The sequence below is a fragment of the Castor canadensis genome, chromosome 1, assembly GCF_047511655.1.
Source record: "Castor canadensis chromosome 1, mCasCan1.hap1v2, whole genome shotgun sequence".
Taxonomy (NCBI): Eukaryota; Metazoa; Chordata; class Mammalia; order Rodentia; family Castoridae; genus Castor; species Castor canadensis.
The window spans coordinates 179,524,353-179,812,710 of NC_133386.1; the positions used below are offsets into that span (position 1 = coordinate 179,524,353).

The window sequence follows — 288,358 nt, forward strand, 5'->3', positions numbered from 1 at the left end:
GGAGAATGAACTGGAGGTAACAGTTGTTGAACCAGTTAAGAAGGAAATCAGAATGAACACTTTCAACTGCCAATAACAAACTACCTGATTACAATAACAGTTAATAATAGGATATTTTCCCCTTTTCATATAACAAAGAGTCCAGCATGGGCCCTTCTAAGACTGTTTGATAAAGTCCATCAGAGTCTCGGTGAGACTATTTGTCTTCCATCCATGATCACAACATGGCTCCCACAGGTCCACACACTGTACTTGCAGTAAGGGGCAGTAACAGGGACACTCTGCCACATAGGAAAGTGGCCACCACACACAACCAACAGTGCTGGCCACAGGAGACTATGCAGGGAGAGACAAGGATGCTCTCAACACCATATTTCTGTCTCCTCCAGAAACAGTGAACTGAAATACATAGAGTAGCTGCCAAAAAAATGTTGACTAAAGGCTGGAGGTGTGGCTCAAGTGGTGGAGTGCCTGTCTAGCAACTGTGAGGCCCTGAGTTCAAATCCCAGCCCTGCAAAAAAAAAGTAAGATTGACTAACTATATAAATCAGAGCTCTGAGGAGAAAGGAATTCTTTATTTCAGATAAGAAAGTCTTCTTTTTTTGTGGCACTGGGCCTTGAACTCAGGGCCTTCCCCTTGAGCCACTCTACCAGCCCTTTTTTGTGAAGGGTTTTTCAAGTCAGGGTCTCACTCTTTGGAGCTATTTGCCTGGGCTGGCTTCAAACAGCAATCCTCATGATCTCTGCCTCCTGAATAGCTAGGATTACAAGCATGAGCCACCAGCACCAGGCCTAAGAAAGTCTTCTCTTAATAACCCTCTGACTGGGCTAGAAAGTAGTAAAACCTTTCTAAAGAATAATTTCACAGCATAACCCAACAGCCTTGAAAATTGTGCATATCTCTTCTAAGTAATTCCATGTGTAGTAATCTTCAAAAAAGATAATCAGAGATGTGATCAAAAATGTCTACCAAGCACAGTTCATAGTTGTGAAATACAGTGTAAATGTCTAACAACAGATGATTTATTAATAACTAACAGATGATTTATTAATAACTAACAGATTAATAACAACAGATGAGTTATTAGATAAATTATAATATGACAGGGTAAAATGCAACTATTTAAAAATCATTTTAAGCAGGCGTGGTGATCCAAGCTTATAATCCTACTTCCAGGGAAGGTGGAGATCAGGAGGAGCACAGTTCCAGGCCAACTCTAGCAAAAAGTTCATGAAGACCCCATCTCAACCAATGGAAGGTGAACATGGTGATGTATACCTGTCGTTCTAGCTATACAGAAGCATAAATAAGAGGATCACAGTGCAGGCCAGTCAGGCATAAAGCAAGACCCTGTCTCAAAAATAACCAAAGCAAAACAAGGGCTGGGAGTATTGTTCAAGTGGGAGGGTATTGCTCTGCCTAGCAAGAGCAAGGCTCTGAGTTCAACCACTAGTGCCTCATCATTTTTAAAGAAATAGTTAATGACAGAGAAAATTTTTCTTGATTCAAATGAAAAAAAAGTTGCAAAATTATCTACCCAAAATATGAATTTAAACTATTTTTATAAATTATAATTTGTATTTTTAAGTACAAATAGGAAGTTTTTCATCAAATATTCCAGTGTTAACAGTGATTGTCTCTGAACATAGCATAGTGGATTTTTATTTCCTTCTTGTCCTTTTCTTAGTTCAAATTTTCTTCAGTGAACATGAGTTACATTTCTAATTAAAAGAAATGTGAACAATGTTTGACACTAGTTTACCATCTCTTTGTCATTTGCAAATAAATTCTGGAGTCTTGCCTGCTTCTCTTCTCTTGGACAAAATTAAATTAACACTGCCTTGTATCCCTTTGCACATAGTAGGCATTTGCTGTCTCTTTTGATTAGTAAGTTGAGAAAGTGAGGGAATGAATCCACATAGAACCTACTTATTCTCCGTGAAAGAAAAGCAAATACAGGAAAGAATTTTCACCAGCTTGAATTAGCTGCTACACTGCAACAGAGTGGGAGAAGACACAAAGTTACAGGATCTAAGAGTGCAGGGTTTGGGAAGGAGGTTTTGCTGTTGTTGTTTGGTTGGCTATTTTTTTTTTCAGCACTGGAGTTTGAACTCACTACCTCACACTTGCTAGGCAGGCATTCTTGCTACTTGAGCCACTCAGTCAGCTTGCAGAGAGCACAGGTTTTAAGTCAGGTGAATTTTGGTTCAAATCCCATCTCCATCATTAATCAAGCTAAGTAACCATAGGCAACTTCTATGACTTCGTGAACTCTCTGTTATGATACAGAATTAAATTCACACCTCACAAGCCTGGAGGGAGAGAGGGCGATCTCACATGGAAAGCACTTTACTTGGCGTGCATGGCACAACGAAACACTCGGTGTGTGTTAGTTCTCACTTGTGTGGTTGTCGTAACCTTATTAATAGTAGCAGTTGCTACATCATCTCAGATGTTCTCCCTCCCTCCTTCCAGTGCTCTCTACCCCGAAGACCCTAAAGGTGGTAAGTGTTCCAAGCTAAGAAGGTGGGATAACACCAATCTCCACTGTACCTTTGTCACTGTTATTTTACAAACAGGTCAGTGTCTTGATGGTCAAGAATGGACATGTTTAAAGCTTACATCACAAAAAAAGGACCATGATTATGAAACACATTGCACTGTATAGGTACAGAATGTTCTGCAGAAGGTGCCTTAATTCAGACACACAAAATGAACCTTATTTGCCTTACAGAGGAATTCTCAGTTATTCCTTAAGTTTTGCAAACTCTCCAGTTGGTTAAGAAATCTAGAGCAAATTCCCAGAGCTTTGAGCTCTTTAGAAAATGAAGTGGCTCTACAAAAGTTAAGGATTTTTTTTTTCAAAGCATAAAGTAAGTAATGCCAACTGTCAACTACTTAAACATAGGCCAAATTTCCTCCAGATGAAACAACTTGGTCATCCTCAAAGTGCCTCTCATCTGTGTCTTCACAATGTGTTACTGCAGACATTACTCTTGTCTGCAGACAGAAAAAGAAGGCTGTTATGGTTTGTATGTGAACTGTCCCCCGACCCGACTCATGTGTCAAATGCTTGATGCCATCCCAGTGGCACTCTTTTGGGAGGTGGTGGAAACTTTGGGATGTGGGGCCTAGCTGGAGAAAGTGGATCACTGGGAGTATGCCTTTGAAGGTTACACTTGGTCCCAACCCCTTCCTCTCTCTCTGCTTCCTATATTCCCTGAGGCCAACAGCCTCCTCTTCCACACACACTCCCACCCCCATGATGTTTTTGCCCAAGTGCACAGGGCCAAGGAAACATAGGCTGAACCTCTGAAACTGTGAGCAAAATAAATCCTTCCCCATAGAAGTTATGTATATTGGTCACAGAGATGACAAAACTAACACAGAAAATTGGTACCTGAGAAATGGGAGAGTTGCTGTGACTAAGCCTGACTGTGCAGTTCTTAAGCCTTTGGAACTGGTTGGCAGGAAGAATTTGGAAGAATTTGGAGAAGCCATGGATGCTATAAGCAGAGATTAATAGATGATTCTGATAGGAACTCAGAAGACCAGAGTGCTGACAAAAATGTGAAGAATAGAGACTATTCTCATAAAGTTTCAGTTGGACATGATGACAATTGGAAGTTAGACTACAGGGCATTCCTGTTACATTCTGGCAAATAATTTGTCAGCATTTTGTCTATGTCCTGAAACTCTGATGTTAAATTTATTTATTTGTTTGTTTGTTTGTTTATATACTAGGGATTGAACCCAAGGCCTTGAGTTTGGTACCACTTGAGCCAAGTTCCTAGCCCCAAATCTGAATTTAAAAGTAATGGACTAATTAACTTGGCAGAGGACATTTCGAGACATAGCATTCAGGCTGTGACATACTTATTGCTGGCTAGTTTTAGCCATGTTTATAGTGAGAATTGGAAGAAAAAGCAGACCATAAAGACTTGAAAAACTTTTAGGTTTTTCAGAAAAGTCAATGTAAATTTGGGGCTAAGGAAGCATAGTTTCTGAAGACAAAGTACTGTTTAAAAAGAAGCCAAAAGGCCAGGAGTAGTGGCACACACAAGTAATCCCAGCTACTTGGAAGCCATTGGTAGGAGGATTAAAATCAGTTCTAAGGCTGGCCCCGGGGGGAAAAAGGACCTAAAAAATAACTATAGCAAAAGAGGGCTGGGAGCATGGCTCAAGTGCTAGAACACCTGCTTAGCAAATATGAGGCCCTGAATTCAAACCCCAGTAGGACAATGGCAATGATGCCTTGGGGGCATCTCGGGAATTGACTGGACCCCACCCATTGAAGGCTCAAGAATATAAAAGATTAAAATTATTTGAAAAACTTTCTCCTAAGAAGAGAAGGCCTCCAAGTCACTCTGTTTGCCCAGGGTTGCCTAGCTAGTTGTTTCCTCAGAATTCATTTTACCATATTCAGCTGCCCAGGTACTCAAAAGCTACTACTATCGCCATGGTCCAAGAAGACCTTGCTGCCGCTCAAGCTGGTGGCAGAACTTAGCATTGTCCATGTCATGCTGGTTTTATAGGCATGCAGAATGGAAGCTACAGAGGCTTCCACCCTGATTTCAAAGGAAAGCCTGCAAAGTGTGGCAAGGTCAGAATCTTCACAGGTAGCCCCTGAGAGAGCAATGTGTCAGGCCTTAAAAGTGAAACTGAAGTTAGGATAGAAACTCTAGGAAGGTGAAGATGCCAGGAATGCAGAATATCTGCTGAGGAAAACCTCAGCAATAAGTGGAATCACATGAGACCTGTAGAAAACAGTCTCAAGAATGAGAGGAAGAATAAAGGAGAATAATGGAGGATGCGAATTCAAGTATAATGTATTTTAAGAAGTTGTATAAATGTCACAATGTGCCCCCTGTATAATAATATGATAATTTAAAAATGGGGAAAAAATTAAGCGGAATCAGTCCAAGAGAAAGGCCACGTGAGTTGTAAGTCAGAAGACCGTAAGGGCAGAGCTGTGCAAGCCCCTTGGAGCAGACATCGTGCCACAGGGTGCCCTGGATGCCAGACGAGGAGCCATAGGATTTAGTATTTACCTTCTTGGGGCTTGGTCTTGATTTACAACCACCCTCCCTTGCTATTCTACTACTCCTCCACTGCTGGGACCAAGCATTCAATATATGAACCTATGTTCAAACTATAACATTGCACCTCTGGCCACGAAAGTCTCATGGCCCTCTTATAATGCAAAATATGTGGTCATATAAAATTATAATTGGGGTGAAACTGGTCATGGTGGCAGACGTCAGTAATCAACAAGGCGAAGAGGATGAGGCAGGAGTATCAGAAGAAAAATAATAATAATAGTTGGGGTGGAAAAAAAGTGTATCACATGCTGATATCATAGCTGTCATGACATCGTAGTGGGGCATATTATTCATGGGACCATGGTGATGCTTGTGTAAACAAAGCTACTGCACTGCCAGTTGTACAGAAGTATAGCACAATTGTGTACAGTATGTAATCCCTCATAATAGTAATAGCCAGCTCATACTCATTCATGTTTTCTCTATTCTGTATTATTTTTATTTTTATTGTTATTTTTGAGTATACTTCTTCTATACATAAAAAGCTAAAAATTAACCATAAAATAGTTATACCAGAAACAGTCTCATACATACCTTGATTACATCAAAAAGCTGTGTCAAGTAATTGATCTATGCCGTCCATGGCTTTGTAAGTACACACTATAATGCGGTACAATGACAAATCATTCCAACTACACATTTCTCAGAATGGATCCCCATTGTTAAGCAATGCACACACACATCCCATTGGTTCTGTTTCTCTGAAGAATCTTGACTAATACAAGTCCATTGTGATCTCAGGGACAGCAAATCAGCATTGGTTATCATCTTCCCAACAATGGGACAAAGAGTCTGAACTTTCACTTGTAAGAGGAAGAAAAAACACCTCTTTATAGGCTATTTTGAAAATCTCTTACTGATCACATAAGCAGTACAACCAGAATCAGGTGTGTTTGAACCCCAGGCATCTGTTTTAACTCTTTATAGTGGGTTGAATGGTCCTCAAAAAGATAAGTCCACTTCCTAATCCCCAAAACCTGTGACCTGTGAATTTTTTTGGAAAAAGTCTTTGTAGATATAATTAAGTAAAGGATTTTGAGATGAGATCATCCTTAATGATCATGGTGAGTACTGAATCCTATGACAGGTATCCTTATAAGAAACATACAGCAGAGATTTGGCAGACATGGGAGAAGGCCATGTAAAGTCAGAAGCAAAGGAAAGCTGACAGCCACTAGAATCTGGATGAAGCCAGAAGTAGTCTTCCTTAGAACTTTTAGAAAGACCATGGTCCTGTCAACATACTTTTGCACTGTGAGAACAGAAGTTTCTCTCCAAAACTGGGAGAACATAAAATAGTTTTAAGATTATGGTAGCTACTGGGCACTAATACACTCTAGTTTCCAGTATTTGAGATACAATCACAGGGAACAAACTGACCTTCAGAGAGCAACTCCTAATCACCACTGATCTTCATTCTTGAAATATAAATTAATAAGATCTTAAAATGGTACAAGGGAAGAGAACTGACCTTGACTAAGCATTTGTACTGTCTGTCCCAGGTACTTATCTCTATAGTTTCATTCACTAGTGTGTATATAATGTTCCCCTGGCAAGACCCAAATTGGATTATGAGGTTGGAAGTGTTTTGATAAGGAACTAGAATATTCTAGATCTGATTTAACAGAAATAAACACATTAATCAAGAGCCAGATTTGGGCTGTCAGAATAGCTTGAGTGATAGAGCACCTTCCTAGCCAGCATGAAGCCCTGAGTTCAAACCCCACTCCAGAACTTCTCCTCACCAGTTCTATGACCCTGACAGGTAATCATCTTTCTTATGCCTTGGTTTTTCCACCCACAAAATGGGGATAATGCTGTTACCTACTTTACATAAGGTTGCTGTGAATTTCATGAGTCAAAAACATGGAGAGACAAAGCAGAAAGCAGTAACCCCATTGGTTTTAGCTGATACTGTAACACACATGTTATTAAGAACATAGCAAACACCTAGTAACTACTATTATTATCATTAGCTCAGTTAAGACCCAGCTAGACCTTAATTTGGAAATCTTTCTCTATTTTTTTTTTTTCTTTAGAGAATCATGATCTGTTTTTTCTGCTAGAATTAAAAAGGCCTCCTTGGAAGACAGAAATTGGATTAAAATAAAACCTCTCAGAATGTAGTCTAAAGGATGATCCAGAATGCAAGGCATGTGAAGAAATGGCAGGGGAGGGTGGCACTTTAAGCCTTTCAACATATATTTAACAGAGATCTAAATAAAATTTCAAAATTACAAAATAGATTCAAAGATAGTCAAAACACTTAAAATATCACAATTTACTAGGGCAAAGGCACTGATCATTAGGGATGTGGGGAAAGGGGAAGTAAAAGGAAAATGATTTTCCTAAAAATAAAAAATAAGAAAAACAAAAACAATGCAGGAAAATCCTATGGCCAAGAAATCAGTAGGAGTTTTTGACATAACATAGTCAGAGAAGTTCAAATTAGTTTATTTCTGGTTTACATCTAATTAGTAATTCCTAATCAGCCCATCTTGTTATCTAGTAGAGGGGTACAGGAACAACTGTAATAAAAACTAGAGAGAACTAAATGTCACAGAGGAGCAGTGAAAGGGAAGAGATGTTCTCTGCAAGTTTCTCAGGAAAGTGCTAAGCCAGTTGACAGCCCTGATCTCTTCTAGACAATGTAAAATGATGGACAGCAAAGCCATCCACCATTATCAGTCACATACCACAGTGTTGGTATCTGAGCCTTTTTAATGGCTGACTCTGCTGTATATTGAATTTATTGCTTTCCTTTTGTTAACCAAGTACATTTTCTCATGTCTTTTATTTATTGTTTCTCTCTCTTCTACCAGAACATAAGGTTCATGCCTACTTAGTTTGGTTACATTCTAAAACAGCGCCTGGCTCAAACAGATGCTCAATAAATACTTGATGAATAATGAACCAAAATACAATCTCTACCCAAGCACTCAGCTTGATAGAATGGAATCCATATGGTTCTCAAACCTATCTACTGTCAGAGGACAATATCTTAGTCCCTTGTGCTGCTATAACAAAAATACCTGAGACTGAGTAACTGAAAAACAATTTAAATTTCCTTCTTATAATTATGAAGACTAGAAAGTCCAAGATCAAGGTCAGTGTACGTGAGGGTTGCTCTTTCTGTTTCAAGATGGTGCCTTGTTGCTGTGTCCTCCAGAGGGCACAAACACTGTATCCTGAAATGGCAAGGGGTAGAAGGGCACTGGGTGAAACTTCTTTTATAAGGTCCTTAATTTCATTCACAAGAAAAGAGTTCTGAAGACCTAGTTACCTTCCAAAGGCCTACCTCTTAATATATTGCATTGGAAATTAAGTTTCAGTATGAACTTTGGAGAGGACACAAACATTTAAACCCTAGCATATATGCTAGCAACTCATCCCAAAAAGGATGAAGACTCACCTCACCTCCTCGTTCTCTGGCTATTGCCAGAGAACTGTCCTTTTCCATCTGTACAGATGAGCCCCTGACAGCTTTGGATGACCTTGCTTTCCCGATCTTAACTCATTGGCCCAGAACAGACATGTTATCTAAGCTCAGTCAATCCAATTCTTTTTTCTCAGACACTTCATTTTGCCTTTGTAAGAGCATAAGGAGTTTGAAAATGATTTCTGTCTTAGTCTATTTTTTCATGACTAGAATGAAATACCTGAGTATGGTTGGCTTTATAAAGACAGGAAGTTTATTCTGACTCATAGTACTGGAGACCCAAAAATGTTGTGGTTTAAATATGAAATGTCTCCCATGGGCTTACGTGTTGATTGCTTTTCCCCCAGATCACGGCACTATTTTGATAGGTTCTGGGAGCTATAGGAGGTGGGACCTAGTTGTAGAAGTTGGTCACTGGAAGGGTGACTTTGAAGGTTATGCCTGATCCCCAGTCCCTTCCTCTCTATCTGTCTGCTTCCTTTCTACCGTGAGGTGAACAGCCTCCTCTGCTGCTGTGTTGTTCTGCCCAAACACATGGAGACAAACAACCATGGACTAAACCCTCTGAAACCATGAGCCAAAATGTATCTTTCCTCCTTTAAGTCATCCTGTTGAGTATGTTGTGTCAGTGAGGCAAAAGTAAGTGAAACAAAGACCTGGGGCTGTGTCTGGTGGTGCTTCCTGCTGGCAGAATTCCCAAGGTACTGAAGGACATGGCATGGGAAGAAACAGGAAGTGTGCACATGTGCAGATCTTCTGATCTCTCCCTCTCTTCAAACAAAGCCTTCAGTGATTCAGTCACGGGAGCTCCACTCTTTTGACCTTACCTAACCCTAATCAACTCTCAAGGTCTCACCTCCAAACACCGCAGTTAGATCAGGATTCTACTCTCTTTGTACCTCACAATGGAATTAAATTTCGACACATGACCCCTCGAAGGACATTCAAGCATCCATAGCAACCTCTGAACTCATTCACAGATCCGATGGCAAGGAGAATCACTATAAAATTACAGAAGACATTGTAGAAAAGCTGGACAATAGATATAAACACAAGGATGCAAATCAAAACCATCCATTTGTCAGAGTTTGTATTCATGGAAAATAAGAACCTTCATGTCCAAAAAGAAACAGATAAATGCGCTACAGTGCACAGATACAAGGCAGTACTGACATGGAAATAGCTACAAACATATCAAGTAACAAAAGCAACCAACAGGACAAAATGTGCAATGTGCTATTTATACACATTTTTAAACTATATTTGTATGCAAAGGTCTAAAGGAATATAAACCACACTGGTCTCCATGGTTACCTCTAGGGAAGGGAGATATGAAAAGAAACTTTTGTTTTTTACATAAACTATTTTGTAGTATTTGAATTACAATATTTTAAAGATACTGTGTTCTTATGTTAACTTATTTAATTTACTGAAATCACTTAAATATTATGAAGAGATACTAGGTAAGAAATAGGACTAAGCCAGAGAAAGATTAGAGGGGCCCACCTCTCCCTGGGGCTCTGGGGCAGGAGTTAAGCATTGTTAAACCACTGTTAAATTTTGTTAAACCCACTGTTAATATCAATGATGAAACTTTATTTTCAGTATCCATTTTAATATTTATTTTTCCTTTAAATATGCTAGTATGTTGGGGATTGAGGCTGTTTGGTTCCCTGATTGATAGCTGTTAGACCCTTCCCTGGCCCCCTGACTGCCTTGAGCAAAGGACTGCTAGCCAAACAGCCAACAGGACTACCTTCCTGCTAGAACGGGTTGCTTTGAACACTCCACAGATGCCTTGAGGAAGCTACAGGGCTACCCAGCTACTTGCTGCCAAAGCACAACTTTGGCTCCAGAAGGTACTGTTCGGTGACTGTTTCAAGAAGCATGTACTGGACCTTTTACTATCACAAGCTTCAATAAACTCTAGATGACCCTGCAGCCATTTCCACCCAGACCAGAGGAGGAGAGCACTTCTCCTGGTGGCTCAACAGAAGGTTTGTGACTAGTGCAAACACAGTCCTTCATTGGCATAAAGGTCTGCCATGATTGGTGCAGACACACTGTCACACCCCTTTTCTGACTATATAAGCAGTTTGTTTGGTTCACAAAGTGAACCAACCAGGAGACAACCTCCTGCTGTGCTAACTGTTCAAGGTTTCTGTTGTGTATTCTATCTTTTCCTACTTTTGATCTTCATCATTATTAGAGCTGGCTGAGCTGTAACAGGAAGAGGCAGTAGCAGTGGCAGAAGTGGCCTTGGCAGAGTGGCAGAGTCACTGACAAGGGCTCAGGATTACTAACACTGGAAGAGCTTCTCCTCACCTACCCACCTACCCACAATTCCTATCTGGGTAGAGCAAAAGAACCCCAACTAGAGACGAGAAAACCATTAAAGGAGGCTGTAGCCATTGCTTAGCTCCCAAGGGTGGTGACTGACATAGGGCTGAAGGGATAGTGAGAAAGATGTAAACGTATGAGAGATTTAGGGTGCAGACTTGGAACTTTTTACTGAGTGTTTGGGCGGAGGGCAATGCACTCTCACAATAGTGGGGGATCTGGAATTTGGCTGCCAGGACTCAAAGCCCAATTTAGCTAAGAGACATTGGACAAGCTAGTACACATCTCTGTTTGTTTCCTCATGTATAAAGTAGAAATGATAATATTTTTCCTAGATCATGGAATCTTTGATAATTAATTCACATAAAGTGCTCAGAAGTTTGCTATTGCTCAGTGTGTTGGAATGACTGTTATTGTTATCATCACCATCATTTCGTCACCACCACTATGATCATTTGGACTAATACTAGGTCCTTAGTCTAGGTGATCAGCTAGGAACAGAGAAAAATATAAAACAATTTAAAGCATGTACCAGGACTGATACAGAATAAAAAGGAAGCCAAGAAGAGATCACAGGCTGATTGTTGTGACTAACTAATAGAGTGTATCAGGAAGGAGAGAGGGAGGGAGGGAGGGAGGAGGGAGGAAGGAAAGAAGAGAGGGAAATGAAGAGAGAAGGGAGAGAGGGAAAGGAGGAAGGAGGGAAGGGAAGAAAAGAAGGACTAAAGCTGGCAACTTCATCAGGAGTAAGTTTGAAGGAATTTATATGAATAGCTATACTTTAAAGGAAAAACACTGAGCCTTTTTCCTCTTTTTAAACTTGTTTTTAAATACACATATAAAATTATATTTACATATAACGTATTATGTATATATTAGTACACCCTTACTTTATTGGATAACATTAAGTGAAAGCAAAGTTCCCCTGAGCAAACACAGAAACACTGTTTCATTTCTTGACCCAAAGCCCTTTCTGTGCTTCTACAGGCACATGCATCATTAAGTTGAAGACTTAATTTATTCAGGTCATACAGAGGCAGAGTAAAAAGTAGATAAAGACCAGAACTCTCTTACACATATACGAACAATTCTTGCTTTCTCTCTCTCTCTCTCTCTCTCTCTCTCTCTCTCTCTCTCTCTCTCTCTCTCCCCTCTCCTTTCAATTGCAAAAATTTTTAACAGCCACTCGGGCTCCTTTTCAATTGCAAATATGTGCAAATTGATCCACCACCCTAGCCCAGGGACCATCCAAATACCTCCCCAGTGCCCCCATGGACCATCAGGAACTGCCCAAATCTTTTCCTACTCATTTCTCCTCCACCGTCCCTGGCAGGGATCACAGGATTCCTTGTGATTCCCTCCTTCACTTATAATAAAGTTCTTTAATACATCCATGTGTTCTGCCTGGATTCTGCCTGGATTCCTCCATGTGGGACACAAAGAATCTGGGTGTCTCCTTATCAGAGACTACAAAATCCTACAATAATACTTTAGTACATTCAGGCTGCCATAACAAAATACCTTAGACTGGGTAATTATAAACAATAGAAATTGATTGCTTATAGTTCTGGAAGCCGGGAAGTCCAAGATCAAATTGCCAATAAACGGGCTGGTTCTTCACAGACAGTGCCTTCTATGTGTCCTCATATTGTGAGGGAAAGCATACTCCCTCAAGTCAGTTCTCGCTCTTTCTTTCTCTGCAGGGTCTCTCTATATAGCTCAGGCTGATCTTGAACTCAAGACCTTCCTCTTGCCTCAGCCTCCTTACTGGTGTGGTTACAGGCATGTGCCACCATAGCAGCTGTAAGAGCACCAATCCCATTCATGAATGCAGAGCCCATGTGACCAAATCACTTCCTTATCACCTCAGGGGTTAGGTTTAAACACACATTTGGAGGCACGCACATTCACACCATAGTAGGTAGGCTAGATTCATTGTAGCCCTAGAGGGAAATCCTGGCAGATCCATGACTTTCTGCTTCTGAAATTAAAATGTCCATTGTAACACGTAATCTCAACCTTGATTTACTTCTCTTGTCCAGGTGATGACTGCTTCCCAACTTGCCCTTCTCCTTAGCCCCCACTCAAGGTGGTAGACAATCTCTGACTCCTCTGGGCATATGTTTTAAGAAGGCAAAGTGAGGAAAAGAGAGGAAACGACAAGGAAATGTCTTCAGCGGCACCATACTATAGGCATGATTTGGTCTAGTAGAGCCAGGTCTGTCATGTGGGCCATTCTGAGGCCACTCACAGGTTTCCATTGCTATAACAAGCCCCTGAAGCAATCAGTATCTAAACAGCAAAGGTTTGCTTTGGTCCACAGATTTAGAGATTGCAGTTTATGATCAGTTGACTCCTTTGCTTTGGGTAAAAAAGCATATCATGACAGGAGCATGTGGTAGAGTAAAACTGCTCACTTAATGACCTGGAAGCAAAAGAGAGGAAAAGGCTGGGACCCCACTCTCACCTTTGAGGGGATGACTATTGGCCTAAAGTCCTCCCACTTGGGTCTGCCTCTTAAAGGTTCCATTACCTCCAAATAGTGCCTTGCTGGAGATCAAGCCTTTACTGCAAGAATCTTTGGGGAATATTCTAGATCCAAATTATAGCAAAGCGCTAATGTTCTTTCCAGTCTGCCAGCATTGACTCTTGCTACGGGAGCTTCCTCAATCTCAGGCAAAAGCCCCCTGGAGCAGGAACAGGACTCAAAATTAATCCAGGATATCTCTCTCTCTCTCTCTCTCTCTCTCTCTCTCTCTCTCTCTCTCTCTCCTCTCTCTTTTATTTTCTTCTTCTCCTTCTCTCTCTCTCTCTCTCTCTCAAAAGGGAAGCATTCCAACTTCCTTGGCAAGATCTGCCAATCCAGTAATTCCCTACATGGCCACCTCCACTCTGTTCCACAGGTAGTTGGAGCTTGTCAGTCCTTTTGTCTCCCATCTGCAACAACTGTATTTTAAGTTCCTCAGAATAGGTGTGTGTGTGTGTATATATGTGTGTGGGGTGTGTGGGGGGGTGTGAGGGGTGTGTGTGTGTGGCAGTACTGGCGTTTGAACTCAGGGTCTCACACTTGCTAGACAGGCGCCCTACCAGTTCAGTCATACCATCAGCCTCAAAATAGTCTTGAGGGACGGAGTTAACAACTGCCCTACACAACAAAATCTTTCTCCCCACAAAATTCTCATCACCAATCCTTCCCATTCTACAATCTAATCCTTTTAAATATCTTTAATCTGACTGAAAAGCACAAAAGTCATGAAATTTGTAACTATTTTCTGTGTGTATTTTGCAGAAATAGATTGGGTTTTGAAATTTGGCATCTATGATAGTCTGATGTTCCAATCTTGAAAATTCAATTTTGGTATCTTTTTTCACATAGAAGTTTGTTTTATATGCTTTTTGTTACATAAATGTTTTCCTTTTTTATCTGCCTTGCAACTTCCGTTTTTAGAATCTAAACTTGTACCTTAAAAACGCTTATTAATAAGCATATGTGGTTTCATTTATCACGGTCTTGGATGTTAGACACCTAATGACCCCAATTCTTTACATTCACAGAGGGCAAAGATAACCAACTTCCAGCAGGCTAAATTGGACACCACTTGCTTGGCTTGGTGGACATAGAGGTTTTGTGGTTGCTGTTGCGGTGGTGATGGTGGTTTATCCGCATTTGAATACTTTTACCAACAGCCCCATTTCTCCCATATTGCCACACATTCATCCTAACTTCTTTGAACAAGAAAAAAATGGAGTTTGGGAGTTCTCATATATCTTGCACTTCGAACCTCTCATTCTATTTCTTTCCCTATAGGATCACTTTTTCTGGCAAATTTAAGATCTTTTAAGGGCAGAAAAGCAAATATCTTGGTATTTTTTCCCTAGCCGGGGTCAAAACCTCCCAGTCAGCTACAATCTGAAAAAAACCGTGAGCTGATTTAATCACTCCTGGCGCTTTTTGCACCTCCGACCCTTAGAGGGCAATAAAACTCCAGTTGGCGGTTTGGCTTCCACTGAAGACCGCTCCCGACGCGGCCTTACGTAGACGCGCGTCCTTACGTAGACGTTGGGGCGGGGCCTTCCCGTGCGCGGTGACTGGTGGCGGCACTGGCGGCAGCTGGAGGCGTAATAGTGCGGGTCGTGGCTTTGGAGAAGTTCCGAGGCGGCGGTGGCGCCGGCGACGACTTCGACAGTAGGAGCGGGCCTCGGGCTTGTCGCTCACTATGCCGACGGTGGAGGAGCTTTACCGCAACTATGGCATTCTAGCCGATGCCACGGAGCAAGTGAGCCAGGTGGGTCCCCGAGCGGCCTGCAGGGCCCGGCGCTCCGCGGCCTCTGAGACGCTGTCCGCCGCGCTCCCCGGGCCGGGCGGGGGTGCTGCTTTGCCCTGCCGCGCGCGGGAGCTCCCAGCCCATCCGGGCTATTTGGCCCGGGTGGACACGCCTCTCGGGAATGTAGACCCGGGCATCCCCGGGGAGAGTGTGGGCCCCCGGCTCCCGAGCTCCTGTGTCCTCCTCGGCCAGTGTTTTCTCATCGTGGCGTTTCCTGACTTTGTCCCTTCGGGTATAGACTTCTTTTAAGTCTTTCTCGATGGAATTTAGTCCCACAGATTAAGTTGGAAAGTTTTCCTTAAGAGGTCAAAAATGTCCTTTTTTGGAGGCACAAAGTTGCTATTAACTCAGGGAGAATGCCTGGGAGGCAGAAGCTTGTGAAGAAGGAGGACCCTTCCATCCAGACTTTGAATGAGAACCGCGCATCAGTCGCAGGAGGCACAGATAAAAAGATTCGTCCTCTCCTGGGATGTGCATTTTAGTGAGGCAGAACAGTGAGACTTCAGAGAAATCAAGATAGGTTCGATTTTGTTCATAAAAAGTGTTAGAAAGTAACACGAGGCTGTAGAGCGGCAATGGAGAGGGGGAGGATGCAGCTCCAAATAAGAGTGGTCTGGGAAGGACTCTGTCCATAGAATCCTAATTCATTGTACTATAGTACATTGAACTTGAGCTGATAGGTGGTCAGGTGGATGTGTTGTTGGGGAAAAGAACCAGGCTCTCCTGGAAGCGATCTTCATTGCTCTAGAAGACCCATTTCTTTTCAGTGCTTAGAACCTTTGATGATCCTGCTTACACACCTCATAGAGTAGAAAGTGGAAGATCCTGAAGTCTGATAACATTAGCAGAGACTTGGAAGACCTCTTTGGTCCCTTTTCTTGGATGTGTGTAATTCAAGTACAACCTTCCTGAGCTGGAGGAAGAAGGGGTTAGGAATTATGTTGGAGCCTTACTGTATGTAGCTTAACCTAGAACTGTGAATGTCCCAGCTTCAAGAATCAAATGCTTTTCCTTCCCTCTTTATTTCCATGTTAGTACAGAATTTTATTGTTACCAGAAATATGTGCTGATGGTAGATGTGTTTAGAGTGTGTTAGGTCAGTTGTAAAGGAGGAATTTCCTGTCCTTTTAAGACAAGATGGAAAAAATTCTAGTCAATCATAGTTCGAATTTGTAGTTGTTCCTAGAAAGAACTAGTGGTGCAGAGACTCTCCATCATGTAATTAGTTTATGATTGAGTTGGGGAAGAGTGTAGCAGATTGTTGTACCTAAATTTGATTTTGTTGCACATCACCCAGAGAGGTTGGAGCCAGAATCATGATTCCCAACCAGTTTGTAGCTCTTGTCTGTAATTCCTGCATTTGGAGGCTAAGGCAGGAGAATCAGAAGTTCGAGGCTAGCCTGAGCTACCGAGGGAGATTCTGACTTTCCTTTCCCCCAAAAAAATTTTTGGTACTTAATTTTACATTATGTATCAAAGAAACCTTACAAGTTTAAAAAACTATATCAAATATTGTTAAGGGACTGGCAGTTAGACTGATCTGAGATCTATGTAATGCCTAAGCTTGGATTTCTCCTCTTGGTCTCCTAACCATTGAAAACATTGGCTCCTCAAGGTGGAAGTGTATGGACTTTACTCACTTGTAGTTCATGAAATATTCTTTTACTAGCTTTATTTTGTGCGATTAAAGTCAAGTTCACAATGCCTCAAAAATGTGTGAAAGTGTTAACCTACTTTAATTTTCTAAAGGTTTTCTAATTGAGTCTGAGGAAGAAAGTGCTTATAGTTTGGCTTAGTCTTTCTCTCTTTCTCTTTCTCTTCTCTTTTCTTTTCTTCCTTTTCTGCTTATGTCTACTTGGGTTGAATCCAGGGCCTCTTGACTTTCTAAACAAGCTGTCTACCACTGAGTTGCATCCTGGCCCCACTATCTCCTACTTGAGAAATATATTTGTTGAAACTACATCCTTCTCTAAAATAATATTGTGTTTCTTAGAGGCTGCAGACTGGATCCAGACATGGCTTTACTACCACATCATTGACTGTTTATGCATATTGATTGTGTTTTGACAATCACTACTATAATTTTTTGTGTAGGATATATCTAATGAATGTTGATCAAATTATACTTTAATTGTTACTTAAAAGTATCTTGGGGGTTTCTTTAGAGATCAGCTTTATTAATTAAATATTAAAAACACATCCAAATGCTCTTTTAGAAATTCATTAAAAGTATATAAACCCTTTGAGGGAGAAAGAAATCAGTACTATGTATTCTTTGGAATATTTTGCTGCAATAACAATCCTCCTTGTACTAAGTCACTATCACTCTGGGTTTTTTTTTTTTCCTGTTTTAACAATCATAAGTAAAAACTATTGTACTTTGAGATTCTCTCTTTTTTAAAAAATTTTATTTTATCATTTTTACATTTACTTACATGTAAAAACACACACACACACACACACACACACACACTTACGTGTGTTTTGGCCACACACACACCCCCTAAACCCTTCTACCCTCTTGAGTTTATTTTGCATTATATAAAGGGTAACTAGTCTATTAGTAATAGTTGCTAAATTACTTGAGGAAACTGATGCCTGCTGGTGGTAGAAACTTTGATTTCTTGTTTAAATATACTGAAATGTATTAAATTTTCAAGGGTCTTTCTGTGGAGCCTGTGTTTCAGACTTAAATTTTACCTTTGAAGGTCTGACAAGGTTTTCCTTTTTTTTCTTTTGTTAAGTAAATTCTAAGAACCTGAATTTGAATGACTCCAATTGAAGAACCTTGGAAATTAGGCAAAGATCATGACTGTAGAGCCAGCAGAACTGTGTTTGGGTCCTATACCTGCTATGTAACTTTTAGCATGGCACTGGACAAATTATTTCACTTGCATGAACCTCAGTTTTCCCATCAGAAAAAATACAGGTATAATACCTATAGTCAGGCTTGTGGATCCTGGTAGACTTTCAATAATATTCCTAATGATTCCTTTTTGTGCGAATTTTTTTCTTGTTTGTTAAAAGCAGCAGCAGTTCATTGAATTGTAAGTAATGTAAGGTGTTTCTTTAAGTGACTTGAAAAATAAAAGTTTAAGTTTCAGTTAAAGGAGATTAGATTTTTGATAACTATCACACTGTTCAAAACCAGTTTTGGTTTTTTTTTTTTTTGGTGATGCTGGGGTTTGAACTCATGATTTCATACTACCACTTGAGCCACACCTCCAGCCCTCAAAACCAGTTTTACGAAGTCTGTTTAAAAGCTCTGAAACAAACCACAGGAATGTAAAGTAGAAAAATCAGCCATGATTTTTGAGTCTTTGCACTGAAAAATGTATAATTGTAATTAATAACTCCTCAAGACTGATGTTGCATCTGCATTTCGTGAGGAAGCTAATCATATTTGAAGAAATTTTTGTTAGGAGTTATTCTGTTTAGTATATTAATATCTTGGCATTCTGCTTTATTTTTTTTTCCACTCAACACAGTTTTGTCCATAAAAATAATTGTTATAAAATTTGGTAATTCTATAATACATAGGATGTTTATTAGTCATTCCCATCCTTTTTTGTAAGGCAGGATCTGTCTGTATAGCTCAGGCTGACCTGGAACTCACTGTATCGCTCAGTCTGGCCCTTGAACTCACAATTCTCAATCCTCCTGCCTCTGTCTCGTCTCCAAGTGCTGGAATTACAAGTATGCACAGTTATTTGCATCTTGAGGGCATGAAGTAAGCTATCTGAAGGTCTTAGAGCATTCCTTATACAGAGTGAACACTGTTGTATCCACATTTGGTATCAAGATTATAGTTTTTCAGAGTTTTCTTATTTATTGAAAGTTGTGTTCATATGTGCACAGAGAAGATGTATGTGTGGTCTTACTCTGTATGTATTACTGTTACTTGCCAGCTTGACCGGTGCCACTTCATACAAGGACTGGCTTGAGGAAACTGTAAGGAGGATTGGGGATTCGTTGAGTCTTCTCATTATTGAACATCTGAGAAAGAGCACTTAAGAATTTTTTTTAAAGAAAGCAAATGAATTTTTGGGGAGGAGTATTACTCAGGGTTTTGTGCCTGCTAAACAAGCATTCTAGTACTTGAAACATGTCTGCAGTCCTGAATAATTATTTAAATATGTGACATTAGAACTGGTGTTAATCCAAAATTGGTTGACTATGTAGAATAAATTGTTACTTTTTCATATTCTAAAATAGGCAAAATTAACTGTGCTTCCTAACTTTCCTGAACTTGCTTGATTTCCCCCACCTTCTTCAAGATGCTAATTGGAAACAGGTATTCTTTTTGGGGGGGTATTGACAGAGGGCCTGCCTCAGCCTCTCAAGTGCTGAGATTACAGGCATTTGACATCAGGCCTGGCAACAAGTACATTATTATAATTAAGTAAACAACACAATTCTTTGAGAATTGTGCAGTATTCGTTAGTACGTTAAGCACAGCATAGTCACAAGGCTAGAGTTAGTGATCTCTAGAATGAAGAAGTATTGGCACATTACCTTATTTGCTTTTTCCACTTAAAATTAGAATCATCTTTCCCTCTTCCTCAATTAAAGAAAATGGAGTTGGAGATAGAAAAGAAATAGAGCAGAAAGATAGGTGTCCAATTTAAGCAGTAAAACTCCAAAAATAAGTATTACTTCTTATGCTTTATCAAAAAAATTTAAAGCAGACTTGACATATTTGTTAGTTTTCTACTTAGCTTCTTATCCTTTAAAATTGTGTTTCTTTTCTGCTTCATTCTTTCTTTCAGCATAAAGATGCCTATCAAGTGATATTAGATGGTGTGAAAGGTGGTACCAAGGAAAAACGATTGGCAGCTCAGTTTATTCCGAAATTCTTTAAGCATTTTCCAGAATTGGCTGATTCTGCTATCAACGCACAGTTAGACCTCTGTGAGGATGAAGATGTGTCAGTAAGTTTATGTTTGGCACCTTTTTAGCAAGCTTTCAAATTTTTCTGTATGTGGGTAATGTAATCAAAGTAGTAACCATATCAGCCCACAATAAAATATCACAATATGGTTTGACATTGCACCATACTTAGGCTTAAATCTTTTATTTGTGAAAAATGCATGTAATTACAAAATGCTTTGTTTTCCTTATCCGTTAACTACTGTTAAAAATGAGTTGTGGCTCACATCTTCCTCCTAGATTATTACTAATATTGTATGTGAAATTAGGCTGTTAGTATAGCTTTAAACACCCATCTATGTTTTGCATGGAAGAAAAATAATTTATCACTGTAATGATTACATATGATTACTAAAATAAGAAGAAATCATTTCTCCCTGAAATAGAATTAATCATTAACATTTGTGGCTGCTAATACCGTTTTCTTAGAATTTTCCAACTGTTAGCTCCTGGCTTTTCAATTGAAGTCAGTGAATCACAACATTTCATGCAGAATTTGCGGGATATAAACCCTGTACATTTTTTTCATGTAAAACCTAGTAAGTTAAGATCAGTATTTGACATTAATCATAGCTGTAAGTATTATATTAAGTTGTCAACACTAAAAATTTTAAAATAGTTCCATGATATGACATCTTTCTAAAGAAATACTGCCCAGGAGCCTAACAGTTGTATATAAGTAGTACACAAACATTTGTTTGTAATCTGATGTCTGTTCCAGTACAGTGTTTAACATTCCCTTTCCACTATATTTTGCCTTACTTACTCTGAAACTTGAATACTAAATTAGCCAGGCAGTCCGACAGTCCCAGCTACTCAGGAGAATGAGGCAGGAGGATCATTTGACCAGCCTGGGCAACGTAGTGAGAGCCTATCTCCAAAAACAAAAAATGGGGAGGGGGCAAATTACTTCTTAAACTGCTGATGATCTCTTATTTTTTATGTTTTTGCAACTTATATTCTCCAAATTATGGTTTCTCTGTGGTTTTGGTTTTCTTTAAAAGCTGGGTCTGTTGTTGTGTTTAAAGGCGATAGTATTTGGTTAATGTTTTCTTTGCATTTGTGCCCAGATTCGACGCCAAGCAATTAAAGAGCTGCCTCAGTTTGCCACGGGAGAAAATCTTCCCCGGGTGGCAGATATACTCACCCAGCTTTTACAGACAGGTAAAGTTTATTATTACCTTTTCATCTAAATAGAACTTCTTTTGAAATAGTGACTGTTTTTAATTTTCTTTTGCATTGGAGGCAGGTGCTAAAGGTCCTACCTCTAACAGAGGTTAAACTTCTTTTCTTCATTCAGTAGTACAAAACTTAATGACTTCTGATTCTGTGATTGTTAGTGTTTTATTTTTAATTCTGTTTATAATGGCATATGACTGGATTCTCTTGGAAATTTTAATGCATCATAATTTTTCCTCATTATTCTATAGTGAGATCATTGTACCATCTTCACATAAAAATTTTACAGGCATGCCAGATCAGTTTCTCTATCCTTATAAGGAGGATTTATCTTTTTGATACTTAACAGAATTGCTTAGGTATAAGTTTCCTGTTACATAATCTATGAAAAACTATGTTGAATCTTAAATTTGATAAAAACACAGAGGGTATTTTAAATTTATAATATATTCATTGTGCTACCTTTTCTCTATTCAGATGACTCTGCAGAATTTAACTTAGTGAACAATGCCCTGTTAAGTATATTTAAGATGGATGCAAAAGGTAAGGCTAGTTCTTATCTGAATTGCACTTTCCGTCTTAAAAAAAAAATCTGGGAGCTTGGCCTTACTCATTAAGAATAAAGTCTGGGGTTTTACCTGGGGATCCTTTCATAAAAGTTGTGGTATTTTGACAAAAAGCCTCCCTAACTCTTAAGAAATCTGGCTTTTCAGTAGAAATAGTTATAAAAACATCAGGTTTTTTCCCTTAGAAACATGTTGGAAAACTCCTTTTACCACTTTGAAAAGAAATTCTTCCAAAATACCTGGGTTTTATTATTAATGATATGAAAGGGAAGTCACATTCAAACTGAGTCTATCCAAGAAGAAAACATGTGATCAGTCTTTTGGTTGAGGCTATAGAAATTTCAAACTGACTTTGGCTTGGTGTGGTGGTTCACACCTGCAATCCCAGCTACTTAGGAAGGCAGTGATCAGAATTGTGGTTCAAGGCCAGCCCCACATCTCAACAAACAAACCAGATGTGGTGGCATGTGCCTTTAATTCCAGCTACGAAGGAGGAATAAGTAAGAGGATCCTCATGATCAGTGGCCAGACCCTACGAAAAGGGAAACCATATCTGAAAAATTGCCTAAAGCCAAAAGAACTAAAGGCATGGCTCAAGTGGTAGAGCCCCTAACAAGTTCAAGGCCGTAAATTCAGACCCCAGTGCCACCAAAAGGAAAGGGAGGGAGGGAAGGAGGAAGGAAGGAAATTTCAGACTAACTTTAACCAGTATTTATGGTATTCGGGTGTTTATTAACTTGAGAAGAAATACTTGAATTTACTTAAAAAATTTCTTTATATAATTGACTTGTTGCAGACAGCGATTTTGTTTTGCAGGAACTTTAGGTGGCTTGTTTAGCCAAATACTTCAAGGAGAAGACATTGTTAGAGAACGTGCAATAAAATTCCTTTCTACAAAACTTAAGACTTTACCAGATGAAGTCTTAACAAAGGAAGTAGAGGAGCTTATACTAACAGAATCCAAAAAGGTACATTTCAGTCATCATGTAGTAGAAATTCTCTATAGCAGTAGAACATCTCTGAAATTGGCAGTATTCATTAATGCTGTATGTTTCTTATGTATAAAATGACACATTCATTCCATTAGAACCACATAGAACTTCAGGTTTTTCTCAGATTGTATTTAGCACTTGGTCATTCATAATGTTGAGCTAGTGTATTAATTTAATGGGATGTAATCACATTTAAGTCTTTCCTAGTGTTACTGCCAAAATTTCTGTATCCTTTAGGACTGTACAAGTTGCCTACTTCAGGAATCCTACTTTTCTCTCCTATGTTATGCTGTTCCATTTCAAAATGAAATTTTACACTGAAACAGTTTATCTTTTCATCACTATAAACTCATCAGGGTGTTAAATAATGCTTATATTTTGTGCTCCAAGTATCTAGGGTGCATCACTTTTCCCTCATTTTAAAGTGCCAAGTTTGGGAATACCACTCAAGATTTCTTCAGTGAGAAAGGAGTAGCTTTCTAGCTAGGAATATCAAAATATCTTACCTATGCCCCAGCTAGTAATCTCATGATGGCAAGTTCCTTTGGTCAGTGAACACAAATGTTTAGACCCACTGATAGGAAAGACGTGCATAGTATCCTACTTGTGTACGATTACCATATTGTAAATGAAGCTACTTAATTGTAGGAAACCAAATACTGCTTAACAGTCTGCTATAGAATTTCTGGATTTTTTTTTTTAAAGCACCTACTTAAATTTCTTTTTTAACCATTCTGTGAAATTTTGATGCCACAGATACACTGTATGTCTGAGCTTTGTACATAAGAAAGTAAAATTTTCTAAGAATCAGTTTTGCCTCTTTGGATATTCTGAAACTAGAAGCTGTCTTTTCATCAGAATTTCAGAACCATTAATATCAGGCTGACTTTAGTAATTGAAATAAATTAGCTACTCTTCAATATTGATCTTTTCCATTCAAATGTAGTATTATTGTGAGTTGTCACTTTCCAGGTCCTAGAAGATGTTACTGGTGAAGAATTTGTTCTGTTCATGAAGATACTATCTGGATTAAAAAGTTTACAAACAGTGAGTGGAAGACAGCAGCTGGTAGAGTTGGTGGCGGAACAGGCCGACCTGGAACAGACCTTCAATCCCTCAGATCCCGACTGCGTGGATAGGCTCTTACAGTGCACTCGGCAGGCAGTACCCCTCTTCTCTGTGAGCTCTTTGTTTTATACACATAGCTGGTATTTTGATTACTTTATTAGCTATGTCTCTTTCCATGGATACTTACTTGTGCTTTCTCCTCAAACTTTTCCATAAAAGTATTCTTAGTACAATGGAATAAATATTTACTTTATGGAGACAGGGATGGGATTTGTAAGACCCCAAGGCAGCAAGAAATTTTTTTAGTCTTACATAGAGACTTTTTAAAAGTCGTGAGTACTTTGTATTCTGTGTCTGGCTTTGTGTTTCCCTTGGCTGTGAGTCTTCTGGGATGTGTATATGTTAGTTTGGAAAACATAAAGGATCTGTTCTTTTTAAAAAATGTGTAATGTGAAAATCTAACAATGAAATACCCCTAAATTTGACTTGAGAATCATGTGTAGATGCCCCAGTGCTCCAGGTGACTTTGGAAAAAACATACATTGTCTATTGAAGTTATTTCTGGGGTAGCCTGGTGTGCTCATTATGCTGTATTTGGAGTTGCAGTACTTTGTGCTATGGTGCTTAGTTAACACTTCACAAAGACTTTCTACTACAATATTTGAGAAAATATTTCTCTCTCTCTCTCTCTCTCTCTCTCTCTCTCTCTGAGACAACTGAGTGTTCATTGATTCTTTTGTTTTTTCCAGAAAAATGTCCATTCTACAAGGTTTGTGACTTACTTCTGTGAGCAGGTTCTCCCTAACCTCAGTACCTTGACTACCCCAGTGGAGGGGCTAGATATACAGTTAGAGGTAAGAGAAAATTCCTCCATTCAGCACTGAAAAAACATGCCCATATTTTAACAAAGATGTGAACCACTGACATAGATCTAATTTCTAAGGGGTAATTTAAACGTCTGATAATGGCTAGCTGATAATCCCCAAGGTCAGGATTAATTGCATAGGACTGATTTATGGATTCAACTATAGTTTGTTGTTGTGGGAAAGCACAGCCTCATAAATTTCTTTATAGTCATTCTGTACCCTTGAAAACTTAGTTTTTTTAAATTTTCCTTTTATTTATGCATTGGCTGTACTGGGATTTGAACACAGGGCTTCATGCTATTTGAATGACTATTGTTTGAGTGACTCTTCTGGCTCCTGAACCTTAGTATTTTTAAATAAGGTGTTTAATTCATGACAGTTACCGTATCTCTCATAACTTACAGAACCAGACTTAAAGTAAATTAGCACAAAATGTCCTTTGTTCCTGATCATCCAATGAAATTGATTATTCTCCTGCCTTGAATCTCAACTGTAATGTACATATACATTTTTATAACATCTATTATACTCTGCATTTTTTATCACCCTACATTTAACCTGATTCATAACTACCCTCAGAATCTAGTACAGAGGCTTTTTCCCAAGAGGACCTGATGACTACTGAATTAGACTGAAAGTGCCATTTCCTTCATAGTCCTCTGGGACAGACTCAGTATGCACTGAAACAACAGTTTGCTTCAAATGTTTGGGCTAGGGACTTCATACTGGGATTGGAGGAAGCAGGGATGAACAGAATATTGGCAACTGCCAGTATTTTGAGTTAGTATCTAGAGACTAAGTTTAATAACAAATGAAGTCCATCTTAAATGCTAGTTATTCTTTGCTGCTGAGAAATCTTTCTCAGTGTCTCTATAGCACAGCTAAATTAGTAAACACAGTTACCAGTTTTGTCCTGTAATTAGCATTATCATTATTAACCTTTAGCAGAAAGTGACATGTATTCTTTTCCTTACTTCTCACAGATATATTGGAAATCAAGATCTGGGTTTTAGAGTCACTCTGCCACTCACACTGTGACTTTGCTAAGTCACTTAATCTCTAGGCTGCATCATAAGATTTTTTTTTTCCAGTTCAAATATATAATTCTGTAAAAGCGTAATTAAAAATAAAGCCTTACATAGGACATCACTCGAAAGTAGTAGTAATAGTAAATTGTGTGTTTTAGGTGTTAAAATTGTTGGCGGAGATGAGTTCATTTTGTGGTGACATGGAGAAGCTAGAAACAAATTTACGAAAACTATTTGATAAATTATTGGTAAGAACTTTTTCTTTGCTTAATGGTGTAGTCAGTTTAGCTCCCTAAAGATAAAGTTAGTATTAATTTCTAGAGGACAGAGAACCAACTTTTGAATTTTAAACAATAATTTTAGATGTGTTAGCTGCTCAGGCCACGTTACCTGAGCATATGTTTTCTTACATATCTGTTCTGGTCTTGCAATTTCTTCTGTTGATGCTTTGCATAAATATCATATAGGATTTAGAAAGATCTTTCTCTTATTCCCATATTAAAATAATTTTATATCTGTGAAAAATTAAGGTTAACTTCTGATTGTGTGAAGAAGTCTCAAAACTGAAGTTAGCATTGCAAAAGGTCATTTGTTCCAGGCCACCAAGTAAGTAGCTGCCTAAGGCCAAGAAGCTTTAGCAACCAGGAAATAAAGTCCATCACTGAAGTTGTAATTGTGGAGAAATAGGCCATCTGATAAAATCATTATCAGCATCACTGGGTGACTTTATTTGAACTGACACAGCAATAAGCCATAGGCCCTTTAGCATGAGTTGAGTCATCTACCTTCTGCTGCTCATCCAGACCTGTAATACCTATTTGAATGCCTTTTGTTCATACTTCCAATGTAAAAAGATCAGTGCTTAAAACAACAAGAAGTAGTGCTCAGAAAAGAATTTTGGACTCATTAAGAGCATCAACTTTTTTTTTTTTTTTTTTTTTTGGGGGGTGGTACTGGGGTTTGAACTCAGGGCCCTACACTGACTAGGCAATGCCCTCAGCAGTGCACTTGAGCCATGCCCCCAAGAGCATCAACTTTTGATCTTAAACGTAGGTCCAATCCTGATTTTGAACTTTAATGCCTGTATCTGTTGTAAGTGCCTAATGTTAGCTGTCTTCATTTTCATTATTAGTAGTCACAGCTATAACATAGGCTAATAAGGAGAGCTGACATGCTAGAGCATTGACCCATTAGGTAAAAGAAATAACCGCAGTTTCTGTTTTTGATAGCCTTTAATGCTCCATGTATTAAAAGCATGACTTACAATAATTACTTGAGTGTCTGTTTATAATTAGAGTGTTTAGAACAGATTGCAAACTTCTCTATTTCCATCTCTTAGGAGTACATGCCTCTCCCTCCAGAAGAAGCAGAAAACGGGGAGAATGCTGGTAATGAAGAACCCAAGCTGCAGTTCAGTTATGTGGAATGTTTGTTGTACAGTTTTCACCAGTTGGGCCGAAAACTTCCAGATTTCTTAACAGCCAAACTGAATGCAGAAAAGCTCAAAGATTTCAAAATCAGGTGATATATGAATGAGGTGGCAAAGGTGATGGATCTTGAAGCTCTCTGGGTTTTGTTTTTGTTTTACAAGTGCATTCTCCCCACCCTACCTCATGTACTGGTTCGGAATGGAAGGTCCAGAGAACACATGTGTGTAAATATGACAGGTGTGACATTACAAACCCATGGGAGAAGTGAACTTTCAAATGGATTCTGACTCTCCTCACTTGTTTTTGATCTTGGGCAGGTTTCCCAGCTTTAACCTCCCAAATTTCCTTCATCTGTTAAATTTGAATGATAATAGAGATGTGGGAATTAAAGCTTTTAGCATAATGTCTGGCACATTGTTAGTACTTGGTACCTGTAGCCACTACTGTTAATAATAGTCTACAGTGTTACTGGAGGAACGGTGTTAGAGAAATGAATATCTTCATAGAGACATTTATGGAATTATTCCATTAACAAATTAACATTTTATAGTTTGAAATGCTGAGCCACATTGTCATTTATTACTGCTTTCTACTATGCCTAGGGAAGTGATTTAATATTTAATGAAATAGCCAGGCATAGTGGCACACATCTATAGTCTTAGCTACTCAGGAAGATGAGGTGGGAGATCACAAGAGTTCAAGTCCAGTCTGAGCAACACAGCAAGACTCCATCTCAATAACAACAACAAAAATATTTGATGAAATACTTAATCAGAAATAGGCAGCCTGAGATATTACTCTCTTAATTTACTAGTCATAACAATTGTATGTACTGAGGATCCTTTTGCTATGGAAGATTGTTTGAGTTTAAGAACAAAATTGAAGTGATGTATTGCTAATTAAATATTTTTTCATTTAGGCTGCAGTACTTTGCACGGGGCCTTCAGGTTTATATCAGACAACTTCGCTTGGCTCTCCAGGGTAAAACAGGCGAGGCCTTAAAAACAGAAGAGGTAAGAATATTGTCCCACATCTTATAAATTGCCAAATCCATATCAAGCTATTTGGATGTGTGTTGGGATTTTTGGCTTTCCCTGATCTCACCTAATTTAATCAGTCTTCATCCCAGTTCTAATGAAATACTTGAATTTTCATTATGTCTTCTTGTAACTTAAACTGATTTCTTTTGAAATAACTGCTGTGTGCATCTATCCCTATTACATTTTTCAGGTAAATTGTGGATGACACTTTAGTGTTCTAAACCTGTTCAGGAAACATGATTTGCTTCCTTTGCTAGCTCTAGATTTGTGTAGAGTCAAGAAATAGGAATATAATTATCTATAGATTTAAACCAAGGAATTCTCTAACTATAGAAAATGATTTTGAAAAAGGTTTAATCTAGGTAAGCGATTGGCATTTTAATTATTTTTTCTTTTTGTTTTTTTTGCAGAACAAGATTAAAGTTGTTGCATTGAAAATAACAAACAATATCAATGTTTTAATCAAGGTAAGACTTTTCCTTCTTTAATTAACCCTCCCAGCTAGCTGGAAAGTTAGGGCAAAAAGTTTTGTATCTGTTTTTAGGTTTGTAATGGTAGTGTTTAAATGAGAGATGCCATTTCATTCCTATATTTGCCCTTTTGAAACTTTATACTTTTTACACCAGTGACATTTTTGCAGCTATCGTAGTCTTAAGTGTTTTATTTAAAAGTTTTGCAGAAGATAACAAGAGGCATAAATTCGTGTAAGTTTTTATTGAAATGTGAGATTTGATTTTATTTAAACTAGTGATACAAGTCTGTGTTGAAAATGGTACATTAAAAATATTGTAAACTTAACAAATGCTATAACCTAATGCATGAACATGCGAAAATTTCCTCTTCACGAAACCATTAAGTGATGTAAGGTGACTTGTATTAAGTACAAATATGAGAAACAGGTGGATAGGATCAGCAGCCTGTGTGTAGGGTGACTTGCCAGGAAATTCTGAAATATTTTTTAAATTGAGTAGAAATATGTGACATGATCAATTCTTTTGTTTTAGGGAAAGCACAGAAAAAAACAGTTGTACTTTGGACCATCCTTCATTTTTCACAGTCCTGAGGGTTTTTTGTTTGTTTGTTTTTAACCCCCCCTCCCACCGATCGCCATTCCTGGAATAGTTTCAACATATCTGATTTTTTCATTTATATACATGTGCACATATATTTCCACCTTATTCACTCACCTACACCCTTTCCTTATATCCTCCCCCCTCCCACTAGAGTACCAACTCCCAGACAGGACCTGTTTACCTTCCTGTTCTCTTCTTTTTTCTCTTTTTAAAAGATAGCTACATAGGGAATTTCCTTCTGACATTTCCATGTACAGATGTAAGATGGCCCAAATTGGTTCATCTCCTCTATTTTTCTTCTTTCTACCTTAGTCCCCTTCTTACGGTGATTTCAGCAGGTTTAAAAATTCTGTATTCATTGTTGAGTTTCTAACTAGGCAGATGCATCTAATTCCACAGTTTACTTTCATGCTTATTTTCATGAATTCCTAAACTGTACTCCACTTCTTATGGTCACGTGAGATTTAAGATGTTTAAAACTGAAGTCTTAACCTCCTCTTCATGTGTCCTTTTTCTCAGCTAATACATTACCATGTACTAAATCCTTCCAGTTAGAAACCTCAAGGTTTTTAATTCAAATAATACTATATTGGCCAATTCCCTGAATTAATCTGCTATACTGGACTTCTGTTTTATGTAGATGATGTTTTTTAGTATACTCATTTAACTGGGGAGAAGAAAAAAGTTTACTTTCTATCCAGCATGGTGGTACATACCTATAATCCTAGCACTTGGGAGGTGGGGACAGGACCAGTGGATTGCAAGTTCTGGACCAGCCTGAACTACCTAGCAAGTTCCAGACCAGCTGAGGCTACATAGTGAGATCCTGTATCAAACCAAAAAAAAAGTTTGCTTTTATTGAATTCTAACTGTATACAGCAATTAAAGAAAAGATAGTAAGAACTATTTGATAAAATACTAAGAATGGATATGTTTAGTAATCCATTCATCGTTTTGAAGCTATTATGAGGTAAGATTATTTCAGCTCTGGATTGTTTTAATGTTTAAAATCAGCAGACTTCTGCATTCTTACCCTATATTTACAAAAAAAAGTAAATAAGTAAATAAAATTAAAAAAACCATACTGGGCTGGTGGAGTGGCTCAAATGGTAGAGTGCCTGCCTACCAAGCATGAAGCCCTGAGTTCAAACCCCAGTACCGCCAAAAACAAAACAACCAACAAGTAAATAAATAAATAAAAACTGTATATTCATAGTTTGGTATTTAAAACTTACGAGGTTTTCTTTTATTGATAACTTAATAGATATTTGAGGAGGATTAACCAGGCCTTTAGCTTTGTTCTAATTTGAGCCACTTGAAAATTTGAAAATCAAATACATTACTGTGTTTTCCTTAAAGTACCACAGTGACAGCATTTGTGCAAAAGCAAAGCCTAGTAGCTTTGTTTATTAAAATTGGTAAATATTGACGTTTGATCCTGAAATTTTAAATGGCATTTGGAAAAAAAATTAGCTGTAGTTTAAGTAATGTTCACAAAATTATGTTAGTGGAGTAATCAATGACTGGTAACAAAATTACCAGTCCTTTTTGCTTTTGCAGTTGTATGTGGGTCCCTATTTTAATCACCAACACAAAAACAAGGAGGAGGCCAGGTGTAGTGAAAGGCTATAATCACAGCTACTGGGAGGATAGAGGCAGGAGGAACAGTTTGAAGCCAGCCTGACAAAGTTATCTATCCCCTATCTCAAAAACAGATGAGCTGGGGAGGGCATGCCTTAAGTAGTAGAGCACTTGCCAAGCATACTTAAGGCCCTGGGTTCAATCCCCAGTACTGCAAAAAGAGATAAATTTAAGTATACTCTTTCAAAACTAAGTCTTTTTTTTTTTTTTCCTTTGTGGTGGTATTAAACCCAGAGCCTCACAAAATTAGTCTTTAAGATGTGTTTTCCTGCTTCCTACTCTCATCACTCCCTGCCACCAACACATGCCTAAGAAATTGTGTCTGATTTTGTCTCTCTAGGATCTTTTCCACATTCCTCCTTCTTATAAGAGCACTGTCACATTATCCTGGAAACCTGTACAGAAGGTTGAGATGGGGTAAGAAGTATATTTAAAAAGGATTTGAAAGTTGCCAAAATCTGAATTCAGTTTTCACTTACACGAGGGTATACTGTTAATTAAATGATTCTCAAGAAAATGTTAAAATATGGCTATTAGAAGCACTACTTAAAATACAAAACCTAATTCCAGTATTTGTTGAATAAACCGGTAGACTATAACCCTGGAACTTTCAGCTTGTTTATATGCCTGTAGCATAAATAGACTTTTGCAACAGTTTTATAAAATGAATCACTTGCATGTTAGTCTCTGAAACTACACATTTCATATTGTTTTAAAGCCTTATAAATGCCTCTGACAATGTTCATATAACCAAGTCCTGGTTAATTTGATGGCATGAAACAGCATTTTGTATTTTCTAATGTGACTGCCCTCTTTAGGTTGTCTTGATACATAAGTTATAAATGTATTGATAGCTTCTGGCATAATAGAATTTTTTTTAATTACTATTCTTCCTACTATTATAGGCAAAAGAGAACCAGTGAAGATACAACTTCAAGTTCACCACCCAAGAAATCTCCAGCAGGACCAAAAAGGGATGCCAGGCAGATTTATAATCCTCCCAGTGGGAAGTACAGCAGCAATTTGGGCAACTTTAATTATGGTGAGCGTTTCCGTTTGGGTACAAGCAATACGAGAGATTAGATAGAAATTAGATTTGCTTGATTTTCATTGTTAATTATATATAGTATCATAGTTCTGTCAAGTGACTTTCCTGAGTTAGCTTGGGAACTAGAGCTGTTGGGGAAATAATTTATCCTATTTCTCTTAACTCTTGTGAGCTCCCTGAACACTTAGCATGCTGCTTGTATTCAGAGGAAACAATAGAAACAAAAGAAAGGAACTTGGCATGAACCATACCTTCCTTATTCTCCCAGTTCCAGCTTTTAGGCAAAGCATTCTGTGCTTTCTCCCTTAGGGATGGATATTGCTTCTGGCAGATGTGGTATTAATGATCTTTCTTGAATCTTGTCATCCTGTTGCTTGCTCTCCCATTTTCTGTAGCTAAATGAAATGGAGAAGTCATAGAAATGGAATCAGATAGTCAAGCATCCTCTGGCAGAGAAGATGTTCTATTGTAGTCTCTCCCTTTGCCCAGAGTGCTATCCTCCTGTCACTGTTTCTTACTGTGCCTTGGCTAGAGCTTTCCTGCTAGATCATTCTCTGCCAGGGCTATTGAGTCAGAAGTGAAAATCATCTCTCATTCCTTTTTCCCTCATGGATCCCTTTTTAAAAAAAAAAAAAAAAAGGGCAGAAATACCAGCTCAGTTCCTTATCTTGCTTAGGAAAAGAAAGTTTAATACTACTGGCAACCAAACATGTTTGTGGTTGGTATTGATTGCCAATAAGAATTAATTCTGCAGTATTTACTTTTTAAAAAGTGCATTCTGAGCCATATACTCTCTGTTCTAAGGTGAGATAATTGTGACATCCTGTAAATTCTTCCTACAATGCCTGAGTTCCTCTGTCTGAGCAAACAGATTAGAGAGTGCCAGTTTTAGACTGAGAAATGAACCCTTCTATTCAAATCAGTTATTTTACATATCACTTTAAGAAATATCTCTGAACTCTTTTACTGGTATATCAGTGTGTAAATATACATCTCTTCACTTTTTTTTAATCCAAAAAGTAAGGATAATAGTTTTTACGAGCTTCAAGTATTTATGAAGAGGCTTTATTCCCATTTCTGCCCACTTTTATCCTGTTATACTAAATTTCTTCCCTACAAAACTTTACTATCATTTTCATTATTATTTTTTTAAAAAGAATATTTATGAAAGCATTTCTTAAATGGAAAGAATTCTGTGTTACTTCATTGCACTTTGTAACTTGTATAATGTGATATCTAACAGTACTATATTAAAATCAACAATTAGATACTAGAAGAATGTGACTTAAATGAAAGTAATCAAGAGCTTTGGCATTACCTAAAAGAATTCTTTTCTTTTTCACTTCATATTCCTTTTCAGCTAGCTGGGCAGGTCAGTTACTCTGAGTCTCCACAAGGATCTGTCCTACAAAATTCATTTTCTTCTGGATAGAAGGTAGAAAAGAGGTGAAAAAAATGTAACATCTTAGATAGTATGCAATTTTTAAGATTGTCAATGTAAGTGGTTTTACTAAACACAAAAATCCAGGTGTAACAACATCAAGTGTTTCAGTAGTCTTCAAAGTAATAAAAGGGCGACATAACATGGAAAAGCAAACTAAACTCTGATTCTTCTTTTGGAAAGTATGGACAAATCCTTCCAGTATTTTACATATGGATGTTTAATAACATCAGGTTATAGGTATTCTCACAAAAATAATTTGAAGAGTTTTCTTGACTTCACTTTACCCAACCTTTCTCAGTATCTAATTTTATCATTTTACTAACCACTGTCTTTGATTTTCTTTTTCTTTACAAAAATTATATTGGTTCCCACAAATTAGCTCACTTTTCAGGGTGCGTTTTCAATCAAGTTATTTATAAGCACATGCCCATCCTTAGTTTTGTTCTCGGAACAGTGTTCTCTGATAACCCAGGAATGCTAAATACTCTCCACTCTGTGATTTGTGTCATCTTTAGCCCTTCTAGAATATGAGGATTATTATTAAAGTATAATTTTAACTGAGAGTTGAAGTGTTTTTCCAAAGTTCGTAATGGGGCTGGTCATGTAGCTCGGTGGTAGAGTATTTACCTAGATATGTGAGGCCTTAGGTTCAATATCTGGCATCACCAAAGAAAAGAAAAGGGAAAAAAAGTTAATGTGAATTTTAAACCACTGAAAAGATCATAAAAATGCAGAACAGTCCTTTAGGATGAGGCCATTCAAGAAAGAGAATTTGGTGAATCCCTCCCTATACTATAGAAGTAGCTGAATCTGTTGTAGAGCAAAAAGAAATAGCCAATATAGAAAAGATAACTACATCAAATTATACCTTCACATAGTGTTTAGTATTCTTCATATTAAAATTGGAAAAAAAAACTGTAAGGGTAGATATTAGTAGTCTGTTAACATATATATAGCTAATAATGCTATGAATTAGTTTGCTGAGTTTTTTGATTGTTAAAAAAGGGAAATGATGAAGACTCTTAGCTGGAAGTATAGGTCAGTAATAGAACCCTTGCCTAGCATGCATGAAGCCCTGGGTTTGATCCTAAGCCTGAAAAGAAAAGTTGTACACTTTTAAAATGCATACATTTTTTTTCTTTTGCAATACTGGAAATTGAACTCGGGGCCTTGCACTTGCTAGACAAGCGCTGTAACTCCTTGACCCACACCTCCAGCCCTCATGAACTTTGAATGAAAAAGTAGTTTTAGCATTGTCACTTTGAATGTATTCTCTAGGGTAGTAAACATGATGACTTCATTTTTAAATGATTTGCATATCAGTCCACTAATAAAAATGAGTCATGGCACAAGAGGTGACTTTGAGTTAGGTTCCACTGAATCACACAGAAAAACATGGGCTAGGAAAAGGTCTAGTTAGTTTTCTAACTAACTGGTTTTCAGAGTTAAGTTACTTTTCCATCTGGAAAAAAAAATAAAGACATCAAAACATCACCTATTAACCAATAATGGCAAAAAAGAAAAATGAATTGCAAAATTGACTTAGAATATTTTTTAAGCCACCAAGATTGTGAATCAGAAAGAATAAAACTAATTTCTTTTTATTGCTGCTAACAAGATAGTTGCAGTGAGGAAGTTTGAAAGTTCAGTGAAGGTCAGGTACCAGTGGTTCACACCTATAATTCTATACTCAGGATGCAGAGATCAGGAGGAGCATGGTTCACAACCAGCCCCAGGGCAATGGTTCCTAAGGACCCTATCTCGAAGAAACCCATCACAAAAAATGGGCTGACAGAGTGGCTCAAGCAGTAAGAGTGTCTGCCTAACCAGCATGAGGCCCTGGGACAGCATACCAGGTCCTAGCTAATGATTGAGATGGGGGGGTCTCACAAATTTTTTTTTTCTGTCCCAGCTGGCCTATGATCCTCCAATCTTAGCCTCTCAAGTAGCGAGGACTACAGGATTGAGCCACTGTGCCTGACTTCACTCAGTTTTTTTCACTGGAAGAACACCTATGAGGAATATTTCTCTGGAGCTATAAAAGTGACTAACCAAAGCCAAAAATTACTTCCTTAGCACTCGGGAGGCTAAGGCAGGAGAATTTCAAGTTTGAGGCCAACCTGGGCTACACAGTGAGACCCTGTCTACAAAAAAAAAAGTGACTGACCAATGGATCAAAGACTCTTGTTTTATCATGTGATTCAAGTAGCTTTGTTTTTCAGCAAAAGATAAGTGTGATTTACACCGGAACTCAAACACTTGACACAGATACCTTCTTGATAGCATGGAGGTTCACACGGCTGATAAAGCAGTGAAAAAAAAGTCAGCATTTGTATCCTTTGTATCCTATGCTTATATGAGTCCAAGTTAAATATTGTGATAAAACAAAAGAAATTGTCTATTAAGTTACATTTTTTTAGTCAGGTCTAATTTTTCAAAATTGATCATTGATAGTTTTAAGTTTTTTATATTTATAGCACTAACCAAAAGCGTAGACATGTAGTTTAACTAATTCTTTGGTGGTGATAGGCACCAACTAACAAGTGTAGTTATAACATTGTCACCTTGAAATAACTTTGTTAATGGGATACATTTACTTGAGCATGTACTATGAAAGTCTTTGGCACCTTGACATATGTCCTTCAGTATAAATGTTTGTCCTGATTTCATGTATTTCTTTTTATAAGGCCTGCTACTTTCTGAGCTATAAAGTGTATTTCCTTTCTGTTTGCTGTCCTGAGCAAGTCCTAAACCCTTGTTCGCTTTTTCGTAGAGCAGAGAGGAGCCTTCAGGGGAAGTAGAGGTGGCCGAGGTTGGGGAACACGAGGAAATCGTAGTCGAGGAAGACTCTACTGAATAAGACATACATTCTTCATCATTGTCATGAGCTTAATATACTTAAATTCTACTACTCATTGGATTGCCGGGGATGCCCCTATAAAAGGACTGCTGCCTTCAGCTAAAAACTTAATGTTCTTTATACCTTTGTATGTATGATCTACTTTTGTAACAGACCAGGTTGTGTCCAAGGTAAAAACCACAATAATATTTTTGGATGCTTTGTCTGCAATCTTGACTTGTTTTTGCAATATCCTCATTATTCAGACTTCATATTGTGAACCTTATACTTTTAAACATCTTCATAATTTGTTATTGACAGTTGAGTCTGAAAGGTAATGAAATTCAGTCTAGTTCTGTTTGGTAAAGATCATCAGTTTTGGAAGGTTACTGATTTCCTCTCCCCTCTTCGTGTTTTGCCCAATAGATGGAGAAGAGTAATGGTCAATCTTATTATATTTTCATTGTTTCTTTTTAATAAAGCTGCTAGGCAGTGCTGCAGCATTCCCACCTAGTGTCATAAAAATAAAATACCAGCTTTCTTAAAACATAGACATGACAGTTCATTTTTAGGAGGAAGTAAGTTGCTTTGCACTCCTTACTTCACTCTTCTCCGTATATTGGGATATACCTTTTGAATATGCGATCTTAATATTTAAATAGAAATGCATATGTATATATGCATGCTGTGAAACTTGAGTACACAACCAATCAATATTTTAAATTCCAGGAACGGGTAGTCTTTGACACGGTAATTGTCCTTTTTGAGGCTGAATCCATTATTGACTTGTTATCCAGGTTTTTACTCCCAGTAGAGAGGAATTTTGAGTCAGTTGCACTTACTTGATTATTGTTATTTAAACCTAAAAAAAAACAAAGGCTGTATTTTCAGAGACAGATTTGGAGATGCTTGTTGGTGAAATACAGCCAGATCTGATGTACATACAGGTTTCTACCGGATGAGATAGTATAATTTAGGATTTGGAGATTTAATAACCAGGGCTACCCAGGAAAAAGTGTCTTGATAACATAATACCAATAAGTAAGGGATGCTCTCTCAGTTTGCTTTTGCCACTTTCAAGATTTTAACTTCTCAGGTTATTAATCAGATTATTGTATAAGTTAGCTAATAGAGACCTTAGATTAAACAACAGATGGGAGGTTTGTGGAGTGTCTAATGTCATGGGCATTTTTAGTAGCATAGACCCTTTGCTCCGCATTTGAATGTTGCATATATTTTTGTTCCACAGTTAATCTTCCCTTCCCAGATTTGCTATTCAAATCAAATGCCCAAAAGACTTTTCTAGTAGTTTGGTGTGTTTTATGAGGAATAGTTTGTGATTCCAACATAGGTGTCTTCATTACCATTACTCTACACTGGGAAAAAGCAAAACCCCTTTGTTAGAATTACTGCACGTTTGTGGGAAAGACATTTCTAAAAGGCTAGAATGATACAAGTGAGCCAAGAAGTTGGTCAGCTTGACTATGGAGTGGTGGCAATAATCTCTAAACATTCCAAAAGACTAAGCTGAACCTAAGCTCCCTTGGAATCTGAACACACATAGGAACATGGAATTATCACTTGAAAATTGTGACAAGCAGTTCTGGACCTCTGAGGTAGATTGGCCACTGGCCTAAAGCCATTTCAAGTACAGAAACTGTCGGGACTACAGCTACATAAATTTGAACATCAAGTGTAATTTTTCCTTTTTCATTTTTTAAGCATGCTTGTAAACTCAGCTGAGCAGAAATGACTTGACTTTCTCAAGTCTGATACTGAGCTGTGTTCCTTCCCTTACTACTTTCTTGTTTGCTTTCCCTTTCCTAAGGCAATAGTGCACAACTGAGGGGTTTTTGCTTCAAAATTTTAAATGAAAAATTTCATGCCATGGATATTTTTCTTTTGCAAGACACCTGTTTATCACTTTGTTTAAATGTAAATGTTCCCTTATGCTTTTGAAATAAATTTCCTTTTGTAATTTTGTTTTGTGTCTTGATGTGTTATAACTTCAGATTCTTGATTACTTATTAACATTGATTGACCACTTTTTATGTACCAAGCAGTGTGTTAGACCCTGGAAAAAATACAAGGATGGACCAGACGGTGCTCTGCCTTCAAGGAATTTAGTCTTGATACAGTCTTGCAAATTATCTGATTTGATTTTTATAAGCTAATATCTCTTGGGGAAAAAAAAAAGATTTGATTCTTTTTGTTAAACATCAGTCAGACACAGTGGAGCACACTTGTAATCCCAGCACTTGGGAAGCTGAGCCAGTCATATGGCTTAAACACTATCTACATACTGAAAACTGCCAAATTTTACCTCCATTATTTCTTGCCTAGGGTTGCATAATCTCCTAATCTACACAATCAGTTCTAAACACAACAGCAAAGAGACATCTACTCTTCTACTTGAAGCTGTTCAGTGAGTCCCCATTTCAGAATCAGAATAAAAAATACTACCAATGTTTTTAATTTCTGACATTGGCTGCTATTCTGCCTGTTGATTACATTGACCCAGCCAGTTAGCTTCATACAGATCAGCCAAGATACCCTCCTGAATTAGAGCCTTTGCACTGCCTATCCCCTTTAGCCACTCATCCTTATATCCACATATTTTCCATCTCTTTAAGGCCCTCAGAAGTATCTTACTTAATGTTATAATGCCCCTTTCAGCACCAAGACTCCAGATCCCACTCACCCTACTGTATGTTCTCTGTAGTATCCACCAACTTTATTGTTTATTCTGTTCTCCCCCTGCTAGAATATAATGTGGCTAAAATGCCACAACAGTAATGATTTTAGCATTTTGTTCACTTACAGTCTCAATATTTAGAATAACACTTTGTACATAGTCAAGTTGATGGCACTGTTTGGGGCTGGTGACATAGTTGATGAAGACAGGCAAACGAGTTTACATTTTATTATGCAAAGTTGACAAGCCAACGTCAGAGTAGTAAGTGCTGTGAGGACACAGCATTCTAATGTGTTATAAAGAGTGAGCATAGAAAAAATGGCCAGAAAAAGCCTCAGGAATTACTTTGAGCTGAGACCTGCATGATGACATTGAGCCATCTCTTTAAAGACCTCAAGGAAAAAGTACTTGAAATGAACAGAATCCATGAGATGCTTAGCTTTTAACAATGCCAGGCTGTGCTAGAGAATGAGCTATCTCAAAGTTCTTGAGTTCCTAATCGCTACTCCAGAATGCCTAAATTCCCAAAATTGCACTCAATAACTCAAAAAACACCATGCTCATTTTGATTTTTGGGGAGAGGTGTGGAATATAATTCATCTAGCTAAGATTCATCCTTCAGGTCAAACTAGGTTTCACTCTGCCTGGGAATCCTTTCCTATCAGGTTAGTCAGTACCTCTGTGCTCCCTCAGCTTTCAGCTCTCCTGTCTCCATCTTAGAAATTAGAGAAAGACCTCACATCAGGGCCGGGTGGGCAGAAAAACAAGAGCAGTGAGATTTCATTCAAATAAGTTTGATAGAAACTAAGACAAACTAATGAAATCTAGTGTATCAGGAAAAACTTAAATAATGATGGCTTTATTCCTGGAAGTTACAGATTTATTCCTTAAAGCCACAAGCAAGATCCGAGAAAACTGGTCATCAAAGGGCTGAACTGAGCATAAGCATAGGTGGCTCACACCTGTAATCCTACCTACTCAGGAGGCAGAGATAGGAGTGTCATAGTCAGAAGCCAGCCCAGACAAATAGCTCAGGAGAACCTATCTCAAAAAAGCCCATCACAAAAAAAGGACTGGTGGAGTGGCTCAAGGTGTAGGACCTTAGTTCAAACCCCAGTATCACCAAAAAGAAAGAAAATACAGTTAATACTAGAAACGATGGGAGACAAAGTGTAGCTCGAATAATACATACAATTCTGGTGTATATAAGTAGTAAAGGAATAGAGAGGCAAATAAAAAATGAGGAATTGGTACTCCTATGAGGGAAAACTAAAGTCCTGTCAAGTGATTAAAAAAAAAAAAAACACAAACTCATGAAGGGTTTAGATAGAGTGAATTTGAATTTTATAAAATCAGTATATTTAATCAAGTATATATGAGGGGGGAAAAAAAAACAGGGATTGAGATTGGATATAATCTTTAGCTACTTACAGATTAGCCACAGCAGTTATTACAGAGACTGTCTTCCTAAGTGTAATAACAGCTGCAGGGCCTTTGGATAAATTAATGGCTGGTCAGTATAAATCAAAATTGTTTTAAGGATGACCATCATGCCATCCTCAGGACAACCTTGCTGTCATTGTGAGTCAGAATTCTGGACTCACTGGACACTTGGTCTCCTCTATAGTAGTTCTCATGCTTCAGACTGATCTATTTTACAAACTATTTCTAAATGAAATTAATACACTTAGGTATCTCTACCTCCCTTCCGAAAATCCTCTTCCCTTTCTTGATGCTGCTGGGGCAAAACACATGTATAGATTTTCCATAACCAGATCCCTCCTAAATCCACCCTGTTACCCCCACACACACCAACTTAAAATTGCTTAGGATTTAACTGTATGTCTTAGACTGCCAGTAATTCCTTCCATTACTGCTTGGGCTTGCTGTCCCAAGATGAGTCTTATTTCCATGCTGCCTTGAATCTGACTTAGCTATATTACTTTGTTTGACTGAAAGAAAGCAGAAGTGATGTTTTGCCAGTTTAGGGCCTGACCCTCAGGTATCCTGGCAGCTTCCACTTTCAGTACCCTGAGCTATCCTGTAATACACCTATGTAACTACCTTACGTGAGAGACCCAGCCTCCCCACCCAGTTTAGCTATCCAGCTAACACATGTGAGACACATGAGTGGAGCCATTTTGGAACATTTTACCCATAGCCCTAGCTAAATGCAACCTTGTAAGTGACCCCAGCCAACATTTAAAGGAGCAAAAGAACTACCCAACGATCTATAGATCATGTTTTCAAGCTTAAAATTTAAGCCACAAAGATTTAGGTTGGTTTACTGTGAAATAAAATATGATCAGTTGACAGAATTTAAACAGAGTTTGGGGGATATTTATATCTTTAAGTATTTTCTCTAAGGAATAAACAGAGGGTCGATGGTACGGCTCAAGGTAGAATGTCCTGCCAGGAAGCCTGAGGCCCTGAGTTCAAACTTCGGCACTACCAAAAGGAAAAAAAAAATTACCTCCATATCTAAGGAATAAACAGTTTAGAGATACCACTGCAACATTCAAGTAAGGTAAGCCCTTACCAAAGGAAAGATCATTTTATCAATGTCTAATTCCCAGCTTTAAGAATTCTCTGATTTATGGGGGTGGGAGGATAATCCCAGCACACCTGTAATCCCAGCATTCAGGAGGCTGAGGCAGGAGGATCACAAGTTCAAGACTAGCCTAGGCCACACAGCGAGACCCTGTTTCATAGGAAAAACAAACAAACAAAAAACAACAAAAAAGCTACCTTTAGGGGGAATTGAAAAAAAAAGTCAACAAACTAAATATGGTATAACTTGTCATTGTAGTGCTACAGAATTCAGAGACAGACAAGGTGATATTTTTATAGGCTGGGATTTGGGTTGTACCTTAAATGATAGGTACGAAAAGGAAGCATGAGGAAAGAGGAAACCATGAGGAAAAATATGGAAGCTGTATGGAAGATTAAAACATATTAGCATAGGCAATGCTTCCTGCCCTTAGCTAATGATCTAGGTAAGTGAGCAAAGAATTATAGGACTGGCCCCTGGATGGCCTAGGCCAACCCAGCTCTCTCCCCTTGTCTGCCATCCTCAAGCAGAATATATCAAGAATGCAATATCCTGAGGTAAGGAACAAAATGCCCATAACCTGGGCTGTGTCCTTATTCTTTCTAGAGCAGTTATGTTCTGCAATGCTTGGACTCAGTGGTACCAGTTGTACCCAGGGTATAAAACCCAGAGCAGAATGCTTTTGTAGTCCCTCAGATGTGGTACAATGTGGAGACCTCCGTCTGCTTCCATCCTGAGGCTTGGACCAACTCACAGTGTTTCATGGACTTTTGTATATCCTTGCTGCTTATATATGAATAATTCCCTTTCCCTGACTTATTCTGTTAGTGTTCTGTCTCACTGATACTGGCCCAGACCTAAGAACCTTTGCAAGAATTGAGAGTTCAGGTGTTCAAATTTTATAAAATAGTATTACTAAGTAGCATGGTATTACTTGTCATATTAGTGCTACAAATTCAGAGGAGACAAACAAGGTGACAGACATTTTTATAGGCTGGGATTTGAGCTGTACCTTAAACGACAGGTATGAACAGAAGTAGGAGGAAAGAGGAAACAGGGTGAACAAAAGCACTTCTAAGTGTTAGTGTATGATACAACAGTTCAAGACTACAGAAATGGTATTTGGCAGTCAGGATCTGTGGTAGGCAGCATTCTAAGATGACCCCATTGAACCTTGCCCCATAAAATCACTATGCACACACACACAAACATCACATTTCACACTATAACTATATATAATTTTTGTTTGTCTATTATACCTTAATAAGACTTGGACTTAATTGTGGAGAAAATGTGAACGTTATCACTCCTGTGATTATACATGGACAAAGGAATTTTTGCACTTTTTTTTTTTTGGCAGTACTGTGGGTTGAACTCAGGACCTTGGCTTGCTGAGCAGGTGCTCTACCACTGAGCCATACCTCCAGTCCTGCAGACATCAAGGTTACTAATCAGTTGATTTGGGGGTAATCAAAAGGGAGATTATCCAGGCAGATAATCTAATCACATGAGCTCTTTAAATCTGGCCTAGAGATGGAGGAAGTCAGAGATGCAAGCAATGGAGACATTCTCCTATTTGCCTTAACAGTAACTGTTACTTAAGTGCCACTGAGCAGGAAATAGTGGGTGGCCTTGGCATTAATGGCCACAGTCTGCAGCCAGCAAGAAAACCAAGATCTCTGTCCTACAGTAGCAAAAACTGAATTCTGCCAGGAAGCTGAAGAATGCGCTTGGAAGAGGACCTCAAGCCTCAGGGTACAGCCCTGATATGAGTCCTGTGAGACTCTCAGCAGAGAATCCAGCCATGCCATACTACACTTACAGAAACTAGGAAACAGCGTGTGTTAAATTTGTAGCAATTTAATACAAAGCAATAGAAAACTAACAAGGGATCTCAAAAGACAAGGGCTATCATCTTGGAAAAACAGAAGTACGTGATATGTTAAAGTGATAAAAACTATGATTCTGTCTCTTTAAAGGTTAACTGGTGTAAAAGAAATTGCTGATAGCCAAAACGTGTGATTTAGGGGTTCTCTCAAAGTGCTTGCCATCAGGTAGCTCTGAATCCAAATCTGAGCTCCTCCACCACTTTCTTGCAATATGATCTTGGCCAAGTTACTTAACTAGCTTAAACCCAGCAAACTCAGAAGATTAATAGGAACTGTGGCACCTGCAGGACCCTATTAAACATTAAAGACATGTTATATGATGGGCTAGGGATGTAGCTCATGGTACAGGGCTTGCCTAGTGTGCACAAGGCCCTGGGTTTAATCCATAGCACCACACACACATACAGATGTTAGATGATAATGATCATTTAGTAACTTTATACACAACTCATAGACCTCTGTAGCTAAAAATAAGATGCTGAAAACAAAAGGAATTCCGTCACTTGCCATTTCTCTACTTTAAAACTTTGTAATACTCCAATGTCTATGCTTAAACTCAGCATGACATACAAGAAACTCTTACAACCTGTCACCAACTTCACCTTTATATACTTCCTGTTTATCTTGCCTGACCTTTGTACCAAGCCTTTTTTCACGATTGGTTGCTATCTCCTCTACACATCCGCCACAGCATGAAGTGATGGTTCATCACTTGGCTATTTTTTTTTTTGTTTTCCTGCAAATACTTAGTAAGGAAGTGGTCAGGCCATATTCTCATCCTCCTTTGCCCAAAAAGAAAACCAAAAGCCTCACAAACCTAAATACAAAATGAAACACAAAAGTTAGTAGGCTGCCCTGAAATACCTAAAATGACATAACTAGCTAGAAGTCAGGAAACCCAGTGGCTCTCAAACTTTAATATGCGCTCCCAGATCTCTGCTAAAGCGCAGTGGATTCAGCTTTAGCAGAGGGAGAGGGACAAAAGCTGGGAATGTGCGTATTTGTAAGAAGCACCCAGGTGAGGTCAGTGCTGCTCATTACCGCAGCTCAACCTCCAGCTTAGACCTGTGCTGCCCACCTCGGGGGCCACCAGGCACGTGCGGCTGCCCTGGCCAAACGGCCTCGCCGTTCTGAGCCTTCTCCAAGTAGCACCCCTCTTGGGTACTTCAAAAGCATACATTTGCTACTTTACACTACTAGAAAAAATTGTAAGATAAACATTTATTTTAAAAATAAAATCACCCTGAGTCCTCTCGCTTCGTCTACTGATTCTCTCTCTCTGTGGTTCCCACGCTTGGAGATCGTAACACCTAGCTGTAGGAAAATAACCCAAAAAGCGGTTTCCACTCTTGAGGCGCAGCTAGGATAGCCGCCTGAGACCGCGCTTCCCCGCGGCCCAAAGCGAGGCTGAGGAAGCGGGTAGTCGGCCGGCAGCGCCTTCCCAACTCCTCCTCTTTCAGCGCCGACCTCACCAAGATGGCGGACAGCGGCGAGCCACTTCCGCTTCCGGTGTGAGCGGCCCGGCGGGTGGGGGGGGCAAGATGGCGGCGGCGATAGGGGTCCGCGGCCGGCTCCAGCTGCTGGCTTGCTCCGGCCCAGGCTGGTTTCTCAGTCTTTCCGCCTTGCTGAGTGTGGCGGCTCGAGGGGCCTTCGCCACCACGCATTGGGTCGTCACAGAGGACGGGAAGATCCAACAGCAGGTAGCGGCCAGAGTGCCTCTCTTCGCTCGCCCGCCCGCCCGCCGTCGCCCCGGGGGTGGATTTCCCGGCTGGGCTCCCGTTTGCCTCCGTGCGATCCCGCCCCTCAGTTTTCCTTCCCACGGTCACGGCCTTGAGGATACCTGCTCTGCGACCTGGCGCCGCCCCCTCCCCGCTTGAGTCCTGGTCTTCCCCTCCGCCGCCTGGAAGTTCTCAGCCTTCCATCCCTGGGGCCGCGCGCCGAGGAAGAGTCGCGCAGCGGTGGGAGAGACGGACCATGGGGACCATTTCTCGTGCTTGGGGCTTAAAGAAATCACATATTAATTAGCCGTGCCTTTGGGCCCACGCGCCACCGCCCCTCCCCGAGGAAGCAGAAAGCAGGTGGCAGCGCCGGGGTGTGCGCGAGTCCCAGGGCGGTGACAGCTAGGGCACCTCTAGTCAGTCAGTAAGTAGACCACTTAAGGCTGCTTCCCCGTTCACTTCTCCCACATGGGGGAATTTGTTTCAGGATGTGCTGCGTTTAGCTTGTGTCGTTACCCAGGTCAGCAGGGGCCCATTAGAAACACACACTCTCTCTCCTTCCCAAGGAATGCTTGAAGATGCCTCTGGTGGCCTTGCATCTTTTCAGCAGTAACTGCCCTTATTTCCCGGAGTTCTTTGCATTGTTTCTTTACCTAGTTCCTGTGACCCAGCCCTCCATGCAGGATATGCGATTTGCTGGATTCTTGTATCCTCAGAGGAGAGACTGCCTTTCTTATATAACTTTATGATGCCTGCATTCGGCTTAGGCTGCCGATGCCTGAATGTGTTCTGTCATAAAATCTTGGTAAACTTAATGACTTCCAGCACTTGAGAACGATATGGAAATGCCCAGAGAGTGTAGTGTGGGGCCCTGCAATTGAAGTACTCTCATCTCAAAAGTTTTTAACCAGTGTCTAGGAAAATTACTGGTCCTTTGGGTTAACTGTAGTGAGTGGTGATAGGAACACATTGCAAGGTTTACTTTTGTGTAAAGTGAGATTTAGATTTGCCAGGTGATGGCAAGTTTTATAATAATAAGTGTTAAATACAATTTTAAAATCAGCCCATGTGTTTTAATTACACCATACACGTCATTATATCAGTATCCTGTTAGATATCCCATTAGATATCGATATCCTATTAGATCATATTAGATTTCTTTTTTCATGGCCATAAAAACTGAGGCTTAAAATATATGTGTGTCCAGAGACCCTGTAAGTCTGTCTTCTTGACACACTTAAAAGATTGGAAATCTTATTTCAGTCTTGGTTGCTTCCACCCTTCTTTTGCTTTCTGATGGTGATTTTTCCCCCAGGCCTTCATGAAGAGAGTCTGAAATTAAGTCACTTCTGCTGCAATTGGGGGAGCCCTTTTCCTATTGGCTCTTTTGCTATATTGTTTTTGGCCACAGCTATTTATACTCTATGACATTGACTTCTCCTTTCCATTTTGGTGTCCTGCCACTCAGCTGAGAAAGTAACCCATCTGAAAAGTGAACACTGGCAGAAATGTATTATTTATGTGCTCAGAATTGCAATGAGAAAGTAAAATCTGATTTGGTTTTGTTCTTTAACAAATTCTTTCTTCTTTACACTGGATGTACATATGTCCTAGTAGGGAAACAGAGGTTATTTGTAACTTGCCTCAGAGAAGGAGGGAAAAGTGGAGGAATCTTTTGGATCTCTGCCAGGTTACCCCTGCAGTAAGTAGTTAGGCTTAAGACAGCAAGATTTCTTTCTTCATTATCTTTTAATGATAGTTTTCATGGAATCTTCCAATACTTAGCCTTTACAGTGTTAAGTTCAGGCAGCCATGAAATTTTATATCAGAAGAAATAAAGCTGCTGTCTACAGAGTAACAAGAAGCTGGAGAGGGGAAGTTGGATTTAATCTGAGGAAAAAGCAGCACATTCAGATAAAATGAGTGGAAAATATGATAAGGGCACATTACTCATTCATCCTTTCCTGGCAATAATTTGAATACAAACAGAATCTAAACTCAGTTTAAATTGTAATCAGTTATCACATTTGGATGTATTTAAGGAATTGAAAGATACTATTAGTATATGGACCTGGGTAGAACTATCCATACGTTCAGAAACAACTAAAATCTTACTTAGTATATATATATGCTGTGTCCTAAGCGACACATCAAATTCCTGCTGCTTCAGGAGGTAGAGATCAGGAGGATTTTGGTTAGAAGCAGCTGGGGCAAATAGTTTTTGAGATCCTATCTCAAAAATAACCAACTCAAAAAAAGGGCTACTGGAGTGGCCCAAGTGGTAGAGTGCCTGCCTAGCAAGTGTGAAGCCCTAAGTTCAAAACCCATTACCACCAACAAAAAAGGAAAGTTAATCACTTCTGCTTGTTCTTGGTTATATTACCTAACTGAGAGCAAAAATATGATTTCAGTTTAAAGTGATCTAATACCAGGGAAGGGGCTAAGAAAAAACTGAAATAGCAAATCTTACAAAAGTAGAGTGTTAAATGTCACTCTTAGTTGAAACTGTAGTATTTAAACCTGTTCATCTGGAGAAGTACTTATGAATTAATCTAAATTGCCCAAAGTATAGATTTAAATGGACATTTTCCATGTTACGGTTAAAGTTACAGGTACAGCAAGGAATCTTTACCAGGGGATGTGAATATTCATTTGGTTTTCATACCAAGCCTTAGCAAACCAGTTCTGTACCGCAGACTTGTAAATATACATGGTGCTAGAAACCCTGCATATTTAGGTGACTTGGAATGGGGTTTTAGTAGATCCTGCATACCTATAGGCAGACTCTTCCCAGTCAAAGGTAGGGCTGCTGGGAGCAGCAGGTGTCCAGTACTTGTCATGGCAGATCAGGGAATTGTTTCTTTCCATAATTCCTGCCTCACCTATGACACATAACCTTACCAGGTTTTTAGAGTAAGTGTTCCTGAACTGCCACTTAATTCCCAGGAGTGTGGTCCAAGGGATGCTGGAACGGGAATGTGAAGAAAACTGCTAAGTTCAGTTGCTATGTTTCTTTCCCAGAGGAAGGCTAAGAAAAAGTCCCTCTCCAATTCCATGCTATTCTCCCAGCTTTGGGCATTGGCATTCCTCTGAGCCCCCTGTTGTACCCTGTACCTGGAAACTGGGGAGGCCGTCTCATTTCATTTAAGCACAGGTTCTTAAATTGGGGTCCATAGCCTTTTTTTTTTTTTTTGCAGTACTGGGATTTGAACTCAGGGCGTACACCTTGAGCCACTCCACCAGCCCTTTTTTGTGATGGGTTTTTTTCGAGATAGGGTCTCACGAACTATTTACCTTGGCTGGATTTGAACCTCGATCCTCCTGATTTCTGCTTCCTGAGTAGCTAGTTAGGATTACAGGCGGGAGCCACAGACGCCTGGCTGGGGTCCATAACCTTGAGGAGTATGCTGTTATAATCTAGTTAGGAGGAGGATCTACACTGTAATCAGGCCAGTGCATCTTTCCATTGACTTTGTGAAGAATAAGTTTCAAGATAAATATTTTTGTTGTTTAATTTTGATGTTCTTTTTGCTTAAGCACTAGTGTTGCAACATCTATTTTTTTTTTTCACCAAATATGCCTTGACACATTTCATTAAAGGTTAAACAAATGTTTGGGAGTTACTTAAGAACCTGGTCACTATATATCATCTCATTTCTGTGGAAAACTGATGTTCCACGTTTTGAATTATCAGTTAACAGAAGAGCTCTTAAAATGTTACCAGTTTGTTAGTTGCAGGCTTATTGAATCAAGAACTTCTAGCAATGGGTTCATTGCCTCTGGTGTTCTTTTCAGAAATGAAAATCTAAAAATTTAAGTAGAGAGAGTCATTAACTCTCATAACATTGTAACATTTGTTTTCTTGGCCACTTTGTCCCTTTCCTTTAATGTTAGAATCATAGAGTTTTAGGTTTGGATAGAATTCTTAAATACATGCTACAGTTCACTGGAACATTGTCCAAAGTCACCCAGCTAATGAGTGGCAGTTAGTGATAGCAGGAAGTAAAAATGTATTACTGTATAGTATGCAAGTGAGCATTTTGTACTTGGTAAGTTTGAGGTGTATTTTTTTTTTCCTCATAACCCCAACAAATGAAGGAAATAACATAGTAAATGTCTTCTTCTAGATTGCTCTGTCTTTGCCAAATATTTTATGATAAGTTCAGAATGGGAGTAGGTGAGGAAACAGGAAGGGTCACAAATAAGTCATTCAGTCAGGCAAATGTTTTAGGAGTACAGAACTTTTTAATCACAACAAAAAAGTTTTTTTAGAAAGCATCAATCTTGGCAAAGGACTTTTTCATAAGTGTTTGAGCAACTATGACCCAAAGAAGAACTATCAGATTTAGTTGACATAGAGGCTACATCTCTTATCACTGGTCTTTAATAGTTTATAAATGGATGAGTTGTTTAATTTTGGTCTGATGTTAAGTATTTGATTAATCTGAGAAAGTGCATCCATATGGCACTCTGAAACAGCCTTATTTTAGCACCTTTCTAAAAGGAAGCCATCTTTTTGTCATAGAACACTGTTTCTATGTTTATTCACTTAAGGGATTTGCGTAGACCAGAGATGTCTTAGTGGTTACATACCAACTTGCTAAGCACCCACTAAACCTTTGCCATTTGCCTTTGACCTGACATCAGGGTGATTCTCTATTCAGTCCATTTTCTTCCACATTGTCCACTGTTGTAAATTATCTAGATATTAACTTTGTCTATACTGTGGAGTAGTAAGAAGAGGTTGGCGATATACAGAGGTAAATTATAACTTTAAGTAATTTTGCTAATTATTTATTGACTGCTCACTTTCTACCAACCTACTGTGCGTTGATGGATATCTTCTTTTCTGTTGGCTACAATGACGTGAGATTTTCAATTTTCTTTGGGGGAGAGTGAAACTCAGTTCCTTAATCTCCCATCCCTAGTCCACTTATCTTCTAGATCAGTGGTTTTCAAACTTTACGTTACATAAAAATAATCTAGGGTTCCTGCTTAAAATACAAATCATCAGGTTACTGAGAGTGTCTGATCTGATAGGTTGATGGTAGAGCTAAGGATTCTACATTTTGTCAAATTCCTCAGGAGATGACGATTCAGCTAGGCCACAGGTCCTTTTGAGAAATTCAGTTTTCAGTATTGCTTTTCATCTACTTTCTGTTCTAGCCTTTTCTTTTTTGCTCTCTATATTTACCTGGGCAACCTCATCCTGCCATACTACTTAAATTACCATATATAATGCTAAAACTTTCCATATTTCTGTCTACAATTCAGATTTTTTTCCCCAATTGTAGATTTAAACTTCTAAAATTAACTGTGAATTCCATATGAATATCACCTGCGTACTTCAAGCTCAGTTTGATCAAATCATTTTGATCATTTCTACCCCCAAACTTGTGTCATGCCTTATTTTTCCTAATTTTTTCTTGGCAGTTCTGGGGTTTGAATTCAGGGCGTCACACTCTACCCCATGAGCCACTTCACCAGTCCTTTTTTGTGTTGGGTATTCTCAAGATAGGGTGTTGTGATCTCTTTCCCCAGTCTGGCTTCGAGCTGCTATTCTTCTTATCTCTGCCTCCTGAGTAGGATGACAGGCGTGAGCCACTGGTGCCTGGCTGTTTTCCCTAATTTAATGAAAAACACCACCATATGCCACCCATCCATTTGCCATGTCAGAAATCTAGTGGCCATGATTAATTCCTCTCTCTCCCCACACTCCTCCAAGATCTTTCCATTTCACTTTATAATTATGTTTTACTTCCTGTAGCTACTATCTTCACTCTAATTCAGGCCACCTAATTATTGTCACAGCTGCCTAACTGCTTTTCTGCCTCTGGTCTTGTGCTTATAGTCTGCTCTTCATGGTGCAGTGGAATAATCTTTTAAAACTTGTTTTAACTTAAAATCTCAGACTACAAAAGTAATAAGTGCCATTGGAAAAATAAACATCTAACATGAGAGTATTTAAAGTGATAAAGTGAAGTCCCTCCAGCTCTCTCCATGCCCACTCCCCAGGGAAAACTAACTATCTGTTTAGTACATTTCCCAGGATTTGGTTCATATTCTTTACCATATCTTACGGCCTGTCCTGCCCATCTCTCCACCCTTACAACTGATCGTCCTTGAGTAACACTCTCTCTCTCTCTCTCTCTCTCTCTCTCTCTCTCTCTCTCTCTCACACACACACACACACACACACACACACACACACATATTTAACCTTGCTTATTTTTTGTGAGCATCCCCAAATATGCTGTGTCCTCCTTTGCTTCTGGCCTTTACACATGTTCTCTCTAACACCCCAGTCTGGCTAACTCACAATCTTAACAGCTCTTTTGCAGTGACGTTTCTGTGACGCCCAAATATGAACAAGTTGTTTTTTCTCTGTGCTTTCATAGCATTCTGAATTTCTTTATGACAGCATTTACTGCACTATGATGTGCCAATATGCTTTTTCCTACTACACCAGTATATGCTCCATGAAGGGAGTATCTGCATCCATCTCTACAAGCATCTCTCACACTGCCAGAGCCCATCTGGTGATTGAATAACATAAGCAAGTTTGTTAAGGGTTTCTGCCTCTTAGGCATTTTCAGTTGTCTGAATGAAACCTCAAAGTATTCACTAGTATTATCATCAGCTGGAAACAGCCTAAAGGAAGCCTCAGACTTCCAGAAGATCTTTAAATCTTTGAGGAATGAACCAATCCTTAGATCCTCAGAAAGTACACAACAGGTGAAAAGGGCCATAGTTTCAGAGACCACACTCTTTCCTATGTACTGTGCTTGGGTTAGGCTGTGCAAGAGAAATCATCCTCTTTGTTGCCAATGTTACACCTGAAAGGTCAGTTTTATTGCTCGGACATTAAAAAGTATAAGAAGCAGCAAGAGAAGAAAAACTGGGGAAAAGAAAAGCAGAAGAAAAGAATCAAAAAGGGCAGAGGCAATGCCAATGAAAAATGGCAGCTGCACTGTTGGGAAGGGATTAGAATCAGCTATGGGGTGCAGCAGTGCTGTAGTTGGAGCAGCACTGATGGAAGTGAACAGAAGGCAGTCTGGCATTGAGGAATAAAGAGGGCTGTCAACAGGTCAAGGCAAAAATTAGCACAGCTTTGTACTCCAAAATGTACAGGGTGCAAAATGTACAGGGAGCAGGGTGCAAGCAGTACCTATTTCTCAGATAAACTGCATCATGGCAAAAGCAAAAACAAGAGACATTCCTCAGTGTCTGTGGTTCTATTTATAGTCAGACATCTCAAAAGAGTTGTTTGTGCACACAGATTCCCCCTCTCTTCCTGTTCTCTTTTAAAACTACCTCCAGTCAGCCCTTTATCCCTATAGGGATATAGCACCTATCAAGAAACCTAGGGTTTTCCTCATTGTCAAATTCAGTTCTATGTAATTTTAATTTTAGCAACCCAGCATTTGTTCCATACCTTACTTACTTTCTTACACTCCTGGCTTTTCTCCTAAATCCTTGGCCATGACTTCTCATTCTCTTCTGCTGAATTCCCTTGATGAGTCTTAAATGTTGGTTTGCTCCCTTTCTCCCCTGTACATGTATTTACAACTAAGCTTATGGCATAAAATACCACCTGTATTCTGAGTACTTGCAGATTTTATCTGCAGTTTCAACCTTTCCCGGAGCTCCAGACTCTCATGTCCAACTTCCTACTGGACATCTCCACTTAGCTGTCTCATTGACATAACAAATGCATCATTTCCTAACCTCTTGGTTTTCTACTCTACCAAACCAAATTGCTCGTGTCCACAATATTGGTGTCTTCCTGACTCTTCTATCTCTCACATTTCATGCCCAACCTAACAGTAATCTGTCACCTTTACTTCCAAAATGTATCCCAAATCCAGCCACGTCTTTCTACTTCTATAACCCTAGTCCAGACTGTCTCCATCTCTCTGCCGATTCTGTGCTGTACCTTCCTAACTGGTCTTGTTTCTACTTTTGCCCTATAGTGTATATTCTCCCCAGAAGCAGCCAAAACAATTTTTGTCTGGTTCTGTCATTCATTCCTTTTGGGATAGGAGTGAAACAAAGAATATCAGAATACCTTCAGTGGTTTCCCATCACACTTGACGATTAAAATCTAGAATTTCTGTTACAGCCTATAAGGCCCTGAGAGATCTGTGACCTGGCCATCTCTGTAGCTTCAGATGCTACTTTCCTTCTTAATGTGGTGTGCTGTGTTTCAACCATAACAGCCTTTGGGATATTCTTCAAACCACCAAGCTCATTTTTCCCTTTGAACCTTTGCTCTTGTTTCTTCCTCTGCACATACCATCATGACTCAGCCCCTTTCTTCTTTCAGGTCTCTGTTCACATGTCAGCTCTTTTCTTACCATTTTATCTAAAACATCATCTCCTTCCTTCTCTCTGTACTCTTCCTCTGCTTTAGCTTTCTTCATAGCACCTACTGCTGACACTATATTATTTTATATCTATATCTATGCCTCTCTCTATATATACATACAAATGTGTATTATATATGTATATATATATATATATATATATATATATAAAATATATACATATTTTATTGCCTATCTTTCCTCAAGAAGGCAGTAACTTTCTTGAGGAAGTAACCTAGTATCTAAAACAGTACCTGACACATGGTATACACTTAGGAAATATTGCTTGCTTATGCAAGCAAACAATATTTATACCTGTTCTATGGCATGTATCATATGACCTTGCTGAAAGGCTACCATCATTTTAGTGGTTTGGGGCAGGGACAGTGTGTTTAAATGTGACAACCCAATTCACTGATTCTCCCTGTTACAGATAAGAGGCCTAGACAATCTGAACAAGAGTTGTAAGATGGTTCCTGATCATAATTACAATGAATGTTTTTTCTGTATTCTTCCTAAAAGTTTCTATGTATTTGCAAACACTTACAGATATCTTTTTTAAACAAACAACTGGGAACATTTTGTCTGATGACTAACTTTTAGTAGCTTAAAAATAAGAGACATCTGTCCTTGTAAGAAATAAAAAGCTACCTCCCTCTTAAGACTGAGAATTCTGATGTCTTCTGTGCTTAGCTGGTGAAAAACATTTAGATTCTTTTGAGGTTTTTACTGTCACAAACAATGCTGTAGTAAGTGAACATGTTCATATTTATATCATATATGTATGTGTATATATCTTTATGCATCTATAAATATATATGTAAGATGAGTTCTTAGAAAAGGAATTACCTGATTCAACAGATGGGTTACATTTAATTCCCTTAGATACTGCCAGACTGTCCTAAAGGATTGTTAGGAGTACATGTCCAATGGTAATTGGGATATATAAAACCTTTTTTCACAGTCTGACTTTAGTGAAAGACCACTTACTCCATCTACTGCCCTTAGCCGTTGGCAGGTGGCTGAACAAAAAGGAATATTTATTGGGCAGAATATTATATCATTTAAAACTTAAAAAAAAACCCTTTTCATAGAAAAATTAAACCTTTATCATTAATGTATATTTCACACTTGTTGGAATTGTAGTAAAGGAAATTAGTCATACTGATTTCTTCCCTCACCAGTGGATACTACTGTTTCAAGGAATAATCAGGTTGAACTGTGTTCAGTTCTCTCTTTTAGGGCTGCGATTTCTAGCATGAAATAGCAAAGCAGTTCCCAGGCCATAGAGTTTGCCATCACCTACCTAATGATGAGTTTCAGTTTCTGGCACTCATTTTAGTGTCTCTTTTCAAATATACTACTAACTCATTTGACTAAGAATCTTCAAGCTCACACCTGGCATTATGTCTGGTATTTAGTGTATGCTTGTATTAGTTTTCTATTGCTGTTGTAAAAAATTACCACAAATTTAATGCCTTAAAACAACCAAAATTTATTCTTACACTTATGTAGGTTAGAAGTCAACCCACATCTTACTGGACTGCAGTGAAGAGGATAGTAGCACTATGTACCTTTCTGTAGGCTCCAGGAGAGAGTCCATTTCTTTACTTTTTCTGCTAGCTGGAGGCTGCCCATATTCCTTGGCATTTGGGCCCCTTTCATTGAATCTTCAAAACCAGCAACAGCCAGGTGCCAGTAGTTCATGCCTGTAATCCTAGCTACTTGGGAGGCTGAGATCGGGAGGATCGAGGTTCAAGGCCAGTCAGGGCAAATAGTTTGCAAGGCCCCTTCTCCAAAGAAAATGGAGCAAAAGACTAGAGGCATGACTCAAACAGTACATGCCTGCTTCATAAGCATGAAGCCCTGAAATCAAACCCCAGTCCCACCAAGAAAACAAACCAAACCAAAAACAATCCACCCCAGCAACTACCACCTCTCTCCCTCTGACCATTCTTTCTTACTCATCTCTCTCTTTCACTCCCTGTTTCTCACATAAGGAAGGACCCTGTGGTTACACTGTACCTACCTGATAATCCAAGCTATGTTCTCTCTGCATACATTGTTTTTTTTTCCTGGTGCAGGGGTTTGTTGAACTCAGGGCCACACAGTTGCTAGATAGGCACTCTTGAGTCATACCACAACTATGCTCTGTATCTTAGTTAAGGCAGTCTGATTAGCAGTCTTAATCTGGTTGATATCTTAGTTCCCTTTTGCTGTTTAACATAATGTATTCAGAAGTGTAGGAATTAAGACATGGAAATCTTTGTTAGGCCCTTTTTCCACCTGTGGTTGTGTTCAGTAAATAATTGCTGCTTAAATTAAGAGTCCCTTCTGAGTTACATATAAAACAGCTACATTGTTTCTGTAATATAAGAATATCTTGAAATAAACAAGAAAGAAGCCATGATTCTTATGATCTGATCCAACATTATCATTTTGTTTCCTTATAAAATTGAAAATTGTCTGTTTTATTCAGCATGTTATTTGTGTATTTCCTGGTGACATAACTCAGAAAATGTAGACTGATAGCAGTTTTATAAGAAGTTATTCATTTGTTTGTGTTGAAAATGGTAATTATCTCACTTTTCAATTAGGAAGATGGTGATTGTTTGACATGAATGTTCTCATAAAATTTGTTGAAACACTGTAGATGTTCAAATCTAAAAGCTATACAGTGTACTTCACATATCTGTATTTTGTGAAAATTTAAGCATTTTGTCTTCCAGGAACTGTGAAAGCAAAAAAGGTAAAATCTAGCTGAGAATAAACTTTAGGATACAGGAATATGAGGCCATAAAATTCATTTGATGGTCAGGATCTAGTGTTTTTATTTAAAATTTGTTTTCAGTTTTGATGTCTTGTTATTCCATAAGACGTGACACTAGTTTTAAATTTCTCATTAAAATACTGTACAAGTACTGAAGCAGCAAAAAGTTGTAGCCAAATAGTTATTTTTAAGAAAAAAGAGTTCTACATCTTTTCAGTTTATAATAATAGTGTTTTGCTGATCTCATACAATTAAATATTTCTAGTGAAATATGTTTATAGTACACATTAAAGTTTTAACAATTATTATACCCAGGAGCCCATGAAGTTCCTCTTAAAAACCAAGGCTGGACTGGCATTTTCATCCTTACTTCTCTAAACCTGGAAGCAGGTACAAGACCATGGTGGTTAAACCTGAAAGGAAAATTGCGTAAAAGGTGTTGGCAGTAGACTGTCTTCCTCCCTCATCCTTCCTGGTAAAACTCCTCTTTCTTGCCCCTATTATAATCTGGCAGGGGTCACAAATGGGAAGGTTCCTTGGGCAGTTGCTTGACAATAGCAGTGAATTAGATTTGAGATAAGGGTGAAAATATGGGGAGAAAAAGGTGAGGGAAAAAAAAAGTTCTAGGGATCTCCCTTGGGTCCACATCTGTGAGAGGAACTTTTTCTTTTATGAATATATGAAGGAAATAAATAAGTTCGTTCCTTAGACTTAAGCTTATACTTGTCATTTCAGTTTATTTAAAATAAAATAAAACATGTTTCGTGTTTACAACATGACTTGTAGCTAGAACTTTAATAAAAAAAACCAGATTATACATTTAAGTAATATTTGTTTAATATTAAAAAGTTAGAAAACACAAATAAATAGAAGGAGAATAGTCATCTAGAGGCTTATCAACTAGAAACCACGTTCATAAGATATGGTATATAAACTGTCAGATTTAAAGAGAGGCAGTAAGAAAGATGTTTTTATAAACAGCATCTGAGGTCAGCAAAGAGACTAAAATGTATTCACTCTTATTCCTGTGTTCCTAAAGGTTTATAGAAACTCAGTCACTGTTGATATGAATTTAAATTGATTCTACTGTTCTGGAGAAAAGCTACCAAAAACCATAAATTAAATGTGCGTTCCTCTTTTAAAAAGAAGGAAATAATCAAGACAGCTGTCCAGAAAATTTAGGTGAAAGTATATCCATCACACTATTGTTTTTAAAAAGAGAATAACTAAAACCCTAAATTTTAGTTAGTCAGAATCTGGATGAATAATTTTACTATTAGCCATGGTGGCACACACCTAAAATTCCATCACTCAAGAGGCTGAGACAGGAGGTTCATCAGTTCAAGGCCAGCCTGAGCTATATAGTAAGTTTCAGGTCAGTCTGAGCTATAATCTCAAAATAAAACATCAACTACAAAAATAATAATGTTACTCTGTGTTTACTGGGAGTAAAATCTGATGGCATGTAGAGAGGAGTAGAGAAGGGAAGGATATAGTATAGTAGACATACTAAGTTCCAATTTTTGTAAAAAAAAATTTATCCTAGTTGTGTGTGAATAGAACGTGTCCCAGTATTATATATGTATATATCTAACAACAGATTTCTCTGACAGTGAGATTTCAAGTAATTTTTACTTTCCTCTTGATATGGTCTGTATTACTTGTATTTATAGTAACACATTTATCTTACAATCAGAAAAAAAAATCTAACTTGAACCTTGTTAAAATTAAGAGCCGTAAGGACAGAGAGCTAACTTCCTGTGATATAATGAACAACTTAAATGCTCAGAAATAGCCACTGCTGATTGGAGCCTTGGTTCGATTTGACAAATTGACAGTTTAAAACAAGCTTTTAACTGCATCCTTGTCCAGAGCAAGTAAGAATTTGTATGGCAAATTGAAAGAATAATAATTTATTCATTTGAAATATGATTACTTCAAAGGTGTAGGTCAGGCTAATAAAATGTGATACTTTTATGATAGTCTCAAATCTTTTATAGGGGTAGGATTTGAAAATGAAAAGAACTTTAGAATTCATTTGATTGAGTCTCTTCAACTTATACATGAAGAAGCAGAAGACCAAGCAGGGAAGGTGATTTGCTTCAAGTCATTCAACTAGTCATAGGCCATATTGTCAAGGACATATTTTGATTCAGATCCCTGGTGGCTTAACTCCTTCACCTTGTTTCCAGGTAGTTAGCAGTGCCTTAGGAGATGGAGATGGAAGAGCTAACAGATGTGGTGAAGTCAGTCATTGTCATCAAACAATCAGTGTTTTGAGTGCTTAACATGTGCCCAAAAGCAATATGGAGGGTAAAAAGAGGACTATGTAAGCATTTTATTGGAGAGTCAGACATAGGGTAATTTTAGACTGCTACTGGGAGAAGAGTGAGTTTCCCTGTTGCTTTCATATACTCAGATGAATACCATTAAAACTTTAAAAAGTTAAAGAGTATACAAATGCTGTTATGTAAGTGTGTATAAAGTACTATGGGAGTTCAAGAACAGGTGGCTTCACAAAAGAATTATCATTTGAGTCAAGTCATTTGACCTTTAAGGAAAGCATAGAGATAGAAGTATATTCCAGGAAGAAGCAGCAATATGTGTAAAGGCACAAACACTCTTTAAGAGACTCACAAGGATAAAATGATACCCTAGCAGAGGGCCTTTAAAAGTTAGGCAGAAGTTTAGAAATAGCATCAATACTTTCTAAATTACAAAGTTTTCATTAGAATGTTACCTAGTGCTACAGGTAAGATTTGGTCCAGTGTATAAACAGTATAACAAGGATAGGTTTTTCTCTTTCTCTGCTTCTTTAACCCCATTCTCAGGCCTCCTGTGGTTATAAAATAGCTAGTTCCCAATAACTCAAGCAGAAATTCTGGATTAGAGTCATGTTAGTGCCATCTGCCTTACTTGATTAATCCCATCTCAGAAATAATCATCATGGCCAAGAGAAAGGGATCCACTGACTGGAGCTTCCCACGTGGGGAAGGAAGCAAGATAGGCACTTTTGTTTTGGTTGTTTTTTGTTGTTGTTTTGTTTTTGGTGGGACTGGGATTTGAACTCAGGGCTTTACCCTTGCAAACACTCTACTGTTTGAGCCTCAAACCTTAATCCTCCCAATCTCAGCCTCCGAAATAGGTGGGATTACAGGCATGAACCACCAGTACTCAGCACTTTGGAGGCTTTAATGTTTTCCATGATATTGTCTTAAATTTAAATAATCTGGAGGGAGTGAATTCAACTAGGATATATTGTAATAACTTGTAAATATCACAATATATCCCCAGTACAACAATAATATAATTAAAAAATAAAATAGAAGTAATGATGTACACTAAAGCTGTTTAAAATTAAGTCTCTAAATCTTCATCTGTCTCATTCTTTTGGCTTTTTTGTGGTTTTTCAAATATTAGGTAAACAGAATGGTTAGGTATTTTGAAATAGAAGTATCTTATTCCCATATTGATTTCTGCTTTTCCAGTATTTTTCCTAAGAAAATTGCTTAAAAATACTGATGGAGTCAAGTACTAAATAGCTGTCTCTCGATGTCTGGACAAGGATGAACAAACTTTGGTTTCCTATGTAAAATTCTTTAATACTTAAGCTAGATTCCTTGAGTTTGTTTTGCTAAGCAAAAGATTATGTATTTTTAACGTTTTCATGTATGTTGTCAAACAACCCTCCAAAAAATGAGAACAAATTTATAAGCCTATTAACAGTACATGAGGGTTCATTTTTCCTACATCTTCAACAACACAGTCACTTACTTGGTCTATTGATCCACATCATGACCTGTAGGTAGTAAACCTCAAGGTTATTTTATCTTTGAGTTATGACTTCTACAAATAGCCTTCAAAAGTAGGTGCTTTTAATATTTTCCTTTTATTGCTTCCAGACCTATTCAGGTATGGAATGTGCTGTCAAAACAAGACAGTCTCCTTTTTGTCATTACAGGCATGAACATCCTTTAAGGAAATTACTTTACCATTCATTGTCAAATACTTCTCTTCTTGAATATTTCTTATGTGATCTGTCAAGTGAGAACTTCATATGCTTACTATTTCAAGTTGGAATTCAAGGAATAGCTGTAAAATTTCTTATTCCTTTTGCTAAAATGTATATGTGATTTTTTTTTTCTTTTTTGCTATTGAGAATTGAACTCCAGGCCTTGTGCACACTAAACACATGCTCTACCACTATGCTACACGCCCAGTCCTACATGAGACCATTGTTGAAATACCTCTTGAGTTTTGCTGGGCAACTAACACTAATTACAGTGGTAATTGAACAACTTAGATTATAGTAAAGGAGACTATTAATCCAAACAGACATTAATAAAATGTGAGCTTTATTTACTTACTTGCTTGCAGGTGGATTCACCAATGAACTTGAAGCATCCTCATGACTTAGTCATATTAATGAGGCAAGAAACAACCGTTAACTACCTCAAAGAATTGGAGGTAAGGCAACTGGGCCCATGAAATGGAAACTTGGTACATGTCCTGGGAGTTACTACTGTGTTCAAAGAAGAGCTGAAACTTTTTTTTTTCCTTTGGTGGTGCTGGGGTTTGAACTCAGGGCCTCACGCTGGCTAGACAGGCATGCTACCCCTTGAGCTATTCTACCAGGCCTTTTTTGTGTTGGGTATTTTCAAGGTGGGAAGAAATGTTTGGTTGAACTGTGATCCTCCCAATCTCTGCTTCCTAAATAGCTAGGATTATAGGCATAATCTGCTGGCACCTGGCAAGCATATTATTTCTTACACCCAATTTTTACGACTTTTGCAAGAATGTTATCTTTAAATCCTGCTTCCCCCTAACCCTCGCCCCCACCCCCACCCCCACCCTTTAGTCTTGGGGATTGAACTCAGGGCTGCCAGCATGAGGCAAGCACTCTCCTAATGAGCTATGTCCCCAGCCATTTTTACTTTTTATTTTGAGACAGGGTCTCACCAAGTTTTCCAGGCTGGCCTCAAACTTGCAATCCTTCTGCCCCAGCCTCCCAACTAGATGGGATCACAGGTGTCACCACTGTGATTATGCTTTTTAAGGAAGAAAATTACTTTATCAAAATTATCTTTCCAGCAATAGTAAGAAAAATAGACTTTTCTTCTATAGAGATATAACTGACTCTTGACTCACTCATCCTTGACCAAAGTGTCTGTACTTTTTTCCATCAAATATTAAGAGAATATAATCTCTGATGATATTCTTAGAAGAGTTTGGGTAAAATATGACAAAGAAGAAAGGTTTTAATAACCTAAAAATTGTAATTTTCAGCCAGATGCTGATGGCTCACATCTGAAATCCTAGCTACTTGCAAGGTTGAGATTGATAGGATTGCAGATTAAGGATTGCAGATAGGATTGCAGGCAAAAAGGTTTTCAAGATTCCATCTCAACAGAAAAAAGCTGGGTGTAGTTGCCTGCTACAAAGCATAAATAGAAAGATCACATTCCAGGCCAACCTAGACATAAAACGAAACCTTACCTCCAAAATAACTAGAGCAAAAGGGGCTGGAGATGTGGCTCAAGCTGTGCAGTACATGCCTAGCCTTGAGTTCAAATCCTAGTACCATCCCAAAACAATTGTAGTTTTCATTCATTTCCAAGTAGTTAAAAACTAGGGTATTGCCATGGTGTGTTCTCATGGTTGAGGTGAAAAGCCTTAATCACTTTGTACCTTGAAAGCTTGAAATTGTAAGTGCAATAAAATCTGACTTTTAAGAAACAAATCAAGCATTAGTTTTGCCTTTATCATTGATTTCTGTAAACTGTTTTTGCTTAATAAATTATTAGATTTTTCCCATAAAATCTCTCCTTAAAAGTTACAATGCAAATTGAATCCAAATTTTAAGGAAACCAAAAGTTGTAGAAAAATAAACCAAATTGCCAAATGAGAGTTAGAAAACTGTGAATAAATAGGAATAATAAGAGTAGAATGAAAAGGAATAGAATCAGAGTGCTTTAGAGCTGGACTAAATCATCAGTATCATCATTTTGGGAACAAGGAAACAGTTAGACCTAAAGATAGCTAACTGTTTGAGTTCACAAAGCAAGATATGACAGAACCAGAGGAAAAAGCGAATTTCTTAACTTAAAAGCCAGCATACCTGTTAAACCACATCAGTAATTCATTTTCTAGTTACACGAAAGTTCTAACCTCCACTTATATGAATTCAGGCTGGTACGTTTATTAATATAGTATGTCTACAAATAGCTAAAAATACGTATTTTTTAATTTCTGTGAATTAAGAGGGAATAGCTTTTACCACATGTTACCAGCTTTGTATAGGTACAGTAGTATTTTTAGAATATTAAAATTATGTTTAGAATATTACTATAGTAATATTATATATATAATAGTTTCTGACCTTCATCCTACTAGTTTTATCATTTATAAATTTGGAAATGTTGGTTTCTTAAATTCACACTAGGAATAAGACAATAGGAATATTTATAGGGTTTCATGTTTGGAAACATCTGTTTTCATTTAAACATAGTATTCAAAAAGATGCAGTGGTTCAGAAAATAGTATATATGTTTATTGCTATCTCTTAGTAACATAGTACTAAGTAACAGAAGAAGATTTAAATTAGAGGATATGTAGGGGAATGTGCCATTCACTAATGAAAAATTTTGATTCTACCAATTTTTAGTTTTTTTTAAATTTAGTGTAGAAGTTTATTCTTCTCTTATTATTTCATATTCACAGGAATGACAGGTAAAATTTTAAAAATTACCAAAATTAAACATAGCCATGGTTAAAAATAATATAAGCATCTCTATGAAGCAGACATGAGTAGAAACTAAATTAGGAATGTGGCTGATGCTATAGACAGACCTGCTGAACTCCAGGGCCAGAAACAAGCTATGGTATCTGATATTTCAGGTTTGTGGAGTTAAAGAGACTGACTGTATTCCAAGTAAGATGAAAGAACAGAACCAGACTTACTGCTTAAAAACTAGGGTGGAACCATTCTGCTCATACAAAGAGTCTGGGAAGGAAAATAGCAGAAAGACAAAGAAAAACCTGATGATTGTAAAAGGAACCAAACCATCCAGTAGTTCAGTAATTGCATACTCAATATCATTTCAGGTAGAATATTACTTTGGGATAAATTTTGCAGTCTGATTCTAGACTTGGAAACTGGGTAGAACCTGGCAGCAGTTACAAAACTACTAGACATAGGGAATGGCTAAAAAGAAAGAGAGAGTGAAGGAATACCAGAGGGATAAATTTTTTTGTGTGTGGAAATAGAGAAGACTGAAGGAGGTGCAAGACTTGGGAGGAGTTTGGCTTTGATTCGTTACGTTTGAGATGCCTATTAGATATCTAGCTATAGATATCAATGAGGGAATTGGTTCTTCAGGTGTGGACTCAAGGGGAAAGGTCTGCACTGAACATGTAACTTGTTAGTCATTGACAGACTTAAAGCAGTGAGACTAGATAAAACAGCGATCACTAGAGCACTGGACACCCCAAGACAAGGGAAGGATAGCCTTAAAGTTCTAAGAGGAAGTCAAACTAGAAGTTTCTGTTCTTTTAAACTGTCATTAAAGATTGAGGACAAAGTAAATATGTTTTCTGATATACAAAGATAGTTTGTTAACCATAGACACTCACTTGAACAAAAACATTGAGAATGTACTTCTGTAAGAAAAAAATAAACCTAGGGGAAGGAAGTACATAAGATGCATAATTGTGAATTTAAAACCCTGAAAAGAAAGTTGCTAAAATTAATTAATTAATTAATTAATTAGTTCTAAAAAGTAATGCTAGATAAAATTAACAATACACAGTATGGCTGGGGCATGATCCATGATTAAAGCATGTTAGATTGTTTTGTCATATTCAGGACAAGATAAAAATAGATAAATAAATTTTAATCCTTTTAGAAAATTTATTGGCCAAAGTATTAAAAACCATCTTTTAAGTAGTTGCCAAAAAATTTAAGTCTAATCAAACTATAATATAAATTGTTTTTCATTATGATTGGTTTCCTTTGTCTTCCTGTGTCTTTTTATTTATTTAAAAGATTTTTTTGTACTGGAGGCGTGGCTCTAATGGTAGAGTGCCTGCTTTCCAACCATGAAGCCCTGAGTTCAAACCTCAGTCCTAATAAAAAATGAAGGTTATTCTGAGAAGAGGTCTTCATCAGACTGTCAAAGAAATCTGTGACGCAAAAAAAGATTTTTACCCTGAATTCTGCCGTCAATATTCAAGAAATATTCAAGGACCAAGGAACATGTTAAATGAACCTTGGAGACATAGTCAGCAAATTCCTGTAGAACAACAAACTTTACAGGACAAGCCACCTAATCTCTTTAACATATTAATTGCAAGTGGGGAGAGAGAAAATAGAGGGGTAACCAAAGGTGTAAATAGAGTTAGACAAATCAAGCAATTGTAGTACTAATGGATTTCATTGGATTCAGAGTCAAGCAAGCTATTTTAATGTTTTTATTTTGTTTTGTTTTGTTTTGTTTTGGTGGCAGTGGGGTTTACTATGTTTGAACTCAGGGCTTCATGCTTGCTAGATAGGCACTCTTCCACTTGAGCTATGACCTTAATCTCCAAACTATTTTAAAAAGAGTAAAGAAATAATTCGGAAGTTGAACATGGACTAGATTCGATAGTAAGAAATTGCTATTTTTACATGTGACAATGATGTAGTTTTATTTATTTTTATTTATTTATTTTTGGTGGCACTGGGGTCTGAACTCAGGGCCTCATGCTTGCTAGGCAAATACTTATATTTGAGCTACTCCGCCAACCCTTTTTTGTGATAAACTTTTTTAAGCTAGAGTCTCTTGAATTATTTACCAGGGTTGGCTTCAAACCCCAGTCCTCCTATCTCTGCCTCCTAAGTAGCTAGGATTATAGGCATGAGCCACGAGTGCCTGGCAGTAGTTTATTTTTCTTTTAAATTCTTGTCTTTCAGAAACATACTTTTCTTTCATATTTACTAATAAAAACTTAATCAAAATAAAATGTAGGGGCAAGCACTACAATAATAGAAATTTAAAGCAACAATACAGAAGGAGGAACATAGAAAGTGTTATCAAACATGCCAGGCAGGAAGAGCAAAAAAATACAAAGATGAACAGTGAGCATAAAACCTAAAATAACACAGTTGAAGTGAATCCAAGTAGAGCACCAATCACAGTAAATACTCACTAAAACTCAGATTGTCAAGACTGAATTCTTACTCAAGTCCTGCTGAATGGTACAACTAAGAGATAGACAACAAAAATCTAGCCTCAGAAATCTTAGTGCTGTTCTCCCTAAGGAAGGTAGAAGTTCAAGGAGGGATAACCAAACAATGTAAACCTGCTCTAAGTTTCAACTGAGAAGTTAGGTCTTTATTCACATTCCCTCAACCAGTGAAAATCATATGGCCAAGCTTGAAGTCAGAAGGGCCAGGTAGCATACCTATTGGAAAAGGATTGGGTGGGAAGGAGTCATTGGAAATAGATAGAAGATCTGTCCCCTATAGTGATAAACCAAAAATCTTAATAAAATTAAGATTTAATTGTGGCTTAAGACATTAAAGTCATGCTAAATGACCATTTGGGGCCCTGTCAGGGCTCTATATCATGTCACAGATATGTAAGCCAGGTCAACTGCAACCAGTGTATCGCCATTCTCAATAGCTGGAGTGAAACACACACCAACTCTCAAAAAGCTTCCCTATGAAAGAACCACATGGAATTTCTTATGTTAAATTGAGCAAAGCAAGTCATATTGCCTAAGCCTGAGTCCAACAAAACAGTGATGCATAATTATTTTTAAAAGGATATTAGTGAATAGAAATAAATTATCATATTAACATGGTCTCCCACAGTAACTATAACAAGATAATATTTCATACCCATCAGAGTAGCATACATTTAAAGTATTAGAAAGCCAAATGTTTACAAGATTGTAGGGATATGGGTTTTGTGGTCTGCTGGTGAAATTCTAATTGTGATAGCCACTATGAAGAATAGATTGATAATGTCTAAATAAAATTGAAATGTATATCCTATGTAAGCACATATTTCTACCCCTGCTAGAACTTTTGTACTTGTATAAGGAGATATTTATAAAATTTTATCACATTTTAATAGAAAAAAAAAATTTTTAAGCAACACAAATGTTTATAAGAAAATGGACAGATTTTTATACATACATTATACATTAACATGAAAAATTTAGAGCAATAATGACTGATGTAGATAAATCTCAAGAACAATACTGAGCTGAAAAGGAAGTTGTCAAGTAATATATCAGTGTAATACCATTTATATAAAATTTTAAAAATCATGGATTGTAGATACATATTACTAAAGTAATACTTTCAGGGAGTAATAGAATACCAGTTCTGTGTATGGACACTTTTAGAGAGACTTATGTATGCTAACCAAGATTAACCAAGGGCATTTTCAGAATTCTCATCTGCCTTTATAGAGAATTCTATGACTTCTTCATTTCTCATTAAATTCTCCTTTCTCTTTTTTTTTTTTTTAAACTGAACAAGGAGTTATTTAATTCTTCAGTCTCCTGTACTTTGCAGAAAAGAAGTGCCAGTTTCACTGAAGGATGACCTTTTTGGTTTGTTTTCTCTTGTTTTGGTGGTACTGGGAATTGAAACAGGGCCTCACACTTGCTAGGCAAGCACTCTACTAGTTGAGCCACACCTCCAGTCTTTTATGCTTTAGTTATTTTTGATAGGGTCTCTGCTTTTTTTTTTTTTTCATTTTTCTTTTATTATTCATATGTGCATACAAGGCTTGGTTCATTTCTCCCCCCTGCCCCCTCCCCCTCCCTTACCACCCACTCCACCCCCTCCCGCACCCCCCACTCAATACCCAGCAGAAACTATTTTGCCCTTATCTCTAATTTTGTTGTAGAGAGAGTATAAGCAATAATAGGAAGGAACAAGGGTTTTTGCTGGTTGAGATAAGGATAGCTATACAGGGAGTTGACTCACATTGATTTCCTGTGTGTGGGTGTTACCTTCTAGGTTAATTCTTTTTGATCTAACCTTTTCTGTAGTTCCTGGTCCCCTTTTCCTATTGGCCTCAGTTGCTTTTAAGGTATCTGCTTTAGTTTCTCTGTGTTAAGGGCAACAAATGCTAGCTAATTTTTTAGGTGTCTTACCTATCCTCACCCCTTCCTTGTGTGCTCTCGCTTTTATCATGTGCTCAAAGTCCAATCCCCTTGTTGTGTTTGCCCTTGATCTAATGTCCACATATGAGGGAGAACATACGATTTTTGGTCTTTTGGGCCAGGCTAACCTCACTCAGAATGATGTTCTCCAATTCCATCCATTTACCAGTGAATGATAACATTTCGTTCTTCTTCATGGCTGCATAAAATTCCATTGTGTATAGATACCACATTTTCTTAATCCATTCTTCAGTGGTGGGGCATCTTGGCTGTTTCCATAACTTGGCTATTGTGAATAGTGCCGCAATAAACATGGATGTGCAGGTTCTCCTTTCTCTTCAATGGTACCTAGGCTGAAATATTAGAAGAATCCATTCTGTTTATTTTTTTTCTCAACAGAAGCAACTAGTCGCTCAAAAAATTCACATAGAGGAGAATGAGGACAGAGACACTGGACTGGAACAGAGGCATAATAAAGAAGATCCAGACTGCATCAAAGCTAAGGTGCCCTTAGGGGACCTGGATTTGTATGATGGCACATACATAACTTTGGAGAGCAAAGACATCAGGTAAGTGATTCTCTTTCCAGAAGTAAAACGTTTTCCAAATGTACCTTTCTCAAATCAGTGAGAAATGAGTTCTGTAATAAGAGTAAGCTTCAGTCAGATGAGTTTATTGAAATTTGGAAGTTCAAAATACATGTAGAATTCTTGCAATTTAATTAAAAGTAGTAATACTACAGTGGAAAATTGAACGATTTATAGTAAAAAAAATGCTAAAATGCAAGTGGCCGATAAACATATAGAAAAGTACTTCTCAGAAATGATCAAATAAGTATTTTAAACTAAAACATTTAGTTTTCATCTATCACATTAGAAAAAGAAGTATTTAAAACTCAATAACTGGTAAAAATGTAGAGAAGTGTTCAGTGAAAGTATAAATTGGTTTAACCTTTCTGGAAAGAATTTAACAGTTCTACTGTATTTATTTTTTGAAAATCTATTATAACATTCTGTGACTTACTCCCATTTTTTCTCTAATTCTTGACTTTTCCCTTTGCTTTGAATTTCCCAGATATTTTGCTCCTGTGAAAAGTATGAGTGTTGATTAATATTGGTTGTAAAGTGGAGGTGCCATGAGAATATGGGGGACATTTGACATTTCTTAAAATACTGTTTGTCAGCATCTTTAACTCATTCATTGCATCTCACTTCTTGATTTTAGCCCTGAAGATTACATAGACACAGAATCTCCTGTCCCTCCAGACCCTGAGCAACCTGATTGTACTCAAATTCTAGAACTTCCATATAGCATACATGCTTTTCAGCACTTGCGAGTAAGTAGATAACTTCAGGGTATTTTCTTTCTTTCTTCCTTTGTTTTGTTTATTGCTTATAAAAACTTTTTTTCAGCCAGGCATGATGTCTCACACCTATAATCCTAACTACTTAGGAGACTAAGATTGGGAGAATAAGGCTAGCTAAGCAAAAAAAAGTTCATGAGACCCCATCTCAACCTAAAAAAGCTAGGTATGCTCATATGTGCCTGCCATCCCAGCAAGGGGGAAAACATAAATAGGAGAATCTTGGTCCAAACTTGGCCCAGACATAAATGCTAGAACTTGTTCGAAAAATACCTGGGGTATAGCTCAAGTGGTAGAGAGCCTTCCTAGCAAATGCAAGGCCCTGGGTTAAAAAAAAAAGGAAAGAAACCTTTTTTTCCCTTTCACTTGAGCTATTTTTCTTCTCTCCTCCCAAACAGCTTTTTAATTACACAAACATATCCTGCCTTAAAATTCCTTCAAGGTTTTTGTTTTGGTGGCACTGGGTTTGAACTCAGGACCTTATGCTTGCTAGGCAAGTGCTCTATCACCTGAGCCATGTCCCAGTCCATTTAAAATTCCTTCAAAATAAAAGCTATAGATGCTGAGTTCCTTTTACTATGTTTTTCAACTTTTTTTTTTCTCCTTTTCTTTAGGGTGTACAAGAGAGAGTTAATCTTTCTGCACCTCTGTTGCCTAAAGAAGATCCAGTCTTCACATATTTATCTAAACGGTTAGGAAGGAGCATCGATGACATAGGTCACCTCATTCATGAAGGCCTGCAGAAGGTAAGTCATCAGTGCCTTGAAGAGCCAGGAGGCTCTGTGTAAGCAAGAGATACTTTCAGAAAATGCTCAACTCATCTAACTTGTGTTTGTCTAGAGGATGATCTAAAATTATGATTACACTGATATAAACTATTTCAAAAGTAGGGAAAAACATGGATAGACTAGTTTCCTTTACCAGGAAGAGATACTGAAAACTAATAAACCAATATAAGCAACAGGACTTTGTAAGTACATTGAGTGTGGAAGAAAATTTAACACATAATACATAGATTATCAGAAAAAGAATCAGCATCAGCAATAAAATCTTCTGTAAGGTTTGAACTCAGGGCCTCACACTTCTTGCTAGGCAGGCACTCTTATGGCTTGAGCTGCTCTGCCAGCCTTTTTTTGGTGATATGTTTTTTTGAGATAGGGTGTCAAAAACTATTTGGTCAGGGTTGACTTTGAACTACAATCCTCCTGATCTCTGTCTCCTAAGTAGCTAGGATTACAGATGTGAGCCACCAGCATCCAGCAAGAACATCTACTTTTAAAAAATAAAATAGGGAGCTGGGCTTGGTGGCATCCACTTGTAGACCCAGCTACTCAGGCAGTAGGATCACTGAAACCCATGAGTTTGAGACCAGCCTTGTTTAGCATAGGGAGATCCCATCTGAAAAACAAAACCAAAATCGGGAATTACATAACACGACCCAAGAATTTAAATGTATCATTTGGGATAGCATGAGAATTTAGAAAATAGGTTTTTACTCTTCTTCATACCTAAGTAGTATCATAAAATGCAGGTTAGTTTCTAAGCAGTGCTAATTATAGTGATATTAAATAAACTGTATAAAATTCTAACATTTATATATCATTTATTCAAATACATAGCTCTGTATATCAAACGACGAGTTTTTGTATACAAGTAAAATAGTTTAACCTTCAAATGCATGATATGATTATTACTTTTGTAGCTAAGTTGCCATCTTCATCTTGTCTTTCTGAAGGTTATATAATAAATACATGTATATTCCCAGAACTTAATGAGTAATCAGGGAAAACTGGTCCAAGATCTTGCAGTATCCTTCAGAGAATGGTTGGTTGAGATGTAGACCATAGCGATGAGTGTTCTATAGGAAATTAAAATAGAGAATAACTGTATAATTACTTTTTTTTTGGTGGTACTAGGGTTTGAACTCAGGACCTCATGCTTGCTAGGCAGCCACTCTGTCACTTGAGACATTCTGCCAGCCCCTGCATAGCTACTTTAGATTGAGCAGTTGGAGTTATCCTCTCTAGAAATGTGAATTTTAAGCTGACATCTGAAAAATAAGAAGGAATAAGAAAAAAACAAATTTTTAGTTGGAGAGAACATTCTAGACCAAGGCAAGAGCCCTGAGATGTACTTTAGCCTGAGTGGTTATTAGTCCACTAAAGCTGTCAAAGACAAATGCCACTCTGATCTTACCCTACTTCATAACACTTAAACACCAAGCGTGTGGGGGATTTCCCCTCATACTTATGAATTCATCAACTCTTCAGAAACCAACCGGGGGGGGGGTCCTACAGTTCAATTCTTTTTTTTTTTAGAGAAATCATTTCATCTCTCTTTATATGATGTCCACAAGGTATTGGACTAGTCTTTGTTTGGTCTCCAGCACTTTAGGTGAAGCAGAACTGAGCCTTCAGGAACATGCGACTGTTATCTCACAAAGCTAGTAGAAGCTACTGTTCTAAGTTCAAAGGCATACATCAGATCATGGGGATATCCCCAGATGTCTTAGGACACAGCTCCAGCTCTTCCAGAGGAATGAACAAGAGGACCTGGTACCAAAATGGTCTAGTGAGAGAAAGTAGAAAAGGTGAAGGACAAGGATCTTCTTCCTTTCTTCTACTACCTCAGGGCAAAGTCACTTACCCCCAGTAAAGGGCCCAGAGTAGGTGGTAACTACTTGAACTCCATCAGGAATGAGCCAGTTCGCTCCAGGGCTGGTCACGTGGCAGTGTCAGGGAGTAGAATGCTAGTCATAGAATGGAGACAGACTGTTCCAAATCCTATGTTGCCTGTTTCCCAGCCTTTAATAGGTCCTCATGATTGGCCTTCTCCAGGTTTTCATAATCTATGACAACCTTGTTCATATCCTTCAGAGGATGGTTAGTTGAGTGAGAAGCCCAAGACTCAAAATCCACATTGTAGTTCAACTGTAACTCCTAGTACTATGCTTGTGCCAATAGCATCTTCCCCCAGCTTCTGCAGCAGGAAAGATTCTGCCACAGTCTTAAAGTTGGGGCCTGACAGCATCACATAGGTCCCTTCCTGTGGCTCTTGCTGCTCCCCCATTTGTTTCCAGGCTTTGAGAACCTTCTGCTTCATATTCTAGTCATAAGCATCAGGCATGGCAGGGACATGAACGCCAAACCTTTCATTATTGGGCCCTTTGAGAGGATTCTGACCTCGGAAGCCAGGTAGATTGAGGCGATGACAGATTAGCATAATATCTCCCAACATCAAACTTGTGGTTGAGGCCCTCCAGCCAAATTGGTGACCACAAAGGTGTCCTCAGCCACAAGCTGGAAAAATCCTCATAAAGAATGTCAGTTTCCAGAATGAGGACCTTTTATACATGTGGAACCTATCCTTCATCATTATATAGTCTCTGCCATTCAGGAGTTTAAACACCATTCAACTAGCATGACCTGGCACTGTTCTCCATGGTTCCACTACCCCCTCACAATGATCCTGTTCTTCTTTGCTCTGCTCAGTGGAGTTGTGCAGCTCAGCTAAGTCTGGTCCACATAGTTCAACAATTCATGGTTAAAAGACTCAGTCTCATAAGACAGTCATTTCAGATACCAATTGCAAGTCAAAACCACTGTACTTCTGAGCAAGCAGCTATCATGTCAATGATTCCTCCTCTGGTTTAATCATTTGTTAGAACTCAACTCCCAGAACTCAGGAAATCAATTTACTTGACATTATTAGTTTATTATAAAGATTACAATTCAGAAATAGACAAATGGAAAAGATGCAGAAGGCAAGGTATGGGGAGAAGGTGCATAGAGCTTCCATGTCACCTCTGGCCACAGCAATTCCATGTGTTTACTAGCCTAGAAGCTGTCTAAGCTCCATCATTTAGAGGCTTTTATGGAGTTTTCAGTATGTACACCTGATTGATTAAATCATTGGCCAGCAAAGATTAGCTCAGTTTCCAGCTCCTCTTCTCTCTTTGTAGGTTGTTTGGGCAATAGGGTTAAAAGTTCAACTCTCTGTAAACAGGCCAAGGTTTTTCTTGGACCAGCATCTGTCCTGAAGTCATGGGGAGGTTTTCAGCCACCAGTCATCTCACTAGCATACAAAAAACACTCTTACTGCACCTGTTATTCCATAGGGATTAGGAGTTCTGTGTTAGCAATCTGTGACAAAAACTAGATACGTATTTATCCAGCCAGATTTGATGGCACAGCCTGTAATCCCAGCACACAGGAAGCTGAAGCAGGAGATTATGAGTTGAACAACTGTCTGAGCTACATAGTAAGACTCTCTATCTCAAAAAGTAAAATAAGTATATATATACATTAATTTATTTGCTTACCCATACTACAGACACAAACTGAGGGGCTTAAACAACAGAAATGTATTTCTTACAGTACTGGAGGCTGGAAAGTCTAAGATCAAGATGTCCTGTATTGGTTCCTACTGATGACTCTTTTCCTGGCTTGCAGACAGCTGCATTCTTACTGTGTCTTCACATGCCTCTTTTCTGTGTGCATGCATGAAAACAGTGAGATACCTGTGTCTCTTCTTACAAGGGCACCTGCGCTATCAAATTTGGATCCTAATCTTCTGGCCTCATTTAACCTTTATCCCTCCTCATAGGCCCTTGTAGAGCTTCAATATATCCACTGGGAGTGAGGAAGACACAGATATTCAGTCCATAGCTGGTATCATGTAATCAAATTTAGGCCAGTATGGTTGTAGTCTGGTGAACAAGAAGGAGGATAGTAGGGAGTGAATCCAGAGAAGCTGGCCAATGCCCAATTATGTAGAACTCTGAAATCCATAGTTAAGGACTTTCATAGTTGATCTGCTCCTAGTACTAAAATATTCAGTTGCATCACTCAAAAATCACAGACACTTTCCTTGATGGTAGAATACTTACAGGTGAAGAATCTAACATTTTAAATAGCCATTTTAACTGTATTTTACTACACTTAAATGATACCTATAATAACTATTTTTAAAATAAAATAATTGGCTCTATAAAATTTTAGGCTATAAAAAAATCTATAAAAGAAAATAAAAATTATAATTTTTCAAAATGTCTCTGTAATACATTCTTTTGGATTTTGATTTTTACACATCTGTATAGTTAAAACTTTATTCCCATAAGGTGCTTTTTTTTTTTTTTTTCCCTGTACTGGGGCTTGAACTCAGGACCTACACCTTGAGCTATTCCACCAGCCCTTTTTTGTAAAGGGTTGTTTCCAGATAGGGTCTCGCAAACTATTTACTAGGGCTGGCTTCAAACCACAATCCTCCTGACCTCTGCCTCCTGAGTAGCAAAGATTACAAGCTGAGCTACCGGTGCGTGGCAGGGATGCAATTTGAGGCTATAGTGTGAAACAACTGTGTAGTATACCATCTACTTCTTTCATTAGCGAACATTATGTAGAAAGATGGTTACTGTTTCTGTGGTACCACAGTTGTCTCAGTAGATGTAAGCTCCATAAGATCACAGACAATGTCTGATGTTACTCATCATCATATCTTCTACAATCAGTGACGTACCTTCCACATAGTAAGCCTCCCATACAACACTGTTAAAAGAATTAGTGCATTCTCAAAGGAGCATGTCAGTTGGAGATAAGACTCATGTGAGTTAAAGTCTCAGATTCATATCTTACTGATCATATGACTTTAACCAAATTACTTATTCTACCTGATATTCTGTTTGTACCTGGATTCAATGCCTTTATCAAAAGATTTTTAAGATCAAATAAGGGAACATGTATAAAATACTTAGCTTTGTTGACTAGCATAAAACAGGCAGTAAATATAGGATACCTTTCACCCACACCTCTGGCTTTGGTTCAGTCAGAACTTATTCAACACACATGACATACCTGCAAAACCTGGCAGTCTCTTGGAATGACACACTGTAGTCCTTATCCTCGGATGGGATATGCCAGTTCAGGACATGGTTCATAAACATGGGACTATTTGATCAAAATGTCCGTAGAACTAAGAAAGAGAGATTAAGCCATGCTCTTTGAAAGGTCCCACTCTGGTCCTTCTCTGGCTGTACCCTTTCTCAAAGGGTATGAATTAGTTGGTTCAAGGGTACATGAGTGCCTAATCCCAACTTGTAGTCCATACTGAGTATATAGAACCCCAAACTTTCTTACCCACACAGTACAAAACTTCTTCTGGGACCTTCTTGGACCTCTTCTTGTATATATTTCTGAGTTGAGACTGCATGTTAGGTACAAAGATACCTAGACATGAAAGATAGTTAAGGGCAGGGGCATTTTGAGAGGATTATGTAAGATGATGAATATAAATCATGAATACAAAGTCTGGCACATTGTCAGCATTCAATAATAGGGTAAAAGAAGGATAAAGAGGAAGCATTCAACTCATACTAGGTCTAATCCAACAGAGTAGAAAGGAAAAGAACAAGTTTCAAAAGTAGGTAATATTTGAGGATTGAGGCAAATTTGGAGTCACAGAGTTCACACTTGAATCAGAAATGTATATGTTATTGAAAGAAGGGTAAAAACTCTCTTAAAGCTGACAAACCAAATGTATGTACAGATACCTAATCAAGTTGGGGTGAACATGTATTAGTTTCCTATTGCTGCTGTAACAAATTACCACACATTTAGTGATTCAGTATAACACAATTCTACAGTTTTAGGGGTCAAGTCTGAAATGTGCCTAACATTGTTACAATCACAATGTAAACCGAATTTGCCCTCTTCTGGAGGCTATGGGAGAATTCATTCCTTGCCTTTTTTAAGTCCTAGAGGTTCCCAGTGTTTCCTGACCATGGTCACATCAGTCAGTCTGTGCTTCCATTTTCAGATCCTCTCAGAGGACTTGTTCTTCCTGCCTGTTCTGATATTGGGTCCATCTGGCATACTAGATAGTCTCCTGTCTTTAAGATTTCTAACTTGGCCATATCTACAAAGTCCCTCTTAATATGTATGGTAACACATTCACAGATGCTGGAATTAGGACATTGACATATTTGGGTGCCATTATCCAGCTGCTGCATAATCAAGTAACACTAGGTTAAGAAGTCAGGATCTTATTCTTGAGATAGAGGTTTTAATTTCACTGATAGGAATCCACTGTGGTTGAAAAGTGTACCAGTAAATATGCATCTGTGTCTATTGTTGTGGGGAGGGGCTGTGATGAGTTCAAGAGCACATGAACACTTACAAAGCCCAAATTTATCTCCAGATGATTGTCCATTTGAAAATTTGTGACCCGGTGTTGTCAATTATTCTAATCTTTGGGATAAGTTTGGAAGTATGAATCTTTATAAGCAACCTTCCATTATTTGAAGGTTGATTCCAGGTTTGTCAATTATTTTATTGAGAAGCTAAAAAAAATGTTCTATAGAACAGGTTTTTGACTGTTGGTCACAAGCCTAAGGATTCTGATACAAATAATGAAGGCCTCTAAAGGTTTTAATGTAGAGGAAATACAAGATTTGACCCATACTTTAGGAAGCTTATTTCAAGACACCATGAGACAGAGAATGCCGAATGCCCATGTAGATCATTAGGACTCTAAGTACAAGGTGATGAACATTCGAAGTATGTCAGATAGTTAAGATAGGCTGAGACCAAGGGGGAGGGCAAGACATGAAAGGGATTCATAAGGTAAAATTGGCAGGACTTTTGAGGTTGACTGGGCAGAAAGCAAAAGAAAGACAGGAGTTGAAAATAACATCAGGACTTTGAGCCCAAAAGAGGGAATAATTTGATCCCTTATTTCATTCTCTCCTGGGACAGTTCATTTGGGATGCTTTTCATGGTTAGCATTTGTATGTTAGCAAAAATACAGTTTAGCCAGGAAACCTAATTCCTGCCTTGGACCAGCCACCTTTACATATTGGGTTTCCTGGAATAAATAAGTGTGTAAAGAGACACAGCAGGATAAAGAAACTCTTTAATGTCATTTGTAGCTTTAGCCTCAAATTCCACATGGCAAAGCTGTGTAAGCCAGCCAGACCACACAGATTACTCATCATTCCCATACTACTAGTTAAAGTTAAATAGCTTTGAAACTTAACAAATCCTAAACTTATTCTATTATCTTCATGCAATGTTCAGATATATTTATTTGTGCAAGCCAGAGAAAGTGAGATTGAGAAAGGCAAACAGACACCAAATGTTACATCTATCAATATTCAAGGAAAGAAGCAAGCAAAAGAGAATAAGAGATGCTTAACACAGTCCAGGGGTCCTTTTTATCACTCCAGTCATATGGCAGACTCAGCCTTTAGCCATGTCCCTGGAAGAGATTAGAGAAGGAAGAGATTGGGAGAAAGTAGTACAGTTCACAGGTATGCTATGACCACTACCACTTACACTTTAAAAGCTCTACCCACAACAACTGACCAAGTCAAATATTCTGAGTGTTACTTCTACAGGTGTAGAGTGAACAGTGTCAGGAGAGGATAGAGAGAGACTAGAGAAGCCCTAAAGTGTGCTCCAGAGGCCAGAATTTCTTATTGGTCAAACTCTGGGGAACAATGAAGTTCTGTGCCTGCAACAAGGTCAACCTCATAAGCGGTCCATAAGAAGTCCATAAGAGTCTTATCAAAGAGGTACCAGCAATGTGCAAGGGATTCTTCTGAGTATCAGTCCAGTTCCGCTTTCATATTTGACTTGGATCTCAAAGGATTTATTGGAATTCTCCAAGATGCAGATGACACACAGACAGCAAAAGAAAGAAAAGAAAAATTGGGAATTTCTGTCAGAAGATACATGATGATTGAAACTGGAACAGGCACCATGAGACAGAGAATGCCGAATGCCCATGTAGATCATTAGGACTCTAAGTACAAGGTGATGAACATTCGAAGTATGTCAGATAGTTAAGATAGGCTGAGACCAAGGGGGAGGGCAAGACATGAAAGGGATTCATAAAGTAAAATTGGCAGGACTTTTGAGGTTGACTGGGCATCCATAAGCACTGAGGAGGCACTGAAGATGTATGACTTACAGATTGGTTAGAGAAATCACTTGGGTGTGTTTTTAGAAAAACATGATAGATTTTCAGAAATAGTGGAGGCAAGTGCTAGTTTTGGTGTTTCAGACTGAAGTTTTCTCTAGAGAAGTGGAATACAGGACACCCAGAGGTTCTAAAAGAGATGTTGCATCCAATGGCCAAATTTAGAAAGCTTAGTTCCTTATGGGTGGTTCTGCAAGGACATCCACCAAGAAATATGGAGGCCATGGTGCTTTCCTGAGGCTCTTTACATGAGCTGGGGTGGAAGAGCCTTGTGTAATCCTCGTGGGAGAATGCACATGACCATCTTGTCCAGCCTTGGGACTGGATTGACTAGTCTCTGAAGGACAGGCACACGTTGGATGGTGAAGAGGGTCTCGGAGCTTTATGGATGAAATCTTCAGAATCAGGCATTATTTTAACCTGATCCTCAGTGCGTAGACACAAAGAACATGTTTTCCAGTCCTCTCACAGAGAAATCAGTGATATGGAGAAAGAACAATGAAAAAATAATGAGAAAGGATTCATTTGCTTTTGATTTCAAGGTAAATGTCCTTGAAACGTTTATTTATTTCCTGATTTTGATTTTCTATGGTCTGATTCTTCAGACAGGAACAATTTAAAGTGCTATTTAATGGAATAGCAAAAGTTGGTGTATGAAAAGTGATAAGAAAGGAGGGTAAGTTAGAAATGGGGAAGAAGAAATTAAGGAGAGCACTTGACATTTCATAAATTATTTTTTCAGATATTATTTCTCTTGGTTTATATATATATATATATATATATATATATACAGCATGGAAAATTTCCATTGTACAGCAAGGGTAACTATAATCCAGAGAAATTAAGTATTTGACAATTGAGTGACAGATCCATAATTTTAAATCCAGGTCATTTTTCATTCACATAATATATGTCAGTCTATATACATGGATACATAGTCACCTAATATATGTCCCTACTTAATCTACAAAGACCAAAAAGATGGTCCTTACTCAGCAAGGGAGACCTAAGAAGAAAGCAGACCATTGCAATGCAGAAAGTGTAAATATCATGTTTATTAAGGATGATTCTTCACCATACCTGGGCAGTATTAGAAAGTCAACAAATATGATCTGAAGGTTCCACTATACAAAGAATAAATGAAAACATGGAATTCTATGGAAGGCTTAATGAAGGTGTGATTTGCTATAGTCCTTCCTTTTTCTTCTAGAAGATCTCACACCCTTCTAACTTTTATTCCAACATCTGATCCTGATTGACACCCCCATACAAATAGAGATGTGAATCCTTAAGAGGAAAGGCCACATCATAGTCTCACCTGGCCTGTAGGTCTAAAGGGTTCACTTGTGCTAATGAACCCGGTACTGCTACAACCCAACCTACCTATCAGCCAACCTTAGCTAGTCCACACTATAATGACTACCCTGAACTCCTCTATGACTGCTTCAGGAATCTCATTTTAAGCAACTGACATTTCTAAGTAGTTTAAGTCTTAATTTCTAAGTCTCAAAGTAGGGCCTGACAGGTTATGGGAACTTGATGGGTGTTTTAGCTCAGTTTCCTTGGCATGATGGCCTGGAGTTGGATGATCTCTATGAAAATCGTACCTCTGTGCGTGCTAGCTGATGGTTATGAGGCTCCTATTAGTACCTTGTTCTCTGCTTTATTGCTACTATGACTGTCTTGTTCTTCATCTTGAACTTCAAAGATATGTGGTATTAATGCTCATTTTGAACATTCAGTGCTAAGAAAACTGTTCTGAATTGTTTACTATTATTATTTGTTTATTTCTAGAACTCTTCCTCCTGGGTACTATATAACATGGCTTCATTTTACTGGAGAATAAAAAATGAGCCATATCAGGTAGTGGAATGTGCCATGCGAGCACTTCATTTTTCTTCCAGGTAAGATTCCTCTTCTTCTGGACCTCCTGATTTTCTATACTACCCAGAACTATTAGAGAGTAATAATGTGAAAACTATAAGAAGCAGCCTTGCAATATATTCTTTTCCATCACAAAACTTCACAGATATCACAAGTTCAAAGTAGTAACTGTGTTTTCCACTAAGGAAAAATTATACATAATGTAGATACCTTGTGATTCACTTGCAATGTAAGTGCAAGGACTTTTAACTGGAGGAATCATCGTAAGCTAAACTTTTCTGAAAGCTAACCTAAGTTCTAAAAAAGTTTTAAAATCATAAAATGTCTGCCAGACCTTGTTTTTGTGGCAAAATTTGTAGCTGTCAGATTTAATTTAAAAATGAAGCATTATTATTATCTTATTTTCTCTACCTGCTTATTTTCCTAAGCCCAGTAACTATGAGTATCTTTATCCTTGTCAAGTACTTCTACATAACTGTGGAACACATTTCTTTGCTAACATCTAGCTATATTGCTCATCTTTTAGGCACAATAAAGACATTGCCCTGGTCAATCTGGCAAATGTTCTACACAGAGCACACTTCTCTGCTGATGCTGCTGTTGTGATCCATGCAGCGCTGGATGACAGTGACTTCTTCACCAGCTATTACACTCTGGGAAATATATACGCAGTAATTACTACTTTTTGCTTCATGAGTCTTACCACTTGCTACTTTCTGGGATATTTTTTCCCCTCTCAGTGTTTCTTTTTCCCCTGCTTCTTTTGGTCTGAACAATGGAAGTGAAGAAATCAGGGAGAAAAAAAAACCTCAACACAATATTGTATCATAATGGCTCCAGTGTCTTAATAATAATAATAATAGTAATACTAACAATTGGTTGGAATTTTAAGCTCTTTAGGATAGCAGTGTCTTCTGACTATAGCATGGCCTTATATTGTGGAGATTCGTTCACTAATCAAAATAGTTTTCATGGCAGAGTGAGATGTAGATGTGGTTTCATAAATCATGAGAGGTTTAGCACAGATGGAAACAGCCACAGCTAATGTTTCTTCCCCTGTGTATGTATGTGTGTGTGTTTGTTTTTGTCTCTTCAGATGCTTGGGGAGTATAACCATTCGGTGCTCTGTTATGACCATGCTTTGCAGGCGAAACCTGGGTTTGAGCAAGCTATAAAAAGGAAGCATGCTGTCCTATGTCAGCAAAAACTTGAGCAGAAATTGGAGGCTCAACATAGGTAATTGGGAGAAAAAAAATCCACTGCAGTAGCAGACCTTTAGATTAGGTCTGTATAGGATGCAATCAGTGTTTATTTGGTTGAGAATTGAATTTCTTCATACTGCAAGCCCTATCCCTTTTCTCTAATCCAGGTGGTTTAGCATCATTTAGCGATTATGTAGGTGATTTTCCTTAACTCCATTGATTCCAGGAACTAGAAAACATTTGCAGTAAAAGCTATTATGTAGAACTTTGTAATTTTAACCACGAGTTAACTGTCATGAAGCTAGATAAGGGTGGGGAAGGTGCCGGACACTCAGTCATGCTGTTTGTTTTCATAGAATATAGCATGTCACTTGTATGTGCAATGTCTGATCCTCCCTTTGGCTTCCAAGGCTGGACTATTATGTTAGTTAAGTGGGATCAAGAGACATTATTTGGCATATATTAATCAGATTTGTGTGTTAAGTTGCACAGTAATGAAACTCTTTTGTACTTGGTTCTTTCAGTTATACTTAATGAAATATGTTTAAATCCATAAATAATAGGCCAACTAAGAAACTTTGCATAATCAGAAGTGAAATGGTTATTTCTTAGAATTAGCCTTAATATTTTGAGTTTATTTTGGTTATTAGAGAATTAAATGGAGATTTAAAGCTCGTTAAACTTTTGTATTTGCTTATTTTCCAATCTGCTTAAAGAATAATGTAATGAAAAGGCAAGAATGATAGCTTATTTATTTATAATATTTATAATAAACTTGTATTATGGCTGATTAGAACTTGCCCTGGCTGAGCGTCTTCTAATTATGTTCTTAATAATTCAACTGATTCTCTCTCACACATTCTATAGCTCCTAAAATCTCTGTATGCTACAATGTAATAGCTAATAAGGTTTTGTTGACTAAATGTAACCAGGCAGCTGATTTATTTAAATCAGATGTTGAAGAAGAACTATAAACAAAGTTTCTGTGGTTTTTCTCAAAGTCTGTAAACCAAGGGGCTAGAGTGTAAGAACAGAGAACTTTGGCCCTAAATCTTAACATGCATCTAGGCAGAATCAAAGGAAAAAATGAAAAGGAAAAAAGGATTCTAGAAAGGCTTTGCATATCAATGGAACTAACATAAAATTTGGGAAAGAAATTAAGAGTTCCAAGCATGTAAATATTTGTAGCATACTATGGTATATTTCAAACTTTATGGAATTCAACTTTTTATCATTTTTTAGCCATATGCATTATTTTCTTTTTCTTTTTTGTGGTGCTAGGCCGACTCGCAGAGCCTTGCACATGCTAGGCAAGTGCTCTGCCACTGAGCTACACCTCCACCTCTGAATTTATTTTGAAGTGATAAATACAAATATAAACAATGTACATATTTATGGAATACCATGTAAAGTTTCAGTACATGTATGTATTGTATAAAGTTTAAATCAGGGTAAACATCTGTATAAAGATATAAATATTTGAAGAGATAGTAGGTTTTTGGTTTTGTTTGTTTTTTGGTTTTTTTTTTTTTTTTTTTTTTTTTTAGCTTAGACAACTGAGTGAATACAGGGCTACTTTGCTACAGAGAAAGGGAACGTCAGAGGAAGAGCACATGTTGGGAGAGAGATAGTATTTGGTTTCTAAAGGACCCATGGCGGACTCACTTCATCTGCCTTTCTGGCCTGGCCTCCCTTGATGTCTGGCTGTGTGCTCAGTCCAGCACCATGGAGAAACAGGACGATGGTATGAAATTTTTATAGCACCTGAAAAGCCCAGCATACCACTCGATGGCAAGATGGTTGTATTTAAAGGAAGACTTTATATTTTTTGGCAGTACTGGGGATTGAACTCAGGGCCTCTTGCTTGCTAGAGGCACTCTACCATTGACCTATGCCCCTAGTACTTTTGCTTTTAGTTTCTTTTTCAGAAAAGGTCTCATGCCTTTGCCCAGGTCAGACTCAGACCACAGTACTCCTACCTCCATCCCAAGTAGCTGGGATTTCAGGCATGAACCATCATACCTAGCCCCAAGGGAAGATTTTTGCATCTCTGCTCTTCTCCTCAAGTATTAATAAAAGAATAGCATTTATTTAGCCCTATTATTCTTGAATTTGTGCTACATGATTGTACACTAATAGCAATCATTGCCAAGAACTAGAAGTATGTACATTTAAATAAGTTTTTAAATTTGGGATTTTAAAGTCCTAACTTTTCCTGGTATTAAAAAAATGTTAAGATCTCTCCAGCGAACACTGAATGAGTTGAAAGAATACCAGAAGCAGCATGACCACTACCTGAGGCAGCAGGAGATCCTGGAAAAGCACAAGCTGATTCAGGAAGAGCAAATACTAAGAAATATCATCCATGAGACTCAGATGGCAAAAGAAGCACAGTTAGGTGAGTAGTGACTCCATGTAATTTGAAAACAGTTTAGGAAATTCACTTCTAGCTTGCTTTACTTTCATAACTTTCATGAAGCCTTAAAGTAGTATAAAGTGTGTTTATGACTTAAATAATGCATCTTAAAGTCAAGATGCATCACTGTAGGTATACTAGGAGGCCTGGAGAGCTGGCTTGAATGACTTTCTTGTTAACATTTTGAAATAAAAACCAAGTCTTCTAGATTGCAGGAGTATTGTATTTTTCCAACTTAAATATGCATATCAATCTTCTGGAAAACTTATTAAAATGACTCAGGACATCCGAAGTGGGGCCCAAGATTCTGCCTCCCTAAAAATTCCCAGGTGATGCCTATTGCTGCTGATCTAAAAACTAAACTGTAGATAACAAGGGCTCACTGAGCAAGTACTAGGTAGACAGCCATGGAAACAATAACCTGCACACTCTTTGGCTAACACTGGCAAGATAAATAGCCTTTGTTTGTTTGTTTGTTGCTCCCTTAAGAACAAACACTATTTTAGAAATAAGATTTTAGACTAGAATTATTTCATGCAGATTCTTAACTTGGGTCAATGAACTAGTTGCATGAGGTTCTGAATTTATCTCCAACATTATATCTCATATTTTTTATGTGTACAGTTCTTTTTTCTGGGAAAATAGTATCTAGCTTTTATTAAAGTCTCTTAGACTTTGTGACCTAAAAAATAGAACCACTGGTCTATGGGAACTTGGGTTGGTAGGAGATCATGATTTGGTCATATCCAAAATGTTTTTTTCTGATTGAGTCTCAAGGGAGCAGATCTGACAGTTCCATACCAGAAGATAAATTGATAGAATTCCTTAAATTGTACTCTTATTATTCTTTGATAAATATATTGGTCTGGAAAACCTCTTAAGCTTTGAACCTTAGCCATGACCATTTCTAGTCCATTTCAGGACCCACCTAAGAGATTTTTTTTTGCTTTTTTGAGTGCAAAGAGTGTGTCCAATCTTTAAGGTTATTCACTGCTCAGTCTGTACTAATGCAATGAGAGCTCTTGTATATTCATTTGAAACAAAATTAGGAAGCGTATAAAGCAGATCTCTCCAGAGAAATGGCCAGAGACTCTTAAAACTATGTAAACAATAGATTTGATCGTCATAGAATGTAATTGCCTGAAGATACTTCAACAATCACCTAGTGGAGCCCTTTTGTCTTATTGGTGGAGAAAGTGGGGCTTCTTTAGAATGATTTAACTAACTGTTCTTCTGTATAAATACCCCTGAATAAGTACTCTCTGCTAGATTCTGAAGGATGCAGGGTTAAAGCTAAATTACTTAGACTAGGAAAGTGTGTTTGCATTGCCAACCTTGCTCGTCATTTGTGTGACTTTTTTCTTAACACCAGGAAATCATCAGATATGCCGTCTGGTCAACCAGCAGCACAGTTTACATTGCCAGTGGGACCAGCCTGTGCGCTACCATCGAGGAGATATTTTTGAAAACGTGGACTATGTTCAGGTCTTTCTCTTGTCTCTTCCAGTTCTTAGAAACATTTGAATATCTAAGAATAATACTGTTTTCCTCCTTTGATTTCTTGTATGTTTAATTTGTTAAAAATTTGTGGCTGTCATTTAAAGCTTTTTAAGATTTTGAGTGTCTGTTATTTTATGAAGTCAGGTTTAGCTGTGAGTACTCAGTTACTCCCTGGATGACATTCTGTTTCCATAAGTACTCTCTGTACATGTATATGCATGTGTGTTTGATTCTTTTCTCCTTTACCATGAGAGCTAGAATTGAGCTGTTATTACTGTTTATCTCAGAGTTTTTATGTCACATCTTAAGCTATGAATAAGACCTAACCCAAAACTCTGTCCTAAACTCATCAATCCAATTAGGTTGCCTCATCAAAAACACCAAAAAAAAAAAAAAAATCATTACCAATAGAAAATGTTTATTAAGCACCATTGCTAGGTGTATATGCTTTTTCTCTCATGTTTCTGTCTGTGTACATACATCAACAAAGTACACACATTCACAGACACATACACATGCATACTATCATTACTGAATTGAGAAGAAATAATCCATAAATATAATGATACCAAATAGAATGTAACTGTTGCTAGGTAAGTGATGTAGGGAGTGTCATAAGAAAGAATATTGAAAATTTATCCTATCCTAGATAAGACCTATTTTACCCTGTTAAAATAGCTGTTAAAATAGGAAGTCAGGAGAGCATCTTTAGGAGGACAAACTACAAAAAATTAGAGCCCTTTAATCTGACAAAACTCAGACAATATTGGGAAAGAGTAAGAAGCAAAAATGAACAGGCTGCCGGGCACTGGTGGCTCACACCTGTAATCCTACCTACTCAGGAGGCAGAGATCAGGAGGATCACAGTTCGAAGCCAGTCTGGGCAAATAGTTTGTGAGACCCTATCTTGAAAATACCCAACCCCAAAAATGGCTGGTGGAGTGGCTCAAGGTGTAGGCCCTGAGTTCAAACCCCAATACTGCAAAAAAAAAAAAAAAAAAAAAAGAACAGTCTATTTAAGAGGAGAAGTAATAATATGAACCAAAGCTTCTTATGATTTTTACAAGCCAGTTCTTAGCAATATCCCTTTTTGCTTTAGTTATTTTTCAGATAGGGTCTCACAGTTTTGCCTAGGGTTGGCCTCAGATGGCGATTCTGATACCTTTGCTCCCCCATTTATCTTGGATTGAAGTGCTCACCCCCATACCTCGCTCACTGGTTGACATGGGGTCCACTAACTTTTTGCCCATTCTGTCCCTGAGCTGTGATTCTCCTGACCTTCACCTCCTGAGAAGCAGGATTACAGGTGTGAACCACATTCCTAGCCTCCAGGTTTGGTTTTCAAGAGAAGAAATAAATGAAGGCAGATTTATACCTGCCTTAAATCTGAGCAGTTTAAGGGGGAAAAGGGAATGTTTAGAAACAAAGTAGATTGAAGCCCAGTGTAGCTTTTTGACTTTTTGATGGTATCAAGACTGCCCTGCACTAACATAGCTTCCAAAAGTCTTTATTCACAAAATTTTATCACTAATGTATAGTGAAAGAATCTATTTGTATTCATAAAGCATAGAACTACAAATTCATCATATTCATTCCATTTTCTCCTATCTTTTCTAATCCCATCACCAGTCCCATTCTCCTTACCTAGCAAGGTTTCAGAAATACACAAGAACTGTAGTATCTTATAAGTATGTCAAACATTGTTTTACCTTGGTTTGGAGGAAAGATACACACACACACACACACACACACATTTGTGTTCCTTTATTTTCTAGTTTCTCTTTCCACCTCTAATGCTTGTATTTGGGTCTGATTGACAATAGTCTGTAATCTCTAACTGGGAGCTATAGTAAACCCTTAAGAATGCTTTCTTAAGCTTCCTTCTACCCACATATAGAGTGGTAATCATTTTAGTCTAGGCATGGGAGGGAAATGAGGAACCAGATCTCTAAGTTAGATAGTTAGGAAACTAAATCATAAAGAGGAAGCAAAGGGGCAGAGAAGCAATCCATTCTGTTTCTGTCATACTCCAACTGCAAAGTTTGTTGAAAGCTGCTAACTGTGTATCCATGCAAGAATACTATTGGGGCCTAGTTCTTAAAATTAAGAGATCTGATTGTTTTATTGCTGACCCACTTCCTGATTTCTTACTAATTGTGGCTATTCACTAGCTTTTTTAGTGTGAGTTAAATTTTGGTCATAACTCCTTTCTTACTTGCAGTTGGGTTGATCTTTCTTTTCATTTCTTAGTTTGGTGAGGATTCATCCACCTCCAGTATGATGTCTGTGAACTTTGATGTTCCTGCAAATCAGAGTGATATTAGTGACTCAGTCAAGTCTTCTCCTGTAGCCCATTCTATTCTCTGGATCTGGGGCCGGGACTCTGATGCATATAGAGTGAGTATCTAAAGGGTGATGAATGAGCTTTGTTCAACAGAGAAGACCTCTTAAAGCAGTGGCCTTCAACCTCAGTCACTGTTATGGCCTCCAGCACTGTTCAGCTTAGTGCAGCAAACATTTATAAACTCTATGAAATGGAAGGCATTCTGCTAGGTAGGATGAGTAGAACATAGGTTCTGCCTGAGTTTTTCTATGCTAATATTATACACATATAATATTATACGCTTTCAAGTATAAGTCATAAACTAAACCTCTTGTTACTGCAGGAAGTTCAGAGAGTGGATGAACTTGAGGGTTGGTTGACTCAGTGGCCTGGTAATGTCATCAGTGACTCATTTCTTCCCTTTTCTTCACTCTGCCACACTCAGTATTGGTTTCATGTGAAACCTTGTTTTCCTCTTGGTCACAAGATGGCATCCAGCAGCAACTGCAGTAACTTCACTTTTTGTTCGTATGCAGCATAAGAAACTTAAGATTTGCTTTTCTTTCTAGAAACCTAAAGCAAATCTCTTTTTGTGTCTCATTGGCTCAATTGATTGAGGCCTGCCCAAACCTGAACCAGTCTGTGGTGAAGCAGGTGGAATAACTGGTTTAGACTAATAATCTGTGGTAAAAGAAATATTATAGAGTACCACAATATCTACATTTACCTTATAATAATACATTTCTGTTCAGTTATCCTAGTGTACTTAAATTCTAACAGTCCATTTAGCATGTTGAAATGTTGAATCCAAAGTAATCTGTGAGAAATTCTGTTTCTTTCTTAGGACAAACAGCATATTCTGTGGCCTAAAAGAGCAGATTGTACAGAAAGCTATCCTCAAGTCCCTGTTGGCGGGGAATTGCCAACATACTTTCTGCCCCCGGAGAACAAAGGACTCAGGCAAGTGCTGATGGCTTTGACAAAGCACCTGATTCTGCATGATTGTCATCTGACGGCTCTTTGAGAGCACCGGCCTTGGACTTGAAAGGTTAAGTCTTTATCTTGAACTCATCCAAACTTTGAAAATGTGAATCTTGTTCCTTTTTCTTATGCCAGGATCCACGAGCTCAGCAGTGATGATTATTCTTCAGAAGAAGAGGCCCAAACCCCTGACTGTTCCATAACTGACTTCAGAAAAAGCCACACTCTGTCCTACTTAGTCAAAGAATTAGAGGTCCGCATGGATCTGAAAGCCAAAATACCAGATGACCATGCACGAAAAGTAAGGCTCACTTAGGCTGGTATTTATTGCCGTCCATACTGGGTGACTTAAGAAGGCTCTTAAATGGAACAGAAGTTTGAAGGAAGGCAGCTGGTTACAAAACTGAAGGATAGAATTAAAGAAATGATTCAGAAGTCAGTCCTGCTATAAAGGAGTGCCAGGAATGTTCCTCAGGGATGCTATTTGTACTACCTGAGCATTATTGATTTTTTTAACTCAGAGGGCTCCAAAGATGAGTAACACAGAACTCTCATTTACCTAGCAGGGCCAGTCTCACAGAGGCCACTCTGAGCACTTCAGTTTAGCCTTGCATCCTCTGAGCCTTCACAAGTTTATATAAAGTGAAAACTTGAAAGTTTTGTTTCCCTGGTCTCATCGTCCCTGCTTTGGTCTTTATCAGGTCCTTAGGAATCTGTATTAATTTGGTAACCACTCTGTAAAATTACAGATAAGTTCTTCATTAATTTCTATTAGTTTTGAATGACAAGGATTGTTTTATTGTTAAATATAGATTACTACACTAGATACTAGCCCATAGATATAAATGAAATAATTACCTTTTTCTGGAAAAAACACAGCATCACAACCAACTCTTTTTTTCTCCCTTTTGGTGGTTCTGGGGTTTGCACTCAAGGCTTAGTGCTTGCAAGGCAGGTGCTCTACCACTGGAGCCCATAACCACCTCCAGCTCATAACCACCTTTGTAAAAACTTAACTTCAAAATTACAAGCAGTTGCTACTTATTCAGCACACATTACTGAGGCAGAAAAATGCCATTTATCAGGCAGTGTTTTGGGCACTTGGAATACATAAGTAGGCAATGACCTTTCTTTTAGAGTTGCTCACAATTATATAAATATTATAAGAACATAAAGTAGATTAATTGGGGATCTGGTGCTTTCCAGCTAGGGAAGATAGCAGGTACTTATCACATCGGATGTTGCATATTGCTGTCTTTTGAATATTTTCTCATTGGATTATGGTCACTGAGGTTGACTTTAAATGGGCTACAGTGAATGACTTTAACATGTGTGTGTGTGTTGTATGTGTGTATCTTTCATCTTTTTTTAGATAAAGGAAATTAGTGTATATATGTGAGTAGTTCAGCACCTGTTGGTATGCCAGGACCACATGTTCCATATTTGATAATAAGTATCTGTTCGAAGAAGCTATTCCTAAGGAGCTTAAGAAAAGACATTGCTGTCCATAGAAATTCTTTTTTTTTAGAAATTCTTTTGTAATGTCTTCCCTGTTATTTTCAATTGAGTCAGTCTTCCTTTTGATGTTTTCAGATTTTGCTTTCCCGCATTAATAACTATACTATCCCAGAGGAAGAAATTGGGTCTTTCTTATTTCATGCTATTAACAAGGTAAGTCATTTACTTTGGGTATCTGAAACTTAGATGTTAAGTAATTATTCTTAAAAGTTTAAATGTACTTATTAAAGATGCTATTTAGAGTAAGTACTGTGTTTTTTTAACTAACTGAAGTATTTTGGCATTTTTCAGCCAAATGCTCCTGTCTGGCTCATACTCAATGAAGCTGGACTCTACTGGAGAGCAGTAGGAAATAGCACTTTTGCTATTGCTTGTCTTCAGAGGGCTTTGAATTTAGCTCCACTTCAATACCAGGACATTCCTCTTGTAAACTTGGCCAACCTTCTGATTCACTATGGCCTTCACCTCGATGCTACTAAGCTGCTGCTTCAAGCTTTAGCCATTAATAGCTCTGAGGTAAGGTTTTATTGATTGATAGATGGATTGGTTTTTATAGTTCAATATGCTATGTAGAGTAACTCAGCTTTAGAATACAATTTGTAATTTTTCTGTGAAAGGCATGAAAAAATGTCATGCTTTGCTTTTTGTGTAGAATTTGCATATTTCAAAAGAGAACATAAATATATTTCTGTTTTATTTTTATTTGTTCTTTTTTATTTTAAATGAGTGAAACTTGTAATTACCCAATTAACTCTTTTTAGAAACTTACATTTATATAAGGATGACATAGCTATAAAAGCATACTGCACTTTTTTATGTCAGTCAGAAACACCTGGTTCTTATTTTATCCTATTCATCACAGCATGCACACTGCTTAATATTACACTATTTTGCAGCTTTAATTTATAGATATATTTATACCATCCGAGCCAGAGCATCATTCAAAGGTTGTTGTCATAAGAATAAATAGGTTGTTAATATCCATGCCTTGCATATTCCACATGTAGTCAGTGCATGGAGTTACATAAGGGCTTTGTGGTTTACTATAGTCCCTATTTCAAAGATAACATATGTCTTTTTTTGGTCATATTTTAGTATCTCTGAAATTATGATGTGTGCTTTAGTTTTGTCATATTAAGCTTAATGAAATACAGTTATATAATAAAGTTGATCTTACCTAATATCTAAATGTTTATATATTTTATATACAAAGAAAACTTTAGAAGAGGTATGCATGAGTAGTTTAGGTTTAAAGTATTCTAAAAGTAATTTTTTTAAGTATGAGAACAAAATATTATCTGTTAAGAGTTGGCTTTTGAATACACAAATGTACAACTGGATTTTAGGTAAAATTTTATAATCTCTGTGCAATATAATAGGTTATAATCTCTGTTCTGTCTAACAGGTCAGGTTGTCAACAAGTACATCAAATATTTATCCATTGCTTATTGTGTACCAGATGCTGGTATAGTGAGAACAGATGATATGCATGTAATATGGGATATGAAGAAGTAGACATTCCACTGGAAAACTCAATGCAGATATATTTATATGAAATTCTTAGGGTTTACTTTCTACTGCTACCAGCTGAGACAATTAGGTAGTATTGTTCTGAGAGCTCTCTGAGAGATTAGTTGCCATTCTGTCTTTTAAAATTGCATTAAAATTTTAGTTGTTCAATACTGTGATACTGTAATAAGAATAATGAACCCCAAGGTAGGTACACCAAAAATATTCCTTAGCCAGAAAAACCCCCCAACTGTTTACATTTGGAAATGCTGACTTGTAAGCATGACTTCTGTGCAAGAATTTCATAGTGTTGCTAGCTGTTTGGGTGATCTTTAAAGCTTTATGTATTAAAAAATTCATTACTATATAGTTTTTAAATCCATAATTTTAAACTTTTTTAAAATAAAAACTCTATAAATTAACATGCCACAATTTATTTTTTAGGTTGCTGACAATAATTAACTACTATTAATAGTGGTTTTCTACATAAGACCTTTTCTGTATTCCATATAATTTTCTTAGCAATCATAGCTAAGAATTAATAAATTAATGAAAGAATGAATGTTTTGATAACTCTGATGCAAGATGCAAATAGTGCACCAAAAAGTTTGGACCAATACATATTACCATGATTAAGATCTAAAAATTCTCATCTGTATCTTAATCTTAGTTGAACTTTTCTTGATTATTTTTTTTAACACAGAACCAGGCACTTTATATGTAATAGTTCATTTATTCAGCAGAACAACCCCATGAGATAGAATTTTCTCTTGGATAGATGAGCAATCTTAAGAGTTAAATAAATGGAAAAATTATGAGGTTTACCAAAACTCACAGAGCTTGGATTTGAACTCGGGGGGATTTGAACTCGGGGAGATTGGTCTCGGTGCTCTTCAGCAATGTGCTGCCTCTGAATTAACACTTAAAAAACAAGTTAGCATGTTTAAAAAATGGCACTTTTCTGTTGTAACATGATTGTTTTAATCTTTTAATATATTTTAAGGTAAAAGTTTGTACATTTGGCTGACTTTGTTAGAATTTATTTTTTAAATTTATTTTTCTTTTTTTATCGTGTTGTTGTACTGGGGGTACTTTGTAACATTTACAAAAGTTCTTACAATATATCACAATTAAATTCACCCTCTCCATCATCTCCTTTAGCCCTCCTACCCCCATTCCTGGAATAATTTCAACAGCTCTCACTTTTTCTATTTTTATACATGACTACATAATATTTCCACTATATTCACTCCCTTATAACCTTTCCTTATATCCTCCCCCCACCACCAACCCCCCAGACAGCACCTGTTTTATCTTCCTGTTCTCCATTTTTGAAAAAAGACATTTTTGTTTATTTAAAATATTTATACAGGGTGTTTCATTGTGACATTTCTATGTACATATGTATTATAACCCAAATTGATTCAGCTCCTCTATTTTTCTCCTTTCTACCTTAGTCCCTTTCTTATGATGGTTTCAACCAGTTTAAAAATTTTGTATTCATTCTTGTATAGGAAGTACATCAACCATATTCACCTTCTTAACTTCCTTCTTTTACCCTCCCTCTCCTGTAGGTGACCTCCCGTTAGTATGACCTGTTTTTCATAATATGTTTGTATTTGTATTAGGTCTACATTCCTCATATGAGAGAAAGCATGCTGCCTTTGGCTTTCGGAACCTGGATTGATGTTCTTCAGATCCATCCATTTACCTGAAAATGACAATTTCATTCTACTTTATAGCTGAATAAAAGAATTTACTTTTTAAAATTTTGTATGAGCACTAAAGTCATATGCTGGGGGCATGGCTCAAGTGGTAGTGTGCCTGTCTAGCAAGCACAAAACCCTGAGTTCAAATCCCAATACTGCCAAAAAAGCATTAAAAAATACAGTCACATGTTAAAAATATTTCCTCTTTGCCTTTTTAGCTTAGCTTTGAAAAATTACCCTTAAGCTTCTTAATTTTGATTTCTATTGTTAGATTCAAAGTGTCTTCACAAGAAATTTTTAAAAAATTGTTTTTCTTTTCTATGACTTAATCTTTGTTGTATCTACTAAAACCAAATATATACTAACCTTGTGTTCCAGTACTAGATATTATGTACCCAAGGAGAATGAATGTAGTATACCTATCAAAAGATATTTATAAGAATGTTCACAGTAGCTTTATTTATAATAGCCAGAAGCTGGAAAGAGCCTAAATGCCAATTAGTAGAAGAATCAATATAATACATGGTGGATATGAATATACTGTGGAATAGACACTTCAGCATTTCCATACAATAGTACAATATAACACATTAACTGGAAAAAAAGAATGAACTGCTGATAAAAAATCATGAATGAATTTTAGGTGAATTGAAGGAAGCTAAAAAAGACTGTGTTAAGTGTACATATAAGAGAACATGCAATCTGTTTACAGTTACATGAAATCTAAGAACAAGCAGCTAATTTTTATTAATAGAAGTCACAGCATAACAGCAGTGGTTCCTTTTCGGGTGGGGTTAGGTTGCCCAAGGAACCTCCTGGGATACCAGAAACATACTAAATGTTTTATATCATGAGCTGAGTGGCAGTTACAGGGATATATTCATTCATAAAAATTCACTGAGTTATACATTTAAGACTAGATAGATGTTTTTTATCTAGTGAAAAGTAAAAGGTACATTTACAGATGCTACACAGTTTAGAATTGACTGGTGTGACTAAAGCAGGTAGATGGCAATTACCTTGACAGGGTACCCAGGAAAAGCCCAAAAACAGTACCGTGAAGGTTTTGTAACTCAGAAAATATTAGTTCATTAACATTTTCCTGATTTTTTTTTTCTTCTTTTTAGCCCCTGACCTTTTTGAGCCTGGGAAATGCTTACCTTGCTCTGAAGAATATCAGTGGGGCACTTGAAGCCTTTAGACAGGCTTTGAAATTAACTACCAAATGCCCAGAGTGTGAAAACAGCCTGAAGTTGATCCGCTGTATGCAGTTTTATCCTTTTCTGTACAACCTCACCTCTTCTGTTTGCAGTGGTAAGAAGCTGTTAAATGCTGGCAAAATCATGAGTTCAATTGGAGTTTCTGTTCTGGTTGACAGAACACAGAAAGTGACTTTTTAAATTTTTCCCAAGGATTTTAGATAACTATTATAATTTTAGATATGGAGGGGGAAAAGTTGAGCTAATTACTTAATATAGATGCCTTATGGTATTAAGGCTGTATGGTCTCCCAGAACCCTAGTTAAGAAAGGCTCACTAAAGTGCATAGTATGTTCATCTAGGATCTCTGTTTAATAATGACTGGTATTCTTGGTAAAGGATGTGGTTTTTCAGTTCAGGAAGTCAAAATGTTTGAGTAAAGCAGTTCTTCTCTGTACTCAGTCACTGAATACAGCCCCTTTCCTTTAATGAAGGTAATTCAGATCTCTGCTGCATCTTTAAAATAGTTACTTACTTTAAGTGACATCCCTTTCTCTTCATTCTGTCATAGTCTTGAGTCCATATACATGTGCCCAAATGTATCTACCTAAGTAAAATTAATATCTAGTGTTGCAAAATAATCACTTACAACCCTCTTTCCAAAAGTTGCATGATGTCTGGTTATTTTAGCCTTCACTATAAAAAGAAAAGAAAAAAAATCATGAGTTTGATGCTCGGCCTTGAACTATGATAGGTGTGGTTTCATATTTGTGGACATTCATTACCTACCTAGCATAGAGTGGGCACTCTATTAACATTCAAGTTACATTGTAACATTTAGAGAAAGGGCTGTCATTGCAGCTTCTTCACTTTGGATATTTAAAAAAGAAACCAAAACCTAACACCCACTTTTTTATGTGATTTTTCTAAAAGACATTGATATACTAGTAGATTTAGGACCCAAAACTAGTTTTCCTGATTGAATTTACCACACTGCCTTAGGATTTTAATGGAATGTTAATAAGTAGTGCTTGCATTGTCAAATATCAGAATTCAGTTATTTAGTAAAGAAGCCAAAAATCTCTCAGCAGTATAATGCCATAGCTCAATTATGGATCAGTGCTGAGTACAATACTAAAGGCTTAAGACTTTATTTTAGCAACTCATACAGTCAAGTGGCTAGTGCTAGAATCATACAGATTCATGTTTGAGCTCCAGCTTTGCCATAACTTTCTGATCCTAGTAAAGTAACTAACTTAAGTCCTTCTATGTGCGATGAAAGACAGTAAAACCTTTATTGTAGTCTGTGAGAATTAAGTAAGATTTCATCATATAATCTTCCCAGTGGGTATGATACAGGTTTTACTTGAAATGATTCTTTTTCACATTTGTAGTATCTGATAATCTAGATAATCTCAATGTTACTGGATCCAGTACAATATTAATGCAAAAAATTAATATGAATTGGAAAAAAGGATTACCATTTTTTGTTATTTCAGAGAGAACTTACCTTTTACATTACTTAGTTAATAAGTTAGCAAGTCAAGTCATTGTTCAAATTTACTGAAGTTACTGGGTGAAGTTATAACTAATAGACCTAAAATCATTCTGATGTGCAGTAGAAAAGAATGCAACATCTGCTAGCACCTTAATAAGCAATTACCTCTTGTGGGCATTTCTAAGTACAAAAACTTGTTGATATTACTAAACCAGTGTTAATATTGCATTTTTCTTTGACAGTGTGGGTTTTTTTTTTTTTGCATTACTTATTTCAAAACAATTCTCATTCTCAGTTGCTTTGCCGAGTTGTAGATTTGAAAAGCTACAACTTGTTTTGCTCAAAAGATGCAAAACACCTCCATAGAAATGATGAAATACTTATATTGCAAATCTAGACAGTTGCATCTGCTCAGCTTATTTCTAAGCTTTAAATTAATTGATTAAAGACAGACAAAAGCCTCTGGATAATGATTAGTATTTTGATACCTTCATTGAAATCACACAGTTCAGCCAGGTGCTAGTGGCTCATGCCTGTAATCCTAGCTACTCAGGAGGCTGAGATCAGGAAGATTGTGGTTCCAAGCCAGCCTGGGCAAATACTTTGCAAGAACCGCTCTCAAAAAACCCATCCCCCCCAAAAAAAGGGGCTGGTGGAGTGGCTCAAGGTATAGGCCCTGAGTTCAAACACCAGCACTGGGAAAAAAAAAAAAATCACACAGTTCTGTTTGTTGGTAGGTCTTTACAACATTAAAATAAGCTTCATAAGTTATCTTAATTATCTGACACATTATCTGTTTAATGTTTTTATTGTGAAGATACAGAGGTTTCAAGAGATTTACAAAGCTTATATTACGGTTGTGTTTTATTACACAAGAAGTTGACGTACTTTATCCACCCCTTTCCCAGCCTAAGTAATTCTCTTTAAAAAGTCTGTTTACAAAGCTGCTAGTTTAAAAAGCTTTTCACATAAGCTTTTCAAGATAAAAAACGCCAAGTACTCTTGGTAAACTTTTAAAAAATAGTATTCCTGACCACTATTGTTCGTCTTTCACAAATTATTTTCTTTAAAGAACTGTGTTTAATAATTGTTTATATAGCAACTATAATTCAGTATAATGCCTTACATAATATGAATTTATTGGTAAAATTAAATGTTTAGAACTATTACTAAACATTTTGTTGTTTTTCTATACAATCATGAAATTTTCCATGCAGGTTTTCAGTTTATGTTTCTTGCAATACTTGCACAGGTAGCATATTCTATTATTATCGAATAATATTTTGTTCAACTTAAAAATCCTTGAGTATAGTACTCAAAATTTTCCTTCTTTTAAAGTCTCTCTAAAACTCCATCAGTGAATGCAGAATTAGGTGGTTTTCCAAACGTTTATTAACCTATGCATCATTTTATTGGTTGCTACTTTTTAGATACATATGTTCTTATGGCAGCTGCTTATTATTATTTCTCTTCCCTTTGAATAGTATTTAATCCCTTTCTTCCATAGGTAGCTTTAGACCATCACAATTTCAAGGATGCTGTGAAGGGAAACTAATACATTTATTTTTTTAATTGCTCAATCTTGGCGTCAAGTTTTGTTGTACTTTTTTTATGACACTTGATCAGGTCCAGCAACTTGCACATGTTAGGCTAGCTAGGCAAGTACTCTACCACTGAGTTATACCCCTAGTCCTTCAAATTTTGATTAAACATTTTAATCTGGCAGTTTTGCAATACGTAACTGTTTTTCCTCATTTATATATTATATATGTGTATGTGTTTGTTTGTGGTAGGCAGGCACTCTACCTCTTAAGCCCCTCTTCCAGCCACTTTTGCTATAGGTATTTTTCAAATAGGGTCTCACATTTATGCCCGGGCCAGCTTAGACTTCAGTCCTCCTATTTATGCTTCCTACATAGCTGGATGATAGGTCTATGCCATCACACCCAATTTTTTATTGGTTGAGATAGGGTCTTTTGAATTTTTTGCCTAGGTTGGCCTCAAACCACAGTCTTCCTGAGCTCTGACTCCAAAGTAGCTAGGCATGAGCTGTGCCTACCACCTTATATATTTATTGTTTTATCATTTTATTTAACTTAAGTAGAACTGAATTGTCCGCTTTAACAAACTCATTCTTCAGTGACAACTCAACTTGGCCCTTTTAAAAGTAAAATACAGCTGGAGAATGTGACTCAGGTGGTAGAATGCCTGCCTGGCATGCATGAGGCCTTGAATGCAATTCCCAGTACTGCCAAAATAAATAAATAAAATTAAAATGGAATCTGTAAATGATATATATTGGTTTTGAATATAAGCAAGATCTTTGAAGTGCCAAACAGTAACAAAGGACTTTTTATTAATTAGAAAAAAAATGAAGGAATCACAGAGAATGAAACTTTATGAAGTAATAGTGGCTGTCTTCTCTAATAACCAAGAAAATGGAAAAAACTTAACAATATAAGCAAAATGATTAAATATTCAATCTGCAGAAAATTCTAGTAACACATTAGATTTTCCAAGCATTTCGTACTTGAAACATTTTTAAACTTCTTTCATCTTTCAATTTTACTTATTTGCAACTAACATTATATCTACCCAAGATATTTTTTCCCATTAAATAGTCTAGAGTGTCCTATTATGTCTGTAATACGTATGATTTTACTTTATTTTTATTATTTTTCTGTTATTTGAAAGCATAAAACCAATGGTAGGTTATATTTATTAGACTTAATTTGCATAAGCTGCTTACAGTTGAGTCACAAACAAAAAGCATTGATGTTTACCAAAAATAATTAAACATTAAACCCAAGATTTTTGAGCCCTGGTCTTTTGTTTATTCACTGAGACATGTGCCCACTTACAAATATTGGCCTAGCTCTTTAGAAATTATGAATCAGTGTTCTATGAAGGACTCAGACGTGACTCGCTAGGCTTTCTTAGGATTTTGTGCAAATTTCTATATAATATGTATTTGATAGCTTTCCTGTCTACAGAAAAAAAAAAAAGAAGAATTTTCAGATCTACATGAATTTTAATATCTGTTCCAATATACAGATGAATTATCTTGTATTTTCTTCACAGTGTTTCTGTATTTATAGCATCATAACTTACTTCATAGCCTGTGCTTTTAGTCTGTTTTCTTCAACCTGAATTTCTGTAGATTTACCACTTGCAGCTTAAAGCAGTTTTACATATTCAGATTTTGAAGAAAAAGAACTGCTGCATTTTGCTGCCCTCTTGCTCCAGCTTATTCCACCTGCACTTAGGGTCCTATGCTCTATCATACTTTTCATAAGAATTAGTGAAAATATCTGCTTCCTTTGTGTTTTTCTTTTTTTATTTGTTTTTAAGATACCTCCATTTCTGTGAAAACAATTAAAACTTTGGTTAATTTATTACAGGTTTCAAAGTCCTAAGATACAGGTACATTATACCACAAAGTAAAATGTAACTCTGAATGTAAAAAGTAACTGGATTTTTTTAATACAGTTTTTCTCTTATTTAAAAGGGCTATGATTATGATTATCAAATAATTCTTTGACATGTCTCTATACAGAGGGAACAGATAAGAATTTTATGAATTTATGGATCTAGAAGCAAAGTTTATGATTTACTAAAGTCACAGAGTCTTTCTGAAGTAGAACTGAAACTAAAACCTTAGTCTTGTGCCTTCCAGGGTCAGTATGATTCTTCTGTATTAATTCTTTCACTCTCAGCAAGTCATAAGCTGCTCTGTTGCCATTATTAAAATTCAGGTGTTTAGATTCTTGGGAAATTTTATAAAAGTAATGTACTCTGCACTTTTGGTTTTTTTTAAGTGGGACTGGGGTTTGAACTAAGGGTTTTGTGTTTGCAAAGCAGGAAATCTGCTTGAGCCACACCTCCAGTACATTTTGCTCTGGTTGTTTTTTAAGATATCTTGAGAACTATTTGCCTGGGCTGACCTTCAACCTGGATCCTCCTGATCTCAGCTTCCCAAGTGGTTAGGATTATAGATGTGAGCCACCAATGCCCAGCTATCACTGCACTTTTTATGTCATCTCTCATAAATCTTCATAAAACTGAATCTAAACTGTATTATGAAGGGCAACTGTATGAATCCTGAAATCACACCTAGTTTTTAGCATGTTATCTTGATATCTTGTGAAGCTTATATCATTAGATCACTATATGTAGACTGCCTTGGATTTTAAACACAAAATCTGGTGACTGTACTTGTATTAACTCAGCAGGCAATATTTTTCTTTTGGGATTCCCAGCATTTAGCCTTTATGAACAGAATGATTACCTTTGGGGGACATCCTGATGACTAGTAGTTTTATGCAAAAGGCTTTGAAAGACAATGGATATATATAATCTTGGTTTGTGTGTTGGGAGAGGGGTTGTTTTGGTTTGCTTGTTTGGGACAGGCTCTCGCTGTGTAGTCCAAGCTGGCCTTGAACTTGTGATCCTGCTGCCTCAGCCTCCTGTATGCTGAGATTGCAGGTGTGTACCCCCACATCTGGCTCTTTAATGTGAATCTTTTGTCCAGCGTGTCAAAAGAAAAGGTTTTTTTCTTTTAAAAAATTAGCCCATTGATACTTGCCTTAGATCTTTCCACAACTATTTATCCAGTCACTATAGATTGTTAACTTGGGCTAGGGCTATAGCTCAGAGATAGATTGCTTGCCTAGCATGTGCAAGGCCTTGAGTTCAGTCCCCAGTACCACAAAAGAGAGAGGGGGTAGAGTGGGAGAGTGAGAAAGAGATTGAGATTACGAACCTGGCCACATAATACTTGAGAAAAATGAAATTTGATAGTGAATATAATCTTTAAGTACAAAATACTTGTTTTCTTTCAACTAGAGCAATTTGGGCATGGTTTAGTTATTCATCCAGCTAATACTATTGTGTATGAGGCATTATTCTAGAAACTAAGTGGGAAAAAAATCTCCCATTTCTTATGGAGCTACGTTCTAGTAGAAAGAAATGGAGAATAAATAATAAACTTAAGTTATTCAGTATATTATAAGATGACTGCTTTGGGAAAAAATACCACAGGGGTGTCAAGGTCATCAAGGGAGGTACTATTGAGAAAGTGACATTTTAGCAAAGGCTTAAAGGAGGCTAGAGGTTCCGAGCCACGTAGACATACGGTATAAGAGCATTCCAGGTAGAGAGACTAGTCATTACAAAGGCATAGGCAAAGAATAAATAGCAAGCAGGCAGGTGTGCTTGCAGTGGACATAGGAGATGAGAGCATGAAGGAGGGAGATAGAGCCACATCTTTACTGCCCAGCAGACTGTTCTAATAATTGGGACTTTTATTCTAAGAGAAAAATGTGTGATTTGGAAGGTTGTGGACAGAAGAGTGAAATAATCTAATTTATATTTAACAGGATTCCTCTAGTTGCCCTGCTAAAAGTAGATTGTAGTGGGTAAGGGCAGAAGCAAGAAGGCCAGTTAGGATGCCGTTGCAAAAGTGTATATGAGAGATGGTGTTGCCTTTGACCAGTGGGATGGGAGGAGAGAAAGTGAGACATGATCATATTTGGGATGTAACAAGACACAACTAGAAGGGGTTGTGGGAAATGAAAGAAAGAGAGGTTAAGGAAGTAAGTTGTCTCCTGAATTTGGAACCTGAACAGCTTGGTAAATAATGGTGTGCCTTAATGCACTAGTGAAGTCTGAGGGAGGAGCAGGCTAGGGAGGAAAGCAGGTTGATTTTGGACATGTTAAGTCAAAGTTGCCAATTAAGTGTTCAGGAGATGTTGAGTAGATAGTTTGGATATGTGAATATTATGAAGATCAGTGAAGAGGCCCAGACTAGAAATGATCATTTGTTAGTCATAGGCATATGAATGTTTTTTAAATATGAGCTTGGATAAAATTACTTCTGTAATTAGGATAAAATGGAGAATGGGTCAGTGATTAATTACTGTGGTATTCTAGCCTACATCTAGAGGTCAAGAAGATAGAATAGTAAAGGAATAGTCAGTAAGGTAGTAGAAAGAGCAGACAAATATTTGTCTCAGAAGCCAAATGAAGTAAATGTTTAAAAAAGCAATCAAGTAATTATTGTTATACCAGACGGCTATATCCTGAGAGGTTGAGTTAGAATGCCTCCTGGATATAGTAACCTAAAGGTTGTTGGTAATCTTACGAATGCTTGCATAAAATGGGTTTTGAAGGAGATGAGAAAGTGGAGATGGCAAGCAAATCTTTTAGAGTTTGCTGTAGTGGAGAGCAGAAAAGTAGACTGTAGTTGGCTGGGACTGTGGGATTGGGCTTGTTTGGTTTTGCAGTTCTGAAAATAGAAAGTATTGCAGCATATTTGCCTAGGGAAAGATGCAGGAAAAGGCTAATTCCAGAAACAAAGTTCTTGAGTAGGCTGGAGAAGAGGAGAGAGGATCCAAGGCACAATTGTAGGGGTTGTCCTTAAGATTGGAGCAGAGATAGTATATTGGTAAAGATGCAGATATGCTGAAAGATTTGATGGCAGAACTTCTGATTGCTCCTCAACAAAAGAAGAGGTGAGTTACCAGATGAGAATGAAGAGGGAGACTAAGGATGTTGACAGTTCACAAGAGAATTGCAAATTGACTAGAGAAGTTTTTAGCTTAGCAACTGGGGATAGATACCAATATTGTTAAGAAAGGAAATACAGGCTCATGCCCGAGAGGCTGAGATTGGGAGGAATGAGATTCAAGACCAGCCCAGGAAATAGTTTGTGAGACCCCATCTCAAAAATAATCACAGCAAAATAGACTGGAGTTGTGGCTTAAGTGGTAGAACTCCAGCTTTGTGAGTGCCTACTTTGCAAGCCAGAAACCCTGAGTTTATACCCCAGTTTCATCCAAAAAAAGAAAGAATTAATTTGTTGCCCTCAACACAGAGAAACTGAAGCAGATACCTTTTTTTTCTTTCTTTCTTTTTTTTTCCCTTTTTCTTTTATTATTCATATGTGCATACAAGGCTTGGTTCATTTCTCGCCCCCACTCCCTCCCTTACCACCCACTCCGCCCCCTCCCCTCCCCCCCTCAATACCCAGCAGAAACTGTTTTGCCCTTATTTCTAATTTTGTTGTAGAGAGAGTATAAGCAATAACAGGAAGGGACAAGGGTTTTTGCTGGTTGAGATAAGGATAGCTATACAGGGCATTGACTCACATTGATTTCCTGTGCGTGGGTGTTACCTTCTAGGTTAATTCTTTTTGATCTAACCTTTTCTCTAGTACCTGTTCCCCTTTTCCTATTGGCCTCAGTTGCTTTTAAGGTATCTGCTTTAGTTTCTCTGCATTAAGGGCAATAAATGCTAGCTAGTTTTTAGGTGTCTTACCTGCCCTCACCCCTCCCTTGTGTGCTCTCGCTTTTATCATGTGCTCATAGTCTAATCCCATTGTTGTGTTTGCCCTTGATCTAATGTCCACATATGAGGGAGAACATACGATTTTTGGTCTTTTGGGCCAGGCTAACCTCACTCAGAATGATGTTCTCCAATTCCATCCATTTACCAGCGAATGATAACATTTCGTTCTTCTTCATGGCTGCATAAAATTCCATTGTGTATAGATACCACATTTTCTTAATCCATTCGTCAGTGCTGGGGCATCTTGGCTGTTTCCATAACTTGGCTATTGTGAATAGTGCCACAATAAATATGGGTGTGCAGGTGCCTCTGGAGTAACCTGTGTCACAGTCTTTTGGGTATATCCCCAAGAGTGGTATTGCTGGATCAAATGGTAGATCGATGTCTAGCTTTTTAAGTAGCCTCCAAATTTTTTTCCAGAGTGGTTGTACTAGTCTACATTCCCACCAACAGTGTAAGAGGGTGCCTTTTTCCCCGCATCCTCGCCAACACCTGTTGTTGGTGGTGTTGCTATTGATGACTATTCTAACAGGAGTGAGGTGGAATCTTAGTGTGGTTTTAATTTGCATTTCCTTTATTGCTAGAGATGGTGTGCATTTTTTCATGTGTTTTTTGGCCATTTGAATTTCTTCTTTTGAGAAAGTTCTGTTTAGTTCACTTGCCCATTTCTTTATTGGTTCATTAGTTTTGGGAGAATTTAGTTTTTTAAGTTCCCTGTATATTCTGGTTATCAGTCCTTTGTCTGATGTATAGTTGGCAAATATTTTCTCCCATTCTGTGGGTGTTCTCTTCAGTTTAGAGACCATTTCTTTTGATGAACAGAAGCTTTTTAGCTTTATGAGGTCCCATTTATCTATGCTATCTCTTAGTTGCTGTGCTGCTGGGGTTTCATTGAGAAAGTTCTTACCTATACCTACTAACTCCAGAGTATTTCCTACTCTTTCCTGTATCAACTTTAGAGTTTGGGGTCTGATATTAAGATCCTTGATCCATTTTGAGTTAATCTTGGTATAGGGTGATATACATGGATCTAGTTTCAGTTTTTTGCAGACTGCTAACCAGTTTTCCCAGCAGTTTTTGTTGAAGAGGTGAAGCAGATACCTTAAAAGCAACTGAGGCCAATAGGAAAAGGGGACCAGGAAATAGAGAAAAGGTTAGATCAAAAAGAATTAACCTAGAAGGTAATACACATGCACAGGAAATTAATGTAAGTCAACTCCCTGTATAGCTATCCTTATCTCAACTAGCAAAAACCCTTGTTCCTTCCTATTATTGCTTATACTCTCTCTTCAACAAAATTAGAGATAAGGGCAAAATAGTTTCTGCCGGGTATCAAGGGGGTAGGGGGGAGAGGGAGGGGGTGGAGTGGGTGATAAGGGAGGGGGTGGGGTCAGGGGGGAGAAATGACCCAAGCATTGTATGCACATATGAATAATAAAAAAATAAATTAAAAAATAGAAAGAAAGAACTGGTGAAATGGTTCAGGTGGTTGAGCACCTGTGTAGCAAACACAAGGCCTGGAGTTCAAACCCCAATACCACCAAGAATTTTTTTAAATGAGGGAGGGAGAGAAGGAGGGAGGGAGGGAGAAAGGAAGCAAGGAAGGAAGGAAAGGGTCAATCTACACACTGGTGTAGTGCCGGTAATGACAAATTCACTGATAGGCATGTTTGGTGATGCCTCAGTTTCCCTCAGAAAGGACGAACAGATTGTGAAGAAAGTGCCAAGAAAGGAATCTCAGAAAATACTAACATTTGAGAAATAGAGTCAGTGAAGGAGTACAACTAGCAAAAACACTTTGTCTTTCTTACTATGCTTATGTCCTCTCTTCAACAAAATTAGAGATAAGGGCAGAACAGGTTCTGCCTGAAAGTGGTGGGGAGGCGGCACGGAGGGCAGGGGGGAGAAATGACCCAAACAATGCATGCACATGTGAATAAATGAATTTTGAAAATTCATTAAATCTTCAAAGCAATTTAAAAAAGTAGAGGCATTAGGAGAACCAAGAGGGAGCTAGTTACTGAAGGTACAATACGGAATTTGAGAAGGAAGAAGAGGCCTGTGGTAATGTATCATGTATTGGTTCCCAGAGTACAGTACAAATACCAGAAGTGTTTTTAGCTTTAGGATTTTTTTAATTTTGGAATGTTTGCACATACATAGTGAGCTAACTTGAGAGTGCGATAAAAATCTAAACACATAATTCGTGTTTCATATATGCCTTATACACATAGCCTGAAAGCAGTTTTACAAATGTTTTTAGTGCACCTGAGTTTTTACTATGACCCATTGCTTGAGGTCAGGTATGGAATTTTCTGCTTATGTCAGTGCTCAGAAACTTTTGGGTTCTGGGTTTTTGATTAAGGATGCTCAACCTGTACTGATTGTCCTTTTTAACATAAATTAATGTAAGATTAAACTGTAAGTCTGTTTAGAGAAAAACATTGCTTAAAAAATCATATGGAAAAATCTTAACAGTAGTTGGCAAATAAAGTGTGAGCTCTGGGCTTAACAGTTTAGAAAGTCATTTGTAACTCATCAGAAACACTTTCTGTGAAATGGGGAGGTATATACACTGAAACAACATGAATAAATTTTAGGATAATGAAAGTATTAAAATGAGTTTTCTATATAATTAAATTACTTTTAGGACGATTAGCCTAGTCTCTATTTGAGTCAGTGAGTAACTCTTACAACTTTAAAGTAAATAAGAAATGATACCAAGAATTATTCTTTAGAAAACATGTGAATAGCACACAAATAAGAAAAGCTTTTTAAAAGTATTCACTTGTTAGGAACATTAAAAAATAACTGTGTGTTGAAATAAAATAGAAAACTTTGATAGGTGGATGAGGAAATAGAGCATTATCAGGAAGGTATTCTAAGCCCCAGCATATAATGTACACAAAGCAAGGGGCTTTATTATGTTTCACCAGGACAGTTGGAGCGGAATCACTGCAGACTTAGTTCAGATACAAGGGGACTGAAACCAAACGCATCAACTAAGCCATCACTAAGCATTTCAGTAGCACCTCATGGAGGCAGCCAGGAACACTTCATGTTTATTAACTTAAAATAAGCTACAAATTTATAATCTCTGAATTATAGAGTTTAACACATTGGTGTGCAAATGGTCTGTGTGAGTGTTAGTTACTGTCTTGAACCTCTAAAAGGAAGCTGTTTATGTTTTTGGAAGCCTTAATTTTAGGTGACAGTTGATTCTTTCTGTCTATATATAGTATGTGGCCATCCACTGAAAGGCATTACTGGTCACATTTTGTCATCACATGTGTATTGATTGGGTTGGAAAACATACTTACACATCTTCCTTTATACATAGGCTCTGTTCTGCATTAGACACTTAGTGTGTACAAGTGGTTGTATACAACAACCCCTAAAAATGTGCAGAACAAGCAAGATCAGGTCTATTTCATTTAACTTTATTATTACATGACATTACACTGTATTAATTTTGGAGACAGGGTCTCACTGTATAGCTCAGGCTGACCTGGAACTTGCTTACTGCCACCTTTCAAGTATTGGGATTACAGGTGTACACCACCATGCCTGGCTGTTGTAAGGTCTATTTTACCTAGTTCCCCACAAGCATCAAACAAGGTATTTTTAAAGGTGTGTTGATACAGTTGGGCTGATATAGTACCTGATAGGTATGGAAAGGGACCTGCTTTTACATACACGTGTATAGTAAGCTAGGCAGATTTATTGGATTTTCTTCCCTTGTAAATCTTCACTTTTCACTTAACATTCTAGATTCTTTTAGAGACATTTTAGTTTATGTAATATTAAGTTTTGCCATCTTATACAGGTAGGCAGTTATGTGATGAGTCTTTCCCAGTCAGAAAGGTTTATATATATATATATATATATATATATATATATATATATATATATAAAACTCTGAATTGATACAGTGGACTCTTCAAGTTTTTTAAGTGATTTGGGCCTCAGGAAATTCTTTATGTGTGCTGTAATACAGCTGAAAAAAAATGAGTTCCCAGTTTGGGAATACATTTTTAAAAATAGTGAGCATAGAGCTGGTGTTATGGCTCACATGGTAGAGCACCTGCCTGGCAAGCACAAGAACCTTAGTTCAAACCCCAGTACTGAAAAAAAAAAAAAAAAAGCCCAAAAAACAGTGAGCACCAAGTATTCAAGCCCTTTTACAGATTTGGTCATTGGATGATCTGTACTCAGTTCCATGGCCTGATAATTACTAGAGAAAAAGCATTAGTGAGATTTTAAAACGCATACAACTGAGGATATCTGCTGTGTGTCTGTACCACGCGTATGCTAATTTGGATTCACCCTCTTTTTTTCCTTAAATTTTTAGTATTTACTGCTGGTGGTTGAATTTATTTCATACTAAGCAACTGTGCCCTTTTGGAAAATCTCTGCACTATCTGTTCATTTTCCTTAATCACCAAAGTTTATTGAGTTATAATCTCAAAGGTGCAGGAGAGAAATCACATTTCACAGCCATTGAAACAACACAGTTTGGATTTGTCTTCTCATTTAGTTGTCTTCAAAAGAATCACCTAAATTTGTTGATCAAAATATGCTATTCTCAAAGCACTTTAAACTTCTTCATCTATAAGGCATTGTTTAATCTAGGCAGAGCATAGATATCCAAAGTAATGATTATGGAAAACGATAAGCATGACAGATTTCAGGAAACTGAGCTAAATGTTAGTGGCAGGTCATAGGGTCCCTCGTGTTGAATAATTCTTCAGATTCCTGATGTACATGCAAGAGTATTGTTAGGAAAAATGCCGCTTGCAAAGAAAGCTCACAAGAAAAGTCTTATGTCCAAGAGTAAGGTTTAATGACAGACTCGAGCTGCCAGAATGGCCAGGGAAGGATGGAATAGCACTGACTCTGGGCTAGGCCTGGCTTTTATAGAAGAGGGAGCTTGAGGAAGTTAGTGCGCACTGGAGAGTCTCCATTAGGGCTGGAGCTGTCTTAGAGCAAGGGAGTTTCTGTTAGGGGTGGAGCTGCTGTTGGGGGTGGAGTTGCCTGGGGGCCTGAGGATAAAATGGCCGCTGATTCACAAAGTGGTGATATTATTACTCTATCATTTCACCATTTTTTCTTTAATAATGATGAGGGTAGGGGCTGAGGATCGGGAATTGGGGCAAAGTGTTGGCCTCTTAGCTGCTTCCTGCTAGCAGGGGATGTTGTATGGGGCAAGATCCTCAGACTCCTGTGGCCGTAGTGGCATCCTGGTAGGGGTCCTCACAGCAGTCCTCTGGGCGGTTTTGGAGAGGTTGATACCCCTGGAGGTACAACTGGTTAAACTTTTGATTAGCAATGGCAGACATGCAGTCCAAGAGAAACCTTTGTACTGTTTTTATAATACAAGGGAGGAAGCTTAAGAATAGGAGAGCAAGAAACATAGGCATTAGGACAGGCATTAGCCAGGAGAACCACTGTGAAATGTTATTCCCTAGAGGATTCCAAGAGTCCTCCATCTCCCTTCTCCATTTTTCTAATTGCTCCTGGAGTTGTCTAATTTTATTTTTTACTACCCCCAACTGATTAACATACAAGCAGCATTCTTCTTGTAAAAACCAGGCAGAGACCACCCTTCTCTGCAGTAAGCAGGTCAAGGCCTCATAGGTTTTGTAGTGTGACTGAGGCTAGGGAGTCAAGTTGCTTCTGTAGGGTTAGGATAGACTTGGCCACTGTTTGAAGATCGCTTACCAATTGATTACAGAGTTTCATGTAGTAGTAGATAGAGGTCCCCATTCCTGCTGCCCCCGTTCCCATGGCAGCCATTATACCCAGGGTAGCTAACAAGGGAATAGCCTGGAATGCCCTTTTAGATCTAAGGCATGTAGTAAGGGGGATGGGGAGGTCCTGATCTTCTGTAATAATATCCATGTCAGGAACCAGAAATACCAGAGTGAAGATGCCCTTCCAGGCTTGGGATAAGCAGGGATATACACTCTGACCACATAGAAAGAGAGTCCCGGGAATGGGGGGGCAAAAGATAGTATTTTCGGTTTTGTTGGCCACCCTAGAGGCATGACATTTTTCTGCCGCTAGGGAGCCCATCTCAGCTGTCCCCAAGGAACTCTTTAGGCAAGGAGGGGCTGGCTGGAAGAGGGGAACTGGGGAAAGAGTGGAGGCGGTGATCTTTTTGGTGAAGGAACAGTTTAAGGTAAAGGGTGTGGAAATATTAATGGGGCTGGAGATGACCTGAGAAGAGCCAGTCTGCTGACACATCCAACAACCACAGGCCAGAGTAGAATTAGTGTGGTTGAGTAGCTGATGAGTGATATTTATAATCTGGAGGAGAAGGGTTTCAGAAGGGGGCAGTGTGCACTAAGGAATTTGAAGAGGCTTTCTGGTGGGAAAGAATAGGTTGTCGAGAACCTGGGGTACCTGGGTGTGGAGGCGCTTCTGGAGTGCTTCATCCTAGACCCCTCCCTCCATCAGACCTCCCAAGCTGTGCGAGGTAAGACTAGCATGCTCATGTCCCATGGCAAGTGTAGACTGCTGGACTGACCTTCGGGTTCAGGGTGCGACTGCTTGGCTGGAATGGGTAGTAGGCTTTATAGGAGGGGCCAAGCTGTGAGGGAGGAAGAGAGTTCCTGGTCTCCAGTTATCTGTGATCACCAGATGAAACAGGTTGACATGCCTAGCTAGTTGAGAAACTAGAAGTTCCCGAGATTTTGCAAGCAGGGAAACAGGCAGGGGAGCAAGCAGGGGAGTTTGGCAAGCAATCATAAATCAGGGGGTCTGGTTTTGGTGTTAGCCTTGGGACCTTCCACCTGCCCCAAGAATGCCTGAGACCTAGCATTCCAGCCTTTTGTTGGTATTACGGGTGCCAATCAATCTAGCTGCTTCGTGCTGAGTTGGGGGTGTCGTTAAGGGGGTTCAGCTGGAATTTGGAAATCTGTGAGGTCCCCGGGAGCAGAGGCTGACAGTTTTTTTGTTTTGTTTTTGTTTTGTTTTGTTTTGTTTTGTTTTGTTTCCCCAGGCTTCATTTGCAGACAAGGCCAGTTCTTGGTAGGCCAGAGAAGGTTGTAGTAGCATCTGGTGGGAAGTCTTGTCTGTTGAGTTCCCCTAGGCATCTAGGGTTAAAGAGCATTTTCCTGGTTTAAGGGTTTGTATTTCTGTAGCATCATTACATGTGCAGCTGTTTTCTGTCTATAGTAGCCTCTATAGTGGACCTAATAGATCATACAACCAAGGGAAGGAAGCAGGGAAGTACTATGCATGCTCCCAGAATTATGCCCACTGCCCCTACCAGTGTTTTAAACATCTGTGGCAGAAGATCAAGATCCAGATGAGAACTAAGAACTTACGTAGGAGTGGAAGAGGGAGAGAGTTTACAGGAGAGGCATAGCCACATGGGGCCCAGCAGTACGCAAGAGTACTCATCCTCTGCTGTAGTGGAAGAGTCTGAGGTGTTTTATCCTTGAAAGGTGCTGCCACTGGGGGATCCTGTTGAGCCTGACAGCGGTGGGCGTTGTGAGGATGACCAGATGGGGCCGGTCCACTGAGGTCCCAACGGAGAAGGTCGAAGATCCTTTAGAAGAACAAGCTCCCCTGGTTTAATAGAAATTGTTATAGGGTGGGGCAGGATCTGGTCTGCATGCTCTCTGAGAAGTTCCCTGAGAAGGTTAAGATAAAGTAGATAGCCAGAGGAGCAGGGTGGTCCTGTGTGGTGGGTTTTTCTCATTGGCCATGGATTCGCAGGCTTTCTCAGGTGAACTGATTTGGTTTGCACCTTTACTGGGGGAGGGGAAACAGTCTTGAGAGCATTTATTATGTAAGACCCAAGTAGAAATATTAGAAGAGCATAAAAAGGTGTCTGCTAAGGGCTGCATATCTAGGGATCCAGATTTCTGCAAAATCCTGTAACTCCCAAGAAAGATCTAAGCTGCTTTATGGTGTGGGGGAGTGGGAAACGGAGGATTGGATCGATACTCTCATGACTCAGGGAGTGAGTCTATCCCTTTAAGAACACACCGAGGTAGGTGACCTGTGGGAGGCAGGAGCTGACTGTCAGGATTTAGGTTAAATGTAACACTTTTGGATAAAAGAGAGCTTTAGCTCTTTATTTTATATAAATTTACATTTTAACTTTGTAAATGTTTGTACCATACTTAGATAAAATATAGACACAACACTATTACAAGGTGGTCATTTAAGACACATGAGCAAATATGTAAATGATCTCTGATTTAATAGTACTTAAAGCTTGACAAGATCAACAGAAAACACAATTTCTTTGATAAAATCTTTCCCTATAACAGCTTTTTGTAGATGTTACTCAGAGGAGAACAATATTAAGATAACCTTGTTATTTTATAGATACAGAGAATTTCATTTTTGTTAGACATGACCCTAAAAATCTTTTAGTCAACTTGTAGTCAATTTTAACTTTATCACACACTGAAGCTTTTTATTATACACGTTTAAAACTTACTCAGACCTTCATACAACATACTAAAGTCTTTTATGGCTTGTTCTTATCCCTCCTATTTGAAACAATCTTTAGGACAAACCCTTCTTTACAAAATCCTTTCTCATCCAGAAAAAAAGTTCTTTTTCCTTTAACTTCTCAAACAATACATTCAATACCTATCTATATCCTTTCCAGTTATTTACTTTGTAACTTGTATTTTAAAATTAACTTTTATAAGAATTTTAAATTTAAATAAAACTGTCTTTCCTTTGGCTCGTGGAGACCGTCCACCCCCACCACAGAGATCTGTGAAGGATAAATCTTACCCAAGAAGTCAGGTAGCACCAAGTAGGTGATTGAGGCCTACCTGCTACTTGGACGGTTACCGAGGTGATCTTGAAGGGGGCCAAGGTCCCAGGGCCACATCAGTCTTCTGCCGCCAGACCCAAGAGGTCCGTGAGACCTTCACTCTGTTGAGAGTGGGAATGGGAGACTGCGGAGACAAAGAGGGGTAGTCATACTTCCAGTGTCCATTCTGGCCACATTGTGGACAGGGTCCTGGTGGCAGGCGAGGTGAAGGGCAGTGTTTTGCACTTGAAGCAGGCCCCTGGAGGTATGTGTTGTTGTCCAGCCCATCTCGAAGTTGGAGGAGGTGGCCTCAGGGCAGCCATGAAGAGCTGGGCCTTTCGCTGGTCTCAAGCCTCATCTCAGTTATTAAATACCTTAAATGCCATTTTCACAAGTTCTCCCTGTGGGGGTTTGAGGGCCATCTTCTGCCTGTTTAAGTCAGAGGGGTTTCAGTTGGATGTTGGATAATTTCTCTAAGTTTGTCAAAATTGACTGTCTGATAGTAAGCAGTCTGTAGCCCCAACAGGATGAGCGGGGGTGGTGCAGTGGATCTCATCTACATGTGTCTCTACCTAGCTGTAGAGACACCCTGTGTCTCTCCTCCAGAAGGAGGGTGGAAGAAAGAATGAGATATATGTCATGCCAAGTAAGGTCATAGGATTGAGCCAAGTACTGGAACTCTTTAACATAAGAATCTGGGTCAGTGGTGAAAGAGCCAAGGCTCTTCTATCTGAGAGAGGTCAGTTAGGGAGAAAGGGACATGAACCCGCACAATGCCTTCCACTCTAGCCACCTCCCGGAGAGGGTAGATGGAGGCCAGCTGACTAGGGGGCCCTTGAGAGCGAGTGTGGGTGGGGCTCATGGGATGCTGTGGGGGGAGGCCAACGGTTGAGCAGTGGGAGCCTGTCACTGATATGGTGGGGGCTCATTAGCGGGCTTGAAAGGGGAAAGTTCCGGGGTCAGGAGGGGGTTCAGAAGAGGATTTGGCTGGTTTTGAGACTGGTTTAGAGTCTAATAGAACCTGCACAGGGGAACAGAAAGTACAGAGGGAGGGTTTGGTGCAGAGATAGGAAAAGGATTGGGTGTAGGGTATTTCCTTTCATTTACCAGTGTCCTCACAGAAATTGTATAAATCCCTTAAAATATTGGGATTGAAAGTGCCATTAAGTGGCCATTTGGAGGCATTGTCTAATGGATATTGGGGCCATGCCTGATTACAGAGAAAAACGAGCTTTCGGGGATTAAGATCAGGTGTTAGGGGAAGGGGCTCAAGGTTGGCCAGAAGACATCCCAATGGGGAGTCTGAGGGAATTTGGGATGGTCCAGTCCCCATAGTGAGGCCTAAACTGAGGAGAGGATATGATGGGTGTCCCCATTATATCGATCCCTCAGGAGAGTTTAGAGGTGGGACACCTGAGAGGGACATCTCTGTCACCGGGGGCCCACAGTCCTAGAGGACCTGGTCTCCAGGGACGAGAGAGAGCCAAGACCTAGTGCTAGGATTTCGAGGAAATGAGAAAGTGAGATCAGGGCTCTGCGTGTGTGGAGAACTCAACCAGAGAGGACCTTGAGGGAGGATTGACTGGTGAGGGATGGCGATTGGAGGCGTGCTGGGGTGGAGGAAATTCCCTGTGAACAGTGAGGGTGTCTTCTAGGATCAGGGGGTCCCAGCAAAGCATCTCAAATCCCAGAGGAAGGGCATGGGAGTTTAACTTTTAGATAGAAGAAAGAGTGAGGTGTCCTGGAGTGTGACTCCACCCATGTAGCATTGGCAGGTCAGTATAATCCCCTGACCAGGCACCCGAGACTTCAGGCTTTCTGCCTTATGATTGTAGTGAGCTTGGAGGCTCCTGAGGACAAAAAAGGGGGAAGAGAGAGAGAGAGATGGGGAGTGGGTGGGAGAGCAAGGTCAGTGCCGGTAGTGCACCCAATCAGAGTCATAGCACCAAAATGTTAGGAAAACCGCCACTCACAAAGAAAGCTCAGGAGAAAAGTCTCACGTCCAAGAGCGAGGTATAATGACAGACTTGAGCTGCCAAGCTGGCCAGGGAAAGATGTCACAGCACTGACTCTGGGCTAGGCGTGGCTTTTCTAGAAGAGGGAGTTTAAGGAAGTTAGCATGGCGTGAGAGTCTCCGTTAGGGGCGGAGCTGTCTTAAAGCACGGGAGTTTCTGTTAGGGGTGGAGCTGCTGTTGGGGGTGGTGTTGCCTGGGGGAGGCTTCATTTCTCAAGAAGTGAAGCCTGAGGATAAAATGGCCACCGATTCACAAAATGACGACATTATTACTCTATCAAATATGACCGTCTTTCCCACAGTCATGTTAAGTACAGCTAATGTGAGCAAAAAGTAAGTGGTAGTACAGTGCTAAAAAATAGAATGCTAAAAGTTGAGAGAGAGCAAGTAAGATTCTGCAAACCCTGTTAGGATGTGTAAAGTGGCCGCTGAGCTAAGTGCCTCCAGAGGTGACTTTCATTTGGTGACATAAAACAAGGAAATAGTGTGGTACTACAACTTACTTTTCTGTGTTTTTCACTTGATCATGTTCATTAGCTGTACATAGATACTCTTAAATCCAAATGCCTCTAATCTCACACCCCTGCTGTGGGATCTGCAGTCAGGGAATCAGGGGAACATAGTTACTGAAATCCACAGGCTCTGCTCAAAATGGCACGTTCCAGGAATCTTTTGTAGAAAGACTTGAGTCCACTTGCGCATACCAATAAAAAGGAGACTTCCTGGTGCTTGCTCTTTGTCCTTATAACTAAGTCCTATAAGATATTACTAGACCCACAACCTAATCAGTTATAGAAGAATTAAGATCTTGGGTTCTCATTTAAAGATTCTTGTCTTACAATTCACTAAATCTAAGGAGCAGAAAAGGCCAACTAGCCTCTGAGATTCTGTTACTTTTTGCCTTATATTATATCCATGCTCTAGGAAAAAAGGTAAGCCTGGTAGGACCAACAGATACTTCTGACATCAGATCCCTTCCTCACTATTCATCTCTGTCTCCATTTACAGTGTGAGAAAGAGGACTAGAATTTAAAATTCTGTTGTTTTCCTTGTATAGACCTTTCTTCAGCATCAGCAAGTGACCACTCACTTATAGCAGGAGAAAGGAGAGGCAAATGATAAACCCTATGGTGTGGGTATCTAAGAAAACTGCACCCTCTCCCTACCAATCCTTATCTTTTGTAGGCTTATTCTAAGATAAGAATTATTGAATGAAACAAACCCACTGTAGTGTGTAGTTCAATCAAGGATATGTGCTGAATTTATACTTACTGAGTACTTAAGAACTTTACTGTGTGCCTTTTGTGAAGTCTGTGGGAATTGTACCAAGTCCTGGTGTCTAATGATGCCCTCTGGATAGTCTGATTACTATATATATCCTGCTTTCTTGGCTCCATGTGTCTGCACATGTTGTTTTCTGCTGCTTTTACCCATAGCCCTTTGTCCCCACTGAAAGTACTTGTCTTATGCATCCTTCAAGGCCCACTTCTGTCATATGACTTACCCGATTCCCTAATTATAAGTAATGTAACCACTTTAGTGGGGCTCTCCTACAAGACTCTCCAAGTTTCTTGAAAGCAGGAATCCCTTTTTTCATCTTCCACCCAACATGTGCTTTATGTTCTTCCCCCAATGTTTAGCACAAAAAATGTACTTCAGTGGTCAAATAGCTAATGATATTTCAAGTTTGAACTACTCAGAATACCTATATAGTAGAAAAAGATAAAGAGTAATTAAGTTTTTTACACTGATTGCTGTATAGGAATGCCCACTTAATATGCATATGTAGATATGGATGTTTTAAAGTCCACAGCTCCCACCCTAGGATGGAGAAGAAGAATAGATTTGTCTCATTTGTCCACTATATGTTAACAGACCTAATAGATGTTCTCCTACCTCCAGTCTCCAATGTTTTTTTGTTTGGTTGTTTTTTGGTTTTTACAGTACTAGAGTTTAAACTCAGGGCATTGCACTTGCGAGGCAGGTGCTGTACTATTTGAGCCGCATCTCTAGCCCCTTTTGCTTTGGTTATTTTTGAGGTAGGATCTTGCATTTTGCTATGGCTGGCCTGGACCACAGTCTTCCAACTTAGGCTTCTCATCTAGCTAGGATAACAGGTGCATAACACCACATCCAGAGTTTTTGCTGCTGTTGAGATGAAGGCCTCACTAACTTTTCCCCTGGCTGGACTCAAACCACAATCCTCCCAGTCTCCACCTCCTACAGAGAGACTGCAGGCAAGAGCCACTGTGCCCAGCTTCACTGTTTTTATTCAGAGTTAGACACCTATGTCTCTCATTCAGAATTAACATCTACTGGTAAATCAGTAAGCCTGAGGAAGTCTACTTAGAGTTTGGTTCCTCAGTATTCTTGCTTCAAGAAAATTTTCCAAAGCTGAAGTATGCCAGAAACTTAAATTAAAAATAATAGCAGTAAATTTTCTTTTTCCAGTATAGCTACTGCATGGAAAATTCTCATAGTCAACAACATTTTTATGGGGTTATTTTGTTATTGTTGTTGTTTTAAATTAGTCTCCCTACATAGTCCAGACTGGCCTCCAACCCAAAATCTTCCACCTTCTTCCTCCTGAATTCTGGGATTACAGGCATGAGTCACCATATATAGCTCATAGTAAACTTCTAATGAATTCCCATGTTTTAGGGATATAATCTAATCCTTGACATTTCTAGAGGAAGTTACTGCTGCTAAGAGGTTAGATTTCTTCACTGAAGTTGTTCTAACAGTCTAAGTGTCATGGTTCTATCTCCCCGGTACTGACTACTTCCTATATGTACTTTAGTCATTTAAGAGAAGGCCAGAGGGCAGGATCAATAGGCCAGATTTACAGCCAGTTCTCCCTTTTCTGCTCTACAAAGAGGCAAGAGAGAATAGGCTGGAGTTTAGATCTATAAAGACCAATTCAGTCCCAAATTCTTGGACAAAGCAGATTCCTCTACTGTCTCCCCAAAATTGAATTCAAATCCAGGATATGTAGTAAAAGGGAAGCACTTGCGCACACACACACACATAAACACACACACACACAGGCACTCATATTTAAGGTCACATGCTTTTCTTCCTTTTTATTTTTTCCTCAGCTCTCTTTTAACTCATTCACCTCACCAAGGAGAATGCCAGTGTAAGCCTGTGATTGCCAATTTCAAGTGTCAAGTATGGTCTCTTCTTTCTGGCATTGTCCTTTGAAGGTCAGTCAATACATAACCATTACTTCAAAGTCTTCTGCAAAGAATGTCATTCTGCAGTAATTGCTGCATAACAGACCTGAAGAACTATTCCTGCTGTTGGAGTAATTTCTTTTGTGTCCTCCAGCTAGTGCACAGAAGCTGCAGAGGAAGTGAGGCATCTTCCTTTGTCTCTGAGTTATAGTTCTTAGCATACAAATTCAAGGAGTTGTGCATACTTATTTAAGTAGTGGTTTCATCATTGACATTTCCCAATAATCTCCTCATCACATGAGGGTCATTTATCTTTTCATTTGAAGAAAGAGCTTAGGCATAAATAAATAAATTTGCCCAGATTCATATACTAAGGCTTTAACTAAGGCAGGATTTGAATTTGTACCATAAAATGTTCCTCTTCTCAGGAAGGTTTCTTTCTCCCTCTGGTATTTTGCCTGTTAACTCTGTGTTGTAATGCAGTCCCATGGCCACCCTAGTAAAGGTTTCCTGGTAATATTTTAGTCATTTTGTATAGCAATGGTGAGCAACTGAAAGATATACCTTAGTTCACATCAAGACTTATTTTACTACCTTTTCTAAAAGCATTATATTTTACTAGAGAAATAAGTATGAAATAACTTTATGAGGTAACTTAAATTATGAAATGAGCCATTCACAATGTGTTTCTGAGTTACCTATTGGCAAAACAAAATTTAGTTTTATAACTGCATATTTCGAGTAAAGTCAGGTAGAAAGGTAAGGAGAAAGGCAAATACTATTAAAAGTGACTCATACCTGCTACAGGATGATGGTATCTGTACTTTCCACCCAGAAACCTTGTGTTTAATTGAATGTAGCAGAATGCTTCCTATAACTTAAGAAATGAGAGTGCAGAGTGTGATGTAAGCTTAGTAGAGCAGGGCTAGTAGAAACCATTGCTCAGGGCCCACTCTTATAACTTCTGTCAACATTGCTTCAGATTCAAATTCTACTCCCATTAAAAATCAGTTGAATTATTATGTCTTAAAAACTCATTATACAGTAGCTAACAAAGGAGTATTATTTGTTGTTATGAAGAAAAAGAAAAAAACGTATATTAGTGGGAACAAGATTTGGGGAAAGGCCTGAAGCTTAACAACCTGGAGGGTGTTGCTGAGTCACAGAACTAAGTGTAGATTTAACTTGACACAATATCCATAATCAGTTTTCATATTGCAGGGCAGTGTACTATCTCTATTTTACAGTGTCCTTCAGAGAACACAGAGCAGACAGTGAGGCTCATTTCTTATACCAAACATCTTAGTATTAAACTGCTGAGCTGTTTAATCTGAATTAATTGCTATTTTCTCCTAAAAGACTGGTAAGAAGGAACCCTGTACTCTCTCCAGAATCCCCTGCACGTGCGCACCCCCCCACACAAACACTAAAATTAGGCAGATGCCCTAATAACTTCTAATAGCCAGTTAGAGATTCTGAGTTTACCAGAGCTTAAAGACCTTGTTTAAAAGATTACACTGGGGTAACTACTTATTCTGTAGCAATTTTGCAGGGGAACAACATTAATTAATAATAATACCAGTTTATCTTGTGCTAGGCTCTTTACATTTAATTCTCAACAACCTAACAAAGTCATACTATTATAAACTCAGTTTGCAGATAAGAAAACTGATACACAAAGATATTAAAAATAACTTGTCCTGCTTACATAACTGGAAAGTAGTGGAAACAGGATTTGAACTCAGAAAATCTGACTCCAGTCTGTGTTCTTAACTTCTATGCTGCAATACAAAAAGAACCACGAGAGTTTGTCATTGATGCTAACTTTAGTTGCTTAGCTCTTATAAAAGTTTTGATATTTCTCAGTTTATTGGTAGCAATTCTTTATTTGAACTACCCTCAAAGGATCCTAAAGTATCTAACCAGGACTCTGTTTACCAACTTACAAGATTTGGAAGTAAGAGTTCTTTTTGTTGTTGCTTCTGTTTTTGTTTTGAGACAGGGTCTAGCTATGTAGCCCAGGCTGATCTTGAATTCACAATCCTCCTACCTCAGCCTCCCAAGTACTGGGATTGCAGGTGTGCCAAGTCTGACTATGATTCTTCTTAACATGTACGTAGTAACTCAACTCTAGTTAGAAAATAGAAAATATTCTTCTAGGAAGTTTGTGGATAGAGTTAATATGAGAAGAAAGAGATTTCCATAATTTTAGAAATGATAAGAGTTCCTAAGAACTTAGTTTACTCTGAAAAACTGTCTAGCCACAGGATAAATTGTGCCTTTATCCTTAGGAGACTTATATTTTGACAAGGTGTATGAAATATTTTTGTTTTCCAGAATACCCTTATAGATAGATTAATATTAACAGCCCAGTTTATGCAAAGGGAACTTTTAAGCACTGAATAGGATGCTGAAATACCTAAAATCTCACAACAGCTCCAGAATCAGAAATGCCCTCCTTGGAGTTTTATACTTAGTATTACCTTGTAATCTCTTACTTCTAAGAAAAGCCAGACTGCTAGGATTTGAATTTGATGTTAAATGCTTTGTAAGCAAGTACAAAGCATTATGCATAGAAGTGTTTTCATTTTCACCTGGGACCTTGTTATCTAAAACATTTCACTTAAATTATATAGTTCCTTTTTAAAAAAAACATACCTCTCAAGGTTAGTCTAAGTCATAGACTCTCCTCATTTTCACACCAGCAAAAAGTAAGTCCTGTGTATGGAAAATGACTTGTTACTGTCCAGGTGTCTTCATATTTCCTTCTCCAGTGATTTCTTGTTTCTTTAATGAGAACATCATCTTCACCTCTGCCAGGAAATTAAGTAACATTTTTCTTTGTTGTCAACTTTTATTTAGTTCCCCTTTGAACTGGAGCAGACCTGTACTGTGGTCCAGAAAATAAAAACTTTAGTTCTTTCTAAAGTGTTTTGCTTCGCCTACCCTCAGACAACTGGAAGAAGTAATTTTAAAATTAGTCAGTTTGACTTGCTATTTTAAATCACATCAGAATTCTAAACCAGTCCATTGTTAGCTGTTAACGTAAGATAGTATTAACAGTTCTTAATCTTTAGAGCATTTTGTTTTTATTTAATCATTTTAATGCATTCTACTTCCAAGAAATACTCTTACATAAACTTCTTGTTCTTTCTGGCCCCTCTTCTGCTCTTCTCGAGAGATGCTATCCCCAGTTTTGTGAGTTGGATAGCAAGACATTCTTCAAATGCACAAGGCTTGCTTTAGGAGGTTTGAGGTCATGAAGAAGGAATAATTTTAGCTTTGAGGTCTTGTGTACATCATGTCTTAATGAGTTGCCTATTGGCATTTTTTGTGTTGTAGACATTTGCAAAGATGAAAAGAATTAAATTTTTATACTAGGAACAGGGTGGGAGAGAAACAGAAGAGATGCAAAGGGATCGGGGTTGATAGCTTCAGAAAATTCAGAATTTCACAGGGTTACAAGTTTGTCCTTTGCTTTGGTAATGTTAAGTTTTATGTAGCCCGTGTCAATGTAAATAATGCTTTAATCAGCAACTTTGTCATCACTTCCTCTCTGCTTTTAATATCACGCTTATTTTGTATCCCAGCTAACAGCTTTCTCTGAGAAGTGTGATGTTCTTCATAGTAAATTATAGTCAAGTGGGTGTATAGAGTTTTTTGTTATTCTGCTTTATTTTATTGTTCCTATGTTTAGTTCCCCCATACTTAATTGCTCATACCAGACAGTGGAAACAGGATTGAAGGCAAATCCACAGCCTCTGTCCTCTTAGTGGAGAATCTGAAGAAAGACGCAACTACAGTGGCTCATGGCATTTTCACATTAGTCCTCAGTGGGCACGTGCACACACCCAAGCCTCGGTCTCTGTCAGACTGCACTCCTCATTGCCTCCCAAACACAAGGGAGAATTCCTATTCCTGTTGCTCCACCCAGCATACTAGTCTCCCTTGCCTAAAATGCTGCTCTTCCTGTTAAAGGTAGCACTGAATTGTGGAAAACAAGAAGCTCTGTGTTAAGATAGACCTGATTCAAATCCCAGATCTACCACTTTAAGCAAGTTACTTAATTTCACTGAGAATCAGTTTCCCAATATAAAAATGAGGATTGAGGTTTTTATGAGGGGTAAGTAGAAGGAAAACACAAAGCCCTCAGTAAATATTGACTTCCCTCCTTATAGTTCCCCCTTTTGAAAGCCTACCTGTACTTCAGATTTCATCTTCTACCTACTCAGAGTTTGTTTTCTGAAGCACTAACTTGGCACACCCCATCCTACCTCAATGTTGTGTTTTGTAATTACCATCTGCCCTCATGGCTTGTAAGTTTCTTGAAAACTAAAACTCTCTTGAAACAGAACCCTGAGTTTCTGACATAGCTTTGTTGTATACAGTAGTATTCCATACAGAATTAGAAAATAGAAAGTGACTTGCTAAGCATGTGGTCACCGCATTCTAAACTCATCCCATTAGAAAAGGTGTTGAGTGCATTACATTTTCCTGGCACAATAAGGGAAATTACCTGAGATTTTTCCTAAGGTGTATTTAAATTGTGGAACCTAAAAGAGAGCCATCAAATCCAGAAAGACTTCTTGTTCTCCCATTGTGCAGATGGGGTACATCCATCTCCTTGAGACAGAATTCTCTAAAAAATAAACTTTTAATACATGATTAAATGTCCTGGTAAAAGAGAGCATTTACTTATGCACTCTTAACCAAATAATTGTCTTCTAATAGGAATCTTTGGCCTTCCAGTGAATGTGCGTCTTCAGTGACAGTGTACATGAGAGGAAGTAGACACCTGTTCAGCAAGCCAGATCAGCTGGAACAAACCAGTGGCAAAGGAAAGACATATCATAGGCAGGTCACTGGTACACCAGACACAACAGCTTAGTATTTCCTTACCCAGCAAATGACCATCCATGGAGCCATAAATTGTGGGGTTTTGTCCAAATTAGCACACAATCCTAATAGGATCAAAACCTTTGGTTCACTGGCAAAATTGTAGCACTCTCATTATCCATGTCAAAACTATCAAAGAGGACTAAATTATATTCAGTCTTTATCTACATGACTAGAACTTATTTTCTAGAGGAAAAATAGGCATCTTTGTTATATTGCAGTCTTAGATGTGGAATCTCTGCCATCATTCTCTCTTAATTCCTTGGTTTTATTTTTTTTTTACCTTTTTGATGTCATTTTAAGCTATGATGAAATAGTGTATTTCTCTGTAATTCATCTGTTGTGGGTTTATTCAGGTACAAATCTGTCATTTCTTACATTTTGAAAAGCAAATATAGGGAAAACTCTTTGACATTTTTTAATGTCAAGGGAACATTTTGCTGATGTTATGAATCGAGTAAAATCTTGGGACTTGAACTTTGTGCCAGTTTTTTCCCACAAATACTTGGTTCTTAAAAATAGCATAGCAGCCACACTTGAACTTTAGTGCAAAATCTTGCATCACATATCTTGATCTAGTTTTGGGTGCTCCAGTTCACTGGCTGTGTTCTGCTGAAGAAAAACAAGCATTGTCACCTTTTTTGTTGTTCTTGATGTTTTGAGACCTTGCTTTATTGGACAACAAAAGAGAGATATTTCTAATGTGCTGTATCTGTGTCTCTTGTCATTGAGGTCATTGTCATGAGAAAACCCTGGACAGCAGCCATGACAAGCAGAAATACTTTGACAACTCGCAGTCCCTGGATGCTGCCAAAGAAGAGACCTCTGAGAGGGGAACAGAGGAGCACCCTATACTCTCTGTTGAGGATTCAGGGGGGGACTCAGGTGCCCTTAGACTTGAAAGTAAGTTGATTTGACCTGAGCTGTGCTTCTGGGGAAAAATCAACTGATCTTTAAGCTTAGGCTTTTCTCTCTTTCAAAAGTACATTTCCTTCTTCTAACAGCCACTCATGCTGTAGAATTGAAATGGCAACCCCTGATTGGTGAGGCAGAAGACAAGCAAGAGTGCTCCTCGTTCTTTTTTTCCTCCACTGTTTAGTCTTTCTTCTCCAACAAATTTGATTAATTTCTGTAGTCATTATTCTATTTAGTAAGGCACTGGAAAAAGGAAAAATTAATCATATTTATACTAACCAAATAAAATTTGAAGATTTGGAATAATAGGCCCATTTACCAAGCCCTCTTCCAACATTCCACTTTTTGGCCACATTTTGAGCTATGCTATTCTGAACAGTTCTTGATAAGATTGTCAGTCTATTCCTAATTGCCAAATTTTTTGCATTTGGAATTATGCACAACTCCCCACTTCTTGAAACTCTCTACTCTATGCTTCTGAAATCACTTGCTCTTGAATCTTGCCTGTCTCAGGCTGTTTCTCAGTTTCCTTCACTTACTTGTTATTCTAACTTTATTTGTTGAGTTATCCAGTATCCCGACTTTGTTCTTTGTTTTATCCCACTGTGTTATCTTGTGGTGACTCAGATACTTATGAATACACCAATGACTCCAAATTTATATTTTCAGCTAAGACATTCTCTACAACTCCAGATCTTATTTCCACCTTTTCAGTGGACTCTTTATCTTGATATGCCACAGGTACTTTACATTTAACATATCCAAAGTTGAACTTGACTTTCTTTTCTTTTTTTTTTTTTTGCCATAGTTTCTGAACTTCTGCTAGTTCCTATATTCCTGGTATCTTATTTCATCACAACTCACACAGGCACCACTTTATTTGATCAGCCTCTTTGAACCTGTTAAATCTATCCTTTCTTCATCCATTCCTTCTGCCACTGCCTGAACTCAGACTTTCTTTATTTCTGCCTTTACTGTTGCAGTAGTCTTTTAATTTGGTTTCTTAACCGTAGTTTTTTATTTTATATGTGGAAACAGACAGACTGAAGAAGATACACATAATTGATACAGAATTTTAAAAGCAGAAAAAAACCACTGTTACCAATTTCTTATGTGTCCAGAGTTGTTTCTAAAATGCTATTCTGATCAGGTAAGTTTCCTACCTTTAAATTGTTCAGTGGATCTCTATTACCTATAGGAAGAATCCAAATTGGTGGGAGATATGAGGCAATTTGCTCCCCCCACCCTGACTTGCTGGCCTACTGTATCCCCCAATAGTATGCTCCATCACAGGAAGAACAAACTTTTCACCATTCCTCTCTCATGCCATACTGTTTCACAGGCTAGGAGTGAGTCCTGTATGTACTTTGCTTTAAATAGAGAACTCCTTCACATTTCCAAGATCTAGCCCAGATGTCACCTCTTCTCTGAAGCATTCGCGACGATCTCCAAGCATATAGGCACTCTATCTGCTGTCTTACTCCTACTTTTTGAAAACACATTTTATGCACTATTAATTACTTGTGTGTCTTGTCTCCTGTCAGATTATGAGCTTCTTGTGTTCTGTGTCCCATGTAACTTTAAATTCCTTGTACAGTTTTGTTAATGAGATGTGGTATGTGCCTTCTTATGTAGATTGGATTGACATACTTAGTAATTTACAAAATCTTTTGTTTCCTTCTAACATTGTATATAAAAATGCTATGTAGGAGAAGCAAGTTGAACCTCAAAAGGGAAGAATACCATTGGCATGAATGAAAACTTATGATTATTGTTTTCTGCAAGTTGTAACCTTCATCTTTACATTAGAAAATTAGTTTAATCAGTTTCACCAGAAACTACTAGAGTTTAAGGAACACTTAGTAAATCAAAATGGGTTTAGTCTTAAACTAGATGGCCAGTTTGTTCATTTGCAGTGGTAATAACTCCTTTCTGGGGCCAAGCAGTTGAGACAGAGCATTCCCAGGTCCCTTTAAAATCACATAGACTTTCTCTTAGGGTAAATTACTTTTCACAGTGCTGATGCACCCATGGTATGATGATGCCTTACTAGCTTTGCTCTCAGGTACTAATTTTCTTTATAGCATATATCTAAATTCTGGGAATACCCTTTCTTATTCCCTTGTTCTTAACAACACATTGACAGGACAACAGTTACTAATTAGCATATTCATGCCAGTGGGCTTCCTATGTTGGTTATTAGAAGAACTGATGTGTCTGAAGAACTCTTAATTTTCTAATGTAAGTACTGTATTTTAATAAAAGCCAAGCATAGACATTAAAGAAATTTTGAAAATATAGCTTTAGGGGAAAACTTAAGAAATACAAATAGTTAAGTCCTCTCCAATAACTATTAACTATTATGATGATTCTACTTTTTATAGTATCTTATAATCTACTGATGTTCTAACCTTATGGAATAGATATTATTAAGCCCTTCTTATAAATGAGGAAATTAAGACTCAAAGGTGTTAGGAAGCATGTGTAAGTTCTTCAGCAGGTGATGTAACTAAAATTCATCCTCAGACTTTCTGATATACAACATCTACTTTACCCGTGCTTCTCAGAAATAGGGATTTGATAGATTAGAACTTTTTAATCAGTAGCTCATTTTTTGATGAAAACCAGCATCTGCTACTGCTATTTTACAAAACAGAATATTTTAATATCAGAAAAGTACAAAGATGATCTCAGAATAAAGGTCAGTCTTTGTCAAAAATAGACAGTTAACCTACACCAACAAATGTTATATTTGTGTGTGAGAGAAAGATAGCTTTATTTACATGTTCTTTTTAAAAAATTTCTAATTTTTCTAAGGATTGGCAAGAACTGTGCCAGTGATTAACATTTGAAAAACACTGCTTTAATACATCATCATCTAGTCCAGAATTCCTCCTTGGCAAACCTTAGCTGTGGGAGGAAGAGCATAGACTTTGTAGCCAGAGATACTGTTGTCATGTCTGGGCTCCACCTCTAGCTAGTTGTTAAATCTTGAGCAAATTACTTAACCTTCCTAAACTTTGTTCATCTTATTTATTTAAAAATAAACAAACAAAAGAATGCCTCAGAAAGACAGGCATGGTGGTACATGCTCATAATCCCAGCACCTGGGAGGCTGAAGCACAAGTGTCACAATTTGAGGCCACGTTGGGCTACATAGCAAGACCCTGTCTCAAAGAAAGAAAGAAAGAAAAAACCCTATAGTTTTGCATAAAGGAAATAACTGGGAAGCATTTGTTTTAGTGTCTGTCACACAATTGGAATCCAGCAAATGTGGACATGACTACTTCAGGCCTTAAAAACTGCTTGTGAGCCAAAGTCTTCACGAGCACATGCACACAGTATTATGCAATAAACATGTGTTCAGTTAAAGGGAGTCCTAACATTTGCACAAGAGTTACTAAGGAAAGATTCTCTGTTTGCTTTTCTAGGTAATTTTCTCCAAGTTCTGTTTCTTTTGCTATACTGGATAAAAGAAGGAAGAGTACTACTAGGCTCATGATTATCGTTTTCTACTCAGAAGTGAATCATTTCCTTATCTACTTTAGTCTGAATGATTTAATCAAACCTTTTGTACTTTGTGATTATTGGCTTGAAATTTTATACCATCATTTATGCATTAAATCTTAAGCAAATCTATAGTTTTACAAACTGACTTCAAATCAGATAACTGCCATTCTGCAGACAAAATTCACAAGCCCCTGTGGGGCTAGAGTCCTAATTTTGTCTCAGTCCTTAGTATACCCTCTATTTTGTCATTATTAAAGACATTGTGTCCTGCTGGCCTTCAAAAACCACAATTTAGTGCTCAGAGCTTTTGATACTAATCATAAGACTCGTTTTGAGTCACATTTAGAAGGAAGGACTTTCCTTTGCTGGCCATGTCTTTGAATATATGGTCTTTCCCTCTGTTTACTGTCAGTGTGTTTTGACACTCATCTTTCCATCCTTTGCTCCCTAAAATGCTTCTTGAAACCTCTCTTCCAAGACTGTTGATGCTGTTTCTGCCTTCACTCACCTTCTGATGTTCCATTCCCTCTCCTAGTGTTCCCAGCAAATTGACAAGCTTGTGTCTGCCTCAGGCATCATGGCCTCAGTCTTTCCCTGGGTATGACCCATTCCATTTTCATTGATTCAGTCCTTTCCTAATACTGAGCTAGGACTAGCAGAGTGGTTCAAGTGGTAGAGCACCTGCCTAGCAAGTGCAAGGTCCTGACTTCAACCTCCAGTACCCCCCCCCAAAAAAAAACTTAACACTAATCTGAAATATGACATCATTTCTAGGTTTACCTTATGATGCTAGCAGAATCAGCCTTATTTCTCACTAATATCACATCCTTTTAGGTGCTTAGAGATGGTTGTTTTTCCTACCCAGCCCCTTTCCCCATGTCTTTGCTTCCTTTCAGCTAAACATCCTCGTTTCCTTCAACAACAACTCATCTCATGGCTTTTAGTCCCATCTCCATTTTTGGAATAACATCACTGGAATTTTTCTTCAGTCTTCATTTAATATGGTTTCAAATACTTTTACCAAGTCTCTGTTCTATGAATGAGCACATTCATAGAACATTCATTTCTTTGGAAATCTCTAAAACTGAGATACTCAAGCTTACATAGGAAACCCCGGGTGTATTTGGAACATTGTAAAGTTATGCTGAGCTGCTTTTATTTTAATTAGGAATACATAAGCTCATTTCCATCTCTCAGCACTTCTCTTAGTCCTTGTAATTCTTGACAGATTATCTAACATGGCTCAAACTCAACTCTAGCTTTTCTCAACACCCTGGATTAGACTTCATCCAAATGAAGAATGTAAACTCACATAAACCAAACTGTGGGTGTTCCTGTTCTCTTCCAACGTCACAATATTTATTCTCCTTTTTCCCAGTGTGAAAATGGTATCTAGTAAAGAAGATAAAGAAAAATAGAAATGTGGATCTCAGTCTCTCTGTTTTCAGTTTATGTCATACCATCTGTCCCCCAGGCAGCAAGCCTAAAATTTACTTCTTACTCCAAGCATAATTTAGAGCCTTCTGAGATTCTGCTGCAATCCAGGCCTCTCACCAAACCAGAATGTCATACAACTGTAGAGAACAGTTGTGCAGGTTAGTGTTCTATATAGAACAATGTCTGCAGATGTGTTCCTCCGTCTAGTCTAGACCAAAGTTCATGGGTTATGATTTTCCAGCCCTCAGTGAGTTGCTAGACACATGGCAACAGTTGTTTAAATGAGTGTCCAAAATCCCAGCTGTGTACCTCATTGTCCTCTCTGAACTCCATTGCCTCTCTAAATAGCTTTCTATTCTCATCTTCAGATTGTGGGCCTATATTCACATAGACTATTCACATTAGACTATAAAATCTTTAAGCCTACCTTATCATTAATTTATCTTTATTTAAAATTTCTTCACATCTTCCTCCTCCTTTCAAAAGAATTCTCCTTGTCTTCACCTGTCAGCTCAACTTAACAGGAATGAGATGCTTTTTTAATTGGGTTCTTTGTCTTTTCCTTCACCATCACCTCCCACCCCATACACCAACTTAATTTAGAACTCTAAGACATTGATCATCACTGTTAAAGTCCTCATCTTACTACTTTATTGTTCTTCCATTAAGAGAGAGTGACTCAAGTGGTAGAGCACCTGCCTAGCAAGCACAAGGCCTTGAGTTCAAGCCCTACTACTGTTCAATATAGATCAATAGATAGATAGACAGACAGATAGATAGATAGATTTTGTGACATCTTGTGCTTAAGAAACAAAACACTCCTTTTACATGGAATCCTCTTCCTGATTTTGCCAGACATTTTTAATGTCACTCAACTTCCCTTAAGAATCTTATTTGCTGATATCTCCTATGCTCATTCGTTGTTCTAACTAATTTGCAATTAGTAGTGTCTCTGCATATGTCTTCCTTATCTCTGTATGTATGTCTTTGTGTAGGTATGTGGGTACATGAACCTGTGCATGTGTGCTTTGTAAAAAACATTACTCTGGAAAGTGGCCTTCTGACTCCTATCCTGTCCAAAACTTGCTGCCATAGTCCGCTTTCCTCTAGGAAGCATTTTGTAATTATATTCAAATACCTTTTCATCTATAAAATATTTCATTGTTCTTGTAAATTTATATAGTTTCATATCACCAATTTTATTATAAAATGGTCAAGTTTAATTTGTCAGGGTCAGAAATTTTCATTTTCTTTTTGTTCCCGTCTGTAGAGCTTATGACACTTAGCAGGCTCTAAATAAATAAATGTTCTCTTTTTTTCTATCTCATAGCACATTTATGATCTACCCATTCCTTACCTTTGAGGAGTAAATATAAAAATATGTATAGACTTTGTGTTGTTCTTTAGGAATTGCTATCACCTTGGCACCAGCATCCTTTGCAAAGGCTTAATAGCTGCTAGCAGCAAAAGCCTGCAGCAAGTTCCATAGTCTTTCTTCATTTGAATATGGATGGATTCTCATTAGTGAAAGTCCTCTCCTTAAGAATTTTATAATGATAAATATTACCGTAAGGTAAGAGGTGCGGGGAAGCAATAACCTTTGGGAATTAGATTTGTGAAACTTCTGCAGAAAAACAACAGGAATGCTTCCCAGGTAGTCCTTACTGAAAGAAGTAAGGCGTCCAAACGCTGCACCTGTCTGCACCACTGAGGAGGAAGTTAGCAGCAGTCTCCTTGGGCCAACAGCCACTTTCCTTTAACGCCTTACTTTTTGTTGAGACCAAATTGATCCAAAACCCTTTGATGACTCAGGACAGGATATGGTGGCAGAAGGAGAAGAATCTGAAATTAGATGAGGAATACTTAGAGACAACTCTGTCTACAAGTCAGATGCTGGCATCCGCTTAGCAGCCATGTCCAGCTGCTTTTCTGGGTGAGCTATGGAGGACTTTGAAAATCTTACTGTTAAGAATTTTGTAAATGTCACAATATACCTCCAGCACAACAATAACTAAAAAAAAAATAATAAAAATAATTTAAAAAATCAAAAATTCACATAATGTGCCAGATAACTACTTTAAAGGCATGGTGTCTGACTATAGTGCTTACTTCCATTCACCTGGTTTGGCAGTGCATTAACACATGACAAGATAAACCTTAGAATGTAAAATCTTGAATTGCCAGCAGCACAAGGCAAATGCAAGAACAGCAGATCCTCAAGACCCTCACAAACCAAATTGTTCCTGAGTTCCCATTAATCCCTTCCACAGCTGTGTCTGCTGTGTGCCAGGTGCAGTGTTGAACATTAGAAACTGAAATTGTCAGCACTCTATTTATACTACTGGCCACATAATTTTAGGCAAGTAACCAACCACTTTTGTCTCAATACCTTAAAGAAAAGACTTTAGCACACCAATGTGATTGCCTTAGGACTCAATTAAGAAGTAATAATTTTTAAAAAGCAGTAGAAACCAGCAAATTGGTTTAGAAAACCTGAGAAGATAGCAGTACATTTGGTAATCACTTGGTAATAAATAGAGGAGCCCTATAGCTGTTTTAAGGAACTATGACATTTAGAGGTTTCTAATAGTACCCCCAGCATGACATCAGACTCTCCCATTTTCTATAATGGTGGGACAGAAGGCAGAGATGCCACTTAGCCAAGGGCGACCTTGCCCACCTCTGAGTGTGGCTCAGAGTTTTAAAGTCATTTTTATCATGGTGTCAGCCGTGTTTCTTACCCAGGTCTCCTCAGGGACTAATACTGGCATTTCTAAGATAGGTTGCTTACTGTGACTGTAGATCTGGTCATATGAGTATGAGAGTCCTAACAGTAGCCTTACTATAATACCATGTTCTTAATCCCTGAAAAAGCTGGAATTTATAACTGAAAGTTGTTACACAGGATTAACAGACTGGCATTGCTGCAGCTGTCAACCCAGAGCTCTCTTATCCAGTGGCTGCATGTTATAAAAGGAGGCATTTTGTTATTTGTTTTTGTACCCTATCCACTTCCAAAAAAGATTTGAAACAATTTTCATGGAGCACACAATATAAAATGCAGCCATTGATTCAAAATAAGTTAAGTAGTCAAGAATTTAGAAAAGGAAAGCATTCTATTAAGGAACTGGTGCTAATCTTCTCAGAGCTTCCTTGTTTTCTAAGTACAGAGGGGAACTTGGAGGACTGTGTAGCCTTCATGGGAAAATAAGGAAACACTGAGATATCAGGAGAATTTTTGCTAGGTCATTGCACTAAGAGACATCCATGGGAGTTTTTATATACTTGAGCACATAAGTAATGTCTCAGTAACCATTTTAGAAAGAAACTACACTAATATATTGATATTTCTTATATCAGCCTTAGTGAAAATGGAAGCCCTCATCTGGAACTACTATAAGTTTCTTCTAAATCATTGTTCAGTTAAGGCATTTAAGCCAGCTAAATGGAATGAACCCGCAGCTGTATTTCATGATAGTTGAAAAAAGCTTGAAGCATCTACATATTAAATAAATAATATAAACTTCATCATTGCCATCTGTCTTGAGTGTAGAGCAAGTGGAACTCTTTCAAAAACTAACATATTACATAGCTGTCTTCATACTCACTAGTGACATGATCTGTGATTGCTTGCCATGTACCTTCTACCATTGTTTTCTGCCAGGCTTTTAGCAAAAAAAATGATAATTATGAGTTTTGAAGATGCTGAACAGTATCTTTATGAAGGTGAGCTATTGAAGTATCTCTGAGCACAGCCAAACTTGTTTGTAAAGACAGGGTTGGAGTCACAAGTACTCCGATGAGCACTGTGTAACTGTTAATAACATGCTGGCCTTTGAATTTCAGGTACAGTGGTGGAGGAAAGCAATGGTTCTGATGAGATGGAAAATTCAGATGAAACAAAGATGTCAGAAGAGATACTGGCTTTGGTGGATGAATTTCAACAGGCATGGCCTCTGGAAGGCTTTGGGGGAGCACTGGAGATGAAGGGGCGGCGTCTAGACCTGCAGGGGATACGGGTGCTGAAGAAAGGTCCCCAGGATGGAGTGGCCAGAAGCTCTTGCTATGGAGACTGCAGAAACGAAGATGATGAAGCAACAGAATGGGTAAGAGTTTGCCAACTCAGTCCTCATTGAGTGGTAGCCAAGGTCTTTCGGGACTCCTAGTATTCGAAGTATGAAGTTGTTAGACGTGGCACTACTTTACTCCACACTCCAGGGCAACCTTCACGTTGGTATGTCCTCCAAGGAAGCATTTCATGTTACTTAGGCATGCCCAGGTCTTCTGAGAGGTGGGAGGAAATGGGATGTGTGTGAAGCCTACAGACTTGAAACTACCCTATCAGATCTTTTCCTTTTCTGTGTCCTCTATACTCTTGGAGAGTAGGTGATTTTATTCATTTCACTAACCATTTTTCCTTTAGACCTCTTAAGAATTAAACTGAAGCAGACATAGTATTTCACACCTGTAGTTCCAGCACTCAGAAGTCTGAGGCAGGAGGATGATGAGCCTGGGAGTTTGAAATCAACCTAGACAACACAGCAAGACCACAGCTTGAGCGGTGGGGGAGAATTAGCCTTAAGGAGAGAGCTTAACTCTAGCACAGGACTGGGTTTTTTCACTTTTGTTCTTTTCAAACTTTATTTTAAAAACATTTAATTCACCCTTAATTATAATTATTCACAGGGTACAGTGGTATTTCAAAACATGTACAATGTGCAGTGAGCAAATCAGGCCAATTAGCATATCCATCTGGGCTGTTGGGTTTTTTGTCAGGTGGAGTGAAATTTGAACTTAGGGCCTTGCACTTTCTAGGCAGACTCTCAACCACTGTGCCACAGCCCCATACCTCCATTTGGGTTTCTTTTTTTTTTTTTCTTTGATAGTACAGGGGATTGAACTCAGAGTCTTGAATTTGCTAGGCTTGAGCCATACCTTCAGCTCTTTTTGCATTGGTTATTTTTTAAATAGAGTCCAGGTTAGCTTGGATAGGGATCCTCCAACTGTGCCCAGCCATTGGTTGAGATGGAGTCTGTGAACTTTTTGCTTGAATGATGATCCTCCGGATCTCTACCTCCTGAGTAGCTTGGATTATAGACTTGAACCACTGTGCCCATCCTATCTGTATTATTCGTAAAGCCACTGATACCCGCATTGAATGAGAGATTTGCTCATTGGTCTTGTTTGTCTCTAACATATTTCTGTTTGCCAGATCACATTCCAGGTCAAACGTGTAAAGAAACCCAAAGGAGATAATAAGAAAATGCCTGAGAAAAAGCTAGAATCAACTCAAGCAGAAAATGGGCATCGTTACCAAGCAAATCTCGAGATCACAGGCCCAAAAGTGGCATCTCCTGGGCCACAAGGTAAACTTGGATGTTTAAGATGCCAGTTTCTTCTTTTATATCTTACTGTCTCATTTCTCACAAGTGATGTGTGTTTGACTTAAGTAGTTCAGATGCAAAGATAAAATGGCATTATCAGTCATTGGTATAAAAGGTTTATTTTGCTATTTACCTGACTTTTACCATTGAATATTTGACTTTTATATTCTTATCACTTTAAGTTTAATGACCCAGTTTATGACAGTCCAGTGTGATAAATAAAAGTATGAGTTTGGAATACCTGAGTTCAAACACTATTTCTGCCATTTATTCCCCTGTTCTGTATTTTTCTTACCTATAAAATAGGGGTAATAACCATATCTACTTTATATGGTGGTGGTAAGAATTATATAACTTTATCCATGTAAAGTGCTTTAAATGTCCTAGACACCATAGGGTGCAATAAATAATAACTACTATGTTTTTTGTGTATGAAATACACAATGTATCGGATGAATGTTTTGGAACTTCTCCCAGGAATGAAACACATATATATCAAGGTTTGGCATGTACTTTCAGGGGTCTCTAGGCTTTAGGTGAAGGATCATTGCACCCAGTTGACTTTGTTTTATTTATTTATTTGTTTGTTTTGGTGGTGCTGGAGTTTGAACCTAGGGCCTTGTGCTTGCTGGGCAGGCCAGATGCTTTCCTACTTGAATCATGCCCCTGACCCCCAGCTGATTTTTTTCTGACAAAATAGTGGTGACAATTCTTTTTCAATGTTACATTTTTTTTTAAAAAAGGAATATTTTTTATCATTTTAGACTAAAAATTTAACTCATTAAAATGTGTCTTACTTAACTTGGTACACTGTTTACCAAAACTGAAAACAGAAGGCACATAATAAAATACAAAGAATGGGGGAAGATTGGTTAAACCCCAAAATAAATTTGTAGTTAAGTCCTAAGAAGGACACCAAAAAGGGTATTTTGTTATCACTGGATTTAAAGGCTTGAATTACTTCTACTGTTAAAGGAAGCTAGCATTTGTTGTTACAGAAAGAAAACCACTTTCCTCTATTAAATCTGTGTCTCTATCATTGAAAAAGATGTCCAAGTTATAAAACACGGAAATAAAAATTCCAGTGAGTTAAACATTAAATATAATAAGTCATGACAGAAGAAAATTTAGATGAGTTATTTACATTCTCTTAAGGTAAAGGACTTTAAAGCAGAGATAAAGACCAGAGTAATAACTCTGGTATGAGAAAGACAAAGAACTGAAACAAAGTGATTTTTACACAATACTTGTATACATTTACAGAATATATGACAAATAAAGGATATCAGTGTCATTTAAAGTATGCCTGCACACTCAGGTGGAGCAAGCATAAAGCCTACAGTTCAAATCCCAGCACAACCAAAATGATTCTAGCAATAAATGAAAATTTAAAAAGAACACCTACACTGACATGAAAAAATACAGTATGGTCTTTCAATAAAACTGCAGTTATTTCACCAAATATATCTACCTACATAAATGTCTCTACACATGTGAAAAAAATGTAAACACAAACAGCAGATTACCGCTTTTGCTTATCAAACTGTTTTCAAATGTATAATACACAGTGAAAGTTAATAAAATTAATTGGGGTAGTTTGACAAGATGTATCAAAAAAATTTAAGAATATACCTGTGAGCCAGGCATGTTGGTGCACATTTGTAATCTCAGCACTGTGGAGGTACAAGCAGAAGAATCAAGAGTTCAGGGCCATCCTGGACTCCATAGTGGAAACTTGCCCTCTCAAAAAAAGAATATGCCAGTAATGCTTCTACTAATTTACCCTAGATAAGTCATCTTATTAACATGTTGCTCATGGTGTTGCTTATCATAGTAAAAATTCATAAACAGGCCTAAATAAATTACAACCTGGATGCCATATACTATGCATCCAAAGTATTTGTAATATAGTGAGTTTGCAAAAACATTTTATAAACAGCACAGTCAATATTTTAATTCTTATAGAATAGTAAATATGCTGTTTCATCGACTACTTTTTTTTGCATTTGAATTTCTCTGAAATTAAGATACACCTTAAAATTAATTGTATCTTAGTAATAGTTGGCAGGTCTTTTCTTTCTGAAACTGTATAAAGTAATATGCACCTTACAGTTGATGACATCTTAGATTTGATGAAATACAGCATAATAAGTAAGCACATAGAAACAAATCTAAAATGAAATCACCAAAATGTTGTGAGTGGTCATCTCTGGGTGCTGAAAGAGCTATAGGTAATTTTTATTTTCTTCTGTATGACCGTTCCATTTTCTAATATTTTACGTAAGCCTTTGTTACTTTCATAAACAAAAAACATACAAGTTTCTTATAAAAGTAAAAGGTAAGGCTCTATGTGGCTGATCTAACAGGAGGCCACGTAAGCAGATTTTTGGTGGTTTGTTTTGTTTTGTTTTGTTTTGCAGTGCTGAGCTTTGTACATGCTAGGCAAGTGCTCTGCCACTGAGTTACCCTCCCGGGCCCACATAAAGCAAGTCGATATACCCAAGTAGGACATTGGATATACTTGCAAATGAGATCATGAAACCACTCACTATCACTAAAGTGAAAAGTTCTCATGTGGAAGAGATGCAAAAATACTAGAGAGGTTCAGCGTCTCAGTTTTTAAGTAAATATGGATTGTGTTAACTATCAACTACTAACTTCCTGGTAAATTCTGACAAAGTTCTAAAGCAAATTACTAAGCAGATTGTTTATGAGCCTGTGGGGGGAATGGAGGTAATTGAGAGCCATAATAGGTTTACTAAGAACTAATAATAACACTTAACTAATTTCATTTCCTTTTTTGGTTAGGGCTACTAGACTGGAAGACCAGGGAAGTGCCATAGACATAATATAACTGGATTTCAGCAAGGCATTTAACAGAGCCTCTTATGATATCCTTGTGAACAAGATGGAGAGATATGGGCTCGAAGTTTCCCACTGCCTTCAGGATAAAGTACAAACTTCCTAGTGTGGTGTATAAGACCCTTTACAGCCTGGCCTCTCTCTAGCCTTCAGCACCATACTTTGAAGCAACCATGCTCTTATTTTACATCTGTGCCTTTGCACATGCTGTTCCCTCTGCCTGGAATGTCTTTATGCCACCTTATACAGTGCTAAAATATCACTTACCTTAAACTTGAAACTCAAGTGCTATTTTCTTCCTTGGTACCTTCAAGCATAATTAGTTGCTGTTTCCTTTGTGCAACTGTTCGATCCCTTCGCTAGCATTTACCCTATTACATTATAATGTTTGTTTATGTTCATCTTCCTCACTAGACTGTGAGCTCAAGAGCAGGCTGTCTAAGTACTCCTGTCTGTATCCCCAATGTTTTACCCAGTTCTGAGCCCCTTTAATACGTGCTCAATAAATATTTCTCAAATGAATTTCTTAAATATAAAAGGAAAATAAGCTTTATTGTGCAGTGTATGGTTTGTTTAAAGTGACTAATTAACAGAATTAATTTGAAATTCTCCTTAACTATTCTTTTCTGTACTTCACGTGGTTTTCTATTGCTGATAAATTCCTACAGTATAAAAAGTACTATATAAAAGTAAAGTTCTTCCTAGCCATCCCTTGTCATTCCTTGAGAAGTCTCCCTCCCAGATAAGACTTGGTTTCACTCTTGTTGGGAACTTGATCTAAGTAAAGGGCCTGGACCCAAAAGGTCATATCTGGGACCAATAAACAGAGTTGTAGCAGCCCTAGAGTGCTTTTCTTTCTTTCTTTTTAATTTTTCTTTTTTTTTCCCAGCGGCACTGAGGTTTGAACTCAGAGCCTCGCACTTGCTAGGCAGGCGCTCTTACCACTTGAGCCACTCCACCAGCCCAAGCCCTAGAGAGCTTAGAAAAGTGTGGTGACTGGAACCTTGCATGTTGAGTCAAAAGACCTGGGTCTGAATCTCAGCTCTGCCACCTGCTATCAGGGGACTTCGGGCAAATCACTCTCTGAGCCTCTGTTTTCTCATATGAGACCTGAGGATTAAAGCCTACCTTGTTAGGTTATGAGTATAAAACACTTAGCTAGATTTGAGCTAAGTAAGTGGTCTTGAAATAAATGGTGACCTTACAGTACCATCATTTTCCATTCTACTTTTCTTTATAGCAGTGATTCTCTACTAGGTTGATTTTGTGCCCTGTCAGACATTTGGCAGTGGGGAGGGTGTGCTAGTGACACCTAGTGGGTAGAGGCCAAGGATTCTCTAATGCACAAGACAGTTCCCTACAACAAAGAATTACCTAGTGCAAAATGTCAACAGGGTCAAGTTGAGAAATCCTGCTTTAGAGATAGGTGTTTATACTAAGTTAGAGTTGCCCTTATAAAATCAAAATATAGAAGGGGAAAAATTAAATTTGCCAAGAACATCTTAACTCTTTATTTCATGTTGATTAACTGTAAATCCAACCAAGACTTCTATTTTTACCTCACTATCTTTGAGAATAAGACTTTATTTGAAGATAATTTTTATTATCATTGCTGTGAATGACAAGATTTTAACTACATCTGTTTTTTGGTGGTAGAAATTCTAAAGACTGGAATAATGAATGACTGGCACCATCAAACACACCAGTCTGGGTGAAGTAATCACCAGGGAAAATGACACCTTAGCTTCTGTACATGTACAGTTCTGTCCATTCATAACATATTTTCCTTCTAGGAAAAAAACGTGACTATCAAAGTCTGGGGTGGCCCAGCCCAGATGAGTGCCTCAAACTCCGCTGGGTAGAGCTGACTGCCATCGTGAGCACCTGGCTTGCAGTTTCTTCAAAAAACATTGAGTGAGTATCTTCAACCTTCCTTCCTTCATGGCGCCTCAGCTAACTTCAAGGATGCCCTTTTTTTTCAGCAGTGGTCAAAAGGGTCACCTTTCTGGAGCTATGGTTAGCAAAAGAATGACCATTGCTGCCCACAGATGGACTCAACCGACTGTAGAGAAGCAGTGAATATGCTTCTTAGTGCACCCTTCCCAGGGCCTTCTTCCTTTGCAAGCTATCAGAAGTCATGTATAACTTAGTTTGAATTGAAGACCAGATCACTCTTTTTAGAAACACAAAATTCAAGGTCTCTCATTGACATCATATACTTGTATGGAAGCCAGAGCAATTCCACATTTATCAGCACCTGCCAAGATTCAAGCTGAGTAATGTGGCCTCTCTGGTAATTGCTTCTTCTCCTGGGGTACTCATTCTCTTTTTGCTGGCCTTTTTTCTACCCTGTAAGTATTGGAGTTTCCCAGGATTTTCTACTAAGCCTTTGTATAATCATTTCCAGTTAAGCTGATCCGCTCTAAGAACTTCAGTCACCATTGATGTATTGACAACTCCCAGATTTGGATCTCTAAACCAAACCATTCTTCAAAGCCTTCAACTTTTTTATCCAGTAGGCTACTGGACTTCTCTGCATTTCTTTTAGGCACCCCAAGCTCAAGAAAACTAAACCCATAATTTTGTTACCCATTGTCCATCTAAAAAACATCGTTGGTTTTGTTTGTTTTTCCATTTCATATGCTTAGTAAGTTTCTTCGGCAGTGCTTAGGCCATAAACGCAGTGTCACCCTTAATAATCCTTTTTCTTTATCCCTTAAACCAGTCTACTAACATTTCTTATTCCTACTCCCTGAATACTTTTCAAAACTATCTTACTTTTCCTCATCACCATTCCTGCCTTCTTACACCAGAGCACTGCCATTCCTACCTAGTCTCATGCCATGGTCTTCTAGCTGGGCCTCTTGCTTTGTTCACTCTTGCCTATGTTCAGTCCATTTGCTCCACAGTACTGAGGATTCTCTGACTGTAAGTCAAATCTCCTTAATACAATCTGGTAACTTCTTACTACTATTTAGAGTGGTCCAAATGGCCTTCACGTATGGCAGGTCCTCTGCCTGTGGTGATGGTCTCACTGCTTTTCTCACCTGGCTCATCCTTTTGGTTCCTACACAAATCTTTCTCCCTCAGGGAAGCCTTTACTAACCTCCTCATAGTGTGGAGGAAATATGTACTCTCCTATGGTGTATTTTCATTATACTGTATTTTTATCTTTTAAAACTTGCCACATCTGCAATAAATGAATTCCTCACAAAATATGAGCACTGTAACAACAGGGGCTACTTGAGTGTTCCTTATTATAGCCTTGGTGTCTGACATGAAAGAGGCTCTGAATAAATAATGATTGGATGAATAAATGTTTGCCTAATATAAGTTAAACTTTTTAAATAGCTTTTTTTTTTTCATTTTAATTTTAAATAAAATTCGGGAGGCTGGGGTCATGGCTCAAGTAGTATAGCACCTGCCTTGCAATTGTGAGGACAGGTTTAAGTCCTTCTACCACCGAAAGAAATAAGTAAAATATAATAAAAATAAAATTTGACAGTGCCCACTTGCCATATCAGTGCCATTGTCAGTTCCAGTAGTACAGTCTACACTATTTAGCCTGTGTAGAGTTAAGAAATGATGACTTAGGGTCATGAAGAGAAGTCTTGCACATGATAAAGTCCACAACTATGCATAAAATTTTAATCTAATCTTCAGATAACTTTTTCTGTGAGGACAAGTGTGCTTCTAGACATTAAGGAAAAGTAAAAGGGAGGAACCAGTTGTAGGTATTACTGCTATTTGTACCCTGGAAGAAGAAATCCTGAAAGAAAACCCCCTTGTTTCAAAACCTTTCCGGTGAAGGATAGCACACAGAAGTTACGAGCAGATGATTGGTAGTGCTCTCTCTCCAACCACTGGGACTTCTCATGTGCTAATCTCCATTTTCAGCATCACGGAGCATATAGACTTTGCTACCCCTATACAGCAGCCAGCAACGGAGCCACTTTGCAATGGCAATCTCCCCACAAGCATGCACACCCTGGACCACTTGCATGGGGTGTCCAACCGAGCCAGCCTGCACTACATGGGTGAGAGTCAGCTAACAGAGGTGAGTGCTCACCTTGTTCAGCCTGGTGTGTCTTAAGCCTCACAGCTAGGATGCAACTGATGACAGAGAACACAAGTAGCCAGGCCTTTTTTGTTTTCTCTTTTTTGCTATTTTTCAGTTGCCTGTTACCTAAGTAACTTTTTTGGGCCTAGCCTCATTTCTTTCAGGCCCTGGGACTGAGCTTATGCTTTAAAAATAAAGACCATGAAATTCTAATTTTGATTTATCCCTCAAGGTGGGAGATATTTTGCCTTGCCATCAGACAGAGGCTTGTTTTTTTATTATTTTGGTGTTTTTTGGTTTGTTTGGGGTTTTTTTTGTTTTTGTTTTGTTTTTTTTGTGATACTGGGGTTTGAACGCAGGGCCTTGTGCTTGCTAGGCAGGTGCTCTACCACTTGAGCCATGCCTCCCCATCCCTTTTTTGCTTTAGTTATTTTCCAGATAGGGTCTCATGCTTTTTGCCTGGGATCAGAGTTGTTCCATGGTCCTCCTATCGTGTAGCTGGGATTTTAGGCATATGCTACAACATTCAGCTAGTTTGTTGAGATGGGACTCTCACTAACTTTTTGCCTGGCCTTTCCTTAAACTACAGTCCTCTGAGTGTCTGAGATTACAGGTGTGTACCACTGTACCTTTCCTCCTATTGGCATTCTTAACAAGGAAGGGAAGGAGAACACACCCAGCATATGCTTAGTAAAGAATATACCTCAAAGAAGAATTGGAAAGCATATCACAGATATCCACACTAGAAGATGAGTTAAATAAATTTTGGTACAGATTTGATAATATACAGTAGTACCATTAGGAAACATATGGTAGAAATATATTTACTGGCTTTAAGAAACTTTCAGAATTTATTCTGTGAAAACATAGGTTACAGTATGCCATGCAAGCCCATATTTTGGGAGAAACATAATATAGTCATGCACAGAAATATATCTGAAAAATATATCTAAAGGTATTACTAGTGGCAGTGTCTAGGTGGAGGAGTTACAAGTAGTTTTTATTTCCTTTATTTTTCAATATTGCTATAATGAATGTGTCCCAGAGAAGCAATGTGCTCTTGGGCTCCAGTGCCCAGTTGAACAACAGCGGTGTTATCTAGGTCCTGCCTCATTTTCATTCCTCTCATCTTCTTTTTCCAGGTATTACAGAATCTTGGCAAAGACCAATATCCACAACAGTCACTTGAACAAATTGGCACCCGCATTGCCAAAGTTTTGGAAAAGGTGAGTCACCCACAGGAAGGCTGGAGACTGTTGCCCACCTGTGACTTCTCCAGATTATGTGTCCCTAAGTGGGCTCTCACCTCTTCTGTTCATGGCTAACACTGGGCAACTAAAGAGATAGTATGAAATGACCCTATTAGAGTGTTTAAATCACTTTCCTTCACCTTTTCTATCACCAGTGAATATTCTTTTCTCCCTCCTTCTTTACCCCGTGCTGAAACTTACCCAGTTGGTTCTCTCTTCTTTATGTCAGCCTGGGTATATAGAAATGGTGGTATTGGGAACCATGGAATCGAAGTATAGAAATAAGTCAGGTTTTCTGGTGATGATGAAGTTAGAGATTTTAGATGGTCAGTTGAAACACCACTTGAAATATCTTTTGTCTTGAAAGCAGGAAACAAAGTACTTTTATAACTATATTTTCATAGAACCTGTCTTTTATACAGAAAATATAATTGGAAAAAAGGCTACTCTTCTACTCTGTGTAATATTTTTGTAAAGAGAAGGAGTTTTTAAATTTTAATTTGATTACTTTATGGCTAAGAACCCCTCTACCTTATTATTACATGATATTTATGAGGTTATATAACATCATGAGTAAGAGAAGCAACTCAGCTTCCAGTATGGATATGACAGAGTGAGATAACAATGTCCTTTTGTGTATTACACATGGAAAAACCATTGGCAAATTCCACTTATAATTAAAGTAGGACACATATGTGATCTCCAGACTCCAAAACAAATTAAAGGTTGCCAAAAGTGATTAACATCAACCCAGAAGCCATACAAGATGAATTTTAGCAGATGCCAGGCTAGCATAGCAATTTTATAATATGTTAACAAAAGTCCACTTACAGGAATTTTCTACATATAACCCAGCCAGGAAAATCCTGATAGATAAAAACAGGGCAAATACAACATTTATATAAACATAGGAAAAGAGCAGCAGGAAAATAATTGTTTTGGGACAAATTCTAGTTCAGTCTAAGACTTTTTGCCTTGAACTAAAAAAATCATACTAAACAGTTTTCTTTATGAATAAAAATCACAGGCAAAGGTATAAAACCACAGGGAGAGATTAGAAAAGGATATAAAAAGATGAGGTAGAAAACAGAAATACAGGTTGAGAAGCCTTTATCTACAATGCTTAGAAAAATAGAAAAAATGTCACAGCAATGATGACAAAATTAGGAGCAGCAAGGAGAGTACAGCACAAACAGAAAGAGGCATATGGGAGAAGTTTAAAAAGAAAGGAAAATATATTTAAAACTAGAATTAAATAAATAAGACTTATTTTAATTCTGTAAAATATACTTTGTTAAACGGCATATTGCCAGAAAAACAACTGATCCAGAACAGTCAGCAACAATGCTTATCAATGAGAATTATTTGACTTGAAAGAGTCCTTGACATTTACCCACTTAACATCTTGCACAGCGGATTGGTCTCCATGAGAGATCTTTCCACTTCAGAACAACTGTACCCTGCATAGGGCATATTTTGTTCTGTGTTACTGTCAGTCTTAGAAGAAGTAGAGTTCTAAAGACTTTTCTCTTCATTTAAAAAAAAATGTGAAGTGTGTACAGAAACGTGAGTGTGAACTCACTGGCAACTGGGACTACAGCATAAAGAGTCCAGTCCATTTCCAGGACAGGTGATGAGGAATTCTGAATACTGAAACTTGAGCCAATGACATAGTTGAGTCTAGACCCCTGTATTGAACTGATACAGATTATGTAAGAAAATCATAAATTAGGATCAGGAAAGCTAAAACTTGAGATAACTGGCTGAAAGGAATATTTGAAAAGAAAATCAACAGTGTTAGAATTAGAAATAAAAAAATTATTTCCAAATGAAGACCAAAGAAGTAGCACAGAGCAAATAAAATGGCTATTGCCTAAGGAAAAAGAAAACAGAAATGAGGAGTTGTTTTTTAATCAAAAAGAAATAAAGGTAAAGGGATCTGAGAAAAAGTGATATAGATATAAAAGAAAAAAGACACAATACACATATAATAGGAGTCCTGAAGCAGAAACCAAAGCAATGAAGCAAAATAAATACTAAAAATTATAATTCAAAAACATGCTTCTTAAAGAAAAAAACAACTTGAAAGTACATACTGAAAAGGCACCACATTGTTGGGAAAATCAACCAGTATAGTCAATTCTAAAAAGTATTCTAGGAACTAGGGTGTTACCCAAGTGGTAGAGTGCCTACCTAGCAAGCGTAAGGCCCTGAGTTCAAACCATAGTACTGCCAAAAAAAAAGATGAAAATATTCTGGTGAAAGTATTATTAAAAAAAAAAACTTCTTTGAATATGCAGGTAAAATTTTAAAAAAAGAAATATTACCAGATTTGTAAACTATGACTCAGTTCCAGAAGACAATGGAGTACGAACATATTTAGGATACTTAAAAAAATGTAAGCTGGATGGATGCCAGTGGCTCTCCCCTTTAGTCCCACCTACTTGGGAGGCTGAGATCCAGAGGATCATGGTTCAAGGCCACATGGGGGCAAAAGTTTATGAGATTCCATCTCAATCAGCAGCTGGGTGTGGTGGCTCATGCCTGTAATCCCAGCAATGACAGGAAGCGTAAGAAATAGGAGATTTGCAGTCTAGACCAGCCGGGGCAAAAAGTGAGACCCTGTTTTAAAAATAACTACAGTTGAAGGCATGGCTCAAGTGGTAGAGTACCTGCCTAGCAAGCACAAAGCCATGAGTTCAGCACCTCCAAAGACAAAAATGAGCTAAAGACTTTATGTGCTACTAATTGACTATCAATATAGAGTCCACAGGCAAATTATGATGAGCATTTGGCAAATACTTTTCCCAAGAACCCCTTCTTGAGAAGGCTACCTAACTGGAGAATGAGTTTCTGACAACCTAAATCACCAGATCAGCATTGGAATAAGGGACTAGTGGTAAGCATGGTATTTTTTACCTGCAAAGCTAAGACTACTGGCTCTAAGAGAGACAGTATCATATTCTCGGAAAATACAGCTACAGTACAACTATCAAAAAATGGTGAGAGAATATATGAAAGGTAAAATAAGTTCACTGATTATTTAATAGTTATTAATTGGGAATTAAAGAATGGTGGGAATCAAATCCTGGTGGAGAAGGAAGAAAATATAAGTAAGAAAAGAATAGAAGGGAACCAATAGAATATAACCCCAAAAGTATAGAGAAATACTGCAAATTAGTATGTAAGTGTAATGTAAGCTCTCCTTAATATGAAAAGATGAAGTGACAATATGCAAATGAGTAAGTATAGTGAAAGAATACACATACACATGTAATTGCAGATGCATTCGGGGACTGAGGACAAGCATATTAATCATAACCATAAACGCAAATGGGCTTAGCTCACCTATTAAAAGAATAAGACTCTCAGATTAGTTAAAATATATACCCCCACCCAAAGAAAAGCATAACCAAAGATTATGCTGTATTCAAGACACACACCTAAATAAAATTTAGTAAGACTTAAAATAAAATTGTAAATGGACAAGACATTCAAAACAAATGCAAATAAGAGAGAAAAGTTTATGATTCCATACCTGACAAGGTAAAATTTAAATCAAAAGGCTTGAAGAAACAAAGAAGTATATTTTATAATGCTAAAGGATGATATAGTTCACAATAAGCTTATAAACATTATTAATGTTTATTTACCCAATAATTTAGAAACAGATTTCATGAGGTAAAGGAGATTCATAAAGAAATAATTAAAATACACCCCAATAATAGTAGGCAAAAAATTAGTAAGGATATAAAAGACCTAAACAGCATAATCATTAAAGTAAATTTTAGTAAGTATATCAAGTGCTAAACTTCAGTAATAGAAAATTCATCTTTTTTTCATTTGAAGCATAGAATATTCATGAAACTTGATCATATCAAAGCAATGGATAAGTTCAAATAAATCCAAAGGAAAAAATATAAATAGCATTCTCTGACCATAATGCAAAAAATAAAGTAATATAAAATTTAACAATAAAAAAATTAAAGCCCTTCTACTTGGAAATTCTAAAACATATTTAAACAGCTGTTGAGTCAAAGGGGAAGTACAAAATAAAAATTATGGGCTCTTGAAAATAATAGTAAAAACAAAATAGCAATCTGTAGAATAGATTAAAAGTTATTAGAAAAATTTTCATAACATTAAATACTACATCAGTAAAATGAAAAAAAGGAAGAAAATGTAAACACTCACAGGTAGGAAGAAAAAATAAACTGAACCAAACCAAAACAAAACAATTAACAAAGAAAAAAAAATGGCATAGTTACATAGAAAACTGGTAGAAATAATGAATCTAAAAGTTGATTTCTTTGATATATATTAATGGACAGATTACTAGCTAATAAATGAAAAGGGATTGCCAGAATAAACAGAATTTTTTTTTAAAATGGGAACTAACCACCTAGGATATTTAAAGAATCAAACTACTTTGAAAAAAATCAGAAAGTACTTCGCATAATTTATACACATAAATTTAAAGACCTAAATGGAGTATTTTTAAAGAGAATACAACTTATAAAATTTGACCTCCGTAGGTACAGAGTCTAATTCAAAAAATTGCCAAAGAAGAAATAGAGAAAACATTTAATTCCAACCATACATTTAATAGGCCTAGATGACTTCACAGGACATTTCTATCAAACTTTAAAAAGAAAAATGCAGTCTGGGTGTGGTGGTGCATATCTGTAATCCCAGCACTCAGAAAGATCATGAGTTCAAGGCCTGCAGCCTTCTACAAAGTGAGTTCAAGGCCATCCTGAGCTACATAGCAAGATTCTGTCTTAAAAATCAAAGATAAACAAAAAACAAAGAAGTGTTATTGCTTCTGTATTTCAGAAGCATTAAAATGAAAACTTTTATTTGAAAATGAAGCTAATGTAACACTGCTTGGTTCCCACATCTGAAAAAGTTGACATCACAAATAAAACTACAAACTTATTTCATTTGTTAACATCAATTCAAATGTGATAAAGAGAACATTAACAAACAAGCCAATCGCATATTTTAAAAAATACATCATGACCAAGGTCTTTATTCCCGGAATGCAAAATTAGTTCACTGTTTGAAAACTTAATATTCTTAATATTCACAGAGGTAAAGAGGAAAATCATTTAATCATACCCAAACTTGCACAAGCATCAGACATAACCTTTGCTAATTTATATTAAGAGCTCTAAATTAGGAATTGATAGATGCTTTTCTTAACATGATTTCATGTATATGCATACATATATGCATATATGGCATATATGTGGAAAAGCCAGACCTTACTACTGCTGTCTAGGTACTCTCCTAAAGCTGAGAACAAGAATGTCCATTGTATCTATTTTACTGATATAGAGAAAGAAAACAAAGACATGTATCTAACAAGATCATGTCTGGAAAACCAACTATAAAGAATAGGAAGATTTAATCAAGTAACAGGTTAAAAATTAATACATATCTTAAAATTAATATTCAGGGCTAGAGATGTAGCTCAGAGTAGAGTATTTGCCTAGCTTGCATGAGGCCCTGGGTTTGATCCCCAGCACTGCAAAAAATAATAATAATTATAATTATAATAATATTCCAGTTGGGATGTAGTAGGTCAGGATAGGTCAGTGCATTGCAGTAACTTGAAGTCCAGATACATTTCAAAACCAAATGTATAAAGACATCAAAGAACTGTGGAATATGGGATATGAAAGAACTAAATTGCTGATGACCAAAGAACCTTTTCAAGATGAGTTGGTGATTGCCAGCTGTCCTTTTCTCCCCCTGGGACTTTTGATCCTGGCCATGAGCTAAGAATTGGGCTTAGTCCCAGGAGAAAGCCAGTGCTAAGAAAGTGAAGCTTGCATCAGTTGCTCAAGGGGGGATTAACAGACTGGAAATTAAACACATGGTCACTCTTTTTCCCAAGAGGCATTTAATTAGAGACAGAGCCATAGAAATCTGGGGAATTAGCCTAAAAGCTTAGAAAGGGTAAAATGAAATAGTTTCATCTCATACCACTTAGGAAACAAAGAGCCAAATTGAAGTACATGACTGGACTTTCCCTCAATATTTTCATCTTGAGCCTGCCTGGATGGGACACTGAAGTGGGCTGGGAACCTCTTAAAAGGAAAGTTTTTTCAAGGGTGAAGAGGCAGACAATCAGGGATACTCAATCAAAGTCCTTAGAGAGCAACACCTGAGGAACAGGGATGACCCAAGGACAGATTAAGTTTTATTAACCTTCAGGACAGCCCAATGAAGCTCATTATCTGACAGGAGTGAGTCCGTACATTCCTCATCCCATGTGCCTAATGGAATGCGAGAGAGCCTGTCCTAGTGAAGTATAGTGCCCTTGGGAGCCTCTGTGGTTCTACATAGAAACACCAGCAGGCAGTTTTAAAATACTAGAAATGCAAAGCAGAAACATTTGACCAATGACAAGGTAGAATGTAGACAAAAGGAGTAGGCTTATAGGTAATCCAGGTATTATAGTTAAGAGACAAGGACTTTAACCACCATAAATAAGCTTATGGAAACAGAGGAAAAAGATGGAGAAAATAGATTAAAAGGGTATTTTCACCAGAGAGCTAGAAGCTATAAAAAAGAATCAGATTAGCATTCCGGAACTTTAAAACACAGTAATGAAGAACTCTGAGTAGATTTAATATCTCAATGAATATAGCAGAGCCCAGTATTGGTAAACTAGAGTAATATGCAAACTAAATCCCACAGAAAGAAAAACCTGGTAAGACTAAGAAAAATGACAGAAAAACATCTAGGGTCTCCAAGGTCAAGAAGAAAGAGAGTGGGGCTGAAGAAATGGACAAGAATATCCCAAAATGGATGAAAGATATCAGCCTAAAGATTCTAGGGGCTCAGCAGACCCCAAACAGAATAAGTACAAGGAAAATCACACCTAGGCACATCCCAGTGAAATCCTTGAAAATCAAAATAAAATAGCCAGTGAAACTGGAAACAGATGCCCATCAACAGAAGAATAAAATGTTTTAAATAAAATGTGACTTGCAAATGAACAACTGTAAGTCTGACAACCAACTTCTTATCAGGAACAGTGGAAATGGAACAAAGGAATGACACACTCCAGTTGCTGAATGACAACACTGCCACTCAAGAATTTTGTATCCTACAAAAATGAAGTAAATAATCACTGTGTATGATATTGGCCAAAAAGGAAAATAGATAAGTGGAATAGAATGGGAAGGCCATAGATGTATGGTCAAAATGATTTTCTATAAGAACACCACAATATTTGAGTGTGGAAAATGAAATTCCCTTCAAATATTTTTGGAAAGACTGACTATTCATATAGAAGGGAAAAAAACCTCAACCCCCATAGTTTACATCACCCACAAGTCAATTTGAATGAACCCCAGGCATAAACAACAAAGTAAAGCTAAAACAGTAACACTACCAGAACAAAACATAGATTGAAGAATATCTTCTAGTCCTTAACATTTATAGGTAAAGATGTTTTAGGGCATAAAAATCATGAGTTATAAGAAAAAATGATAGTTGACGTCATCAAAATTAAAACTTCTCTTCAACAGATACTTCAGAACATAGGCAAGCCACAGACTAGGATAAAACACAGCACATGTGTCACATAGGCCTTGAGTCCAGAATTTATGGGGAACTCCTTCCTACAAGTGCAAACTAAGGACCAATGACATATCACTTACATACCTTTTAGATAGTCTAAAATAAAAGAGTGATAATGACACACATTGGAGAGGGTATAGAGCAAGTAGAACTTTCATACATTACTAGTGGGAGTATAAAATGGGATCACTGTTTTCTAAACAGGTGGGCAACTTATTAAAATTTAAGCTTAAGTGAAACAGTAACTTTATGTTCACAAAAATACTTGTTAAAAAATGTTTCACAGTAGGCTGGTGGAGTGACTCAAGTGGCACCTGCCTAGCAAGCTTGAGGCCCTGAGTTCAAACCTCCGTGCCACCAAAAAAAGCCCAAAAAACTATAGATAGTTTCACAGTAGCCAATGAAATTGAAAGCAGTGAGATGCCCATCAATAGAAGAATGGGTAAATACAGGTGTATTCATATATTGCCTACTGTTCAGCAGGAAAGAGCCAACACAAATCTCAGCAATATGCTAACAAAGTTGAACATTAAAAAATGCATAACGTGTGATTCCAACAATATGAGATTATAAAATAGACAAAACTAGCCTGTTCGATGAACGTCAGATCAGTGATTGCTCTGTTGATTGAGAAGCAGAATAAGAGCACTTTCTGGATTGTTGGATATTTCTGACTTTTAAGTAATTGTCAAAACTGGATGTTATGCTTAGGGTCTCAGTATTTCTTTCTATGTAAATTATACCTGAATTTTTCAAAATAAAGGTAAAAAAATTTTAGACCACCAAAAATTGAGAAGTGTGTGTTGCCAATAGACTTACACTAAAAATCACTAAAGGGGAAAAAAAATAAATCACTAGCAGAGTTTTTTTTTTTTTTTTCCAGGCAGAAGGAAAATTATCCCAGATGGAAGTTCACAAATACAAGAAATAGCAGAGAAACTGGAAAAGTTAATGCCAGTGTAAATATAAGTATGGCTATACAAAATAAAGATAATATATTCTGAAATTAAAACTCACGGCAACAGTAATATAAAAGGCAGAAGGGAATTGCATTAAGTAGGTAGTCTTCAGTTAGACAGTTCACGTTCATGCAGCTCGCAGGCCTCCTGGGCCTCACTCAGAAAGATGTGAGCCAGGAAAGGCAGCACACCACTATAGCAGCATTAGGTGTAAACCTCCAGAGTGCCCTCATAGTGCACACCTAGTCTGGGGTCCTATTCTCAGCCTGCTCTTTTTCTGCCAAGTGATAGCTCAGGGAACAAATCAAATGATTTAGTGTGGTAACTATCTTGACTTAAGTGTCATAAGTTCCAGGTGAGAATCAGTATGTTTTCTAAAAGCCCCATGAAGGCTGGAGGTGTGGCTCAAGTGGTAGAGCCCCAAGTTCAAACTCCAAATACACACACACACACACACACTCTCACACGTCCCATGGGCATGGAGTTCTGCAGAAGGACAGGACTATAAGACTACAAGATCCATGGCACTCAGAACCTCGAAGCCCTGGCTTCCCACCAGGTATTTGTGGTTTATTTACAGTCTCCTAGTCCAGATACAGTTCACCAACCAGGGTCATTTTTACCATAAGCTGTGTTGCCTGCTAACAGCTAACATCACCCGTTATTAGGTTTTCAGGGGAGAAGAGCTAGAAGATTAATCCAGCATTGCTTCCCATTGTAGGTTCACAGACCGGCCTCTATGACCCTGAGTTAACAACTTTAGTACAGCACTCAGACTTCAGAGTACATCAGAATCACAATCCTGTTAAAACACTGGGTGTAGGAGTGAGCTTGAGAATTCACATTTCTAGCAAGTTCCCAGATGATGTGGGTGATACTGCTCTTCTGAGGATCACAGAGAAAGCAGGCCTTAGCAGATGGCAGTGATAATAGCAGAGTGCCACTTTCCCACTTGCACCATTCTCAGAATACCATGGATCTCTATATTGTCTTGGCTTCAACTTTTAAAATAGTCTTTATCCTTTATTATTTCTTCCAATGCCCATTAGCAATTTTCTCCTTAGGGAGTTATTGAGTTTGCATTGCCACTAATTATCACCAACTGTCAGCAACTAACATTAGACTCCAATTTAGCCATCAATCAGTCAGCATTATCAGACTGTCAACTTGCTGCTGACATTGCTCTCCACACATGGTACTCAAAAGCCTCTGCAAAGGTCCCTGCCCTGTTGGCCCCAGATGTGCACCAAGCTACTGCCATTGCCACTACAGCCTGTTTATATGCCAGGTTGCCACGTAGTCCTGTTTAACCTTAAGAGCTGGTACAGAGTAGTTCTCCCATTATGTCCCCCACTTCCCAGGTGCAGGCTCACTGATACTACTCCATGCTTGATTGGATCAGTGGCCAACCCAACTTGATCATAGCCAACCTAGCAGCTCCAGCCTCTCCCTGATCACAGACCTAGCCACAAATGTGCAGTCTCAAGCTCATGTGCTTATCTACCGCTGCCACTACTCTGCAATGCTGACTTCCAATGGCCTTAGAACTCACTAGACAGGTCATTTGTAGTCACACGTCTTAGTAAGCCCTCATGGCCTTGCTTTTGCTAGAACAGCAGAGAACTGCAAACACAGGCACAGTGCAGTTTTTCATGTTTATCTAGAGGCCTGTCACTGTCTGGCAGCAGTCCCAAGTGAAACTCAGGGGCAGGGGACCAACATATGGGTGAGTGTGTAAACACCATGGCTTAGAAGTCGCAAGTTCCTCGCAACAGTCCATGGGCCCAGAGCCCAGCAATCCACACTTGGGAAAGCCTGGAACCATGGCTTTCCACAGGTCATTCACAGTACTCCCATTCTGTTGGCAGTTTACCAGTCAGGTCATCTGTGCCACAGCAATGCTTTCTCATAACACAGGTGACATTCTAGTTTTATTAGGATTGTTTCCAGGGAAACAGCTAAAAAGTTAAAATGAGATCAACTTCCTATGAAGTTGTACTGTCCATACTGTTGTATGGACAGTGTTAGGATTTAGTATTATCAGGAAAATAATGTTAAACTAGTAGCAATATATTTTATCCTGTTAAAAATTGAAGGTGCACATTGTATTCTCTAAGTTAAACACTGAAAGAACAGTGAACAAATACATGATTCAGGGAAAAAAGAATAATAAAACCATTTTGTTAGTTGAAAAGAAGCAAGAAGGTATAAAAAGAATGTAAAGCAGGTGGGTGATATAGCAAATTGTAGCATGATAGAGATAAACCTGCTTGTCAGTGATTAACAAATACAAAAGAATTAAGTAAACCAATCTGAGCACTAACATTATGAAGCTGGCTTTAAAAATTGAACCAGATTACATACTTTTTTAAAAATGGTACCCCTTGCCAGGCATAGCAGCACACTTCTATAATCCCAGCACTTGGTAGGCTGAGGCAGGAGGCCAGCCTGGGCTACACAGCAAGACGTATCTCAAAAAAAAAAAAAAGTAACTTTACTTCTTAATGTAAGATATAAAATGGTTGAAGTTAAACAAATTGAGAAAAGAGACAGCATGCAACTACTAATCCAAAGAAAGCTGGTATGGCTATACTAAAAGACAATGCAGAATTTAAGGCAAGAAGCATTACTAAGACATTTCCTAATAAAACCAAGAGAGTATAATCCTCAGTCTCCCCTCAATATCCATATAGAGCTGATTCTAGAACCCTCTGTGGATGACAAAATTTGTGGATTCTCCAATCCCTTACATAATATGACATAGTATTTGCAAATAAACAGTGCATATCCTTCTGTGTACTTAAAAAAAAAAAGAGATTTCCTAATGATAAAGGAATATAGAAAATTGTAAATCTATATGTAACCAATAGCATATCTCCGAATTATATAAAATAAACATTAAACATTGACAGATCTAAAAGAACTGAATGAAACCACAATCCTAAACGACTTAACATACCATGCAAAAGCTGATAGAATTAAGCAGACAAAAAAAAAAATCAGTAAAAATAAAAGATATCTTGCTAATAAATGACCTGATATTTATGTAATCTTGGTTTCAGCTGTGAAATGCATAGAACATTTTCTTTGTTGATCATAAATTAAGCCTCAATTAAAATTTTAAATTGGTATTTTCATTTGTTTTTGACATTTTTGTTAGCATATATTAGTTGTGGTGGGTATCTTTTTTTCACACAGCTAGTAAGTGAAAAAAATGACATTTTTGGGGGGTAGGACTAGAGTTTGAACTCAGGGCTTTGCTAGCATTGAGCCATACCCCTTGCCTGTTACAATGCATCTTAATTAGATTCACCCCCCTCCATCATTCTCCCTCATCCCCCTGCCTCCTCCTCAATTAAATTTTAAAATCTGCAATCATTTAGAATGTTTTCTGACTATAGAATTAAGAAAAAAAAAAAAGAGAGATCCAAGGCAAAGGATAGACACAAAATCCCCACCTGTTTTGATCACATTAAGCAGTACCTCTCTAAATAACCCACAAGTCAATGACAAAACACAAAGAATGTTAGAAAATGTTTTAAAATGAAGATATGGCATATCAAAACTTACAGATTCAGCTAAGGTGATGCTCAAGAGGAGTATATATCCTAAATAGAGATATTTGTTTATAAAAGAAATAAAGGGAAGTAGCTGAAAGTCAATGATCTAGCCTTCTGTCTTCAAAAACTAGAAAAACAAATCAAAACTACACTTGTCCATCATGCTGGCAAAAGTCCACAACTTGGTAAGATACTCCTAGTAAGGCTGTGGGGAAACTGGTGCTGTCACACAGTGCTTGCTGTCACCGTGGAGAAATGCAAAGCAGAATAGCCACCACACAGAGGAGCAGAACTGTACTTTCTGTTCTTTGTGCCTTTTCCTGCTTTTAAGACTCTTTTCTAAAAATACATTGGCTAAAATATTAGAATAAAAATACCTGTGAGACGACAGTATTATAGCTTGATTTCTAATGGATTGGAACAACTCAAGTGCCTGGAGGTAGTGAACTGACTAAAGGAGCAGTTCCCTGTGGATGTTCATTATGTGGTCATATCCATAGCTGTCAAAAAGAACAAGGAGCATCTCTGTGAACTTCTAGGAAGTAATCTCCGTGATACTAAAGTGGGGGGGGAGGGAGTGGGAAAAATCTTAAGTTAGGTTACTATTTACCTTCTTTTTTTTAATGGCCAGGGGAGGAGAGAGATACAGAGCAGTAAACAGGAAGATTCTAAAACGGAAGACCTTATCTTAAAAATATTTTTAGGATCAGTGGAGTGGCTCAAGTGGTAGAGCGCCTGCCTAGCCAACATGAGGCCCTGTGTTCAAACCCCAGTGTGTACACACACACACACACACACACACACACACACACACACACACACAGTGAATGGTTTCTCATAAAGGAGACAGGGAATGAAAGAAGCTAGATATTTCCTTGAATCTACATTATTTTTTCAATTTGACTTTAGATCTAAATAAAGATTTTATATAATTAGAAAAAAATTCATAAGTCACTTCCTAAAAGGAAAATGAAATGAACCTAACTATGAACCTAATTCAGTTATTGTTATAGTCACATCAAGAAGAATTATTCCAAGTGACTTCAAAACATAATTAATTATTTGTACTCCTAGCAGAATTTTTTACCCTAAGAACAAAAAAAACCTTATACTAAGAATATACTTTATACCAGTAATGCTATTGTTAATACATACATTGACAGTGTTCTTCTGAAATTGTAGGTGTAGTATGTGTTGTAAAATAGGGAGTTGTTTTTAAAGTTTTGTTTTGTTTTGTTTTCCTGATACCGGGGTTTGAACTCAGGGCCTCACGTTTGCTAGGCAGGTGCTGTGCCACTTGAGCCACACCACTAGCTCTTAAGTTTTGTTAGAGTTGAGACATATTAATTGTACAAATTTATGGGGTGCAGTGTGATGCTTCAATACATCTGTATATTGTGTAGTGATCAAATCAAACTATTTACCATATCCATTACCTGAAACGTTTATCATTTCTTTGTGATGGGAACATTCAAAATACTCTCTTCTAGTTATTTTTAAGTAACTAGATTTTAAAATAAATCACAAAGTAGTATCTACAGAAGCTTTTCTTCTTAACTGAGATTTTGTATCTATTGATCAATCTCTCCCTGTCCAGACTGTCCATACTTTGGTAACTTCAGTTCTACTCTATACTTATATGAGATCAGCTTTGTTAGATTCCACAGATGAGTGAGATCATGCAGTATTTGTCTTTTTGTGCCTGGTTTCATTTAATATATTGACCTCTAAGTTCATCTGTTACTACAAGTGACAGAATTTCATTCTTTTAATGGATGAATAGTATTCCATTGTGTACATACACATTTTCTTTATCCAGTTATTAGTTGTGGATACTTCAGTTGATTGTTTATGTTGACTGTTGACTAGTGCCTCAGTAAATACCAGAGTACCAATGTCTCTTCAATGTGCTGATTTCGTCCCCTGTAGGCATATAACCAGTAATGCAATTGCCAGGTCATAGATCAGTTCTACTTTTAATTTTTTGAGAAACCTCCATACTATCTTCCTAATGGCTATATTGACTTGCATTCCCACCAACAGTGTCTAAGAGCTTCTCTTTCTCTGTGTCAGCTTTTTTTTTTTTTTGGTCTTTTTGATAACAACCATTCTAATTGGGGTGAGATAATACTTCATTGTGGTTGTGGTTTGCATTTTCCTAATGATTTGTGATTTTGAGCATTTTTTTCACATACCCTTTGGTCATTTGTATGTCTTTTGAGAAATATCTTTTCAGGTATTTTGCCCATTTCTTAACAGATTGTTTGGGTGATGGGGTTGAGTTCCTTATATGTTCTGGATGTTAACCCCTGGTCAGATGCATAGTTTGCAAATATAGTCTCCTGTTCTATAGGTCATCTCTTTACTCTGTTCATTGTTTCTCTTGTTGTCCTGAACCTTTTAGTTTGACATAATCCCATTTATCTCTCTTAGCCTTTGTTGTCTGCTCTTGAGTTCTTATCCAAAAAACCATCACCCTCAACATGTCAACGTCCCCTATTTTCTTCTAGTAGTTTAGTAGTTTGGGGTGTTTAGTGTTTAGTTCAGTAAATGAGTAATTTTGTTAGTGTTGAGAACTGAAATTTGGGGTATGGATAAAAGAAAATACAGATGTGAAAATAACTTGATGTTAAATAAACATCTGTAGTTATGGACTAGAAGTAAGGATTTTTGATATGTTCTATTATTTTCAAAACAGACATTTCCTGACTATTTGCTGAAAAGAGTGGAAGCAGTGTCTAGCCCAAACCATTAGTGTCCAGATTGTGATATTTAGGTACCATTTCCACTAAAAGGAGCCAGGATTCTGTATAGAAACAGCTTCTACCAAGTATAGGAAAGCAAGGAAGCTCCCACTCCTAAAGACGGGGTGACATGAGTAACCAGGATACAGATGCAGTGGATGGGCTGTGTCACAAATATTTATGCTAATAAATTTGCTGTGATAACTTTATCTTGGAGGATGCACCCAGAACAACTTGTTTATTAAAATGAAAGCCATTAGAAAGCAACAAGCATGTATCATCTGCATTAATTGTACTTTGAGGCAAACAGATAATTGATAAAGAAAAGGCTTGATTAAGAATATTCCAACTAAAAAACTGGAGTGGTAATATTAATTAATAATTTTATGACTATGATCATTACTGGTTGCTGATGTCACAAACAGAAACCAAGATCATATGTGTAGACTGTTGGAAGTTCACATCACTACCTGTAAAATAGTTTTCCCCCACTCTTCCCTAAAAAGTCAAATTGAAATTCATTCTAAACTCTGACATTTTATGGAAAGTACAAGGGACAGAGGAGCATGTTAAATGGGACTGTGGAGTTGCATCACAGAGGCCAGTCACTAGAGGGCCACAGGATGTATAATGCTGCTCCTACAAGAATAATTTATAAAGAACAAAATTAGGTAAAGATGGACTCTAGAGATCAAATATAACTTAAAGAGCACATCAACCAATTGCAGTGTGTGGCCCTTATTTTAACTATAATTCGCACTGTAAAAGTAAAACGAGATTCTCATGAGACAGTTGGAAATATACCAACTGAGTAGTTGATATTAAAGAATAATTTGCATTGTGTGCTGGTGGCTCAAGCCTGTAATTCTAGCTACTCAGAAGGCAGAGATCAGGAGGATCAAAGTTCAAGTTGGTGAGACCCTATCTTGAAAATGTCCAACACAAAAAAAAGGACTGGCAGAGTGGCTCAAGTGGTAGAACACCAGCCTAGCAAGCATGAGGTTCTGGGTTCAAACCCCAATGCCACCAATAATAATAATAATTAGTAATATTTTAGGCATAATTTATTAAGCTTATATTTTAAACATGAGTTTTTATCTCAGAGGTACACACTGAAAAATCTACTGATGAAAATACATGAAGTCTTAGATGTGCTTCAGTTTAATCTAGATGAAAGTATAGATGAAACAAGATTGTTCTTCTGTTGATAATTATTGAATCTGGTGAGGAGCACATGGGAGTTTATAATTTATAAATTATATAATATATGAAAATTATTCATTATAAAACATTTTAAAGATGGGATAACAAAGATGAGTGAATAAATAGCATCAGAAATGAGTGGATAAGTAAGAAAAGCTAATGGCACATCTTAAGCTAAAAATACATTTAGTTATTTAAGCATGTTACTGAAATGCTCAGTGGATGGATAGGTCAGTTGGATTAGACATTATTACATAATTGGGGTCTTGCAAGCTTTGTGTAAAAAGAATCACCTGGATTCTATCTGTCCAAAGACTCTGTGCTAGCAAACTCAGGTCTCTTGGTAAATGAGTGATACACTACTTACCTTTTCTGCTTTGCCATTCCCTCACTACACTGTGGACATTGCATCACTAAATAAAGCATTAGGCTTTAAAAAAATTATCTGAAATATGGAGACAGATAATTGAATCAGCAGACTCGGGAAGCACTATGTATCCTAAACTGGATAAATAAAAAAATACCCATGTCCAGATCCATTATAACCAGGCTACCAAACAGCAAAGACAAAGTTATCTTAAGTCATTTATTTGAGTTAGGGGACTGTCAGGAAAACAGAAATGACACTAGGTGTTCCAGAGGACAGAATTTAATTTAGAGAATTGATGACATTGTGGAGGCTGAAAGAGACAAAAGGGTACATTGAGGCCGTGGATAATAAGCATAGCCAGTTATCTCCCATCCCTAGGAACGTAAAAAGACAAGCAGTGGGCTTTGAGAACTTACTTAGAAGTTCACAGGAGGCACTCTGGCTAGCTAGGGTCTCTACCTGTGAACATGAGGATGGTTCAGGGAGGCCAAGAGAGCCTGAAGACTGGTGCCCAGCACCAAGTGCTGCTGCTGGAATGACCCTGATAGGAGCCCTGGGCCAACAGGAAGCAGGAAGGCCCTTCTCTTGCTTTCCAGTCTGCTGGTGGTAGAAATCTGCTTGAGGGGAAAATGGGATTTGCAGAGTTCTTGCCAAAGTATCACATGCAGATTATAGAATTTGGATTTGGACTGAGAAAGAACAGCTTAATAAACATCACAACAGCCATTTGTTTATGCATTAAATGGATATGTAGGAGAGGCTTACTATGTGTAAAAGCCAGGTGACAATTTTAAATGGATACTAAACCCCCTAGAACTGTATGACCTATAGTCAGGGGAAAGTAAAGATACTTAAGGACAGAGAACTAGAAAAGTTTCACTTCCAAGAGTCCTGCCCCAAGGAACCTCTCCGTACACTAAGCACTGGAGACACAAGATTGGCTAAGCAGGTAAAATGATAAAGGTGTGCAAGCCCAATCAATCATTGCCTATGGAAAACATTATTTTGTGAATTTTAAAAGAAATGACTAAACTGAAATACTTACGTTAGTCAGACTTTTCATTGCTGTAACCAAGTACCTGAGATAAACATCTTACAGGAGGATAGGCCACACTCAGGAGACTGAGGCAGGAAGAGCACAAATTTGAAGCTAGCCTGAGCTACACAGCCAGAACATATCTCAAAAAAAATAGGGGAGGGGTGGTTTATTTTGGCTCATAATTTCAGAGGTTTCGTTCTGAGTGTGGCTGGATCCATTGCTTCAGGCCTGAGGCAAGGCAGAAGATCATGGATGCTCACCTCATACAGCCCAGGAGTTAGAGGAGTAAGGGGCCAGGGCCAGGATACACCCTTCAAAGGCATGCCCCAGCAACCCACTTCCTCCACTAGGCCCCACCTTCCACAGTTTACCATTTACCAATAGTATGTTCACATTTTTAATCCATCAGTGGAAGATACAGAAACTATAAACAAATCAGTTTGATTTGTAAGGTCAGTGCTGATATAATCAGATGAATTTTTAAGGAAGGACACGCAGTAAAGAAGAGACATGGTGCTCTTGAAGAGAAGAGCTGGCAGTTCCTTAGTGCATTTTAATCCTTACCTCTTATAGAAATGCTCAGTTCCCAGCTGGGATGTAGCTCAGTGGTATAGCACTTGCGTAGCATGCACCAGGCCCTGGGTTGATACAAAGCACTGCAATGGAAAAAAAGAGAAAGAAAGAGGAAAAAGGAAGGGAGGAAGAAAGGACTCAATCCCACATGAATTAAGGACTAAGGATTAGAAACAAAACTTTAAAAACTAGAGTAAATATGTGGGAGGTGCTATTTTTGACCATAGACTAGGGAAGGGTTTTTTAAAGTAGAGATAGAAACACTAATTATAATATGAAATGTTAAACTCAATTATATGAAAGTTTGGATTTTTTTTTTTTTTTTTTGGAACTGGGTTTGAACTCAGAACTTCGTGCTTGCAAAAGCAGGTCTATCACAATCCAGTCCATTTCAGTCTGGTTTTTTTGGAGATGGGTTCTTGGGAACTATTTGCCTGGGCTGGCCTTGAGCTGTGATGCTCTCGATCTCAGCCTCCCAAGTAGCTAGGATCACAGGCATGAGCCACTGGTGCCCAGCAAAGTTTGAAATTTTTTAAGTTCTAGAGAGAGAAGCCAGAGTGAGAAAATATATGTGAAATACATTTAACTTCCACAAATGGTTAAGATATGGAACACATAGATGATGAGAAATGTAAGTACTCAAATAGAAAATGCTTTGGGTTGGAGATGATGCCCAATCATGGAGTGCTTCCCTGAAGCCACTGAAAAAAATAGAAAGATATTAACTCATTTCAGAGAAAAGATCCGTATGAAACAATTAATCCCACTAATAATCAGGGAGTGTAAAACAGGACCACAGTCAGATGTCGTTTTACCCCCACCGATAGAGTCAAGGGTTAGGAAGATGCAAGGACTCACAGGCACGTTTAAACTACTGCTATACTGGTGGGGCTGCAGATTGACACAGGTGCTTGGGAAACAATTTGGCACTCTCTCTGTCTTTGAACACTGGTGTGTCTTGTCACCCTGCAGTTCTTTTAGTCATTTACTCTGGACTAGATAAACTGCACATTTATTTGCAACAGGAGACATAAAAACAAAACAATTCAAATGCCCATCTATAGAAAATGGATAAATGCATTGTAATAAATTCACTTTGTGGGCATTTAAGTGTATAGCAAAGAAATTGAATGAACTAAAACTACACACAATTACATGGATTAATCTTTTTTTTTTAATTTTTATTTTTTTATTATTCATATGTGCATACAATGCTTGGGTCATTTCTCCCCCCTGCCCCTACCCCTTCCCTTACCACCTACCCTCCCTCCCCTCCACCCCCTCGATACCCTGCAGAAACTATTTTGCCCTTATCTCTAATTTTGTTGAAGAGAGAGTATAAGCAATAATAGGAAGGAACAAGGGTTTTTGCTAATTGAGATAAGGATAGCTATACAGGGAGTTGACTCACATTGGTTTCCTGTGCATGTGTGTTACCTTCTAGGTTAATTGTTTTTGATCTAACCTTTTCTCTAGTTCCTGGTCCCCTTCTCCTATTGGCCTCAGTTGCTTTTAAAATATCTGCTTTAGTTTCTCTGTGTTGAGGGCAACAAATGCTAGCTAATTTTTTAGGTGTCTTACCTATCCTCACCCCTCCCTTGTGTGCTCTCACTTTTATCATGTGCTCAAAGTCCAATCCCCTTGTTGGGTTTGCCCTTGATCTAATGTCCACATATGAGGGAGAACATACGATTTTTGGTCTTTTGGAACAGGCTAACCTCACTCAGAATGATGTTCTCCAATTCCATTACATGGATGAATCTTAACAGTGATGAGTAAAAATCCCCAGTTCCAGAAGCCTGCACACAGTAGGCCATTTTTATAAAGCTCAGGAAGAGGCAGTCTAACACATTGTTGAAGCAAATTGGTGCGTATACAAGTGATGGACCTATATTTAAAAGGATCAGTGGAGCTGGACGTGGTGACATATGCCTGTAATCCCAGTATTCAGGAGGCTGAGACAGGAAGATCATAGGTTCAAGGCCAGCTTGGGCTACAGCTTGAGGCTCTGTATAAAAAAAAAATTTTTTTAAGTAGACTATCATGTGCCTCTAGAAAAAAGACAAGAGGATATGATAGTGTAAGAACACATACATATGTGCAAGTTCTTTCTTTAATAAGGAGGTTGTTTCTGGGATATTCATTATTTTATGCTTTACAATATAAATATGTCTTATAAAAACCTGAATATTACATAATTACATATAATTATACATGTTATACAATTATATATTTACATAATCATAAATAATGTCCTTTTGTAAATTAGAGATTGGCATTAAAGAAAGATAATTTTAGTTAAAAAATAAAAGCCCTGGGGCTGGTGGAATGGCTCAAGCAGTAGAGCTCCTGCTCAGCAAGCATGAGGCCCTGAGTTCAAACCCCAGTGCTAAATAAATAAATAAAAAGTCCTTTGGAGAACCCAGTCAAAGGGATCAAGTCACCATGAAGGAAGAACAACTCAGGCCAGCTTCAGATCTCTGTCACAGCTTGCACACCAGGAGGCGGTGGAAAAATGCCAGCAGGTTATCTGAGGGAGAATACATTGTGGTTTTACATCCAGCCAAGCTCTCGTTCAGGAACCTAAATAACAGAAAGTGATTTTTTCTGTGCTGGAGGGGTTAGTTTCCTCTGAGGCCTTTCTGCTCAGCCTGCAGGTGTCTACCCTCTTGCTACCTCGCCACATGTCCTGCTGTCCACACAGGATCCTAATGTGTTTCTTCTTATACTTCCTTCATATAAGTCCAGTCATACTGGGGTAGGCCTGGTCTTCATAGCCTCATTTCTACTTTATCTCCTCTTTAGAGACATCCACATACAGTTCATAATTTTAAAATACAAATTTTAGGAGAACAAAATTCAGCCCAAAGAATTCTCAAAGAATATTGTTCCCATGAACCTTGTTCAGGAAGCTACTAGAAGGTGAATTCAACCAACCAGGATTGTTGGAGAAACATACACAAATAATGTCCATGATCAATCACTGACTGAGTACATCTTTTGAGAGCCAGTGCTACAACAATGTGGGGTGTGAGGCAACATGTCAGAACAACATGCTGTGCCCTGGCCACACAGCTACAGAATTACCAAAATTGCACTGCAAAGAAGACAGGAAGTGGGGTAGCATTTCTGATCACCTCTTCCATGATGGTTGGGAATCAAGAGACCATAAATCCAAGTGGACAATTCCAAAATTAAACCTAAGTGCAAAGTTAACCCTAAATTAAATGCTGCTAGGACTTTGTGTGAAGTCCTAAAGGAAAAGGTAGCATCTCACTGCGGGGAAAGGTGGATTTTTTCACTAAATATTGTGTGAACAGTGTAAGAGGCTGACCTGGCTTGTGCCACAGCAAGCCTGCAAATTGTCCCCACTAGCGTGCTCCCTGCCCCCACCTCCACGAGGTAGGACATGAAGAAAGGTCTTCACAATCACCATAAGACGTTACATCACTTGGTACCTCTTCTACTAAGTAAGTTCAGAGCCACCATTGTTCAATGAATATACTCACTAAGTAGGCAGCCTCCCAAGAAGTCTTTCTAAGGTTACTGTATACTCTTTGGGGCCTGGAGGCCTCTTATACTGTTCACTTGAACTTGTGTCCACTCAGAGACAGGAGAAAATTTATATTCCTCATGGACATTGGCCAATTCCTGCTCTTTGTCTCACTTTACACACACATGCACAGATGTGCACACATGTACCCTCTTCTGCCAGCTAGCCCTGGATAACAGTCTTTTTCAAAAGGCCAGATACTGTTATGGCTGAGAATGCCTGCCCCCACCTCCACAAGGAATAGGGACATTTTTGTATTTCTGGCAAGACATTAAATTGTTGCAATCCTATGGAGAGCAATGTGGCAGTAGCTATCAAAAAAAAAAAATATATATATATATATCCCCTTGACAGAGCAAGTCCTCCTCTCTGCACTTGCACAAATGTAAGATTACACCTATGCAAAATTATCTTTGCAGTAATGGTGAAAAACCGGGAAAAAGGGAAATATTCATTAGTAAGGATCCAGTTAAATAAATAAAGTTAGGTCCACATACAAGGAAATACTATGCAGCTGTGAGCATAAGAGTGAGGAAACTTTTAGAAAGATCTCCAAAGCACATTGTTACTGGAAAATGAAAAGAGCTAATGAATGCCACCTCTTACATCAACAATAGCTTAGCTCATATGAAGAGGTGGGAGTATCATCCTATATTCATACTTACATGCATAAGAAACTGAAATTAGTGTTACTTGGATGCAATAGAGATGTGTAACTTTGTGTACTTCCTGGATATCAGCAAATGAATTAGTTACCTATTTGGAAATTTCAGTAAACTTAAACAGAACACGGATGTGGAAATAGTCCTGCTGTTTTAGTACTTCAGTGGCCTTGGGCAAGGTACTAACTTCTCTAAATCACAGTGTTCTCATTTATACAAAGTCTGTCTCACAGCACCAAGCTCATGGAAGTGTTGTAAGGATTACTGAGAGCACAAAGAAAGTGCTTAGCCAAGTGCTGGCACCCAGTAAGAACTCGGGTAAGTGGTAGTGACCTGCATTACTGATCTTAATCTTGGCTATTTAGAATGTTATTCAACAGACACCAACCTTAGCTGGTCATTCCTTTGTAGAACCAGACATCCTGGGTCCTTTCCAGCATGGCAGCCCTCTATTGGAGAGTGAAAGGCCAAGGAAAGAAAGCAATTGACTGCCTCCGCCAGGCCCTCCACTATGCCCCACACCAAATGAAGGTGAGTGCAACTCAGAAGGCAGGAACTTCCCTCCTAAGGCCCTTTCCATTGCTTGGTGGTTTATTCTCAAACATGCAACCAGCACGGAATTGGTGCCAGGAAATCCCCTGACCTGGCTTGTGCCACAGCAAGCCTGCAAATTGTCCCCACTAGCGTGCTCCCTGCCCCCACCTCCACGAGGTAGGACATGAAGAAAGGTCTTCACAATCACCATAAGACGTTACATCACTTGGTACCTCTTCTACTAAGTAAGTTCAGAGCCACCATTGTTCAATGAATATACTCACTAAGTAGGCAGCCTCCCAAGAAGTCTTTCTAAGGTTACTGTATACCCTCTGGGGCCTGGAGGCCTCTTACACTGTTCACTTGAACTTGTGTCACTCAGAGACAGGAGAAAATTTATATTCCTCATGGACATTGGCCAATTCCTGCTCTTTGTCTGACTTTACACACACATGCACAGATGTGCACACATGTACCCTCTTCTGCCAGCTAGCCCTGGATAACAGTCTTTTTCAAAAGGCCAGATACTGTTATGGCTGAGAATACAGTTTTTTTAGTAGCATGTTTGTGTCCACATGTGCCAAGTTCTGCATTAATGTGGATCTCATACTTTCTGAAGACCCAGCTTACATCTCATTTGATTGTCCAGGCTGTGTATAGGACGGGGTGGAGACAGCAGATTTCTAAACACAGTTCAGCCTCTTACCAGCTTTGTGGCCAGTTATTAAATTCCATGACCTCATCTAAGGACATGTGCTCTATCGATGTCCTTTTTTCTGTTTCTCCTGTCTCCTGTAGAACTCAGCACAGTGTGTGAGATAGGCAACAATAGATCAGGTAACATGTTTAAAGGGAAAATGATTTGTGATGTCAGTAGTGTTGCTACTTGTTCAAGCAAGTAGCTACTTGTACAAGGAACATCATTGTGTGCTGCTTACTATGACACAGCAAAGAAGGGCTAAGGCTGGGTCAGGAGCTCAGCAGACTTTCTGTAGGGCCAGACAGTAAAACATTTAGGCTCTGCAGACCAGATAGCCTCTGTTGGAACTGCATGCTTCTGCCATTGTAATATGAAGTTAGAGTGTAGTATAAACAAACACACAAAGGAATGGGAATGGTTATGTTTCAGGAAAACTTTACATCTACTGGTAACAGGCTAGATTAGGCCTGTGGGCAGAACTTTGCCGCTGGTCTAGGTGATATCAGTGGTCCTTGCATGAAATACTTTATCTCTATTACAGCTTCACCCAAACTGTGGTCTGTGGACAAGTGTCCATCCACAGACTTTTATTTCTAGTCTGGAATGATACAAAAGATTGCACCAGAATAAATGAACTATAGCTGACACATTTGTTTTATTTGTATTTTTTGTCGGTGAAAGAAGTAACTGATTTGTATCTTGGTGTAAACCCCTATTTTGGTCTCCTGTCAGAGTAGTAACACACAGCAGACTAGCACTGTGAATTGTACTACTCTTATCATTTACCAGTTAACACTGAGTGCATTCTTTAGAATCAAAAAAAATCCAGAATGAAAGCTCGGTATTCTCTCTCTACATTCTCCTTCCTTCCCCTAGGATGTGCCCTTGATTAGCCTGGCCAATATCTTGCACAACGCCAAGCTCTGGAGCGATGCCGTCATCGTGGCTACTATGGCGGTCGAGATTGCCCCGCACTTTGCTGTGAACCACTTCACACTGGGCAACGTCTACGTGGCGATGGTGAGGCTGGGGTGTCTGCGGATCATACCACCGCTGCTGTGGCACAATGGCACATCTTTGATTTCAGAACTTCAGAATATGTCACTGCCCTCCACTTTCCCCTAAGTTTTATGTGTAAAATTACCAGCTTCACTGAGGGTAAAATTTATGGCTAAGGGATTTGAGAGTTTGAGGATTTTTTAAAGTTTGTGTAAGTATGTACAACTCTAAGTTTCTCAGCGTGAGTGTAACACCTGGTAGCAGAGTCAGATTTATCTGCAATTTTCTGGAGATTCTACCTGTTCCAGAAAAACCTCACCTGACACTCCGTGTAGACACACACACACATGCCTGCTGTTGTGCTTCCGGGTTGGTTGGGCTACATTCCTGTTGTCGCACTCATGATCTTACACACGTGCTTCTCTTGCTGAATTTTCACCTTGTTTTATAATTTATCACTGAGGCGTTTCTCTCTCTCTAGACTACAAACTCCTTAGTGACAAAACTCCTCTTCCTCTCCCTATTCGCAGCACCTCATAGTGTTGGGCACATACTAGGTGCTCATTAAATATTTAATGAATGACAAGATCCCGGGAGTTTCATGGATACCATTTTCAGAGATGACGGCAAAGCCATCATGCACATTCCTCTTGGTTAGAACCAAGGACTGGTTTCAGAACTTAAAATCCTAGGCGTCCCCGCCCCCCCCCCCCAAAAAACCTGTCACAACCAAGCATAATATGAGATTCATGCCATCCACTTTCATCAAAGTGTGGGGTCATACACGGGGCTCTTCCCAAGCTGCTCTCAGTAACAGTTAATAGAATGGGCAGCCGTGGGCTATGAGCTTTATGTGTCATCCAGGACTCCCGGGGCAGGAAGTGGAATCTGGCCAGGTTGGTATTATTGAATGTGCAGATTTCCCTCTCTGCTTCTTAAAATTGAAGAATCTGTTTTTGTCCCCAGTAACTGTGAAATGTGCTCTGTGAATGAACAATTCTGTCTCTCACTGGGCTAGAAGGAGTCATTTAACCAGTTGGTTAGGGCCCTTTTTCAGAGTGCCACTCCAAATAAAAGATTAATGCCTTCAGTATGGCAGTGGTCATCTCCAAGCCCTGTTAGTAATTTTAAATGTCAGGAAGAGTAAAAAGTCTTCTGAATTTACAAGTCTAATTGGGATACCCAATGATGGGAGTTTACTCCCATCATTCCATCTATAGGGAAAAAAAAAAACAATCCAGGTAGATGTGTTATGAGCATTTTCCAGGCATGATTCTGGAGGTTTCGGAGAAGATTAAATGGAAGGATTTCATAAGGCACCTAGCACAGTGCCTGGCATTTCAGGCTCTGATGTTGGTTCTTAGTAAGAACTACTGTTACTCCCATGGCTCATGTCTCCCTTTGTACAAGCTAGCCTTTCCCTTTCCATTTGCTTCTTGACATTGGCCATCTTTTGCTTTGCGATGAAGTGCCTTGTGAATGGAGTCCACTGTCTCCTTCCTGACCTCAGCTCTCTGCAGACTTGAGTCCACTGAGAAGATGCTGAGGACTGTCACCAGCACAGAGTTGCTTTTCAAGAACACAGAGGTCATGCCATGATTAGTCTGCTGGTACCATCCTCTCACATTTGACCCTTTCATCTCACAGGAGGAGTTTGAAAAGGCACTGGTGTGGTATGAGTCGACACTGAAGCTGCAGCCTGAGTTTGTCCCAGCCAAGAACCGGATCCAGACCATCCAATGTCACCTAATGCTGAAGAAGGGACGGCGTTCTCCGTAGTGCACTCCTCCTCTCTTCCCTTCACTCACGCTCTCAAAAACAGAATCAGAACAGAACCCAATCATTGCCAGTATCTACTTTAATGATGTGTGTAAAAATAACCAAGTAAGACTTATTACAGGACTTTTATGTATGTGGGAATTGGTTTGGTTTGGTTTTTAAGTTCCTTCTTTCCCCTGCCAACCTCAGAAGAGGAAGCTCCAGAAACAAAAAATTCTTAAAAGGAAAAATGCAGCTTAATGATATTGTGTAAATACTGAGCCAAGACATTTCAGGAGCTCTGCTCTGCCTCCAAAACCTCCAAGCCGTTAGGGCTTCTCTCAGTGGTCCAGCCAGCCTCCTTGGAGGCCAACCCGCACTGCACATTGTCTGCTTCTGTTGTAGGCATCTTGCCACTGGAAACACAGAGTCCATCTGGTGGCTGTCAGTGAGAGACGGTGCCCGGTGCTATCTCCACTAGCTTGCCCTGCTGTCCTGTCTTGTCCATTCCATGCTGCTAGGTGACAAACTCTCAGAGTAGTTTGCAGGGGACGAAGGGGGAATGATTTTTAAAACAAAATATTTACAACAACAGAAACTCTTAGATCACCTGACCTTTGTAAGTTATTTATGTTGGGGAGGGAGGGGGGCTGAGCAGGGGGAGTCAGCAGTGTGAACATCTTTATCATTTGTACTTTAATTAAAAATCAAAGGAAACAATACATTGAAATCCTATATAACAGGTTTATATATAGAGAATATGTATATTTGAAGCTCTCTACAGACCAAGTCCATGTTTTACTAATTCTTTGTTCGCTGTGTTACCCATCTTGGAATAAGGCGTGACTGCCAGCTCCCTCTCCGAGGAGAGCCGTGAGCCAGGGTTGAGTGTCTCCATACAATGCCTTTACCTGTGGCCCCAGGAGAATAAGAAACTCCAGCATTTGGGAATCTTCAAGGGCACATACTGAGAACAAAAATAAAAGTTGCTTATGAGCAAAATAGGTCTGGAGTGTATTTTTCTTTATTATTGGGCTGATTTGAACTACCCTGGAACCTCACTGTAACTCTGCCCTGACCTGCCTAAGTCCTGGGTTTTCTTTATCTTCCTTTCCACAGCAGCAAGGTGAGGGATGACACAACCAATCACCAGATTGGTGGCAGATGGACTTAGTGGCACGATACATTTGACTGGGAAAGACACGTCATCAGCAGGTGTTTAGAGTTTGGTGTATAATTGACCTTCCCAGAAAAGGAAGAAGAGTCTAAGTACAGAGTCATAGCTCCTCAGATGAACACTGCTCCTAACTAGGCCCAGCCTCATCACAAGCCGTGCAGAGAGTCGGGCCTGTATTAAGTGGAGTGTTCCCTTTGGAACAGGGTTCCACTAAGTCTGCATCTGCAGACTTTCCCAGAGCGTAAGTTCATCATCCCAAGCATGGGTTCACTGCACGGGGAACACTGGTTCTGGCTCACACTGTCAGTGATAAGATACCCTGTGAATTCTGTCCTGTATGCAGCTACAGTCCAGCTAGTTCCACTTTTATCAGATGTGTTTGGAGAACAGAAAGCTGACTTCTGAATATTGTGAGCTTTACACACCAGGAGGATCCTAATAAATGAGTGGCATTTCCCACTGCCCCACCTCACTACAGTTACGCCTTTAGTGTTTCTGGAAGCCAACAGTTGCTTATTGGTATCTCAAATTTAAATACAGTGAAATTCACTGTTTGGTGTACAGTGCTATGAGTTTTGACAACAGCATAGATCTATGCAGCCACCAAAACAACCAGGATACAAAATTTCCATCATAGGATAGGGGGGTAGCTTAGAGGTAGAGTACTTAATGGGGATTTAATCTCCATCACCACAAAATAAGTAAAAACATGACTTCCATCACTCCCAAAAGACTCCCTCCTTCTACCCCTTTGTTGTCAACCCTCCCATGCTCTTTACTCTTGGCAACCATTGGCCTCCTTCCCTACAGTTGTTCCTTCCTCGTGTCATAGAAACAACTTATACAGCCTGTCTGCTGCTTTCACTTAACCATACTACACCTGGGATTCACCCATGCTACATGAGCCAGAGTTCATCACTTTTCATTGCTGAGTAGTATTCCATCATATGCTTACCTGCTGGAGGACAATGGGAACTTTCCAGCTTTCCATGATTATTAATAAAGCTGCAGTAAATATCCGCGTGTAAGCTTTTGTGTGCACATGGGTATTCATTTCTCCTGTGTAAATGATAACCACTGTTTTCCTGTGTTGGACCTTTTGAAAGCCAGAGAGGTCAGCCAGCACTGAATGGGGGCAGCTCTGAGTCACTTTTATACAGTAATGTCGGGTGAGGTAAGTCTGCTTCTCTGAAGGAAAAGGGAAAGAGCCCAGCTTTTCTTTGAAGTGACCATGACTTGCTTTTGCAGCTTTGTTCCCAGCTTCATTTCAGATGCCAGTCCGAATCACATATGGTGGGAAGCCACCCGGGCCATCAGAGCCCAGCAATGATACTAGGGTGCCTGTCACCAGCAGGCCCAGCAGTTACCTGCCCCATCCCTGCCTGGCAGCTCCCTGCCCTGCTGAATTGGTTAGAGGTCTGACTTGCACTAGATTCACACTGGAGCCAACATGCTGAGAGCCCCACTCTCCAGTACAGGGGCAGCAGTCAGTCCTGCCCCACGTCCACAGGGGCCTGAGAGCTTCCAGGAAGGAAGGCCGCCAGCCATGAACTTGGGCCACAGAATGGGCCCAGCCCTGTGGAAACTCCTTTGTGGCAGAGCTGTTACCGCTTCAGAAAGCCCAGCGTGGGTTCCACACACCTGGGTTCAAACCTGAGTCCTGCCTTTTACCAGCAATGAGAGCCCGAACAAGTCATTCAGCCCGGAGATGAATTTCACACTGAAAGAAAGTAATCTTGAGTGTAAGAATATGCTTCACAGGGAGTTGCTGTGGAACTAAAGGTGATTAAAAAAATGTGAAGTAGTTAGCACAATAAGTACTCAGTAGAGAATGAACCATTGTTACTGGCACCATGGTGTAGAAATTGGGTACTTTAAAGAATTTTTTGCTTGCTTGCTCACTTTTGAAGACTGGGTTCTGCTGCATAGCCCAGGCTGGACTGGAACTTGTGATCCTCCTGACACAGTTTCCCAAGGACTGGATTACAGGCACACACCACCATGCCCAACTTCAAGAATTCTTAATTTTAAAGAAGACCCAGCCATCCAACTCCTTTAAGTATATCTTTGCTCAGGCTAGCCTTGTCCTGGTTTCCAAAGCTTATTTAGTCTTTTCCATCTGATGTACACTCTCCTTCCTCTATGATTTCTATACCTTTCTGGGCCTCTTTCTCTTGAGCTTTTCCTGATATCTACAGCGAGCACTGGTCTACATCTCTGATAAATAGAACATCTATGTATTGAGCCAGGCAGGAGACTATCTGCAGTCATAAACATGGCAGATTTCTTGAATTCTTCATGTTTTCCAAGATTATTCTGAGAGCTTTACATAGGATAAAACTCTTCAGTTTTCATGCCAACTGATGGTGGAAGCCGTGTTGTTACTCTGATTTTAAGGCCCAAGACCACAGGTAGGAAATGATGGAGACAAAGCCTGAGCCTGGACAGTCCACCCATGCCATCCATCTGTTAGCTCATTTAGTCCTCAGCACTACACACTTTTTGTTAGTGTATGGATACACAGTTGAGGTTTGCATATTTACTGCATAGCCTGAAAAAAATAATTCTGATAGATTTATCAAGCAAATGCTTGGTAATCCTCAAGAAATCAAAGAATGGAAGAAGTGTTGTATAATTGAAACTAATCTTCTGAAGTTTCATATACAATCTCTTTAACAGTTACCACTTCAGAAGCACTACCTTCTGAATTTCTTTCTCCTTTGAAGAACATGTTAATTATGGAGCTAAATTTGCTCTGGTAAGCACTACAAACTTACCTCCTACAGATGAGGAGACCAGGACTCAGAGGTGAAGTAGCTCGCTCATACTGGCACAGTTAGTGTGTGGTGAAGTCCAGATTCAAACCAAGGGTTTACTTGACACAGTGAGTGCTCCTGACTTCTCTGTTAAACTGCTTTCATGTACAAATTGTCTAGTAAGTGCCTCCTTAACTCTTCCCTACTTTCAGGTATGTTGATCTTGTCTGTCCTGTGTGTCATATGTCACACGCCTGTGTCTTATAGCATTAAATGCAGATCTAGTGTGTAGTAAATACTCATTGAATACTACATGGTTGACAGGTTGATAAGTTCCTCTACCTCCTGCTGCTGGCATGCTGAGAACTTCCGTCCACACCTCACAATCTTGGGAGAAGCCAGTCTCAAGAAAGTGAAATATCTTACATCTCTGCCATAGAACTTGCCAAAAAAAAAAGGGGGGAGTTCCTCCATCTGTCTCAGGCTCCCTAGTCTCAATCAAGCTGATAGAGGAGAGCATCCAGTTGCCTGCAAACCTCTCGGGCCTGTTCTACTCTTCACTGTCTTGCACCACAGGCTGAGGAGAAAGTGGGGTCACTCTGATATAGCCAGCTTTGTGAGGGGTCTGTCCCTGTCCTGGGCCTCCAGTGACTCCACTCTGATATCTGTGTGGGCCATCATCTACGAAGTGGCCCAGCCAGCCTGGCTTCTAAACTTAGTTTTTGTGGCTATTCTGATGGTCAGGCGGGCATCCCTAGATCAAGTGCCATGTTTCCCCTTTTTGTGCAGATACAAACAGGCAATTCCTGCTCTTCCTACAAGCAGACATCTTACATCACACACAGTGATGTGAACACTGGGTGAGACACTGGATGTAGTCTCGTTCCTCAAAGAGTCAGGGTCTACTTGAAGAGATAAGGCTAAGAGAATTAGAAGGCAAAAGTCTACTCCATCAGGAGCATGAATATGGAAGACCCACAAACTAAATTCTCTGATGGATCCACTACTCTGCGCCTTTGGGATGGTGAAGCTTTTTCTAGGTGTACATACCTCAGTTTGGACAGTTTAAGCAGATTTCCATGGCTCAGCTCCTGCCTGCCTTTCCATGCTTTGCTTCTACCATTCATTTATTCATCCAACAAACATGTATTGAATATCTACACTGCACTGACCACAGTAGGTAATTCAGTATGGTAGAAGAATAGAGGTGGTAAGAGATGGGGTTGGAGCCAGATCATGAAAGACATCATCCTCAGAGAGAAAGAGTTTGGACTTTGTCCTGAATGAAATTCAGAGACACCAACCCTCTCCCCGCAGCTTGCACTTTCAGCCACAACTTAATGTTTCTACAGTTCCATGCCTGCAATCATGCTGGTTCCACTACTGGAATGCCAGTCCCTTGCAGTTTTCCCCAGTTTGCTTACATAGTTCTCCTGTTTTTCTAAGGCATAACTCAGAGGATGCCATGGTCCAACAGCATCTGTGAGAGACCCTATGGTTACAGTCATCACACCACATTGAAATGAGCTCATTGTATATCTTCAATCAGATGCTAATGTCTATATCCCCTGCTCATACAATAGCGGCCTGGCACAAAACAGTTGCTTGATTTAAAAAAAAAAAAACAAAAAACCACAGTTACTAAACTATTGAATTAATGTCAAACACACCCAGCAACCCCTTAGAGAAGCTATAGTGACATTGGGAGAAACGACACAAGGAAGAACTCAGCAGATGTGTGGAGCAGCAGCTCTCATTTCTCCTACAGTGGGACTACCTGGCCTTCATCCCCACCTCTGACCCTCCACTGTTCTTCACCCAGGTGAAGCACTTTGGTGGTCCTGGGCTTTGAACTCATGCCTCACACTTGCTAGGCAGGCGCTGTACCACTCAAGCCCCTCCCCCAGCCCACCCACGTGAAGCACATTGAATGGGGAAAATCCCCACTAAGCTGTCAATAAGTATTAGCTCTTCTCAGTACACAGGCCTTCAATCTGCCACTAAATCTTTCCCCAGTTCTAGAAACAAAATTACCTTTTCCTTTCTGTTAAGATTTTTGTTCCCTTTCTGGACCCCGATTCAAAAGTGTGACATAGATTTTGAGCCTGGGAGAGGGGGAGCTTGGTCCAGAAGAGCACTAATAGAAACACCTGGGGAAATGTTTATGGTTTAACTCTAGTGGATTTCTTCCATTCTGTCTTCCAATTCACTAACTCTCTCTTCAGCTGTGTCTAGTGCACCATTTAACTCATCCATTGACATTTTTATTTCAGTAGTCACATTTTTGACCAGTCAGGTTTCTACCTTGTTGTTTGTATCATACCCACTGGAATACATTTCATAATCTCTTTGTTTTATGGGTCCTGATCTTCCTTTTAACCACTTGAACAATGTTAGTATCCTTACTTTTCAAATTGATGTATTCATTATTTCTTATTCACCAGGAATGTATTCTCCTGTTTGTTGAATGTGTGTTTTATAATATAAAAATCCTAAAAAAAACTACCCAAATTGGCTTACTCCTGGCTTCATCTGGTATTACTCTCCCTCTTGCTTACTCCTCCTACCCAGATACACTAACCTCCTGGTTACTTTCCGTTAAGCTTCTGCCTTAGAGCCTCTGCATTTGCTGTTCCTTTTGCCTGAAACTCTTTTCCCACTCACCCTCTCACCACCTCTTTTTGCGGGGCTCCCTGGATGATATTTTAAATTGTGACATCCTCCTCCACAATTTCCTAACTCTAGGGTTTTGAAATCTGGTATCCTGCCTTTCTACACACTGGAGCTGGTAGCGGAGGGGATTCCCAGGTGTGCTCCATATGTCATGGGACTGTAAGTTTGGAGAGGCCACCATATGTGACCTTTCTCCTGAAATCTGCAATCTTCCCCCATGGGGATGAGAACACCTATGTGGGAGGCATCCCTACTGACAGACAAGAATTGTATCTGTCGTGAAGGCTGAAATAGAAGAAGGCCTCCAATGTACTGGCTTAGTAAAGTGAGACTGCCTCCCGTTTTATCTAGAGTTCACTGCTTCCAGAATTAGGACATGCCCTTCAACCCCAAAATCTTGGCAGGCACCTACCACAAAAAGCCTGGCTTTTCTGGAAATGTCTAATCCTTTGGGGAGGTAACTTTTATTATTTTTGAATGAGCCTTGCATTACTCAGGGTTCTCCAGAGAAACAGAATCACTAAGGTGCACACACACACACACACTTTATTATAAGGAATTAACTCATGCAATTGTGAAGATCTAAAACTCCCATGATCTGCTCTCTGCAAGCTGGAAATCAGCTTTCTGATTCAGAAAGCTGGTGCCGAGCTGGATAGCCACAGAGCTAGGGAGTTGATGGTGTAACTTCAAGTCTCTGAGTCTGAAAGCCTGAGAATCAGGAGCACTGAGGGCAGGGAAAGATTGATGTGTGAGCCAGGCACCGGTGGTTGAAATCGGGAGGATCATGGATTTGAGTGCAGGCAAATAGTTCATGAGACCCCATCTCCAAAATAACCAGCACAAAATGGACTGGAGGTGTGGCTCAAGCAGAAGAACACCTGCTTTGCAAGCATGAAGCCCTGAGTTCAAACTCCAGTCCCACCAAAAAATAAACAAGTAAATAAAATGACGTTCCAGCCCAAGCAGTCAGTAACCTTCCCCTCATTTCCTGTTCATTCAGACCCTCCACAGACTGGATGATGTCCACCCATCCCATGCTAATCTCCAAAAAGACCCTCAGAGACGTGATTTCTGATGCAGAAATCATACTAACCCAGGAATCTGGGCATCCCATGTCCCAGGCCAGTTGGCACATAAAAGTATCCATCATAAACGGGAGACATGTCTCAAGTGGTAGACTGCATGCCTGGCAAGCATAAACCCCTGAGTTCAAATCCTAGTACAGCCAAACAAACAAACAAAAAACTAACTATCATGGACCCAAATCCCTTTTATCCCTCAGCACACTTACACCTCATAAAAATGGCTGGCAGGAGCCAGGGGCTTGTCCACTAAGTCCTTCCCAAGAATTGTGAGAATGAGTCCAGCGTGGTTGTCGCCAGCCATTCTCTCTACCACCAGGTGCACAGGGAGGGAAGCTAGTGGGATCAATACCACTTCTGCCCATTGCTCTCTGAATCCTGCAGGGGGCAGCTGGACACAGGCTGAGGATCTGAACACCAAGCTCAGTGGCTAAGGGAACAGCGTTCCAGGCTGCTGTGTCCTTAGGTACAGTGGCGCTCACAGTCAGGGCCGCTTGGCTGGCTCAGGCGTCGTGATCCTCACATCTGCTGGTCACAGAGGACGGAGAGGTGATGGAGCCTGTAACCTGCACTGGCCAGTGTGGTAGCCACTGACCATCTGCCTGTTGACATTTACATTTAAATTCACTAAAATGGAATACAATTTACAGTTTGGTCCATCAGCTGCACTGGCCACACTTTTAGTGCTCAATTTCTAGTCACAGTGTCCACTGTGTGGGACAGTGCACATATGAAATTGGAGAGCCCATAGATAGCACTGTCCTAGACAATGTCCACCCTAGCACCATGCACATTACATCCCAAATCCCAGAGTCTGCAGTGGAACTCGCCCTGGAGAGTGCTCTGTCCAAAGCCCCAAAGCCCCAAAGCCTGGGCCTCTTGAAGCCACCTTTCCTCAATTCCTTCTTGAGAAATAATGATTTCCTCTCCTGGGTAGACAGAACTTAGGGTTCAGGTATCCAAATGACACTGATGTGAAATGGGACAGGACCTGGTTCTTTTGGCCAAGGAAGCACTTGGACGTGGCAGCAGGTTCAACCGCTTGGGCTCCTTGGGGCCTCTGTGCCTTTGACTATGCTGTCACCTCTTTCCTCACATCTACTTACCAAACAAGTAGCATGTACCAAGGCTGTAGGTGCTGCCCACCTGCCTCGGCATCCACGTCTACCTGCCAGCAGGCGGATGTCTGGCTCTTGGCCCACAGTTGGCCTTTGCACAGATGGATGGTGTGGGAGACTTAATGGTCCCAGGAGCAGCCCTCAGTCATCAACAGATGAGGTACCCCCCGGAGTGACATCACCCTGAGGCACATTTCTTTTTTCCAGAATCCTTTAGAGGATGGAGCTTTGATGGCTGGAGGCAACTGTCCTGACTGGGCCTCCTTCACCAACTTTCTCCACTTCCCTGTCTTACTCTCCTTTCCCTGTCAGAGTTTTATCAGGCCTTTCCCAAATTAATTATTTGCACAAACTATAAGAATTTTCTTCAGGACTAACCCAAGCCAAGACAAGGGCCTTCTGTGTACCAGACACAGTGCTGAGCACAGAGGCAAAGAGATGTTTAAAAACCAATGAACTTGCTGAGGGGGTGTGGTTCAAGTGGTAGAGCTCCAGCCTAGCAAGCATGAGGCCTTAAGTTCAAACCCTAGTATCACCATAAACAAAAACCAGTGAACTCAGTTCCTTCCTCATGAGTTTGTAGCAAAATGGGTGGAAAAGAGGTGATTAGCAGCCTGGGGACAAGGGACATTTAAGGAGCCCCTCCCCACAAGACACCAGCATGGCCTGGGATGGATAGGGTAGGAGCTGCTGTAGGGGGAGGAAGGGGCTAGTAGAGCAGATGGACAAGGGAGAGATGGGGCTCCAGACAGAAGCATACCTACACGTAAGAAACAGGGAGCCACCAGCTTCTTGCAGGCTGGGACCACTAGGTGGGGATGTGGAGAATGGACTGGTGAGGTCACAGGAGGAAATGCCAGGTACCCACCCAGGAGACTGGAGCACTGACGAGGAGAGAAAGCCTGGAGTGGGTGGGGCCCAGGCACTGGGGATGGGCAGAAGATGAAGGGACAAATGAGGCTTGATGAAGGACAGTTGCCAGCACCTGACTGAAGGACAGTGACCAGTTAGACAGGAAGCCGAGGGAGATGCAGGTTTCAAGCTGACTCCCAGGTTTCTGGCTTAGGAATGGTGCTGCCATTCCCAAAACACAAACACAGCAGGAATGAGTATGAGGAAAGATGATGGCTTTAATTCTGAACGTGACCTTGAGTGCCTGTAGGTCACTAGTTCTCAAATCAGGCAGCCCTGATTTGTAGTGTTTGCCACTTCCAATGGTGTAAATAATTCCACCATGACCTGTTCCAAGTTTCCAATCTGACATCACTAAACATCCGAACACAGACTTAGGAAGAGACTCAATTGTCTCTTACAGGCAGTGTAGATGGGGTCCAGGTGACTCTAGTGCATGCCTGGGTGCCCTACAACCTCTGCCCTGGGCTAGTGGAATGAGCTGATCTAGTTAAGCAGGTAGAATCTAAAGCGCAAAAGAGAACCCAAATGCAGCACAGGCTTGGGAGACCTCAGCACAGATCGCAAACACCTGCCAGGTAACAGGGAATGCAAAACTGAGTAAGACTTGGTCCCTCCCCCAAAAAGCTTGCAGTTATATGGGAAGAAGAATAAGCCAATGATTGATCAAAGCAGAAGGAAGTCATGGTGCAGGTTGTTGGGGGGACCCAAAGGGGAGGAGACTCTACCATCTGGGTGAGAGAAGGCCCTTGGAGGAGATGGCAGCAGCTGAGTCTTTGAATTTAGCAGGTGGAGATGAGAGAAGCCAATGTCACCACAGAAGGGAAAGCCAAGTAGAGGACACAAGGACATGAGTGCAGGTGCCTGTGGCTGAGCAGCTAATGGGAGGTGTGCACAGCACTGTGATGGGTGGTGAGACCAGCACAGTCAGGTAAGAAGGATCTCGGCTCAGAGCTGAGGAATCTGAACTTAATTTCGAAGCACAAAGAACTCCCTTGATAATGTGAAGCCATTGGGAGTTACCTGGCCTCCAGGCACAGCTCTCCCAGCTCCCAGTTCAGGACACTTGGCCTGATCAAAGAGGTGACTTTTCGGCTAATTATTATATCATCCAGTTCAAGGTGGTCACTTTAAGAACAATGTTCAATTAGCCAAGGTTCTTCCCTTTCCCTTCTCCTTCCCCTGTCTTACTTTTCAGCTGGCACTCAGGTGAGGAGTGACACAGGAGGAGGAAGAAGCTGAGGGGAGTTGCCCAGTGCCACCCTCTGCCTTTGCATCATGTGCAGGGAGGGGGTCTGGACCTCCCAGGAAGAACCCAGCTTTTGTCGCTGACAACTGTGTTCTTTGCCATCCATTGCCTTGTCCAAACTCCTGGCCCCTTTATCCCTGAACTGCTATTTCCTCTTGCTGTCTGGAAGGGGTCAACCCTGACAGCAGAGCTCCCTTCCCTTTTCAGTGAGCTTAGTCTGGGCAGTGTCTCCCTCTCCATCCCTATACCAGTGAGTGTTGTGGCCTAGCATTCATGGTGGAATGCTGCAGCAGAAAGGGGATGGAAAGAAGCAAATTATTGAAAGGGAGTATGTGCTAGTCAACTTTGCAGTACTACAGTAAGATATCCAAGGCTGCTCTCTTGTAAAGAGGAAAAGGTTTATTTAGCTCACAGTTTGGGAGGCTCAAAGTACAAGATTGAGTGGGTAGCCTTGGGCTGGCCTCCAGTGACAGGCACCGGTACAAACAAAGGGTCACACCTCAAACCGGACCAGCGAGAAAGAGAACAGACAGACCTAAGCTTGCTCCTTTTATAATAATTCTCTTGAAAGAACTCAAGGAACCCCATGAAAACTATCGAGAGGTGGCGAGGAAATTTATTATGGCCCCATTGTCCTCAGGACCTCCTACTGGGCCCCACCTCTTAAAGGTTCTATTACCTGCCAGCTGTGCCACACTGTGGACGAAGCCTGCACATATGGGCACTCAATACCCAAACCATAGCAGGAAACATCAGAGTATGCTAAAACCACTTTCCTGATTGCATTCATGTGTGTATTCACTATCCCCATTTCACTGATAACATGGAAACCTCCTCAGGACCAGGCCCTGTCTTGTTTAATATGTATCTCCCCTGCCTAGGAGAGTGCCTGGTTCATGGTAGGTACTCCATACATGCTGTTGAATAAGTGAATGAATACATGAAATAATTAAATCTGAACTTGGAAAGTTAAGCTGTAGATGTGGGGACAAGGGCCTGGACTTAGGTTATGGACTAAGCAAGTGGGACAGAGAAGAGAGAGTTTCATTAAGAATAATTGGGGGCTGCACATGGTGGTCATACCTGTAATCCCAGCTACTCAGGAGACAGAATTGGGAAGATCATGGTCCAAGGCCAGCCTGGGCAAATTTAACGTAAGATTATCTAGCTCAAGTGATAGAGCACTTGCCTAGCAAATGCAAGGTCCTGAGTTCAATCCCCAGTACAGAAAAAAAGAAAGAGAATAATTGAGGCATAGACAGAAAAATCCAAAATGGACTTCACCAAAATTAGTAACTTTGGTGCACAAAAGAAGCTATCAACAGAGCAAAAAGACAACCAATAGAATGGGAGAAAATTATTTATCTGATAAGGAATTACTATGCAGATTTTTTTTAAAAACTCAGAAACAAAAAAACACCTTATCTAATTCAAAAATAGGCAAAGAAATTGAATTGATAATTAAATTAATACATCTCTAATGAAGACCTTGAAATGGTAAATAAGCACATCAAAAAATTGCTCAATCTCAACCAACAATTGGAGAAACGTGAATGGAAACCACCAATGGGATACCACGTCCCACTCATTAGGATGGCTTTTATAAAACCACAAAAAAAACACAAAAAAAACCCCAAAAACAGAAAACAAGTGTTGGCGAGAATGTTGAGAAATCAGAACCCTGTGCATGGCTTGTAGGAATTTAAAATGGTGCAGCTGCTGTGGAAATCAGTACAGTAGGTTTTCCAAAAAACACTACACAGAATTAACAGCAATTCCTCTTTAGAATTTCGTTTCCATAAGAACTGAAGCAGGGGCTCAGATAGATAATCGTGCATCAGCTGAAAGGTGAAAACAACCCATGTGTCCATGAAAAGATGAACAAACAAAATGAGAGATATACACACAGTGGAACGTTCTTCCGACTTCTCAAGGAAGGGTGTTATGACGCCTGCTACAACATGGATGAAACTTGATGACTAAGTGAAATAATCCAGACACAACAGAACTGTTACTGTCTGATTCAACTTAGTGAGCCATCTACGGTTGTCAAACTCGTAGACACGGAGAGTGGAATAGAGGATGCCAGGGCTGGGGGAAGGGAACAGAGTTATTGTTCAGTGGGATGATGAGACGGTGCTGAGGATGGGTGGCAGTGATTCCACAATAATGTAAATATGTGTAATGTCTCTGCTATAGCTTGGGTATGAAATGTCCCTGCAGTGTTGAAAACTTAGTCCTCAGCTGGTGATGCTACTTTGGGAGGCTCTAGAAACTTGAGGAGGCAGAGCTTAGCTGGAGGAAGTAGGTAACGGGGCGTGTGTCCTGGGAAGATGTACCTTACCCCATCCCTTTCCCGACATGCTTTCTGCTACTTTGCTCTCTTACCTGCTTTCCGCCATGGTGCTCTGCTTCACCATGGTCTAGAAGCAACAGAGCACAGGGACCCCAGACTGAAAACTCAGAAACCATGAACCAAATAAATCTTCCCTCCTTTGTTTAGCAGGTATTTTGTCACATCAGTGAAAAAACTGACACTGTCATTGAACTATATGCTTATAAATGGCTAAGAAAGTAAATTTTGTGTTAGGCATATATTTTACAGAGAGAAACAGAGGAGCAGGAGGGAGAAAGTTCTTCTGACTCTTGGCTGTCACCCACTGGACATAGGAGAGGGGAAAACCTAGAATGAGGCTCATATTTTGGGCTTGAGTAACTGGAGAAAAGATGGAGCCACTCACCAAGAAAAGAATTTCCCAGAAGAAATTCAGGTTTGGGGTTAAAGGTGAGTTCGGTTTTGGACAGGCTGGGTTTGAGCTGCATGGGGCTCCCATGCGCTGATGTGTGTGAGGCAGCTGACACTGTGAAGATGCAGGGACAAGATATCCACAGCATCCACATGGGGGTGGTGGAATGAGAAAGAAAAAAGTGAGAAGAGACCAAGGCCAAGCACAGAGCCCTCCCACCTGCGTCTGCGTGGAGAAGCCTCCAGGGCCCTTAAGTCTCACGGCCTCAGCCCTCTTTCTCTAGGAAGTCCTCTGCACCCTCACGGAGCAGAGTGGAGCATTCTGGCCTTCGGGGCCCACCATGCCTTGCCTTCACTTTTGCTCTGCCACCTGTCACACTGCTAGAATGACGTTCTCGTGCATCTGTCTACCCCTCTTCTGAGCTCCCAGTACCCCCCAACATCGGGGAAGCATTCTAGTCATTGTGAGTCCCTGGTACTTTAGCACAGCGTTCAGTAAAGGTTTGTTGGATGAGTGAATATCTGAAAGAGTGTTTTTGCCAAGGCATGTAACATAATCCACACTTCTCATCCTTTTGGAAGGAGTCTACTGCTTCTGCTTCTGGGCTTTGGCTGGTGGTGGGGTTCTTCTTTAGGCTGAGCTGGGCTGTGTACCTTAGTTGAAACAACTCCATTCCACGGCTCTCATTCTCTTCCTGGGACCAGAAAGCTAGCCCCAAATGTACTTCTTGTGGCAATGCTGGGGGCTCTAGAAAATCATTCAAGCTGAATAATATGAGCCCTTCTTCCAGGTTTCACCATTGGTGGATCAGAGAATCAGGATATTAGTTGCATGCTCTCTTCCACTGCACAGCTCTGGGAAGATGTCACTTTTGGGTAAACTTAGTTTTGGGTAACCTTAGTGCCACATGCGTGAACTTTTGGTGAGTCACTTCCTCAAAGACCTTAGTGCACTGCATACCCCTCTGTTGTGCCATTCCACAGGTTCTGCAGCTAGTTGCATACCTGTCTCCTCTGTTGTTCCAGGAGTTTCTGTTTTACTCATCCAGCTCCCAGAACAGGTGTCAATATCTCTTGAGTGCTGTGACAGCCACCACAACCCCTTCATTCTCTGACTTCCTCTACATATGCTTTTGACTCTTTATTTCATCTTCTGAGTATTGTCAGTAGGCTATTATGTTTATAATTCATCATGATAAAGTTACATGACTCACTTTTTACCGACTAATAAGACCCTACAAAGTAGTTACCTCAAAAGATTATACTCTTAGGCTGGGCATGATAGCACATGCTTGTGATCCTAGCTACTCAGGAGGCAGAGCTAGAAGTATTGAGACTCAAGGCTGGCCTGGGCAAAAGTGTGAGACTTCATCTGAAAAGTAAACTAAAAAGCAAAAGGGCTGGGGGCATGATTTAAGTGGTACAGTGCTTGCCTAGCAAGCGTGAGGCCCTGAGTTTCATCCCCAGTAAAACACACACACACACACACACACACACACACACACACACACAATTTTACACTTTTATATGCTCATTTCTGGCTCTGAATTCTGAAGGAAGTTTCAAGAACTCTGGCAGGAATGCCATCATGTTCATTTAAATACTCTTGAGAGTGACAGATCTGTGTCTTGTTAAGGTGGATGGAATTTTTGGAAACAGTGAACAATCATTTGGATCCAAAGCTGGTGACTAAGGTGGGTAGTCAGGCTGGGTCATTCTGGGGACAAAAAAAATGAAATATGGTTAAGAAGAAATGAGCCTGAGGTTCTTTCATAGTTTTAAAGCTGTCCCCGAGGACAGCCCACAGGAGCTCCAGGAGGAAGCAAAGACATGTGAGCACGTCTGCATCTCTGCAGGTGACTACGGTGCGGGGGGGCCACTGGATGATTCTGATTCAAATGAAATTCTGATTTCATTTTTCTTAGCTGAGGGTCTTTGTTTTTTAATCTTTTGAGAATCCAATGACCTGTCTCCAGAAAAATGTTCTAAGCTTGTAGTTCACTTATTACTTCAGGGGTCCACGGACACCAGGTCAAAGGCCTCAGGTTTAATGCAGTAGAGAGTAGCAAGTATGATTTTCTTAGTTTCTTGATTTCTGCCCGCACACACCGTAATAAGCACAGCCCAGGAAGGTAACCTAACAGGTCTGTGAAATTTTACACTATCTTCTTCACTCTGAGATCACATTTGTGGTCCAGTACCTCCCCCTGTAGGGGGACTGCCTTCTCAGAATGCCAATTTGACCTCAGCAAGATTCATGCGTGGGAAGAGCCTCAGGGCTCCACTCAGACTCAGGGTCCTTTGAACCCACAAGGACCAAGCCAAACCAGCTCAGAGTCCCTTGTGTCTTTCTATTCGGGCCCTGTGTCCCTTCCCTGGCAGCTTGTTTGCTCTGAATTATCAGCCAAGGGCACAAAGGTGGAAAACAGTTGGCTGTGATGTGAAGCTGTGCAGCCACAAGAGGGAGCCATGTGTTCTGAAAGGAGTCTGGCTGTGAACGTTCCTCCCACCTTCATTCCTCCAACACCTACGCAGGCTCCCCAGTCATAATGTTGGGTGCTGATTGTAGAGATGGGCAAGACGTGGGAATGTTGGGCTCAGATGGGCCACCAGCCAAGCAGGTTCTCCCCAGACACCTGTCTCTAGGCAGGTGTAATGGGCAGAACACCCAGCACACCTTTGGGGCCCAAGGGTGTCACTCTCAGGCCTTTTTCAAGGAGTGCTTCATCCATCATTAACCTTTATTTTCTTGGCAAAAGAACCCAAGTACAAAGGGGGAAATGAAGAATCCAGACAGGCAAAGGACACAGTAACCACCGCCTTCTCAAAGGTACCCCATCACCATGATAGGGGGATGTAATTCCCACACACAGTTCCTCAGGGAGCTAATAAGCACTAAGGGAGTCTTTCAGGAAGTATGATAAGGTCGTTTGTATTCATGGGGTGTCTGGGCAGTTGTGTAGAGTGGACAGACACCTCTGGGGTTATGAGCAGTTGCCTAGAAGGAGGAGCAAGTGGACTGAGCAGGTCCAGAAGGAAAGAGGGAACACCCTGCCCCAGTGTGTGCCCCAAGGATATAGGGGGTGTCCCTTTTATTCAATGTAGAAATGCCATGGCTGGTATTATTCCTGATTTACAGCTGAGGAAACTGAACTCAAAGAATGAAATGACTTCCCTGGGTCTTGTAGCTGGCCTGATGGAGCCAGGATCTGAAGTCAGGATTGTCTGCCCCAGAAGCTAGTGCCTTTACAGACTCCCAGGGCCTCTCAGAGCAAGGGTCTACTCTCAGGCTGGGAAAGTGCAGCCCTATCCTACTATCACAGTTGCACACTCCCCACCTCTATCAACAGCATCTACACACATCCCACGGTCCTTAGGACACCCCCAAGGTTGCAGTCCCATCTGTCAGCCCCATGACCTGATTTCAGTAGCCTTATCTGACCCTAAACCAGACCTCCAGAAGGTTCTGGGAGCAAGGGAGTGAGCACCAGGGGAAGGTCCTCATCAGACCCTGAAGTGAGGTGTCCAGCCTCCCATCCCTCCACACCAAGGCCTCTGTCAATGGCTCTGAAGAATGGGCCAGCAGAGACCCTGATGTCTTCTCTAGACAGAGGTCCCCCTGCTGCCCTTCCTAGGGAGGCAGACAGCTCTGAGAACAGCACAGACCCCTCCATTCCCACCTCCCTTTCTTAGGACACCTTTTCCCAGACTCAGCCTTGAGGCCCAGGGAGAGGTGGCACTTGGTTGCTAGGGCAACGGCTCCATTGTTGAGCTGCATGAGTTTAGCTCCAGGCCCCCTCCATTCCTGGACCCTACTCTCCCTACCATTCCTAAGCCAAGGGAGCTTGGCTGGGCCCCATTCTACTCCTCAGGGTCTCTTTGTCACCTCAAGATGCAGAGGAGGGGGAGACAGGCTGGCTGGTCACCATGCCAACATCACACTGCCCACATCCCTGAGGGGGAGGGGAAAAGGGAGGGAGCAGTGGGACAGTCTACAGTCTAGGGAGCAGTTGGTGAGTCCCTCGGCATCTGTCCAAGGGCCCCTTTCTGCTGGCCCAGCCACAAGCCTTACACAAAGCTTGGGGCTTAGTATAACTCTTGAATTTTCAGTAGCAGGCAGGTCCCTACCAGCTTTGCTCCTGAGCGCACTTCCTCTGACTCTCATTCGACAGCATTCACTGAGGGAACTTGGAACCATCCTGCAAGTCAAACACTATAAAGCCATGTTACACCTCAGCAAACTCTTGCGAAGGCAAATGGTCCAAGGTGCCCCAGGTAGCGAGTGTCAGGCAGGATTCACTCTCAGGTCTGCCTGGCTCCCACATCTCTGCATTAAAATGGAGAAAAGATCACATTCTGCCTGCCATTGATGGCGTCTTCACTACTGCTGTGCACAATAAGTAGATTGGTTATTGACTAAAAATAAAGCCATTTCAAGGAAGTTAAGGACAGGGCATCTTGCACGTTGCAGCTGCTTGGTAACTCTTACAGGGAACGAGCAAATAAATGTTCAGGGTAACTCCTCAACAACCTGGAAGGCAGTCACTCACTCACTTATTCATTCATTCATTCATGCCCTCAGTAAATAAACACCACAGATTTGGTGCCAGACACTACACAATAGTAGTGAGAACCAGACAGGTACGTGCTTCCTGTCTGATGAGAGGCAGACAAGTGAACTGCCCATTCTATGCAGAGTGCTGACAGCAGGTGTTAGGAACCATCCCCTAACACTGTATCTGTGACTCGAGGTCAGTTGCCTCTCAGGCAGACCACGATGGCTCTTCTCATGTTTTGAATCACAGTCACAGATTACGTGAGTTCAACCGACCACGAATCTTCTAGTTCAGTTTCTGTGTACTTTGGGTGCTTTCATGTCCCACCATCACTATCTTTGCCACACCTATGTACCACCTTCTATTATTTAACTAATATTTGTTACACTGATGCACTTACTAAGGTCTTAAAAAGTGTGAGATGGACACTTTACGTCATTATCGTGTATTTTAAATCATAAAATACACACATTGTTGTGAAATTCTAAGGGGATAACATCATAGCTTGGTCCCTGATTCTACGACTCACTGTGTTTATTGAAATGGGAAATTAGCAGCTACTACTGAGGTGCTGGACCCATATGCCACCATCCTGGCTCTTTTTTTGACTTAAAAGGCTTGGATGAGAATTAAGAAGGCAGGAACTGTCCTTGGTGGGCCATTTAATGGCCATTTGGGTATGGGCTGGCATGCCAGAGCCTCTGAACTCCATCTTGGAGGCACTCAGTGATGTGAATGCTCTGAGAAAACACTGGTAAGTCCTGGCCCTTCCCTGCACAAGTTATCATGTTCCCATAGAGGACAGTCTGGGGCCCTCAGATGACCTCTCTGCACAGTCCTCTCTGTGGTCCTCTATCACTTCCATTGATCCTTATTTAATAATGACAATTCTGTTGTGGACTCCACTCTCAGATTCCCTCTGCCACCTCCACATCAGCGCTGTTTGGTCCCTTCCTCCTGTGCCTCCACGCAGTCAGCCAGTCTCCCTCCAGAGGGGCGCTGCAAGGACAGAGGTTTCCCAGCCTTGTTTTGTGCGGTGCTCAGCAGGGCCTCAGTCACTACAGTGACTCACTGGCTGTCTCCTGGATTCTGTTGTTGGTTGGCTTTTGACATTTTCCCTTCTAAGCACATTAGAAGAGGAAAAATAAGCAGGAGATAGCATTCTGCTCAGAGGAAGTAAGATCTGTGTCTCCAAATCCTGCCCCCTCCCCACCACACACACCTGTTGTTTGTGCCTGAGACGCCAACATTAATGCTTCACTTCTTTGTATTGAGGTATTCTTCCAGCTAAAATAAAAAGAAATTTAAGAAAGGAATTTGCTTATCATACATTCTGATTCCATTTATATGAAATGTTCAAACCAAGTGAACATGTAGAGACAGAAAGTAAATTAGTGGAATCCTAGGGTTCAACAATGAGAATTAGGGGTGATGACTGAGGATATTGGAGGGTTTTTGTTTGTTTTTTGTTTACAGTATTGAGAACTGAATCCAGGGCCCCACCCATGCCCAGCAAGTGCTTTACTGCTAAGCTACACCACTAGTCCTTGTTTTGTTTTTGAGATGATGGAAAATGTTCTATAATTGATTATAGTGATGGTTGCACAATTATGTGAATATACTCAAAGCCACTGAATTGTACAATCTAAATGGGTGAATTGTATGGTATATGAATTGTATCTTGATGAAACTGTTACCAAAAGATGAGGGTGGGGAGGAGAAAAGAAAGGAAAGGAGAGCACAGCCCTCCTTAACACTGTGATAGGAAAAACCACGGTCAGTGGTCAGTGCCTCTCCTTCCCGGGCCTTTATTACTACAATCAGACCTGCCCCTTCATCAGCCTCTCTTCTCTGCCTTCACTGAGACCTTACTTTAATAATAGTCAACACTAGCATTTACTGAGTGCTGACTATGTGTTTTGCAAGTCTATTCCATTTAATTCCTTAGTGAGGCCAGTCCTTCACAAAGCTGACAGAGGTCTACCCTTTGCCCCAGTGCAGAGATGAGAAGAACTGGGTTATTTCTTGACTTCCTGTGATATTCCCAGGCCCTTTTTCCAGCATGTTGTCTTTATAAAACCAGGTCATCCACATAGCACCACTGCCCACTCTTTATTCTTTGGTGTAATCTATCAGCCCACAGGATCCCCTCCAATCCCACCTTCCTCCAGTCTGTGCCACCTGGCTGACGTACTGGGTCCATGCCATGAGGAATACAGACTGTGGAGTGGGCTGGCAGATTTTCCTTCACGAGAGTGTAAAGTAATAACAAGCTTAGGGCCTTGGATTCATAGCTCAAGATACAATCAGAGAACCTATAGAACAAACATCCAATAACTGTCCTAAAAGAACATCCTATGGTTGCACTAATATAACATCTTATTTCTTCTGCTAGTGAGTTCATGTAGCCAGAAATCAAGTATAGACTTCTATCCTAGACTTGTTGACTTACAAATAGATTGAATTCACAGCCTCGCCAATTTTCTTGCACAAAAGTTAGACCAATGGTTAGGAAAGACCACAGTCTCCCAAATTAGAATGTTAATATTTAGGATAACTCAGTTAAATATGAAAACCCTGGACCCCCATAACTCCCAACAAGTTTCTCTTACCAGGAGAAACAAACTCTTCTACCCTACCTAATACAATGGATTCTGCCTTGCTTTAAGACTCTGTGGCTGTTCTCTGCCCCAACACCTCACGTGTTCTCTAGATCCACAGCTTAAAATACAATCTCCATGTCCAGGCAGCTGATTGTAAAATTGCACCTATGAGATCCTTACATACCAAAACGTGTAACTTTATATATCAATGAAAACCTGGAGAATTGCCAGGAAAAGGAGACGGAGGAAGGGGCAGGAGAGGTGAGGGGAGAGGAGGGGAAGGGAAGGGGAAGGGAGGGGAGGGGAGGGGAGGGGAGGGCACAGGAGGGGAGGAAGGGGAAGGGAAGCAGCCACCTTTGAAAGTACTACAGTTGCAGGACAGTATGTGTGCTGGTGATAATGATGGAAGATATGCCATTGAAATTGTTCCTGGGTTTAATGAGGATAATGATATCCTAGCATTGGCCATATAATAACATTTGGTGACCACAAATAAAGTGGACACAGAAGGCAGCAGAGGCAAAGTGATCATCAGAATTGACTGACACATGGGATCTTTGGTAGTAGCTGATGGGTGAGGAATACTAAGGATTAAAATATATGGGGCATTGCATTATTGATTTATTAAAAAAAAAAACTCTAAAGATCTGACACTTAGTCTGAGGACATCAGAGAGTCATACGTTTTCCCTAAATTCCCAGACCTAAGTCAGGTGAAGGTGAAAGTTTACATTGTAAATCTTCCTCTCAATTTTCCCCCTAGGGATTTGTGGTCATTTAGTGTAGTGACTGTGCACTGAGAAAAGGGAAGTATCAGACTTTTCAGGGCTTATTACTGGTCCTGGGCTAACACAAATCCTTGGTCATGGGTTGACTGGGAAACAACAGGAGTCTGGAAATAAATAGAATTTGGGAACAAACCATTTCATAGTGGGTCAAATAGATTTGTATCCATCCCGTGGTTATTCCTCCAGGTCCTGAATGTCCAGTTAGTAGGTAGAATCTCCATACTGGCTTCCTAACCTATAGACTATGGGCTGCCATAACAGGAAGGACCAAGTGAAATATCCTAGTGAAGCCTCTCCTTAATAAAGTAGTAAATCAAACCAATGCCATGGTTTTAAGAGGACCAGTGCTACCACAAAAGATTTGGAAAATGCAAGACTGGTGACCCAGTGGTGAACTGGAATCATCTGGGACAGGCTCTTGAGAACTGTCTTTGTTACAGTGTATTCCTGGGGTTATTATCGCGAGATCTTTCACATGACCTCACAGCTCTTTAGTAAGGTCACATTACCAGTATGAAATTGGCCATCATGGAGTTACACTAAGGAAATTGACAAACACTACAAATCAGGGCTTTTTTTTTTTTCAGTTTTTTCTTTTCTGAGAGCCAGCTTACCAGCGAATGACTGGCAACCCTGTCACATTTCATTTAACTTACTGTTTGGCTTGTGCAGCTGTTGGAGACTTGGAGAATGATGGCAGAATATGTAAAAGGAATCAGATTATGATTTCATTTGTAGCTGCTCTTCCAGATCTGGTCTCTTTACTGTACCATATCTACACAGCCTCTGACACCTACTCTGGACAGGTAGATGGGTGGACGGATGAAGGCAGGGAGGGTTGTCTGTATGAAAGGAGAGTTATGTTAGGTAAGAGCCTGTTGCATTGCTGTTGTTGCCTTATTAGAATTTAAGTAGGGGAATAAAGGTGGGCATTCTGCACCTGAGTAGTGCAGAGTAAACTCAGGGCTTCACACTTGCTAGAAGGTGCTCTACCGCTTGAGCCATTTCACCAGCTATACTGCAGATATGTTGAAAAACTAAAAATTGCTCAGACTTTCGACTGTGACTTAGGTTTTGCCAATGAGAAACACTTGGTGAGACTTGAACTTGAAACCTTGGCTTCATATCCAAAAGTTGCAGCCACAGATTCCTGATTCCCACATCACAGCTAGAGGGCACATTCCTAGATTCAGCAGTTGCTTGCATGACTTCCAGTCTCCTCAAGTTTCTTCTTACTGTGGCATGGGTGTGAGAGACTCCTTTGGGAGGATGAGATTCCCTGGATTCGTCATTCCTGCAGTCTCAGAGCTTGGCCTTCCAGCCTTTCCAATTCCCTTCCTTCCTTCCTTCCTTCCTTCCTTCCCTCCCTCTCTCCCTCCTTCCCTCCCTCCCTCCTTCCTTCCCTCCTTCCTTCCTTCCTTCCTTCCTTCCCTCCCTCCCTCCTTCCTTCCTTCCTTCCTCCCTCCTTCTTCCCTCCCTCCCCCCTTTCTTCCTTCCTTGTTCTGGGGTTTGAGCATCACTTTTGCTCCACAGGCACTCTACCATTCCAGCCACACCTCCAGCCCTTTTGCTTTAGTTATTTTTCAAATAGGGTCTTGAATTTTTGCCCAGGCCAGCCTCGACCATGATCCTGCTATTTATGCCTTCCAGGTAGCTGGGGTGACAGGTGTGTGCCACCACACCTGACTTATTAGTTAAGATGGGATTTCACTAATTTTTTAGCCAGATTGATCTCAAACCACCATCTTCCCAATCCCCATCCTCCTAGTATCTGGGATTACACACCTGAGCCTTTGTGCCTGGCCCCCTTCCAATGATTTTGTGAGCACCCAATTCGCTATTTTAAATGCTTTCTGCTTAGAGCAGCTATAATGGATTTTGTTGTCTACAACTGAACTTTAACTAATATGCCTCCATTTTAAGTTTTATTTTCCCTCCTCAATTTTTGACTCTACTGAACAATCACCTCTCATCTTACGCCCCAGAGATACACTCACTTCTTACATTTTAGGGGGACTATACACAATATTACTTGGAAAATTCTCAGCTTCCACCTACAACCACTATCATCTCCACCATAACTTTCTTAGAAAGCTAATGTCCATCTCTGCTCTCGAGTCCATCCTTTTCCATGACCACAAACCTTCCCACTTCCCTCTGTTCTTTTTTTATTATTTTGGCAGTTCTGAGGTTTGAACTTAGGCCTCACGCATTCCAAGCAGTCACTTCTGAGCCACACCCCAGCCTTCTCTGTGTATTTTATTTTATTTTTTTATTATGTTTTTTCTTTCCTTTTTTTTTTTTTCATTTTTCTTTTATTATTCATATGTGCATACAAGGCTTGGTTCATTTCTCCCCCCTGCCCCTACCCCCTCCCTTACCACCCACTCTGCCCCCTCCCTCTCCCCGCCTTCTCTGTGTATTTTAGACCTCTCCCTCTTGTTACTGTTTACTCATTAGCGAGAACACCACCAAGCCTTCCTCATGAAAAACAAAACAAAACTCCACAGTCAGATCTCTAAAAGAAGCATTCACACGTTCCCCGCTTCCATGCACGCCTTTCTCCATGTCATTTAGCCTTTGTTGTTCTTACTCCACTGAAATTGACTTCACTGATAAAGTAGTGACCACTCATGGCCAAATCCAAAGAATCCTTTTCATCTCTTTTCTTACCTGATCTTTCAGGGACACTTGACATCAACTCTCTCTTCTGTGACTATCATGAGAACACACTCCCAGGCTTTTCTCTGGGATCATCTGCTTGGTCTTTCGCTGCCTCCTTTGTTCCTTATTCTACTCATACATGAATGCTCATTTCCTCAAGGCTTTGTCCCACTGTAATAGTTCACCCAAGTCCATGACATCAACTACTCACATCTATCCAGGTGTACAGCTCTACCCCAGACCTCTTCCCTGATTTCCAAACTATATGGCCAGCGACTTTCTGTTCTTTCAATAACTTCTTCTCTATGTCCAATAACCGTGACATCTAGTTCTACCTGTACGTCCTGTACACATCATTTCAGTATGTCCAAAACAGAACTGATCTTTCCCCAACATGCACGCACTCTTCTCCTTAAGTCCTATCCTGCGAATGACACCATTGTCAACTTGACACTCAAACAAGATACCCAAGAATCATATTAAGTTCCCTTCTCCCTTATCCCTTTTCAGCAAAATTATCACTAATAGACTTCACCTCTACCACAAATACTCTGTCATTGGTTCTCTCCTCTTCATTCCTCTGCCCTGATCCAGCTCTCTCCCTCTCCTTCTCCTTCTCTCTCTCTCTCTCTCTCTCCCTCTCTCTCTCTCTCTCTCTCTCTCTCTCAGCTTGTGCCCACTCTCTTAAATCCCCTAAATGAAGGCTGGTAGAGTGGCTTAAATGGTAGAGTGCCTGCCTAGGAAGCTTTGAAGCTCAGAGTTCAAACCTCAGGACCACAAAAAAATAAAAAAAGAAAGAAAGAAAAAGAAGAAGAAGGAGGAGAAGAGGAAGAAGAAGGGGAAGGGGAAGAAAAATTGGAATAGTAGGAATGCCACACTCTGGTCCTAGATAGACACCCCTCATATCCTGGCTTTTCTAGTCTCATTTCCCACCATGGACCCTGAGGCTCTATATTAAACCACATGAGCACAAGTCACTCACTCCATGGTTTTCCCTCTGCATGGAATCCCCTTCCACTCCTTCACTTGTGCCACTTCCTTGTGAGACTCAGCTCATATCAGCCTCTCTAAGAAACTTTCTTCAATCCTTTAATTACCTTTTCTTTGTGCCACTACCATGCTTTATGTATACCGAACTTATGTCTCATTTTACATTAAGCTATCATACATTCGTAGCTCATAGAGGTAAATATCTCTCATAATACTGGTTAACCTGCTTTATGTGTTTTTGCATGTGGGCCAAAACCACACTTCCACAGTGCACCAGTGGCTCACATCTATAATCCTCCTTACTTGGGAGGCTGAGATAGGAAGGATCACAGTTTAAGGCCAGGCCAGGCAAATAGTTTGAGACCCATCTCCAAAATTACCAGAGGAAAATGGACTGGAGGTATGGCTCAAGCAGTACAGTACCTGCTTTGCAAGTGGAAAGACCTGGATTCAAACTCCAGTCCCATCAAAAGAAGAGGAAGGAAGGAAAGGAAGGAGGGAGGGAGGGAAGGAAGGAGGACATTTCCCAGTGTGTGTGGTACAGAGTAGGCACTAAGTTTTGCTTGAATTTAATTTACTAGCTGTTGTGGGTTGAATTGCATTCCCTAGAAACAAATACGTTAGGGTTCTAACTCCCAGGACCTCAGTCAGTATGTGACCTCATTAGGAAATAGGGTCTTTTTTTTTCTAAGGTACTGAGGCTATGAACTCAGAATCTTGAGTTTGCTAGGCTGAGTCTCTACAACTGAGCCACATGGCCAGCCCTTTTTTGCTTCAGTTATTTTTCAGGTAGGGTCTCACTGTTTTTGCCAAGGCCAACCTCAGACCGTGATCCTACTTCCTATAGTCTTTGAGTACCTGAGATGACAGAGATGTTCTACCATATCTGGCTTACTGAATGAGATGGGGGTCTCACTAACTTTTTTCTTGGACTGGCTTCAAACCACATTCTTCCCAATCGCTACCTCCTGACTAGCTCCAATTACATGTGAGAGTCAACATGTGGCTTTAAGATGAAGTCAAGTTAAAGTCAAGTCATTAGGGTGCTCCCTAGACCACTATGACGGCTGTACCTATGAAAAGGGGAAGTTGTATGCAGAAACAGACACACAGAGAGAAAATAATGAGTAACATACAGAGAAGACAGCCATCGATAAGCAATGGAGCAAGGTGTTCCACAGACCCTCCTGTGCAACCCTCAGAAGAAACCACACTTCTGCCACCTTGATTTCAAACTTTCAGCTTCCAGAACTTCGAGAAACAAAGCTTTGTTGTTTAAGCCGGGAGTTTGTGGTACTCTGTTAAGGCAGCCCTGGCAAACTCATGCAGCAGTGTTTCCTGTACTCACTAGTCACTTTTGTTATCTTTGACTCTCTAACCAGAAGCTGGGAACTCCTGTTTTCTTTCTGAAGTCTGTCAGCTTTGCTTTTCCAGCATATCTCTGTGTCTCTGTCTCTGTCTCCCCCTGCCCACAAGATCACACGTCACTTTCTCTCAAGAACCTCCCCTTTTCCTCCAGACCCCTCTACTTTACCATCAATTTCTTCCTTGTTGGTCAGAATTGGGTCCCAAGTAACAGCTCCCCTCATTGCTTTCTCATCTTTCTGAAAAAATTATATAAAACTAAGAATTTAATCCATGGCAATGTTGTCGATGGACAAGATGCCCAATGGTTGTGCCTGTGAGTCCAGCTGGCATCTTCCCTCCAACCCTGATTCCAATTTCCTGGACAAGGAAATCAACTCATCACTGTGGGCCAGGCCAGGGTTCAGGACCTGCCATAGCAATATCACTTGTTTTCCTTTCCATGCCAGCCAGGGCTTTTCATGCTACCACCAACTTTTAAGACATTAATCCATGCTACTCTCCTGTTCAAAACTCAGCACTTAAGAACAAATATCAACATAGAGTAGCCTCTCCTAGATTCCCTGGACAACTATAATGTGCCTTCCGCATCTTTAGGCATTCTTTTCCCTGTTTTCCATATTCTTTTTCCACCTCCTTTACTCTCTGCCTGCTAAGCTCATGTGACATTTCCAGAGAAATGGATGCTTTCAGGGAAACTTGTGGTTACCTTGCCAAGGATTTATCATGGTTTCTACCTATATATTTGTTAGGGTTTGGATATGAAGTGTTCCCCCAAACGGTTTGTGTATTGAAAGCTTGGTCCCCAGCTAGAGGCTCCAGTCGTTGAGATCATTGGTGGAGTCAATCATTGACTTCATCAATGGTCTATTAGGAGGTGGGGCCTAGTTGGAGGAACTAGATCCCTGGGTGTGTTCTTGGGGGCTCTCTCTTGTCCCAGGCCTCTTCTATGCCTGCATCCTGGCTTCAGTAAGGTGAGCAGCTTACCAAAGCTCCTCTCCACCGTAATGCTCTTCCTCACCACAGACCTGCAGCAATGGAGCCAAGTGACCATGCATTGAACACTTTGGAACTATGAGCCAAAACAAATCCTTCCTCTGTAAACTGTTTCTCTCAGGTACTCCTAGCAATGGAAACTAACACAATATTTATATTTGATTAACATTTATATCCCCCCACTAGAATGAAAACACCACGAGGGTTGAACATTTGTTTGTTTTGTCCCCCAGTGACTCCCCAGACTTTAACATAGTGCATGGCATGGAGTAGATACTCAATATTTTCAAAATAAATGAATGAACTGAGTTTTACTCTTTGGCCCATCACAATGAGACCAATTTATTTCGATGAAGGGAATTCTTACCACCATAGAATTCGTGACAGACATCTCACCAACGAAGTCTTCTTGATGACTTTGCACTCATATTAACCTCGTGTTACAATTACAACTTTATATGGTTTATTAGATTATTGCATTGGTCAGGGTCCCAGTAGGAAGCAGATGGCACTCTCAGATGGAGTAATTGAGGACAGTTTAATAAAGGGACTGGTGAAATAGTGTGTGCAAGGTTAAAGAAAACCAGCAAGGGATGGAGCTTGCAACAATAGGGATCTGTTAGAATTCCAAGGCCTGAAAGAACAAGGAAGGGGTAAACACCAGAATTTGAAGAGAGATATTGACACAGACTACCACTTGACAAGAGCTGTGGTCCTGAGAAGAGGGATGGAGACCCAGTTAAGATGGAGCCAGAAAATAAATATATCAACTGTACTTTCCTCCTACCTTCCAGTCTCATGTTGGTTGACCCAACTGGCAGAACACAACAGAAGCCAGAGGACATGAAAGTACATGGATCCATGGATGATCAGCCTCCAGAACACAGGACAGATTAGTAAACAGATAGAGAAACGAACTTCAGGAGAAAGTAAAGATATCTGACCCAAATGTGAGGCCCCATAAACATTTTTACTTAACTAAATACTTTTTTTTATTCTTCTATTTTTCACTGAAGCTAGGCTTCTTTTTAAAATTCTCTTCCAAATTTTAGCCTTAAGTTCTGTTGATCATGTGGGCGATTTGTCTACCAAGTGTCACTGTCATGATCCCCCCCATATACTGTCCCAGGTAAAGTCCATCTTCTATAATGCGTCTTAATTTACAAGACCCAGTTCTGATCTTTAACGCTAGCTGGCCACCTCCCATGGCTTGTTCTCTCTATCAGAGTTACGGCTGTAAGAGTGAGAGATGCTAAGGGTCCTGCCATTCCCAACTCACTCTCCCATCCCCTCAACTCATGCAGCTTCCCAGGGTTTCAAGTTATGAGGTTCCATTGAGAATCAAAATCTGTTCATTCCCTGGTCATTTCCTACGGCTCAAAGTACACAAGTCAGCTGAAGTAGTGCATCTCAGGGCTATGGGCGGACATGATTCTTACTCTTCTTCAGGGGAGCAGGCATCCTTAGATACACTCATGTGCCTCTTCCACCTCTGGCATTCAGTGTTCAGTGGCCCTGTGCCTTCATTTCTGTCTCAGCTTCTGGCTCCGCATTGTCACACTCAGGCATTGCCTCCCCTGCTTCTCACCTGAGTCTAGTGCTCAGCGCCTTTTGCTTCAGACTAATGACTCTATACAGAACCCATTGGTCTTGGAAAACTCAGACCCCTATGGCCATGGGCTGAACATGTAGTCCTTCTCCACGTTATGACATTTCCTTTTGTATTTATCTTTTTTTTTTTTCTTCTAGGGCTTGAACTCAGGGACTATACCTTGAGCCACTCCACCACCCCTTTGTTGTGATGGATTTTCAGAGATAGTGTCTTGAGAACTATTTGCCCAAACTGGCTTCGAACCTCAATCCTCCTGATTGCTGCCTTCTGAGTAGCTAGGATTATAGGCATGAGCCTTCTAAACAGCTGTCTGAGATGCTCTAAATTGTCATTGAGTACTCAGGCTACTTTTACCCTCATTTCTCTAGCCTGATCTCTTACATCTTGCAAGGTGGCAGTCCCATTTCCCTTCTCTCACGTTCAGAGAGCTTGTGTCCCACTTTTCCTTCATGCCCTTTTTTCTGGGGTCGGCAGAGAAGGAATGCCCTCCAAAGCCTAACAAAGGCTCAGATTGCTGTTCAGAGGGGTGTTTATGTCTCTTGAAGCTTGTGTCTCTGAGGAGTTCATGTCTCTGAGGGCTGGTGGTCCCTATAAAGATAGCTGTCCTCATGGCAGACTAGTAGACCAAGGGACTCCAAGCAGGAAACCTGACTGCCCAGGTGGCAATGTTCAGGGTTCAGGTGCATGGAGGGATGGAGGGATGACAGGTAAGGGTGGCTCTTCTTCTCCTGGGGCTGGGCCAGAGACTCCCAAGGGACCTCCCAGTACCCCACCTTCAGGCCTGCTTGACTACTTATCCTTTCACTGGGATTAGTTGTTTTCATCCCCCTAAATATTTTAAACACTAAAAAGAAAAAAGCCAAACCCCAGAATCAAAACACAATAAAAAGCAAAGACATCAGGAAAAATAACAAGGATAAAAGCTCTCAATCCAAGCCACAGATGAGAACTTGCAGTGACATCCTTGGATGCCTGAGGGGTTAACCCTATGTTGCCTGGGAAAGTCACCTCCCTGGCTCTGCCTCTCTCCCTTCCTCTCCTCTGCCCTGCCCATTTTCAAAGAAAGGAAGGATCAGTTGCTTTCTGCCAGGCTAGCAATGGGTAGATGAAGTACTCTGTCTTTGCTGGACCTCTACCCCACCCCTGCTCCCCACCACTAAACCTTTTGTCTCCCTGCCTCTTCCTACACCAGAGTCAAAGACATCTCCCTGGTGGGGCTAAAGTGCAAGCTCCCCTGACTGGGGCACAGAGTGAAATGGATGCCCTGGGTGTGTTCTCACAAACACCTGCTTTTTCTTAGCCTCTCCCTAGAAGCAGGAGACAGTCCCTCCCAGCACCTTCAGCCTTCTGTCTTTGTGTCATTAATGAACAGCTTTTATTGTGTGTAGACACCAAGCAGTGGACAAAGGACAGTGATGACTTAAGCCACACTCCTTACCTCCTGGAAAGCCAGAGGGAGGCTCCTCCGGAAGAAGAGTGGGGAATCCTTCCAGAGCCCCCATTTTCTACCCAGTGCTAAGTCAGAAGTACAGTTTACCTAGAGATCATTTTGCCACTCTTTAACATCACATTTGCGTCACTTTTTAAACAAAAGAGAATTTGGGTTGGGATTCCTGACCCCATCCCCCAACACCACAGCACTGTGGGGTAGAGGGCTACAATCAAGCAGCCTCCTGGGGCTTTCCTAACAAAACCTGACTGACAGGCGTCCAAATCTCCCCTCTTCCATGCCAGAGGCACCCCCACTGTGTTTCTCACACCATGCAAGGACCAGGTGCTCCCTGAATTATAGGGTGGAACCCCACACTAGATGGGGAAAATGTGTACTTCTGGGACTTTGGACAGAAGTACATTGGAAAGCAAGGGCCTTGACTGAGGCTGACATTGTTATCACTGAGAAATGGATCAAGATCTTTCTGTTTATCCAGCTCCCAGGGAGGGGAGATGGACAAGAGGAATGGAGAAAAAGAAGAATTACAGACACCAAGACTTTATTCTAGAGGCTCTGTTAAGAGTATAAAGCAGGTGCAGACACATATACAATTAGCCTATTCTTTCAAAACATGTGGACTGCATTCTGGTCATGTGTGCTACAGATACATCAACAGTAGCCACAGACATGACCACTGTCCTCAGGGAGGTGACAGCCTAGTTTGGGAGTCCATGCCCAAGCATGGGCTGTGGCTCGGGTTCCCACCCCTGATCTGCTGCTCAAGTGTCTATGTCTGTAAAATGATGCTCTTTGTTGCCTTACAGAACACAGAGAAGAAAGAAGTGGAAGTTGACTTTTAATTGAATTAAAATATGACAGGATCATGTATAACCTCAAAGAATTGGAAGTAGGACACCAATGAATACTGTACATCTGTGTCATAGCAACAGTATTTACCACAGTCAAAGGTGGAAACAACACAGCTGTCCATCCATGGATGAATGTAAAAACAAATATGGCACAGTCACACAATGAAATATTATTCAGCCAGGAAAAGGGATGAAATTCTGATGTGCTAAAACATGCATGAATCTTGAAGACAAGATGGTGCTAATTGAAATAAGTCAGACATGAAAGGACAAAAATTGTAGGAGTACTTTTATATGAGGTTGCAAAAACAGGCAAATTCATTTAAAAAAAAAAGTAAAATGGAGATTACAGGGACTGATGGGACAGGGAAATGGACAGTGGTGGCGGGTTGCAATATTGTGGATGCTCCTAATCCAGCTGACTTGTACACTTTTAAATAAGAAACTTTGTGGTATGGCTGATGTGCCTCACACACTTTGTCTGTGGATGCAAGTATGTAGATGTTTGTGAGAGTAGGACCCCTGGAGGCCCAACGCAGCAGAGTTCATAGTAGGACCCCAGAACTCAGCAAGGAGCAGGTGTGAGGGACTGTAAATAAATGGCTCTGTGCCAGGGAAGACAGTGTCCCAAAACACAAGACCAGGCTCTCAAAACCAGGAGGGAGTAGATCTTGGATCAGTTCGTACTGGAGGCGATGCATATGATCAAATCTCCCACCGCTATTCCAATCTTCTTCTATAGGTGTTGCAAATGCAAAACCATGGAGGAGCCAGGTAAGTCCCATAATGAGAAAAGAGGCCTTGAAGAAGCTTCTAGAGAGAAGAGGGCATAGCACGCAGCTACGTGTAAAATGGGCTCTGTCTTTAAGGAGTAACCACAGTCCAGCTCCATCAGTGGTATGTAGTGTTGTGGGTCTCGAGTTTCCAGATCTTCTAGCTCTGCAAAAACCAAGCAGTAAAAGCCAAATGTGTACATTGTTAAGCAAAAATCTAATTTGTTAGTGACTCATTGGAAAATTTTAAACAATAGTTATAGTCCAAACAAAATACCTTTGCAAGTGAGATCCAGCCCAGGACACTCATTTACAGACACATTTCTTCCAGTCTTCTGATTCTAAATGAACGAATATTCGGGATTTGCCTCAAGGCTTTTCTGATAATGGAGGAGCTCTCTGCTTATTAATTTTTTTGATAAATTCTAATTCTTAGAAAGATGTCTTAAATAAAAATACTCCCTTGTAATTTCCCCTTGTTCCTATAACCACCCTTATTCCCCAGTCATCTTAGCTAAGAGAATAGTTGTATCCCTATGTAGACAGCAACATTTTTCTCCCAGGACTCTAAGTTATTTGAGGACGGTGGCTAAGTTATTTGAATCTTTCATTTCAAAGTAAGGATAATAACAGCTGAAGTTTATTGAGCACATATGTGCCAGACACTAGTCTAAGCACTTTACAAGTATTAACTCATTTACCCCTTGAGAGAACCCTGTGAAGGATGGGCTTTTATATCCACTATATCTTATTATGGTGAGAGAGACTAAACAGTAAAGGGCAGTCCCAGAATCAGAACACAGAAGATCTGGCCCGTGGGCGTGATGGCCATGTCTGTAATCCCACTCTCATGAGGTGGAGGCAGGAAGGTCATGAATTTGAGGACAACCTGGGATAAGTAGCCAGACCCTGTTTCAAAGAACAAACCAAAATGAGACCAGCTCTTTCTTCTGGAACCACAAAAGAGATAGATGTCACCATACACAAAGATGTGAAATATGGGCAAGGAGGATGAAGTCACAGTCATGAAGAATCAAGTCAGACACTCAGCAGAACTTCTGTTGTTGAGAGCCACTTCTTTTCTTCCCATCCTCCCTTCCTCTTTTCCTCCCTTCTTTCCTTCCCTTCCTTCCTTCTGAAGCCCATTTGAAAAAAGAAGAAAAGGAAAAGAAAGGATGGGGGCAGACCATTGTTTCCAGGATGGCTTTTCCACCTGAGGCAAAGGTAAGCATTACAAAGAAAGGTGGCTTCTAAGAAACTCGCCTTCCTAGTCCTCAAGAGTTTCCTCAGGGAAGACAGAACAGGGGTCTAGGAACCTATTGCAGTCTCATGCTTTGATGGATTCCAGTCTAAGATCATTGGGAGTAAAGAGACCAAAGATTCACAGGTGAAATACTACATGCAAAAATCCAACTACATGTGGTCAGAAACTAAGATAGGATATCCAGGCTCAGAGGACCTTGGAGTGGGAAGGAGCTCAAGAAGTAGCCTCATCTTGTCCAGTCTCCCACACTCAGCAAGAATGCCTTCCATGACATTCCAGATAGGTGGGCATTCATTTGTTAGCAACACACCCCAACACAGCTTCTGTATCAGCCCCTAAAGTTCAAAGAGAGGCAAAGTGAATCAGTTTGCTCAGGAAAATCTAGAGGAAGCCTGAATGCTGGGAACAGGCTATAAGAGAGGACAGAGCACTTGACATGGAACTTACTCAGCACAATCTCTTATGTCCAGATGCACAATTGTGAATAAAGCCACAGGCAGGTGGAATTTGGAAATTTGCAGCAGCCTCTTCTAATCCTATTGTTGGTCTCACTTTTTGTAACAATAGGATAACAGGATTGTTTTTTTCATGCATTTCTCAGTCTCAGTGATACTGGACTTGACAATGACTCCTTTTGACCAAAGGAATATGGGCAGAGCTAATTGCATGGCCATTCTGAGACAAGGCTTTAAGAGGTATGGTGTGTTTCTGCTCCCTCTTATATATTCCTGCCGTTCACCATGAGAAAAACATGCCACACTGCCACACAAGGCTCCTGTTCCAAGGCAGATCACAGAAAATGGACCAGATTGGAGCCAGTGACTAAGTTTCACCAACCTGGAAAGCCTGCAGTAGAGATATTCCAACTACTCCACAAATGTGAGTGAGTGAGAAAATAATTAAGGTGCTATATATATGAGGGAGAGAGAGAACACACAAGCACACATGTCTAATTTAAGCCATGCCTGAAGTTGAATTTGCCCTACGGACTTTTCAGTTATATGAACTTAAAAAACAAAAACAAGCCGGATATGTTGGAATTTTCATTTGCAACTGCAAGATTCTTGACTCAGAATGGTCGCCTTCCAATTAACCACCCCATTAACAAACCTTGAGGGGATCAGCCGATACAGGGTGGGAGAATACACCCAGGCCCTTATGATACCCTGAAGGAAAAGCCAAACAAGGTTTAAAGAATCAATTTGTATTTGTTCTTGCTTTGGAGCATTTGAGGACAGAAAGTGAAAGAGAGGGACGTTAAGTCCCTTCTTGACCAGGCTCACAAGGTGAGAGATGCTGACTTGCACAGGCACTATCAGAATCCTCAAACTGCTCCATGAAGATAAGTGAACTCTCAGAAGACACCTACAGGGGTCACTTGCAGGTGACCCACACCTACCAATCCAGACCCACCACAGGCCAGTCTCCAAAGCTTCAAGAATTAAAATGTCATAGCAACCTGTAGATTATTTGGTAATTTTAAGGACACCTCTCTGCTAGAGATATTCTGCACTCGTGGAGGATAACAGTCTTTTTGAGTAATTTGGTTCCATTTTCTATGGGATAATGTACAACAGCCAATCAGCATCCTCTACCCCAGTATCAACCACTGAAATGGGCCCAGGGAAAGCCCTTATAGAGGGATCCAAACATGGCAGGAGAGTCTATATTATGCAGACTTAGGGGAAAAGATTGTTTGTGGGAGATGACTGGCTTGTCCTGAACATACCAGGCAGTTTTATGCCTCCATAACTATGACCAACAAGGTTCCCTCTGCAGAAATTTCCTCCCTCCTTGTCTGCCTGCCAGCTCTAGTTCTAATCTGCTTGAGGCACCACTTCCTCTAGGAAGCCAAGGTAGGCTGTATTATTGGTCAAGATATTCCACTAGCCCAGCCCACCAGCCTGACCATGTAGAAGGATTAGTCTTCCTGCTCCATTTATGCTGGCCTTAAACAACATGATTTGCTTTGGCCAGTGAATGCAAATGGGCCTGACATACAGAACTCTGGAACAGAGGCCAACTCGTAGATCTACCACCTCTATTTTCCCTCTGCCAAGAGAGAAACCCAGCAGGTACCATGTAGAGACAGCACCACCAGAATCATAGGAGACTTCTGGTGGATGCAAATGTTGAAAAGATAAATCCTTTGTTTTTTAGCCACCAATGTTGGCTCATTTGTTACAGCAACATAATATAGCCCAAGTTGACTGATACACTCCCTGGGGCAGATTTCTGCAGCTTTCCCTTATGTTCTCATTACACCTCATGAATAATCCAATTGTATCAATTGCCTCACTGTAATATAATCATTTACTGGTTTTCTTTCCAGGGGACCCAAAGCTCCCCAACATCACAACCCATGTCATTTTAACCGTTCCCTTATTACCCTGCCCAAGTCTTAGAACACAGTGGACCCTCAGGAACATGAATAAACAAATGATCAAGGATCCTACAGCTCTTCCTTCCCTAGGAGTGTATCTTTCTCGAGGCCTTTTGCACATAAAGTCCTGCCTTCAAGGTGACATCAGCTGACAAAATTAACCCAAGTCAAAAAACGAGTTGCTGCTAAACTGTATGGAATGGCTATCCTGAGCAACAAGAACTCTGGGGAGCCCAGGGTGCCATGGCAGTAGGCTTTCTGAAGGATGCTCTGAGCCTTCTAATGCTAAGGACATCACATTCCACATTTCCCATTAGGCTGCAGCACAAGTGGCAGGAGAAGAAACTGAGCCATCTACTCTGACTTCTGCCCGAGAGCTGAGTTTGTTGGTAAGGCAGGTCAAGCTCAGATAGCTTCTACTACTAGAACCTGGAACAGGGCACAGTTCAGAAGCCTGGCCCTGTCGCCTCTCTCCTGGTGACACCTTACTTCAGGTGACTGACACTTGGAGGAGAGTGTATGGATCTCTCATGGCTACATCCCAAATCAAGCACAGACTAGGAGAGAGGTGGACTGGCACCCTCTAAGGCAGGGTCTTCACATCAGGGACAGCATCTTTTTTTTTTTTTTTTTCCTCATTTCCTCATCTTACCTCTCTGTGTCCAATACACACTGCCTTACCTCGGACCCTGCGTCAGAAACACTGCATCCCAGAGGTGGAAACTCCCAGGTTAGGCCTTCCACTTACCAGGGGCAGCAGTGAGCGTGTCTTGTGGGTGCTGAGCAGAACCAAGCCACAGTATTTACCCTGGGGTACATGGATGGTCACGGGCTATGTGATCAACTCAAGGCGGTGGAAACTACCTGGTGTTTGGGCTTCATGTCGGACTCAACAGTTCCTGTTTATTTTTCCACTGCCATGTTCCAAGGTGTCCCCAGAAGGGACTGTATGTACAGAGTGTGCGCATGTGTGTCCCCATTACCCCGCCATACCCCTCTGCTACCCCTTCAAGACGTGAGGATGTGGGAATCCGAAGGAAGCAATATGCGCTTCCAATGCTGAGGGAGCAACTAAGCGCAGGATGGACACAGGCCAGGAGTCCCGTGGGAGGCTCAGGACGGAGGGGTGGGCAGGACCGAGGGGTGGGGGTGGGGGACGACCTGCCCTGGGCAGCCAGAGCAGAATGGAGGAGAGGAGGGCAAGCGGGGTGGCTGGGACCTCGGCAGGCCAGGGGGTGGACAAGCTCACGGGGCCACCCCGCCCCCGCCCCCCAGTGCACGCTGCGGAATTCTGCCAGCACGAAGCAGAGTCACGAGCCGAGCTGAAGCAGCGGAGCGGGCAGGACATCGTCAGCGCCAGAAGAGCACGCGCGCGTGGGCGGACAGGGGCACGCTCCCACTCCATCCCCCAGCCCGCAACTCCATCACGCACCCTTCCCCGCCTCCCCTCCCCGCAAATACAGGAAAAGACCAGGGCGGTCCGCGAGTCTTCAGAGGGACAGGGGAGAGGGCTTCCCGGGCAGCTGGGGAAGGGGTTGCGCAGCCCCTGTGGCCTTCACCTGTCCCCTCCCCGCTCCTCCGCCCAGCTCCAAGGCTCCGCGGCCGCCGCCCCCCCCGCGCGTGCTCTCGGGGCGGGGGCGGCGCACAGCAGCGCGGGGGCGGAGGCGCCGGGCCGGAGCCCGAGCTGGCGGGGGAGGGGCGGCGCCGCGCAGCTACGTCAGCAGCCGCGAGAGGGGATCCTGGGCTCGGGCTCCGCCCCCTCACGTGCCCACGGCGCAGGGCCGCGTGCAGCCCGCGTGACCGCTGCCTCCGCTGGGGCGGAGCGGCTTCCACGCGTGGGAGGAAGGGCGCAGCGACGCGAAAGTCGTGCATCTGCACCGGCTCCTTCGCCGCAGGCCTCAGGACCCCCGCCCCTGCCCCTCTTTGCCCAAGAGATGGGGGAGGCGAAGATGCTGAGCGCTATGCTGGCCTAGATTGGAGGGAAGAGTAAGGAATTTGTTGAAAGAAGGTCTCCCTTACCTGACCCTCGCCCGCCCTTTATTCCTTATGGAGGAAGGAGGCTGCATACAGGGGTTCTTAAACAGGGGAACTAAACTTGAGGGGGAGGCTGGGAGAAGAGCTTTTGAAATGAGGTTGGGGGCACGGGTCCCCCAGCACCCTTCAGCCTCTGTTGGTATAGCAATGGCCTGGCATCACGCGTAGGTCCACCTTGACGGGCCCAGCTGTGTGTTGCTTTGGGTCAGTTGGAGCCTGGATCCAGCACAGGGCTCCTAGCAAAAGCACGAATCCAACCTCTTCATCCTCTCTGGGTTCTTGACTTCAGTGACGCCCCATCTCCTTCTAGCAAATGGTAGAGATTTGGAAAGAAACAGACCAAGGACAGGCCAAGCACCAAATTGAGTATCCACTGCAACAAAGTAGAAGGAAACCTATTATGTGTGCCTTTGCAATATGTCCTTAGGTGACCCGTTTTTTGCAAGGTGTAAGGTGCCAGGGTTGTCCACATAGTCTTGTTGCTGACTCCAGAGCAGAAGCTCCCTGAGGCAAGGAACAATGTCTCCAGGAAAAGCCATCCACAGTATGGGACAGAACGTGGGATTGAGGAGCTACCTGTCAGGGAATGCCAGGCTCTGGAGGAGGGCAGGGCTGAGGTGGGCTGGTCAGGGCAGGACAGGACACTGAACCAGCCCTGGGTGCATTTTGTTGTCTCCCTAAGGGAAATAATGAGCTTGCTGTGTTTGAGTGGTTTTTATTCTCTAGGCAAGGGTAACTCCCATAGGACTGTTCTGTGGAAGGCAAAGCCTAAGTGTGTCCAGATCTGAGAGTGTTCATTTCTGGGGTGGCCAAGAAATGGGGGAATAGAAAGAGAAATGGGGGCAGGGAGATAAGTCCTCTTTGTGTGTCTGGATGTCAGTATATCTGAACAATTGCCTTTTTACCATTGGCTCTCCAAGACGCTCCTTGACTCTAGACACTGATGTAATTAGGTATGGGAGTGGACAGTGTAACTGAATGGCTATTGAATGCCAGAAACAAAGGGAATGCCAAGTAAGGTCCCTGACCCAAAAGAATTTATATCTTGGAGGGGAAGTTTTATGTTCTTGAACTACACATTTAAGGAAACTGCCAGTATGTGAGGTTAAAAGACAACATGAACGGTATAGACAAAAGCTTTGATAGGAGGGCAAGAGCAATAGAGGCCAAGGAGCCAGAGAAGAATGGGGAGGGTTTGGATAAGTGGACAGAAGCTTTAGGTGTGTGCAAAGACAGGAAGGCTTGTTGTGGCCAGCTCACTGGTCAGGCAGAAGGATATTTGTCTGGAACAAAGGATAGGAGCCAGGGAATCAAAAGGTCTCCTTGAGGAATGAATCTACTGAGGCCCAAAGCACAGACTCCTGGGTTCTTCTGCAACCCCAATACTCTCAAAAGCTCAGCTCTGATCACATAAAACCTTTCTCAAACACATGCAGTGGTTGTCCATGGGCCAAACTCTATCATAACATTCAAGGCCCTGTATGATTCATCCCGAACCTTCCTGTTCAGCCTTATCTCCTAGTCCTCCCTTGCAGGCTCATCATATCCACAGAATTACCCAAGCCCCCTGAACATGCCCTTCACAGTTCCCTTTTCGTATTTGCACTCACATGCTTTTCCCTTTCTTAGGAATGTCCTCTCTTCCCTCACCATTTCTGCCCACTCATCCTTGAAAATACAGCTCAAGTGACAGCTCATCCCCCAGCCAGTTGTAATTTTTGTCTGAGTTCCCACAACATCATGTACTCAGTCTTGGCACCTCACATTGTACGTTGTATTATGGTAGTGTAGAGACATCATCCTTCAAAGTCAGTACTGTTGATCCCACCACTTCTCACCACTTCCATCCATGATCCAATAGGCTTATCACTCATTCCTGTTCCAAACAACCACCATCTCTTGTCTGGACTGCCGTGAGAGCCTCCTGACCAGCTCCTTTGCTCCCTCTGGTCCTCCTCAGTAAGCTTTTTCCTCCGGAACCAAGAGTGATCCTTTTAAAACATAGATCAGATCACTCTGCTGCTCAAAACCCTGTGATGATCTCTCATCACATCCAGATATTATTTAAGATTAGTGTGGTGGTCAAGACCTATGGTTTCTGGTCCCAAGTCTACCTCAGCTGCCTGACACTCTGCCTTGCTCACCAAGATTTGGCCATCCTGATCCTGGCTTTCTTCCTGTTTGTTTTGTTTGTTTTCGTACTGGGGTTGAACTCAAGGCCTACACCTTAAGCCACTTCACCAGAACTTTTTTGTGATGGGTTTTTTCGAGATAGGGTCTTACAAACTATTTTCCCAGGCTGGCTTCAAACCACGATCCTCCTGATCTGGGCCTTCTGAGTAGCTAGGATTACAGGCATGAGCCACCAGCACCCAGCGTTTTTTCCTATTTCTGGAACATTGTAGGGTCATTTCTGCCTCAAAGCCTTTACACTTTCTGGCTTCTCTAAATGGAGTGCACGTCTCTTGGAATTTGCATAGTTCACTCATTCACTTCATTCATGTCTCTGGTCAAACATCTCAGAGAACCGTTTCTTGACAAACCCATCTAGACTAGGCCTTCCTACCAGTCACTCTCTATATTCTTATGTTTTCTTCAGAACCATTACCATTCTCTGAGCACTGTGTTTATTTGGTTGTTATTTATTTACTTATCATCTGTCACTACCACAGAAGGTAAGTTTTGTGAGGTCAGGAACCTCTGTCTTGTTCAGGGATGTAGAACAGAGCCCCCTCAGCTAAGTGTTCAGCTTGTTAAACGTACAAAAAAGTGAGTGAATCTTAACTCTGTTCCTAAGCTATAAGCTCCTTGAGGACAAGTTCTATGTTTTAGACATAGTTTAATTTCTAGTTTCTTCCACATAAGTCCACTCAAATGCTTGTCGAGTGAATTTCAGATTCTGAAGAGAACATCCCCGGCTGATTTTTTCCCCATTAATGTAATAACAGTAGTCCATCTTATCCATGAGGAACATGTTCTGAAACCACAAGCCGCACTGAACACTACATGCAGCTGTGATAGCGTGTGTGCTCCTAACTTAGAAATTAAGCACGGGAAGGAATTAATAACAATAATCATACAACAGAGTAATATAATGCAATAAAAGTTTTATGACTGTAGTCTCTCTGTCTCTCAAAATCTTATGTATTATACTTATCCTTCCTCCTCCTCCTCTCTTGTGATGATGTGAAATGACAATGCCTGCATAATGAGGTGATATGAAGTGATTGAAGGAGGCATTGTGAGGTAGCTAAGCTCCAATGATGGCAGTGGATCTGATAACCATGGTAAACCACTATATAACTAATGGCTGCGTACCATCCACAGTGTGGAAGCACTGAATAAAAAGGTGATTCACACCTGGACCAAGATTTCCCCCTGCCACTCTGAACACCTTGCAAATGGAAATTAATGAAATATCTCTGGAAATTTTAATATTTTCCAGCCATGGCTGACTGTGGATAACTGAAATCAAGGAACACAAAATTGCAGATAAGGGGAGATAACTATTTAGGGCACATTTGGAAATAGTCTTTACCTACCCTGTCACCCTCAAAGATGACCCAGTCTTCATCGCATTGATCTCTAGAAGGTCTGCCACGTCACCATTCCTCAGTGTGAATGTCAGCTTGTTAATGTGCTGCAACCCACATATTTTGCTGACATAGAATGAATGAGGAAATATCAGCATGCACTGTAGATGTTAAGGCTAAGTATTCTTTTCTTTCAAGGGTGTGTGTGTCTGTCTGTTTTCAGATCAAGGTATAAAATAAATATTGTTGATGATGGTACAAAAAACTGTAAAAGTTCTATATGCCCTATAGATGATTATTTATAGAATGTATGCTTATACTCTTCACAGTCAAGTAGCTAGAATGTTCTGTGTGTTACCCCTGTGCCAGGCACTGTGTTACAGTTTCCCTTGCATTATCTTAGATAGCCCTTATCACAAGTCTAAAAGCAGGGTGATAACTATCATTCTCATTTTACAGAGGAGGAAACTGAGGCTTAGAGAAATTAAGTACCTTGTCTATGAACACAAAGCTAGTAAGCAGCTAAGTGGATGGCCCACTTCTAGAGCTCTCCTAACCACTGCTCTGCAATATCCATGGCACCCTCGATTCTCTGGTTCTACATACTTAACAGAAAAAGCTCCCCTTGGTTCATGTCAGGAAATAAATACTACTTATCAGCATTCCAATGGAAGATGTTTTTTTTTTTAGGTAGTCAGTAGGTGTCAATGAAATGTGTGGACTTCTGTCCTAATTAAGAGTTCCACAGACCTAGACAGTTTGACCATCACTGGTCTAGATACACACACACACACACACACACACACACACACACACACACTCTGACACAGCCAGTTAACAGGACCTGTGGTTTTAGTAGAGAGACACAGCCACTGACAGCCCTAACTTGATAGGGAGGGAGATAGGGGATAAATAGCCTACCATGTTTTCCTCCCATGTTTAGATTCTTCTCCATGGCCCCCCATTATCAAGAGAGTCTGCTGGTGCCTTCTCTAGAGGCCAAACTCTCTGGGCACAGAACAGGTGGGGAGAATGCAGGGTGGACCTAAAGGTGCAAATGGAGAATCCCAAGCTTCCCATCCTAGGCACTGGTGCAGACCAACCAGTGTTCTCACACCCTGGATTCCCAATTCTTGGCTCCTGCAGGACTTGATAGCTCACCACAGCCCTCACTTCTCCCCAAAGGACAACATTGGAATGGGCCAAGTGGGGCATTGTGTAGTCTTGGGCCACATTGCAAGCCCCTCCCTTGGCACTGTCTTTATTCACTGGGATGCCAAGGGAGAAAAATTAGGCCAAAAAAAGAACTGGCCCCCCTCATCCACCTAGGCATTTGCAGCTCTGCCAGCACTCAGGCATCTTGTCCATAATCTAATCAGAGGTCAGTGGGTTTTTATACAGGCTGGGAATTTGACTGTCTAGATGGCAGAAATTTATTCCTGCCAGGATTTTGTACCCTCCAGAGCTAAAACCCCATGGGGCAAAGTGTGTGTGTGTGTGTGTGTGTGTGTGTGTGTGTGTGTACACCATATGTGCACATGTTAGGATGCAAAGGGAGCTTTGACAAGGCATGTTCCTGCTGTGTACACTTGGAGCCTTTGCAGGCAAATGTGTGGCTGCACTTGTGGCTAAAATATGAATGAATGTGGCTTCGTGCAGGTGCATGAATGACTGTAGTTTCTGTGAATGAATGCATTTGTGGTGAAGGGTGTATGGAAGCCCCTGCAAGCAGGTGCCTGGCAGGCTGGAAGCACCCACAGCTCAGTGTCTTTACCGAAGTCTATGACGTTGGGCTGGGGGCAGGGACGGGGAACACCTGTTTTTTCTCATAGTACCTCCCTTTTGCTGCAGCTGCTGTGGCCGTGACAGCATGAACCATTGGCAACTGCCTGGTCCACTGTGAAGCCTCGGAAAAGAAAGGGTGAGAATGACAAAGGGAAACACGTGGCCAGCCTCTAATCAGTTGAAGTCTCCTCTGGCCACCAGGAATTGTCCTTAAATAAACTGTAGCTCCACAGCTTCCTCACTGGCCCTATATGCTCATCCCTGGGGCTGGGCCAGGGATGGGGTGGGGAGGGGGTCATAGATGGAATATGATTTTCCCTCAACTCCACTCCCCTGACCTACTAGCCAGGCATGGGAGAATTAAGCTTATTCTGTCCTTTGATATGTTGATGTCCACCAGATCTTACCCCCTTCTCTCTACCAACCAGATTTCAGACAATCAAAGAAAGGGCCTCATTATTTGAGAAACAATGATAAGCAAAAATTATTGAGTGGATATGAATTGAAAACTTGAACTTGTGGTATATATTTAAAAAAAAATTAAGGTCCTCTTATTTTTAAGGCGTATGATTTAAACATGTTTTGAGCTCTCCTCCTCCATCCCTTTGTCTTCCAAGTGGCCCCTATGCACAATGGACCTAATTAGTCCCCTCATTAAGTCTGGCAGAGGCCACAGATTGAATGAGTTAGAGAAACCAAAGTCTTTGATCATCCAGAGGCACAAGTGCTGCCCATTTGAGGAGGGTGAGTCAAAGAGAGGGGGATTGAGAAGCAAGAAATGTGGGCTTGGTGGTCACACCTATAATCCCAGCACTTAGGAAGCTAAGGCAAGGAGGATCAAGAGTTTGAAGCCTGTGTGGGCTACATAGTGAGCTGCTATCTTGACAAACAAAAACAAACAAAAAAATCCCAGAAATGGGAGAAATGAAGACCACAAAACAAATATAAACTGCCCCCTCTGGAAACAGAACAATCTAGCCCCACCCCCAGGATCTGCAAGTAGCGTGTCTTGTCTCCTCCACGGGGGAGGCATGGTATTTTCATGAATATGTCATAAGCATATATAAAAATGTATGACAGAAAAATAGACCTATTAAAACTGCCCTGTTAAGTTATGTGAAGGGGACTGTTGCCCTACAAAAGTATATTTGAATACATGCAGATTTTAATAATGAAATCTAATGATCACATTGCCTATTTAAGTCCCCCCACATTAAACCTAACCTTGTTTGGGGGGCTGCTGTGCTGTTTCTGCCAAGCAGCCATGAGAGAACATCCCAGAGCCTTGCTTCTGAATGTACTGTCTCAGCTAAGTGTGAATGCACCAGGGCTTTGTGTTTGCATGAATGGGGGTTGCATGTGCTGGTCGGAGGCCCCAGGGACACGTGGGATGGGAATAATGTCCTTAAAAACAATGAATTGGAAAAAATTCAGGGAAGGTATGAATGGCAAGTCTCCTCCCCCATGGCGCCCCTGCTCCACAGTACCCACCACCACCATAAGGCACACCTGTTTCATTAAAATTAATCCTCGGCTTTGCAAATATCAATAGATCAATGTCTATACTTGTGTTCCACCCTTCAGTGAGGCCAGACTGCTAAAAACACAGGGCTGCAACACAAAAGATACTGCAGTCAGCTCAAGCAGGGAGTTATTTTTAGATTAGAAAAAAAAAAAAAAAAGAGGGGAAAGGGAGAGAAAAAAAAGACAGTTCTGGGTTTTGCAATCTAATTTGGTCCCTTTTCTTAAGGGAAAAAAAATCCCATCAATGGCATTTTCCATACAATCTGATTTCTATTTGGCTCCTAGAAAAAGAAGGAGAGATCTAGGGCTGAAAATTCTGGAGTTTTATGGCTGATTCTAGCTAGTAGCCTTTCTTCACCAGGCTCCAACTGAATTAATTTGATACTATTTTTGAAAGTCAGTGTTTCTAAGGGAGACCTAATGACGCACTGACGTCAATGCAGGTCAATAGCACACAGTGCTGGAACTGGGCGTGCTACACCAAGCCAGAGTTGGAGCCGTTCCAACAGCCCCAACTCTGCACATATTCCAGCTTTGCCGGAGAAAAAGAGCCAGGGTTTTGTAAGCAGTGAGACCCCTACCATTTTTCCCCAACATCTTCAAAATTGATTTATGTTTTCCTGACTCGGAAAAAAAAAAAGAAAGAAAGAAGAAAATCCAAACAGATATAATCAGTCGCACTGCAGTACCAAAAAAAAAAAAAAATCATACCTGTCAAAGGAACCGTACGTAATCCAGGCACACACACATTTGCGTTCAGAATGCAATGCATATCATTAGGGCGTGTCTATAAATAGACCCGAGAGTGTGAGTGCATTGAGACTTAGTCCCTGATAGGGGTTTTCGAACGTGGGTGATGAGTTCTTTGCTCAGATCACTTACTCAGGAGGTGTCTGAATGTGTGGGGGTGGGAGCGTGGGAGGGGGACTGCCTCCTCTCTCCTCCTCCTTCTCTCTGGATCTCCCCCTCCTTTCTTCTCTCTCTCTCGCTCGCTCGCTCGCTCGCTCGCTCGCTCTCGCTCTCCCTCTCCCTCTTCCCCCCTCCCCACCCCTCTCCTCTCTCCCTTTCTCTCTTCTTCAGCATCCCCCCCACCCTCTTTCTCTCCCCCCTCCCTCTCGTCCCTCCCTCTCTTCCCCTCCCGCTCTCTTCTCCCTCTCCCTCCAAGTCTGGCACTGAACGCGAACTGTTTTGCTTTGCTCCGGGAAGAGTGCAGACACATAACGTGAAACCCCGAGCTTTTTGCGTGGTGCATGTAAAATGCTTCCTTATTTATATTACCCTCATTCCCTCACCTCTCCCACCCCCTCAACAGTCCTTCCAAATTTCCCTAGAAATCTGTGTAAAGCATGCGGAGGGGGAAAAATTTGCACAAAAAGTGAAGGAGCTCGCCAAGGTAGGTTATACCGTGCACTGTCTTGTGTTTGGCTTTTGCAAAGTTTATGATGTCAGTTGGTGAATGTTTGCAGGAGTAGATCTGTATGCTTGGCCATGATTACTGTCTTTTTCATTGAACAATAATGTTTGTACCAACTGCCTAGACTTTTGGGGCAGGTTTCCTGAGGGCTTGTGTGTGCATCGTTCTTGCCGGTTGGAAGAGACATTGAACTGGATGGGGAGGGGGTGTGCTGTGTTTCCTCCCCTAGTGTTTTGTGGTGTGGGGGTGGCAGAGTGGAGGGGGGGCCCTGTATCAGGAAAGTGCCTCTTCCACTTTGCCACATTTTGGATTGATGCTTATTCACTAAGTGTCTTCATTCTTGTAATTATTTTGCACATGAAAATTTAGTTCAAAAAAGGTTTCATAAAGTCAGAACAAGCTGGGGGGAGTTTGGGAGCTAAAGCATGGTGGTGAGGATTGTGGCAGTGTTTCTTGCAGGGACAATTTAAATCTCTCTCTCACTATTTGGAGCAAGTGGTAAGTCTTTAGAGGGTGTCAGCAAAATAATTGTTTTGGTAAAAATCTTATTAGTGGGTAAAATTGAATTAAAAACAAAAACAACAACAAAACGTTGCCACTGAAAGAGCAAAAACTGCTACAGCTCACAACCACCTGTAGAGGGAAATCTTTATGCATGATTTCTTAGGGCCGCTTGTGTGGAAGAAAGCCGCCAGCCTGGCAAACTTTACAGCAGGAAGACAAGAGAAGCTGGCCCCCGCTGGGTAAAGGGTTAAATCACAGGGGAGGCTGTGAAGGAGGGGGAAGCTGGAGGCCTGCCAGGGTCGCTCACAGTCTGGAAAGATGCCTGGTTGGTATCCCTGCTTGGAGAGCTGGTGCTGAGATGGGCGAGCCTGAGATGAGCTCAGTGGGAGCGGGGCTTGCAGGGTGTGTGTATGGGGACCGTGCATGGGAGGGAGTTGGGGAGGCATTCTATGAGGTCAGGATTGTATGGTGCCTGGTGCCATGTGGAGATGGAGAGGTCAGAGGCCAGGTTTCCCCTCCCACCCTCATTTTTCCTGCCGCTGCACAAAACGAGGTGGTTATCAACAAGTGTCTTGGGAGATTAGTTGACAGGGACATCAAGGGGTCTTCTAATCTGGGTAAATCCACCAGGCTTCATTGTGTGTTGCAGAGAGTCATTCTTTATTAGGACAGAGCTTGGAGGAGAGAAGTGGAGTGATGGAGGAGGGGGCTTTTGAACATCAGCCATTTGACCTTGGGGGCCAGAGTTCAAATCCTCCAGAGAGGTCTGAAAAGGTGTCTGGATCCCTTCTCCCACCCCCGCATCTTTCATCCTGAGCTTTACATTTAATGAGGAAAATTCAGCGCCTGGTGTTGGCCAAACCTTGTCAATGGGAATTCCATGTGTCTGAGAGCAGGATTTTTTTTTTTTTTTTTAAATCTAGGGAAGCAGGCAGCACTCTCAGCTGTAGTACTGTATTTTTTTTTTTTTTCCCTGCAAATGATCTTCTAGGAAAGCTGAATCACCTCCACACTGAAGAGCAGCCACTTCTGGGAGGTGGAACACAGGTCTCTTGGGAGGAGGGGGATACCCTCAGGGTCTTTAAATAGATATGTGGGGGTACCATTTGCATATCTGGTTGGACTGAACTTGAAAATAAGGGAAAGATAAAAGGCAATGGGTCTTTGGATTGGATTGGTAGAGAAGGCCACCTGGGAGGGGGTGTAATTCTGAGTGAGTAAGTTTGTGGGTTTTTTTTTTTTTTCCAGCTCTTTGGAGGTGGCTGAGTCACCAAGTTCACAAGAAAAGGGAATCTCTTCAGCAAGGAGGTGGGAGGTTTGGGGTAGGTACTTGGAAGTTAGCATCAGCACGCCATTGCTATGCCCTCTCCAGCTACAATAACCAAAAGGCAAGGAGGACACACATGGAAGGGAATAGAAATAGGGCCCAGGCTGCTGGTAGTGTGTAGCCTTGTCTGGCTAAAAAAACAGAGGGAATGGGGACTCTGTCCTTACCCACTTGCAGGTGTGGAATAAATCCAGGCCATCCAGGCCAGCATGCCTGACACTCATCACCCACATCACTTGGGGTCTCAGTTAATGAAGCTCCCCCATAATTTTTGACCAGTAAAAAAAGTTTTTCACAACCTAGGAGACATTAAGGTCACTTGGGTTGCTCTCCTCAGAAGGAAATGATGTTCTTTACTTAAGTCAACAAGAGAAACCTGGTTACAAGAAAAAAATCTGGTCTTGGAAATTCAACCACGTGTCCTTTACAGTAGCACAGATCCATCCATGTCTCTTTCTGCTCTCATCTATGGTCTTCTGAGGACCAAGTTCCAGGACACCAGACCAATGTATACTCCTTGACACCTCTTTCTCACTAAAGGTGTTTTGTGTCCATCAGCCAGCCCCTCAAGTCCAAATAAAGGCTACCTCTCTCAGGTGCTACTGTGCCCAGGCACACGTCACATGCAGACATGTATGCACAGTGTATGTGTACATGTGTGAAGAGAATATGCATGTGTGTGCCTAGGGTTCTCTCCACCCACATGTGAGCTCCCGAGCAACATACAGGGAGCTGACCTTCTTCCTCTTCTGTCAAGTTCAAAGATGCCAGTCAGGAAATGCCACATCCGGTTTAGGGGTGGATCTGATGTCCCTGAGTGTATGTGGTGAACCTGAATTTGCCTTGGGTTTCCTCATATTCATTCAGGAGTGTCAGTTGCCCCTTCACACGACGTTGGAGAGCCCTACTTCATGCTGAATTCCACTTATTTACAAGAAGGAAGCCCAACTTTTCATCGCCTTGGATGTGTCCTGGTACCTACCTTCTATTTCTCAAAAAAATAAATAAATAAGGGGAGGAGCAGAGCCGGCTATGCAATTTGTGGGACTTTGTACAAAATGAAAACATAGGGCCCCTTGTTCAAAAAGCAGGAGGAAAGGTATTAAAATATGAAGGTTTTTTCCTTTCTTCCACAGTCTCTTTCTAGACTTGTCATGGGGTTTCTTATTTGCTGTTTGATGTCGTGCTAAATAAAAATTAAGAATTTTAGCTATTAGCATGAATTTTATCATTCATCTTTATATCATGCAATGACAGTTTTAAATGCAAATATGAGTATTTAACTCATTTGCAGAATCACCAGAATTACACAACACACATTTTATGGGTTGTACATGCATAGGTACTTCATTCATACTAGAACAATGAGCACATTGAACAAAATGAACTCTGCTACTTCTTTTTTTGTGTGTCTATTTCACTTCTTGGTCTCAGCGTACTCCACCAGCACTCTCAACCTTCAGTGTGCTGTCCAGTAGGGAAAGTCTGAAAGGAAAAGGAGCTATGGGTTGTACTATCTTCACCTTTCCCTCTGTGTCATCATTTTCAGTACACTGTAAGTGGGTGGCCTACCCAGGGAAGGACCAGAGATATATAAGGTTCCTCGGTCATCTGTGATGTTGAGGAACCACTGCCTTCTTTCTGCAGCAGATTGCCTGGTTCCGACAGAAACAGCAGGGTCTCCATTTCCTCAATCCCAGATTTACAGTTTATATGATGGGGCAGCAAGGAAAGGTGGGCACACATTGTGGATGTCTTCTCTACTCAATCACATTCTCCCGTACAATACACTTAGAAACCACAAGTTCAAAGATCAACTTGGTAAGAATTTCAAAGCAATGAGTCTTAAGATTCTTAAACCAAGCACACAGCCCTTCTGAGCACAGGACCCGTTGTAATGACTACATGTTTCATGCTTTTGAAGCCAGCCTGTGCAGAAAAAAGTGAGAAGTTACCCAGGTTTCAGACTGAGCGCCCTATTGGTTCATCTTCCTTCATCGAGTAAGTAATCCTATCTGCAGCAGAAAACTTCACCATCCTCCATTTTTGAAGGATTGGGTCGCTTTTCTTCTCTAACCAAGTCCCACTCCAAAAAAATCGCCACGTCTGTTGAAAGTGTCACAACTTTGAAGAGAAAATTCATCTGCTGATTTCTTCAGGGTCCACTAATGCCTTGGCCAAGGGACCAGGCCTTAGAAATGAAGCATCCACTCCAATCCCTACCTACCATTTCACACTTGGTCTATGAAGCGGATGTCCTGCCTGATCTGTACTTAGGTTTCACATCGAAAATAAATGAAATAATACTGAGCTTGCTTCGTGAATGGTTGTGCTAATGATTTCGTGCTTATTATTTATCACACTACTGCATCCTGGCCTAAAGTGGCAACTTCTCAGACGTTATTTTGGCAATAGGTTCAACTGATGTTGATGTCAAAGAAATAGAGCTTGAGGCTCAAAGGGTCAAGGGAAGACAGTCCTACTTTCCTGATGGACCCCAATAAGAAAGGGATTTTTTCCTTCCTTCATCAACTACCTTCCTGCTCTTCACCCTCTAAGGAGGAAAGCTAGGACTATAGGGTAAACTAGAGTTGAAATAAGAGAACATTAAAAATGCATCTAACCCAGAGAAGGAAGACACGATTGACCCTCCAGCATTGCTACAGGGAATTTGAGAGTTGTGTTTTCCAGCCTTAATCTAGCTTTCCTTTTTGCCTGTTCTTTACATAACAACAACACCCTGGTTTAAGTTATTGAGTACTTAGAAAAAAGAGAAAGGGAATTATTCTTGTTTATTCTCCTATATATAACCTTTACTAAGACTTGGAGGCTGCTTCGGTGATAGTCCAGTTAGTAGACTGGAAGACTAATCAATGACTTACTATTCACTATTTATGAATGAGGCTAGTACCATGTTTGACTCCTGGTGGGTGACTAATGAAAGCTGACTTTCTGAGTATGGCTCATTGTTATTGTAGTGAGAGAGCCATGGATTTTGTTTAAGCAACCAAGTAGATGCATGATTTTGAGCAAATCGATTAGCTTCCTTGTGACCTCCTCACTTCACCTGAACAATGGGAATATTCACATTCTAATATATACCCTACTAGGCTACTTTGAGAATGAAATGAGATTCCTCATCCAAAAGCACTCTAGGGTGATTTGCATATGTGTGACACATGTGTTTGCACAGAAGGATATAGTAAAATTTCCTTAAATCCTATCTTGTCTTTCACACCTCACTCAATAGAAGTAGGCATAGGTCTTTGTACTCAGTGTCTTGAGTACAGTATAAAGATGAATAGTTCAGGGTTTGCAACTAAACAGACTGGGTTCAGATCTTGGCTCCTGTACTTGGTTGATTGTATAGTTATAACTTTCATGACAGTTAAATTTGATATTGATATTTGCACATGGCTTGGCACAGTGCCTGGCACATATCAAGTGTCTAATACATTGTTTTTATTTTTTATTGTTACTTTTATTATTGTACCTCTGGCTATTCGCAAGCCCAGATTAGCATCAGAAAAGTGACTTGGGAACAGCTTTCCATGAGGCATGTTGTGGGTAGCATTTCTACCATAATCCTTTCTTATCTGAGTAGATTCTTCCTTTTCTGAAGGAAGCAGAGTTATTCTTAGGCCTCTTCATATAGACAGATTCCTGTGGGAGATTTAGGTAAAGTCTAGCTTCCTCATTCCCTACTGAAAGCCAAAGAAATTGCTCTCCATTAACCCTACTAAGCAAGGCAGAGACCTGAGGAACTTCTCTGGAGCTTTCACCTCAACTCAGAGCCCATTCACTTTTTTATTCTAGTAGCCCCCAGCCCTGAAAGAGGAGGCATGCAGGTAAAAAGAAAAGCACCCAGTCAATTCTTTTCAAAGGTCTGGACCTCAAGAGTATGGGTATAAGAAGCCCATCTGCATCTGATGCTCAGGAACCTAGAGGCCAGATGTGATCTTTCTCTCCACTGAGGCAGATGTGCCAAGTCCTCCTTGGACATTGTGAGAGCCTTTCAGGGATTCCTTGGAGGCAAGTATGACTGTTTACTCCTGATCCAGATTTTGAGTTTCAGTGCCTTCATTCTCTAATGGAGAACACATGCCCTCTGTCTCATTAAAATTGGGAACTCACCAAAAGTTTATGGAGAGGTTTCCGGATAGCAGGCCATATACTAGGGTCTAAGATTCCAGTGATATCTAAGGCATAGATCCTCCTTACCACCATGGTACTTAGATTCCAGAAGGTGAAAGAGATCTTTAACAGTCCATATTCTTCTTTCAGAGAGACTTTTACCAACTCTGGGTTCTTAGGCAATTATAAAGCCCTTACCTGACAAGAAAGCCACCACAGGCTTCCTTTTCCTACTCCAAACTTATCTGTCCTATCTCTGCCCCATTCTACCAGGAATTCCTGAGTTTATGTGAGCACATTAATTCATGTCGATGTATGTACCAGTGGAGAAAGAAGAACAAGCTCCATTCATCAAGAGCCAGATTCTTAGTTCCAGAGATCCTTGGTGATATTTGGTGGGAGACCAGGCTTCTATGGAAATTTATCCTATTAGAAGTCCATGGGCTCATTATAATACAGGGCATGAACCCCAGAACTGTAGGATTTACCTTAACTATCATATCTTGGGTATTAAGAACCATAGAGCCAGAGAAGACCTGCTTTGCCTCAACCTAGCTTCAGTGTGGGGCAGGACTTAAGATCCCAATGCACTACAGGGGTTATTTGCTTCTACTTTTCTATTCTGCATTTGCACAGATTTGGGAAACAAATGGTTCAGCAGAGGACAAGAGATCAAAAAAACCACTATCCTTTCTTGAAAACCACCTCTTCCAAATCAAGAGGGCTTCTCCTATTCTACATTAATTTACTGGCTTATAATCACTTGGATTTTTAGAACCTTAACCATCTTTATGCAATTTGCAGCATGATGAAGGCTGATCCCTGCTGAGTCCTTGGTGCATTCCTATCAGAGCCTGGAAGTAGACTGGACCAACAGTCTCTAATCAGAATTAACCTATCATTTGTACGAGTCCAAGATCCTATCAAAATGTTAGTAATTCTCCTGAGTTACAACTCAGACCAAACTTGTGATTTGATTTGTAACCTGGCACACTCTTTCAAATCAATTGGAATCTACATGTTAACACTAGTGGCCTAGGGTAGTAAGTCATTTCACAACTCATGCTCTTTGTGGCAGTACATGTACTAGAAATAAGATTAGTATGGGCCCTACATGAAGATGACATGCAAGTTCATGAAGCTTTCTGTATTTCTAAAAATAATCATTTGAGACTAACCCCAGAGTTGGGGGATGAGAAGATGGGCCATGACAGACCTGAGTCCTGAGTCCTTTCTTCTTCCTGAGGCCAGTGGTTCTCAGTCTCTTCAAGGCTCTTCATTTTTTCTTCTCCATATTGTCATAAGCTTGCCATCTTACTGGACAGCTTTCTGCTGTTGACTTCAGGAAGTGGAGGATGAGTAGAGGCAGTCAAGCTCATTGAGGTACTGAAGGCAGGGTCTTTGCCATCTGTGATAAAGGAGAGGTGCTTCTTGTGATGTTAGCTATACAGCCTCTACGTCCCCTAACTGGTCCAAACCCCCATATCAAAGGAGTCAATACTGACCCTTAACTAGGAGTGGGTGAGCAGATCCCAACCATGATATGTAGAATGATGACTCAATGGCTACTAATGAAATACATCTCCTACCCCACATTATTCTTGGTGGAGTTCCCTAAGAGTATCTTTTCCTTTAAGGTATAGTACTTAAAGAATTTTATTCTGGAGCTAGGTCCCAGGTTTCAGTTTCTAGTTCATTCCCAAATTATAAAAATCCAATGCATTTTCCAAAAATGTAATGAGTCCTGTTGTTCTGTGTGCCTTAACCAGGTATCTCAGGTAAAGTACTTCATCCTGGTGGTAATGTGTTCTTCCTGAGATAGATCACACTTGCTTTATGGAAAAGAGACAAGATGGAACATCTGATGCTCCTGTCTGTCCTACTTTGCCTTTAACAAGGTGTGTCCCACTCTTCAGGTTCCTCAGACCCTTGGAAACCTCTTTCAATACTGAAACGAACACCACTACTGTCTGTGCTGGAAAACCTACCCAGCTGGGGCCCAAAGAGGGGGCTGCTCGGTATTTCAGAATATTAGTTACTAGACTTAATAGGCAAATTACTTAACCTCTCTAAGCCTGTATTTCAACTGGAAAATGCACATTGTAATAAGAACTATTTCATTGAGTTGTCATAAGGATTAAATGGATAATGTATACATACCTCATAGCACAGTACCTGAGGCTAGAAAATACTCAATAGCAATTACTACTTTTGAGATCATGTTAGCCAAAAGAGGGAAAGGAGCTCTCATCAATTATTTTTAATCTTCTTGGATGGCAAGTCTTTGCCTTATTCTGGGTTCCTTCTGAGCTATGTATCATCTTGTAAGTAGATGAATTACAGAGTCTCTTGGGTACCCTAAAAGAAATGAGGCCACTGCTAATCAAAATCAGGCAGTGAGAAATGTTAATTGTAAGAAAGATAAGAATGCTCTCTCATCATCTCTTGGGCTCCTACTATAGCACTGATTAACTGTGAGCTAGAAAATAAATGTGAAAAAAAAAGGGTTGATCCCTGGTAGGTCAACCAACTGGTTGATCAGATGAATTTGAGCAGGACTGGAACTGAAGAAAAGCATGGTTCAGAGCCTTAGTAGAGGTCTTTCTGTTGGCTTTGGGTGGCCATTTTAGGTCTTTTGTCTAAGAGGGATCCCATGTCTGCCTTTTAAAGGCTCCTGAAGACTGTTTGCTTTACCCTACTGATATTAAGTGGACTACACACCCACTTTGATGCAAATCTTTTTTGGGAGGGGAAGAGAGTTCCAGGCTCTATAATTCCTTTATAACAAGTTTACAGTAATAAAGCTCATTAGTAATTGGGAGTCTAGATATTTGTAGGATGAGGAAGACTAGGAAGGAAGCATATATTCAAAACTCTAAGGGCCAGAGAAGTGTTAGCTTTGAAATCTCAGCCTCAGATCTCATGGGATCAGCTCTATAGGAACTATCTTTTCTTTTCCAATGGAATCCAAGAGTTGATCCTTGATTCAAGATGTCTCTCAAGTTCAAGAATCTATAGATTCTCTAAAAGCAAGACGTGGCACAGGTCCTTTACTGAGGGCTCCAACTTTCTCTAAGTAAAAAAAAAAAAAATTCTGGTGGAGAAAAATCCAGGGCCTCTGAGCAGAGATTTGTTTTATAAAGAAATGAAGGAACTGTGGACCAGAAGTCAGTGTTACTTGAGAGCTCCCTCTTCTGGCTCTTTGGTAGAAATTCCATAGAAGTCATCCCTTCTGCCCTGTGGGTGTTTGAAGCATCTTGGGCTTGGTACCTTGAGCAAGGAGAAAATAAGGTATTCTGAGGCCCCAACAAGATGAAACTCCAAAGAATGGTTTCTTCTGCTTCTTTCATAGCTTCATCTAATGTTTATTGGGTGCCAACACAGTGCTAAGCATTTTACTTGAATTATTTCACTTAACACTCACCATAAACCTCAATGGCAGGGTTTTACAAATGAGGCAGCTGAGACCTGAAGAGATTAAATAAGTTACTGATATCACCAGAGATTGGTAACCCCCCCACCTCATTTTAGTGACCATCATCGTTTTTAGAATTTTCCTGAGTCAGAGCTCAAGAAAAGCAGGAACATGAGTTGGGAAGTAGAACCTTTTTCGGAACCTAACATAAATAGGTTGTACTGGCTCTGAGATGGCTCTGAGATGGCTTCCTGGATCCCGGAGCATTTCTGCCTTGCTTAAAAAAAAAATCAGCCCATGAGGCTATTAATTAGATGGCATTGCCTGTCCCATCTGCAGGGTCACTGTGATACCCAGACAAAAGAAAGCACAGCAACCAACATAGTGACCAAGAAGAATTTCAATAACAGAGGTGAGGTCTTTTCAAATCCGTGGAACAGGTCCACACTTATGTTTCCAAAGGTAAAGTCCTGTGAGGTATGAAGGGCAGGTAGCAGTACACATATTTTATGAGCTGGGAACTTAATGATAATGAGTGACTTTCTTTCAGATTTTGATTAGAAGAAAAATGGCAGTATCAAGACCAGAATTGTCATTCACAACTTACGTTCTGAATTTCTAGTGGGTGTTGGTTGGAAATGAGGTCTAAGTTGAGCCTTTTAATCAGAAAATAAAGACTGTGAAACTACCTCTTTCTTTTATATGCAGATTCTTTCCTGAGTTGCTCCTTTCACTGGGGTTGGTTCAGTAATCAAGCTTCCTTGGTATTGAGCTATTTGGAAATTAGAAATTATACAAGCCACTTTTCCTTTTAAGATTGCCCTCTTACCTGTCCATATTTTAGAGTTATGTAGATCTTAAATATTGCTTCAATTCTCCTATACCACATGAAGATGTAAACTTTTTCAACTCAGCCAGGAGAACCTCAAGCATCCCCACATTGATTCTTCCTGGGGATATGAATAAGGGTAAGTAACAGGATCCCCATTCCTGCTTTGAGTGGGATGTCTCCAATTTCACTGTCCACATATCTCTAAATCTATACAATAAGACAGTGGCTACAAATAGCATCCAGCTCCCCTACCCCTAACTCAGGATCTCCTATTAGCTGCTTTTTCCTCTATAGGCAGAGTGGTGTCATAATAGGATCAGAATGATGCCTACTGATAACACGGACCTAATAAGAGCAGGTTTTCTAAGGCAACTTCTGAGTGATTAGTTAGATTGCCATCATCCTAAACAGAGTGCTTGGGTTAAATATTTGAACATGATGTAACCTTCTGGCCCTCAGCTACTAGTGGGAACAGCTGTTTCTGGCTTGACCTTGTTAATACTGCAAACTCCATTTTGCTACAAATATGATTTCTTGATGAATCATTGGTCCAGATCTACCAATTGGGAGTGAACTCATATTTGAATACCTGCTGATGGTCTGACCATTCCTTTGCCCAACTATAGGCTTGAGCATTTTCCCCTCATATTCTTATGCCCAGGAAAGCCAAAATGATGCCTTGAAGGAGGGGAAGGGAGAGCCTGGAACTGAATGCATACAGGGAATTGTGAGTGATGGAATGTGGATTGCTGACACCATGTCCCTTTCCTCTTGCTTGTTGTAGGAGCGCCAATGACCAAGAGGATACCAGATGAGTTTTCAAAGCAGTGCTTATACACCCAGGACACATGCCATGCTTTACCTCATACTTTCTGCAATGTTGCTGCTCACTTTCATCTTCCTGTTAACCCTTGCCATAATAACCCCTTCCTGAGTATCACCTTTCTTCCATCTGCCACCCAGTCAGTTCTTCTCTGAGGAGTTCCTCCTATGGGAAGTGGCAATTATCTCTGTTTGGCAAGCTCCCCTTTGAGTCATAGCCAGATGACTACCATTAGTTTTCTTTTCTTCTAAATTCTTCTCATGCCAGACTCGGGCAACACTCAGCCCCTTGGTCAGGTAAACCAGAGCAAATCCTACTTCCTCCAAAATGAAGTGAAAAGATGTTCTATCAATGCTGTCACTCTCAATGACTAGACCCAAAGTATATTTGAGTGTGATTTCATTGAAAGCAGATGGAAAGACCAGAAATCTGTTAATCCCAATTAGGCATAGCTTACTCATGACTGGACTGATTAAAAATGTGGGGGCAGGGAGGAGAAAGAGAGCGAACCTCCATATTGGATGGCTCCTGAATACAGGATGGAATCCTCTAGATTTTTTTTCTCCAATTAAATTTGCATTTCATTCTATCACATTGTGATGCCTTCACTCTAGACATTTTCATTTGAGACCCAAGGCTTTTCTTCATGGGTCCTGAGCTACAGGCTCCTGGATGATGAGGTAAGTGACATTAGCTAGCAATATCTAGGGTAAGTTGTTGTGATCTCAGAAACTCAGTGCTGATGAGCTGGATCCACCTTGTTAGGCCCTCAAATTTGTCCTCTGTTGGGTCCCCATTGATGTGAATGCCCTATAGGAATCCTTACAACAGCCATAAACATTAGTCCAGCCCACAATTTAATCTAGACTTCTGTAAAACAAAACGTACCCCAAGGACTGACCATATCAGGATTTGATGAGAACAAATTACATACTTTGGGGCTGGAGGTAGCTCAGTGGTTGAGTGCTTGCCTAGCATGTGTGAGGCCCTGGGTTTGATCCCAACACCAAAAAAGAAAAGACAAAAAAACTATACTTTGAAGAGTATAGTTTTTGAAAATCCACTATGGCAAGAGTTTTCCCCTCCCTTTTCTCTCTACCTGTAGGAGCAAGCTAGAACTGATGGGAGATGCTAGATTTCCACTCATGAGCCTAAAGGTCACCTTTCTTATGACAAGATTCAGATCTAATTCATTATTTAACTAACAGAGTTGCCAGGAAGTAAAAAAAAAATACAATATAGCAGATATGTTAGCTGATTTTCCTCTCTATCCCACAGCCCACGCTTACTGGAGTAGAGATTACAGAAATGAAATCCCCATTCTTTATTGGCCTATCAGACATAGTGATTCAACCTTAGTAGGTCAGCAGCTAATGGCAAGTCTGTTTTAATAAGTTCAGCTAATTCAGACGTACTAGACCCCTATGAATTCATGATTGAGCTGTGTCTGCCTGCTAGTATCACAGGGGTAGACAACTAACAGTGCACTGACCACAAAACCAAGGTTAAACCTGCACAGGTGTCTGTAAGCATCCTCTTAGATTGTTCCTTTCTTTTCAAGCTCTGACACCTTGCTATTTAGCCTTCAAGATACACTGGTTTCCTGAGCCCTGCCCTACTTCACTCCCTTAGCTTCTCCTTCCTATCATGTGCTCTCGCTCTGGCTTCCCTATCTTTGCTGAGATCTTCACTGTGAAACTTACTCTAGGTATTCCTGGGTGACCCTCTAGTGCTCATTCTCCCAATGTGCCTTTCATTGATGAGACATGGGAAAACTTATCATCTGGTTCCCTGTGATGTCCAGCAGTTAGAGAGACTTAGGGAGGGGAAGATGACATTTGAAACAACTTACCCCTTGACAATGGAGCTGTGCACAGAGTAGGTGTTGTCTTACTGTTCTGAAGTTGAACAATGGAACTACTTTCAGGAGAATAGAGTTGAGATTTTTTTTTTTTTAGTACTGATGGCAACCAAAAAGGGGAGGTGAAATTCCAGTCACTTTCCCCCAGCCCCCAAGTGGTCATTAAAACTTTCATCCTCAAACCTCCAAATATGCTGGCTTGTATAAAGTGTTTCCCAAGACTGAATATACCTCTTGATCAGGGTAAGTGACAAAAACACGCATTTAACAGGGGAAGGGGATTGTGGAATAGCTTGTGTTATGCCTCTAAATTTTCAGAATCAGGAAAATGATCAGGGATGCCAGTTTCTAGAGGAGTAAAGGACAGCTGGGATGACTGGCCACCTCAAGGTGCAGAACTGCTATTCTCACTTTAAGACAGCTTTCTTAGACAACTTTTCCTGACTTCTCCTTGAGACTACCCTAGGAGCTGCCTCCATGGGGGTAGAAAAATGGTTGGGTGCAGCAGTTTAAATAGATGGAAAGTTCTTCACACCCCCACCCTAAGCTGGCTGGTTTCAGACAACTCCCTTGGGTTTTAGATGAGGCTGAGGCCTTCCTTAGAATAGGATGGAGGGGTTTCTTTGCACAGGCAGATAGCTTTGCAGAGGATAGAGAGGTGGGCAGTGTCTATTAGCTAACGGTCTCTTTAGCGGGAAAAATCAGTTTCATTATTAAGGTCACTGCTGAAAAGTTCCAGACACCTCCACCTCTAAATAAAGGGAACTTGAATACTGAAGAGCAGAGACTGGAATAGAATAAACGTGATGGAATGATCGTGACATGAGTATCGGAGACTTGATTTGATTGAGTCCTTGGTTTACAACTTGAAGCTCTAAGGCTTGAGACACGCCATGTAAACTTTCTGATCTCCATTTCCTCACTTTTAAAATAGGAAAAATAATAACCAGTGGTTCTGGAATAATCTCTGTGCTCCATGATCCTATGGGGTAGATACCATTATCATGATTAAATATCATTAAGGAAGGTCATTTATGCTACAGTGCCCAGCACAGTGTCTGGTGTAGAGGTGGTGCTCAAAACTGTTGGTTTTGTCTCTCTCTTGTTTCTTTAGGCCAAAATAGTTCTGGTTCTTACTGATGTCACCTTTAAGCAAAGAGGAAACCCTTTCCTGAACTTCCTGATAGACTCCCCTAGGTTGATTTTCTAAGAACTAGGTTTTTTCTTCCTCCAAACCCAGAACTTTACTCACTGACTTTGTGTGTGTGTGTGTGTGTGTGTGTGTGTGTGTGTGTTTGGAGAGGAGACAATAGGAGACTCAGTTCTTTTCAAGGACTATGTGACAAACAGCCTACTCCCACAGACTCTCTGGGGGAAGCATCAAGGGACATGAGTCTTCTTCATGTTTGGGATGTACAGGGATGGGATGGCAATGCAGAAGGCGGTTTTCATCTTGGACAGGTTCCACGTCAGCCTATTAATTCCCTGACTCTTTAGCTTGACTGCTTAGACAAGAATTGGGCACCACAGCCCTAAACAAAGGCTGATGGGACAGTTCTGGAAGCCAAAGTCCCTTGCCACAACTCAGGTATGCACCAAAGGACCTGACTGAGGAGCAGGGAAAATAGAGATGCTGGCTACAGAGGACTAACTTTCTGCAAATATCTGTGTCTCACTATCACCTGTCAGCTTTATTACTGTAGCAAGACAGAAAAAAGGCAGAGTCACCCTCTTCTGGAAGGGAAGAGCAGAGAGACTTTGAGGCCACCAGGTGGCCAGGGTTACATTATAATTTTGGCTTCTGGCCTCAAAGTTGTGATGGGCACAGTCTGAGCACATTTCTACCATTCCCAACTCTATCTTACTCAGAATTCTCTAAAAGCTGCTAGAAATCTTAAATGAATCTGCTGTGGTCTCAACATCAGACCCAACAGTTCCCACTAACACATGGAGCATGGAAAACAGATAACATTATTCTAAATTGCTTGCCCTCTATACAGTTTATGCAGTCCATGTAGAAGCTGTGTAGTTACAGCCATATAGCCCACGTGCATGAATCTATGCTTACACCCAGCCTCAAACCTAAAAACACAGCTACTCCGTGTCTTTCAAAACATGCTTAGCCTGACATTTTTTATTAATCCAAGATGACTTCATTGAATCGCTGCCAGCATTTCCTGTCTGCCTGGTCACATCTGATGACCCCATGTAATAAGCCATGGTCAGCACAAGAACCAGGGCCTCTTCCCTTTCATTGATGTTCCTCCTGACGGCACACCTCCCTGCTGCAGCCCACATTCTCACATGCAAACATGCATGCATTCACAGAACTAAAAATAAACAGCTGCTGATGGGCTGTCAGAGGGTGTCCTCAGTACTGAGCAGACGTCCTCTGTCTCCCTTTAGTAGGTACAGCTTAAGCCACAAACAGCAATTGAGGGTACTGTACAGGCTTAAGCTTGAAACCAAATCTCTAAAGCAAGTTACAAAGGCTAGGAGGGCCTAAGGAGGGAGATGACGGGCTGACCTCCATGATCAATCCTCTCAGTGGCCTCTGGATAATTGTTTATTGGCATCCAGAAAAACCATTGTCAGGGAAAGTTGATAGAGTTAAGAATGGAAAGAGCATGCATTCAGCCACATGTAGATAGCCTTCTGCTTCCTGGTTCCCCCCACACCTCCAGGTGTATATGAAATGCTATGTGGATTGGAGGAGCATGATTTGTGTGCATGTCATTTTGTTCAAATCTTCCAATCTGCAAGAATTACTCCCACCTCCATGGCGCCATCCATCAATAAGCCCTTTGTCATGCTGAGGTGTGGCATTTCTTCTATTGAACACCTCAGCTTCAGACACACATCACACACCCAGGAACACACAGGTACACACACAGAGGCTCTGTCACCTTCATGAAAAAAAAAAAGTGCTATTCAAAGTGGTTTAAAAATAGCACTCATCCATTGAGCTCATTTTTCAGGGATGTTATTTTAAGACGAAGAAAAAAAGATCTGGTCTTTAAGAGAGAGAAAAAGTAAACTGTCACCTTGCCTTAAAAAGTCCAAATAATGTCGCTCAAGACAGCATTTGCAGCCTCTGTTAAATTCCCTCCTCCTCCTCCCATTAAAGGAAAGTTGTTTATTCGCTAATACCCTGCCATCTGGGTATTTATAGAGGTGGGTTTCCTGTTCAGTGGTGAAGAGGAAAAGACATCAGGAACAAGCCCTGGCCCTCCCCTCTCCTTGCTCCCACCTTCCCACAGCCAGCAGGGACACTTCAAGGCTGGTAGATTTGTGAATCAGTTCCTCCCTTCCCCCACAGAGGGGAGCCCCCAAAGAGCTGCTGGCCATTTGCAAAAGACTGTGTGCATGTGTGTGTTTGTGTTTTTTAACTGCAAGCTTATTTGTCCCTGCTTTGGGAGTCTGTCTGTCTGTTTGTCCCTCAGATCTTTGCTCTCTGGGAAGTTGTAGCTCGCTGATTCCGTGGGAGACCAAGCAGGATGCGTGGGCGCAGGAAACAGAAAAAGAGAGAGGAGGGAGGGAGTAAAGGGAGCGGGGGGGGGGGGCGTAGAATATGTTATTTGCGTCACTCTGGAGGAGCTGGAGCTATCTGCTCAACAAACCTACAGAATTAATCCGAGTTATAGCCATAGCTGTCTCTGCCTCAGTGGCCAGATGCGAAAGGGCGAGGAAAGGATGCGCGCCGGAGTCTGTGCCGCCGAGTTTGCAGTGGGCGGCGGGGGACATTTGGGAAGGGGGCTGTCCCTCTGGACACGCCCCTCGGGGCCCCCTTACGCCCGGTGCAGACAAGGCTGCAGCCTTCTCTGCAGCTGCCCAGCCCAAGCCTGGGGTGGCGCCCGCCCGCCTAGGCCGCCTCGCCTGCTCAGTGGCTGCGCCGAACACAAAGCGCTGTCTCCGAGCAGAAGCCTCTCCGCTGAACCAGACCCACCAAAGAGGAGAATCTGCACGTGACGTCAGCAGCAGATGGCTGACGCAGGCTGGCAAAGGAGACTCAAGGCGGCTGCTCCGCGCTGCCTTCATGAGTCTATTTTCTCTCAGCCCCCTCGTAGTGAATTACTAGAACGCAAAACACACACAGAGACACATATGCAGCTTTCAAAATATACATTTTCAAAGGCAGTGTGTTGCAAACACCACGCGATTTTGCAAAGCGTGGGTGGGAAACGTGGGAAGGGCATGGATTTTTTTTTTTTTCCTCATTGGGAATCTCCATCCTGGATAGCATTAGACTCTAGAGCTCTCCTGGGAAGCTACTCTGGGGAAGGGGCTGAGCACCCCCTTACCCCAGCATGTAGGAAATCTGGTCAATGGAGACATGCAGCTCTAAGAATACAACCACTCCAACGCTTTCGGCTTGGGGAGACTGTGAGAAGCTTGCAACAGGCAGAGGCAGACGGGAGTTGGTGGGAGGGAGGGAGACTATAAGAAATATTTTATTTTTTGCTTTGAAAAACATCCTCTGCAGTAATGCAAAGTGAGTCTGGTGGTGCAGAAAAAAGTGAGGAGGGGTCGCTTAATGCACAGTTAATGTTTTGGACACAACGTTCCAGCGAAATGCCTTTGTGTGTGGAGGTTTTTTCAGTACTTGCTAAAAATAGCATCAGGGTTTGATCGTGTTCCAGAAATAGACCGAGGGCTGTACTGGGATAAAAAGCCAGCGCGGGTGGAAGAAAACCTGGACATCACCGCATTCCTCCCCCCTCAACTATGTCTGGAAATTAATTGTTGGATTTTTCCCTTCCTCTCTCCTTTCTTCATCCACTTTCTCTTCCTTCCCCCTATGTTTCTCTTTCTCTCTCTTAAGGAGTTCCCGTTTGGGTAAGTAATATTATGTCATGTGCATGCCGCAGACTGTAAGTATGAGCTGACGCTTACTTTGTGCATGCTCCCGGGTGCTTTCTTGGCTGCCTTTTACCCCTTTCTAAAGAGGAGAATGAGGATGAGTTGGGGGGTAAAGGGTGTAGCTGCGTGTATGTGTGTGTATGTATATATATATAGATATATAATGAATTTGGGGCTGCATGCAAAGGAACTGAGAGAGGGAATTCTTGCAGAGCCGGGAATCACCCTGACAAATCTCTGAATCAATAGCGGCTGCAACTCACTCTCTTGTTATGGGTCGGCGCTGTTGAGCTCGGCTCTCTCGACTGCCCCCTCCCCTCCCTATTTTCTCTGTCTTAAAGGGTGGCCAGACGCGACTTAATGGGCCATCTCTCTGCGAGATTAATGGAAACGGTGCAATATAAATCAAAATTGCATGGGGCCGGGGAGGTAAAGAGAGAGAAAAATCCCTATTCCTTTGACAAACCTCCCTGTTCGCTCCGGTCGCGGAATTCGAGGACCAAAACCCTGGTCCTAGCTGGCCCAGGTCTCGGTAGCTGTCCACAGAAGATAGGTGCTGAAAATTCCTTGGTCCTCAGCGAGTTCAGTTCCGAGCGCCAGGAGGCGGGGTTGGCGCCAGCTGCGGTTAGCCCCGCCCTGGATGCAGAAGAGGAATACGGAGAGGAGGGGGTTAAGGATGTTCAAAGGGGTTAGTCGTGACTTCGGTGAGAGCTTTGGGGAAAGGAGGGGTGAGTTAGAAGGAAAGGGGGAAGGAGAATTTAAAGGAGAGGGAGCGAAGTGTTAGATTCGAGGATGAGCTAAGGCCCGACGCTCCAGGAACAGAAGGCCAGGGCCGGTGGCTCACCGTCTTTCCCTGCAAAGGCTGGCCACTATCTGGGTCTCCATTCTCAGGCTCCCACACCTTCCCGCCAGTGGGTTTGAAGGATTTCTCCCTGATGATACTGACTCAAAATAAGAGGCTATAGACTGCTTTATTCGGACCCTCATCCCGTCCCACTGCTTGTCCTCCCAACACACTACATTCTGCAATTCCTGGGAGGGTGTGTGATATGCAATTTTATTATTCTTAGTTTCTTCGCATCCCCTACAGCCATAGGAGCCCTAAATGACTTAGTGGAATGACTGTATTAGAAGCCAAAGCACAGGGGTTGCTGTTGCAATGCCCAGACAATCTAGGCTTGGAAATATCTCCCGGTGTCTAAAAGCCAAAGGATTGTAAACCAGTACCGAGAGGAATTGAGGACGGGTGTTTCTCAAGTTGACAAATGTCCTGGGGAGATCACCAACTCCTTGGGGTTGTGAGCTCGACCCAGAGTCAGAAACATTGCAATCAGCTTCAGTCATTTCGGCAGAACCTGTAGCCAAACAGGTGAAGAGGGAGGAAGGTATCAGAGGCGAAAAGGGGATGAGTTATCAAGAGCACATAAAGACATTCATACTGATTAACTCCTCAGAGAGGAATAAGTCTCATCCTCAAACTGGCCCACAAGGGCGGGCTGCGGAGGGAGGAAAGCACTCTCGTAGGTCTGCAGTAAGTGTGTGTGCATGTAGGGGTATTTTATACATAATGTTGAAAAAAAACACCTAGGGAGGTTGAGGTAAGTATCTGTGGGGCTAGCCTACAGGAGCACGAGAAGGGGAAGACCAGGTACTCTCTGCTCCATCTATCTGGCAACAGCCGTGGCTTCAGTGACCTGTCTTCTATGCAGGGCATCTGGGTTGCAGCCTAAGCGGGGCGGGAAAGGGTGGGTCGAGATATTTTTAACTTAGAAGCAGTTTCTCTCTGGGAAGGCTCCCTTGCTGAGGCTGAGTATTCATCAACTCATAATAGTAACGAGGGCTGTTACTGATGTTGTGGAGAATAACACAAATAACCTGCAACCCACACTTTGTCTTGACAATTCAACTCAAACCAAAGCTGCTCACAGCCTCTCAGCCCACCCCTCGGCCTCCTCGTCATTCAACAGGACCTACTAGTTCCTTTTCACAAGCCTCGCCCCTCTCAGTCCCGCAAGTTGCATGGGTGTGTTTACAAATTCTGCCACATTTGCAAAACAAATTGCAGGGGGTGGAGGGAGAGGACGGGCGGGGAGAGGCGGTATCGCAATAAAACACTTGCAACACGTGGAGCCCTGATCGTGGCGGTGGGGTTTCCAAGAGTCCTGAAGGGGACGGCGGGGCGCCCCATGTCCTTATTTCCCTTCACCCCGCTCTCCCCCTCCCCTTCCCCACTGTTTGGCACAATGCACAAGTTTACCCCCGAACTGAATCCTATTAAATAATTCAATGGTAGCGGTGTAATTTTGGTTGGAACCAGCACGGAGTCCCAAGTCGTGACTGCAAAAAGTGAGTAATGCGCGCTGGCTGCGTCATGGCTCTAGTCACAGTTCATTCCGAGCTGAGAAGGAATCGTGACTTCGCCTGGAGACGTCCCCTACATGGGAGACGGGGGGTGGAGGGGGACCAAACCTGGAGGGGAACGGGGGTGGGGAGGAAAGACCTATCCAATGAAAACGGCTGCCAGGGGGACATTTGAACTCTGCTGCTTGCGGTGTCTCTCTCCCCTCTCTGCCCCGCGCACCTCTCCCCTCCCTCCCGACCAGCGCTCTCTCAGGCGCGCTCGCTCTCCCTCTACCCGACGACTCCTCAACAAGTTGGAGGGAGGCAGTAGCGCAGGGGTTAAGCTCGGGAAGCCGCAATTACCAAGATCGTGACCCTCCCACACAGTACAGTAACTTATATACTTACCTGGAAGAGCCCGCTTTGCCGCTGGGCAAACACTTGTGGGGGGCGGGGAGGGACGGGAGGAGAGCGGGCCAGCTGGAAAGGGCTCCTTCAAGCTGGCTGCAGTGCAATCGGGACCGGCGCGCTCCCGAGGCCCCCGGACCAAGGTAAGCAGAAAGGGGCTGGAGTTCTGGCTGGCTGGTGGTCCGTGGGCTCACTGGTCGACTGAGCAGAACTTTTTTTCCCAGTTGCCCCGCGCCGAGGCGGCGGGCGCAGACTGAAGAGCCCCCTCTGGCGCGGCGGGCGCGCCGACGCTCGAAGGGTGTGTGCTTGCGTCTGTCGGTTGCCGAGCTGAGCCGAGGGGATGCGGTGGGAGAGTGGGTGGGTCGCAAAGCTGCAGGACGGTGATGGATGGGCGGAGGGGGTGGGCCAAAAGAGACTGGTAGAGACTCCATAGTCTAGAGACGTGTTCACTTGGCATGCTGGGCAAGGGCGTGTGTGTGCGCGCGCGCCCGCCGGCACGTCGATTCCAGGGTAGCAAAAAACAAACATGGCAACTCCCCCCCTCCCAAGTTTTTGCAATGTTTGCAGTATCCCACTGTGGCTTAGGTTTTTCCCACTGACAGGGGGGACTATACCCTCTGGGGTGGGGCCAGTAGACGTCCATTTGATCACACCCTTCCTTGACATTAATGGGGTGGGGGGAGGCCGGACAGGACAGGGGAAAGAGTGGCGCTGCACTGGAAAGAAGAGAGCAGCCCTTCAAAGTTTGGATGGGTGGGATGGGGTAGGGGATCTAGAGGGAAGGAGGAAAAGGAGAAGGAGGGAAAGGGGGAAAGAGATCTTCCTCCCTCCTTCCTCTCTAGTCTCCCTTCCCCTCCCCTCTCCTTCCTTCTGCAGACTGGAATCTCCCGTCGTAGCGGGAGCTGGCAGTCAATGAGAGGCTCGCCCCTTGCTGTTCCCTCAACATTCTGCAGAATGGGTAGGGAGGGGGGGCTGCAGCAATGAAAGGGCACCTGAGGCAAATGGGCCATTAGACACCAATATTTGGACAGGTTTCAGGGAAGGTGCGGAGGGAACAGCTTCACCCTTACTGAGCATTCAGAACTTTTTTAGGGGGGTGGGGGAGTTGAGATATTCTCATTTTCTAGAAATAGGCTGACTAGAATGGAGTTTGAGTTTATTTTATGTTCATCTTTGCCTGTCATTTTCCGTCTGGATCTTCTGGCTTGGGTCCCGATGGGAGAGGTCGCTCTCTTGAACCCCTCTTTCCCAGTGTATCGCGTCACCCCCTCATCTGGGTTGGAATCGGGGAGAGTCATGGACAGCTTTTTTGCAACAACAATATTTTAACGTGTTCCAGTCTAGGTTTTGTTGAATAATTAGAAATGGAAATATTTTTTTCTCCCTCCCCCTTCTGAAAAAAAAAAAGGAAATGTGAGCTGTCTTCTGATTGGTGGGTGACGATTTTAGTCCACACCAATGAGCTGGCGGCCTCGTCTGTATTTATTTAGTGCTCTGGGGGAGTTTTTCTCTTTACGCAGCGCCTGTAGTCACGGCTGGAGCCTCTGCTGGGGGACTAGGAGGGATAAGAGGGGATTTGGGGGAAATCTGAACTGTACCTATTCAGAGATCCGCGACCTTGCAGCCTGGGCTGGCAGAACCCTGATAGGGGAATGCGATGATAGGATAGACAGGCGGGAGGCTCTGAGTGCTGAGGCGACGGGAGAGGGGTGGAGGCTGGGCTCCGGGATCCCTGGTCCCCCTCCGAGCTTCCCTTCTTGCCCTCCACACACCTCTTTCGCTGCTGTGCTGGGCTGAGTTAGGGGACCGCGGACGATTTGGAGAAATAGAGGGATGGGCCGGGGGGCGCCAGGAGGGGCGGGCAGAGCGCAGGGTGGGGAGGCTGAGGCGCGATGGAGCGCGCTGGGAAGACCCAGCCTACTCGGCTACGGGGTTCAGAGACATCCTGGGCTGAAGGCGGCGGCGGCGGACCAAAGAAGCCGGCAGACTATGCCCTTCGCGAATCTTTTTGCGGTCTGGGCTTGCTGTACATAACTCAATAGCCGGAAGCCCTTACCCCAAAAAGCATTCGCGGAGGGCGCACTCGTCAAGAAGACAGCAGCCACCAGCGATCGCTAGAAGCCCACACCTTCCCGAAGCGGCTCCATCCGAGACTTCCCCAGCCCTTTTTCCCGTTTTCCACGGAAGAATCAGTCTTTTCTCCGCTACCCGAGGCTTTGGTCACCCGCCTTCCCTCTGCACGGGTCCCCCACCCCCAACTTTTTAATCGACTTTGTATCACAGGGGGAATTGGAGAGGGTGGGGTACGGGTATTTTCGGAGAAGTGGGAAGAACCTGAAATACAATAAAAGTTTACAGAAGTTGTGTCATCCCCCCGCCCCCTGCCCACACCCCGAATAACCCCATTCACACATTGCCAAAAAGAAAAGAAAAAGAAAAAAAGAACCTGGTCTCATGGCCAAGTTAATACCTAGAGTATGAATCAGTTTAGGACACATTATGGTCATTTTTTGAGCCTAACGATCCGACTCTGCAATATAGGGGTGGGGAAGCCCTTGAGGGAGGGGCAGTAGGCCCTCAGCATCCTCTGTCCTGGTGCGCGGGACCTGGAGGTGAGGCTAGCCGCGGTGAATCCCGTAGCTCCGAAAAAGAGGGAAAACACCAGGCACCGCCCGCTCCCCGGAGTCTTCCTCCCGCGCCTGCTTGCAACCTAATTTCGGGCGTTCTGCAGGCACGGGTACCCCCCATCTCCTCTTTTTCAAAACTAAGTAGTACAGAAGAGGGGAAAACAGGCGAGAACATGGGAAAGCCCCGCGGGGAAGGAGCTGTAGAGAGCTGCGGTTGTACCCGACTCAGCAGCTTAGCAGTAGAAGCAGCAGCAGCCCCATCCTGGCCTCTCCAGGCTCCCGGTCCTGGGGAGGGAGGCGAACTGCAGGAGTGGGGAGAGTCTGTGGGTTCCCCTCCTCCCCTCCACCCATTGCAGTCGTGACCACTCTGGTTACAAGTGGCACAAATCGGGCCTTCACCACGTTTTGTGCCCTGTGTCCTTCGCCAGCTAAGAACCCTGCTAGACGCCCTTGCCCTTAGGGACTGGGCCAGAGGACACGCAGACACACACGAGTGCCCACGGGAATGGGAATGGATAGAGGATGGGTCTGGGAATGTGAGAGTCCGATACTCAAGGGCTGCGAGGCTTCCCATTTTCGGGGAGGGCCTGAATTTCCCCTGCATCCCAACCATCGTTCTTTCAACAAACTAAATAAATGACCATCATCATTCCTCTGTCGGTTAGTTGAACACCAGGACTCTACCTTCTCCGGAGGGAGGAAAGGACTGCCGGGTATGGAAAGTGCTGGACAGAGGCAGTGGGTAATAGCTGAGTCTGTGAGAGGCACAGAAGGTGAGGACTCCAAGCTCCAGGGCTAAATCAGAGCCCCTCTCCCCGGATAAAGGAGATTTTCCTTCCCTGAATGCATTTTCTGAAAGAGTAAAAGGGTCCCTAAGATCTGCACAGGAGATAGAGCAGAAGCAAAAGCCCTGGGGGATTTTCCTTCTGCCTCTCACCTGGGGCCGTCTGTGGAGCGATAGCTCTGCGGAGGAGAGGCAGAAGAACCACGTTAGATTAAAAATAGCTTCACCCTGTGTCCCTTCAACTCCTCTTTTGTCTTTTGCTTCTCACATCCCCATCCTCTCCCCAGCCAGAAAGCCCTTCTTTCTCCAAAAACCTGAACCTTCACCGGGTTTGGGAGAAAGGTGACCTAAGAGAAGTGAACTTGCAACAGAAGGGCTTGAGCAACCGGTGCGCAGGCTACTCGGGGGTCCTGTGCCCTTAGTCCCTTCACCTCTTCCAGAGAGGCTAGATGTGGGACTGGGGTTCCAGGGCCCGGGAGCTTTCGCCGGCGTCGTGAGGCACTAAAGCGAGCCTTCGCCTCGCCTCGCCTTAGCTAGACAACTGTTGCTGCCTTGCCTCGAAGCTGCTGCTGCTGCTGCTGCCCAGGCAGCTGCTGAGGCGGCTGCAGCCCGGTGCTGAGGCTGCTCACTTGTGGTCGGGGCTAGGGGCTTGCAGAGAGGGTAGTTATTCCGGTGGGAAGGGAGAAAGGACCCTTCCCCTTTTCCTTCCCAATAAGTGAAAATTAGTGGCATTTTTGTAGCATCTTGCGTCTTTCTTTCTCTCATTAAGGTGGTTACATCAGCTTGAGGCCAGTGGGAGCCGATTGCCCCCCTTTCTCCCCACTTTGCTTTCGCTGAGGGAGGGGGGAAAGAGAGGGGAGTAATTTCCTCCAGTCGTCAAACTGCAAATGCACACCCTTGTCAGAAAAGCCACTTCACCTCGTGAGTCAAGGGCCTGATGGAAACTTACAAGCACTTGCATCTTATACCAACCTCTGAATCCCCTATAGGAGAGGGGGCAGCCTCACCCCCACCCCAATCTACTTCTCTTTGGAGCATGGAAAGTATTGGGAATGCTGCTGGGGAAACCTAGTCTCTCGGGCCAGCCAGCCAGCTTAACTTTTGCCTGTGTTTAAAAAAAAAATCTAGAGCAGTGATAGTTCCTAGAGCTAGGGAAGAGGTGAAGGAGTCACAGAGCCCCCTCCAGATCACCTGCTCCCAGTGGGAAGAGGAAAGTGACCTGAGTCAGGCTAAGCCATCCTACATGCCTTCTTTCTCAGACCCTCTTTGACTGCTTCCCACACATATTGCTCCTCTCTGCCTCACCGCGCCCCCCCATACACACACACTTCCTGAGCCCCAAGCCAGTTTCCTTCCCTTTGTCTGGGCCTTTTGTCCCTTCTGTCCTCTTTCCAGAACCTGTGGTTGCTGTAAGCCCCTCCACCTTGCCTCTCTCAGATTGGAGGCAAAGGCAGGGGTTGATTCCAGGGTTGTAGGCAGACTTGCTGAAGACTCAGACAAGGACCCTTCTCTCCCTCCCAGACACTTCTCAAACTGGAGGGCTTTCTGGGCATCTCTGAAAAGCTCTCCTCTTGCACCAGCACCTTGACAGCTTTGAGCTCAGATGTACTTCTCTGCCCTTTCCCTTTCCAGCAGCCCTCATACCTTGGTTCCCTGTAAAATGTCCCAGCCCTCAACCTCTGCCCTTCTCCTTCTTAGCCAGCAGAGTAACACTGCCCATCTTTTTACCCTTTCAGGTGATCAAGCCTATCCAGACACCTCAAGGTCTGCCTGAAGGGTGGCCACCAAGGGAAGAGGTCTCAGAGGACACAGAGCTGAAGAGACTGGATGAATGAGCTCAGGAGTTCCAGGTGAGCACAAAGAGACATCAGCCCCTGGTCCCTTTGCTCAGGCAACCTTCAGCAGCCTCCACATACACTCCATATGTGGTGATAAGAAGCCTGGAAGCCAGGGGTCCAGTGTTTGGCCCCAGTCCTCAAAGATTTAACTCTAGGCAAAGATAATGCACCCATCATAGAGGTTATGAGGAAAGACTCAGTACCAAAGGAGGCAGGCCCACTTCCTGTCCTGCTGCCTGTGCAGGACTTGGGCATGAGTGTTTGGAAGTTCCCCAAACCCTGGTACTGAGGTGCGCAAGCCCCTCTTCTTCCTGGGCCATTTCTGGTCTCCCACAGGCCCAAGGGGGCAGATTTAAGGAGTCTTTTGCTGAATTCAGTTTATCTGAAGATGACATTTTGACTTCTCCTGAACCAGAATTTGTCATAGAATGGACAGGAAAAGTTTTAGGCTAACTTTCTTTTCTTTCTTTCTTTCTTTTTTCTTTTCTTTTTTTTTTTTTTGAGGGTGAAGGCATTAAATTGTAAATATATTTACTCTTTCTGTTAACTAGCAAAATCCCATGCTACAGAGCTTTTGTTTAGCTGGCTTTCTGAGCTTCAGAACCATTCTGTGATTCTTATTAGGGAATTGAGTTCAGAGCTTGGCAGAGAATTTCAAACTCCAGGGCTGTTAGATTTGTGAGGAAGGGAGAAAACAAGCTACCTGACTAATCCTGGGATGTCATGTGAGCCAAATGTAAGATGTTGCCAAAAATCTTAGAGGCAAACTCTAGACTCAAGAGCAGAAGCACATTATACTGAAACCTTTAGATTATAATACCACAGATTTATTTATTATCTTAATTAAATGAATGCCACACAAATTTCTCTTTTGAAATTGTTATGCTTAGAGTAGAATTAAAACAATAAGCAGACTGACTGGAATACTCTATACAGCTAACCGTGTCAAGGGAGGAGGAGGTCATGAGATTGTTGGCTGCACCTAACTTCTAGACACCTTCGGAGCATAAGGATCTGAAGTTTAGAGTGTCTATCTTTGGCTTGTTGGGTTGTTAATTCCAAGAGGTTAAGATCTTCCATCTCCTCTCTTAATTGATATTCCACCCACACTGTGAGGACATCTAAGAAAATAATATTGGGGACGAATAGTTTTCTTGCCTAAAGGACGATCTCTTCTAATTATCTTTGAAGAATCCATTAAAGGGTTAAACCTCAAACTTAGATCTAATACGGAGCATGCAAAAGCTGGAAAGAATTATACAGTATGTTGATACATATCAATTGCTTCATTTTATAAATCAAGAGGATTTATAAACTCTCAGAGGAGTTAGATGTTATTAGCAAGGTCGCACACTGGGGCTCTAACCCACAATGTGTATTGTCTACTCTGGGTTGTTTTCTTATGTACTAAAGATTTCCTAATCACTGCCAAATGATGGAGATAATCCATAGACATAATCTAGGATGTCATAACAGACTTCCTTCCCAAATGACTTACATTGAGGGTGCCAGCGTTCAAAGAAGAGTTCACAGGAAGTCTCTTCTGCTAGGAGTCAGCTATTCGGGGGCATCATTAGGAGCTGAGGCACTGCTCTCATCTCTCCCCTCTGACACCCACCACGTTGCTTTGGGCTGCTGGAGAGTCGTCAGCACAAGAAATTTGCTGTGTCATGGAGCCCCAGTGTTGGTTTCCTTCAAAACCTCTTCTAGCATGAAGCAGCTCTGTGAGGCCTGTGTCCCTCTCCTTCACTCTCCTCTCCTCTGGGAGGACAGTTTGATATTCACCCTGTGGGTGAAATCATGAGCTGTTAAGAGGGCAGTGAGGCCCAGTTTAAATTTCCCCAGGAACTCTTTTAAAAGCATGAAGATCCTCAGCACTTTCACACCAAGGAGAGATCTGTTGGCCTCTTGTCCCTCAGAGGTTTTTGTTGTTAATTTCTATTTTGTTTGTTTGTTTGTTTGTTTAGAACACTGTAGATCACCTGCTTGCAGAATAGTTGGTTGCACTGGTCAGTTTTAAACCTCAGATTAACTGCCACCCCTTCCCTGCCGAGATCTAACGTCACTATTTCAGCTCCATGTATTTCTACCAATGACAGCCATTCAGATGCTATATTAGTCATGTCCTCAGCCATGCTGTGTGAGCTGTCACATACAAGTTGCCTGGTGGCCTTTTCCATAGACTCTCCCGCTGTTTGTTTCCCCACTCCCCTTTGGGAGATGGACTTGCTGATAACTTCTGACTAGGAAATAAGGTTCATCTCTCTCTCAGAAAGAAACATTGGAAGGAAGAAAAATGAACTGGGGTAAAAGATACAGTTGTTTAAAATCAGGCAGAACAGGAGGGCTAGCTGTGGAAAGAATTATCCAGTTTTGACTACTTAACTTTATGAAGTTGAAGAAGCAATTGTATTCAATCTAAGCCTCAAGTTCCCATTTATAATTTAGATGCTTTGGAGTTCAGACCCCTGTATGCATTTACTCAACAAATGTTGAATGTTTATTCAACAAAGGTACATTGTGTCCTTATAGTGTGTATCAAGCCTTATTTTAAGTGCTGGAGGTATAATTTTTCTTCCTTCGATAATCTAATGAAAGCTATGGGCTTTCTCTCCAACAAAAAGAAAAATATAAACTGTTTATTAATAATAATTTAAGGGATTTCCATGAGTTTCTAAGTCTCGTGGACCTCAAGACGAAACTTTTTTCATCTTGTCCCAAGGCCTTCATTTTACAATATTAAGATTTGAGATTAAGGTACATGGTCAAGTCATGGTGTTTAGTTGCTTTCTTTTTATCTTTTCCTAGCAACACTGTTGCAATTTTTTGTGATTTTTTTTAACCCCCTTGTTTAGAGAACAAGTATTTAGAAATTGATAATACAGTAGCTAAAATAACTCTTGACCAGCCAGCCAGTAACTGAGAGGCAAGGCAGACATAGAATTGAGGGGCAGAAGCAGATGATAAGTTTGATGATCAAATCCGGCACAGGCCTGCAAAATTTCAAAGAGATGATTCATCTGTTAGGTTGTGTCTTGGCAAAGTTTGGTGATTTGGTAGAGGAAAGAAAGGATTGCGCTGGAAGTGGATAGTGTAAGGTCACCACCTCAGGCCTCGGAGCAAAGATGGATCTCCTCCAGCGCTTTTGACCACCCGGTGAAATCTCAGCTAGCCAGACCTTTGCAAAGGATTTCATGAGAGAGAAAGACTGGCCCATTTCTGGCCCTGTGGGGTTGGTAAACTAACAGCTTTCCCATAGCACAGCAAGGGGCTTTATAGCAGCAGTTCTGTTGAAGTCTTTAATGAAGGAAGAACTAGACATTTTAAAGGCTTGGAACAAACATGGAGGTCAGTGTGCAAAGGTTTCCCCCTAGTCCTGAGTCTTTCAGAGGTTTTTCCCTTCCCTGCCTTCAGTACCTGAGCTTTACATTCAAGCTCAGGGATCATTAGTACTGATCAGATCCTAATGCAAACTGTACTTTTAGAGGGAGTTAGATGTTCCTACTCCTGAACAGCCAGCCAAAGTCACCTGGAAGTGAAATGATCCATCTTTGATAGGACCAAGTGAGGATCTGAAATTGCAAGAGCTTTGTGTTAGATCTCAGGAGGGTAGGGTGAAGTGAAACCCTGCTTAGGGAAGAAAGCAGCAGGTTGCTGCAGGTAAAGCTCAAGTGTAGGAAACACCACATAAATACAAACTGGTCCCTTTCATTTTCCCGATTGACTCATGTGTACAATGAGGATAATGATCACACACACACACACACCGTAACATCCTGGTGAGGATTAAATGAGATTATGCATGCTTTGTATGCAGTCAGTGCTCAATTACTATCATTGTTAGTATTATTATGGTCTTGTGTCTTTTTTCCTGCCTGACACATATAGCAATGTCATACAAGGCTTAGATCATAGAATCACTCTGTCCCAGAGTGACAGATAAAAGATAATCTTTTCTGGAAGCATCTGTCCATTTGCTCCATAGCCGGCCAGTGCCCAGGATTACCCAGCTGGTGACAAATCAGAAGGCCTAATAGGAAAGTCTTTTTTTTTTTTTTCTACTTTGTGTAGTGTCCCTACACAAAGATTATCTCTGTCTAGTTTCATTCCCTCCTTAATTCCTTGCTTTCATTCTTTTTAAAATCTATTGAATTTAATCACAATTGTTTTTGCAAACCTCTCACCTTTTGTTCTTCTTTTTTTTTCTTACTTTTTGATCAGAAGAAAAAGCAGTTGACCTAAGATTCTTACCATTCACCTTTTACAATCAGTTTATAACTAGTCCTACATTTGCAGAGCTTCAGTGATTTCCACCAATGAAAGAATTCATGAGAAACAGAAAAGCAATCCTGCCATACGTGTTGGTTTCTCTTGCCTTTTCATGCATATTTTATCTTCCTTCCTTCCTTCTTCCAGCTTCACTTTTCAATATCTTACAAACCTTTCAACTTTGCTTATGACACCCCCATCTTCCTCCCCAGAAATCTTTGCTCTTCTCCTTTTGGTTCTAACAGACATTGCTTTTTATTTATTTATTTTTAAAAATGTATTATTTTTTTGGTGGGGCTAGGATTTGAACTCAGAACTTCACATTTGCAAAAAAGATGTTTCACTGCTTAAGCCACACCTCCAGTCCCAGATGTTGCTTTTTAAGTGTTGGCTGAAAACCATAGGTGTTACTGTAGAATGAATTTGATGTGGTCTTTACATTTTCTGTGTTAACACTAGAAAAAAAGAAAGAAAGAAAGGAAGGAAGGAAGGAGGGAGGGAGGAAGGGAGGGAAGGAAGGAAAGAAGGAAGGAAAGGGGAAAAACAAGGGGAGGTCCTAGGGCTGTCTTTTATACCTCAAACCGATCAAATACAGCTGAGACCATTCCAAAGAGAAGGAACAGATATTTTTGTTGTTTTCCTTTTTCTTTATTTAGTTTTCAGAGACATTGGAGCCTTCTCCACAAACCTTTCTTTGTTTTCACTCTTCTACATTTAAACCCAGAGCCCACCCATTGCTTCCACTCAACTACTTTTCTTTCTTTTTCTTCCTAAAATTTACAAACAGAAGCCATGTCAGGTACAGCCTAGAAAGTGGTCTTGCCATTTCTTTGCAGCCATGATGGTGGGGAGGAAGAAAGTTGCAGTTTAAGGAGGCAGTGAGGCTTCATGGTCAAGAGCAACAGGCTTTGAAGACCAGTGAATTAGGTTTTTTGGTCAGATGCTGGAAATAAGGAAGCAGAAAGGCGAATGCAAAGTCACTAGAAGTCCCAAGGGAGGAGAGGAGTCTAAGTCAAGTGGTCTCCACCAATGTCTGTGCCATACCAAGAGTTTTCAAGTGTTGTATTGGACTGGCCTCAGTGTGGAGCTAGACAAAGGGTGATCCACTGGGACAACTCCCTCAGGGCTTCTTGGCCTCTATGTAGTAGACTCAGATAGTGAAATTGCAGTGATTTATTCTCCACTGGACCTTTAATGCCTCAACAGGTAAATTGCTTGGTTAACCTTGTAAGGGAGTCATGACCCCCAGGGGCAACTCATCTTTAATATCCAGATTTGAGGTTCAGTTTAAAAATAAAATCAAGAAAAGAAATAATTCCACTATTAATTTCAAGATGGAGTGAGCGATTTTTGTTTTTATTGCTGCTTTTTGATTAAGGGGTCTTCTTCTCCCTTTGAAGGAGGGTAACATGAGCATTTGGGCCAGGGATAAGAAAAAGAGGACAGAAAACCTATCCAACACAAGTGTGGGGATCTGTGAATCAAGATAAAATTGTCTGGAAAATTCTGTCATTCTCAGCTATTAAAGGGTCAGTAAGTAAATTGACATACTACAAATTAATTTACAAGAAAGAGGTGAATGACATACAGGTCTCCAAACCTTTACCTCTAGGTTTCTACCAGTTCTGAATCTTACAACCACATTTAATGAAATAATGTGTAAATAAAAGAGGAACACAGTTTGCAGTCAGTAAATTTCTTTATACCTAATTTAAATTTTAAAAAAAATTTATAAGTAGTAAGGGAGCACAGAAACTGTCATTTAGAATAAAAAATTTAAAAGAAAGAAAACATTTTTATTGAGTTTCCTGAATTAAAATTTGCTCAATGATGTTTCTAAAACAAACATTTAAAGAAATATTTTAAGCTGCCATAAATAGATGTCTAATCTAATATTTTCCTGTATTTGCAGGTTTACAAAACCCTCCAAATACAGGTATTTCCCTCCATACCTATCCCTTAGGCACTTTCTCCAGAAAAAAAACCTGTCTCAGGTACTTTTACACAAGAAATATCTGCATTTAAATATGAAACAGTCAAAAACAGTGGCTATTACTCCAAATAACAAACAAATGAGATTCTCAAAATACAAATACATGTTCATTGCTTTTTTGAGAATTAGCTGTCAGCTTTTGATTTTTTTTTAATGCTGCTTTAGAATACTGGGAGAAAGGGTAAAATCTTTTTTAAAGAAGAACCTTTTGTTTTAAATAAGCTATATAATTGTTTTTCATTTTACAATTTAAAATCTTGTTTCTCAGTGAGCTGCCCCTCAGCTAACCTGAGATTTAAAATGATATTTTATGTTTCTTTTTTTTTGTGTTTGTTTTCTGTATGGTCAATTTGCACCACACTAAAGATAATCATTTTCTTCAAAGCTAAACATCTAAGAAGATATTTTATTTATAACTACAAAATATTAACTTTTCATATGTCCAAAAGGAAACATGACTTTGTGCAGAATTATGTGGTAATTAATTAAATGCTTATTTGGAGGAGATGTACTACTTTCTGATATTTAAATTCATTTCTTCATTAGAAAATAGAATTTTTTTTCAGTGCATTTTTTTGGTTAGAAATACAGCTTTTGGTTAAAATATTTTTCCAGATAGAATTTTAAGCTAAAAGATTTTTTTTACTACCATAATTTTTAAGAATTTATGTTTTAGCACTAGTCTGATTTCATCTCTTTTTTTCCTTCCTGTACATGTTCATAGATTACAACATTTATAGACCTTAATATAGCACAACAGAATAGGTTGTTTTATTATGATATTTATAGTTACAAAGGGATGATACATGACACTAAATAGTGACTGTTTATTTTCTGCTTTGTCTTTTGGCAAAATTTTTTGCTTTTTTTTTTCCTTTGAGTCAAGAAGTCCTTATAACAAATTCAGGTGGTAGATTCTGACAGTTGCTTGAGGAATCATGTTATAGAATTAATGAAGTTTATGAAAATTTCCAGAAATAATTATAACTCAATCAATTTTTTAAAAAAATATAAAAAACCTGAATGTCAGGATTGCTCTGAACTAATTTTTTTCCCAAAATTTCACAAATCTTGAATTGTTTTTCATACTTTGCATTGTGTTAGCCCACCTGTTGCATTTAAATGTGTTGTCTGCTATGAAAAGAAAAAATGAGACACGAGGTGATTAAAATGATGAAATGTGCAGTACAATTGCTTACATCTTTCTTGCTGTCATTTTCTGAGCAAACTGACATAACCTGCAGTATAATCTTTCCATGTACACCTTTTTTTTTCATTCTTTTTATTGGCTGCACATATGGGACCTTTGGGGGAAAAATACAGCTTACCAAGCTATTTTTTTAATGGAGTCATATTATGACAGGGAGGAAAATGGATGCTTATTAATTCTTTCTCTTTGAGGGGAATCAAGTTTTTTTTTAAATGTCCTACACTCTTGGAGGCTAATGAACATTTACTGAGGATAGAAGAAGGAGGCTGTGATCTCAGAATATCCTCAATGGATGAGGGAGAAATGTGTCATGAGATAGGAAATAGAGAGGACAAGGCAAAGAAAGCTACAGTGAGCTTATTCCGACATCTTTCCTCAGTGATGTGATGGAAACCCTGAAACTGTGTATCAATACATGCGCTCAGAGATCCTAGCTCATCTTTCTCACCTACTAGGGAGAACCCTTGTGTCTGAAGTGGTAGATCTTTTGTAAATGAAAGTAACCTGACATGAAAACACAGTCTTATTGGGCTCAGCTGTCCAGTATAATGGAAGATAGGAATTCCTCTAAGTTTCATTTAAAATCAAAATGGAGTCTATCTTCCACAGAAATAAAGTATTTAGATCACTCACCAAGCAAGTGCAGGGCCCTGAGTTCAAACTTCAGTACTTACAAAAATATAACAAATATTGACAGTATTTTTGACATGAGAGAGTCTTTTCTTCAAAAGTAAGTTACCCTCAAACCTGAAGTAAAACTCAGAACCCTTTTCCCTCCTTAAAAGGTTTGTTGCAGGATTGTACAATGCTGACAATGCTAAACCAAAATATCTTTAAGTAAAATGTTAATCTCCAGTTTTGAATATAGGGAAATCCTAACTGTGAGTTAGAAGAAATGCTGTCTGGAATAGTTTTACATCAGTGTCATGTTAAAAAACGCAATTGTCAAATTTCTAAATCCTGTGGAAGGGAAAAAACCTGACTTTATCTTTGCAAATTACCTTGAGATCCTTGGAAGGTAAAAAGTTGCTATTATAATTGTAACCTTCAGTGTTACTCTAGCCATTATTATTGACAGATTTTGTTATTAAAAGATACTGCTAATAAGCAAAAAAAAAAAAAAAGGAAAAAAAGCCAGAATAATTTTTAAAAATATATAAAAAGAAAAAGGAGAGAAAAATTTTGACTATAGGAAATCAAATTTAGAGAACTGAGTCAGGTCTAAACATTTAGTATAAAAAATCAAATGAAATTCGATGTCACTTTTGTTTCAGGAACTCAGGTACATAAAGCCAAATTTTATACATAAGAAATATTTTTAATTGACACACCAGGTTTATTTAAAACTTTTTTATTGTTAAATTTGTCAACATATTTTGGTAAATGTATAAATTAGGGCTGTCTGAAAAATATGGAAAATGTGGCTTTTAACACACTGGGAACAGGTTTGAGCCGAGGGAGAGGTCAATGTATCAGCCTGATAATTGAATTAAAGGCCTCTGAGTCATAAAAGTGGTTCACTTTTAAAAATCTTAATTATAATTACACAGTCCTTGAAAAAGTAGTAATCATTTTTAAATGTCCTGAATAAAAAAAAATACAACTTTAAGAAATGCTCCTTTAAAAAAAATGCTAGCAATTTCTGAAAAAGCAAAATTTGGAGGGAAGCACCCTTTGAAGAAAAATCCTCAATAAATAGAAATATATATATTTGATTTTAGGAGAAGCATTTAATATAGTGAAAAATACCCTAAAAAAGATACTATATATTTTCTGAGAAAATTGAATCTTTAAGATATTCTACTGTATTCTTTAATCAAAATTTTATTAACCAATTTAGTTTCCTTTTTCTTTTTAAAAAAAAATTGTATTGATGTAGTGGCATTGATCTCAAAGCTGCGCTGTTCCTCGTGGTCTGGTTATTAGTTTGGTCTTTTGAGAGCTAAAGAGGTACCATCTTGGATACTTTCTGTTTTAGTAAAGTCCCATACTCTTCTGTGTTTGTATTTAAAATATAGTTTACCTTGTGAAGCACATTATAGCACTTGCTTTTGTTTTCATTTTTCTTTCTGGATATTTTCTTTTTCTTCCAAATTCCACATCATCCTGCCCCACCCTGCCAAAAGTGCCTGGTTAAAAGAGATTTTGGTCTCCTTTGTTTCCTTTTTCTTATTTATTTATTTTTCTCTTGCAAAGCAAGTACCTTTTACTTAAAGTAAACTAATAATCCTTATGGAGTCAGAGCCCTTCTATGGGGCTATTGTGGGATCTCTACCTATGAAGCCATGATGATACAGTTTTTGGTGAAATATCAGAACTACACCAGGGTTTGATGTAAGCGAATGTGTGAGTCTGGTCCTGACCCCAGTGGTGCTGAAGCCCCTGTTTATTCTTGGTTTTCATGGCAGCCGAACAGTTGAAAGGTCTGTGTTCTTGAGATGTATGGAGGTCTGTTGTGGGTTCCACCAAGATCAAACTGAAGGTTCTTGGGTTTTTATAGAGACCCCCTAAAATGGAGCTTATGTTATAGTATGTATGTGCATGTGTGTGCCTTGTATGTAAGTGCATGTTTTCACCCAGACTTGTCTGAGGGGAGGATTAGTCCAGTCTAATTGCTACTTTTGAGTAATTGCTGACTGCAGTTCGACTGGCAAGTGGTGTACTTTCATTGATGATGTGACTGAAATCAGTGACCACATGCTTCTGCACCTCCGAGGGTGATTTGTTTATTCATGAGTTCAACAGGATCTCCCTCTGGAGGATTAGTCAGATGTCAGATTTGTTGATATTGATCATTGGGTTCTGTAGTTCTGAGGATCACTTAAAAGTGTTCTTGGGGCCGGGGATGCGGCTAAATGGTAAAGCACCTGCCAAGCAAGCACAAGGCCCTGATTTCAAACCCCAGTACCACAAAAAACAAGAAAAACAAATGAAAACAAAACAAAACAACAAAAAAGTGATCCTCAACTGTAAAGGTAATGTATTTAAAATTAACCTTCACTAATTTGCTAACAACATCAAAATGGTAACCCCTAGTAGGGAATAACCAAGCAATGTTTTTACTATTTAGTTATTCATTTGAATAAATAAAAAACCAATTCTTGATAATCTGCTAACATTGATTGATTGACAGCTTCCCACCTCTGCACTGCACACAGAGAAAACATTCACAGAATATACATGCAGAACACACACCACCATCTCTCACACACACATGAGAGTTAGTAACAGAGAGAAAGGGAGAGGGGAGGAGGGAGAGCGGGAGAAAAAAATGAGGGAAAGAGAGAGAGACTCTGTTGCCCTATTGCTCTTTTTTACACAATCTTCCATTAGTGTTTGTGGATTGACCTGAAGTATGAGCCAATTCTCATGTCGTTTTGCATGTGTTCGTTCAATGTAGAATCTTAAACTTTTTATAGAAATGATAAGAACCCTGGAGACCATCCAGCCCAACTCCCTGTTTTATACAAGGAAAAACTGAGGCAGTCTGAGAGACACCACCTTGCCTAAAATCAACAGAGACTTAATGAATTTGTGGCTGGTGAGATTAGAACCTTGTGATGGGAGGTAGATACAAATCTGAGCAGAGCAGAGCTGGGCTGTTGAGATCCTGGTAGAGTAAGCAAAAATAAACAAACAAAAAAAAGATGGTGCCATTTTCTGGTGAGGGCATTTTTCTAAGACTGACTTATCCTGGACTAAATAACTGTCACTGTTGTCTACCTGCCATCCAGTTGGATTGATCAGTCTAACTTGCTTCAACATCAAGTCATCCGCAGGAGACATATTTTAGTGACCTCTCATTTGCAGAATTTCAGAATTCAAACAGCCCCCTCTTGTAGACTAGCACAACATTTCTGAACACATGAATGTGTGAGCATTCTGCTAATTTTAGCAACACAGGATACAATAGATGGTGTCTATGAAAGTACCTAGCACCGTAGTAGATGTTCAATAAATGCTCCTTTTTTTTTTTTTTTACTACCTATGAGGACAAATTTAACTCACGACAGATTTTTATTTATTTTTTGGCAGTACTGGGATTTGAACTCAGGGGCCTCACATTTGCTAGCTAAGCAAGCGCTCTACCACTTGAGCCACTCTGCCTGTTTTGTATTGGGTATTTTCCAGATAGGTAACTCCAAACTTCCAACTGTGATCCTCCTGATCTCTGCCTCTGGAGTAGCTAGGATTACAGGCGTGAGTCACCAGCATCCAGCTCAAGACAGGTTTAAACAGCAACCAGTTCAAGGCAAAATGAGTTAAGTACTAACTAGAGGTTAAATCAAGTACCGTGGCTGAAAGGAAGGGATGTTTACTGTGATGGGAACTCGTGTGAGCTCTGCTTTCGAGATTGTGGGATTTCCAACTGGCTGTTGAACTCCACCATAGAGGCCTTGTGATGGGTGCCGGGTATGTCATGGAAATGTTGGGGAATAGATTGTGGTAGGAACATTCAGTGCCAGGAATGATGAGGTGTAAAAGGAAAAAAAAAAAAAAAAACAAGGATAGGAGTCCTTAGTTATCAGAATGTGGAGGAAATTAAATTGAAGTAAAAGACTTTGAACTGGGCCAGGGGTGTGGCTCAAGTGTAAGTCCCTGAGTTCAAAACCTAATGCCACCAAAAAAAAAAAAAAAAGACTTTGAGCTCACTGAAGGCTGAGAGAGTCTTTGGAGTAGGGGAGTTGAACTCTGGTGATAATATTAAGGAGTGGTTTTTGAAGCAGTATGGCTGAAATCAGTCTTGGCCATTAAGAAAGAAGGACTTCTTTTGGTTGTTTTAAATTGCTTAAAGGAGAGTCAGGAGAGTGTGACAATGCTTGCTAGAAACTTAAGTAGGATCTGGGTGTGGTGGCCCTTGCTTGTAATCCAAGGAAGTCAGGAAGTGAATGAGACCCTATCTCAAAAACCAAAATACAAACAAAAGGGATAGGGATGTGGTTTAAGTAGAAGAGTGCTTGCCTGGCCCAAGGCCCTGGGTTCAACCTCTCAGTACTACAAAACAAACAAACAAAACACTCACGTAGGGTGACCTGATTCATGTGACCAAGAGTGACTTGACAGCCACGCGGCTTTAGTTAGGCTTGCCTGTAGAATCCTGGGTACCAAGTACCAGTCAGTGCCACTAAAAAGCAGCCAAGTTCTTGGGCACCTGTTATGTATGCTGTGAAGTGTCCCTTCTGGCAAGGTGAAAGTTCACAGAGTGGGGGAAAGAATGACCTCTACATATCTAATAGCTTTGCCCAGAGTTTTGTGTCTGGCCTCCTGGGTCACTTATGATCCTTTGGAACTGTTTCCCTAAATAAGGTAATAACTCCTTCCACTCAGCACGAATCCTTTTGTTCAGCCAGCTGGACCTATCAATTGTCCATGCACCATCTTGGCCTAGGTATATCACCTGTAAGCCTCTCTAGGAAGAGCTGCTTTTTGGTCTTGTGCCCTTTTAACTAGTGAATCAAGCTTGATCTCAGTGAAGTTGATTCTTTCCTCTTGCATTTCCATTTCCGTTCATGCCAGTGTAACCCAGGAGGAAACTATCTTTTTTTTGGACCTCAGAGTGGAAATCAGACCCTTCCTCCGTTTCATCCTATCTTGCAGTTCTCCTCTCTTTGCCCTTTGTTTTTTTGTGCTCCATGCATGCTTTTTTCCACTTCTGCCCTCTAGGACTCAATTACTGTCCCTAAACCTGATTCTCTTAACCCTTGGCTATAACTGCCCTTTCTTTTGAAATTTTTCTCATACCTGCATCTCAGGTCTTTGGTGTGATGTACCCATATCAGGTCTTCCATCTCAGAATGGGGCATGACAAGCCTGGCTCTTCTGTGGGTCAGTGAAATTTCGGGATAAATTAAGATCACCAGGCAGGTAGGACAGGTGTTAATGTGTGCAGGCAGGACTGTGATGTTACATATGCGTATTGACGCTGCGGAGGAGGTATGTTAGAGAAGCACATGTACATCATTTAGATCCTAAACTAGACATTTCAAACTCTGGGTTTTATTGCTAGCTCTGCTACTGACTTCATACATTGCTTTGGACAATATCATAGTTCAGGAATTAATGGAGTCTTTTTGTTAATAAATGTGCAGCACATACTCCATTTTTTTATAAAATTATTTCTATCGATCTTCTCAATTCTTCACCCATCCATTCACTAATTCTTGTATCTGGATAAAAAGTGCCTAGAATAATGTTACTTCTTGATGGTTATTTCTAAATGAAAGGATTGGGTATAATTTTTTTAAAACTTCCTTTTGTATACTCTTCTGCACTGCTTGAAATCAGAATTCCTAGAATAGAATGAATGCTGGCTCAGGTCTCAATAGCCTGTGTGATCCTTAGCATTTAGTTTTCTTTCTCACCCTCTATCTCTACCTCTTTCTCTCTGACTCCCTTGCTTTGCAGTATCAAGAGGAGATTTTATAAGTGCCATCCAGCTCACCAATCTGTGATTCTTAACTTATATAAAATCACCTTATTGGGTTTTGCTTAATTTTTTTTTAACTAATGGGCTGGAGGCATGGCTCAAATGGTAAAGCACCTGCTTTGCAAGAGTGAAGCTCTGAGTTCAAACCCCAGTCCCACCAAAAGAAAAAAAAAAGTTGATAGCCAGGAGTGGTGACCCATGTCTATGATCCCAGCACTTAGGAGGCTGAGACAGGAGGATCCCAAGTTCAAGGCTAGCCTGAATTCCAGGACAGCCTGGATTACATAGTGATGCTGTGTCTCAAAAAAACAAGGACTGAGGGATGTAACTCACTGGTAGAGCACTATGTGCAAGGCCCCGGACTGAATCCCCAGCACCACCAAAATAAAAATAGTTTATGACTTCAGTGCATTTCTAGGCACCTATAAATAGAAGGATGGTTGTATGATTCGTACACACGTGTGCATGCATAGACGTAAACACTGGAGATATTACTACCCTTGTACACACAGAAAGGTTTCTTTTAAACCTTGACATTATATTTTGAAGTATGAGCTTCCCAATTTAATAGTCTGTAACCCAAGGAACCCTTTTCAGATTCAGTTCTACCTGGCTTTTTTTTTTTTTTTAGGGGAGGGATCTGGTTCCCATGAGATGACTGTTCCTGCTCCAGGGTGTCTACCTGGCTTAATAGTAGTCACTGTAGGAATTTAGCAAGTTGCCTAACTTCTTTAAGCCTTCTGTTTTTGTTTTTGTTTTTTAGTGGAACTGGGGTTTGATCTCAGGGCTTTGCACTTGCAAAGCAGGTACTCTACCACTTGAGCCACACCTTCAGTCCATTTTGCTCTGGTTATTTTGGAGATGGGGGGTGTCACAAATTATTTGCCTGGTGGCCTTGAACCGAAATCCTCCTTATCTCATCCTCCCAAGTAGCTGGGATCACAGACATGACCCACTGGAGTCTGACTTGTCCTACTATTTTTAAACAAAATTATTACATTAAGTTTTAATTTTAATTTTAATGAAAGTAGAGAGAAAGGATTAAAGGAATTGTAAAACTTCAAATAAACATTTCTTTATCACAGAAGATATCATTTCTTAAAATGTCCTTTCTAATGTTAGGAAGAGATGAGGAAATAGTTTAACAGGTTGTAGCCATTATTTTTTTTTATCCTAAATAATTCCATTTTAGGCAATACTGATTTATTCCCTGCTGTGCAAAATTGAGAACTTAACACTTTCCTCTCCTTCAACCTCCTTCTCCCTCACTTTGATTTTTGTTATAATACTTAGAGTATTTTATTATTGATATTTAGCTATTTATTCTTAGTCATACAATATCAAACTTTATATCATTTCTGTTCTTGTGTTTTGCCATAAGTCACAGCTGGTGTCTAGTACTCATTCTTTTTACCATATTCTCTTGCCACAGCTTTTCTATTCCTGACTTCTTTATTTGGGTTTATTATTTAATTGGCTAGGTTTCATTGTAAACACTTTTTTTCTTCTAAAATAGTTCATTGAGTTCTTTTATAGATGCTACCTTATATTTGAATAGCAATACTGTTCTTGGGTCACACTGTTTTTCAGAAGAGCAAATGTAGTCATTCCTCCTTTGTATTTCTGGAAGTGAACGTTACTGTGGAGAAGGCTGTCAGCATGACTAGTTCACATTGCTGGTGATTTACATTTTCCCGGCTGGGTATCTGGAAAGAGGTTTTTTTTTTTTAACCCTGATGTTATAGTTTGAAGTGTGAGCTTCACAATTTAGTATTTCTAGACCCTAAGGTACCGTTTTCAACAAGCAGATTCAGTTCTACCTGGCTTAATAATATTCACTGTAGGAATTGTCAACTTTCTTTAAGCCTCAGATTTTTTTATAAGTGTAAATAACTTTATACATGTATAGTAGAGTCATTGAGATCATTTGACTCAATATATATAGTGTGTAGATCTACTTAAACAGTTGCTAATTTTTTAGAGAGTTTCTTGTGTTACTTCTCTTAATATTTTTTCCACCTTATTTTGTTGACTTTGCTGCTTGAAAGACATTATTATTGTTATTATTACTGATGATGATAATATTTATCCTTCATACCTATTGGCTTCTCCTTAATTTACCTTAATATATTTGTCTTTTTCATATGCATATACTTTAATTGTTTCAATTCTAGAGTCTGTGGCTATAATTTTTTGCACTGTGCTCAGTCTTTTCTTTTGGCATTTTTATTTATTTGCTAATTTTTAATGTCATTGTTTTGGCATCCATTCGTTTCCTTAGGTCTGCTATTTCTTTTTTGACTTAATTCTGTTATTTTATCACCTTAGGAACTCATGCTTATATCCGGCTAATTTTTAGTCAAATGCACAAGTGAAGAATCTTTCTTTTGTAGCTCTTTCATTGTTCGTTTGTTTTGCTATATAGCACAGGCTGCCCTCAAGCTTGCAGATCTCCTCAGGAGTGCTAGGATTATAGGTGTGCACCACCATGCCTGGATTTCCTTTTGTTTCTTGAGGGTTTTTTTTTTTGAGTGGGGTTTGAACTCAGGGCTTCATGCTTTCTAGGCAGACACGCTAGCATTTGAGCCATTCCACCAACCCTGTTTTATGTTGACTATTTTTGAGATAGAGTCTCACAAACTATTTGCCCTGGCTGGCCTCAAACTTCTGTCCTTCTGACCTCTCTCTCCTGAGTAGCTGGATTACAGCAACAGCTGTTTCTTGAGTTTAACTTTCTAGGCTGGTTATTTGGGTGTTGTGTGTATGTGTGTGTGTGTGTGTGTGTGTGTGTTACATACTTATGTTAGTGTCATTCAATTTCTTATTATCTTGATTATGTGTTGGGAGTTGTAGCTCTGTTATGTTTTCTTCCCTGTTCTTTTTCATAGTGTTTGTGACATCTTGACTCCCATTTGACAGTATCATCAGTCTTTTCCTTAGATCCACAATTAAGAGCTATCTGACACTTTTTTATCCCCTGAGAGCAAGGGGACAGTGGAGGCTTGCCTGAGGCAGTCTTTGCTAGATAGATTGGGCCCTGCTTAGCCTTCGAGGTCTTCTTAGCTGTCCAGTGCCAGTGCTCATGTGCCTGGTTTGGGTGAGGGGCGTATCTCCTTTTGATGGATAAATGGCCCAGTCAGGACAGAGCTGGGGAGGTCTCCACTTCTGCCAGGGTCAGGCTCCTGGTACTCTTTCTCTGTTTCTCTCACATAGCTGTTCACATCTGTTTCTTCTACTTCCCAGTGAAGAAGAAAAACACTAGGCTTTCTTCACAGTTTGCTTCTCACAGGGTTTGGAGATTTCTGTGAGAATTCCCAGGACTGGCTTGACTTGTCTCCAGAGCTTGTGAGGTGTCAGGGAGCAGTTGGGAGCCCTGCCATTCTTCTGCCCAACTCTACTACAGAACAGATTTTGCACCTGCCAGTTTTGAGCCTAATGGTTTGGCTAAATCCCTTTCCTTGTTTGTTGCTACTTGGTTGTTACTTCATTATGTGTAGGGAAGGTGTTTCTATGAGCTAATGCTTTTTTTTTCCCTCTTGACTGGGTCTTTCTTTGGGTCTTCTTCCCTCCCATCTGCCTTGCTTCAATCTCTCATGAATATTGAGAGGCCAATAAAACAGTTAAAAAAAACTTTTATGGAGTTGCATCTAATTACAGAATCAGTGCATGTTCTTTTTAATCAGTTAAACAATATATAAGGAGATATAAATAGATAGATAGATATAGATATACAATTTGTAATCCATCCCTCAAGTGCCCCATTTTCTTTTTTCCTTCCTTCCTTCTTTCCTTCCTTTTCTCCCCTTCCTTCTTTTCCCCTCCTTCCTTCCCTTCCTCACTGCTTTCTTCCTTCCATCCTTCCTTCCTTTCTTTGACAGTACTAGGATCAAACCCAGGGCCTCTCCAATGCTAGGGAAGGCTGTCCCACTGAGCTACAGCCCCAGTCCATCGCCATCTCCATTTCTGTGAGATAACATCTTGCATGTGGGAGGTAATTTCTCTTTTTTTTTTTGAGGGGAGATTGGTACTTTCTTTAAAAACACAAGAACATTTTAGAATCAAGGTACAGTGCATGATTCCATTGTACTATTGGTGTCTATATGCACATAAAAATTGAGTTCTTTCATACAATTAGTTAACTTGGTGGCATATCCCAGTGTGGTTTTGGAAGACAATATGTGGAAGAATGCAAGCCTTTTGCAAGCAGGGACGTGGGCTCCCCCACTCCACCTCCTGCTGTATCATCAGTGCCTACAGCAACTCCTAGTACAGAGCAGCACTCAGTACATTTTTTTTTGAATAAATAAACAAATAAATGAAGAATATGCCTTGGGTATTTTTATTTTGAAAGCCACTTATACTGCCTTGAGGGCAATAGGTAAGGCTGGAAAATATGAATAGCTCTAGCTATCCGAGTTAATGTATGCAGCCCTGCTGTATTCTCTTGGCTACGGACATTGTGGGTTTATGCTCCAGGAAAAGGATGGAGAAAAGCACAGGAACTGATGGGATCAAGGTAGAGGCGAGAACCTGGACCTGGGTAACTCCTAGCAAGAGGAAGGTATCATTTCCTCTTTGTGTGGTCTGTAAGTTCATCGTGTTCCGATACTATGGGAAAGATCAGAGTTTCAGATATAAGCCTGGACAGGTTGCTTCATTTCAGAGACAAGATTTTCATCACCAAAGCCTCTGAAAAGCTGTCCCACAGGCATAGTTAGGCAGAGTGTGGCTTGAACATGGCCTCGTGCCCCCCCTTCCACAGCTCCACTACCAGATACATAGCTCATCAAGACTGGCAAAATGCTAGTTTAGTGAGTTTAGGGAGATGCAGCTGCAATGGACTCCACTTAATATTTTTTTCTTGAGACATTTACTTATTTTCTTGAATTTAATTTGGTTTTAATGACTCAAGTCCAGAAGGACAATGATATCTGAAGTATACTTTTGGTATTAATCAGATCCCATATTTCTTCTGCAGGAATGAACAAACTTCAGTAATGAGTAAAGTCAATCTTAGTTTGGTGACCTTTGATATCTTTTTGAATGGAAAGGGCTATACAAATATGACTTCATTTTTTATTCATCTTACTATTTAAAAAATTAGGTTGTAATTTACTTTATTTATTTAAAAAATTTTTTGGTAGGACTGGAATTTGAACTTAAGGCTTCAAGTACTTGCAAAGCAGATGCTCTACTGCTTAAATCACTCGTCCAGTTCATTTTGCTCTGGTTATCTTGGAGATGGAGTTGGTCTTGCAAACTGTTTCCCTAGGCTGGTCTCATACTGAGGTCCTTCTGATCTCAGCCTTCCAAGAAGCTAGGATTACAGGGGTGAGCCACCAGTACCCAGCTGAAATCTTATTTTTTATACATGATTTCTAAGCACTTTGCCATATTAGGGTAACGTGTTTTTGGTTCTCATTTAAAAATCCTAAAGGAATTAGGTTAATGTAGGGGGAATTCATTCTGAGCAGAGGTACTATGCAGAAAGAGAGGTAGACTACTAGGCTTTCTGAAGCAAGCATACGTGTTGGCCAGCTTGAAGAGAAAGATGCTGTGTGTGATGGTGAGGTGGCTCATAGAGTCGAATTTGGAATCATGATTATTCATTTTTTGAAAGTACATGGTTTAATCTTAAAAAATAAAATCTTGTTTTGTTTTTGCTTTCTGCTGATTGAGTTTTGTTTTCTTGCATTACTTTGGAATCTATATCAAGTTCACATAAAACTTTATCTTAGTATCTCATTTCTAATAAAAAAAAACTCTTCAAAGAATCAGACCAATATTTGTCCATACTTTTTTTTAGCTCAGTGGTAAAGTTATATAAGAATTTAATCCAAATTTGCCTCTTAAAATGTAGACATAATCTGTTAATGCTGAGAAATACATATTACTGATGTACTAACCTGATAATTTTGTGGCCAACATTTAAAAAACTGTTATGCTGTTTGAGAAATACTTGAAATAAATGGAAAAACGTGGATCTTTTGTTTTTAAAATTCATCGTTGTGTAACATAGGCTTATTTTGAATTGTTACATTTCTACTACATGTTTCCTTCACCATATTAATTTCCAGATATATCTTACCATATGTATTGTACATGAAAAATTTGTATTCTTTAAAAATAAACCACAATTCTGAATAATTTATTTCTTCTCTTCTTTCATATTATTAGGAATTTAATATTTATCTAATTTAATAAATATCTATAGATGGATATTTATTTTGGCCTAGACTGGTTGATGCTCAAAATTTTCTGGGCACATCATCTTCAATTAAACTACATATCCTTTACTTTATAAAGGAGGAGAACGTTAAAATAGCATTAATGGGTTTATATGAGGAAAGGCCCATTTTATTCACTTGCTATTGTTGGAATGTTATTTTGTCAACGTTGACCTACCTGAAAATTGTGTACTTCAGCTTGTTTTTCTGATTTTTAATGGGCTCTTATTTTTTAAGGGCCCCCCAAAGTAATGTGAAAGCAGCTACTGTTGTTAATAAAATGATGGTGTCAAAATTGAAACACAAAATGGGAAAGATAGTTAAAGCTAAGGTTTGCATCATCATCCATTACTGGCACCAAATATGATTTTTCTAATGAGTTAGTATAAGGCCACGATTCCACAAGATCTCTCAATCTGAAGTGCATCTCATACTGCAAGAAGAATTTCGACCTCCTAGTTATAAATATAGTTATGACCTGCCTTCTGCCTCTTAAATGAGTGTGTGTGTGTGTGTGTGTGTGTGTGTGTGTACATATATATTGGCAGTACTAGGGGTTGAATTCAAGGCCTCATGCTTGGTAGGTAGGTGCTCTTCTACTTGAGCCACACCTCCATTCCTTTTGTGATGGTTATTTTTTATATATGGTCTTGCTTTTATGCCTGCCCAGCCTGGATCACAGTCTTCTTATTTGTGCTTCCCCTTTTTAGCTAGGATGACAGGTGTGTACCACTGTGACCAGCCACTGGTTGAGATGGGGTCTTGCAAACTTTTTTGAGATGGGCCTTGAACCACCACCCTCCTGATCTCTACCTCCTAAGAAGTTAGGATTACAGTCTTGAGCCACCATGTCCAATTACTGCTTTTATGTTTTGTATCTATTACACGTCAAGTTATAACTGTCCTGTAACCATGGCAGGCTTCTAATTCTGTGAGTATTAAGGCAGACTGGAAACTTGGGCTTCCTAGAGTTAGGTCACTTGTCTGGGGTGGTATTTCAAAGAAAATTCTGAAATTTGCTATTGGGAGCTATATGTATAGAAAACCCCCAGGTAGAGCCAGTAATGCTTGGCCAGGTTATCTGTGGTCAGAGTGGGCAAAACACCTTGTTATAGGAAACCTGGTTTAGTTAGAGTAAGTACCTGGAATCATTAGGGACTGAAAGAATAAATAGCCCTGTGAGCCCTGGCCTGGAATTCCTTGTCCCTTCTCATCCTACTTCTGTCTGAGGGGGTCCATCAAACAACAGTAGATTTTTTTCTGTGACTGGTGGAAAATCTTCTGAATACAGAAATCAGCTCAGTTACCAACAGGCTATTGCTAAATGTCTGACTCTGCTTTGTCTTCTGTAAAATATAGACCATAATAATTATCTTCTTATACCATAATCATTGCTCTGAGATCTAATATAATAGAGTATACTGGAGGATATAAAACTATATAAACTATATTACTTATTATCCTAAGTAATAATCACATACTTTTTCTACAGAAACTGAATACCATAGTCCCTGCATTCTGAAGTATAAAAAATGGATATGTGTTCCTTAGAGACTGTACCTACTTGAAAATACACCAAAGAAATCAGACTGTCTTAATGAGTTGTCTTTGGTATTGTGAATGTAGCTCACCACCAAGGAGTCCTGAGCATCTAAATGAGGATGACTGACACCACAGAGCAAAGAATTCTAGCACTAGAACATTCCAGCAGGCCATCAGAAGGAAAGGCCCTCTTTCCAGCACTATAACAAAAATAGCTGAGATAATTAGCTTATAGGACAAAACGTTTATTTAGCTCACAGCTTGGGCGGCTCCAGTTCAAGATTGGGTGGACCTATTGGGTGGACCCATTTGGGCATAGCAAATAGCAATAGCAGGGAGTGGGTGGCAGCAAACTACTGTCTTCTTGTCTAACAAACAAAAGGGAAAAAGGAAGCAGCCACTGCCTGACAGTTCCTTTTAAGGGCGTGATCCCAGTGACTAAGGACCTCCTATAAAACCCCGTCTCCTGACCCACAGCATCCCCCAGTAGCAGCACCCTAGGGACCAAGCCTTTACTACAGGAACTTTGGAGGACTCAGCATCCTAAATGTAACATCACCAAGGTCATTGACCTCTGTCTCTGGTGTGGTCAAACCCTGGAATATTAAAGGTGAAAATACCTATTCTATTTTAAAATATCTCCATGAAGGTAGCTCTTACGAAAGGAGTAGTACTTAATCTATTTAATCTACTGAGTGTGGAAGATCTTCCTGATGGCTGACTATACCTGTTATTGCTACAATTCAAGCCCATTTCTACAGAACAGGTATTTTGAAGATACGGGGTTCAATTCAGTCACATCCTTATGGAGTCTGACTCTGGGAACATCCCAAAGAGCCCCAACTCTGATGTTTGAGTTGCAATCATGGCCATGACGAGGCTGCCATATTGTTGAGGTGTTGTCAGTGATCACAGTGTGATTTTCTTGAGGACCGTCTTTTTTTGTTTTTTTCCAACAATCACCCTACCTCTAGCTATGTGTTTCCTAAGAAACTTTCTCAAGCATTAGTAAATTTGGCTGTCACAACAAGCTCAATTGTCACTGCCTCCACTCTGAATATAAAGAACCCGAAGCTTAAAGAGTTTAAATAAAATCAGTGCACCCACCAGCAACGAAAGACCAGGTTCAGGGGACTTTTGTCTCCAAGCACAGAGCACTAATCAGTGGGTCCTGGAGAAGTTTCCCATATTCCCATTGATTCCTTAACCAAATTAAATAGCCGGTGCTCTACATGAATTGGAGAGGAAGTCATTCTCACCAGAGCCTTCTAATCTGGGGCCAAGCCAAATAATTAATACTCACTCTTGCTTGTGCCTCTTCTGGGGAATTACATGCACCTGTGTAACAGTAGCATGACCTGAAATTTCAGGTCTTCCGAGCCTCACATCCAGAGTCCCTGAGTGATATTGGACAAGATATTTTAACTTCTCCGGGTCTTGCTTCCTGTCTCTGTAAATTGGCAATTGTAATAGTCCCTGCTGCAGGTAATTGTTGGGGAAGTTAAGTGAGTTAATATATGTAAAATGCTTAGGTTAGATAGGAGTATGTTTAATGCATGGTATATATTACGTTGGTTATTATCGTATTGAGACCTTTGCTTCATTATAGAAATGTCCTATGTGGGATATCATATCCTAAATTGTCTTCCCTCCTTTTGTGAATTTTTGACTATGAGACCACAGGGGATTATAGAAGGGAGAGAAGAGGAAGGATGGTGAGAGCGCTGTCTGTCTGTGTGTCTGTCTGTGTGTGTGTGTACACTGTGTAGAACCACGTGGTATAAAAGGTCTGAGAACAATGAATTAAACTGCAAAAGTCTCCAAGATGGCAGAGGTCATTCAGTCCCCAGTGCTCAGCATTACGCTGTGGATCCCAGAGATCACTCAATAAAGCTCAAGCATTTTATTCATAGGGAAATCTCCCACGCAGTCTGGGGGTGTGGCTCAAGTGGTAGAGCACCTGCCTGGCAAGTGCAAGGCCCTGAGTTCAAACCCTGGTACTGCCAAAAAGAAAAGAAAAGATAAAAAAGAAAGAAAGAAAGTCCCCCAAGCTCTAATTCAGAATCCATGTGCTTTTATTTTCCCCTAGTATTTTAGTATTTTCCCTTAGCAAAGTGCCAGATACTGGTTAAGTGTCTAACCAGAAATTACTCATTTGATCTTCATAACAACTGTATAATTTAAGTCCTTTAATGCACCTACTTCACAGACGAGGAACTGAATCACTGTAACATGGGTAGAAATGAATATACAGAATAATATAAAAACTACAAAATAATAACTGTACTATATATTTGCAAAGTACTAATTACTTCCTCAGTGAGTTTCACATGCATTTCTTTTAGAACTGATTCTAAATTCTGATCATCTAATTTCCCAGGCCATTTCCGACTAGAAGCTCTAAGGTAGAAGTTAGGTGTGTTGTGTGTGTCGGGAGGTGGGAGATGAGACTGACAATGATGCTGACAAGATAGCTGGTTTTGAGACAGTAGACAGACAGCTGTGAGAATTCTGAGGCTATGGTGATATGAGGCTATAATGCAGTGGAAAGGAACCCTTACACAACCCAGTGACTCCTGAGTGCACAGCCCTTGTCTGAGTTGTAGTCAAGGTTCCTGCTGATGGTGGGGCCATCGGGAAGATGAAATGATGTTCCTTTGAAGAGCATTGTACATATTTTTTAAAAGTAAAACCAACACTTTCTTGATTTAAAAAGCAAACTGGGTGCCAGTGACTCACGTCTGTAATCCTAGCTACTCAGGAGGCAGAGATCAGGAGGATCATGGTTCAAGACCAGCTAGGGCAAATAGTTGGTGAGACCCTATTTCTAAAAAAACCATCACAAAAGGGGGGAGGAGCTGGTGGAATGGCTCAAACAGTAAGAGCACCTGCCTAGCAAGCATGAGGCTCTGAGTTCAAACCCCAGTGCTGCCAAATAAAATAAATAAACAATTAAACAATGCCCTTTCTTTGGAGAAAAATTAGGAAGAACACTTAATCAAAGAGAAGAAAAAATACCCATAATTCTGTGACTCATTCAGGACCTTGCATTTGCGAGGCAAGTGCTCTACCACCTAAGCCATACCCCCAGTCCAGAAATAGCACCTTAGTGTATGCTTCTGTGTATGGTTTTGTTGGTTTTACAAAATGAGGCTCATGTATTTGTTGTTTGCTTCACAGATTGAGAGCAGTCTTTCCTGTAATATCTACCACTACAACTTTTTTTTTTTGGTGTTAGGGATCAAAGCCAGGGCCTTGTACCTGCTAAGCACGTGTTCTGCCACTAAGCTACATCCCCAGTCATATATGACATAATTTTAAATAGCCATGAAGAGTTTTGATATATGCATGTATCATAATGTATTCAACCACTGCTTTTTTTTTTATTATTCATATGTGCATACAAGGCTTGGGTCATTTCTCCCCCCTGCCCCCACCCCCTCCCTTACCACCCACTCTGACCCCTCCCTCTCCCCCCCACCCCCTCAATACCCAGCAGAAACTATTTTGCCCTTATTTCTAATTTTGTTGTAGAGAGAGTATAAGCAATAATAGGAAGGAACAAGGGTTTTTGCTGGTTGAGATAAGGATAGCTATACAGGGAGTTGACTCACATTAATTTCCTGTGCATGTGTGTTACCTTCTAGGTTAATTCTTTTTGATCTAACTTTTTCTTTAGTTCCTGGTCCCCTTTTCCTATTGGCCTCAGTTGCTTTTAAGGTATCTGCTTTAGTTTCTCTGCATTAAGGGCAACAAATGCTAGCTAATTTTTTAGGTGTCTTACCTATCCTCACCCCTCCCTTGTGTGCTAAAGCTTTTATCATGTGCTCAAAGTCCAATCCCCTTGTTGTGTTTGCCCTTGATCTAATGTCCACATACGAGGGAGAACATACGATTTTTGGTCTTTTGGGCCAGGCTAACCTCACTCAGAATGATGTTCTCCAATTCCATCCATTTACCAGCGAATGATAACATTTCGTTCTTCTTCATGGCTGCATAAAATTCCATTGTGTATAGATACCACATTTTCTTAATCCATTCGTCAGTGGTGGGGCATCTTGGCTGTTTCCATAACTTGGCTATTGTGAATAGTGCCGCAATAAACATGGGTGTGCAGGTGCCTCTGGAGTAACCTGTGTCACAGTCTTTTGGGTATATCCCCAAGAGTCAACCACTGCTTATTGTTGGAAATTTTTCAACTTAAAACAAAAAAGGTTTTTTTGGCTATGGTAGGTAACACAGCAATGAAAATATGTGTAGCTAAATCTTTGTGAACATCTGTAAGTATTTCTTAGACTAAACTATTGCCAAATTGTTTTTCATAAAAAGTTGGTCCAAATATTAAAGCTCTTTGGAGGCCAACCAAGGGCAGTTAAATGAGAGTTAAAGCATGGGGAGAGAGAGGGCCCTAAGGAAGTGAGTCTGCTTCAGTTAACTGGAAAAGTCCTTAGATTGAGAAATAGCTTATTTCTCCATGAAGCCAGGATCTCTAAGGCCTCAGAGAACAGGTTTTGCCTGCTTCAAGTTCAGTGTGTAGGAGTAACAAGAGTAGTGGACTGGAGTGAAGAACCTGGTTGAAGGCCCTGTCTCTGTGACGTGCTGTGTGACGCTGGGAAAAATCTTATGACTTCTCTGAGTTTCATTTCCCAGTGAGGTAAAATGGAAATGACAGTATCTCTCCTGACTGCATTACAAGAACTGTCCAAGTTTTAGGATCTCAAAATTGAGGTGACATGTGTACACACCAGCACAATAGAAATCTTTACATGTGTAAACTGTAATGAATGTAATTCAGTGCATACTTAATCTTCTGCAGACTCTGCACCGCTGGTAAAGGAAGAAGACCCCCAACTTGGAAGGAAGTGTGGGTTCTAGTCCCAGATCTGCCACTAACTAGCCCTGACAAGTTAAGCAATTCACTTTCCCTCTCTGGAACTAGTTTTTCAATTTGCAAAATTGGGAGGGGAGAGATTGGACCACATGGTTTTCCTCATCACAACTTTGACATAATCCTTAGTAGCAATTCTGAGATAGACTCACAATAGGAACTATTAATTTCAAGAAGAATCAAGATCCAGAAAGGGTAAATCTGTACCTCTGATGGCCTACTTTGTGGCTTTTTGCTTTGATTCTTTGCAGTGCTGGGGATTAACCCAGGTCCTCATGCATTGCTAGGCAAGTGTTCTACTACTGAGCTACACCCTATGAAAACATGAACTACTTGCTCATGTTTTCATCTACCACTTGCTGCAAGGCTGGTAGCAAGGAATAAAATAAGAGTCACATCCCCACCCAATTCCTTTCTCAGTGTCTTTTTTCCCTTTTAGCTACGTAAATTGCTTCTTTATTGTTTGCTTACATGGATTCAGAAATAAAGAACTTTTTTTTTTGGCAGTATGGAAGTTTGAACCCAGGGCCTCACACTTGCTAAATAGGTATTCTACAACTTGAGCCACTCCACCAGCCCTGAAATACAGAAATTTTAAAAATATTTATTGCTGCAGAAACCCAGCATAAATCTGTGTTCCTTACCACATCATGAGATTATTGATGTCAGGGATGGCATATTCCTAGATTCTGGCATCATGTTTGTATATAATTGATGACAATAATCCTTGTTATTAAAGACTTATTAAAGATAGTAAGCAGACAGGGATCCAGATAAAATGGCAGATATCTGACTTCTAGTCAATTCTTGGTACTAGACAACTAGCTCTTTTGGAGTCTTAGGAAGTACTGAGAGGTTACAAGGGACAAGTTATAAGGAGGAAGACTAGTAGAAACAGAAGATATGGATTCAAATTCTGGTTCTGATATTTACTAGCTGAGTGGTCTGAATCTCAGTTTCCTCGTGTGCAAAATGAAGAAAAGAATACCTCCCTTGTCCTAGATATACACATATGATACTCATTTACAAAAGGGGTTCCTTGAAGATGAGTTCCACTTCAGGAAAGGAGACATTACAAATGCTTTCAAAGGGACTGTGAGCAGTCGGGGAGATCTTAGGGACTTTTGTTTGGGCATATTTAAACTAAGGTCACCAAAAGTTTATTTATTTCTCCTTGCTGCATCCACCAGTAGAAGGTATCCATGGGCCACCCTGAGTATGCATTCACTCTTCAATATCTCATCTATAAATAATACCTGGGGAATATTTAAGTGCTTCTAGAGGAACATGGTGTTTTCTTCCTCTGGGCATACTTCAAGCACTTCAGAAATTGCCACCTAGCAGACGATGAACACATTTTCTTGGAAATTCATTAGGGAAGTTCAGTGTTCTAACAGTTTAAAATTCAGTCATTCCTAAAGCCCAGTGTATTTGGTTTGCTGTTATTTGCATACAGACTGTCTGTATGATGTATAATAGTATATGATTCTATGAATACAGCCTATATTCCCCCCAAAAAAACCTTTTTGATATCTTCAATTGATAGATGATCAGAAAATGAAACTTAATTTAGTATCTTTTTTTTTTAAGAAACATAAACCATCTCCAACAACGTGCCAGAAAAGTAAATCCACTTGAAAAATATGTAGATGGGATTCCAAATATTTTATGTCATACAGTGCTGTTGAATTACTGAGTTATAATTATCTCTAGAGGCAAATTTTACCCATCCTTCCTGGTCCAGTTCAAGTGACATTCTCTTTATGAAGCCCTCCCTTCCCCTAATTCCACATTGGTCCATGAGCTGTTGCTTATGACAAATTGTAGCATCACAATGACATTAATTTGTTCATTAACAATGAAGAATGTAGTTGTTTTTTGTTTTGTTTTCATCCTTCAGAACTTCAGATTCCCACATAGGTGGAAGCCTCACTGATTTTAGCTAGTGGGGACACGGGTCTCCTCAGCAACAAAATAACTGCGGTCAGGAGCATGTAGTAGCTGGCCTAGAGCGGCCATTTACTTTGCTGCAACAGACTCCTCTAAAGAATCTGAGTTGGGGCAATTATTAAAAACAACAGTCAGCCAAGTGTGGTGCTACATACCTGTAATCCCAGCTAGGTGGGAGCCAGAGGTAGGAGGACTGAAGTCTTAGGCCATTCCTGGGCAAAAAGTTTAAGATTCTACCTGAAAAATAAACAAAAGCAAAAAGGGCTAGGGGTGTAGCTGAAAAGGTAGAGTGCCTGCCTAACAAGTATAAGACTTTGAGTTCAAAAGAAAATAAAACAACATTATGTTTTAGTTCTCATATACTAGTCACCCATCATACATTATTTCAAGTTCCGAAATTACTATGGAATATTTCACCATGTCAGGAGTGAGAAACTGAGACTTAAAAAGGTTAGGGTAGGACTGGAGGTATGGCTCAAACAGTAGAGCACCTACTTTGCAAGCACAAAGCCCTGAGTTCAAACCCCAGTCCTGCCAAAAAGCAAAAACAAACCAACAACAACAAAAGGTTAGGGTACTTTCCCAAGGTTGCCCAGCTATACATCATTGCATATTGACTCTGAGTTAACCATAAGGCATAGCTTCATTCTGCCTGGGCTCATAGTGGGTTCTTACCAAACAGTAGAATAAAATGAGGGTCGCATCTCCTAATTGTTACTAGAAAGAAAAATTTCGAATCTGGTTTTCCCACCCGATTCCTTTCTCAGTGTCTTTTTCCCTTTTAGCTTCTTGGGTTGTTTCTTTATTGTTTGATTCAGATATAAAGAAATTTAAAAAAAAATTAGTGCTGCAGAAACCCAGCATAAAACCATGTTCCTTACTACATCATGAAATGATTGAAATCAGGGATATAGGATGCATGTACATATTCCCATATATATTTGCCATATAATTGGTGATAATGATCCTTTTTATTAAAGACAGGTAGTATGCAGACAGGAATCCAGATAAAATGGAAGGTATCTGACTTTTAATCACTTCTTGGCTCCAGACAACTGGCTCAGTAGGAGTCTTAGGAGGTCTTTAGAAGTTATAAGGAGGAAGACTAGTGGAACCCCAAATATGGATTCAAACTCAATTATTCTCATTATTATTATTTTTAAAGTGATGAGTGTAGGTCTTCTAGGGAACTGCAAACCCTGTGTTTGTTCTCCTGTATTAGGGTCCTCCTTGTCTTCTTTCCTTTGCTTCCTGATTGAAACTAATGTGAGAAAAAGAAGGTTACTACCTTAGTATTAAATGATATGGTTCATAGGAAAAGTCTCTGAAAACTCTAGAGTATTCTTAAAATTTTATGTGTTATTATCATGTTAATTTAAAAAGAATCTTATTAGAATTAATACTACTACTAATCAATAACATGTTAATAATTAGATCATTATAATTACTATTATAGTTATTGCCATCATAATATTGGTTTTGTTATGTCTTCATCATTAGGAATCTTGCTGGTAGGAATCTTGTCTTTTTCTTTGCATCCACAGATCAGATGATATTTCATAACAACATTGTGCACAACACAATTGTATTTACTTATTTAACCGGCAGACTGGGAGCTATGGAATAGTCTGGATTTGGTCTGGGCTAACCTAGACGCAGGTTGGATCAGTGGTAACTCAAATGTAAATAGGGAGACAAATTAAAATGAATTATAAGGGTTTACCTTACAAATGTAACAGTGCATGCCTATAATCGCAGAACTCGGGTGGCCGAGGCAGAATTGTGAGTTCCGGGCCAGCCTGGGCTACATAGTGAGACCTAATCTCTAAATAAATAAATAAATACTTATGCCAATTTTATTTTTATTTTTCCTGTCTAGCAATTATTATTTTTGGAGAAAATGGTTATATGTTTTTTATCGTTGTGCTGGGTAGGGTTGCACTGTGGCATTTACAAAAGTTCTTACAATATATCAAACATATCACACTTGAATTCACCTCCTCCACCCTCCCCCATTATTTACATTGTTAATTTATAGCCTCCCATGAATAAGTGTGATGTGATTTTACTATATTGTAAGAAATTTACAGTATGATATTTTCATATATTTTACTTCTCTCTATATATATACATATATATGTATAATACACATTAATACATATTTACATATTTATTTTTACATATTTTTTAGGAAAAACTAATGCACATATTACATGATTTTTTTTTTAGGAAATCCACATGTTTTAGAGACTCTGCCCATAACACTTCCTTTAGCATATCTTATAATGCAGATCTGCTGGTAAAGGATTTCTCAGCTCTTTTTAAAAAACAAAATAAACAACAAAAACAACTTTATTGTTATTTTACCTTTTTTGAAATGGATCTTCACTGGACATGGAGTTCTTGGTCAGCAAGTTGTTCATGTGTCCTTTCAGCACTGAAAGGATGGCATTCCATTGTCTTTTGACTTTCATTGTTTTAGATGGAAGATCATCAGTTTTCATTTTTGATCCTCTGTATGCGTGCCTGATAATTTTGAGGATTTTTCTACTTATCTGTAGATTTCAGTAATGTGACTACAATGTGCCTTGGTGTGATTTTTGCTTGTAGTTTTGCCTCTTGAGATTTGTTGAGTTTCTTAGATCTGTGTGTTGCTATTTCCCATCAGATGTTGAGAGGAAAGGGTCAGTATGTACTCAAATTTTTTCTGACTCAGTCTCTCTTTTCTCTCCTTCTGAGATTTCAGTTACACCTACCTTAGATCATTTTTATTGAACCTCAGATACCTGGAATCTGCCCATTTTTCAGTTTTTTTTTTTTTTTTTTTACTTTCTGTGCCCTAAATTCTTTGAACTCTTCATCTGTGTGCAATCTGCTGTTAAGCCCATTCAAAAATCTTAAACTTTAGATATTATAATTTTTACTTTTAGAATTTCTTTTTGGTCCTTTTTATAGGTTCTATTTCTATATTGAGATTTCTCATCTGTTCATCTGTTAGCCTAGTTTTTGTTTTAAGTTCTTGACTTTTTTGAGGGGAGAAGATTAAAACAGTTCTTACTAACTAGCTCAGGATGGCTTTGAATGCACAATCCTCCTGCCTAAACTCTTGAGTGCTGGGATTACAGGCCTGAACTGCCATGTCTGGCTTGACAAATTTTAAAGTCTTTGTAGACTAATTTCAACATCTGTATTATCTATGGGTCTATTTCTTTTGACAGTTTTTCCCTTTGTTTGTGGGTTATATTTTTGTCTCATTGCATAGCCAGTGAACTTTTTACTGTTTACTAGATGGTGTGGTTTTACATTGTTGCAAGATTTGTCTTGTTCTGAAGAGTGTTGAGTTTTGTCCTGTCAGATGGTTAATTTACTCATATTAACTTGATCCTTTTGAGCTAGTTCTTAAAGTTATTTTTTTTAAAGTGGGACTGGAGATTGAACTTGGGGCTTAGCACTTTCAAAGCAGGTTCTCTACTACTTGAGCCACACTTCCAGACCATTTTTCTCTGGTTATTTTGGAGATGGGATCTAGTGAACTATTTCCCCAGGCTGGCCTTGAACCATGATCCTCCCAATTTTGACATCCCAAGTAGCTAGGATTACTGGTGTGAGCCACCAGCACCTGTCTTACTCTTAAAATTTTTTGAGAGAGAGGATATACTGTAACTCTTTTTCTAAGGCTAGCATAGCATTACTCTTAAGATCTTGCCTTTCTGAGGTTGCAATTAGTATCCAATATGTGCAGTGAGGTTCCTCTATTCTGGCTGCTCAGATCACCAGTGTTTTCCAGCCTAATGCAATTTCTGGAATGTGTGCCCAGTTTGTAATTCCTCAGTGATTCTTCTCCACCAGGACTCACAGTTTTGCCCTATGCATACACAATTTAGTGTTCAGTTAAAGATTCAAGGACAGTTTTTTATTTTATTTTTTGTGGTGCTAGGGATGGAAAGCAGGGCCTTGCATATGATAGGTAGATACTCTATCCCTGAGCTACATACCAGCTCAAGGAGACTTTTATGCCTATTTCTGGAGCATTTTCTCATTCTCTCTCTCTCTCTCTCTCTCTCTCTCTCTCTCTCTCTCTCTCTCTCCCTCCCTCTCTTTCTTCTTCTTCTTCTTCTTCTTCTTCTTCTTCTTCTTCTTCTTCTTCTTCTTCTTCTTCTTCTTCTCCTTCTTCTTCTTTCTTCTTCTCTTCTCTTTCTGGACAGCTCTTTCCTCTCCCATATCCATTGCACACATTGCAGCCACTTCATCAGCCCTCCCTCCCACATCTCCCCATGACTCAGTGAGATAATTGTCCTCTGCTTAGCCCTGCTCTTAGCACCATGGTCCAGAAAGTCTTCCAGGCAGAAACCTCAGGCGATTGTGGGGCTGACAGGGTGTGTTTTCCTTTTCTCATGGATCACATTCCTTCTCTGACTATTGTCTAAATTGGGAAAACTTCTGCATCAGTTTTGTATTAGTTTACAGCAGGAGGACTAGTCTGGTGCTAATTATTTCATCTTGGTTGACAGCAGAAGTCTCTAGTACAACTGAGTCATTTATTTTCAGTAGCTCATCCCCTCCATCCATTTTAGATGGCCATAGTTTTATCTTTGAGAAATGGGATCTCTCTGAAAAGACTTTTGAGATGATATACCTTTTTGACATATATATCTTTGTCTGACTTTATGGTTGTGAAGTTTCCTAAATTTGTGTGAGAGAGAAGAAGAGTGAGGGAAAATGAGTATAATGAAGGGGGAAAGAGAAATCAAACAAATACCAAAAATGGGAGAACACTCTGATAGTTTCAGAACCTTTATTTTTTAAAAAACAATATTCAGCATGAAAGTCATTTCAAACTTAAAAAAAAAATCAACTCTAGTAATATTAACTAAAATTTTGAATGCTTATCATGTGCACATTTTATTCCAAGTGCTTCACTTTGTGTGTGTGTTGGAGAGGGGAGGTTGTGACAGAGTATCCATACATATCACTATGTATCCAAAGTTAGCCTCAAACTAGAGATCCTCCTGCCTCTGCCACGCTGGGATTACAAGCATGTACCACTATGCCCAATTGCTTTACATATTTTAAATTATTTAATCTTCACAACAATCCTCTGTGGTTGGTGCCTGTTTTTACAATTTTATAGATTATAAAACTGACATAGATAGATGACACACCTTACCCAAGATTAATGGTTAATAGGTAAGAGTTGGGATTTGATCCTAAGTGATCTGAATCCCAAAATTGACCTTTTTAATGCCTATACTGACTTCATGTTAGAGAATGATCTGGACATTGTCCCTTGTACCAGTGTTCTGTGCCAAACTATAGAAAATTCCATATTAAGTTTTCGTGAACTATGAAAACCTCATTGTGACTTGCTGCTGGTGAGAGATGTGTGACAGTTGAAAGGACAAGTATTCTGTTGACCTACAGATTTTTCCTACTGGACTCCTTTAGCATTCTCCATTCCATTACTTCAGTTACCAGTATTCTCTTTGGCCAAATGACCTGTAAGTAGTGGCAAAAATTGATGACTCCCTCGGAGATTTTCAGGGCTTTGTTTTTTAATCTGAGCTCTTTGAGAAATCAGACAACTGATGACCCATCCTTGTTAAGATATAAGAAACTGCTTGAAAAAAATTACTTCCCTAAATAATTCACTTTAGGAGATCTTCATCCTCGTTCTGCTTCTGCCTTTGAGATGATGAGACTGGGAGAGTGGATGGACATCCAGACCATAATGCCTGGGTCTTGATAAGATTTTTTGTTTCCATTTCTTTACTTGAAAGTTGAGGTATCTCTGGATGAGTTCTGTGATCTTTCAGATTTGCAGGAGGAAGGAGCTAGCAGATTGCAAGCCATTATTACGGCATGATCATTTCTTTTTTGGTCACCACACACTTGTTCCCTGAGTCATGAGCCACTCAATTCAGTGACTGTCAAAATCCAGAGGAGAAAGTCTGTGTGTGTGCACACCAAGCCCCTGAGTCACCCAGCACACGACAGGAAGACAGCAGTAAACAGAGTCAGAAGTGGAGCCAGGACCCTGTGGTGATCGTGGACTTTCAATGCCCAGTGCACAGAAACCATCCCAAGTTATAAAATCTCATGTCCTCACAGACAGAAGGTACCATCGTCAATTTCCCCCTTTATCTGCAAGGTTCCTATTAGTGACTCAACTCCCTAAGTATCTTTTTACATGGATCAAGCCATGTATCAAGGAGATCACGTTTTATTTGTCATGTCTAAGGAAACTGCATTAGACATTACAGTTTATGAAACTAGATAGGTGGAGTTTGTACTTGGAAATGTAATGTCATATTTACTAGGAAGACCAGGATTTAGATCAATCACCCATGCCCAATTTAGAACAAGAAAGCTAGTCTTATCTCTTATATACAACAGTTGTGCAATTATTGTATATAATTGTTTTTTTTTTCTCTTTGGAAGGAGTCTCCTGCTGAAGAAAGAATCTAAAGAGATGCATAAGTTCCAGGGAACCAAGATAGATGTTATTTTACTTACTTATGTTCATAATTTTTTCCACATGAAAAACATGTATCTTCTTCAGAGATCCTGGGTTAGAATTTTTTAGTTTCCTGGTACTGGGTGAAGAAGAATCGCAAACTCTGATCCTGTTGTTGTTTTGAGTTTTTTATTATTATTATTATTTTTGTATTTCATGAAGAATTTCAGATTGTATTTGACAATGTATGCCTCATATAAAACCAAGAAATACTCTCTAATGCTGTATATGTGAAAGATATCTTCCAACTAACATTTCACCAAACAAAGAAATTGAGCTACCTTGCTCTATACATTTTTAGTGAATTTGGGGGAAACTGTTACTTTGAGAGTCACCCACAGTATTATTAGTCAACTCTAAAAATGTTCTACTGAAAGGTCAGCTTGATATTGGCTCTCAAGATTTCTCCCTTTTTAATTTTTTCAAAAGAAATCGGGCTATCCCACCCTCTAGCAGACTGCCTACAAAATTCCACGTGACCAAATGCTGAACTTGACATAATGAAGCATCATCATCAGTTTTGGAGGATTGCAGGACTAGACGTCAACCAGAAACTCCATGGTTTTGGGCTCAAGGGCCTGAGAAAACAACTTCTGAGCTGCAGTGTGATAGGCTTCATGGTTAAAAATAGAGGCCCACAGTTTTATTGCCTTTGATTATGACATACTCCACATGAACGTCAGTAAGGCTCAAACGTGCGTTGAATGTAGCCAAAGGGTAAATAAATTAAACTGAAGTGACTCAGAAGGCACATAGGGAGCAAAGACGTGCAGGGTAACAAGGCACTTTGCTTTTGAGAACAATTCCTCTTAGAACTCAAGGGAAACAGCGTCACTAGAAAACCCAAAGAACCATAGTGCCAAGATAAATTTCATTTACAAACCATCTCAACAGATGGAAAAGAATGCATGCATGTATGATTAGTTAAGGGGACTGCCTTTTCTGTTTTGGAACCCCATGGACACTTAGCAGTCAGACATTCAAGCTAATGTATTTTTCCTTTTAAATCAACAGAATGGCTGGATCATGTGTACTAATTATGTCCATTTTTAAAGATGTTGATGTAAAGACCTTGAGACTTTCCCCAATCCTACATTAACAACTTCTTCAAAAGCTTCTTGCTCTGGCCATGAGCTGCTGCTGAAGCTTCTCTTTGTCCAGTATTTTTGCTTAGTGATCTGTCTTTAGTTACTTTTTTGATCTTGCTGTGTTTTCCTGAAGCAGATCATGGCCCAGTTGTCCACTGGCTTGCATGAAGGTATCCATGGAAGGTTTTGAAGTCACTTGTTAAAGTGCTTTTGCATTTGATCAGGATGAAGGTAGCTAGAAACAATGCTGAGTCACACTTTCAAGCAGCTGTGGTGCAGAGAGAGAGAGATTTACCCTTGGCTTTGAAGTCAGCAAACTTGGGTCCTGGCCCTAAGCTGCATGGACAGCAGGGCTCATGGTGTCTCTATGCGTCACTCGCTTTATATTTAAATACCAACATCTATCAAGTACTTACTGTGTATCACCATACTCAGCCTTTTGTTAATTAAACCTCCCAACAATCCCAAGGAGTACACATTATCACCCCCATCTTACAGATAAAAAAACTGAGGCTCGAAAAAGCTGTAGAGCTCACTCCAGGTTATATAGCTAGAAAATTAAAGAGATTCAAATTTTTATCAGTCTCATTTCAGAGCCTGAGTTCCTAACCCTGAAGTGGGGCTAATAATAGCATCATTATTGTCACCGAGGATCAAAAGAGAGAATGTTTATAAAAGCACCAAAGTCATATGCACATGTAAGGTGCTGTAATTGTTAGGATGAGATCATTAAAGAAAGGAAAAGTACATTCAAATGCCTAAAACCAGAACTAACTAGTTCTAAGTAAACCAACTTAGAATTCCTGAATTTAATATTTTTCTTGATAGTACCCTCATGAAAATATTCAAAACAGAGCCACCAAGAAGCTTTCTAGATTCATAGGTGTTGTTTTTTAAAAAAAAAAAAAACAAACAAGAAAACAACAAAAATTTCCAAAAGATTTATCAGAGAGGTCAGGCATGGTGGGTCATACCTATAATACCAGCACTGGGAAGACAAGAGGCAAGAGGATCTCGAGTTCAAGGCCAACTTGTGCTATATCGTCAGACCCTGTCTCAAAACAAGAACGCACATAAAAAGATTCAGCCGAATGCCACATATCTTTTCTTTTCTTTTCTTTTCTTTTTTTTTTTTTTTTTTTTGGTTGCTTTGAGCAGGGTCCCACTATGTAGCCCAGGCTGGCCTGGGATCCTCAGGATCCTCCTGCCCCAGCTTCCCAAGTGCTATGATCACAGATGTGGCCACCACATCCAGCATGATGTACCCTTTCTTCGAAGCGTGGCCCAGTGTTTGGGCCACAAAGCCAAAATATACTTTTCTCTGCTTCTCCTTCATCGGATTCCTCACATGAAGACTGTGCTCAGCGCTCTGCCTCTGCTCCATGGATTTGCTTCTCTAGTTTGAACTCTCTTCACAGATGGGGTGAGAAGTACAAGGAGGCTGAGGTCCTTCCCAGCCCTGCTTTGGTTGGCTGCCTCTCAGAGTCCACAGAATCTCCATTCATCTCAGGAAGGCTGTGGCTCCATGAGACAACCACATGGTGGCGTGGCCTGGGCAAATGTCCATCCTCACACACTCGAACAATTGGCTTGTCTCCTTCTAGTTCCCACGGTACTGATGAAGTCGATTTACCTGAGGGGTTACTTTAAGGTTGCTTAGATAGATATTCATTTAAATAATAGATAGACCAAGAGGAAATGGACTGAGTCATCTGTAATGTCTCAAAATTAAAATGAAAATCCATACCCTGGTTAGTATATAATGTATCCTTTTGGGAGACTGGGTCCTGAAAACTTAGAATTCATGATTATATCCCTTCTAAAACAATGTTTTTCCAAATTCTTAAGTTTAGTGATGATAATAATTCCCTAGTTAGGAAAGGGTTATTTGGTCTGACCCATAACTTTTTTTTCCAGATTAGGAGTCTGTTGATAGAAAAAAAAAAAAACAACTTCATCATACTTAGTGCGTATTTAATAACATGTTTTTATTAAAAAGAATAACATGAAATTGGGGCTGCATCAGAAAGACCCACAGAATGGCCTCCACACTTGAGGGTTATCTCAGCTGATTACTGTCTGCTGAGGTGCAAAAACTTCTCTGTCATAAACCCAAACTGCCTCCTGCTAGAGGTTTGGTTGAATTGCAGGACCAGTTATGTAGCTGATGCTCTAGCCTTCTTCCTTTTGTTCAAAAGGAGGAAGGGGATTGTACCCTAAACAGTTTAAAGCGGTTTTTGTTTGTTTGTTTGTTTTTTGGGATTTTTTTTTTTTTTTGCAGTACTGAGTTTGAACTCAGGGCCTCATGCTTGCTAACATGTTACCACATGAGCCACTCTGCCAACTTGGTTTGTAAAGCTACATAGCTTTCTGTCCCATGCAGAAATGGATGGATTATTCCCGGGAGGGACAGACAGGATCAGAGAGCTGAACCTACTGCATAACATTTTGGGGAAAAGGTCCCTGTTGATCTCTGCTGACCTCTCAGAGTTCCTCAATCCCCAACTAGTCAAGGCTAGGTTTTATTATCTGAAGTTGGAATCCCACTTTCCTTGTATCAGACAGACTACTGAGAATTACTTTTACAATAAAGAGAAAAGTTATAAACAGGAGAGATGATAACATGATCAGATTTTAGGAAGAGAAGAACAACTAATGGATAGAATTTGCAATTGTTTGAAAACCGATATTGTAGATTTCCTAGCCCCGCCTCCTTTCCCCTAGATTTATACAGAGCACCAACAAGGAATCACCACATGGAAAAATGAAGAAATTAATCCCCTGGGTAACTTTTTTTTTTTGCGGGGAGTTATAAGAATACATCCAGGTAAACCCTAACTCATGGCTTAACAAAAGGCCATTTTCAAAAGGCAATCATAGGTATTTTAACATCAGGATGGGCTCCACTGTTCTACAAGGTTTATGATCAAAATCGCTTTTGTTTTGAATTTCTTCTGGTTAGTTCAACTTCATTAATGGTTGACAGGTTCCATTTGTGATGCCACGGAGTGTGTTTCCCCACACCCATTTGTGGGCCTCAACAACACCAACGACAGGAACAACAAAAAGGAAAAATAAGCTGGGTGGTGCAGGTGGCTCACAACTGTAATCCTACCTACTCAGGAGTTAGAAATCAGGAAGATCGCAAGTGAAAGCCAGCCCAGGCAAATAGTTCAAAAGACCCTGTCTTGAAAATGCCCAGCACACAGAAGGGCTGGTGGAGTGGCTCAAGTGGGAGAGCGCCTGCCTAGCAAGCAGAGATCCAACCCCAGTACCACCAAAAACAAACAAACAAAAAAAAAAAAAAAAAAGGAAGAAAATAGTGTTGCCAGAGTATTATTTTAAGCCCACTTGTTTAATAAAATTCAAGAGGGGTTTATGTTTTGAGATCATGTGGCTACAACTTTGCTTCCCAGATTTTAATCTGGAGAGAGAGAAAGTAATTTAAAGTAGCTAAAGATGAAGAATTCCATGCAAGACCAGGACAGCAATAGTAACTGTTGGAGCAATAGCTGACATGTGTTAAAGATTCTGATTCAATCGTATTTTTAACTCTTTGTAGTCAGCCATTAGCCATTTGGAAGAATGATGAATAAAAATTTAGGCTTTTTTTTTTTTTTGCACATTCCTCTTGTGCAAAAGCATGTCTTTTTTTTTTTAAATGTATATATATTTGTCTTGTGAAACAATCATTAAATTTTTAAAGGGGTTCAGCAAAATATAATTAACAAATCTTATGTTTTACAAATTAAACCATTCCTGCATCCAGTTTTCTTTTCTAAAAAGAATTACCTTTAAGTAGTAATTTAGCACTATGTTTAACAAAACAAAGGGCTTTTTTTTAATTTACTTTTTCTTTTTGTATAATGGAGGTAAAATACTTTTATTTGTTCATGAATACTGGAGGGAGAAGAGGGCAGTAATTCACATTTTCCTGTATGTAACTGCCAAATTTAGAAAATACAGGGTGGACTTTACAAAGAGGAAAAGTAAAGCCCTGGTAAGTTTTAAAACATATATTCAAATTTGTGGATCATGACTTCGTAAAATGTCATAAGATTTCTGGAAGTCCACAGAAACATCCATGAGATCACATGTGAACATTAGCAGGAATTACAAATTCAAAATGCAGCTGTTTTTAAAAATCACATTCTTTCCCAGCCTTGTTCAGTCTAGTTACCTGTCTAGACACTGAACTGAAGAGTTAAAGCAATTATTCAGATAATTCAAAGGGGAAAAAGAAAATCCCCTCACTGAAAAAAGATTTAGGGAACTGAAGCTATCTAGATTGTTTGTCTTTACTGATTAATTCACTACGTAATCGAACTTCCCTGAGTTGGAAGAGGGTCACAAGATTTGAATCAGGGAGAAATTTCTTAAACATTTCTTTTAAAATTTTTTTTCTGTGCATTCATCCTCAGTGAAATGTGCATAATTTAAAGGAAAAGACAGTAAGAGTCTTGGAGAGTCCTCTTTCAAGAAAATATGCTTATTTTTGGAAGGGACAAATGTTATATTAGGAATGCCTCCCTCACTCCCCCAAAAAGTTTACCGAAGACTAACCTTCTCAGTACCTTTCTTCTTCAGATGAAATGACAAGATTTAACCGAAGAGAAATGAAACTCAGGAAGCTAGCTGTAAACTGGACTGGACGCCTTACAGTCCAGATCACTTGGTGTTTGTATGTTCTCGTGAATTACACAATTTAGCTAAAGGGGGGCATTACTGCATTGTTGCCTGTGTATCTAGTTCACAGGGAGGGTAGTTACTGATAGATGTAAAATAACAGTCAAGCTATGACATCCATAAAGTTCAGAAATTCAGAAGTAATTACATCAGTCCTGTCAGTTCAAGACAGATGATTCTTTGAAAATCCATGATGAACATTTTTTTAAAACTTCACAAAGTAAACATTTACATAAAACCAAACTGGATTGCAAATTTTAAGGTAAAATCAGGTAAGTTAATGGTCCATGAAATATGTCAGATATTTAAATTAAAGTAAAAGTTGAAATGCATTTGTACCAGAAATAACTACTGCCAAGGCTTATCATATGTCCTATTAGAAAATTAGAAACATAATATTTAAACCAAGAATAGTTTAAATGAGAATAAAAAAGAAGCTTGGTATTTATCTCATTTGTTTTCCAAATATAAGCTTGTAGCACACCTTGAACAGAATCATATTAATTTTAATACTGCTCCAAAGGAAGGTTGAGGCACTCACAAAATTTAAAGGACAGCTCCTCTACAAACAAAAATATTAACAAAACAGTGTCTCCAAATATCAGACAAAATGGCTGACAGCTGTTCACAGAAAGCCTACCCTTTATGAAATTAGATTGACAAAATATAAAAAGAATAAAACCAAAAATTAAAATTTCTCCAAAGTTAACTTTTCAGAACTTTACTTACAATTGTGTAACATTTGAAAATTTCTTTTTCACAATGGCATATTTAAATATTTTAAGCTTGTAACAGAAGCTTTGTTAAGCCTGCAGGCATCATACTGGCTTTAATCACTAAAAGCTAAACTATGGTATTGTTTAAAATTACTTACCCATCAAATACATGAAAATACATGAAATTAAAAGATATTTTTAATATTTTCAGGATTAATGTAAAAATAGATTTTCTAGAATAATCTGAAAAACTAAACTTTGGTGATTTATAGTTTGATTTACAGTTCAGAAGAAAAGCAGATTATGTCCAAATGTTTTTTAAAGAATTCTACATACTATATTGTAAGCATACAAAACATTTTGCCACATTTATGTGAATTTTTTTTAAAAGAAACAAAATTCTATAAAAAATAATGTTATCCTTGAAAATTATATTATTTAAATTGTTGCCAAGTAGGAATATTCAGATGAAGACAAATTGATCACTACAAAATTCACTGTAAATCCAGTCCTAATAAAAGGGTGAACAGTTCATAAAAATGTTAAAAAGATCAAAACAAATAATTTTGATTTAACAGTTAGCATATGATGCTGTTAAAAATCAAAGTGATTAATTTCCCTCACAAAAAATTATTGGCAATTTCTCAATTTAATATGAAGTATTTCTAATTCCCTAAAAATACTCCTAAAATAGTTTTAGGAATAAGACTATTGTAAAAATTTAAAACTGTTGTAAAAATTTAAAACTCTCTTGAAACAATTTAAATTTTTGATATTGGACCAAGAACTAATATTTGAATTATTAAAGGGAAGATAAAAAATTGTATTAGTTTTATTTCCATGGAAAGCAAAAAGTTATTAGGATGGTATAGGTTGCTTAAGATTTTCTTTAAATTAAACAAACTTTGAATCAAATTTTAAAGATTCTGCATTGTATCTATTTATAAGATAATGGAAAAGCATACATTCTTCATAGAAATACTATTTTAAAACACTTACTAAATACTAAAAGTAATCTTAACTGAATATAAAATTTTTAAATTATTTTAGTTAAGTTCTTTTTACATTTGCAAAGCAGAATGACAAAATTTTACTTTCAATACCAACCATTTAAGTAATTTGGTATTTAATTGCTCAGATTTTTGTACTCTAGTTCAAATATATACCTTCTGCTTATTTCAATTTGTTTATAAATTCTGAATATAGAGTATAGATTCTAGAACTTGTCACATATTCATTTGTTGGTTTTGAAAATGCTTAAAAAATAATGTACCCTTGATTTTACAGACAAATAAATGAACTGGTAGCAAGAAACAGAAACTATATACCGAACTGAGCTTTTCTTCATTTTATTTTTTTAAGTTGCTAAAATGATTTTTTTAGGAAAAGGAATATTTTTATTTTATCTGAAATGCATATTATTTTAAGTAATTTTTTCAAAGGAAAATGGTAATACTCTGCAAACTTGCCATTCTGCCAGTTCTTAGCCTTAAATGAAACAGCTGCAGTCAGTTACAATTTCAAAGCAAAATGTAACTCAAAACAGAGCTCATAATCATATCTTACTAGACTAAATATTTATATTAATATAGAAATAAATGTTATACATCTCATGGGGGTTTAAAAAAAAAAGGAGAGGTATTACACAGAAAGTAGGAACTGTCATGGAAAGAACCAATGCAAAGGAAACTTTAATGCAGTTTGAAAATCTTCTAATCCATAGCTGAAAAGTTGCATTTACTTTACTTAATTAACTAATTAATTAATCTCACAGTTTTGAAAGTTAAGGAGGGGTAGCTTGGCTTTAGAAGGTGCTAAAAGGTTAAATGACTCAGGTCTGTCTAACTGAGCTCACATTCAATTACTAGATTTTGCCCTGGCAGCAGAACCCTGTACATTGAAAATTTTTCATCCAGATATCTTGACATTATAAAGACACAACAATTACAGTAATTATTATACTTTAATATACCAACATTTTAAAAAGTTAGGGATAAGTCCTATATACTGAATTTACTAAGTATTGAAGTATTAATCTCTGGGTTTTTTTTTTAAATTAACTTTAAATGCAATAAGTACATTAAAAAATGTTTCTGAGTTAAAATAAATGTGAGATGATTTAACAAAAAAATAATAGTGATAACTCATCAAGTAGGGGCCACAGAGGAAAACTAAAATGGCATTTTGCTCTTTCATTACTGGTTACTATTATACATTCACTAGATACTGAAAAACATTCTTTAAAAAAAATGGCGATGTTAGATCTGTGAGCATGTAATTTTTAAATAACTGTCAGAATCTTCATAATATTAAGAAATCATATTCTAGTCTCTTAAAATAGTGTGCCAATATCAATGAAGACTTAATTATATTCTGTTTGTTTCTAAAGTATATTTTGAGATATTCTGGATGATATTCTTTTCTTTAGATTTTGATTGAAGAATTCTTATTTACTGCTAATCTTTAAAACCTTGATTATGGCAAATAAATCTTTTAAAAGTTTTGAATTTTGTCTATTGTAAAATTTTTATTTGTGTTAAAATAACATTACTAAAAACAATAAAATAGAAGAACATTGCTAGAAAGAATTCAAATGCACTATCCATCTTTTCTTTTGGTTATTTTTAATGCAAATAATATTTTAAAACTCTTAATATTGGTCCATAAATTTTTGTTTTTATGACTTTTTAATAAAATGTCTATAAGAAGAAATATAAGACTATAGGTTAAAATGTTTTGCAACATGCTAAATAAAATATACAAGGTATAATTTTTTTAATTGCTAGAGAAATTAGACTCAATCTCAACTTTCTTTTCCTCTTATAAGCAATTTATAATTTTCTTTTTTATCAGCTTCCTATGTCTTGTTTTTGTAGGGATATCCCATTTTGCTAAAGAAGTTTCTATTTGTAAACTACCCCAAACAAAAGATTTAATTTAGGCATTCCTGGTGATGTCATTATTGGCCCTTGTTTGGCCACTATTGGCTATATCTCTTTTGCTATTTAAATGTTACAAAAAAAAAATCCACTCCACAACATTAAACCCTTTAGTCTTAATTTGCTTTCCTCTGTCACTATTGACTATTATTTTTAAAAGCATTTTGTGTGTGTGTGTGTGTGTGAGTAAAGCAAGAAAATTTATTGAGATAGAAAAGTAGCAAAGAGTAGAGCTCCCATAGCTGGGAGGGGTCCCAAGAGAAGGTGCCCTTAAAAGTATTTCTAATTCTCAAGATTTGTCAGGCATTCAGATGTGCTTTTGCCCACAACTAAAGGTAGAAAGTAAGTCAGCTACCCCAAAGGATGCTGATCGAATATCAATGTTAAAAATGAACAGAAGACTCCAAATTTCAAGCTACTTAAAAAACACTATGTCCTAATACACTCTGGCCAGGTTAGAGCTATTCTGCAGAGCTATGTTAACTTTCTAAACTTTTTTAAAACCTGTGTCATAGCCAGAGCCAAAGAAAGGAGAAATGAATGAATATATGGAAACACAATCTCGCATTGTTTAGATTTAGTACTTTTATTCTATTCATTATTCTAGCTAAACTGTCAAATTGCCTTATACCCTTGGTAGGGATATCCCCAGCCTCTCTTAAAAAGCTTATAGATGTCAAAACGTCACATCATATACCATAAATAAATATAATTTTATTTGTCAATTATACCTTTATTAAAAAATAAATAATTTTTACCTGGGCATGGTGGTATCCACCTATAACCCCAGCACTTGGAAGACTGAGGCAGGAAGATCATGAGATCCAGGCCAGTCTGGGCTACGTGGCAAGACCCTGTCTCAAAAAAAATAGTTCATAAAAAAGAAAATTTCAAAAGGATTAGAGGGTCATCTAAGTAATTTTCAGATAAACACTGTTGACTTTTATAATATCATTCGACTGTTGAATCAAGTGTTATTGAGTATATAAGCATTTAAGAATGACCCTTCTCCTGACCCTGACAAACAATCCATACCATTAATCTTACAACCACATTTCACCCAGTTTCTGGGTCTATGTTTGCAATTGATACAACAGTTACTTGGCTAAACATGATCTCATGCCTACCAATTGATGGCATGGGTTATATCTGAAAAACATCTTCATTCTTCTCTATCTGCACAGTGTGGAGGAGTCTAGTTAACTGTCAATTCTGACAAAATTTATTTGGAAAGGCTGGATCTCTGCATCAGAAAAACTTCTTGATAAAATATAATACGTTTTATAGCATGAAAATTTCCCAAATAATCAATGTCAAATTATTCTAATGGGGTCCGGTAAGGACTTGTTATTCAAGTTGTGACCACCTGTGATATTCTTATTCATGACAGCAGACTCAACAGCCCCAAATTCAACTTTGACAAGCTACTATTATGTTTTTGTTTGTTCTTGGTATATGCTAAATTTTCTCTGCTTCTAACATTTGAGTGTATTGAGATCTATAGCCCACACAGATGAAGGAGGCTTTGCACTAGAATTGCCCAGTGGTAGAGAATGGTTAAAGCCTTTTGCTCTCACATTCATGGGGTTGATTGGGTTTGCCTACTGAGGCATACTTCTTGAGCCTCCGAGGACGTACTTCCTTGGTCACATACTCAGCCGGCTTGAGCACTAATTTTATTTGGTTAATTATTTGGTGAATGATCACTATCAAATAGAAGAACCCATAGGATTGGACTTTTGGCCATGGCAAAAATGTTAAAGCCAGAAGGGAATTTATTAATCAACATATTCTCCATTCTCCTTAACTTTTAAGTAGGAGTTGGATTGGGTGTAGTATTGGAATTCTTTTTTCAGGGTAACTACTTGTATTTTGTTTGATCTCCAATATAAACAGCCTATTTGTTTTTGTTTTGTTTTGTTTATGGGATTACTGAAGAAAAATCATAATATTCTAAGTGTGAATGAAGGCACTGAGCCCGTTTGTGGAGTTGACTGAGACTACCTAGTGAGGTCTCCTCCTCAGACACAGCAGTATTATTGTCACTGTTACTGTTTCCACATCTGATTCCATGTCAGAAAACCTGACTTTGATTGTGGGTTTGGCAGTGACTCTTGGTATAAATACCTATTCTAATGTTTTTGTCTTGAAAATGAGACTAGCACTCTTGTCTTCCCTCAGAGGATTTGTTACTCTATTAAATGACGTGACATGTGGTGGAATGTTTTAGAAAGGTAAAATTGCAGTCCATAGGTGAGCAGATTGGATGGGGAGGCAAAAATCCTGAGTCTTCATCCTGGTTATATGACTTTGGACAAATCATGCCCTTTCACTGGATTCTGGTGTCCTTATTTACAAAATGTGAAAGTTAGATTGGATGATCTCTAAACCCTCTTGTAGCTTGGATGACTTGTGTGTGGGGGGTGATGATGACCATTAGGGCAGGTGTCTGTCATTTGCCAGATAGCTAAGTGTGAGCTATTCTCAAAGAGGGATTTGTAGAGTGCCCCTTACTTTCTTTGTGCTGAGATTAATGTCCTACTTTTTTTAAGGAATGAATTGCCGGATTCATTTCTTCCTTTTGAGTAGTTGTCAGAAAGTCCAGTTCTTCATCTTTCACTGGGGGTAGTTATTCTTTTCATGTCCCTGGTTTATTATTTGACAATTCCCTCTTTGGAGGTCTTTGTCATCGATTTAAGATGATAAGCAATTTGGCAACCTCTGTGGTCTTGGAAAGTCATTTTACCTCTGTTGTCTTCATCTATAGAGTAAATGAATGAGACTAGATGCTCTCTGAAACCCTTCTAATTTTAAGACCAGTGTTTCTAGTGCCAGACACGTAGAGATAATCTATGTTTGTTTGCATTTATGAAATGAGGAAATGATGCTACAGACACTCTGTTTCTTGGATGGTAGAATGCCTGAAAAGGATATACAGAATTGTTTGTACTGAAAACTTTATTTTTAAAAGCACTTAAAAAATCCCTTTCTTGTGAATTATTTAAAGTTTTCTGGGGTGTGTGTGGGGAGATGGGGGTGTGTGCAAGCATGTGTGAGTGTGTTTTAGGGACTATTTCTTGTGGCATCCTATTGAGGGATGGCAAAAAGGCATCCAAAGCATGACCACCTGTGCAGGTATGTGTGCACAGCCCTTCTGTCTTATCTGCTCTATGTCAGACCAGCAGACATCTTTTTCACCTCTTCTTCACTCCTTGCTTATTTATCATGTTTTTGCTTTAATGACTTTATTCAGAAAAGTGGAAAGGGAATTGGGCAACCACTAACATATTTATTGATTTTTCTGGAAAGTTCTTGGTGATTAAAGGAAAATTTTGAGGAATGTCTTCAGCTTCTAGCTACTCATGCTGTCTCTTGGCCTCATTATAGGGGGAGTTCACTTAGACTCTACGTTAATTATATTTTGTAGCTAAATTATCATACATACATTATTGTGTATGTACATCTGTGCATGTTGGCATCTCTCTTTGAATGAGGCTTGTAAGGAAGCAGCATATGTGTCTATGAGTTGATAGACATCATTACTAAATTCTGAGGCTATCAGTAAAGATTCTGTACTTCATATTTTTAATATATTTCACTTATGAAAATGAAAAAAATGAGAAAAGCATAATATGGTATGCCTTGGTTATAATGGAAAAAGGAGATATCTTGATCTTTTCCCCATCCAGTTTCAGTTCTGTGAAATAAAAAAGGAGAGATCTTTTATTCTGGTCTCTATGACTGAGCATGACTTAAAATATATATCAGTCAATCTCTAGTCCTCCCCTGACCATAATCCAAATAATATATCTATTTTACCCCACTGGATTACAAAAATCCCACATTTTCTGAATTAACTAAATAATGAAAGGTAAAGTGCATTTTTTCCCTCTGAGCCTTAATGGACCTGATTCTGTAGATGTCACCACCTTTATGTCTTGAATAACTTGGGTTTCTTAGACCTGTACTGAACCATTAGGGGGGAAAACCCTATTTTAGACTATGTTGTGATATGTAGGTTTTATTATCCCTTTTCCCTACTCTCCTTGCTCCCTAATGCACACTGACTATTGAAGTAACGTATGTTTGAAATTCCACAGCATCTTTTATCCAGTTTCCATCCATGTTTGGTGTAAGATGCCATCTGCAATAGGCATAGGGCAAGATTGTATGACATTTGGTGGTGCAGCAGAGACCTGTCTCAGTTCTCTGAAAGCACTGGTTCCTTAGCAGAATAGGTTGGAGTTAGCCACTTTAGAGGTGGCTTCTATAGAAGAATACAGGTGTAATGTTACTAGTGACAGATTAGAAACTTATAGATATTATCAAGAAAATCAAATTCCAAGTGGAGAAATGAGAATATGGCCTGGGTATCAGAGAATTAATTTTATAG

General features: G+C 40.0%; 3 protein-coding genes, 1 long non-coding RNA gene and 2 pseudogenes across 12 annotated transcripts in view; 4 read left to right on the forward strand and 2 right to left on the reverse strand.

The window, feature by feature from the left end:
• The first annotated feature begins 14,952 nt into the window (after positions 1 to 14,952).
• On the forward strand, positions 14,953 to 38,332 carry Api5 (apoptosis inhibitor 5). Of its 3 annotated transcripts, none has more exons than XM_074044642.1 (14): positions 14,953 to 15,168; positions 19,977 to 20,138; positions 21,207 to 21,300; positions 21,793 to 21,858; positions 22,698 to 22,849; positions 23,846 to 24,052; positions 24,691 to 24,795; positions 25,994 to 26,083; positions 27,175 to 27,356; positions 28,185 to 28,278; positions 28,716 to 28,772; positions 31,360 to 31,436; positions 31,925 to 32,061; positions 36,285 to 38,332. In XM_074044642.1, exons 1-14 carry the CDS (start codon positions 15,100 to 15,102, stop codon positions 36,365 to 36,367), a joined length of 1,575 nt encoding a protein of 524 aa, XP_073900743.1. In that variant the 5' UTR covers positions 14,953 to 15,099; the 3' UTR covers positions 36,368 to 38,332. The 3 variants fall into 3 exon arrangements, with proteins under 3 accessions (XP_073900743.1, XP_073900744.1, XP_073900745.1); XM_074044643.1 differs by having other exon boundaries at positions 36,290 to 38,332; XM_074044644.1 differs by lacking the exon at positions 36,285 to 38,332 and adding an exon at positions 35,424 to 36,268.
• Positions 38,333 to 44,995: 6,663 nt separating this feature from the next.
• On the forward strand, positions 44,996 to 168,465 carry Ttc17 (tetratricopeptide repeat domain 17). Of its 7 annotated transcripts, XM_020162345.2 has the most exons (25): positions 44,996 to 45,185; positions 60,717 to 60,806; positions 67,899 to 68,068; positions 68,724 to 68,835; positions 69,477 to 69,608; positions 79,633 to 79,742; positions 80,249 to 80,393; positions 80,819 to 80,958; positions 83,162 to 83,322; positions 84,713 to 84,825; positions 87,091 to 87,237; positions 88,008 to 88,123; positions 88,280 to 88,445; positions 89,738 to 89,815; positions 89,954 to 90,178; positions 94,008 to 94,194; positions 122,528 to 122,698; positions 131,504 to 131,763; positions 132,870 to 133,023; positions 137,697 to 137,817; positions 139,801 to 139,960; positions 141,106 to 141,189; positions 163,884 to 164,003; positions 165,583 to 165,726; positions 167,353 to 168,465. In XM_020162345.2, exons 1-25 carry the CDS (start codon positions 45,027 to 45,029, stop codon positions 167,482 to 167,484), a joined length of 3,597 nt encoding a protein of 1,198 aa, XP_020017934.1. In that variant the 5' UTR covers positions 44,996 to 45,026; the 3' UTR covers positions 167,485 to 168,465. The 7 variants fall into 7 exon arrangements, with proteins under 7 accessions (XP_020017934.1, XP_020017936.1, XP_073900740.1 ...); XM_020162347.2 differs by lacking the exon at positions 122,528 to 122,698; XM_074044639.1 differs by lacking the exon at positions 60,717 to 60,806.
• LOC109685492 (purine nucleoside phosphorylase pseudogene) lies at positions 71,616 to 72,291 on the reverse strand (annotated as a pseudogene).
• Positions 168,466 to 211,457: 42,992 nt separating the features above from the next.
• Positions 211,458 to 226,501, forward strand: LOC141411683 (uncharacterized; annotated as a pseudogene).
• A 4,265-nt stretch (positions 226,502 to 230,766) lies between these two features.
• LOC141412012 (uncharacterized) lies at positions 230,767 to 234,401 on the reverse strand. The gene is made up of 3 exons (XR_012436856.1): positions 234,268 to 234,401; positions 232,747 to 232,874; positions 230,767 to 232,155 (listed from the first exon to the last, which is right to left on the reverse strand). It is a non-coding gene; the product is annotated as an uncharacterized lncRNA (long non-coding RNA).
• Positions 234,300 to 288,358, forward strand: part of Hsd17b12 (hydroxysteroid 17-beta dehydrogenase 12) — a 229,380-nt gene continuing 175,321 nt past the window's right edge. Inside the window, exons 1-2 of the mRNA XM_074044646.1 lie at positions 234,300 to 234,410; positions 239,415 to 239,528. The gene's annotated coding sequence lies outside the window, so the exon portion shown is untranslated. The remainder of the gene's footprint in view (positions 234,411 to 239,414; positions 239,529 to 288,358) is intronic.

Bases quoted from the DNA above. Each gene is read 5' to 3' on its own strand.
- Ttc17 (XM_020162345.2), top strand. From the start codon at position 45,027: ATGGCGGCGGCGATAGGGGTCCGCGGCCGGCTCCAGCTGCTGGCTTGC. The intron at 45,186-60,716 runs GTAGCGGCCAGA...ACTTGCTTGCAG, and splicing joins ACGGGAAGATCCAACAGCAG to GTGGATTCACCAATGAACTT. The intron at 164,004-165,582 runs GTGAGTGCAACT...TCCTTCCCCTAG, and splicing joins ATGCCCCACACCAAATGAAG to GATGTGCCCTTGATTAGCCT.
- Api5 (XM_074044642.1), top strand. From the start codon at position 15,100: ATGCCGACGGTGGAGGAGCTTTACCGCAACTATGGCATTCTAGCCGAT. The intron at 28,279-28,715 runs GTAAGAATATTG...TTTTTTTTGCAG, and splicing joins AGGCCTTAAAAACAGAAGAG to AACAAGATTAAAGTTGTTGC. The intron at 28,773-31,359 runs GTAAGACTTTTC...TTGTCTCTCTAG, and splicing joins ATATCAATGTTTTAATCAAG to GATCTTTTCCACATTCCTCC.